Below are 288,358 nucleotides of genomic sequence, written 5' to 3'. Positions count from 1 at the left end.
TATAATGGAATCCATATATAATGGGATACATATAAAAGAACATATAATGGAATACATATAATGGCTGAGTAAAATTCCATATGTATTCCATTCTATATGTATTCTATATGTATTTCATTATATATATAATGGAAAGGTATATATATATAAATATATATATATATAAATATATATATATATATATATATATAAAGAAAGAAGGTAGAGAGAGAGAGAAAGAAAGGTGTGTGTGTGTGTGTGTATGTGTGTTTGTGTGTGTGTGTATGTATGTATATATATATATATATATATATATATATATATATATATATATATATATATATAAAGAAAAGGTAAGATGGCCAGCTACATGCTCTGGTACATAGCAGATGTAAGAAAAGGTTTTTTTTTTTTTTTAAGATTTACTTATTTATTTGAGAGAGAGGGTGCATGAATGAGGAGAGGGGCAGAGGGAGAGAATCTCAAGTAGATTCTCTGCTGAGCATGGAGCCTGATGCAGGGATTGATCTCAGGACCCTGGGATCATGACCCTGAGACCATGACCTGAGCCAAAACCAGGAGTCAGGTGCTCAACCAACTGAGTCACTCAGGCACCTAGGAAGCAATTATTATTATTTTTTTTTACTACTGCTTTGCTAGAGGCAGAATGCCAGTGAGGTGGACACTTGATACAAACCTGTGTGGCAATGTTCATCTCCTTATGCATGAGTGTAACCCCTTGTGGCATTCCTTATATCTTTGTGTATGTGGAACATACCTAGACTTTGAAGTCTTGCATGTCAGTGCATACCTTATGCCTAACTGATGGCAGTCAGTCACCTCATGATGGATCTTTCTTGTCTCTCCTATTCCAACTCCTATCCTTATTTTAACCCACACACTGGTCACATACTAATTTTTATCTTTTATAGCCCCTGCCAGGTAACCACAACGGCTTCATATCATCCTTATAATTGTTTCTAAGATGCACAACTCCATTTCATCAAAACTTTAAAGTCTCACTTTGTGGAGGTTGGTGAGGACGGAAGAGGGCTGGGACAGAATGAGGATGGATGGGGAAAGGTCCATAGGTAAGTCAGAGTGGAGGTGGGGGAGTGGGTGGGTGGTAGAGGGGTGGGGGACACAGGAAGAGCACAAGCAAAACTCAGATCCTGGTTACAGAATGTAGCTGCTTAGACCCACCTTAACCTCTTGGGGTGTCCATGATTCAAAACAACAGCTACAACTATGAAACAATCTAGAGGCAAAATACAGTCACTTTCTGATTCATCTGAGGTTTCAAATACATACTGCTAGGCAGATCTACTTTGAGAAGGATGACCCAGTATTTAAAAATATCCTAGTTTGGTACCATGAGTGACGAAGCAGCAGTGTCATCACTGCAGTTAGTTTACCTACCCAAGCCCCAACACACGATCATGAAGCTTTCTTCACAGTAGTGTTTAATTAGGTGCTAAGAATGCGGACATAGCTCACATAGTAGGAAGTCAGAGATGGGCTGGGGAGAGCTTAGAGAGGCTTTCTCTTCCTTTGTCACTTGTCTATTGCAGGCCCTGTGCTCCTCCTGTTTCCCAAATGGCCAACTGAATCTCCCTAGTCAGTGAAACTTATCCCACCAACAAGGTTGAAAATGATCTTTGTCCTGATTTAAATTTAAGTCTTCTGATGTATTTCTTAGTTGCTCAACACTAAGTCCAAGTGACCTTTTCCCCTCACCCCTTTCATCTAGGTGACATGAGACTGAAGGAAATGTAGAGAATCTTGTTCATGAATCACTCCTTCCACACCTGATTAGGGTGTATGGGGTATATTTAGTAGTTATTGATAATGATAATTAAAATCACCAGGAGTGTTAATAACACGTCACAATGACAAAAGAACAAATAATAATAATTATGTGATATTTATCCAATCCATCCTCCTCAAGACTTGAGCATAATGCCAAAGTTCTTGAAAGCGTAAGGTATGTTAGGCAAGACCAAGGGCAACAAGTAGAGTAGTATGGAATCCTCCATCAAGAGGCGATGTGCGAGATGAAAAAATATTACCATGAGCTACAGACCTCCATGCCTGTCAAACGAATAAAGTAATATTATCTAGCTAAGGTAGTTCCAGAAATGACAGAAAAGATTCATAAGAGACATATATTTGCTCTCTGGGAGCAAATAAACTATAAGAAAAGCTGACTTTAACTTTTCTTCCTGTTAAAGCTAGGCCTTGTTAAATGTCTCCAATCTGGGCTTCCAGAAATAAGTGGATGAAAGTGAGTATATGTGTGTGCCCAAAAAATTGTTTATTATTAAATATGACAGACTATGGACTCTGGGAAACAAACTGAGGGCTTCAGAGTGGAGGGGGGTGCGGGAATGGGATAGGCCGGTGATGGGTAGTAAGGAGGGCACGTATTGCATGGTGCACTGGGTGTTATACGCAACTAATGAATCATGGAACTTTACATCAAAAACTAGGGATGTACTGTATGGTGACTAACATAATATAATAAAAAATATTATTAAAAAATAACAAAAAAATAAATATGTTGAATATCTAATTTTTGCACCTCACTGGTGATTAATAGCTAGACATGTCTAGGTACTTCTGTCATAAAGGAGGATCTCAACCACTCCAACAGATAGTAGGGAACTGAGAAGGGCAGGCAGAGAAAACAGAAAGAATGACTGGAAATATAGAAAATTAAAAAAACAAGTTTCCCATCAGATATCACTCAGACGTGGTATCTTTGAGGAAGCAAAAGAGGACTGTGCTTGGATTCATGATGGGATGATGAGAAACTTTTCCATAAGACAATTTTCCCCATCTAAATTTAAGGAAATGTTACTTTCATCCAATTTTTATAGCTTTAATTGGTGCATACCAACTATCCATGTGCACACATCCTATCTCTCAAATTAGATTTCCCCACATCTACTTTCATTATATTCTCCCATACATCTGGCACGGAGTAGAGTAGAATTGAGTATTTGGTACTCAGTAGATTGTTGTTGATGAACTGACTGGATCATTTTAATTCTATAGAAAAAATTTTACTTTAGATTTAAATTGGATCCAGATAGAGTCAGCTAAAATATAAATAAGGTATTTGCAAACAGAATGTTATGAAAACACTTCAGTGTGAGGACATATTTACAGTATTAATTTAGTAACATCAGTCCTCTGATCTTTCAAAAAATTTCAAAACTATTTTCCGTGTTGTCTGTTGGCTAACTAAATAAGGTGAAAAACATGCAAGTCACAACCTAGGTTTTACCTTGCTTTAAATCTAACTTAAAACTGGAGACCGTGCTTAAGATATAGAGAAAGAAATAACATTCAGGACACTGAGATTTAACAAGCTTGGAGCTGACACATCCATGCGGCTGTACTCAGGAGACAGGGCCTGATTCGCTGTGCCACTGATTGGATGAGGAAGTGCCACTGTTATAATTATGAAAGAATGTGTGAATCTTGATGTACCAGACAGTGAAATCCTTTCCATAAGCCATTTTCCAGAAGGATGACACTGTCACACAGTAAAGATGACTTGGGACTGCAACATCTCATCAATGATGAGAATTAAATCTTAATATGCTATAATATTTATGTTCTTATAGAATTAACACTAAATATTTATATTGTTCACCTGAATAAGCCAATTAACTGTTTTATAATAATTTAATGATGTCACTTGATTATATGAGTGATAACATAATGTGTACAATGTTTAAATGCTGCAACATCTAGAACATTAAGAATTATATCTTTTAATAATGATGTTTTGTGAAAACGACATATCCTTGAAATGCTTGGTTGGATTTTATTTTTTTCAGAATTAGTAAGAGATGCATTAGCAAATTACTAAGAGTTTTTAAGAGTATTATTGTACACTAACCTTAATTGGTCATTAATAATTTATTTCCTTAATATTTTATATTTCTTTAAAAGATTATTCTTAGATTTAATTCTATCCACATTTTATTATTTTAAAAGTACTCAAAGAAAACAGAGACACTACCACTTATTCCTAGGAAAAAATTAATCCTGAACAAAATATGCATCATGCAGAGTTTTTCAAAATAATAATTTTTTGTTAAGTATATGTATTTTATTTGTACTAAATATGTCAAAGCAGAAAGGAAAGGCAAAGTATCCAGGCCAGCTCCTACTGTGATGTGCTATTCATGAAGATTCTCTGTACATCTTTAAATTGCTTTAAAACCTTCATAAAAGCAATTGTTAGAATTATTCCAGTGTACATTTAGACACATTTCCAATGTGCGCTAACGTTTGGTTTAGGTCATTTAGAGATTTTTTTTTTTTTCTGGGCACACTATAATAGTTAAATCTATGTATAAGATTAGCCAGAATATGCTTATCAGTGTGGAGATAGCTAGCTAGCTATAGATACAGATACAGAGATACAGATATAGATATATTACATATTGTTTCCTACTCTATAGCCTTTTCACTTTCATGACGATGTCCTTTGAAACACATTTTTTTTAAAAATTGTTGGAGCCTACTTTACCTAGTTTTCCCTTTACTGCTTGTGCTTTTGGTATTGTATAAAAGAAACCATGAAGAGGGTGCCTGGGTGGCTCAGTCGTTAAACGTCTGCCTTCGGCTCAGGGCGTGATCCCAGAGTCCTGGGATCAAGCCCCACATCAGGCTCCTCCACTGGAAGCCTGCTTCTTCCTCTTCCACTCCCCCTGCTTGTGTTCCCTCTCTCACTGGCTGTCTCTCTCTGTCAAATAAATAAATAAAATCTTTAAAAAAAAAAAAAAAGAAAAGAAAGAAACCATGAAGTTTTAGTCCTATGTTTGCTTCTTAATTCTTAATCCTTAATCCAAGATTCTTAAATCTTGGATTTTCAATTCTTGCATTTAGGTCCATAATCTATTTTGAGTTAATTTTTTATGTAGTTTGAGGTAGGACTCCAACTTTATTCTTTCACATGTATATAGCTATTGTACCAGAACCATTTGCTGAAAAGTCTGTTCTTCCCTTCCATTGAATTTTCTAGACACTTTTATCAAAACCAGTCACCCATAAATAACAGGGTTTATTTTGGTGGAAAAATGCTGGTAGGTAGGGCTTGAGACTGTTGACAGAATAACCCTAACGGGCCTTGAGAGGCTTTTGGTGGGTACCTAACAAAAAGTGAGAAAAAGTGCTATTGAGGGTCCATTGTTATGACCTGGCAGAGAGTTTAGCAACATTGTTGCCTCTGGTAACATAGAAAATGTACTGAACGGGAGACCTAGCTAAAAGGGATATCTAGGCAAAGTGTTGAAAGTGCCACTCGGCTCCTTCTATTTGACAATAATAAATTAATTAAGAAGGAAAGAGATGATTTGGTAAACAAATGGTCAGATATAAAGGAGCTGAAATTCGCTTTTTTTTTTTTTTTTTTTTTAGATTTTACTTATTTATTTGACAGAGAGAGAGGCAGTGAGAGAGGGAACACAAGCAGGGGGAGTGGGAGAGTGAGAAGCAGGCTTCCCACTGAACAGGGAGCCTGATGCGGGGCTCGATCCGAGGACCCTCGGATCATGACCTGAGCTGAAGGCAGACACTTAACAACTGAGCCACCCAGGCGCCCCTGAAATTCACTGGTTTTGAAACAAAACTGTTTCTCTTTTCCAGAGTTTCCAGATGGCAAACAATTTTCAAATTCAGAAATAGCTTTCTGGCAGGGTGCCTGCGTGGCTTAGTCACTTAAACATTAGACTCTTGGTCTTAGCTTGGGTTTTGATCTCAGGGTCTTGGGTTCAGGGCCTGCACTGAAACAAAACAAAACAAAACAAAACAAAACAAAACAAAACAAAACAAAACAAACCCCGTAGCTTCCTGGCAAGGATCAAATCCAGGACACTGTCAGGAAAACATATTCTATAGACAAAGCCAAGAGAGTGTGACTGTTAAATTCTTTGTTAAGATCTGAGAAAGACTTAAATTGGTGCCTCAGACTTTTCTAAAAGACAAAATGCCCTCTAAGGATTTTAAAGGTGTTCCTTGCAGATCCTCTCAAACACTAGGGCTTCTAAGCATCTTAAGACTGTAGTCCTACACAGACTTCCAGGGAGTCCAAGGTAGATTAGGGTTTATCTCAAAGAGATTTGTGAATGGGGTTTTCACCAATGACATAACTACCAATGAAATTTCACAGAACCCTACAAAGTATTTAAGGGAATTGTATCACTGGAAACACTATCACATTGGACTAAAGGAGACAGACATGGTACCAAAAGAAAATAGGCCTTCAGATATTTGAACTTCAATGGACATGAAGCATATTTAGAATAATAGCCACAAGCACAAGATTCTTTTGGTGGGAAATGAAACAATATTCTGAAGGCAGATATTAAGATCTCAGATATTAAGATCTACAGCCTAGACTTGTAGAAAATTATTATCAAGAAGTAGGGCTGAGCCATAATCAAAGAACTGGCAACATGTGCTTGAATGCTTTTCAGACTTTCTGTGGACCTCTGGTCTCCCATTTTCATGCATAATGAATGCCAATGTCTTTAGTAGTTGTGTTATGCATGCTCCACCATTGTATTTTGGATATTTGGGGGACAGGTTACTTCTTAGTTCATGAATCTTCAGATGGAAAGGAAGAAAGTCATTTATGCTTGGACCTGATTTAGATTTCAAAAACCTGGACCTCAAATCTGAACCTAATGGCACCATACATGCAAATTTAGGGGGCTACGGTGGTGCTAAGCTTTGCTTATGGGAGAATGTAAATTATTTGTGACCAGAGGAAGATAATGGTGGATTAAAGTATGTCTACCAAATTTCTACACTTTCTATCATGAAGGTGTCTAATTCCTCCTCCCTTGAATATGAGCTGGCATTGGTGACATACTTCTGATGAAAAGCATGCAATCGGAACTGGTGTTACAGAATTTCTGAGATTTGGTGATAGATTTTTGTACCTGGATTTCTCTCTTAGGATGTGTGCCCTAGGAACCCAGTCACCATGCAGTGACAAAGTCCAGGCCACATGGACAGGCACACGTCATTATAAATTTCAGGCTGACCTGACATGAAGTGCCAAATCAATGAAGGAAACATATAACTTTGGAGAAGGTATTGACAGTGGCATGCTAATTCAGGTTTAACAACTGGTTCTTCAGGAAAAAAAAGTAAACGAAGGCCCCGATTTCTAGTTTTGCCAAGCATATCAATACTCCCACCACGGCCACTTTAATCTACTAATATCCTGTCACTGAACTCAAAGTTGGGAAGAGATGCACGCCATCAGCTCTTATGAGTACAGCTTAGGTGAGTGCTCATCACTGCATGACAAGGACTGTATCAACTGTAGCCTGGTTCCCAAGTGTTGTTTGTTAATATATGAGAGTAGTCATTGCCCAGAAAAAGTTGAAATTCCTGGAAATATTATAATTCATATATGGAAAGAGAAAAGGGTTCTCTCAATTTGACAACAATCCTAAACATGTGCATGGCATTAATAATATTCATGTGAGACTGAGAGAAACTTTATATGTTATTAGTACAAATTTCGACAATCTTACTGGAGGAAAAACTGACTTGAGTATCTATTGTTCATAAAAATATTAAAAATAATAGTGGAGAGGAGATCAAAGAATATGTAGCCAGAAAATATAAGATTTTAAAGTAGATCAGGCAGTTAATGAAAATATATTATTTTTAAAACTTTGTTCTGTAAGTTTTAAAAGTGATTTATAATTTACAATTTACTTTGTTTTCTTATTCTAAGTAAATATTTGCTCTGTCTTTAATTTTATATTGGTAATTTGCATTCTTTTTCTTAAAGAGGACCCTCAAAATTGTATTGATTTCAGACCCACAGACCCTGGATGTGCCACACAATTGATTCATAACTCATCGCAGAGCCAGCTTGACTTTCAGATGCAAACTGATAGCCTGTACAGTTGTGCTGATCTCTGATGGTAAATTCTGAAGGAGAAAAATTTTTGAAAAAAGTGTTCACAAATCAGTTGAGTTTTCTTCAGGTTCCACCACTTACCAAATTGTATTTTTGGGTGAGTCATGTAATGTCTCAGAGTATACTTGTTTTTATATGCCTTTTAAGATAATTATTTTGGGGAAATGAGCTAAGTGATGTACAGGAAAATATTTTTATAGATTAATGAGATACATGTCATCCCTGAGCATAGCTTTACTCCTATTTCATATACACAAGATATGTTGTGGTATTATGGTGAACTCCCACACAGTGATCCTCAATACCTACTAAATTTTACAGAAACGGCTTGGTAATATCATTTAATTATATTAGAATGACCTATTCAAATGAATTTGTTAAGATACACTTTTTAAAAAAAAATTAAAACGCATGCAAAAATAATCTACCTCATTCCATAAGGAAATAGGTGGTTTTCAATTAAAATGATGAGGAAAGTCAAGTTTCAGTATATGCTCTCCTCCTGAATCCTTTAAATTGTCTTTAGAACTATTTTAAAATAGTATTTTATGCAATCCCAAGGAGAAATACAAAACAACTATCTTCCGGATTCCGTCAGAATTTTGCAAACCCTCCTACTGTCCAGTAAAGAATTATTTATTTTGTTCATTTTAATTCATGTTGCTACATGCAGCATAATTTTTTTTTATGTTGGTCACTGGCACTATTTGTGGCTAATCCACAATTTGCTGCTTGAGTGACTGATGAGAAGCCTCATTATAAAATATTACTTTGTCAGAGTAGCCAGCCTTCACTTATGACCAACTAGCTCCTGGATGTTGACCTCCAGTTAAATCAATAAATAAGTTGAAGCTGCTTTTGCTAGAGGTCTATAATAGTAGTTCATGAATATATGAATAGAATAATAAAATAGATAACCAAGAAGTAAATCTATCTGTCCATATATGGATCTATAACTTAGCGTATGATAAAATGTATTTTGCCATTATTAAAATAATATGAAGTACATTTATTCTTCCAGAAAATGTTCAAAAGTAATATAAATATCAGAACATAAAAATGGTACATATAAGATCATTTTAAGAAAACATGCCAAATCTTTAATAGTCTATATCTCTCTATTTTTGTCATGCATGTATGCTAATTCTTCCATAAATATGTAGTATATTTTTAAGCAGAAAAAAAAAATGACTTTTTGAGACAATCTTCAGTTCTTGTTGTTAGCCTTTTATATTTCAACTCTACTAGGCACTATAAACTAGATTTCCATTCTCCTTTACGTTGCAGTGACCCCACCACTTACAAATGGTTTATTTGGTCTGTGGAGATGAAGGACAGAAATCACGGAGAGTTTGAGACAATCTCGAAGTTAGAAGGCACAGTCCCCAAGATTTTCCTCATTTCTGACATCGACTCTAAGTTTGGGGGGGATTCCTCAAACCAACTTCAGTTTGATAATTCACTGTGAGGACAATTATGCTCATGGTTATGGTTTACTACTGGGAAGGAAGACAGATTAAAATAAGCTGAGGAAAGAAGTACAATGGGTAGAGTCTGGGAGAATTACCAGACCATGGAGCTTCCTTAGCCTTTCCCTACTGGGTTAGGATACATTACTCTCCTAGCATTAATTTGTGACAACAGGCATAGAAACCAACCAGGAGAACTTGCCCAAGCCCCAGTGTTCAGAGTTTTTATTAAGAATCCATTATATAGTCATGATCGACTGTGCACATGATAAATGAAAGTCTCCAGGTCAGCTAATACCACTGACCGAAAGACCTATTTCACATTGTTGGTCTTTCTGGCATTGTCAGCCCTCAAATCACATTGTTAGACTATATAGTATGACCAAATTCCCGAGGCAAAGAGAAAACCCAAGAAATTATTTCCCGGAAGCTTTGGGCAAGGCCAAATTCTTTACACAGGGACTAAGCTGATCAATAATGTAGTGATTTACCATGTATCCCAAATAGTATGGCATTTTATTTCTGATCTAGTCCTCAGTATTTGCTGCTGTAGAGGAAGACCAAAATGCAAATGGATTAAAACGTTTGACAGATGAGACAGAGCTTTTAAAAAAGCCTTCCAAAGTCACTGCTTTGTCAATTGGAATACTCATTTCATAATTAAAAAACTCTTACATCTAATTCCTAAGGTTGACTGTTCACTTTCATTAAGAAAAAATCTGTTCAGTGCATAAAGAGATTGTCCATTAAACATACAAGATTCATTTAACCTAAAATTCAATTGGGTGTTTTGGTATAAATGATTAAGTAATATCAACATTTAACTAAATATTTGCTCATGCATGTCTGCAAACCTAGTAAACCACACAAACTTCATATTACTGGCAAACAACTAGGGCAGCAGGGGAAAAAATAACATTGTTCCCAAAATTATGCCTTTTAAATAAATGGACAGGTACTTAAATCTAAAGCATAGGAAGCCCATGCACTCAATATGTGGGAAGACAAGCCTCACACATACCACCCCAGCCCAAGATCAGAATTTTCAGATTGGACGAAGTCCTTTTAAGAGAGAAGGGCTTTTAAAGACATATGTAGATTCTTCGTATTGAGTCATCTTTAGTATAGCATTATTATTATTATGCTTTATTATAGCATCTTCATTATTTTTTTGCATCTTCATTGTTTTTATTATAAATTAGATCTTTGTTATAGCATTAAATATTTATTTAAAAACTACACATCAGTTGCTTACTATATAAAACTGATTAATATAGCTTATAAATTTTGCATAAGTATGAACCTAAACAAGTAAACAAGTAAAAATTTACCAACTAAAATCAATCAAATTCTAATGCCCATATGTGTTACTTCTCCCTGATTTCATCCTCACCTATCTTTTCCAATTTTCTGGAACAATATTTAAAAAATCAGTCATTTGGGGGAACTCATGCTGTAAAGCATGAAGGTAAGTGTACATGCTCAGTTCCTTTACCCTCCCCCCAAAAAAACAGATTCTCCAAAAGAGAAAAATCAAAATGAAATATCAGCCAAAAAAGAAAATGCATTAGACACTTGGGACTAAACATTTAAAATCATCTGACTGTACTTCTACTCAGAAAACGCGCATTTGTCAAATAGATAAAGGGACCATTGTGAAACAGGTGCATGAGGGACAGGCAGCATGACCACCCATTAGCCATGACAATAGACACAATCAGCTGACTTTGAAGAAAAGCCAGCCATGACTATGACTCTTACATTCACTACACAACTCTAGGAAAATATCAAGTTGCTCATTTAGGCTATCAAACATTTTGAGATTATAGTTCCCAGTGTGAAGTTACTAAGAAACAGATGAAAATGACTGTTCATCATCAGTGAAAACTTCACACTTCATTGAGAGCCCAAGCGGGAACATGATCTCTTAATCACAATGTACCGTCAAACACCAAGTGATGAGACACTACATAATGACTCAGTGATCAACAATGCCGACGGTTCCAGCAGCAGGAGAGGACATCCAGGGTGCATGTCAGTATTAGCATATTAGTATTAGTATATTAGACATTCCAATGCATAATCTTCTTTGAGAACAAAGTCCAGGTTTAGCTCTTTGTGAAATGGTTGTATTATGATATTAAGGAAGGAAAGAAATTGCTGCATTGAACTGATACATAGGATTATTTTTTCCAACCTTTGCATGACGGCAGAAGTAATTTGACTATCTAGTGTTAATGCCAAGTACACAGAGTCTGCCTTGATGCATACCTAATCAACAAGTACAGGTGTATATTGTTTTATTGTGCCTCATTGTGTTGTGCTTCACGGATACTACATTTTTTATGTATTGGAGGTCTGTGGCACCCCTGTGTTGAGCAAGTTTACTGGTGCCATTTTTTCCAATAGCATTGCTCACTTTGTGTCTCTGTGTCACATTTTGGTAATTCCTATGATATTGAAAACTTTTTCATTATTATTATATTTCTTATTGCTATCTGTGATCAGTGATTATGATAGACCAAAAGCTCAGATGAGGGTTAGCATTTTCTAGCAATATTATTAAATTAAGGTGTGTACTTTTTTAGACATAATGCCATTACACACTTAACAATGTAGTATACACATAGTACACTATGGTATAGTATAGTGTAAACATAACTTTTATATGTACTAGGAAGCCAAAAAATTAATTTGACTCACTTTATTACAATATTCACCTTATGGCAGTGGTCTGGAACCGATCTCCCAATATCTCTGAGGTATGCCTGTACAGAATATTGCAGACCTCTTACACTGGAGTTGTAGAATAGGAAAAAGAAACCATGGAGGAAAGAATTCTTCACAAAGCTGAATCATCAAGTCTAAACATGTTTACTTGCCTCCTTTCTAAGGATTCCTAGAAAATGATCTCTCCGACCCATCCCCAGATTTATTTTTCCAGATTTTGCATTATTTATTAGCTTTAGCCAAGTTTGTCATCTCCTTTTTTCCTGGGTATGCACAGCTAAATGGTGGCATGCTGGAGCCAGCTAATACTGGTTGACAAAAGCTGACCACATGCATCTGTTCCCATTTTCATCTTCATTGATATGACATTGGTAACTGAAATTGATGATGGAGCATTTACACCACAGAGGTCAGTAAACACTGGAAGTTATGGCTTTCCTCTCCCTCCCCCCGCTCCCCAACGAGCAGGTTGTTAAACACTTACCAACACACCACTGCACCTCAGTAGTGTGTATTCATTCAAACATTTATTTTTCTTGGTCACACAATTTGCCAAAAACAGGTGACAAAACAGTGAGCCATATAGACATGGTCCTTGTTTTCATAACTCTTAACAGTCTTATGTAATTGCCACGCTCCTTTCTTGTCTTATTCTTTACCCTCACCTACATAGGTCCTACTCATTCTTTAAGCCATCTCTATTTTATATGACACCAGTGTCTCCCTTTGCTCAATTTTTATTGCACTTACCAAAGTAATAAATTTAGCAAATAAGAAAAATCTGATTTTCCATGTATCATCTTCTTGACTGTATTTCAGGCTACTTCAAAGCAGACAAGTTTTACACTTTTTTGCAAGGTTTGCTTAGCATGATGCATATTGTGGGTGTCAGGAGCCGAAAGATATGGGACACTCAAATTATTGGAACTGATGGAGAGTAATGCTTTTAACATTTAAATAAAATAGTGTGGCTCATGCATTTTCCACAGGGTCCCCTCTAATACTAAGGAAAGGAGTATAAATGGAGAATCCCAGTCTGGCGCTCACCTTCTCTTCCTGCCCTCTGACTTTGTCTTGCACCTGTGAGGGGCCCCATGCATAAATGTGATAGGGTAACCAACCTTTCCATTTTGCCTGGAACTAGGGGGTTTTGGAGGATACAGGACTTCAAAGCTAGAATTCGTACAATTTCAAGAAGCCATGATTGGTCACCTTTTGGATTAAGGAAAATGGATTATGCGAATAGGCCCTGATAACACAACACCTGTTGGTCAGAGAATTCTAGGGGTTTGAAAACCCAAAGCATGACCTAGACAAGTGTCAGTGAATGAGATGGCACATGAACTCTGTTTAGCTATATTCCTTTTACCTCACAGACTCCTTTCCCCCAGGATGATGACAGATTCTAGGCATGCAGTGGTAGAAACAGATGCAAACATGTTTATAAAGTTAAAGATACTAAAAGCATGTTCACCCCATCCTCATCTTTCTTCAGGCTTGCAAAGCCTTTCTTCCTGACCTCCCTATATCCATTCTTTGCCTCCTCCAGTCTACTGACCATATTATATACAACAACAATAATATTGACCATATTATATACAATAAAAGTGATAAAAAAGATAAAAAAAGATTTAAAAAAGAGTGATAAAAAAGATTGAGAAGAGTGATATTAACCATATTATATACAAAAAGAGTGATAAAACCTGTGTAAAACTCTCCAATGGTCTTAAACAAAAGAGCAGAATCCCTAATTTGGTAAAATGGGCCCTGCATGACACACAAGCCCCCCCCCCCCCACACACTATACTCACATAATGCCATTAACCCCCTCACTTATAGTCATACTGGCCTTACTTTAGTTCCTTAAATGGTTCAGGTTCTTGCCTGCTTCAGGGCCTTTGCATAGCCAAGCTCCACGTGCCGTAGTCACTATATGAAATCTCTTTCCTGATAAAGTTGTCCCTGTCCATTCCTCAGGCTAGCTCAGGGCTTCATCCCAGGCTCTCAGGGCTCACTCTGCTTTTCCCTTTTGGCACATTTTGTACTTAGTAATATGATGATATATTATTTGAGGAGCATTCAAATCCTTTCCTACACTTGTAAGCTGAGTGAGAGCAATACGACTTTCCTTGTTGATTTCTCTCCATATTCAAGCTTACGCAGTATATAATACCTATTTGAGGAAAATGGGAATGTAGAAATAAAGGAAGAAAGGAGACATAAGTAAGCTTTAATATAGTATGGAAAAGTTCTCTAAATTGGGAGTTTTAATACTTCTATCCTGATGTGGCTATTTTGTAAACTCCACTCACTTTAAGAACAGGAGTTATTTTGTCACAACTTACTTGTTTCTCTTTTTATTTTATTTTTTAAGTAGGTTCCATGCTGGGTGTGGAGCCCAGCATGGGGCTTGAACTCACAACCCTGAGATCAAGATCTGAGCTAAAATCAAGAACCAGATGCTTAACCTGGCTGAGCCACCCAGGCACCCCTCTTTGTGTCCCTTTTAACGAGAAAGCATGAGTGGAGTATATTCAAATTGGAAGGACTTTGTTCCACGATGTCATGGATTTGTGAAATAGCACTAAGGAATCAAAACAAAACTACAAAAATTCAAGTAGGGTTTATAGACTATTCACAAATTCTCTTTCTTGCTTTCATTTTCCTCCTTCCCACATTCTGATCCCAATCATAATACTTTTATAAAATCTCATATCAGAAGGAAAAAAATTAAACTCATTCTCAGGTGTAAAAGATTAATAAAGCATAAATAGTTACTCTTCTATAGTTTCTAGCAGCTGTTACACTTGAAAATGCAAATAGCCTTAAGTTGAAAAATTCAGTTGGTATTTCAATTTTGTGGATGCTGTTTTGGTAAGATCATTCCATATGGCCCAATAAAACTGCCAAAGTTTCATGTTTCTAAAGCAAGTATCAAGCAATAAGTACAATAGATATGTTTCCACTCTCATCTCTTTTCGAACCTTATGCCAAGAAACTACTTTATCTAGAGAAGGAAACCACATACTCTTGGAGAAATAGAAATTGATCTATAAATGCTGGTGGGAAATAAGAGTTCCGGAAAATTGATTATTTACACAAACTAGACACAAAGTATATTGCATAGCTGGAGACACCTTCCTTATTTAAACTCTACCGAAAATACGTCTTTTGTACTTAAGCCAAAGCCGAGGGCAAAAGACCTGTGCCCAAGAGGGACAGCAGGAAGAAAAGTGTTTCTCCGGTTATTGCGGCAAAGCCCAATTCGTTACCCGGCAACCCACAGGAAAATATTCCTAGCCACTGCCTGCTCTGCGCATGTGCCAAGTTGCACCCAGAGAGGCATAGAGTGTCGGGGATGTCCTGAAAGAGCGTCTTCATGTCGTCATCGGGACTCTATGGTTCCCACACAGGAAGATGGGCAATGTGTATAAGGCGCCTGCGCAGGCGTGGGAGAGCACGCCTCTTTCTCCTCGACCCCCGGTTCCTGGTTCCTGGTGTTGCTATGGGCCGCAGACCAGCTCGCTGTTACCGGTATTGTAAGAACAAGCCGTATCCAAAGTCTCGTTTTTGCCGAGGTGTCCCTGATGCCAAGATCCGCATCTTTGACCTGGGTCGGAAGAAGGCAAAAGTGGATGAGTTCCCACTCTGTGGCCACATGGTGTCTGATGAATATGAGCAGCTCTCCTCTGAAGCCCTGGAGGCCGCTCGAATTTGTGCCAACAAATACATGGTGAAAAGCTGTGGCAAGGATGGCTTTCACATTCGAGTGCGGCTGCATCCCTTCCATGTCATCCGCATCAACAAGATGCTGTCCTGTGCTGGGGCTGACAGGCTCCAGACGGGTATGCGAGGTGCCTTTGGAAAGCCCCAGGGCACAGTGGCCAGAGTCCACATTGGCCAAGTCATCGTGTCCATCCGCACCAAGCTTCAGAATAAGGAGCATGTGATTGAAGCCTTACGCAGGGCCAAGTTCAAGTTCCCCGGGCGCCAGAAGATCCATATCTCCAAGAAGTGGGGCTTTACGAAGTTTAACGCTAATGAATTTGAAGACGAAGTGGCCAAGAAGCGCCTCATCCCTGACGGCTGTGGAGTCAAATACGTTCCCAATCGCGGCCCTCTGGACAAGTGGCGAGCTCTGCACTCCTGAGGTCTTTGACGGCATTGACTCTTTTGACCGTGCTGGTCTGACATGCTCACCAATAAATTTGATTTACTGACAAAAACTAAGTATTTTTGTTAATATTTTGAGCCTTTTTAAAATGTTTAGAATGTTTTAAAATATAGAGTACTAGAGAAATAGTTTTTATATTAAAGCAGAATTTTAATGGCAAATGATACTTTCCCTCGAGTGCGAATGAAACACTCCGTATGTGACTTATAGAGAAAGTTATTGCAGTTCTAATCCAAACACTTTTAACTTGGGACAGTAGGAAAATATGTCAAAAGTTTTGTTTGTAGTGAAGTCATAAATTATATAGCTATTCTTACCTTGAATAAAAAAAGCTAGAAAAAATCCAAGATTTGTAGAGAAAAAAATCATTGTTTATGGAAAATAAACAATAGGGATAAAAATAAATAGGCATTAGTGATATCTCAGCTACAATCCCTGAAACTAAAAAGATCCATTCTTAAACTTGCTGCTTATGTTTTCCTTAAAAATTTCTGCACATTGATCTTAGAATTTCGTATCACCTCCAATTATCAGCTTTTGGACAGTTGGTTATGACTGCAAAAGGTTTCCTCAGGCAAGCCTTACCTTATCTCACACTCAGGAGACAACAGTCCAATCTTTTCTTTATCACAGAAAGGTCACAGGTTGACAACAGAGTTCACATTGCTCGTATCTGAGTCCCAGTAGAACCAACAGAAAAGAGAAAATGACACCAAATCAACTATCTATACTCTAAAAGGACCCTGGAGAGTGTTTACAATCTGTTGGTGCCTGTCCTACATTAGAGTTACACTGATCATACAGGTGTTTTTGTTTGTCTCACTTTGTTTTGGAAACTACATAAGCTAAAATATCTGGGTGTGTATTACATTTTAAAATTCTGGTTGTTTAAATTATTTAGTCTTCCGAATCTCAGTCTTGCCAACAGTGCCCTCACTTCTTTAAAACTAGTCATTTTCAGGTCAACATATTGAATGAAAGCAACAAAAGGAGTACTAAACAATATAGAAACATACGTTTATTAAATTATTTCCATTTACTTAAAAAAAATTCTCTTGCCAATCCTAAAACTTTTCATCTGACAATATTTTTTTTTTCAGGCTCCTACTGTAAGAGATGTTTTATTTGTATATTTTCAAGCAAGGTTGCTGTATTTAGCTATAATGTTTTTCATTTTATATATAAAGGAGAAAAATAAATACTAAATAATACAAATATATAGAAAGGGTTCTTCTGCCTAAGAAGCACTTTCCTTGATGTGTTTTGTTCGATGTTTTAAAATTCCTGAAGTTTTCCAGGAAATTAAGTTCCGTGCAATTAATAAATGAGGGTAGACATGAGCCAGATCTTCTGACTCCTCTCCAGTCTTGTTTACTTTGCCACATTGTCTTTCAAAAACAAAACTCGAGCTCAAATGAAAATGCGAAACACAACACAACAGAACAAACCAGTTCCTCAGTTACTGTGTTAATATAATGCAGTTTTGAAAATATTTTCTACCTTCATTATCCACCCTTCTCTTTGATCTCAAACTTCTCAAACATCTTGACCTTCACACTTGGAAAACTATACTCACTCACTAAATACAGGGAGGCAGCCAAGGATAAGCCCATGAATGTCCTTGTCTAGTAGAGACTGGTAACTGTGATTGTTTATACATATAGATATGTCGATGAAAAGAAAATGAAAGATTCAAAATTATTACATTAAAAACTGGTAGGTGTCATTAAGGTTTATTTGATTTTTTCTAGTTTTCTATTATAAGCTATTATATAAATTTCATTTCCTTTAATGCTGATAGAAGGACATTTTCACTTTTTTTTAAACAAAAATCCTATTATATTCTCTAAGCCATGATTTTTGTTTTTTCAGCATTTTTCTGTTTTCTGGTCATTTTAGTTATTAACAAATTGCTAAGAAGACAGTTGAGCTGAAGGATAATTTGACTATATTTTTTTGCAGAATTTGTCATTATTTCAAGATTTCTATTCAAAATGGAAAATTTAATTTGGGAACATATTATGTATTCATATATTCATGCACCACTGCAATGAAACAGAACTATCTGCTTTAAAAAAAAAATACAAGAATGGTTAACGGTACTTGTAAAGTCAAGTAAATATTGCCCTATAAAACTCTTTGATTTGGTTGATGGAGTCTCCAGGTTTTATGGAAAATACTGACTGAATCAGAAGATGATGAAAACTTCAATTGGACCATGCATCAATTTAGTTTTGAAAAGCACATTCCCCACAAAAGATCATTATATAATCCACCATTTCTCCCCCCATTCAAAATATGCAATTATACTAAGCATATTTAGCCTGAAGTCCTTAATTTTTATAAAAATATGCACTAGCTCTGTCATGAATTGACTGTCACTAACATTGGCAGGCATTTTATTTCCACTTCAGCAGCTTGGTACCGTCTACCTCAACAAATTCAAGTAGGGCTTTCTGATTCTTAGAGTATCACCACGGACCTAAGGATTAAGATGGGAGATTATTTAGCCTCAGTCATCTCCTGTCTTTATAGTGATGACATCGGTTTGGGCTTTTTCTTAGAGTAGTGACTTCAGTGTTTTCATAAAAATTCCTACCTTTCTGTAAAGTAGGTAATGAAGAAAATAATAAGTAAAGTCAAAGTGAATTAAATTACACCATCAATAATAATTCAAAGTGAAGTCATTGCCATGCTTAACAGTGGATAATAAGAGAAATTCTGGCATTAGGATGACGAGATATGAATCTTAGTTTCTCCACATACTTGAGCAAATTACTTAGTATCACCATTCCTTAGTTTTCTTAACTGTAAAATGAGGTTAAGACACTATAGCTAGGTGTGCCCTGATGGAGAAGTCTGTCCCACGGCAAAAACATTAGGTGATTAGGGAATGGAGTAACTACTACAGACAGCCAGGATCTCATTAAGTGTGGCACATTCATTACAATAAATGAACATTTGGTGCTTGGAAGAATGAGTTCTGCAAAGTATCCAAATAATGGCAGGGAGTAGCCTAGGTTTTGGGGAGATGAGAGTCCTCTGCTTTCAGATTAATGAAGCAGGGCTCTTGTTTTTCTTGTTCGTGTTATTAAATAAGACTTATTAACTTGTCACCTACATAATACTGTGTGTTTGACTAAATAAAGGTAAAATCTCAGATAAAAAAAAAAAGACACTATAGATTATAAATTTGTTTTTTAGGACTAAATGAGAAAATGAATAGGATTGTGCCTTGCACATATTAAGTATGCAAAATTAATGTTAATTTATGTTAATATCCGTGTTAAACACTACTCCATTTGCTCCTGCTTCACTGCTTCTCAGCTTGTGATTTTTGCTGCTTGTAGTGTTACTATTTTTTCATAATTTAGAACTGTAATATTCTGCTTTGCAACCATTATTCCCTCCAGTTGTCTAATCTGAGTTCTGTGTTTAATTGGATTCAATATTCTGATTTGAGTTTTTGTTATTTTTTATCTTTAGTTTTGTAATTTCCACTTTCATTTTATTCTAGTTGGTCATCTGTTCTTGGAGCTCCTTTTGAAAAATGTTAACTGTGCTCTACCCATTATCCTTTACATATTACTCACAGAGAATTGCTTTATTTTCTTTTTCTTCACAGATTGGATTTTTTTTATCTACCTTGCCTTTTTCATTCAATATTTATTTCTTTTCTTTCTTCTTCTCCTTTTTCTCATTTTTTTCAAAAGAAAGATTATATGGCTATCGTGCCATTCTTTTCATAATGTTGATGTGTTATAACAGACTGTTCTACCAGACCTTCTATTTAATCTGAAAGACTGTAGGTAACTTTCTCTAGTCACGCTTTCACAAAGCTTTTGTGATTTTTTGTTCATTTAGTCCTCTTTCTGGGTGCTGTATTTTGAGGGCCAGATTTTGCTACCACCTCTTCTGTTTCAGAATGAAAAGCTAGGGAAAGGAGGGAACTTGAAGGGTTAATTTTAGCCTTTGATGGATGCTGGATTCTGACTCAACTTCTGAGACCCCATTAATTATCCTGCACCCAGGCTCATTCCTCAAGATCAGGTGAGCCGCCCACCCTTCCAGCTGCAGTGTATTTCTTATCCTTGCTCCTGCTGCTGCTCAGTGCACAACACTGGAAAATGGGGAGCCCAAGTGTGGGTGTCTTTGGTGTTGGTGGGGTTCCACCTGTCAATGATTTTCATACGACTTTCACACAATTTGTAATAGTTACACAAGGGAAACGTATACTTGGTACATTTCTTTCCACAATAGTTCATTAGTGAGACATTTTTAAATCTCATGGTTCTTTAGGAATGTTTCTAGGAGTTTGGAGAGTTTTGAAGAGGTGCATTTCATAAATGGTCATTAAATAATCCATTATTTCTCCCTATCCCTCAAAATACAGAATTATACCAAAACTATTTAGCCAGATATCTTTAATTAAAAAAAGAACACAGTTCTGGGCTATTGCATGAGAATGCATCTTTGTTTTATGTTCTTTTTTCTCCTAAATTTATTATATGCATATGACATGACTTTTTCCTTGGTGCCTTTTGGCTGTATTTCTTTTACTATATTTTTCATTTCATTAGGTGTTGGCAAGGAGATTCTTTGATCCTGTTTTACTTCAGTTTATTCACCCAGGGGTCTTCTTTTTTTGTTTTTTAAGATTTTATTTATTTATTTGACAGAGAGAAAGGCAGCGAGAGAGGGAACACAAGCAGGGGGAGAGGGAGAGTGGGAGAAGGAGAAGCAGGCTTCCCTCTGAGCAGGGAGCCCGATGCAGACATGATCCCAGAATGCTGGGATCACAACCTGAGCCAAAGGCAGACACTTAACGACTGAGCCATCCAGGTGCCCCAGCCCAGAAGTCTTCTTAATGTTATAGTAAGGATTATGTGTTTCTGAAACTTTAAGTTTAAAACAATTCATGTAAAAAATATGCTTCCACATGTTTGTAACAATTTCTAGTTATCTTTTCTTGGTGTGGATCTCTAATAATTATAGCTAAAATTACTATGACTATCAAAATGAAGAGTCTTTAATATAAATTCTAAAAACACCGATTTTGTGTTTGTGTCCATACAGAATCTTAATAATTTTTATTATCTTATAAATAATTAACCAATTAATTCTTCATATTATATAAGTTAAATAGGCTTCTAAGAGTAATTGATCAAAAGATATTTTTGTGCTCCAAATATTTAAAAAATAGGACCATGTTTATAGTGGAAACTATCATATTTTGAGAATTATACCATGAAACCCTTCAAGGGTCCTATTCACAAAACTCTCTGTTGTCCCAAGTTGACTGGTTACTGATAAAAAGAAATATAAGAAGTTGTGAAGGGGCATGGCACCTTTTGGGAAATGTACGGTTCTTAAAGGAGCAACTATTCATTCTCCTCTCTGGGTGGGTAGAGGGGGACAGGGGACAGTACATTGATTTGTTAGGAAATGGTGATTTTCTTTTGCCTAAATCTTATGAGTCACTGAACAACAACCACAAGATGATGCTGGTAGCGGGGACAGGAAGGAGAAGGCAGAACTGAGATAAAGAGTGTCAGGGGTCAGCCCTCATCCCCAGTCTCTGGCATAGCAAAGATATGACTTAAATTTCCCTTGGTGGGGAGCCATTCTAGTGCTTTAAGTTTAAGCAACATTGACGAGTCTATGCCCCCTTCCCTAACAGCATTCCCTATTTGGAAGGAGCCGTAGCAGCAAGAAGCTGTCTGGAGGAACTTCTCCAGGAAAGAAAGAGCCATGCCTTAGCCAGATTTCTTTCAAGGGGACTGAATAGGGAGAGGAAATTTGGTACCCTCTAAAAAACTTAAAAAAGACCCCATGAGAGTCAGCATTTGGACACCAGATACATGGAGAACCAGGAGGCAGTCAGCACTATAAAGAGAACCAGCAACAGCTGAAAGGGAACCTGTTTTCTGTGACTCAGAGTCATTTAACATAGAGAATATTGTCTATGCTCACATTCTGTTTTTAATAGAATATATCAAGGGATAAGGGAGGAAAAGAGAGGAATAAAAGCAGATGATTTCGTCTCCCTGCTCTAAGAAGCGGAAGCTACTAGTCTAGGCTACATTGAAGGAACGGACAGGAGGTCTGAATAGGACAGGTGACAATTTTAATAATTAAAAGTGAGAAGTTATGGGGCGCCTGGGTGGCACAGCGGTTAAGCGTCTGCCTTCAGCTCAGGGCGTGATCCCGGCGTTACGGAATCGAGCCCCACATCAGGCTCTTCCGCTATGAGCCTGCTTCCTTCTCTCCCACTCCCCCTGCTTGTGTTCCCTCTCTCGCTGGCTGTCTCTATCTCTGTCGAATAAATAAATAAAATCTTAAAAAAAAAAGTGAGAAGTTATGGATGAGGTTTATATATCGCTAAGGAAACATGCTATTAAAAAAAGTAACAGGGCCTCAATGGAGCACAGGTGGTAGCTTTCCTTGGAAAATAAAAATTTCATATTCACTTCAATGTGTCTCCTGTCAAACCAGTTATATAACCATTTTATGAAAAAATTCCACAAACCATTCTAGTAAATGCCTGAATTACCGAAACTTTGAACGCACAGAAATTTCACCAAAGTAAAACCCCATTCAACATAAAGAAACTTCTATTCCACTTCCAAAAAGCTTCTTTACCACTTAACTGCGGTCCCTCTACTTTTCTCCCCATACGAGCACCTTAAATATAAGCATAATTTAAATTCCCATCACTGAAACTCATGTTCATGTGGCTCTAGTCAAATTTTACATATATATGTAAAGATATCTATCTATATCTATCTATCTATCTATCTATCTATCTATCTATCTATCTATCTATCATCTATCATCTATCTATCCATCTATCCATCTATATGTAAAGATATCTTTCTATCTATATCTGTTTATCTATATCTGTCTATATCTATCTACCTATACATATCTGTCTATCTATCTATCTATCTATCTATCTATCTATCTATCATCTATCTCCAGTTGGTAGGGGTTTGATTTCTACATACAATGGACTGCTTCAATTTATACCAATATTCTATGATTGCATGCTGGTGTTTGAGACAAAACTGGATTGTTGACAAAAATGCAATTTTCACATGTTCTTCAAGATATTATAAAATAATTGAAATATATCAAAATATAACAATCTATAAAGTCCAAACCTACTTTATCTAAAAGCAAAGTTGAGATTTTGGAAATTTGATTTATAACTAGAGCTAAAAACAAAAATATATGGCAAATACCACCAGTACTTATTTGCTGAATTAGTGAATTTGAGGTCTGTAGACACTCCAACTTCAGAAAATCATTTGAAATTACACAATAAATTCGAAGAGGCTTTTGCCCTAAGACACAGTAATACCACTGGGTATCTATGCTAGAAAACTCTGATTATATGGAACAAGAGACATATGCAAGAGCCCTTATGTCATTGTTCATAATAAAAAAGAAGAAGAAAAACCAAAACTAATTTCCATAAAGAGGACAATGATTATATCTATTGGGGTCTATTTATAATGGGAGACACCATAAAGAATGAAAATAAATAACCTACAGGTACAGACAACAACACAGGTAAGTCTCAGAAATAAAATACTGAGGGAAAAAAGAAAGTAAGACTTCTGTTAGTCCATAAAGAGTATCTGTTAAATGCACAGGCAATATCATCTTTACACATTGAGAAATTAGAGGCAATTCCTTTAAATTCAGGATTAATGTAAGAATATTGTTTACTCCTACTATTTCCACTAGCCTTTATTTTTGTGCTTTAGCGTTCCCTTAGAAAACTAGATTTATCACATATTTCTTGTATACACACAATATTTCCTCCAGTTTTATTTGTTTTGAGCTTTTATAACAGGAATTACACTGTTCAGAGTCTTTTTGAGATCTTTTAGAGTTCTTTTGGCAAAAGTTAGTTTTTTAAATTTGTTTTCTTCTTTTTTCTTCCAAATCTGGAAGTTGAATATATTGAATGTCTTTGTGTATCTGATGACATTAAGTTTTTCTATAGTAATATCTAAATGATATGTATTACAGAGGGCCTGGGTGGCTCAGTTGGTTAAGTATCTGCCTATGGCTCAGGTCATGATTCCAGGGTTCTGGGATCGAGTCTTGCATTGGGCGGCTCCCTGCTCAGCAGGAAGTTTGCTTCTCTCTCTCCCTTTGCCCCTCGCCCCTGCTTGTGCGTGTGCATTCTCTTACAAAAAAAAAAAAAAATGAATGATATGTATTATACTATTTTTTTTTGTCATGATAAGCCATCCTTGCACTCCTGGAATAAATCTAATTTGGTTGTGTAATTTTGTTATACTCTGTTGAAATGTTTGTTATTTTACTATTATTATCATATTGGTTTCAGGGATAGCCTTGTCTCATATATAGGGATAATATGTATTCTCTCTTTTCTATTTTAGAAGAGACTTATAATACTGAAATCATTTTCCTGGAAGGTTTATTAGCACTCCTTTCTAACCATTTGAGCCTGATGGTTTTTGTTTTTTGTGTATTGGGAGAAGATTTTAACTATTGATTTCATTTATTTAGTGATTATGGAAATATACTGACTTCTTATATATTTTTACTTTTATTTTTATTTTTAACCATTTGGCTACTCTTCAGAGAACTGAAAATACCAAGGAGCAACATCACATGGGTAACAGAGGCACCAACTCTCTTGTCACAATAGAGCGAAGTAATGCACTATCAGGCAGGAAGGAATGCAGAAACAAATGATCAGAAGGGAAAAATAGCTAAGAAAATACAAGGAGAAAATTTTCTATTTACAATAACCAATAACCAATAACCAAAGGAAAGACCTGCTCCAATAAAAATACTCATATAAAAATCCCAAATAAGACCTCTCCATTAAGTCAGGTTTCAGAGCATGGAATCGTAACACAGGTGGGACTGGACCTCACCACAGTCTGCCCAGCTGATCCTGGGCCACGCTCACTGACTTTAGAATGGGAAATGTTCTCATCATCCTGGAGCAAAGATGCAATCCAGGGCCTGCTGATTGGCTGCTACAACATATGGATGCCACAAATCCACCATGAAAACCACTCATGGGCCATCCTCTACTGCATCTTCATGGACTGCAGTGTGCCAGAAAGAATCATCAAAGGGGAGGTGGCATCCTTCTGCCCAACATTGGGGCTCTCTTCCCACCACCAGCTTACAGACACTTGGGAGTTTTCAGGCCTAAATGGGCATCAGATACAGATGTCACTGGGTCCCTTGTCTTCTGTTATCACAGTCCCGGGGCTGTGTCTATCTATATCATTTTAAAACTTCCTCTTTGTTATATAATCCTGGTTGCTGTGACCTCTTTTTTCTATATCTGTGATTGTAGAGATTCTGCCCTTTTGTCAAATCTGGAAAATTCTCATCTATTATTTCTGTAGATAGTGTTGTTCTAATTTCACTATTCTCTTTTTCTGGAGCTCAGATTGAATATATGTTAGATCTCACTGTATCCCCCATGTCTCTTAACCTTTCTTTCATGTTTCCATATCTGTTTCTTTGCATGGCATTTGAATAATTTCTGCATATCTGTTTTCCTGTTCATTACTGTTTCTTTAGCTGACTTCGGTTTGTTGTTTAACCCACCCATGGAGATTTTAATTTCTGCAACTGCATTTTTTATTTTCAGAAGCTATATCTGGTTTCTTCTTAAAAGAGCTGCTTTTCTCATTGCTCTCTCTCTTTTTTTTTATTTTTTTATTTTTGAGAGAGAGAGAGAGAGAGAGGGGCAAGGGAGGGGCGGAGGGAGAGAGAGAATCCCAAACAGGCTCCATGCCAAGTGCAGAGCCCGACGTGGGGCTCGATCCCCCGACCCTGAAATCATGACCTGAGTTGAAACCAGGAGTTGGATGCTTAACCAACTGAGCCACCCAGGTACACTTCATTGCTCTTTTTATTTCATATTTATTTCATATTTCCTATTTTTATATATTATTACTTTATTTTTTATAATTAATAATTTCACAGAATCTGAGATCATGGGCGGATCTAAATTTATTATTTGTGGTTTTGCTTTCATTCATATTTCAAAGTGGCTTGTTCTCTTTTCCTTTTCCTTTTTTCTTTTAACACTTCTTTTTATTGTTGGATTATATTTTGCTTGAATGATTCTGTGGCATACCAAAGCATATTTGGGGCATTTTTTTTCTACCACAGAGGATTTAGAGTGGGTTTTGCCTGTTCCTTGAGATGCCACTATCCTGGGAGCAATTCTCTCGCCATGAGGGACCAAGAACATGGAGTTCTCAGGCTAAACTTTTTGTGTTTGCTGAGCGTTGGGTTCTGTAAGGATTATATATTGTCATGTGTTTCTGGAAAATACACTCCCTTTGCATGTGCTAATCATTCACAGTTCTCTGCTCCGATTTCAACTTGCTGTGGTCTGTTTGCTTCTGTTTTTGATCCTTGGAGATTTCTTTATTTTCTAAAACTTAGGAATGTAATTAAAGGTAAGAATATAGGCAGAATCTAGTTATATTCTAGTGGGAGGGTCACTTAAAGGACATAGTTATCCTTAGTTAAGTGGAAGTCTTGTGATATTTTTTGATCTGGTCTATGTGCCTTGAACAATACCATGGTAACTTTACCCTCTAATCATATTAATATATACAGGCTTCGTAAGTATTATAGTCTTTCTAATCGCATTGCCTACTTCCAAAATTTATATCTAAAATACTGTGTGCAACATTATGGCTTTTTACTGCTTTATCTCACATAAGCTGAAAATGTTTCCCAGAATTCCCTCCTTCATAGGGTGCTTGATCAGAAGGGAAATTTGCATGGGATTTGAACGGCAGAAGTGAAGCAACAACAATTATAATCACAAAGTTGGTGCAGAGCTTCAGGCGTCACTGCAGTTCACTAATGTTGGCATGGATCTGCTGACTCACTTCATTGAAAGATGGCAGCAACCTAACATCAGTTCCTCCAGCTTCTGCTAGATCTTGCTTTTTACTTTCTCTGACACCCAGACCGGGCATGTGTACAGCTGTGCTGAAGAGCACAGGCTTCTGTTCAGTCACATTGTTAGTGTCTGACGCACTGGCAGACCTGGATTCCAGATTGTCCTTGTAGGATTCAGTTTGTCCTCGTGACTTCCTTTGTCCTGTGGGACCAAGTGTGTCCATACTTCTCTTTTGCTTCCAGGTTGTCCAGTACGTTGGCGTATACTTTTTCATGACAGTCTCTTACAATCCTTTATATTTCTGTGGTGTTGGTTGTAACCTCTCCTCTTTCATTTCTGATTTTATTGATTTAGTCCTCTCTCTTTTTTCTTGAAGAATCTGGCTAAAGTGTTACCAGTTTTGTTTATTTTTTGAAGAACCATCTCTTGGTTTCACTGAACTTTGTTATGGTGTTAGTCTCTATTTCATTGAATTCCAATCCAATATTTATTGTTTCCTTCCTTCTACTAACTATCCATACTTCTCTTCACTTTGCGTTTTGATTTTTCCTCCCAACTGCCTGACTTTCTGGCTCGTCGTGACTTCAGGCCCACCACAAGGAGAGAGACAACAGCGTTCAGTAAATTTCTTCATTGTCCCTCGTTGGTTTGCTGAGTTTTATCTGATCACCCACTGCCTCATTCAGAAATATTTTCCCAGCCATTCCTATTATTCTGTGAAGTCTAATTCCTATAATACATTTCTTATTCTATATTACTCTTAGTGCTTCTGCTTCTCTGAGCAAACTCTAGCTAATACAGAAATGATCATTAAAATCAGGAAAATATTGAAAATTAGTTTGGTGTAGTTGTTGAAAAAAGTAAACACTTTGGAATATATACTTTTGTTTGCATCCTGGTTCTGCCCTCTACTTTCCCTTCCACCTTGAGCAATTTATTAAAACTTTTGAAGGCTTAGTGGCCTAAACTTCGAAACAATCCCAACTGTAAAATGGTATTATGACAATTATGAGAACATGCACTTAGCACAGTTTCTGGGACATAGTACACTCTGAATGAATGCTACTTATTATTATCATCATTTATTATTAATTTATTAGAACTTGAAAGGAGTTCACTGTATTACTAGCTATGTTCATTAATGACTTTTGCAATGAAGTGAAATCTAAATTGTACCTAGATTTAATTGCAGAATCTCAAAATTTCTTGATGTCACCTTTAAAATTCATGTTTAAAATATACCTTGTACCTATTTTTTCTATCTAAGCCCAACAATGATGAAGTGCTTGAATCCAACTGTGAAAATGCTTAATAGCCATCATACTCCGTTTTCTCTGGTAGGTTTTATCTGATTGTCTACTGAAGACACAAATAATTTCTGTGAAATAACTATTGCAACTTATGCCATCTGGCCATATTTTAATTCTTTACTACCTGTTAATATATTGTTTAAAACATTTAGATACAATTTTAATTATATATGTGATTATTTGTATGTATTAGAAAATGAATATTAAAAATTAATTATTTTATAGCAGTATAAAAGATAACAAAATAATTTACTATTTCGAACTTGCAAGTTATAGCAGCATATTGGTATATATTATTTTAGATTTAATGAACCATGAAAAGTTATGATTAAGTTAGAGAAAGCATTTTTATTCATGATCATGTATTTTAAGAGGTATATTAAAATGTAAGAATGGATTGTATAAATTAAAGCCACAGAAAAACAGAGTTCATTCATAAGATCATAAAAAGTGCTAGCTTAGGCACTGTCTTTCATTTTGGACTCAACCCCATCAATGCAACTAACACAAAAAATTACAGTAAGTCTTCATGCTAGATTCTTATTTGTAAACGTCTTCTCCCTCTCTTTCTGTGCATACACACACACACACACACACACACACACACACACACTTGAAATTGTCAGCAAGTCAACAGTTTTGCAAATTTAGTAGTTTCATATTCCAACCAATCTAATCATATGCCAATCAACTAAAAGAGTTAGAAAAAAAGAATCACTTCTCCTGGAACAAAACCTTTTACATATGAACCACTTGTCTAAAAATTTGTAATATTTGACAAATTAAGCATTATGTTTTGAATTTTGAGAACAAGAATTACTACACAGCTAAAATGTTATCATATCATAAGAAGGCATTAGAATCTATTTATAGACCTGGTTAGACTTACTCCTAATTGATTACAATAATGCCCTTGAGGAGTCTTATAACAAAATGCAGTCTGAATAATATAATGAGGCTCATTTTTACCAACCAAAAACTAATGCATGTTAAAACTTCATGCAAATATGAAGTAGATATGTGGTAGGTAAATTGTATTCTGTCTTAAGAAGGATGTGCTACTGGATCAAATATGTTCAATTCATTAGGTAAACCTGCATATTTTGAATACCTGTGGTGGGATGTGGCAGACTGAGACAGAATGAAATCTGGAAATAGAATCACAGGAAAAGAATTCCGATTCCATCTGAAAAGTAGAACACTATAGAGAATATGGAGACGAGCAATACCTGGGAAGCAGGCATTATAACTGACACAATTTTAAGAAAGCTCCAAGCATCCTTATAGGCTGGTGGAGAGAGGCAATGGAAATTTCAAGACCAGTGAGATATAGTAATCTCAGTGTAAGAAACATCTAGCACCAGACATTAGGGCACAAGTCCTGAGAATTGGAGTTAACCACACGATTTCAACTCCTGAAAGTATTATCGAGACTAAGAAGACACCCTCAGGTCTAGAAAAAAGATAATAGACCGGTTATCAATATAGAGAATGATCAACTTATCAGAAATGGTATAAATGATGAAAATGGGGTTGATGATCATGGAATTTATTCCTTTTCTTAAACTTAGATAAATAGAGGTCCTTTCCCTAATTCATGTGCTTTAGGGGATACCATATTTTGCACTGACTTCCCAGTTTACAAATGTAAGACTATCTTTAGAGAAAATATCTTGGGATAGAATTGTAGGAAATCGAATTCTGGGGAAGATGGCAGAGTGGGAGGATCCTAAGCTCACCTTTTCCCACTGATACACCTAGATAACACCCACATCAGTGCAAATAACCCAGAAAATGACCCAAAGACTAGCAGAACAGACTCTCCACAGCTAAATGTAGAGGAGTCTGCACTGAAAATGGTAGAAAGGGCAGAGATGCAGGTAGGAGACAAACTGACCCACGGGACTGTCTGTGGGAGGGAAAGACATTGCAGGCATGGAGAAGGGAGAGGAACAGACCCCACCCCAGGCACCCCAGGCATGGGAGCCTGCACTGGGGAGATGAATCCCCATAATATTTGCCTTTGAAAACCAGAGGGGCTTAACTGCTTAGTTCTTACAGTCAGCAGGGCTTAATACCTGGAACTTTAAAAATCAGCAGGCTCAGCTCTGGGAGAACCAGAGGGCAATGGGAAATGGATTCTTTGTCCTTATGAGATAGCTTTGCTGAGATACAGCATAAAAGCAGCAGTTCCAAAAATGCCTGGGATATTAGGGAGGGAAGTGTGTTTATTAATCTAAGAACCAGTGCTGGAGGGTCAGGGATCTTTAGGAGACTTCTCTAAGAACAAAAGAGCTGGCAAGCACCATTTTCCTCCCCCACCTACCTTCCTGTCCCCCTACCCCCCACCAAACTAGATACAGGGACACATGCGAGAACCAGTACAAATACTCCCTTCCTAGCTTGCTAACAACACACCCGGTACCTGCGGTCTTCTGCTGATATGCCCCCCCCCCAACATGCCTTCAGCAGGAGTCCTTCCAAAGTGGTGTCACAGTGTGGCAGTTTGCATGCAGCCTTGACAGGCCCAGAACAATTCCAAAGTGACTCTTGCCCTGGAGAGGGGAAGATAACCACACATACCAATTTGACTGTGGCTCCAACATTGGGCTGGGGGCAGACAATTGGTCATCAGACGTCATCTACCAATGAAAACTTTTTAGGAAACAACGAAAGGACAGCACATTCAGTTCCACGTGACCAAAGCCCTGTCAAATGCCTAGTTTGACCGAACTCAAGCCTAAGGAGGCCCAATTTGGCTCATTAACAACACAACGACCAAACCCTGCCCACAAGAGGTAAAGAGAACCATTGCAGATAGATGAACTAAAGGCAAATGCAGCTCAGCCATAATAGTAGGGCACATGCAACACACATGAGAGATACCCTGAAGCTCCAGATCTTTGAAAAGATCAAGAAAATTGATAAACCTTTAGCCAGACTCATCAAGAGAGAGAAAGAGAAAGAGAGAGAGAGAGAGAGAGAACTCAAAATCAGAAATGAAACAGGAGAAATAACAACTGGCATCACAGAAATTCAAAGGATTATAAGAAAATATTATGAAAAATTGCATGCCAACACATTGGACAATTTAGAAGAAATGAATAAATTCTTAGAAACATAATTTCCAAAAACTGAATCAAGAAGAAATAGAAAACTTGAGCAGACTAATTACCAGTAATGAAATTGAATCATTAATAAGAAACAAAAACAAAAACCTCTCAATGAACAAAAGTCCAGGACCAGATGATTTCACAGGTAAATTCTAACCAACATTGTAAAGAAGAGTTAATACCTATTCCTGAACTATTCCAAAAAATAGAAGAGGAAGAAAAGCTTCCAAATTCATTCTAGGAGGCCAGCATTACTCTAATACCAAAACCAGAGAAAGACACTACAAAAAGCACTATAGTCCAAAACCTCTGATGAAACTAGTTGCAAAAATTCTCAACAAAATATTAGCAAACCAAATCCAACAATACACGTAAAAAAAATGACTTACCACGATCAAATGGGATTTATTCCTAGGATGCAAGGGTGGTTCCATATTCACAAATCAATCAACGTGATATAGCACATCAACAAGAGAAAGGGTAAAGAACATATCATCATTTCAATAGATGCAGAAATAGCATTTGGCAAGGTACAACATCCATTCATGATTAAAAACCCTCAAAGAGATGTTTAGAGTGAACTTACTTCAACATAATAAAGGCCATATATGAAAACCCGTAGTGAACATCATCCTCAATGGAGAAAAACTGAAAGCTTTTCCCCTAAGGTCAAGAACAAGACAAGGATGTCTACTTTCACCACTTTTATTCAACATAGCCCTGGAAGTACTAGCCACATCAATCAGATAAGAAAAAGAAATAAAAGGCATCCAAATTAGTAAGGAAGAAATAAAACTTGCACTATTTGCAGATGAAATGACACTATATATAGAAAACCCTAGAGACTCCATCAAAAAACTACTAGAACTCATAAATGAATTCAGTAGTCACAGGATATAAAATCAATATACAGAAATCTGTTGCATTGCTATACAGTAATAATGAAGTAGGAGAAAGAGAAATTAAGAAAACAGTCACATTTACAATTTCACAAAAAATAATAAAATACCTAGAAATAAACTTAACCAAGGAGGTGAAAGACCTGTACTCTGAAAACTGTAAAACATTAATGAAAGAAATTGAAGATGACACAAACAAATGGAAAGATATTCCATGCTCATGGAGTGGAAGAACAAATATTTTTAAAATGTCCATATGACCCAAAGCAATCTACAGATTTAATGCAATCCCTATCAAAACAATAGCATTTTTCATAGATGTAGAACAAATAATCTAAAAATTTGTATGGAACCACAAAAGACCCCAAATAGCCAAAGCAATCTTGAAAAAGAATAAAACTTCAGCTCTCAGAGTCCCAGATCTCAAAATAGACTATAAAGCTGTAGTAATCAAAACAGTATGGTATTGGCAAAAAAAATAGACACATAGATCAATGGTATAGAACAGAGAGCCCAGAAATGAACCCACGATTATATGGGCAATTAATCTCTGACAAAGCAGGAAAGAACATCCAGTGGGAAAAAGACAGTCTCTTTGACAAATGGTGTTCTAACAACTGGACAACTACATGCAAAAGAATGAAACTGGACTGTTTTCCTCCACTATATAAAAAAATAAACAAAATATATTTAAGACCTGAATGTGAGACCTGAAGCCATAAAAATCCTAGAAGAGAGCACAGGCAGTAATTTCTCTGACACTGGCCGTAGCACCATTTTCCTAGAAATGTCTCCTAAGGCAAGGGAAACAAGAGCAAACATAAACTGTTCAGATTACATCAAAATAAAAAGCTTCTGCATGACAAAGGAAACAAGCAATAAACCTAAAAGACAACTACTGAATGGGAGAAGATATTTGCAAATGACATATTCAATAAAGAGGTAGTATCTAAAATATATAAATAACTCATGCAGCTCAACACCAAAAAACCAAATAATCCATTAAAATTGGCCAGAAGACATGAACAGACATTTCTCCAAGAAGACATAGACGGCCAACAGACACATGAAAAGGTGTTCACAATCACTCATCGTCAGGAAAATGCAGATCAAAACCACAATGAGATGTCACCTCACATCTATCACAATGGCTAAAACAAAAAATACAAGAAACAACAAGTGTTGGTAAAGATGTGGAAAAAAAGGAAACCCTCGTGCACTATTGGTGGTGGGGGGGAAATTGTTGCAGCCACTGTGGAAAACAGCATTGAGTTTCCTCAAAAAAATTAAACACAGAAATATCATATGATCAGTAATTACACTACAGGGTATTTACCCAAAGAATATGAAAACACTATTTGAAAAGATACATGCACTACTATGTTTATTGCAGCATTATTCATAACAGTCAAAATATGGAAGCAACCTAAGAGTCCATCAATAGAAGAATGGATAAAGAAGAGTTGGTATATATGCACAATGGAATATTATTCTGCCATAAAAAAGAATGAAATCTTGCCATTTGCAACAACATCGATGGAACTAGAGAGTATAATTAATGCTAAGTGACATACGTCAGTCAGAGAAAGACAAACACCATTTAGTTTCACTCATATGTGGAATTTAAGAAACAAAGCAAAAGAATAACAAAAAAAGGGACAAGTTAAAAAAAAAAAACAGACTCTTGACTAAAGAGCTGGTTACCAGAGGGAGGTGGGTGAGTGGATAGGCGAAATAGGTAACAGGGATTAAGAGTACACTTATTGTGATGAGCACTGAGTAATGTACAGAACTACTTTATCATTATATTGTACACCTAAAACTAATATAACTCTGTGTGTTTATTATGCCAGAATTAGAAAAAAAAAGAATTTTTGAGAATAGATTGGTTCAACTTTACCAGATAATTCAAAATCCTTTTTTTCTTTTTTTTTTTTTTGATCAAGTTATTTTATTTCAAGAAGGGCTACCATTGCATCCCTTCATGATTAAGAATTCTTTCAATGAAAGTTACAGAATTTGCACTCTTGATATATGACAATTTAAGAGACGTAAGATGAGAGCAATTTAGGAGATAGAATTTAAATATAAAATTTAAGAATTTGTACTGAATTTCATGTTATTCTAGATTAAAAACAAATAAAAAGCTTAAAACCAAACACTCTCCTCTGCCTTCATAATGTGACAGAACAGCCCACTCCTCCAGCATGAGAATATTTATGGCTGATTGACATATACACTACAGTATATTTATGGCTGAGTTAATTTTGGCTGAACAAATTGGCTGAGTTAATTTTTAGTGTTTCCTTAAAATAATTTCTTGAAATTATCATTTTCTATTCCCTTAACAGGATTTTTTTATAATAATATTTTTTTTATATTATGTTAGTCACCATACAGTACATCCCTGGTTTCTGATGTAAAGTTCCATTATTCATTAGTTGCATATAACACCCAGTGCACCATGCGATATGTGGCCTCCTTACTACCCATCACCAGCCTATCCCATTCCCCCACCCCCCTCCCCTCCCAAGCCCTCAGTTTGTTTCTCAGAGTCCACAGTCTCTCATGCTTCATTCCCCCTTCTGATTAAGCCCCCTTTCTTTATCCCTTTCTTCTCCTACCGATCTTCCTAGTTCTTATGTTCCATAGATGAGAGAAACCATAGATAATTGTTTTTCTCTGCTTGACTTATTTCACTTAGCATTATCTCCTCCAGTGCCATCCATGTTGCAGCAAATGTTGAGAAATCGTTCTTTTTGATAGCTGAATAATATTCCATTGTATATATGGACCACAGCTTCTTAATCCAGTCATCTGTCGGAGGGCAACTCGGCTCCTTCCACGATTTAGCTATTGTGGACAATGCTGCTATGAACATTGGGGTGCATATGGCCCTTCTCTTCACTACGTCTGTATCTTTGGGGTAAATACCCAGTAGTGCAATGGCTGGGTCATAGGGTAGCTCAATTTTTAACTTTTTAAGGGACCTCCACACGGTTTTCCAGAGTGGCTGTACCAACGTGCATTCCCACCAACAATGTAGGAGGGATCCCCTTTCTCCACATCCTCTCCAGCAATTGTTGTTTCTTGCCTTGTCAATTTTTGCCATTCTAACTGGCGTAAGGTAGTATCTTAGTGTGGTTTTGATTTGAATTTCCCTGATGGCTAATGATTTTGAACATTTTTTCATGTGTCTGTTAGCCATTTGTATGTCATCATTGGAAAAGTGTCTGTTCATATCTTCTGCCCATTTTATGATTTGTTTATTTGTTTCCTGTGTATTGAGTTTGAGAAGTTCTTTGTAGATCTTGGATACCAGTCTTTTATCTGTAGTGTCCTTTGCAAATATATTCTCCCATTCCGTGGGCTGCCTCTTAGTTTTTTTGACTGTTTCCTTGGCTGTGCAGAAGCTTTTTATCTTGATGAAGTCCCACAAGTTCATTTTATCTTTTGTTTCTCTTGCCTTTGGAGATGTGTCATGAAAAAGGTTGCTGTGGCCGATGTCATAGAGGTTGCTGCCTATGTTCTCCTCTAGGATTTTGATGGATTCCTGTCTCACATCGAGGTCTTTCATCCATTTGGAGTTTATCTTTGTGTACGGTGTGAGAGAGTGGTCAAGTTTCATTCTCTTGCATGTAGCTGTCCAATTTTCCCAGCACCATTTATTGAAGAGACTGTCTTTTTTCCACTGGATGTTTTGTTCTGCTTTATCAAAGATTAGTTACCCAAAGAGCCGAGGGTCCATTTCTGGGTTCTCTATTCTGTTCCATTGGTCTATGTGTCTGTTTTTGTGCCAGTACCATGCTGTCTTTGTGATCACAGCTTTGTAGTACAGCTCGAAATCCAGCATTGTGATGCCCCTAGCTCTGTTTTTCCTTTTCAACAATTCCTTGGCGATTCGGGGCCTTTTCTGGTTCCACACATATTTAAGGGCTGTTTGTTCCAGTTCTTTGAAAAATGTCATTGGTATTTTGATCGGGATGGCATTGAAAGTGTAGATTGCTCTGGGTAGCATGGACATTTTAACTATGTTAATTCTTCCGATCCATGAGCATGGAATATTTTTCCATCTTTTTGTGTCTTTTTCAATGTCTTTTAAGAGTGATTTGTAGTTTCTAGAATATATATCCTTTACGTCTCTGGTTAAGTTAATTCCGAGATAACGTATGATTTTTGGTGCTATTGTAAATGGAATGGATTCCCTAATTTCTCTTTCTTCAGTCTCATTGTTCGTGTATAGGATGAATCCTATTTCTGAGCAAAATCTTTTTTTTCAAAAACACTTCAATGTGTACTTTCACCAGCAATGTATGAGAGTTTGCTTTCTCAAGTGTTGCCGGGAATGGCCAGCAATCCCTGTACTGATGGATGAAAGATTACTCCATACTTTGCTGGAAAGAGAGGAGAAGGCAATGGGGTCAAGGGTCAGAGGCAAAGACCCTTTACTCTTCTTTGCTCCTACTTCTATTGGTCCTTCAGGGTAATCACAAATCCTTATCACTGTTTCCAAGCATGTGATGTGTGACAAGGGGTCTTACTGAAACTAGGAGGGTCTGTTTATGGGAATGATAAAATATGCTAATCTGCGTGTTCTAGGAGTGCTGCTAAACGTAGCCTAAGGGGCAATGCCTGCATCTCTTAGATCACAGGGCGGCTATTTGGGTTAAGAAAGTTTTGGGAAGGCAACGTCCCGAGGCATTCCAATGGCAGGGGGTCAGAAGTCCTTGGCATTCCAAAGGCCTATGCCCTTCCCCAAAACCCTCCCTGCCCCCAGCAGCCTCTGTGTTACATTTTAGCAAGCCAGGCATTATGGCTGATTTCATGCTCTACATTAACCCCAACAAAGTGTTCACCATCATTTCTTGACTTTTTAAACATTAGACAATTTCATAATTTTGAAATGGTATGGAACTGTAATTTTAATTAGCCTTTCCCTGAGGAGCTTTTTACATCTTTTTAAATGCTTTTGGCCATTCATTCTTCTGTGAAATGACAGTCTCTTTTGCCAGTGTTCTGCGGCACTGTTTGTATTTTGCCTTTGAATTTAGATTTTTCTAAATACAAGAACTTTATCTATTTTCTATGTTGCCTTTGTCTTCTGATTATCTGTGGCTTATTTTTTTCAATCTGTTTATGGAATTTTTGGAGATATAAAAAGTTTAGTATGTTTAGATTTATCCATCATTTCCTCTATTGTTTTTATTTTTTATATTTTCTTAGGAAGTGCTTTTTATTTCTTGGTTATAAACATATTCTATATTTTCTTCTAAGAGTTTCATAAGGTTGCTTTATTTTTTAAAGTGTGAATTCATCAGTCGATGGCCATTTGGTTCTTTCCATAATTTGGCAATTGTTGATAAATGCTGCTGTAAACATCACGGTGCACGTGTCCCTTTGAATCAGTATTTTTGTATCCTTTGGATAAATATCCAGCATTGCACTTGCTGGTCAGAAGATAGTTCTATTTTCAGCTCTTAAGGAACCTAGAGTATATTATGCTAAGCAAAATAAGTCAGAGAAAGACAAATACCTTATTATTTCACTTGTATGAGGAATTTAAGACACAAAACAGATGAACAGAGGCTAAAGGAAAAAAAAAAGAGGGAGGCATACCATTAGAGAGACTTTTAACTGTAGAGAACAAACTGGGTTGCTGGAGGTAAGGTGAGTGGAGATGGGCTAAATGGGTAATGGGCATTAAGGAGGGCACTTGTTGGGATGAGCACTGGGTGTTAAAAGTAAGTGATGAATCACTACATCTACTCCTGAAACTACTACTACACTATATGTTAACTAACTAGAATTTAAATAAAAGCTTGAAAGATTAAAAAAATAAAGCATGCAATCCGGAGTTAACTTTTGTGTGTGATATGAGAGGAGCCTAATTTTTAAAAAATTGATTACCATCATCCTACAACATTTTCTAAACAGTCCATCATTTTCTATTAATTTATGTACCTAATCTTGGGTTCTTTCTTCTGGTCCACCAAACCACCTTACTTATCATGACTTTATAATAAATCTTGGTGCTGTCAGTCTCTTCCATTCACATTTTTACTTTCTTTCAATACCCTTGCACTTCCATATTAAGTTGAGAATCGGCTAGTCATTTTGAAGAGAATGGGTTGGGGTATTGATTAGAATTCCATTTAATCTATACCCAAGATAGACAAACATGTATATTATATATCTTTTTCCATGTTATATATTCCCATTTATTTTGATCTTCTTAAAGTCACTCAATGAAGGTTTATTATTTTCCTATTAAGAAAATTTATCATATTTCAAGAAAACATACTTTTATTGTTATTATAATCTATATCTTTTAGTCTGCATTTTCTAATCTTTTACTACTGATATGGTGAAACACAACTGAATTTTATATATGGATCTTTTGACAGGTAACCTTGTTAAAGTCTTCTGTTTATTCTAATGATTTATCCTTTGGTTCTTTTGTATTTTGCATTTTGTACATAGGCAGTCATATCTTCTGCAAATTATGATAGCTTTATAAATAATCCAGTCTTTACATATTTTTCTATTCTTAGTATGCTTACTAGAGTCTCCAATATGATGTTAAGTAGAAGCCGAGAGAGGAGATACTTTAGCTCAGGTCCTTCAAAAAGTAGAGTTTGAGAGGGTATTCCTTATGTAAGGTGAAAGCCCACAATGGAAGAGTGACAAATAAGGAAATTAAGCAACTAAGATGCTAACCCACAAAATAAATAAATAAACAAACAAATAAACAAACAAAGAAACAAATAAATAAATATAATGTATTACACTGAGCCACAAGGAGACCCAGCAGATTGTTCATTATGTGTGTTAGCTTGGCAAGTGGGGCTGTTCAAGAGAAGGAGGAACTACGTGTCAGTATCTTTTCCAGAAGAGAGAGAGGAGAATTTATCTAGCTCCTTTCTGTACCCCACTTTTCACTGGCCAAGGGCCAGTAATGATTGAACTTCTAATTTATATTATCTGGTGGCTGCTCTGGAAGCCAGATTCCGTGTCCAGGATTGTGTGGTATTTTTCCTAAGTCTGAAAATGGAGGAGTATTAACCAAGAGGGAAGAAGAGGGTCAAGGGAATCTGAGAAGTCCCACTGGCTCGTAAGTCAGTAGAGTCAGCATCTTTATTCTGCCTTTGATTTTGTGGTCTGACTTTAACAGTTACCTTTGGCTTTATATTTGGTATATGATTCAATAGCTACATCATATCAAAGAAATTCCTTTCTATTCCAAGATAGAGTTTTCATCAAGAATGAATGTTACAGAAGATATAAAGATGTCAATTAAGCATGTAAAAAGATACTCCATATCATATGTCACCAGGAAAAGGCAAATTAAAACAACAACAAGATACTATTACACACCTATTAGAATGGCCAAAACCTGAAGGCTGACACCAAATGCTGGTGAAGATGTGGAGCAACAGGAACTCTCGTTCATTGCTGGTGGGAACGCAAAGTCATATACTCACTTTGGAAGTCAGTTTGGTGGTTTCTCACAAAACTGAACACACTCGCATCATAATTTCTAGCAATTGTACTTCTTGATATTTACCTAATGGAGTTAAAAACTTACGTTCACACAAAAACCTGAACGTGGATGTTTATAGCAGCTTTATTCATTATTGCCAAAACGTGGGAGCAACCAAGATATCTTTCAGTAGGCAAATGGATACATAAAACTGTAGTACACCTAGGCACTGAAATATTATTCAACACTAAAAAAGAAATGAGCTCCTGAGCCATGAAAAGACATGCAGTCAACTTAAATGCTTAATACTAAGTGAAAAAAGCCAAAACGTAAAGTCTACATACTGTATGATCCCAACTATATGACATTTTCAGAAGTAAAAAATACGGAAACAGTAAAAAGATCATTGTTTGCCTGGGGCTTGGGTTGGGAGGTGGGGTGAGGGAGAATAGGTGGAGCCCAGAGGATTTTTATGGCTGTGAAAATACTCTGTATGATATTACAATGATGGAAACATGTCATTTTATCTTCACTCAGACTCATGGAATGCACAACACCAAGACTGAACCATTATGTAAACTATGGACTTGGGGCTATTACGATGTGTCAATGCAGATTCATCAATTGTAACCAATATACTACTCTCGTGGTCTGTACTGGGGGAGGGTGTGCATGTGGGGCCAGGAGGTACACGGGAAATGTTTGTACTTTCTGCTCCATTTTTCTGTGAGCCTAACTGCTCTAGAGAAATAGCCTCTTAAGAAATGAATGTTGGATTTTATCAGATTAAAATTACTTTATATACATATTATTTGGGGGCACTTGTTTTTCCTCCTCTGTGAAACAACTGTTTCTGTCTTTTGTCATTTTTCTATACTGTTAATTGTGAAATATTGATTGATTTGGGGTAGGTCTACATGTGTAACAGATATTCATCTACTATCAAGTTTACCAGTTGAATTTAGCATCTACTTTCAATTATATAAATACTAGATATATTACAAAGGTGGCATCACTGAGTAAATGATGGACTATTCAATACATGGTGCTAGAATGATTAATAGTGTATAGTTTCAAAATGAAATTAACTTTTTAAAATTGGGACTTACTCATAGAGGATTAAAAAAACATACAGAATCTGAAGACTAATTACAAAGAGAAGACATCACCCAGATTAAGAAACAAACACCATCAGGGGCGCCTGGGTGGCATAGCAGTTAAGCATCTGCCTTCGGCTCGGTGTGATCCCAGCGTTATGGGATCGAGCCCCACATCAGGCTCCTCCGCTATGAGCCTCCTTCTTCCTCTCCCACTCCCCCTGCCTGTGTTCCCTCTCTCGCTGGCTGTCTCTATCTCTGTCACATAAATAAATAAAATCTTTAAAAAAAAAAAAAAAGGAAACAAACACCATCAGTATCTTAGAAACAACCTGTCTATCATTAACAGATCCCATCTCTTCCTTGATCCTTAAGGGACCCCAGCCTGATTTTTATAATAATTCCTTTCAAGTTTTCTATCAATGTTTGTACCTATAATCATTAAACTACACAGACTTACCTATTCTTACTTTATGTAAATAAAATCTTGATGATTCCATTATTTGCTTGCCGCCATAAAACCACAGGCCCCCTTTCTTTTCCTTGAGTTGTTTCTTATTAAAGAATGTCCCCACTACTGGAATAGCCTGAATAAAATTATCTACTTAATGCATTTTGTCTTCACAATACACACACACACACACACACACACACACACACACGTGCCTTAAAGAATGAGAGGGGAGGAAATGTTTTGAGCAAGAAAAAATAAGTAGATTTAGTTATACCAATAATGGTTTTGTATGGCTAATGTGACATTATTGTTAAGAGATAGTTTTCAATATGATCTTACCAATGTGTGGAATTTAAGAAACAAGGCAGAGGATCATTGGGGAAGAGAGGAAAAAATGAAACAAGACGAAACCAGAGAAGGAGACAAACCATAAGAGACTTCTGATTTTAGGAAACAAACTAAGGGTTGCTGAAGGGGAGGGGGCTGGAGAGATGGGGTAACTGTGTGATGGACATTGCAGAGGGTATGTGCTGTAATGAGCACTGGGTTTATATAAGACTGATTAATCACAGACCTGTACCCCTGAAACGAGTAATACATTATATGTTAATTAATTGAATTCGAATTTAAAAAAAGATAGTTTTCAAAAATGGTAAAGCTATGATCCCATCAGATATAAATATGAATGTATGCTAGATATATTTTTAATTCTTAATGAGGAAACCAAGAAATATTATAATGGGTTCAAAAGAGAATCTAAGGAATTTATAGATCAGGAATATTAAAGTGAATGTATAAATGGAGACAAAATGAACTTCTTCCACAGTGGGAAAGGGAAGCCAACTGAACTGCTGTTTGACAAGGCAGGGTTTGTGTGTCTAAACACAGGGGTGTTTTTCCATGCTCTTGGATATCTACAAATTATAGATTTGTATAATAGCGTCCATAAAAGCAAATCTCATAAAGCTGAATGTTGTGTCATAGACAATGCATAGTTTTTCATTGAAACGATAATTTTTCCTACAGTGACATTAGTCTTTTTGTCCTGTTCACTTGGAAGATCAATATTGTCACATTTAACACAACAGATGACTATGTGCGATGAACACTGCAATGTTATTTTTCTTCCTTTCCTATTAGGTCTCCTTTCAAATCACTAGAATACCCATATTAGCCTTTTTCCATCATATTTTATGTTCCACTCACTGTGCAGCATGTCCAACCTCATTTAATTCTTTTTTCTCATAAACCTGTTCACACTTGAAGTTTCCTCGTGCAAGTGAAGACTTTGTAGTGCTTCAGTAGCTCAGAGCCGGAAGCAGAGGAAGCCCCTCTTTGCTTGACAAATGATGTATTTCCAGAACAGACACGATACTCATTATTGTCTGATTGCTATGTGAATTTGTAACTTGGGCATTTAGAGGTGGTATTTTTTTTTTAACGGCTGACATACCTTCTTGCTGTAATTGTAGGGCTCCTGTTTCAAGACTGTTCTTGTTTATCATTATTTGAAAGCCCTTTTTAGAGATGAAGACATTTTAATTTTACTTCAGGGACAGGTTTTTGTGTCAGCAATTATAGGCCACTTCTGAATTTTACTGGAAGTCACTGTTAACTGAGGATACCAGTTTTACTGACTGTTTTAGCAGCGTGTAGGAGCGCGTTGACTACCTACTCACCACACATCTAAGATCCTTCCCCCTCAGTTAACTTCCTCATATTTAGTTGGTTTTGGTTATTTATTTATTTGTTGTCTTAAACCTTCAAAATCCATTCTTTTTTCCCTCTCTGCAGCAACTGAGGTCATATGCACAGAGCTCATGATTTTCTAGGTGCAGACGGATAATGTCAGGATTGAGAGAGAACACGGATTTTATTTCCCATCTCTACCACTTTGTAATTACACAAGTTCTTGAAGTGTTAGTTTCTTCTTTTTCTTCTTTTTTTAAGATTTTATTTTCAAGTAATCTCTACACCCAACTTGGGGCTGGAATTCATGACCCTGAGATCAAGAGTCCCATGCTCTTCCGACTGAGGCAGCCAGGTGCCGCGTGTTAGTTTCTTCTTTTGTAAAATTGGAAACAAAGCTAAATGTGACAGTCCCTGTAAAGTGCTTCAGACAGTGATCATTAAATAATAAAAACTAAATAATTATTAGCTATTATTATATCACAGTGCCCTGCTCATCCCTTTCCTTTGCCCCTGGGCCTTTCTATATCCTTGAATATAAAATTAGAAGACTAGTACTACTGAAGAAATTAATAATAATATAATAATAGCTGATATTACTGAGAATTAACTATACAACATACAAATTCAACATACAAATTATTATTTTTATGTCTCTAAATGGAAATTTCTTCCCTGAGTAAAAAACCAAACTTAATTCATAATTTAATATTTTTAAAATAATGACTTGAGACATAATTCACATACCATACAATATACACATTCAAAATAAAATTCGGCGGTGTTTTGTATACTGAGTTAGCCACCATTACCATCATCAACTCTACAACATCTTCATTACCCTCAAGAAAAACTCATACTCAGCGTTTGTCCCCCACCCCCAGTCCTAGGCACTAGTATTCTCTCTCTCTCTCTCTACATATATAGATTTACCTATTTTGGATATTTTGTATAAATGAATTCATACAATATGTAGCTTTTGTGTCTAGTTCCTTCTACTTAGCATAATATTTTCAAGGTTCATGCATGCTGTGGCATGTATCAGTACTTCATTTCTTTCTTATTAATGAATATTATTTCATGATAGAGGTATACCACATTTTGTCTATTTACCTATTAGCTGATGGACATTTAAGTTGTTTCGATTTCTGGCTGTTATAAATAAAAATGCTGCAATGAATATTTGTGTACAAGTTTTTTTATGGTCACGTGTTTTCATTTCTCATATTCCTATATACCTAGGGATAGAATTGCTGGGTCATATGATAAATCTATGTATATAACCTTTTATGTTTTATTAAAATTTTTGGCACACAAAGTAACTGTATATAACTAATGTATAAAACTTAATGAATTTGGAGATAAGTGTACACCCATGAAGCTATCATAATAATTTATGCCACAAAACTGTCCATTACCTCCAAAAAGTTTCCTCCCACCCTTTTGTTTATTATTATTATTATTATTATTATTATTATTATTATTTTGGAATAAGAACACTAAACATAAGATCTACCCTGTTAGCAAGTTTTAAGTATACAACACATCGTTTATGTTAAATGGGAAGAAGAAGATAAAAATAAAGTTCAGATAGAATAAGACTGCTAACATTTGAATTTAAGATTGGGAGTTTATCCTCAATTATTCAGGATTCTTACACGGTCATAAATGAGGAAGAAGGAAGCAGGAGAGTCAGAACTAGAGAGATGGTTAATCCATGAGAAAGATTAACTAGCCATTGCTAGCTTTGAAGAAATGAGGGAGTGTCTAGAAACTTGAAAGGTCTAGAAAATGGATTATCTCATAGACTTTGGAAAACAACCGCTGCTCTAGACAACCACTAATCTACTCTCTTGAGAGATTTTACCCTGGTGAGATCCAGTTTAGATTTCTGACCTCCAGAACGAGAGGATGATAAATTTGTGTTGTTTTAGGCCAGTAAATGTGTCCTAGTTTATTAGAGTACAATAGGAAACTAATTAAAATGGCTTGCGTTAGGGGTGCCTGGGTGGCTCAGTCTTTAAGCGTCGGCCTTCGGCTCAGGGCGTGATCCCAGAGTCCTGGGATTGAGCTCCGCATCAGGCTCCCTGCTCCGCTGGGAGGCCTGCTTCTTCCTCTCCCACTCCCCCTGCTTGTGTTCCCTCTCTCACTGGCTGTCTCATCTCAGTCAAATAAATAAAATCTTAAAAAAAAAAAAAAAAGGCTTGCATTAGAACAGGGTCAGGGGTACAAAGAGGAGTAAAGAGTACAGGGAGATTTTTTGGAGCTAGGTTCTATAAAACATGATGATGGATTAGATAGGGGGGAGGTGGGAGGACAAGATATAAATCAAAATTTTTTTCAGGAATGGGCTTTAAAAAATTCAAATGTTTAGCATGCTATAGACCAGGAGTTGGCAAACTTTTCTGTAAAGGGCTAGATAATAAATATTTCAAGCTTTGTGGGACAATGGGCTGCAGGTCCTCAATACAATCACTGCAGTGGGAAAGCAGTCAGAGATAATATGAAAACAGATGGGCATGGCCGCGTCAGAATAAAAGTTGATTCACAAAATCAGACTGCAAGTCAGATGTGGCCCATGGTGTAGAGTGTTCCAATCTCTGACGTAGACCATCAAAGCATTTATTTGACATTTTCCATTTTCTTAAAAAAATGTATACCACTTCACAGAGATATGGCACCAATATCAAAAAAGGAGAAGAAAGTCCTTCATTATGAAAGACATTGCAAGGTAAACCAATGGGATTATAAGTGTCATTTATTACTATTATCATTAGTAGTTAACACTTGTTAGCTAGCTAACATTTGTTGCACATTTAACATATTAAGAATTTTTTATGTACTATGTCACTTAAGCTTCTCAAAACCCAAGGAGCTACTTATCACCATTATCCTTCATTTTACAAATGAGATAACTGAGGGTTAGCGGATTAGTAAATAACCAAGGATTAGAAAGAATATTTCTTGTTAAACAATCTTTAATAAGCAGCAGAGTTGTGATTTCGATCTCAATGTGCCAAACTGAAGTCCAACCAACCAATCACCTCACGACTGCACTGCAGTTTGTGTCAACATTATGAGATCTCTTGGTCAATTATCTCAAAGAATTTTGTGAATGTTTTTAAGTATATAAAATATATAAATTTGGGGATGCTTCAAGGAGGTTCTGACAAAAATTTAATAAGATTTCCTTTTAAAATCACTCATCCTGGACTTGTGAAAACCTCACATCTGACTCAGGCATATTTTAAAACAGACCTAGTTAGGGTATAGCTACTTCCGGTCTGCATAAAGGATAGAAACACATTTATTTTCACTTTGTGTAAAAGACACGCAGATCTGGGAAGTATATTATAATCCTAAATACTGTTTAACTCTCAAGGAAAAAGGGAACATAACTTAGTCTGTATTACCATTTAGTACCCTCAAAATCACTTCTTCATCTATTTCAAGAGCTATTCTGCTTTAAAACATTTCTCTGCTTCTTTTCTTAAAAAGAAGACATTCATGTATCTTTCAACTGTTTCACAAGGCTCTCTGAAGAATCCTGTGACCCAAGTGAAACTTACTATTAAAACGGCTGATTTTGTTTATTTTTTATTGTATTTGCTTGAGAGAGAGAGAAAGAGAGAGAGAGAGAAAGATTGGGGGAGGGGCAGAGGGAGAGGGAGAAGCAGGCTCTTCGCTGAGCAGGGTGTTTGATTTGGGACTCAATCCCAGGACCATGGGATCATGACCTCAGCCAAAGGCAGACGCTTAAGGAACTAAGCCACCCAGGCGCCCCTAAAATGGCTGATTTTAGATTAAAGCATATTAACTACAACTGTCTGAACATATTTGCTTTTAAGCAAAATTTATCAGGGGAGTGGATTCTTCTCTACTCATCTCCTAGCATACAATTGAAAGAATAATGCAATGTAGCCATATAAAATTTTTAGGTGAGCAGGATTATGATTTCTAGTATTAAATGAAGTAGTGACGAGAGAGGCTGCTCACTAGTAAGTGGCTACAGAAGTTTATAGCAATCTGGTTTACAGATTTTACCTAAAATAGCAACACAAAACGAATTTCATTTCATTTTATTTCATTTCATTTCATTTCATTTCATTTCATTATTTCACATGAATTTTGTATGAGGAAAAAAAATTCGTGAAACAGAAAATCTAAAGTTCAGTATATTGTTATTAGTTATGTTAAAACAATTACATAGTTGCCTTTAGTGGAATTGTCCTATTTGCAAACTCTTAAGCCCAAAGGCTTTAGCATCTTATTCATTTCAATGAACATAGAAAATCCTGCATCTGTCTCTTTTGGCAGAACAAATCCCACTGTTGTTATAAGTAAGTACTAGAAATTTCTGTGCACAAAGTTTTGTTCCCTTTGTTAATACCAAAGTTCTTATCTGCAAGATTTTGACATCAAGTACAGGAAAGAACTTCTGATAGAGTAAAATAAAAGTTTTCCTTTAAAACAATATTACTGTTTTTAAGAAGACATTTGCTTTGAAGTCAGGTGTGGCTTTTGTCTATAATGTATTTTAGCTAAAACCTTTAAATCTTTTTTTTTTTTTTTTCAGTTTACAGTGTAAGGTAGGGGAATTGAAATGGAAAAAGTAAAAAGTGAAAAAAGGTGAGAGTAGTTCATTCTGTAGCTAATCTGAGGGTTAAAAACAAAAATATAAAAGCAGCCTGTATTGGCAGTAGCTCTTTCTGCCCATGGGTCCTGTCCCCTGCTTTAATAAAATCACCTTTTTACACACACACACACACACACACACACACACACACACACACCAAAACAGAAAACCCAGCCTGTATTCCTGCAACTCTAAGACTGGAGGGCCTAGAAGGATGAAGTATGGTGACAACGGTCTACAGCAAAGGGGGGTTTGAGGGGTAAGTTGAGTTTTAGTGCTAAAAAAAATCTAGGTCAGGGTTATTGTGAAAGTAACTAAGTGAGAAATATCAATCAGACAAAGAGCATTTGATAGCTAATATGGAAACAGCAAAACCGCTAGATAAGCAGAGGAGGAAAAAACATTGTTCTTGGGCATAGTAATGGCTCAGCAGCTTTCTAGCACGCTAAAACTAGCTGTAATCACACATTTTCATTTGCTACTCTCTATCACCCTGATGGCCAATTTATCCACAGTAGCATATTTACAGGCCTGTTTACGGAATTGAAATTCTTCACCAGAGCTGACGCTACATTGCCCTGGAGCACTATAGGATTTAATTGAACCAGCATGAAAGAACTGATGAATGGCTTTGCTTGCAATGAAGAAAGGGGTGCAGGGCAGAATTTCAATGGAAGATTTTAGCCAATACTTAGTGGCTGGGATACAAAACTGCCGACTATTGAAGTGTTATCTTTTTTCTTTCTCTCTAAGCTTACATGTGCCTAATTATTATTTTCTTTGCCACATCCTCTTGTTTTTCTTTCTGTTATGTTTGCTGTGCCATCCGCCCTCAGCTCAAATCTGTGTGGCAGGGCCAAATCAGATACAATTGCAGACCTCAGTTTTTTACTTTACTATGCCTCATTAAAATATCCCCAAAGAATAGTATTTTCAGATTGCTGCCACTCATGGAGTTACTGAGAAGGAACACTGTAACACAACTGTAACCAAATTATGTATACCTTGTATATATCTTGTCTTTAGACTGCATAAACACAATTCCTTTGTGTCCTATTACATTCTTTTTTAATGCCTATTTCTTTCAGCCCTTTGTTATTTAAATCTTTTCTTTTCCTCTTTAGGTGGTTTTTTGCATTCAATATTTACCACTCCATTGGATTTTTTCCTCTTTACCCATCCCCCCTTCTGATTCTGATATTGTTACTTTTGTCTTGTTTCCCTGTAGTGATAGTTATTAAAAATCTCATAAATGCATAATTGTACAAAGTATTTCCTAAAAGTCAATAATTTCTCAAATACTTGTTTCTAGTCTGGGGCTTTCAAATTTTGATCATCTTCCTTTTCTTCCATTATACTTTTCCCTTTCCCTTATTTAATAGAATTGTATTCATTTTATGTCTTTTGCTACCATGTAACAAAAGCTAACCAGGAGTTATATTTATTTTCTTTCTGTTTTTTAATGTTCTAATACTCACGTGTTGCTTTTAACCTTGTGTCCACAGATTTTACTGAATGACCAAACAAGTGATTAACAGAAATGATACTGCTCACTTACTTTTGGTGAGGTACAGAACTAATTCATATTTATGTTTTCTCACCATCTCACTACAAGTGGAAAAAAATCGTCATTTTCTTTTCTCTTTCAATGGATACTGTTTTTCTACTCTACCTTTATTCTTTGATTTTTCACTTCGATTCTTTCACTTTTTCATTTCATTTCATTTCATTTCATTTCATTTCATTCCACCTTACTTAAACATGGTTTCAAATTTATCCTAATTAAGCACTGATCTCGCTCTCTCTCTCTAACTTACCTCTAGCTAATTTTCTTCTCTTAATATTTCTTGGTCAATTATGATTTGCTTTAAACCCTTTACTCTCTTACTTGTCTCCCACCAGTTCTGTCTTCTGATCTCTCTGCCTTTTCATTTACCTGTCTACATCAGACTTTACAAATTACTGCTCTGAATTTTTTTTAAAGATTTATTTATTTATGAGAGAAAGAGAGAGCGTGAGTGAGAGCGTGCAGAGGGAGGGGCAGAGTGAGAGGGAAGGAGAATCTCAAGCAGACTGTGCTGAGCAGGGAGCCTGATGCGAGGCTCGATCCCACAACCCTGAGATCATGACCGGAGCTGAATCCAAGAGTTGGATACTTAACCAACTGAACCAGCCAGGCGCTCCACTACCCTGAATTTTATCGTGCAGCTTTTATGCATCTGTTGTTCACATTCTACTTCCTGTATTTAGCACACAAATATTCAATCAGGACATAGTTACTACTGACCATTTCTCTAGTCATTTGTACGGCTAGTCATTATATGGCTCAATGGAACCACATGGCCATTTCTTCTTTCACATCTAATAATCTGGTCCACTTTAGGAGTGGAGGTAAGAATGATCAACACGACATGTAATGCAAAATGTCCTTTTTCTTTGGCTTGGAGATTATAAAAATTACTTGAAGACTGTTTTATCTAATATTCAGAAACTCACTTTGTATAAAACCTTGGGAATTTCCTCTTAAATTAGCCATTTTTTTCAAGGCATACTTGATTTATGTCTTACCTATAACTTCCTTTATCTCTTCCTTTTCTTTTTCTTTCTTTCTAGGAATGAACCAGAATATGAAGGCTGCAAAGCATCAGCTTAGGGAGGGCTGACGTCCCTCAAAGCTGGGAGTGCATATTTTTAAAGGAACATCTACATTTGAAAGGAAAGAGAATAAGTGAAAAGGTGAAGTATATTTTTAACCAAGCAAGGAAGTATTAAAGGTCACAGAGGAAAAACAGATAAGGATTCCAACATGGAAGAAACTGGGGAAAAAGCAATGCATGGCGACTGAATGTGGAATAATACTTTCTCTTGATTACTTCTCCCTTATTCAAACTTGCTTGTTTTTCTTGGAATTTATTTTTATTTCTTACTCTACTTCTAAGTAAAACTAAGAATGCGTTTCTCCTGAATCTTATTGCTATATACAATAAGATTTCTAGCCAGGATAGTTCCTGGCTAAAATACCCAGCCAGGAAAATAAGATAGTCAGTACCTGTAGATAGTAGAAAATACAAATATTGGTCTGTGCCCTGATTCTTGGCACAAAGCTCCTAAAACCCTTACAAATTCCTAAGTGATAAGAACTCTAGGAGCATCTCTTATTCTAATATTTGGTCTTTGACCCTGTCCTTGAGACAGGGCTCCTAAACCCTTGTAAACTCCTACGTAATAAGAACACCAGGAGCATTTTATTCAGTGACTCCAGGCTGTGGGATGGCTCCTAGATGGGGATGGTCACCATTAAGACCAAGCCATGATTAGAAGCTTGCCATTTTCAGCCCTAACCCCCTTCTCCAGAGAGGGAAGAGTGGCTGGAGATGGAGTTAATAATTGATCATGCTTACATGAGGAAGCCTCGATAAAAATCCCTAGAGTACAGGATTCAGAGAACTTCTGGGTTGGTGAGCACACCCACATGGTGGGAAGGTGATGCACCTCAATCCCACAGGGACAGAAACTCCTGTGCTTGAGACCCTCCCAGACCGCTCCCTATGAATCTCTTCATCTGGCTGTTCATTTGTATCCTTTATTATATCTTCTTAATAAACTAGTAAACATAAGTGTTTCCCTGGGCTCTGTGAGCCATCTAACAGATTAACTGAACCTGAGAAGGTGGTCGAGGGAACCTCTGATTCATAGCTATCTGGTCAGAAGCAAAGGTGATGAGCTGGGCTCGTGACTGGTGTCTGAAGTGTGTGTGTATGGTGGGGGTGGGGGAGCAGACTTCGTGATGGGAATGAACCCTTTACTTGTGGGATCTGACCTTATTTCCAGGTAGATAGTATCAGAATTGAGTTAAAGTGTAGGACACCCGGCTGGTGTCTGACAGCTGCTTGTTGAGGCAGAAAAAAACCTCCATGCATTTAGTGGCCCAAAGTGTCACAGGTGAAGTGTCTTCTGCGAAGGTAAAGGTGACACATGACACACAGGGTGAAGAAACAGACAGGAAGAAAGAACTAGGTTTTTCCCTACATAGGAAGGAAAAAAGCTGAGAGTTCTTGCTCTGGAGCACCACAATTCAAAAGTAATATAATGGGCCAAACGTGACTTCCAATCCCACAGCCATGTTTGTGTGTGTGTGAAGGGATGAGGAAGGGATGGCACAGATGAAACAATGACGGCTTTTTGAATGAAGGATGAAGCTCCAATGGAAGCCTTGGGAATGAAAGGAAAATGCAAAACAACAAGTGCAAAGAGATTTGAAGGGGTGTAGTGGTACCTTAACTACAGGATACGAAGCAGATTTCAGTTGGATACAGTGCGTGAGTTCAGGGGGCAACTGCATATAAAAACAGAAAGATTTCCTAAGGTATAGTGAGAGAGCTGTCACTTTTAATTAAGTGGAGTTAAAATGGGTGAGGAGAAACCATTACAGGCACCATACTACTTTGGACATTTTATATGCCGTTAAAGAATTCAACTCAACAAACATCCTATGAGTGCCTATTAAGAACTGTGCTGGGCAAGGACGCAAGAATAAATGAAGCATGTTTCCTATACTTGAGGAATTTGTAGCTTACTTTGGAGAGATAGATATATATGCAGATAGCAAATACACGACATAATTTGACAAATTCTGTATTTCAGATAAAGTGCAGAGAATAGCTTGATTTGTTTCTTTCGTTTCTGCTGAGAGAAAGCTTAAAGCATGAAGTAGAATGGGAGTTCAATCTTCAGGGATGGGTTTCATTTTGGTGTTGAAGATGAAAGAAAGAGTACCCTAAGTTAAAGGTGTATACCTAAGACATAAGTGGTCAGGATCTAGCTGGAATCAAGTGCAGTACTCAGCTGTGTTAAGTGTCAGTGAAGAGTTTGTTGCAATTACGCAAACATGATAGAAGTGACTGGGACTAGAGTATTGTTACATATTTTATTCTGTTGGTCATAAAAACTAAGAAAGCCTTTGACTTAGAGTATGACTTTGATCATGGTTATGCTTTAAAAAATTGTTAGCTATAAAGGGAGGATGATAAATTATATGTGGAAGAAGAGTAATGATAAGTTAATACAATAGTTTATGCAAGAGTTAATAAGAAAAATATTGCTTAAAAACAGAAAGCACTGACTTTAAGAGAATGCAGAATTGAGAATTTAATATATATATGTTGACTGAAGTGAATATACATACATATATGTATATATATGTATATGTTATATATATATATATATATTACATGGATTGCTTCAATTTACTTTTTATTTAGATGTATATAAATATGCCTATGAGGTTCCCAGTAATAATAGTTTTTCCAATTCGTGTGGAACAATACTCTGCATAGTATTTTAATATAGTCTGTGTATACTTTACACAGACTTTATGCAAGACTGTAAGTACAAGGAATTTTCTTTCCTTGAAAGGAGATGGGTATATTTTAAACTTTAATAGAGGTTTACTTAGAAAATCACAGATGTGTTGGGACTCCCTTCAAATTATGAAATGATATGAGACATAAAACTACTTTCTCTTAAAGATCAGAAGAAAATCTGAAAATCCTTTGAGCATTTCTCAACCCGACTGTACATACCAAGTGATGACGCAAATTGAAATACTTAATTAAAGACTTCATATATATTTGTTTCAGATGTATGTGATTGAGAAGAACCATTTGCAATAGTTTTGGGTTGAATTTTCTCACATTTTTATTTCATGGCTTTTACGCAGGCCTCCAAATGAATAAAATACTTTCTTGTGGTTAGGCATTACAGTGGTTTCAACAATGTATATCTCATCAAGATTCAGTCATGAAAAAAAAAAAAAGAAAAAAGAACAAAAGGGGGCAATGCCTTGAATAGGATAACTCCTAACAGACAGGTATTGATTACTAGAGAGCCAATGAACAACATACCAAACAGCAAAATTAGTTATCTTGCAGCTGTGTCATACGCAAGGCTGAAATCCCAAATCCAAAAGAGAAGTTGCTTCAAGCTATAGAGCCTGAATGCAGGCAGAAGACATCTTTACTGAAGTGCTATCATTGGCCCTGTTAGAACATGGATTCTAAAGGGCAAGCCAGGCATTGGCATATGAACCAAGATATGAAAGGGACTAAGACAAAATCTCTCTCACTTGCATGGAAATCTATAAAGATAAGCAGGCTGCCTTTGAGAAAAGTGAGAGTTGCTTTCTCTTGGCCTGTGCTCTGAAGTCCTGGAGGTCGTTTGAGGTGCAGTAATGACTCTAGGTGGCACAGGCAAGGGGGTGAAACTCTACTAAGCCCTTTTCTCTTTCAACAAACTCCAGTTAATCTCTTCTTTGCCTTTGGTTTCTCTAAAGAATGTTTGAAGAAAGGCTTCAGAGGCTAGGTGTTGTTGTTTCTCTGAGAGCACTGGTTTAGACAGGACAATGATGGGAAACCTAATTCAAGATATTAAAATGTAAAGAAGTAACGTTTTCTCACCTCTACAGTTTACATAACCAGGGTTATGAATTCTTTGGAGACAAATTAAGAAAACTCAAAGAGAGAGTCATTCCTGATTTCCTTAACTATATTCTACCTTTCCAATGTTTACAATTTTTCCACAAAAGGAAAAAAGTTGTTTTTAACTTGCAGAGCTTTTTATTACCCCCCAAAAGTAGAAAATGATATTCAGAATTACAAAAATAAATTTAAGGCACTCGATATTCATTTCCTTATTCAAAAGAAAGCAAAAGAATCTTGTCAAGTTTTTACCCCATGATAACTTTCAGGATCCTCTTTGTCAATTACAATTTTTATAGGATACACACACACACACACACACACACACACACACACACACACACTGCACACCCACATACCCACACACAGGCACAGACACTTGTGCCTAGGGGAGGAGGCGATGGGGAGGAGAGGGAATAGGTGAAGTTGAAGGCCACAGTCTTGTAAAAAATATATTACAGTTTTTTTCTTTCTTTCTTTAAAGAGCACTTCTGCAAACACGCAGTGAGGTAGTAGGGAACTGGGAAAATAATACCAGAAAAATATTTGGTCCCATGAAAGGTGACTAATAATTTAAGAAAGATTTGTAAATATGAAGCCTGAAGTATTCCCCACTATTCACTTAATTCATTGAGCAAAGCTACTCTCATACTTTGATCTTAAATGTAAAGGAAAGGGGAAGCTTAGAAGGAGTCATGGGGACGGCGTGCGTCTCTTCTATAAGCAGGAGCATGACAACAGCCCTTGGGGGAAACGCCCAGCAGATGGGGTGCTGTATTCACCGAAATCTCCCTACCCTGGTATCTCAGCAGCTACCCTCCAGACCTAATTTTCTGCTAAAGTTTATCAGGTTTGATAAAAGTATTACTATTATTCAGATACAAATGGAGGAAATCATGGGCCTTTTCCCAAAAAAGTATTTGTTGAATGCATATTCAAACATTGGTGAGGAAAGGAAGAGAAAACACATCCCTTCTGTACCCACTCCATGCCAGATACTTCTCAAAAGCCATTTCATCGAATCTTCACATATTTCTAGGAGACATGTGTTCTTATCTCTATTTTACAGATTAAGACTTTGAATCTCAGAGAAGTCTCTTGCCCACTGCCACACAGTTCATAGGAAGCAGAACCTGGATTTGAGCCCAGAACTTGCTGGATAGATGGCTCCTGTTTTATGAAACAGGGCCAATCAAAACCAAAATACAATTAAAAATAAGAATAATTCTAATAATAAGTGATTCAGGCACTGTTGGTGGCTGGTTGTAAGTACATTTGGTGTTGGAGGTATCCCTCTAATCACGTTACATACATTTTCATCTCTCCACCTCCCATACCATATCACTTTGAGGAAGATATGTGTAGGTAAAAGAACGGAAAGAGGGGTACACTCCCTAGAAACCAGCCACCAAAATTTTTCAAAGTCTCAGTACAGAGGAAAATTAAAATGACATATTGTTTATACTGTTTTATTCTTAAATTAAGCTTATACATGATTGGTGGGTTAAAAAATAATAATAATTAAACAAACAAAGGTTTAGGCTTCTACCATGACATGATTCTCCAAAGCTTAGTGGTTCTCTCTCTGGTGCAAAATTGAGCTGACATATTTTCATTAAATATAATAATTTCCTTAAATTAAAAAAAAAAAAAAGTTTTATGCAGTTCCAAATTGCTTTCCTGGGTGTTTTCATCTTGAGAACAGCAGGTGAATATGAACAAGTTCAAGCCTATTTTTATTTTCCAGTAAATCCCAAATGCCTTAGCGTTGCAAGCTAATAGCATCCAAAAAACATGCTGATCTTGGCAGGAAGGAGACTCCTAAGAGAGGCCAGGCTGAGTGAAAGAACACAGCTCTGGGTTTTTACAAGAAAATTTAAAAGCAATCAATGTAAATATGAAAACTTTAAAGTTCATATCTTCCTAACTCCCAAATTTGAAAGAGTGTGTTCTAAATGAATTAACCTGAACTTCTTTGTAACCTAGATCAAAGTGCATTTCAGAGTAAAACCAGTTGAAGTGATACAACAACAAACAACAGGCCCATGCAGAGTCATGAAGAAATAAAATATGGTCATCGAAATCAATATATATATTTTTAAATCAAAGCAGCCATGACTAATTGTGAAACTGTAGAAATAATGCAAAACCATTCTTTCCTGTGACGTTGACAGTCCAATTTCTGGAATCACACCACTTTCTGGAGAATGGTTGAGAATGTGCTGCTTGGGGTCTGTAACTCCAGGAAAACTGTCTTCTATAAAAAATATTTATTTATTTTATGCTCCTTTGGTTTTATGTTCCTAAAAAGTAACTGTCATTGTGAATGAACACTCTTCCCTCATTTCGATATATGCTAGTTCAATTATTTGAGTGCAAGAACATTTCTTGTAATTACAATATAAATAATAGATTTTTAGAATGCACCTAATCTCCCATGGGAGTATTGAATGAAGATTGATATTGCTGACTTGTGCCTCATATGTAGCTTGGAGCCCTGAAATTCTGTGTTCTTGCTATACTAGGAATAATTCCTCTATTAAAAGTAACACATTACTCTTAAGTAGCAGGGGAAGTATATACTTTACATATTTTTAAATGCATAGCAAGGAACCATTCAAAAGAAACTCCTTTACCTTTTGACAAAGATGACAATGATGATAATAAAAATGAAATTTCTTTTTGGAAGAGCCATATGGGCTCTTAGAAATAGATATGTCTTTAATAAAATGTGTGTAGTTAGAGTAAGTAAAATTATAAATGTCCATGAGAGTCATGATAAAGCAAATTCTGCACCAAAGGGCACACACAGCATGGAAATAGTTCAAGGTAGACAATGAATCCTTTCTCTTCAACCTGTATTTGGGGCATGTTTCAGGTTGTAAAGAAAGGTGGAGACCTCAGCTCATAGCTCATGTTTCAGAAGCTGAAGTCTTGGCTCTGTGGATAGACAACTTGGGGCTGATCCTTAACCTTTCAGACGGATGACAGGCGGATAAGCAGTGAACACAGCAGAGAGGCTTCAGAAGCCAGGGAGGTAAGAGCTCACGATGCTACTCCAAATACAAGTTACATTTTTATAATTATCATATGTTTTTCAAAAATAAATGAACGAATGAATCTCTTTTTGTATAATTCCATGGTACATGTTCAGAAATTTGCTAAATATATACTGTCCCTGCCATCTGTAATAAAACATTAATGTTTATAAAGGGATTATTCATAGTCTAGTGAAGGAAAAATATTTCAATGCACCAAGCTACATATGAAGTAAAAATCAGTAGTTAGCAATCATTCATTCAATAGCCCAATGGGAAATTAAGTTTACTCTAAAATTTTTATTTATTATTATTGTTTAGGCTGTACTTTCAAGAAAAATTTTTGGAGAAGTTGCAAAGGAAATTTATTACACCCAAATAATTCACAAGCAATGAGTCCATGAGAGCTTATAGGATCAAAAAGGTATATATTTGTTTCCTGGATTTATGCTTTATTTAGACTTTCGGGACACTCAGATTGATATCTGCATAGAGCTGTAGATATTCAGTTACAGAACTCAAGATTCAGTTTCATGATCAGTTAACAAACATACCTGAATGCCAGAAATGTGCCTGGAATGCTGAAGGGCATTGTGATACACCGGTGAGTTGGATAGACTTGGAACCCTATCTGATTTAGAGGCTAGTGGTGAAGGCGGGATAGTGAACATAGAATTTGAGGAAAGTCCTTCAATTTTTAAAATAATTATACATTGTACAGTTTCTGACCGAATTGTGAGGCTTACTTCACCAGGGAAATATGAAAAGGCATCTCTGAGGCCCTGACATTTATGCTGGGACCAGAAAGAGAGAGAGATGTGGATTAGTCATGTTCATTTGTATGTTAGATGCCGAGGCCCCAAGCATCCATGGGATTCCCCAGCAATTATGTTGAGCATGAAGAGGAAAAAAAAAGGGGGGGGGGCTAATAACAGAGTCCTTGACTAATACCAATATTGTATGTTGGAGAGAAAGTGAGTACCGAAGTAGTGGTATCACCAAATTTAACTAAAATAAAAACTGAAAAGGGTCAATGCGGTTTTACAAATAGAGAGTGAAAAATCATCCTAACAACACTGAACAGGAAAGTACAGAAAGAGAGGGATGCTGAAGCTGGAGACCAGTGGGTTGAGGAGATGAGAAAGATAAGATGGTGAGTACCACCATTCTTTCCACCATCCAATTCTGATGATGATGATGTTGATGGTAGTGGTGGCAGTAGTAGTAGTAGAAGAAGAAGAAATATTGACCAAATTTTATTATACTGCTTAAGAGAACAATCTCTTTGAACTAATTTACATGGACTAATTTACTTAATCCTCAAAGATGTAGTTTGTTCACACATGAGAAAATTAAGGCATAGAAAGTGTAAGCAATTTACCCAAAGGTCATAAAGCTAGTAAACGGAGGGCCAGGAATTTTATCCAGGCAGTCTGAATCCTGAGTCTATGTTCTTAACCTCTACGTTAGTGTAGAAAGAAATGTACGGAATAGCAGTTTTTTGGAATTCATAATATGCTAAGTACTTTCATATAGTATCTCAATTAGTATTCAAAAGAATACTACATGGAAGATAAAACTGATATTCCCACTGTAGAGACAAGGAAACTAAAGTTTAAAAGGAAAGCTAGGTAAGTTAAACAAGTGTGGAAGTCATATTAAGGTCTAATTTCTTATCCACTCCTCTTCCCTGTCTCTTCAAACTCTCTCTTTATTCCACCTTGTTTTTGACGTATGAACAAGCTCAAGTATGGCTCATATTTAAACACACACACACACACACACACACACACACACACACACGCACACACACTCCCATAATGTTTATTTTCTTTAGCATAATGTTTACTATTTATCTTTCTTAAGCTTTGGTTTCCTTGTCTCTAAGTGTGAACTGCCGTACAAGTACAAATTACGAATCTCTGAAGGAACATTAAGTCTCTTAGTACCATCATATGTTGATCACTCCTGGACACTGCAAAACCATTATGGATGTGCAATAGTTCTCATTTTATCAAACACGCAAAAGCAAGCCAACATAAATGATGCAATGGATATAATGAGTGAGTATGTAACACATTTCTGAGCATACGACCATGAAGTATTACCTGGTACAATATTTTCAAATTGGGTAGTAATAAAATCTTAGAGAATTCTACTCCTTCCTTGTAATTTTAAAATGAAACATAATAATTAGAGCAATTAACTATAAATTTCCAAATGGAATTTACTTTGTTCTTTGAAAGCCAACCATAAGTGATAAAAATGCAAGAAAAGAAACTGATTTATATAGAATTTAGTTTCAAAAGATGAAACTTTATCACTGAAAAAATCCCCTGAAAAATTGTTCAAAGCCCTAAATTCAGTGCTAGCATCTAAATAATCTGCTTTGACATGAAATTATTACATGGTTTCTTAAGTAACCTATAAATAAGTCTGTATTTCTACACAGACAATAAGAGAAACCATACAGTATATCTGTCAAACACAAATATGCTAGTGGTAGTTAATTTTTCAAATGAGCAGCTCAACAATGTCATTAACTTCAGGTCAGTTAAGGTGGCATTCTTTACGAGAACACGTGGACAAATACTTAAGCATAGAAATTATAGTACTGAGCATAAGGTATATATTTCTCCTAGAGGTTTTATTTATTTACAGGTATAGGAAAGGAGAGCCTACAAATAAATGCTCCAAGAACTCCCGAGGCCCCACATTTGTTAAGCGATTGTTCATTTTTGGTTAATCCGCAAGTCAAGTATAACATATAAAGTCATTACGAGAGACAGGGTGGATATTGTGGAATATTTAACTTCTCTTTTTCAGATGAACAGGGTGAAATAGTATAGAGCGTGTTTGAAAATGTCACTGAGCGCTGAGCTAGACAACATGACCTCTTCAATCAAGACATACTAAAATTTCGTCAGAGCCGATAGTTTACAGTGGCAATGGCATGGGCTTTCACTTTGATATTTTGCAGTTGTATACTCTCAGCTAGGAAAGCTTTTTGAGCCTCAGTTTTCTTATCACTGAAATGGGGTAGCAATAACTGTCAGAATTGTTAGAAGATTTACAATTTTGGTAAAAACTTAGCATTGACTTTTGAACCTTAAATGTTCAAGGTTAACTACTATTGTATTTTAACCTAGTAGTTTAATAATTTTAATGTTACAATTTTTCATTTTTACATGTGCATTTAAACGTACTCTCATGCTATGACATAGAACTTTAGAACCCATCTTTAACCACTGTTTAGGATTTTGGGTTGACTTTTTAAAAAAATGACCTTTTATATTTTGAAATAGTTTAAGACTTAGAAGAAACTGCAAAAATAATACAAGTTCCCATGTACCCTTTAACCAGCTTCCCCAGTGTAGTATCTTCCACAATCATAGTACATTGTCATAACCGGGAAATTGATGTTGCTACAATATTATTAACTCAGGTACCTTTGAATTTTAACATGTATCAATTTCTGTGTTATTCTGCACTAGCATGAGATAGATGCCAAATGCACGATTAACTGTGTAAGTCAGGTTATCAGCGAGGTTGGTATATTTAAAGCAATTATAACCAAGATGCAGCCTGTGATAAGCCTAGGGTCAGGAGGAATCATCTAACCAGATCATATTATTTTTCTATCACGAGCTAAAAATCGTATGCATTTTAACAGTATCTGGTGTTTCCATCCTAATACATGATGCTTGGTATCAAATCTCGGCACCATACTTGTCAGCTATATAACTCGGGTAGTTGTCTTAGCTTCCCTTTGCCTGATTTTCCTTATCTGTGAAAAGGAGATCATAATAGCATAATAACATATTGGTGTGTTGATAAAATTAGTTAATACATGAGTACTGATAATTTACCTATTGTCTTTCGGCTCCAGGCTTACTAATTCTATTCTCTGCTCTGTGATGCTGAGATAAGAATTCTGCAAGGTACATATCTAGAACTTTCATGCCAAAGGAAGGCCAAACAAACCCATGCCTATTATGTTTCACCAACAGAAGGCCCACAAAGGAGATCAGAAAGTAGAAAGGCGATACTTCTTCCAAGGAAGACGCTTCCTTCTTGTTTTTAAGTCCTGGTCAGTATCACTACATCAGCCAGCTTATAGCAGTCTAACCTTTCATTTCACCCCTTCGTTAATCAGAATGAAACCTTGCTCATGCCTCCTCCCAGAGTGTGACACAGCTTCACAATGAGCATCTGATGGGTCACATCACTTCCTCTGGTGTCTGAGCTCCTTGCCAATGACTAACAGAATTCTGCTAATCTCCAAACCTAAAGTAGTTGCTTTGCATGGAGAACATTATTTTCCCCAAGTTATATCCCCACCATCTCTCACTGCCTTTAGATGTATAACCAGTGTTGGATCCGATCATGTTCTGGGAAGGACAAGTGCCAAGTTTGACTTAGAGGGAAATATCTTATGCCCCAGAAGAATCGGACAACTTTACAACTTTGTATATGCAGAATCCTGAAAAATATGTGTGGGAATGTTAGGTCAAGCAGGAATGAAAATACCTTTGATATGTCCAATTTATAGATTTAAAGACACATGAACAGAGACTTTAGATTTAATGTACTAGTTTGAACAGTTTGCTTAAATGTTTGACAGAAACCATAGGTCAAAGGGGCCTAATATTCATAAGGTTAAGATGCCAACACTTCCCTGGCATGCTAAAGAGGGAATAATCCAAAGGCTTAAAAAAATGAGAATGTAGAAGTGGATTTTATTATATGCAGTCTGCATATTTACTCCATACCATATCCCCTGAGGGAAACCAGAAACTTTCCCTTCAGTAAAGCATTAGGAAATAATGATGCCCCAGCATCCCTGAAAAGCTCTGTGGCTGTTCTCTGTAAGTTAAGGATACACTGAGAGTTGTTACCATTGAGTGATCTCCTTGGTTTCAACCAGGATAATGGGACCCCAACTGATAAAATATGCAATATGCCTAGTAGAATATCTGTCATAAAGCAGGTGATCTATAAATGTTAACTAACATTAATCATATATTTTTGCCCCCAACTGAAGAATATCACCTTCCATTATGCTTGTCTCGTTGCTATTGTGGGCCAGTAGTATTACCAATAATAAAGATATTCCATTGGATGTATAATGTACTTTATATAAATTAAATTATATACCTATATAATAGCACTTTCAGTTGAAATATGAGAAATATTTTGCCAAATTTAGGTAAAGAATTGAATATTCAACTCTACACCTTCTTTTCTACATTTTGTCAAAGTAATAGGTATTCAACTGGCAATCACTTATATTACTAGTTGAATTTCCTCCATTGATGAATGAACAAAAGTCTTCTATCGTGTTCATCTATATGAGTTGTTACAATGGGGGCATCTTGAAAATGTGTGAGGGCACTTTGGAGGACAGAGTGTTGGAGGTGAAGTACTTACTACTGGCATTCAGGGGATAGGAGCTGACCATGTCATACATCCTCCACAGCAGAGAACGGTCTTTGACCAGCATTATTTTCAAATATTCCGTCATAACTATAAATCAATAACTCTTACTTTTTAAATAAGTTTTATGAAAATTCCAGGATTGCAGAGAAAATTTGTTATAAAGAAGAAGATTTAAATGGAATAAAGGATAAAGTGGAATGAAGACATTTCTCAAAGTTGTTGGGTAATTTATTCACTTGGACCGTACTATTTAGTCTATGTATTACAGCATTAGCAACTATAAAAACTGAAAAGACTTCAGTCTAGTAACAGTTACTGCAAAAATTAAATCCTATTGAAACTATTTAACAGGGAAATGTAGGTTTGCTTGGACACACTTAGAACCAAGTGTTTCTAAATTGGTACAACACATAAAACCCAGAGACAGCTTTGAATTTAATTAATTAATTTTATTATAAAATATCTTACATTATTTATAGCCTATTTATTTTTAGTTTATGTAGCACTGTGATAGAACACTCTGATAAGATTATATATCGAGATTATCTTTTAAAGTATATGCACTGGAGCTTTATGTTTTTAATCATAAAGGCAGATTATATTATTTACAAGTTTCACTCAGAGTACTGAAAGGTGGTATTGGTGTGACTGGACATGCACAGGTGCTCATGTAATATTATATTAACATTTATAAGACCCTTATTCTGTCCTATGCATAGGGTTAAGAACTTTTCATTTATAGCCTCTGTTGATTCTCACAGCTAATGTTTTGAAATCGATACTACTATTATTCATTTACTTGTGGGTCCTCAAGTATTGGTAATCAAATAGATATTTTAACATAACAATTTCAAAACTGGACTCCTACACCTTCTCCTCAAACTGGCCAGCTCAGTTAAAGAAACTCAATGCTTCAAGGATGAATACACAAAAATAAAACACCAAAATCAACAAACCAAACATACTAAAACAAAACATAACAACACTTCAATATATCCTTGACATCTGTCTTACTCTTATAACCCAATGGTAAGAAATGCTATTGACTCTGCCTTCAAACTATCTTCAAAATATATCCAGAATCCAACTCTTCTCATCACCTCCAGTCTACTCTGGCTCAAGAGTCTCTCCCTCTCTCTTTCCTAAATTATTGCAATTAGCTTCTAACTGGTACCCTTGCTTCTACTCTTGTCTCTGAATGTCTATTTTCAATATAGCAGTGACATTTTTAAAGCACAAGTCAGATCACTGCCTGTTCTAGATCAAAATCCTCCAGTGGCTCTCCATTTTCCCTATCGTGGGATAAAAGCAGAGTCCTTAATATAGTACACATGGCCCTATATCATTAGCCATGTGGCCTCTGTGACTTCATATTGGATTCCTCTATTCTTGTCACTTTGTCATTTCACTATGACTACATTGACCACACCTCACTATGACCGTGTTCTGCAGTTCCTCATCCATAACTCAGGGTCTTTGAATTGACTACTTCATCTATCTGGAAGTCTCCCACAAGGATTGTTCCTCACCTACAAGTCTTTGTCAAGAGTTTGCTCCAATCTTCTCTTTTCCTTGAAGCTTATATTGACTACTCTACTCACAAATGTAAAGGCATACTTTTCCCCACAGCATTCCTCACAGCACTAGTACCCTAGGCCCTGTTTTGCTTTTCCACCACACAGTAATACTTAGGTTTGTCAGAACAAAATTTGCACTGGGCAAAACTAAATAGGTAAGAAAGACTTAATTCTAGGCTATTGTAGTAGGAGAGAGGGACCAGGATGCTGTCTGATTTCTGTTGAAACAATGGGCTGAGAGTCTTTAAGAGATAGGTTGGAAAGGATCATAGGCTATTTCTGTTTGCTAATTGACTTTACAGCAAGGATAAGTACAATTTCTTGTATCTTCATGATAGGAGGTAGTTTTACAATTTGGGGCAAAGTGTCCACTGAGTATAGGCTCCTACCCTATCAGGGACACTAGGAGACAGTGGCATTATTTTCCTTGATGATTATGATGATGGCTTCCAGGTCTTTAAGAAAGACAGTCCTCTGCAGTTATAAAACTCTTCGGCTTTTAAAAATATTTATGTCTCTGGCACAAAAACAGACACATAGACCAATGGAACAGAATAGAGAACCCAGAAATGGACCCTCAGCTCTTTGGGCAACTAATCTTTGATAAAGCAGGAAAAAACATCCGGTGGGAAAAAGACAGTCTCTTCAATAAATGGTGCTGGGAAAATTGGACAGCTACATGCAAAAGAATGAAATTTGACCACTCTCTCACACCGTACACAAAAATAAACTCCAAATGGATGAAAGACCTCGATGTGAGACAGGAATCCATCAAAATCCTAGAGGAGAACATAGGCAGCAACCTCTACGACATCGGCCAAAGAAACCTTTTTCATGACACATCTCCAAAGGCAAGAGAAACAAAAGATAAAATGAATTTGTGGGACTTCATCAAGATAAAAAGCTTCTGCACAGCCAAGGAAACAGTCAAAAAAACTAAGAGGCAGCCCACGGAATGGGAGAATATATTTGCAAAGGACACTACAGATAAAAGACTGGTATCCAAGATCTACAAAGAACTTCTCAAACTCAATACACAGGAAACAAATAAATCATAAAATGGGCAGAAGATATGAACAGACACTTTTCCAATGATGACATACAAATGGCTAACAGACACATGAAAAAATGTTCAAAATCATTAGCCATCAGGGAAATTCAAATCAAAACCACACTAAGACACCAACTTACGCCAGTTAGCATGGCAAAAATTGACAAGGCAAGAAACAATTGCTGGAGAGGATGTGGAGAAAGGGGATCCCTCCTACATTGTTGGTGGGAATGCAAGTTGGTACAGCCACTCTGGAAAACCGTGTGGAGGTCCCTTAAAAAGTTAAAAATTGAGCTACCCTATGACCCAGCCATTGCACTACTGGGTATTTACCCCAAAGATACAGACGTAGTGAAGAGAAAGGCCATATGCACCCCAATGTTCATAGCAGCATTGTCCACAATAGCTAAATTGTGGAAGGAACCAAGATGCCCTTCAACAGATGACTGGATTAAAAAGTTGTGGTCCATATATACAATGGAATATTACTCAGCTATCAGAAAGAACGAGTTCTGAACATTTGCTGCAACATGGACGGCACTGGAGGAGATAATGCTAAGTGAAATAAGTCAAGCAGAGAAAGAATTATCATATGGTTTCTCTCATCTATGGAACATAAGAACTAGGAAGATCGGTGGGGGAAGAAAGGGATAAAGAAAGGGGGGGTAATCAGAAGGGGGAATGAAGCATGAGAAACTATGGACTATGAGAAACAAACTGAGGGCTTCGGAGGGGAGGGGGGTGGGGGAATGGGATAGGCTGGTGATGGGTAGTAAGGAGGGCACGTATTGCATGGGGCACTGGGTGTTACATGCAACTAATGAATCATCGAACTTTACATCAGAAACCAGGGATATACTGTATGGTGACTAACATAATATAATAAAAAAACATTAAAAAAATTTATGTCTCAAATGGGAAGAGAAAGAATTTACAGTAAGAAGTTTTCTAAAGTGAATGCCCTAAAAAAGAAGGAGCGGGACCTCTGTTGGTTAGTCCATCTGCATTCTGTAACGGCCTGAGTGAGAAGTAAGTCAGGGGCCTAGCGGCAGAAAGAAGCCTCTCTAAAGTTTAGTCAAGCTGAGGGAAACATTAAGGCCATCTTGGTCAGGTTTAACATTGTTTTTTTCTCTACCTAGAATATACATTCTGTAAGGACAGGGTTTTATGTTGTTCACCTCTGTTTAAAAAAAAAAAAAAAAGTCCCGCAGAAAATTTTTCCTGCTGGATGGGACTAAGGTAATGATATAATTTGTTTGCTTAAATATGTCACAGCCCTCAAAGCAAAGAAAAAAATTTGGTCATGAAAAGATATTTAGTTGAAAGATTAATGTTGCAAAGGATAAAGTTAGGTTAAGACTAGACATGCGTAGGGGAGCCTGGGTGGCACAGCGGTTAAGCACCTGCCTTCCGCTCAGGGCGTGATCCCAGCGTTCTGGGATCGAGCCCCACATCAGGCTCCTCCACTATGAGCCTGCTTCTTCCTCTCCCACTCCCCCTGCTTGTGTTCCCTCTCTCGCTGGCTATCTCTGTTAAATAAATAAATAAATCTTTAAAAAAAAAAAAAAAGACTAGACATGCATAAATATCAGGAGGTATGTTTTTCATAAAATTCTTTTCAGCCTGTTTGGCCATCTGGTTCTCTGACCTGCACTTATTTTCCATCATACTGGGACTTAAAATGAGTTTTAAAGATGTGTATTTTTTCTTCCGCTATAGTATGTTTTTGTTTATTCCTTGTACTTTTTTACGACTACTGATGATCTGAGCACAGTGATATGGTGATGGAAATGCTTGTATACATGCTAGAAGATTTTATTAGTGCAACTAATATAAATAAATCTGAACATTGCAATTTTATCCTACAGTTGGGACCTGTTTATGGGCTGTCAGAATGTGATACACGACAAGGAGTGGCCGGTATGAAGTTGATACATAAACTCTGACTTAAATTTGTCTTTCAAAAGACCAGGTATGAATTTTAAGGAAATTATATATTCCCTCAAGATTCGTTTATTCCTGAGTGGGGAAAAAAAAAAAAAAAAGACTTACTTAATCACTGAGCTACACTCGGTTCAAAAGAAACTCAATATCAGAAAAGAAGGCATCATGTGGCCCAACTATTTTAGATTTTCTTTTGAAATCTTCATATTTAGATTTGCTTAGATTTTCTTCTGTCATCTTGGTATTATCATAAATATGTATATATTAACAAATAGGGTGAAAATAATTATTTATTTATTTATTTATTTATTTATTTATTTATTTATTTAAAGATTTTATTTATTTATTTGACAGAGATAGAGACAGCCAGCGAGAGAGGGAACACAAGCAGGGGGAATGGGAGAGGAAGAAGCAGGCTCATAGCAGATGAGACTGATGTGGGGCTCGATCCCAGATCGCCGGGATCACGCCCTGAGCCGAAGGCAGACGCTCAACCGCTATGCCACCCAGGCGCCCCGAAAATAATAATTTATTAAATAAGGTATGTAGGCTCCATTTGCTCTTTTTATGGATTACAAGGTCTATTGCAAATATTTACATTTTGACAAGTACCAACTATCTTATGACTATTTGAGCTTAGAATGTATGGAAAACATTCATGTTAGCAGTTATACATTTAATATGATATTTTACAGATTAAGGACATCATGTGTATTAAAATTTTGAAACAAATGACACTCTTAAACCTGAACAAATCTTCTTAGTAAAAGTTCTTGGTTTTTTACAAAAAAGAAAAATAAGGCCCCAAAGGGTTAAATAGTTTGCTTAAGGTCACATAACTAGTTAAGTGGGAAAAGGGACTAGAATAAAGATTTTTCCAGGATGGTGCTACGGTAGTTATTGCATAAAGTGCTGGGAACATACCCATGTGACTTACAAAAGCTTATGTCAGTACTGACTTTTCATTTATTCTGTGCCCCATATTACTTTTAAAACCTCTGTCTGGTCCTCAAAAGAAGAGCATGCTTTGTTGGGAGAGATTCATATTACCATCGTCATCTAATAATATCTTCATGAAACAAAGCCATCTCTATTATTCAAATCTTTAAATGCTTATATTCAGAGTAGGCATATTCCAATTATTAGCAAATGGTTAACCTAAAAGATTCTTTTTTAATTGGTCTTAATTCTTAATTGATGAGCTATAAATACTCAAAAGAGCTTTCAGATGAGAACTACACTTATTTCTCCTTGAGAAGGGAAGGATTACAACCTAATTTGACATGCTATGAAATATTCATCAGTAAAGTAGCCTCCTTGCTACTAAAAACAAAAAGAAGCTAAGATGTGAATTCTGTAGTTTAGCTACAGAAATGAATTTCAAATCCATTTTGAAATGCTTAATTTTAACTCCTTCTTCATTCTTGGGAGCTCTTTGAGAAAACCCGAGGTGAGTTTTATGAGGAAAAGACTGTTAAGTTCACAAAATTGATTTGAAGTTCAGCAGCCAAGAAGATCTTCCCCGGATGCTTTCTGATTGTGCAAGCCACTCTCTAATCTACTATATTTTAAAAGGACAGAACACAGAATATTTGAGAAATCTATATATTTTTTCTATAAAAATTATTTTAGAAGTGATTTCTATTATTTGTATTTTGAAAAACAAAATAATATCTAACAGGTGATAAGACATATGGAAACAAATTAAATAAAACTGTTGGAACTGAATGAATTTTTTATTAGATATATAAATCTTCTGCTCTTTTATTAAGTCCAGTAAAGATTTATTAAATTTTGCTTGATTTGAGAAATACTTCTGAATTGTAATAAAAAAGATGGATGGATTTTAATCCAGTTTTCATAATGATCCAATGGGTTGGTACAACATTTTTATGTAGGGAATGTAGAGATATTATGAAAGAAGATTTATTTTTAAATTACAATTTTTGAAAGTTATAATAGTTTCTTCAGTACATTCTATTGCCATCAATCACTGGGTTTTCTCCTTAATATCTTTGTAGCAATGATCAATTTTTAATTCAGATGAATTATAAGGGACATATTTGTAAAAGAGTTTATCAAAAAACTTCAAAAATGAAATCACTGGAAAAATTGCATTATTGTTATATATAATACATGAATAAGTAAATAAATGAATAAACAAAATGTTGCTACATTTACTGTAATTATATTTTTGAGGCAGTTCTTCAATATACTATACAATATCCATTATTTGGTCCCATTTTATTCATTTTCAAGCCAAAATTAATTGTGCTTTTCATGTGTCTCATTTCTTTTACCTCATTGACACTGTATTTTGTGAGTGTTTGGGTGGGTCCGAAAAACAGTCACCCTTACAACTCAATTCTAGAAACAATGAAGGGCTGTAGTATACACCAGTGGGGAGCAGGAAACTGCTCTGCTCTTGGTGTTTCCTATTGATTACCCAAATCACTCATGTTCCAGATTCCATTTAGAAGAATTTCCTCTCCTCCCTGGTAGCTCACTAATTTAGTGATGTGGACTGAGCTGGAAATGTCATCTTTTTTCGACCTCCTCCTTTCATTCATTCAACAAATATAACCTGGGAGCTTCCTTCATCTCAAGCATTCTTGTGGATCTTGCAGCTACTGAAAAAAACAAAGCAGACTATCCCTTCCCCTCACAGAGCTTACATTTTAGAGATAAAAGAAAGGCAAAAAACAAACAAGTAAATATATATGTCAAGTGGTAATAGTGCAATGACATTTACTAAAGAAGCTAAAAGAATATGGGATATTGTTACATATGATATTCAAGAAAGGCCTCTCTGATAATGTGACTTTAGGGGACACCTATTAGAAGCAAAAAAATATCTGGGGCAATATGCTTGGCTTATTTAAGGAAAACAAGGAGGTCGAGTATGGCTAGTATGAGGTGAAGTAAGTGACAGTAATAGAAGAAAAAGATTTAGATTATATATGTTTTTATAGGCCACTATGATTATTTGGGTTTTGCCCCTGAGTGATATAGTAAAGTTATTAGAAGGTATTGAGCCATAAGAGTGGTTACATTTGGTTTTTCTGAGGCTCATTCTCAGTGCTGTTTGGAGAACAGATTTTAGAAATGCAAGGGTAGCAAACGGAGACTAGTTAGGATACTACTGGAATTTTTAGGTTGCTAGAAATGAAGGTATGAGATATGGTTGAGTTTGGGGTATATTTTGAAACTTTGTTGATTGACTTATGTGGGACATAACAGATATCTCAAGAAAGAAAGATGATGCCTTGAGGACAATGCTAGCTTTGAAGCCTGAACAACTGGAATTAAGAAGTTGCCAAATACTGAGATGGGAGAGACTGGAGCAGGTTTGGGAAAGGTATTGAGAATTTTTCTTTGACACACTAAATTGGAGCTGCTTACTAGGATGCTAAGTGACTTCAAATAGGCATCTGTGTAATACATCGGGGTACAAAGAAGTCCCAACTGGAAATGTAAATTAATAATCACTAGAGCACAAATGATTTTTAACAGCACGAGACTGCATGAAATCATCCAGATAGTCAGTATAAATAGAGATGAAATGAAAACCGCATCAAAGGTGAGAGTTGGTAAAAAGTGGAACATGCTGGTTTTTGTTTTTGTTTTTAAGTTGTGGTCAGGGACTCAGAGAAGAACCAAGAGAAGACTAATTTCCCAGATAAAATAACTGATCAAAGGATGGCCATTTTAGTTTGGATTCCCCTGAAGGGCAGAGCCTGAGGTAAGGATTAAGTACCGACTGTTTACTTGGAAGGTGATCATGAAGCTAGACTGAGGGAATGGCAAAACTGAATCCGGAAAGATCAACATAAAAGGGCATTATTAATCTAGTCACCACTGTGAGAAACAGGGCCTTCTAAGAATTAACAGATGAGAGCTAAAGCATTTATTCACCAGCTCTCATTCTCTGTTGATGGAGGGTTGCTCCCTGGGACGCTGACTGTCTTATCTTACCAGGATGCACATGTGTATGGGCTCCTATGGCTTCGTGGAAGGTCCCGAGAACAAAAGCAGGAAAAAAGCTGGATTTTGCTCAAGGAGAAATAGTTCTAGAATAAGCCTGAACTTGGGATGCCTGGGCGGCTCAGTCAGTTAAGCATCTGCCTTTGGCTCAAGTCATGATCTCTGGGTCCTGGGATCGAGTCCCACATCTGGCTCCCTGTTCAGTGGGCAGACTGCTTCTCCCTCTCCCTCTGCCTGCCGATCCCCCCTGCTTGTGCTCTCTCTCAGTCTCAAATAAATAAATAAAATACTTTAAAAAAAATAGAATAAGTCTGAACTTGCATAGAACAGTCTACTTTACTGCAGATGAAATCAGAAGTGGCCAAGGGAACTGGACATAGGGATAGGACATGTGGCCAAAAGAAACTGCCAAAGCATCTGACCCAAAGTAGCCAACATTACTACTTTACCCCCACGGCCACAGTGATGTATTTATGACTGGGGACGTGACCCAACTTGAGCCAGGTCTTTTTCTAATTTTGTTTCAATTTAGCCTGGAGGAAAACTTCCTTTGCTCTCTGGTTGTGGATTTGTGAGGATGTAAACCCTTTGGCCACCTAAAGTCATTCTTTCAACTTATGAGAAATACTATTGCTGTAGAAAAATATCAATAAAAAAGAAACAAATATGAGCTCAAGATAGTGCTTAAAGTGTTCCTGTCTCATGATCTACTGGCTGAGGATTTCCGTGCTGCCTTTATCCAGATACTTCATAGTGCTGGTTTCCTTTGGTCTCTGACCTACTCTAGTATTCTTATAATAACTCTCATTTATGATTAACTTAGCTTGAGCTGTGTTTCTGTGATCAACAATTAAGAGTCTTGACTTACACATAGATTTCTGTGATGCATTACATTTAAAATTTTTTTCTACTTTCATTTTGATCTTTATCCCAATTTCCTAGCTACTCATTCTTTAGTACCAAAGTTGTATTTTAAGAATTTGCATGAGCTATTTTAATTTATTTGTGAAATAAACTAGGCTATGAATAAATTTACAAAATCAACTGTTTCCTTCATAATAATACCTTTAAGATAAAGCACCACAAAGTAAAGCTCACATGTTGTACCACCTATAGCTTTATGTTGAGTCAATGAAAAAATAAATAATTGTTCCACTCATGGGTAGTGTTCATTATAGATATTACATGAGTTTATCATCATGTAGATCATAAGGTGGGTCTCTTCCTGAACGCGCACAAACGAGTTTATTAGTGATTGGGTGGTGAAGACAACAACAACAACGCATAAGCAGTCCCACAGATTAGACCTGAAAACTGCATAATGTTAAAGTTTCAAGCACTGGGGAAACAAGTACAGGATTCTGCCTTGAAAAAAAATTTTTTTTTCACATGGGTAACATGTTTGGGTAGTTGGATAAGCAAATTATTCCAAAGTAATGACCTCTATTTTTCTCGTGGTTAGCAAACCAAAGTTATACGATATAGCTTTTCCGATAAGTTAATTTTATTTATTATTCCTTTTTCTTGGAGTACTTATTTACCAACGTGACTTCTGATGAGCCTAAACAATATGCCAGCTGCTGGATGATGTTGACGTAGGCGCCGTGGAACTTAGCTGGTAAGAGTGCAGCTTCTGGCATCAGACCCTTTAGCTTGGCAGCGTGGCTCCCCTACTTATTAGTTGTTTTCTTGGGGCAGGCTCCTTACCCTCAATGGTAATCACTTTGTAGGAATGTGTGCATATTTAATGAGCTAACATATGTAAAACAGTGTCTTGAATATAGTAAGTGGACAATAAATTGTTTGCTATTATGTACTAATGATGATTCATGATAATGGTAATCAGGAACATTTTAATTATTGTATATCACACTGAGCTCTGGGATTTTTATTCACGAGACTTTTGGCAAGGAGTCACTGTTTCCTAAATCCTATCCTTTTCTCTCTCTTGATTTACTCCTTTATGATGCTGCATATCTTCTAGCAGTTTATTAAGAAAAGATGTATGTGTGGTAAACTTTCTGAGAGTTGGTATGTCTAAAATGAGTTAATCTGTCTTCTCACTTGAGTGGTTGTTTGCCGGTTTTAAATTCTTCTATCTATATGTTTTTCTGGTGTATTGGAATTCCTGGACTAGGGTTCTATCCTGTTCCATAAGATTGTTCCCTCAAGTTCTAATTTATCTCCCTTGTTACCAACTTTTCTGGTAAGAATAAAGTTGGCCCATATCCAAACTTCATTTGTCACTTCTGGAACCTAAATTGGAGAAAGAAAAACATGGAGGTATACTCAGTGAACCTGTCCTCCAGCACCTACACCACAACTGACACATGCAGAGAAATAGGGTTTCCATGAGGTGGCTCATGTCTTTGCCATAGTCTGTGCACATCTCAGATCTTGTACCTAGGAGTTTCTGATGGGTGCTCTGAAATTCTCTTCCTCTATTTCTTGCAGTACTGAAATGCACCCAAGAAAGGGAAACAGTGACTCATAGTTTACCATTTTGGGGGGATTGCATTATGTTATTTCTGCAGAATTTTCAGCCTGAATGTTAGACTTGTTCTAAGCATAGCACAGATGACACAACCCTTTCTATTTCAGATAATGATACTTTATAAAACACTTCTTATTTTTAAAGAGAATCTGGGCTCTTCTAGATGTGGATCTAATGAAATGCTGCTGTAGGTTGGGATTTACTTACTTGAAAAATGCTTCAATCTCCTGCTCAGGGAGGGAATATTTCCATTACTACTGTGTATCCCATATATTAGATAATACCTATGAAATTGTTCTCAATAAGAGTAGACTCCAGGGATAGTGGGACTACTTTTTAAAGTAACGTAAAAAGAAGGAGCAATTCCTCAGGCTTTCAAAAATGTCTTTGACATTTGTTGGTCACCTATTACAATCAAGTCTACAAGAAAATTCACAAAAATATTTGAGGACTATCTATACGCTGATCGAAAAAGTACCAGCAGTTCTAGAACCTTCAAGACTATTTTTGTTCAAATTTCTTGGAAGAGAAAAGGGCAATAGTTGGTTAAATTTGACCATGACTCAAAATATGTACAATGGTACCACTGGGAGAAAATGTTGGAATGATGATTTGGGGACACATTTTTTTTAATGAGATATCATTTACATGTAATGTAATCTTAAACTGTGTAAGTTTAAGCTGTGCAATATGTTGATTTGATACATTTATGTATTCCATATAATTATCACTGTAGCTTTAGCTATCACTTTTTATCACATCACAGGCATTATTGTATGCAAGTGACATGCAACAAGAAAATAAAATAACAAAAAGCGGATTTATATATAATGGTGGTAAAAATAATCTGAGACTAACTGAAGCTAAGCTATTTACTCAAAGATAACTATAAAATACCAATGAAAGAAATAAAAATAAAGGCATGAATAAATGTAGTTTTGATTATTGCTGTAACACTAAACATAGTAAAGACACACCACTCCTAAGTTAATATATAGACAAGCCTGTTCTAATTAAGTCCCTGTGGGGTATTTCATAAAATTTTCATCAAGGAAAGTAAACTCCTTCTGGAAGACTCAGCAAAAGTTTTTTTCAAGGTACTAATGGTAGCCTTGCCCTTCAAAAATGTGAAGTGTATTATAAATTTAATTTATCTAACATGTGTGCTATTATAATTAGACAAAAAAGGCAATAATCTATATTTTCCAAAAACTAATGTTTACAAAAATTAATTCAAAGTTTTTTGTTTTTTTAAGATTTTATTTATTTATTTATTTGACAGAGAGACAGCCAGCGAGAGAAGGAACACAAGCAGGGGGAGTGGGAGAGGAAGAAGCAGGCTCCCCACAGAGGAGCCTGATGCGGGGCTCGATCCCAGGGCCTGGATCACGCCCTGAGCCGAAAGCAGCCACTTAATGACTGCGCTACCCAAGCGCCCCTAATTCAAATTTTTATACTAAAATTAAATGAAGAAGTAAAAGTAAATCAACAATGAGAAAGTTTCATTGAAACAATATTATTATAATTAAATGTAAGAATGAAGAGAATGTGAAAGAGATATCATACCATGTGTCATAATATATATTGAATGGATAAATAATTTGTATGTTAAAAATAACTTGTCAAAAGCATTCTATAGCAGCTGAATGGAGATACATATGTTATTTTTAATAAATCAGAAGGTTGGTTATACATTATTACACTCTGGTAAAAAATACATACAGTAAAATATAATGAAAACCAATATTAAAAGGAAAGCAAGAAAATGAGGAAAATATGTTACAGAGAATAGCCATTATCCAAAATGTAAAAATGTATCCAATGTGTTAGCATAAAGGACAAATTATATTTGAAAAGTAGAAAAATAAGTGTTTGGTTGGAATGTACTGATTATTGTTACATATTTGTATTCCTGACTATACAAATATTCTGTAAGCTTCCTGAGACAGAATTTGTATCATATTAGTGTTTTTATCCCCAATTAATAGAATGTTGTGTCACACTAGGTGCCCAAATAGACTAACTGAATTGAGTAAAGTGAAAAATTCAAAATATAAATTATATTCATATCTTCACTAGCAACTCAGAACAAAAACTTACATATGTATTTATATAACTGTATAAGATTAGGTAATTTTCTTTCAAGCAATGGAAAGTTACTCTGACAAATGTAAGTGAATAATGGGTTGTTTTTTGTGTATTCAGGGAAATATTTGTTTATTCAAAGGAAAAGCTGCTGACACAGGCTCAGCCTAGGCAGAGTAATGCAGCTCAGGGGATCTAGGTGTCCAAACTAAAGCACAATCTTACCAGAATGTGCACCCATCAAGATGAGTCAGCTGAAGTCATTTTTAGACTTTAGGTTAATGTTTAATGTTTAGGAAAGAGCCAGTGGTAGGTCTGTCCATTCAGACCACATGGACGCAGAGTAGGAGATGACCGACTCTGCAAAACATCCGCCTATTCCTAGAACAACGAGAAGGATAACGGATAGCTCAAAGCCATAAAGGTCAAGTGCAGATACCATTACACACCTATTAAAATAATAAAAGTAAATTACATATAATTTAGTGTTGTGATGTGGAAGAATAAGTATACTTGTATGTTGATAGTAAATTGCCTTAGTCTTTTAGGAGAGCAAATTTGTGATATGTAATATGAGCTATAAAATCACTCATATATTTCACTAATAAAATGCTACTTTGGAAATGTACTCCAAGGAATTTACCCTCCACAGCCTCTGTCCCTTATTATAGTGAAACATTCCTAGATATTTTTTTTTAAAGATTTTATTTATTTATTCGACAGAGACAGAGACAGCCAGCGAGAGAGGGAACACAAGCAGGGAGAGCGGGAGAGGAAGAAGCAGGCTCATAGCGGAGGAGCCTGATGTGGGGCTCGATCCCATAACGCCAGGATCACGCCCTGAGCCGAAAGCAGATGCTCAACCGCTGTGCCACCCAGGCGCCCCCCTAGATGAATATTTATCATTGTGAATATTTTTTAAAAACACACTCAAATGGTCAATAAGATGTGACTAATAAGTTATGCATATTCTGAATAATATAAAATGTTAATTATTTAAACAGAGAAAGCCCCTCAAAAAAGGGGGCTCCAGCTTTGTTATTTATTTTCTTCTTTTAAACAATTGTTGTTGTTGTTTTTTAATTTTATGGGTAATACAAGGTAGTCTCACTTCCAGTATGGCCTAGTAAGCTTCTCAAAGACCAGTCCTTTCACAGGTTAGAGCCATAAACACTCGACAAATGATTAAAGAAACAACTACTTGAAGGCATTAGAGAATAAACAAAAACAAGTAGATACTGAGAATTTACTCTTGGATAAAAGGAATGACAGGAATTGAAAATCCTATTTTTATGACTTTAATTCAGCGAATAGGTCCAGGCTATGCCATGTGGGCTATCTAAAGCTCCAAGGTGCTATTATTGGCTTACAAAACTACAGGACAGGATTTGGAAAAACAACCACTAGAATGTAAGGGAGAAAACTCAGAATGAGATAGCCAGAGAGGGTGAGCACCAAATTCTGTGTATAAAGTACTCCAATACCTGACCGATACCTAAGCAAATGTATCAGCATCCCAGTGATACTACAGAAATCACCACACAATGAGTGGTTTAAAAGAACACAGACTTACCCAACAGTTATGGAAGTCATAAGTTTTAACTGTCTCACTGGGCTAACACCAAGGTGTAGTCAAGGTTTTAGAGGAGAACCTTCTCGCTTGCCTTTTCTAACTTCCAGAGGCTATCCACACTCCTTAGCTTTTGCCCTTCTTTCTCCATCTCCAAAGCCAGCAAGACTCTGATCTCAGCTGGGAAAAGTTATTTGCTTTTAAGGCCATATATTATTAGACTGGGCATACCTGGATACCCAGGATACTATTCCTATCTCAAAGTCCTTAATTTAATCATATCTGCCAGTCTCTTTTTTAATTAATGTAAGGTATCATGTCCACAGGTGCCCAGAGATTTGGACACGGATATCTTTGGGAGGCCATTATTCTGCCTACCACACCACACATGTAAGGTACAGCTCCAAGCATGCAGCTTCTGTCTGCCACAGGGAAGAGTGAGTTTTATAGGCTGAGTTCAACCAAGTTAACTTCTGCCTCAAAGTGAAAACACACACACTGTACTCTTCAAGGTTCAAAATAATACCCAATATTACCTGAATTACAAAGGAACTAGAAAACATGATCTGCTCTGAAGAGAAACAATCAATGGAACCAACTGTGAGATACTCCAATGTTGGGATTAACAGACAAGAATTTTAGAGCAATTCTTAAATCTATGCTCAAGGACATGAGGGAAGATACGCTCACAAAGAAAGACAAGATAGGAAATAGAGATATAGAAATTATACAATAGAACCACATAAAAATTCTAGAAGTGAAACATACAAATAACACATGTTCCTTTTTTAGTGATCAAAATGACAATTTTTACCAACTTTAGTCCCCTAATCTAATGAAATAACCAAAAAAAAAAAAAAAGATAAAAAAAAATTCAGTTCTGCTGCTGAAATTAGGATCAGGGACTTTTAGAAATTTCTGCAAAACATCTGTAATATATGAGGCAAAAGGGGTCAAGATGAAGAAGTAATGCTGAAATACCTAGATGTCATACCAGAAAAGGAATGACTCCCAGAAAAATATGTAAATAATTTCTCCCCGATATATACCAAGCTAAGGGCAGCAGTTATTGAGAGTAAGGGCTCTGGGTGGGGAGCTGAGTGACAATTAGGAGGGAAAAGCTGAAGAATATTGTGCGACCTTAGCAAATGCACCTCAGGAGCTACTCATCCTCAGATTTTACTGAACCGCTCAAAATGTAATGTGAGGAATTAGCTGTGATAGGCTTCTAATATTGCTAGCATGAAAATTAGAGGAGGTGAGGAGGTAGAATCCCTAATTTCATCTTGTTGAAACACTCAGGGGTGAAAGCCACTAGGTGACCAGCTTTCAATCTCTTTCCCACGATAACTATAGCTCTTACTGAAGGCGATCACTAACAAAGCACAGCAGAGACTACAGATGCTTGCAGGTGGGTTAGGAGGGAGAAAACGGAATGACTTTAGAAAATTCCCCAGAACCTAGCCACCAGGGGTCCTGAATGGAGCATTGTATCCCGTTTTACTTGTTAAGGAAAGGACACAGAACGAATTGAGTTTTCATAGTAAACAAGCCTCATTGCCACTCCCTGGAGATGGATGAAATGGTCTTGAAGCCCACAAAGGAAAATCAATGAAATAGTGATTTCTACAATTGCTGAGGGAGTGCGAGGAAGCCATCAATATGTCAATATGATCCAGCTTTCCTTAATCAGAGGTAGGCACAAGAATCCCCTGAGAAGCTTCCCAAAATATAATGGACCCACAGGCTTCTCTGGGCTTTCTGGTTCTGATTCAGGATATATCAATTGTATCCAGGAACATGTATTTTTAGGGGAAAAAAAAATCTCAGGACATGATTATGAAGCACAAGGTATTGTGAAAACTATTGACATAGATTGATATAGATTATCAGTTGCAATTGATACAGATTTCAATCTAATCTATTGATACAGATTATTGGTATAGACTATCATTTGCAAACATAGCAGAACATGAAAAATCAGAAGACTCACGAAGGGAAATGGAGATTCAAAAAACATTAAACTTAGCCAGTACAAAAGTTGTAGTCTCCAGAGAAAGAGAGTTGAGGCAGAATGCAGAAAATAATTTAATAATTCAATATGTGTTTTTGTGTGGTTCAAAATCCAGAATAAGCTATTGAGAAAAATAAACTCTTGGAGTATATTTTTGAACAGAAACAGCATAGGAAATTCTGGTACCATAGTTAAAAACCAGTATAATAAGGATTGAAAAAGAAAAAAATTATAAGAAAAAAATTGTCAATTCAAAAAAAAGTTAGGAAAAGAGAAAATATAAAGCAAGAATACAGAATAAATACAAAACCTAGGAAACAACACAATAAATAATACCAGACACATGTGTAATTACAACAAATGTACACAGGTTAAATATACTTTTTTTAAAAAAACGTGACTCATATTAATTAGAGCAGAAACCCTACTAATAGCAAGAGAAGGAGAAATTCTACGTCAAGGAAAATTTCACCTACTTTATCGTTTTGCCCTGGCTGGCCCAGATGACCTGGAACTCAAGGAACTTGAGCGATTTGCAATAAGGGTGTGGACACATTCGGCAGTAACTGAATTTCTTAAATGCAGATAAGTAATATTATTTTTGCCCACATATTTATTATTCATTGTCACTTAACCATGAAAAGTATAAAATCCATTTCTGACATGAAAAAGAAGTGACTCATATTGCATAGAGAAACATAAAACAAGGATTTAAAAAATAATCAAAGGTATGAATTCATCCAAAAATAATTGATGAAGTGTTCAAACTTGCTTTTACTTGTTATTTTTGCAAAATTCTATCAATAGTGAATAGATTAAATAATAAAGTAACTAATGATAGAATACTACACAGCTTTTATTAAGATAGGTTTATATCACATGTACAGACATGGAAAGATATCCATGACACACCGTTGAGTTTAAAACTGATTATATAGCATTAGGTCTAGTATGGATGGATTTGAAGGTATAAAACCAAAAAATGTTATTTTTGGTTGATGTAGAAAAACTTTTGACGTTCTTTAACATACACGTCTGATTGTTTTAATTTTCATGATAAGCATGTAATTTTTTAATAATCAGTCAACACAAAAATGGTTTTATCATAAAAAATAGCTAGAATGAGAAGAATTCATAAATTAGGAAGAATAAATGCAGAAAAGTTGAATGAAATAAAAATTATTCATGAATTCTCAAGAAATATAAGTACTAATAACATTCTGATGGACTGTATTGTATTTATCTCTGTGTTACTAGGGCCTAATACAAAGCCTGATACACAGTAGATAGACAACATCTATTTGTTAAATGGAACCACCTAATATGATACTGGAAATGTCTCTATAAAAAATCATGTTAAAAAAGTTCTACATACTGATTACAGTATTTTTATGACTATAATTACGTAGACATATATAAATATGTCTTTTCTATTAAATCAATAAATACTGAAAGAAAAGGAGTAGTTAAAACATTTGGAATACTATACTATTCTTATAAAAAAACCATTCATTATTTGTGCTGGTAATAATAAACAAGGCAACCAGGTTCTTGTCTTCCTGGATCCTGCAATCTAATTAGACATGCAATAAGCAGAGAAATAATGGAGGAAATTCTTACAAATTGATGTAAATTCTATAACAACTGAAGAAAGCCATTCATTATACAGCATATGACGGCATATGTGCTGAGAGAGGAATTTCGATGAATCAAGTACAAAGGCTCAGAGTCTGTGAAACAGTGGCATATTTAAGGTAGAGTCATGGGTAATAAATAGGGTGGATGTCAGTGCTTTGGGAGAGAGTAAAAGGAGCTGAAGTTAGAGAAATGGGCAAAGACCAAGTAATCCAGAGACTTTGCAGCCACAATACAATGTTTGGATTTTATTCAATATGTAATTGGAAATCACTGAAGGATTTAGCAAGGACAGACATGATTAGATTTACATTTTAATAAGATCAGCCCAGCTGTTCTATGGAAGAAAGGCTGAGGTGTAGAGGCGAAAGTGGAAAATAAGATTGGCTAAGACAATTCTGCAGTAGGTCCAAAAAAAGATGCTGGTTTCGATCATGTGGAAGCAGTAGGGAGGGAAATACTTGGATGAACTTGAGATGAATGTGAGAGGAGGTCATGGCTGTCTGTTGGTTATAGAAAGCGAGGGCAGGGAGGAAACAAGCACCTTGGACCATTCACTGAAATATAAAGGTGGGAAGAACAACATGTTCTGGTAGATGAAATTATGGTTTATTTTGGAAACACTGAATTTGTGGTTTCAATTAGATGTTCAAGTGGAAATGTCAGGCAAATTGTCTCAATTTCAGTGGCAATATCTGTCCTGTGGATACAAATTTGAGAGGTATCACCAGCTAAAGTCATGGGAACCAAAACTGACTCCTGTACACACTGCTAGTGTTTAACGTATTCTTTTCTTTCCCCCATGGTTAAGAAAGTCTCCTTAGCTAGTGTGTGTGTATATATGTATACACATACATATACACACACATATATATACACACACACATACATGCATACATACATATGTATATTTTCCGTGAAGTTAAGATGCCAGATTTGAATTTTTATTATTGGGCTCTTGTACATTGCCTTACACACATTGGGCTGACAATAAATGTTTGTTTTATGAGAAAAGGAATGAATTTAATTTTTGTAGAGAAGGCATTTTTTAAGCCTGGGTATGGTACTTTAAAAATATATTATTCTACCATCACACAATTAACAAAAATAACTCCCTACAAATTATTTTCTGATACTTAGCTCAATACTCAAGTACATTTTATTTAACTACACTAACATAAACAAGTACTGGGGAACCTTAATGTTACACTTTACCTCTATTTGAAAGACCCACTCAAGTAATAATATTACAGTATGACAGCTTTCTGATTTATACTCAGTAAAATCTAATTCTGAGAGCAAAGCCCCTGGATGGGTTCATCTGTGGTCTCTTTCATGGTTTTGAAGGACATCTTCCAACATGCTTCCCACCTGAGATCCTTATTTGGCTAGCACCCACACACCAACACAAATCAGTCCCAAACCTCCCTATGACATGCATCACCCAACATCTGACACCGTATTTCAAATGTTGTTGTTGTTGTTATTGTTACTGAAAATTATAGACAATAGTTTCTTGGTATAGTTCCACCACATTGCTGCAGGTCTGTAAATTAATCCCATTCTACAGAAAACAATGACATATTTTGGTACTTCAATTCTAACTATTTTCAGAAAAAAAATTTATTTTCCTTTTGCAACAGAAAAAGTCAATAATCCAAGACAAAGTCAATGCCCATGTAATTTTTAGTTTAAGCAATAATACTAATACCTCCCTGACATGTTTGCCTGATGTTTATAGAAATATGCCATGATTTACGAGGAATTTTAAACTAGCTTATCCTCACTGTTTTGAGTCGTCTTTTTCATTTCAGATCTGCAAACCAAAACACATACTCCAAATAATATGAGCCTTCCAATATGCTTCTATTGCATTCTTAGGCATGCCAGAACTTTAGTTCCAAAGAGGAATTTTTCCTTTGATTTTTATTTAATAAGAGAAGGGAATGTTGTTACTGACAGATTGTTATTATAGCAAATTTGGCAAATACTACCTTAAAAATTCATGAATTTAAACTTTGGTCATAAAGTTTAAAGGCCATTGCTCCTTGTTGATTCAGAAAATAATATTGACATAAATATAAATCAGCTTATCATGAAAAAGCTATCTGAATTATTTACACGAATGTTTTAAATAATAAAATATTGTTATGGCTAAGTCACTACTGACACATACAAATTTTTCCATTATATTAGATTTAACTGTTAATGGGCACAATGCATTACTCAATTACAAACAATGAAGGATAAACTGTTAAACTGTAGTAAGTATAAAAGTTTATATTTTGTGATTTTTCTTGACATTTAGAAAAAATTGAACTGTTACCTGTTCCAACACTGTATAATTTCTTGACCCTCTACGGTGCTCAATGTGTCTACTGTGTATATTAGTTATATGGTTTATCTTGTGGAGTTCCTTACTGAAGCTACCTCAAGTGTCTATGGCTATATTAAAATTTTCATCCTCTGATAGCACAGTCATCAATAACTATAACCCATTGATTTTATCGCCTTTTCACTTCCCTCCTAAGCTAGCTTAAGTTCCATGGCCAATTACCATAATAGCTCCGTTACCCATACTCTCAGCTGTCTTGTCATGTTCTCACTTCGCCACATTTGCTTTGCCAGAGGGAAAAATGCAAGCCCTAGTTTGTGCCTACAACCTCTAAGCTAAAACACACACACACACACGCACGCACACACACATGCACACACACACAGCCATGCCGATTGCTTTTGCTTTACATTCAAGGTCAATAACCTCAAAGAGGCTCTTGAGGCTGCCCAGCAAGCATACTCTAGTGCACTGGTTCGATATTCTCCCATTTTCATAGACAGCTAAACACCTTCTGCTCTTTCTTTTACCTGCTCTTACTTTCCCCACGCCATCACGATCATCTTCCAACTTTTCTGAGAGTATAGAGTAATCAGAAGCGAATATTCTAAATTCCCACCATCATAGCTACCAACCAGCATGTGCCCTTTCCTTTCTGTACCATAGATGAACCACAGCTGTTCTTGTGTAAGACCAACTCCTCCACCTGCGCCCTCTCATCTGCTCAAGAACATTGCTCAGCAATTCCTTTCTCTCATGTGTTATTGATTGCTTCTCCTCTTCACCGGATCATTTCCGTCAGCGTACATAGATCCTGCAATTTCTTCCATCTTAAAAAAAAATCTGCTTTATTTCCCATTTGACTACAGTTCCACATCTGTGCTCCTATTTACACCATTTCCCTTGGAAAGAGTAGTTCTATATTCACACTCTTAAATTTTTCTTCCCCCTCTCTCTTAAACTTACACCAGCCAGGTTTTCCACCTCACAACTCCCCAGAAAATGTTGTTTTGGATGTCACCAATGTCTTCCACATTGATAAATCCAATACTTATTTTCCAAGCTTCATCTGGCTTGATTTAGCAGTGTTTGACACAGACGATCAATCTGTTCCCTGAAATATTTTCTTCACTTCTTGTAGAGAACACAGGCTTTCATAGGGTTTTGTTTTACTTCACAGACTACTTCTTCACAGTCTCCTTTACTGATTCCTCCTCATCTCCCCAGTCATTGCCTTTGTCACGCTGCAGGCGCAGACATTGCATTGCTTCTCTTCGGATCTCTAATGAATACAGACAAAGTGGCTGACTGGCTTTGGTCCCATTAACCATTTTAAATGCTGTCTATACAGCGAAGACTCAAAAAAATTACAGCTGTAACCCAGACCTTTCCTTTAAGTTCCAAACTTACATACCTATCTGCCTGCTTAGCATAACAACTAGGAAGTACAAAAGCCAATTCCAGCTGCATAGACTAAGACCCCAAATCTCTATCCCTTTCCCTATTCTGTTTCTCCTCAAGTTTTCTCCATCAAATTAAGTCTTTTCTTTCAGTTGCTCAGTCTTAAAACTTTACTGCTTCCCTTCTCTCTTTTCCTACATCTAATCTATTAGATGGAAGCTATTGTAAGGACAAATAAAAATGAAAAAGTTGAGGCTTAACCCTCCCTACGAAAGGTCAGAAGAGAGACTTCACTCCCACTGCTTTTCTTAGAGCATTTACATTAGAAAAACCTATTATTTTAATACATTTTTTAAAAAAAAAATGAGTATATACATTTTGGAAACCAGATATAGGACTATTATCAGTTTTTTGACTCAGAAACGTCTTTTTTAAGGACCCAAGAACCATCTCTTTGAAATGTAAACATTTCTGTGGGAAGGTAGGAATCTGACTTCGTGGGCTCATTGTTCAAGTTGCAGAACTACTTCCTATCATAAAGATGAAAGAATCCTGTTTCTCCTGCAGATGGGGCTGATTAACTAACATAGATGGTCACCTCGATAACCAGGGGAATTTAGGGTAAACTATATGTGACAAATAGCGCTGTCAGGTCCTCTTACTTGAGGACTAGTTATTGTGGGTTGTGTCTTCTTTATTACATGAAAAGGTGAGATTTCTTTCTGTCTGCAATCTCTTAGCAGATTGCTTAGCAGATTACCACATTCTACTTTAATGCTGATTCAATAATAAACTGTTTCTTTTCTCCACTACTTTTGTGGAGAGGACTTCTGTATTGGGAGAAAATTTTGTTTTTAATTTTATGTCCCAATAATTTATCTTCCAAATTGACCCAGAATCTACAATTTCTCACGATTTTAACTTCTACCACTCCATTCCAAGGCACTTGCTCATCTCATTGGAATTACTGAAATAGCTATCTAATTAGCCTTTCTCTTTCAGTCTTGGTCCCCTTAAATTTTATTGTAACACTATAGCGAGATCTATCCTTTAAATCGGAAATGAGATCATATCTTTTTCCTCTTCTCCCACACTAACTTCTTATGAAAAATTATTGTAATCTATAGAAAAATTAAAAACATACAATGAGTATAAGATTGGCCTAGATTTACCAACTGCTCATTTTTTGTAACATTATTTTATCTTTCACTATATTCTACTCTAATATATATATGACTAGAATACATATGTGTTTCTGAATCATTTTAAAGTAAGTTGCAGCCATCATTATAATTCATCCCTAAATATTGCAGCATGCATCAATTAAGAACAAGGACATTCTTCAACATAACCATAACACGATCATCACACCCAAGAAATTTAACATTGATACAATTACCTTGTCTGATAATCTGTTTTCAAATGTCTCAAATTGCTCCAAAAGTCTTTACATGTTTTTAAAATTACAATGTAATAGAAGGTAGTAAGATAATGCATTACATCTGAATATAGTGTGCCTTTAATAGAAAGAAAAGTGTGCCTTCTTCTCATTTGAATATGGTACAATTTTTAAAATATGTCTTAATCTAGAATAGCCTGGCTATTTCCTTATGATTAAATTAAGGTTGAATAGTCTGGCAAGAATGCTAAAATAAGTAATGTTGTGGACTTCTCAACAAAAGGAGGAGATGGGGCGCCTGGGTGGCTCAGTTGGTTAAGTGCCAACTCTTGGTTTTGGCTCAGGTCATGATCTCATGGGTCACGGGATCACGCTTGCCTCCTCCCTCCCTCCACGGAGTCAGGCTCCACACTCAGCAGGGAGTCTGCTTGAAGATTTTCTCCCTCTGCCCCTCCTGCCCCTCCAATAAATAAATAAAGCTAAGGGGATAGGAAAGGAGGAGACATATCCAGAAATACGTTGCATCAGTTAGTCCCATTGTGGTGGTATATACCAAATGTGTACATAGAACAGGTAACTCTTTTTATATAACACATAATCTACCAAATGATATTTTGAGAAATGACAAATGCCTTCTAACCCAATAACTTTGTATCTAGTGGTTTAATATTATTAATGATATTTCTCTACACTTATTATTGTGGCAGTGGCAAATGGTAATTTTCATAATGTATCATTATTCTACATTTATTAGCATAATCAGAAAATAACTGCTTTTTTACTACTGCTCCATTTTATTTATAGCACTTTGGCTTTATGGATTGATGTTTTTAAAAATGTAATGTGTTATAGTTCATGACTGTACCTGCCTGTACCTATACAGGAGTTAGGAAATACATCAGATATTTTAACAAAGAGAATTTAATACAAAGAACAATTAGTCATATAAGGATGCTAACCAGGGAACTGAAAAGGCAAATAAAACGAACACAGTAAAATGCTAAGGTATCGTGGAAATAATGACAATGAAGCAAACAACACTTGAGGACCAAGAAAGAATAATGATAGCACTTAGACAAGAAAGGAATTTAAGGGCCCAAGGTGATATGCAGAAAAGGGGTAAGTTTAGGCAAGACTTTTTAAAGGATGGTTGAAAAACGCAGAGCAGTGGTCTCAATAGTTTTGTCATTCCACACAACACTGTATGCTAGTGCACTACACGGAGAACCTTATTCTGATAGTCTCATGAGAAGCAAGTAACAAGTATTTTAGATGCCTTAGTGAGACATCTGCAAATTAGATGGTCAAAGATAAAATCGCAAAAAAATCAGGGTCCTTCACCACACAGGGTCCTTCACAAAATCAGTGAATTTTCTGGTGGTCCAATGGTAAGAGTGCCAACTTCCTTACATTTTAAGCAACAGAGTATGTTTTCAACCTTTTTAAGTTTTAGTTTTTTGATATGTAAAAAGTGATAGAGTGGTTCTAATTTTGATTCCTCTTGTTATAATTGAATTTTGAATATCTTAATGTGTTTAGGGTCATGCCTATACACTTTTCATTCTTTCACCTCAGGATTTTAGCGTTTTTACTTTATTCTCGATTTTAAAGGACAATAGAGTTTTTGCAGTTTTTAAAATTTTAGATGGTGCTAATTATACTAAGGGAAGATAATTTGTTCTCATACATTGGCCAGAAATCTAAAAGAGGAATCTTTCATCAGCTGCTCCCTTCCTCGCGGAAATTCTTCTAATAGTAAAAGTGGGACTTTGGGGATATTTAATTTAAAAGATTTCCCATGTAGATTCCACACAGAGACATGTGGCAAACAGCTGCAAACTGATTTAGTGAGTTGTCTGCTGCAGGTATTTTTTCTGGAGGATTCAGCTATTCTCTGGACAACATTAGCAACTTTAAAAATAATATATTATGCACCTCTCTGGAATGACTCACTGCCTCCGGAAAATACCGTGATAGTCCCATTTTATAGATGAGAAAATTGTGACAGAGTTATCTGAAGTCTCACAAATTAGAAACCGGCGAAACTCGAAATAGAACACAATTCTTTCTTCTGCAGCGCCAAATTTTAATGACTGCTGCTTTAATCACTCTGAAACACCAGTTTTTAAAATCTATGCTATTTTCAATCTCCTCCTTAAACGCCCCACTTACATTATTATACATCTATCATCGCAAGAATACATGGCGTTCCCTGTGGCCTTCCAAAGTGGAAGCCACTAATTTTGCACCAGTTCTGCATAGCTATGAGTACTGTCCTAGTCACCTCCCGCCAGGGTCAAATTATTGGACCTCCACACTCGGTGGCTTTGAAGCTCATGCTCTAGGACTCTCCCTCACACCTGACTTCCCGATCACCTTTCCTCACATTTATTGAGTGCTGTGGCTCTAACTCACAACTGTTTTATCCATATAAAATCCCATAATTGGAAAAAAAATCTAGCTTAGTATGTATTACTTTACATTTATCATTTATCAAGCACTTACTTTGTCTAGCCAGTAGGTTATGAAATTTTCATAGATGCCACCTCATCCTTGACAACCTTATAAAGTAGGAGTAGTTATTATTAAGGTTTTGCAAATTAGGAAACAGAAGCAATAGTAATTAATTTAGCCACATTACAGAAATGATGGAGCCCGGATCTGACCTGGGTTGGGTCTTCCTTCATTGCTTATACTCTACTGCCACTAACAGTGTAACAGAAAGAGTAACAGCTTCTTCAAGACAGCAAATCTATAAGGCAAAGTTTTCTTTTATAGGAGAATGCAGTTGATTCTCTCTAGTCTTGGGAAATGTGCTCAACACCCTGGGCGCATCACCAGGCTCTTCTGACAAAACCAAGTTATACAAGTTTATGAAAGCTAATGGAAACTGAGGAAAACTTGGGAAAAATGGCTATATAACCGAGAAAATGAACAATTTCTCTTAAGAGTGAACACTGCTTCCACCTGTCCTCAGGTTATTTGCCCTGCTCTTGGCAAGCCTCCCCATGGCAGGGGTAAGTGGATTTTTATTAACAAGAATTTCCATGTTTCATCTGAAGTTCTCTTCAGTCCACAAGAATTCTTTTCTTTACCCAATCTAAGTACTATCCCATTTTCTGCCTCAGAATAACCAAAAATGGAAATGTCATTTCTTTTAGAAAAGCAAGAAATACAAACCTCCTTAACACACTTTCAAAAATGAGACAATCTCACTCTCATACCTCAAAAAACCCTCAATCACAATATTCCTCAGTGCAATTCCCAGATCTGAGTTATTTGGTCTTATTTCGTACAATGTTAGGACTCCATCAGTCCAGTTCAGATAACAACAATCCCAGTTGATTAATGAAGTTCTTTGTCACATTCTGTCAGCTTGAAATGGAAAGAACATTAGGCCAGTATGTGCCTTCTTTCCCCCTCAATTTTGTGATTTTCTGAAGACAAATGCCTTAAGAAATAAAGAACTGATACACATTAAACTGGCTTCTTTTTTTCTCCTCAAAATTTATATCCTGGATGTTTACTTAGATAATAATTGACATCAGAATTTTGGAGCCAGAAACAACTTGAGAATTAATCTCCCATTTTTTAAGGTGAGAACAGATGTCTTTCTACGTAGTTATGGAATATATGGTCACACATCTAGTTAATGCCAGTATTCTGACTAGAATCAAGCATCTTCTATACCGAAATTCGGAGAAGTAGTCCTAGCAAAACATACACGATCCTCTGCCTGCTTTTCTTGCAGCAGTTGCCCTTGGAAGAATTATAGGTATGGAAAAAAATCTGTATCAGAATTCTTCTGAATTTATTAGGAACAGCAGTTTTGATATCATTTACGTGGGCTTCCGTCACAGAAAAATATCAACACTATATGTGCATATATCTATCTCCATTAGGACATACCTCACACAGACACATACACATACTGAAAAGTAAAAGAAGTTAAAAGTCTGTATCTATAATACAATTTTTAGGAAATGAGAATTATACGTATGGATCCTGGCGTGCTAGGACTCTAAAACAGGAGTTAGCTCGCTTTTTCTATTAAGGGTCAGATAATAAAATTTTGAGGTTTGTGGGCCGTGTGGTCAATCTGTCATAGTAAGGAAATGGCCATAGACAATATGTAAATGAATGAGCATGGCTGTGTTCCAATCAAACTTTATTTACAAAAACAGGAGGCAGGCTGCAGTCTTCCAATATCTACTTTGGACCGATGCACGTGTCCCTTTGATTGGTCAGTCATTCCTTAAATATTTATTGAGTCACTCTTTTATGCCAGTAACTATTCTAGACATTGAAATGAGAGCAGCAAGGAGAGCAAACTACCTGTTCCTTGAAGTCAGGGTCAATACATTATTAACTTAGTATATACTAATTAACAGCAAATTTATGACTGAATATATAGTATTTTTGGATGAAGAAAAACACAGCAGAATAAGATGCTAGAGTTTGAAAAGGGCAAGGAAGGACTTGCTAAACTAAACAGCAAGGCCAAGAAGATCCCCCTTATGAGGTAACATTTGAGCGTAAAACTGAATCAGGTGGATGCGGGTACCATGTTCATATTTGGAAAGTTTAGTTAGCCGTCCTGTGTAGATGCCTGTTCCGTTTGTCTGTCTGTTTTTCCTTCTCTCGCATTATTTAGTTCTTTTAACATCTGATTTACATGTGTCCTGTGCCCTGATGTCTGTGCACGGTTGTCATTTGATATAATCCTTTATTATCTATTTTAACTGCCCCCAAACACCTTGGTGAGCTGTGAGGTCACGCGCCTGACACAGAAGGCTACTGAAACACCCACACCTCATCTCTAATATTTGTGAACTGGGGTAGCAGCCCTGCATTTTTCCTTCTGAGCCAGAGAAAGCTTTGACACCACAAAACCCCTAACCAGATGGCACCACCACTTTGTACGCACCAAATATTTTCTCTTTAACAAAAAATAATCATTGAATTTCATGTAATAGTCCATAAGTTTGGAGATCACGTCCACCAAATCGCTAACCAATCAGGACAGCAGTATATAGAGCAACTTAAAAAGGGAAGTTTTCTGAAATAATTTCATCATCTCCCTATACCGGCTTCAATTTTATGTCCTCACGAATTTTATGACTGGCAAACTCAGTAATATAACAGGAAGGGATTCCTATACCCTACTAATACATTTACTAAAAAATATTTATTGAGCACTAACTATATGCCAGTCATTAAGCAATGTGATAAGTATGTAATAATTAGGAAGATGGTCATAGACCTTGCTACCTATGTTCTGGGAGGGGGTAACCCTCATGCCCCTTCTAAACCTCTCAGCCCCACCTCTTATGCATACCACTGCTGTGGTACAGCTTTGAACGGGTGTGAACATCACCTTTACTTGGACCCAGCAGCCCAGGCCTCTACTTATCCCTCCCGAAATCCCGAATTCCCACCCGAAAATGAGACCCCATGGGGATCCACTCAGCATTTCTTTATTCGCAAATCAGAAGACAAACAAATGTCATGGGCTACCCTGGATCACTGAAGATGGAGACAATGAATTAATGAGTTTCTCTTCCATCGGTAGGGTAGACAGTTGTAAAAAGGATTTTATAAAGTTTCTCTCAAGCTCCAGGAGGACAGACCACTTCTAATCGTTAATGGCTTTCCTTCCTTCCCTCAGTCTGGTCTCTCACTTCTACTCCCTGGGAAGCATTCTCAATTAACCTACTTGCACACAAGCCTTTCTCTCAGTTCAGCTTTGAGGTAACCCAGGGCAAGACAGGAGGGAAACAGACCACACAGCCCCCTAAATAAACATACAATTGTAAGAATTTACATGTAAAGAACTTATATCTCCCACATACATATAAACACATCAAGAATATTTTGGAAAGTTTTGTGACCATATTGCTGGAGTAGTACACCAAAGTCAGTAGGGTCCTGGAAGCGATTTCTGAGGAAATAACGCCTGAGGTGAATCTGAAGAAGACACGGAGGTTAACAAGGCAAGGAGAGTGAAACCCAGGCAGAGGGAAGAGTATGTACAGATACCTCGAGGATGAGAGCAGCCAGTGTCACTGAAATGCAGGAAGCCAGCGATCAGAAAGGGGACCAGGCCTTACAGGCAGTGTGAGTCAATACAGGATTATGATTATTCTTTTAAGAGCCAGGGATATTCGATCAAGAATTTCAAACAAAAGAGCTTTCAACATATTTGATTGTTTGCTTGTTTGTTTTAAGATCACTCCGCCCACCTAATACGTACAAAGTCAATAACCATAAAGCAGCAGAACCAGTTTCAAGGCAAGATCACCTAATCAAATCCCAAATACTAAAATTGAACCTGGAGCTCTTACTTGCTAACTCTGCTTCTATTTCCCAACCTGTAAAATGAGGATCTTCGAAACTTCCAATTCAGATGTTTTCATTTTTTCTGCTTCAACTCTTACAATATTATGATTTAAAATAATTATTTCCTCATTACATGCATAACCTTATATAAAATTAAATATTAATTTTCAGTTCTCGCCCTTCACAGCCCCTAGCTACTGCAGACACTAATTAAGGTAGAGATTTATTTTTTTAGCCCAGAGCTCTTGAATGATTCATGTAAAGCCTTTAGTCTGATAAATGTTCAACAAATATCAGCTGTTATTAACAGATAAATAGTACAAATTAATTTTTTTTTTACTAGATTTTAACCAAGTTGAAGATAGGGGCTATACTTGGATTCACTTTTATTTTCAGCATCTAAGATAATTCCTTATAGTTAGTAGTCATTCAATAGGTGAATTGAATGTGTGAGTAAATGAATAAATGAAATCCTTCCCATTTGAACGAGGACAACCTATTTAGACCTCAGTCAAGTGGGCAGGAATCCGCTCATTCACTTAGTTACTATCATCCTTGGGGGAGGAGCCACATGGCTCAGTCAGCCCTCATGACAATTCCGTAAGGTAACTTGTTCCTACTTAGAGAAGGAAATTAAAGCAAGAAAAATAAAAGTTTAAATGACTTTTTTGAGGTAAGATAGGCAATAATTGGGGAGTAAACAAGGCCATCGATTCGTAGACCTCTTGATGCTCATCTTCCATTCCTCGTTACACCCAAAGAAGATCCTAAATGGTCAAATATACCCAGTGACCTCATTTTACTCCTCATTCTCCAAACACATCACAGAAGTTCTCCTTTCTATACCACTGGTGAAAAGTCTCCTACTTTGGATTTAAAGTCCTCGACAATTGTAATAATGAAAAGGTATGAAAAACCAGTGAATACCAGGAAAGTTTTTCTACACAGACCTATGTGTGGGGACCAGAGGAATTCAGAGGTGTTCACATTTAGTCTTATGGAGCACGTAAGTGAGCTCAAAATCTCTTAGCTTAAAAGTTGGGAGTAGGTTCCACAATGAAGGCTTGCTGAAGAGAACCATGCTTCAGATATTTTAGGAAACGGTGCAGGCCCCATCTCTATATCTCTTTTTTAAAAATCTGGAGTGATGTCTACAACATACACAAACAAATGCCAGAGCTGTCATGATTTCTGTCAGGTATGACAACATCAGGACCTACATTAGTAGGTTTCTTGATCTCACTGTTCCATTCCTTGTTTCTAATCGACAGAGAATTACATGCCTAAGTTCTAGACTTCCACTTGACTCTGAACCACAGAACTTTTGCCATCGTTTCTGCACATGGTGTGCCAAGCCCCTCGTAAGACAGCTACCTACAGTCCTGAGATCCTACTCCTTAAAATATCCTTAACCAAGAAGGGTATGATCCTGCTCTACACATTCCCTAACCACCACGTGATTCCCATAATAAATAGGTTAATCTTCCATTTCTTAATATCTGAGCCTGGCTAACTCAGAATTTTACCATCTTTTACTGAAGCTGCCATTACCATGTCTGCCTGAAGATTAGAGTTCCCACAGAAAGCCAGCAAAAACCAGAAGCCAGGAAGATGCAAAAAAGGATTCTTACCTAGAGCCTTCAGGTGGAACAAGAATGCCTTGAAAAACCTTGGTTTCAAACTTCTAGTTTCTAGAATTGGGAGAGAATAAATTTCTGTTATTTTAAGCCACTCCGTGTGTGATCACTTGTTATGGCAGCCCTAGGAAACGAATACAGGTGGTTTCTTTAACTTCACCAAAGTACTACATACTCAACAGAGAGCATCACAACCCCACTGAGATGCAAATACTGAAGAGTAAAGTAGGCTTGTTCATCATCAGAAGGACTGGATTCAGTATGCTGGGCGCAAAGGAATTAAATCCAAACTCATGCCTCAACAATTTGATAACTTACCACACGTCTCAGAAGCTTAATTTAATAATCAATATTCCATAGCACAAACGTTAAATACATGGACACATGATTTTCTATATAACTTTAACCTTATTCTAACTCAAGAATCTGTGTGACTTCCCTGATTACAAAGCACTAAATCTTTGATTTTCAGTGTACGTTTAGTTCTGAAAATTGTCTAATTATACTGCATAACTAATTACTATGCCAGCAATGTAATTTTACTAACTCTATAAAAATAAGTCCGTTATTTATCGTAATTATGATCATTACTCAAATGCTTAATGACAGGATATTTGAACTATTTTTTTTACTAACAAATTATCAAAAATTGACAATGAATTTTTCTCTTTCAGAAAAGTGTCTAAATTTTTTTAAGAAGGGTCAGAGCATGATCAATCATTTACTCCATACTTACTTTAGATTCAAAAACTTTAGAGAAAAGAGCATAATGTTTAAACTGTATTTAATTTCAATGTAGATCATGGATTAAAAATGAAAAACAATTTAAACAGTGGTTAAAGATGTCTCAAAACAATCTGAATACTTATCTATATATTTTTTAAATAAGTAAAAACTTCAAAAGTTCTTCAGGCTTACTGATCATTACATTAATTCTATGGTAAAAATTAACTTCTTTTTTTATTAAAAGTCAAAACTTAAAGTCATTATCTCAATAGAATATTATAACTTTCTTTTAAAAGAAAAGAAATGGGCCCACTGAGGACTGACAAGGGCACTCTACAAAGTCAAGGGCATTATAATTGTCAAAGAGCTAAATAACTATTTCAAAGTAATCGTGAGAGACATTAATGCTGCAAAATAATCATATAAGGAATTAATTATTTTACAGATAACTGGAGGTTAGGACCACCTCTATGATAAAGGAGAAATATGAGATATATGTACACATCCAGGACTTGGGAGGATTCAATTTTGGAATAATAAAACAACAGGTAAAGTGCTTTCTCTTATAACATCGTTTTTAGCAAAAAAAACCATTACATTCTGACCAAACAATGCTTACAGAAACTTGTGGGGGAAAGATGAGAGAAAATGGACACTCATGAACTAATAAAAATGAATCAAGAGTACATAAAGGAAACATTAGTATGAAAAAACCCACAAAATATGTTGAGAATATACATGAAGCTTTTAAAGATGTGTAAAGAAAAATGCTGGACTAATAATCAATAACTAGAAAAAGCTGCTCTGAAAATCCTAGTATCTCCTCAATGGATTCCCTTCTTTGTTAGGATTTGAGAGGCAGTGTGGACATTGTACATCTGATTTTGGTAAAGTATTTATCAAATACTTATGAACAAGTGGAAACTCAAGACCTTATACTAATATTATTATATAAACAGTTATTACTCAACTGGGGTGTAGGGGTTCTAATAAAAATAGATAATTTACACACTGCTATTTTAGCTTTATCCATTCCAAAATTCTTCCAGTTTTGGATGACTATATAAAACATATCATTATTTAAAATTAAGTTTATTCAAAGACAGACGGGACTGAAAATATCTAAAGGGAGCAAATGTAGAACCCAAGGAAGTGTTTTACCTTTATCCTAAAAGCCAAGAGGCTGTCGTCATTTTAGGTGAGAGATTTACATGAGCCTTTAAATTGACAGATGTAAATGAGTCACCAAAACAGCTAATGGATGTTTGGACTGCATGATTAGAGGACTACATTTAAAAACACATTGGTGATTGCCTTCACTCTACACTGAATATACCACTTTTATATTTTAGTACCAGACAGACAGCCTTAATGTTCTCTTCAGACCGACTAAACATTAGACAGGTTTCTTCCTGTTTATAGGCCCCTGACCTCTCTTTTTTAAGAACATTTACTTTAGAAAATTTTCAATTGTAAATTCTTTCTCTGCTGCTTTGAGATGTAAATCTTCTCCTACATAGCCTCTTGCCAGTTTTATATCTCAGGAATGTCTTTTTCAAGGGCCTGGGGGACCATCACTTTGAAATTTAATCATCAAGAAAGATAATGTCCCTATCTTCCAGTCTCTGTGGGAGAATAAGAGCCTAACTTCAATAAGCACCAATTAGCAAACACAGATGGCCTAATTACATTGACCAACCTCCCCACTAATGTCCTCCAGTACTTTTCTGCTACTTCACCCCAGTTCCTAAAAACTTTCCCACCTTTTGTTTCAGCAAAGTAGAGTTCATTCTCTCTCTCCTATTGCAACAGTATTGAATAAAGTCTTCCTTGCCAATTTACCTTGTCTGGTGCAATTTTTCTTTGGCAAAAGTTCTAGGAACTAGAACAAAAGTTCAAAGAATCTGTTGATAAATTTGTCACAAATACAGAAAACAAACAAAAGTATAATGGCCCAGCTACAACTGAAGGGAATGAGGGTTTGTGCCTACCTTTTGTCAGACCTTCAGTTTTTGCCTACCCAACCTGAGGCAGTCCAGTCTTATCAGATCAATTTTGACCTGTTGCTAAACAGTTTTTCACCCTCTAGTCATCAAAATCTAGTTTAGAATTGTTATCTTAAGTACAATCTTCAGACTACCCAGAATGATCCTTGGGAAACCATGTCCCCCAAAAGCTACAGCCTTCTTTCTTAACCAACTGATTTCTTTTATACACAAAGACGTTTCCTTTACTTTTTTAGTTTTCTGCTTCATTTGGAAATGATACCCTACCTTTAAGTCTATGTATGCCAGGCCCCTACCAGAGGGAAAGTGAACCCCCGCCTCTCTTTGGGAAACTATCACTACCAACTGATCACTTAGAACCAAAATATTGTAAGCATGCCTCATACTCAATATCACCTGGGACCTAATTTTTTAGTGTTATAGCTCATTCTTCAGATTACATTATGTGCTTTGTTATTTGTTCATCAAAATAAAATCCCTTCTCTTTTTGTGCTAGGCTACATATTCCAACTTCCCTTGCAGTTTGGTCTGGTCTTGTGACTAGTTCCTGACAATGCAATGTGAGTGAAATGAATGATATGTAGGCCACGGCTTTTAAGATGTGAGGGATATTGTACATTAGGAGTTTGTAAGTTGTGGGTAAGGCAGATAAAAGTCTTGTTTAGTTCATAGGTCATTGAGCCATGAAGAATTACGTCTGGACTCAACAAAGAAGACTCCATATAACCTTGAGCTCTTGGAGCTTGAACTGAATGTAGTAAATGGAGAAGCACTTGGGTTGTCTCCTTCGTAAACGGATGTGAATGTGTTTTATGTGCTGGGTGAAGAATGCAAATGGAAAACTGGCAAAGTGTTTCTTTTTTCTCCTGGGCACAGAGGTATAATAATCTTCCAGTCTCCCCTACAGTTAGATGTGGCCATGCAATTTATTCTCAGGAATAGAAAGTAAATTGAAATAATGTGCATTATTTCAAGGCCGAAGCTTTTAAGACACAGAAGTTGCCCTTTGATGCTCTTCTACTCCTTTGACTGGCTTAAATGAAAAATACGAGACTAAATTGGAAGCTCTTATCGAAGATGGCTGAGTCTCCTTTACCCTGGGTCTCTGAAAGACTGTGAAGGAGAGATGATTCACCAATCTGTTTACCTGCCCAGGAATACCAGGGGGGACATAGACTTCTACTATGTCTAAACCTGTATGTGCTTGGGAATCTATTACAGCAGTTAGTGGTACCCGAATGCTTCTCAACAGAAGGTAATTTTGTCCCCAAGGGGGTATTTCACAAAATCTGGAGCTGTTTTTGTTGTCACAACTGGAAAGGGGAAGGAGAATGCTGCTGGTATCTAGCGGGTAGAAGTCAAGGATGCTAAATGTCCTACTATGCACAGAACAGCTTCACCCAGTAAAGAATTATCCCACCCAACATGACAACAGTTAAGGCTATCCCTAATATATATTATTGCTTTGTAAGTTGATGTTAATCTGTATCCAGTCCAAATATGCTGTACTCATTGGGAGAAATTACTCAGATGACATTATTTGCAACAAGAAGTCTTACTGTGTCTATTTTCATACTTCTGAAGATTATTCAAACTGTGGTATATCTATAATGTTTAAATGTCTATAAATCTGATTTTAACTAGATATTGCATGTTAGAAATGGCACACACAGAATGTCATTTAAAAGACAAGGGCATATACTAGAATAATGGAGAAGGCTCTAAATCCTCATTTAAAGTTTGCATTAGAATAACAGTAAGAAGTTAGTATTTTATTGTCCTTAGTTAAATTCCTAAAACATTTAATCTAATTTAACAGATTAAATATACTCTCATGGCTTTTTAATGCCAATTTGAAAGAATTTCTTTGACAGGTAACCCCAGTGTTTTGAGATAGTTCTTTCCAGAGAGTATCAGTACAACAATGTGAAAGATGGGAAAAAGAGAGAGCATGAGGTTAATGGAGCTGAGTATTTTCCCCTCAGCTTTATTGACATGTAATTGGCACATAACATTGTTTAAGTATAAGGTAACCAAGGCATTGCTTTGATATATTTATACATTGCAAAACTATTACCACCATAGCATTAGCTCCTACTTCCATTCTGTCACATAGTTACCAATTTTTGTATGTGTGTGAGAACATTTAAGATTCTCAGCAACATTTATGTATATGATACTATTATTAGGTATAATCTCCACGCTGTGTATTTGATTCCCAAATTTGTTAATCTTACAACTTGAAGTTTATATTCTTTGTCCAAAATTTCCCCAATCCCCCTACCCATCAACCTCTGGTAACCACCAGTCTACTGTTTCTCTGAGTTTGTTCTTTTTAGATTCCGCACATAAGTGACATCATACAGTATTTGTCTTTCTCTGTCTGACTTATTCTACTTAGAGTAATGCCCTCAGGTTTCATCCAGGCTGTTGCAAACAGCAGGATTCCTTTCTTTCTCACAACTAAATAATATTCCCTTGTATGTTTTTATCACATCTTCTTTATCTAATGGATCTGAGTTTAATGCAATGATTGAACATGGAAAGAACTAGTTCAAAATATGAGGAAGAAGGGAAAAATGAATTAGGAATTTCTAGGTTCAGTTTGAGTCGTGTAAGTGGCAATCGTTATCGAATACTAAAGACCCATTTTCATTTGAAACTTTGACTCCACAACAAATGATGTTCAAAGGCTTAGTAAAAGTAGATTTTGACATTGTGGTGGGAAGGTTAGGATCCACTTTTGTCTTACACTACAATGGAATGAGGGGGGATCCAGTGAGAACTTGAGCAATGCCTTGTCTGGGTAGGGAACACACTCAACTACTGTACCTTGTTCTGAAGTCCTTGTAAAAGGTAGGGAATAGAAAAGATGCACGGAGCCTTTGAAACTTTTCAAAACTATTTACCTCTCTTTGGAAGTTGAAATGGGGTCCTTGTGAACAGAAAAATATAGTAAAGTAACAATCCTAAATTTATTTCCATTATAAGATTTGTGGGTTATTTTAATAATTAGTTTATATTCACCATATATAGTACTACAAAGTTTCTTTCCAAAAGGAAAATCCCCAAACAATAGCATAGGGAAATTTGGTGAGCTATGACAAATTCGATGATAATATTTTTATTATTTTAGTCACTTTATAATTAGGCAAAACATTGAGATACAGGAAAAATTTCAAACCACTGGAGAATTTTTAAGAATTTATTCATCACACCATCAAGATTTTACCATATCTACTGACCTCTGGTAAACAGACAGCTTCATTCATTCATTCATTCATTCAGAGAGTGGGGTGGGAGGGACAGAAGGAGAGGGAGACAGAGAATCTTAAGCACGTCCAGCACAGAGCTGGATATGGGGGCTCAATCTCACAATCCTGAGATTATGATCTGAACTGAAGTCAAGAGTCAGTCGCTTAATGACTGAGCCACCCAGGCTCCCCAACCTTACTAATTTAATGGCCCAAACTTGCTTTTAGTGTTTTAAAATTATAGTAGCTTTTGGTTAGTAGATACAGACACGTAGAATAATTATTTTACTTAATCCATTACATGAACTGAAATACTTATCTTTAAAAGGATGTGTGTGAGTGTATATGTATGTAAATCTAAGTATTACGCAGTGGCTTTTGCAGAAAGTGATAGGTCCACTGCCAAATTATTTTGATGTTTTGCTAGATAAGAGCAAAAATAAGTATTTACACAACCCTGGTGTTATGAAAAGCAACCAACTAAATAACACCCCCCCCTCAATTTTTAAAAACATTTTATTTATTTCAGAGAGAGAGAACACTGAGGAGCCTGATGTGGGGCTCAATTCCAGGACCCTGAGATCATGATCTGAACTGAAATCAGATGCTTAACTGACTAAGCCATCCAGGGGTCACTAACATCCCCCCTCCAATTTTTTAGTGATTGAGACATTAAGAGACATTTGATGGAATGCAAGTAAAATATGCATACCATTTCCAGGCCAAGGCATGGGTGTGCTCAGGGGCAGCAGATAATGTGGCTTTTAGTTACTAGCACATGAGGAACCACGTGTAAACTTGGTAGTTAGACTCTCCATCACCCTGAGATCTCCCAGAGATCCCAGAGTTTGACTTTGGATTGCTGACCTTGAGGAGGGGGTTGAGTGCCTCTACTGTAAGAGGAAGGCTATAAAGGTAAGTAACCAGAAGCGTGAATGGTCATCTGTTTCCCAGTCTCCCTTACAGTTGTGTGTGGCCATGTAACAAGTCCGCGCTAACAGAATATGACTTGAAGGCATGTGTACACTCAAGGTCAAGGCTTTCTAGAGGTAAATGTGTCTCCTCCATACTTTTTTGCCCTCCTCAGCTTTGCTTTGACATTTACATATTAGAATGTGTCTATGGATTTATCTGATAGTCCAGTAATGGGACGGAAACAACTTTTTTCACTGTTCTTCCAACTTCTCAGAAGTTCAACTAACTTCCTCTCAGGAAGAAGTTGGTTTAGAAGAAAGTATAATAAAAGTAACAGGCAAGTAAGTATTTTTGGAAAATGAGGGGAAATGAATTTGATTAAATACTCAAAGTGTTCTTATAAATGCAAACCTTTTATAGTAATAATTTTAATAATATATTCATAATTTCAAAGATATTAAGCATATAGTAAAGTATTTACCATCTTTTCCCAGGAAGCTCATAACTTGACTCATTACCAAAATGATTAATATTCAGGAACATGGAAGAAAAGCTGCAATACGTGACTAACATCATTACATATAAAAAATTTTATTGTAAGCTATTTTATTTATAGCATCACTTCATATCTACCTGGGTAACTCCTTAAGACTATGGTGTTCAGAGGAACGACAACAACAAGATATTTGGAAGTAGCATAAACTTAATACATCGTGATAATTTTAGAGGAGAATTTGCCTAAATGTTTATTTAAACATAATCTATGCACCATGCAGACTTGGACTCTAAACTCCAGTGAAAAGAAGACCATAATTTTTAACATCATTATATCATTTAGTTATTCAATATTAAATGGCTTTCTGAAAATTTTCTGAAGAGGTCTTTTTTGATTCTTTTATATTGCATACATTCTATTATCCTCACCCAGTAAGGGTTGGTTGAACAGTCTTGGAATGTACAGTTTAAATGCATGTCTTTAAATAATATTAGAAGTCTGTTATAATCCCTTTCAAAATTCCAATGGCATTTTCCACAGAACTGGAACAATTCTAAAATTTGTATGGAACCACAACAGACCCAAATAGCCAAAGTGATCTTGAGAAAGAACAACAAAGCTGGAGGCATCATGCTTCCTGATTTCAAACTATATTATAAAGCTATAGCAATCAAAATAGTATGGTATTACAATAAAAGAGGCATAGAGATCTATGGAACAGAATATAGAGCACAGAAATAAACCCATGCATATATGGTCAATTAATTCAAAGGAAAGTCCCTTCAATAAATGGTGTTGTGAAAACTGGAAAGTCACATGGAGAATGAAACAGAATCACTTCCTCACACAATACACAAAAATTAGATCAAAATGGATTAAAGACTTACATGTAAAACCTGAAACTATAAAACTCCTAGAAGAAAACATAGATGGTAAGTTCCCTGACTTTGATCTTGGTGACAATTTTTTTTTTTATTTGACAACAACGGCAAAGGCAACAAGAGCAAAAATAAACAAGCAGGACTGTATCAAACTTAAAAGCATATGCACAACAAAGGAAACCAGCAAAATGAAAAGGCAGCCTACTGAATCAGAGAAAATATTTGTAAATCATATATCTGATAAGAGGTTAATATCCAAAATATAGAAAAAACACATATAACTCAATAGCAAAACAAATAAACAAAATCCAAACAAATGAATTAAAATGTGGACAGAAGATCTAAATAGGAATTTTTCCAAAGAAGACAAATACATGAAAAGTTGCTCACATCACCAATCATCAGGGAAATGTAAGTTAAAACCATAATGAGATTATCACCTCATACCAGTTAGAATGGCTATTATCAAAAAGACAAGAAACAGCAAGTATCGACAAGGATATGAAGAAAAGGGAATCCTTGTGCACTACTGGAGGGAATATAAATTAGTGCAGCCACTATGGAAAATAGTATAGAGATTCCACAAAAAATTAGAAGTAGAACTACCATATGATCCAGTAATTCCACTTCGAGGTATGTATCCAAAGAAAACAAAAACACTAACTCAAAAAGAAATGTGTACCTCTATGTGCATTGAAGCGTTATTTACAATAGCCAACATATGGAAACAGTCTACATGTCCATGGATGGATGACTGAGAGGAAACTGTGATGTCTATACACAATGGAATACTATGGCGGCATAAGAAAGAAGAAAGTCTTGCTATTTGCAATGACATGGATGGACCTTGTGGGCATTGTGCTAAATGAAATAAGTTAACCAGAAAAAGACAAATACTATATGATCTTACTTACTTGTGAAATCTTGAACAAACAAAATCAACCAGGGGCGACTGGGTGGCACAGCGGTTGGGCGTCTGCCTTCGGCTCAGGGCATGATCCTGGCGTTCCGGGATCGAGCCCCACATCAGGCTCCTCCGCTATAAGCCTGCTTCTTCCTCTCCCACTCCCCCTGCTTGTGTTCCCTCTCTCGCTGGCTGTCTCTATCTCTCTCGAATAAATAAATAAAATCTTAAAAACAAAAAAAAACCAAAAACAAAAAACAAAAACAAAATCAACCAAACAAAAAACAAGCTCATTCATACAGAGAATAGATGGTGGTTACCAGAGGTGGTGGATGGAAGGTGGGAGAAATGGGCATAGGGGTCAAAAGGCCAGACTTCCATCTATGAAATTAAAAAGTTGTGTGGATGTAATGTACAGCATGGCAATTCTAGTTAATAATACTGTACTGCATATGTGAAAGTTGCTAAGAGAGTAAATCTCAAAAGTTCACACCACAAGAAAACAAATTCTATAACTCTGCATTGTGAAATATGTTAATCAGACGCAGTGGGGTGATCATTTTGCAAAATATGCAAATATAGAATCATCACGTTGTATACCTGAAATGCATGTAATGTATGTCGATTACACCTCAATATTTAAAAAGTCTTCGACAGAAACTGATACTATAATTACAGCTAATATCCATCTCTTTCTACCTACCTATTTACTTATCAACCTATCTATTTAACTGCCTTCATGTCCCTATATTACCCAGACCCTTACGTGTATACAATGTAGATTGTTAGCCCTAGTCTCTACTTAGCTCTTTAATTTTAGTAAGAAACAATCATTCTAAATAGATTCTTTCATAATATTTCTGTTTAAGATTTTTCTTCCTCAGACTTTTTCTATATTAAGGAAATGTTTAATGGTAAATTAAAAATGTTTAACAAAGGCTTATCTAAAATAATACATCATTGAAAAATATTAATCATAAACAAGAATAAAAATGAAAAAGTATTGGTCTTGAAACTGAAAATCAAGCAAATATGACAAACATCAGCAGACTTGGATGACCCTGAAACTGAAATAGAAAGTTGAATAAATAATACCTTGGAATTTCAGAAAAAATTATTAACATAATTGCCTTTTAGATTTGAAGTTAAAATGGGGGGATAATCCCTTTTAGATCTAAGGCTATCAACAGGAATCATGAGTCCGGGCTAATTCTCTTCACATAGTTCCACAAACTTTTTTAAAAATCTTAATTCTGCAAAAGTAAGCCTTGCCTTAGAGGCTTTAGTGTGCAAATTCAGCAGCTCCAGTAATGAGGTTGTTTCTTTGGCTGATTCCTGTTAAAGTGTTCCCTGGGTATCATTTCAGTGAGGGCAAGTTCAATGAACCAGTGTGTCTATCGTAACTTGTTGTGGTAAAATGAAACTGATTAACTCAGTGAGCTTTAAAAATGTCTAGTACAGCTGGCTGACTAGTTTTGTCTATTTTCTGTTAGTGTTTGCTCCACAGCTCTGTTTCTCTAAATATCTTGCTAGGTTTTTGTTGGCATTGAGAGGAAAATCCATACGTTGAACTATGTTTCTGTAAGTGCCCAATTTAATTACAAAGTACACTCTTATATATAAAATTAGCCTTACAGAACCAAACTGAAGAAGTATTTCACTGTATTTCACATCTATAACATATACTTCGAGTGTTAGATTATTTTATTTTTAAAAGTATCAATGAACTAGTCAGACTTAAAGCTGATCTGCAAAGAAACACTTTTCACTTTATCCAGCCTCTGTACTTCTGAACATGTTCAAGTTCGTTCAGTGGAAGGAGAGTCAAAGGAGGTCTCCATGTTAGTCAGGAACCCACAGCACTGAAGCCAAAATAGGAAGCACAAAACTAGATTGCTTGATGAGCTGGTGCTTCTGAACTTTGCGTACAGAACACAAAGCTGCAGCATACCCTGGCCCTCCATGTTTGTTGACTTATGTGAGATCTTTAACAGCCTCAGTTTCTCTGAATTGATCAACCAAAGTTTTGGCATAAGGCAAAGGAGTAGATCAAAAAAGTATTCCAGATAACAATATATGACTAACTACAGAAGAGAAGATTTTTTTTAATTGGAAGAGGAAGATGGAGAAGTGAAATGGGGTTGTACAATGTTATGAAATTGTGACAATTAAAGAATGCAGAGCAGTGTTCATGCGAAGAATAGATGATGTATCAATGCTGGCTCTTTTCATCATTTTATTGTAAAAGTCAATGAGCAATTTTTTTTAAAGATAATCTTCAATATTTAGTGAAGCCATAGCAAATGACATGTTTTAATTTCTAAGTTTTATTTTTAGGAACCTGGATTTGACTATATTTTCTTAAACTGACACACAAATTACAGAATTTAATTCTTCTGATTTGCCAACTACTGTGAGTCATAGTATAAGCAAAATCAAATACATATATATGACTATTACCTATCATAAATATCAATTTTCGTTTGGGCTATAGTAGATGCATATATAATTAACATCATGAGTGAAAATCTGAGTATCTAATAACATACTGAAGACAAGATTAACACTATATATTAAAAAATCACTTTTCTGTTAAAGCTTTTAAGATTTTCCAATACAATGTAAAAATTTAAAAAGCTAGAAATGAAGTAGAAGATAACATTTCAGATATAAATGAGCATGCCCTAGGGCAAATAAGTTAAAATATGTATGTCTAATCATGCACCTAAACAGTCAACTGGAACAATATGTGTAGGGAGAAATATGAAATTTTGTAAGGACAGCTTCAAATGAGGACACAGAGGGAAGCTAATATTCCAAAGCGAAAAATGGAAGCATGAAGCCAGCAATTCCTGTTGGGATGATGTTGGCTAGAGTACATTAAATAAGACAATAAAGTTAAAGAAGCTCTTGTAAAGTTCTCAGACAAGGATAAATGTGTTTATCAGTGGTCAGCAATGAACTCTGATGTGTCTGGAATGAGCTGAGAAATCATGTATAAAACATTAGGATCAACAATGCGGTATACTAGATTTTGGTGTTCTTTCACTGCTATATTGCAACGTTCCTTGAATATGCTGAACAAATCTATTAATCATTGCTGCTACGATGGCTAGTCTACCAGATATGTGGAAGCCTGAATGATTTCTTCCTTTATTCCATGAAAATAGAATTGTTACCAGTAAACAAACCAATTTTTAAATTTCTCCTTTAATATGTGGTAGAGACTTATTGAAACATAAACTTGGCAGAGCTTTTGTATTATTCTCAATAGATAAAAAAATGTCAACTCACATATATTTACTAGGCATCTACTCTGAGTAATTCTCATATGGAATAAATGGGTGTGAAAGTGCTTTGTGAAATGCAAAGTTCTATTCAAATTTTAGTCCTGAATTTAAATAAAGCTTCAATGGCCACCAACCATTGGGCATGGGGCAGCTCATTTGAACAGAAGTAAATACAGCATGGTTTGTACTGGCAAAAGCCTAAATGAAGAATTAGAAACCTACAAGAAGGTCAATAACTGAGATCTTGTACAAAGTGTTGTGAGGGAAGTGTGCAAGGTGTTCTCTGGGGATGCAAAGTGTCTACACTGGGCCAGGGATGAGGGATAGCATCTTTGGAGAGAAGGGGGAGCATTGTGTATCAATACCCAAATTTCTGACCTTAATTTTTCCATGTCATAGTGACAGTTATGTAATGACGACTAGAGGAACCTGTTGCTTCAACGACATTTTCCATTTTATCTTTTTAAAGGCAAGAAGATTCATGGACTCATTAAAATGCTCCATGGCACGAGATGGCACTTGCAGCTGGACTGCGTATGAATTGAGAGAGTCAGCAACTGTGGGAAACATCTGTGCTGCCTAGTGTGGGGCCCCCTCAGACTGCAACTTCATTTATAGCTTAGATTTTGCAATTTTGCCTACTACGACCGGAATTCTACTCCCCAGCCCACCCCTCGCTACCACAATGACCACTTAATGACTGAATATCTCCTCAAAGGAAACCTTGTAACTAACGTGACTCTACTTCACTTTCCTAGATGAATAATAGCCAGGGATAGCCTACCAAAAATATTAATAGCACCTCACTTTATCCTCAGGAATCTCTTGGTTTAGTCAAAAATGTTATATGGTCACTCTATATAATAATCGGATGCCTGCCCATCATGTAATCTCCAGGAATCTGGAAAAAATGCATCATCACAAGCTCCTGTTTTTGCTGGGCCATGCTCGTCAATTCCCAGGACCAATTCTTTGTTTTGAGGTTTGACGCTAGTATTTTGTTTTCTTCTAATTTAATGCCAATGACCCAATCTCCACACTACTCTTAAATAATATATAATATGCTAACAGCATTTGGATTTGCCTTAGGATAACAAGCCAGTCAATTGTTTACAAGTAGTAAAGATGGATTTTACAATAATGATATTGTATAATCCTCCAGTTATATGAATTAAAAATGACACAACATTATCCTTTAGACCGTTACATAGAATTTCGTGTTATGCCTGAAAAGGGTGCGATTGCAGTCTTTTCCTCATCACACTGTCATAAACTACATTTTAGTACCAAATTTTTATGTACATAACTGCAAGAGTGAAATAAGGTACTAAAGATAAGATTGAGAGTTACGAAGATGAACAAAAAGGAGAAACTGCCACACAGATTATATATATTTTTTCATCAAAAATATGAATATACACATATTGCATAATCAGCATATTTTATAAAAACAGTATCTCAATTTATTCATGTACTTTCTGGTTCTTAGTATCTTACATGTACTTTTACATTTTTTTCCTCCCAAAAAGTCTAAATAGTAGGTGATACTATTATCCCCATTCTTAATACGAGGAAACTAAAAAAGAGAAGAATAAATGATTTTTCCAAGATTATACTACTTATATGTAAGGTGTGGAACAGATCATTTGACTTCAGGAATCTACATTCTTAACTATCATGCAAGTATAATACATAATTTTTAGAGAAAATACTTGTAGTATGATAAACAGAAAACTGAACAGCCCAATAACTTTATAAAACAGATTAAAAAAAAAAAAACCTAAACACATTTGTGTATCCAGTACCCAAAATAAAAAACAAAAATTATCTGCATCTGAGAAGTCCTGCTTATACCCAACCTTGGTCATATCTACCCCTCCTCAAATATGATTACTAGATTCATTCTGCCAGTTTTGAACTTTATATAAATGGAATTATATCAAGTGTGTTTCTTTTACTTAACATTGTGAAATTTATCCATTTGTGCATAATAAAATTTCCTTCTTTTTTTAAAGATATATTTATTTTAGAGAGAGAGAGAGAGAATGAGCACAGGTGGGAGAAGCAGAGGGAGAAGGAGACAGAATCTCAAGCAGACTCCACACTGAGTGTGCAGCCCAACATGGGGCTCCATCTCACGACCCTGAGATCATGACCTGAGCCGAAACCAAGAGTTAGATGCTTAACCAACTGCACCACTCAGGCACCCCTTCTTTAATTCTTACTGCTAGGGAGTAGTTCATTGAATGAAATATAGAGTTTTATAATTTTCCTTATATTGTTCTTACACATATTTTGTTAGATTGATACCTAAATTTCATTTTTGGGGAGTGCTAATGTAACTGATATGGTACTTTTAATTTCAAATTCCTCTTGTTCACTTCTGATACGTAGGGAAGCAATTTACTTTTGGGCATTAACCTTATATCCCGCCACCTTGTTTATTAGTTCTAGAAGGTACTTTTGTTGATTCTGATGTTCTACTTAAAGGATTATTACACCACTTGTGAAGAGAGATGGTTTTATTTCTTCCCAATCTTTATGTCTTGTCTTGTCCTCTCTTTCCTTTTTTCTTTTCTTTTCTTATTGCATTAACTAGAACTTCCAATGTTCAAGAGAGGGAATACCTTTGCCTTGCATTTAATCTCGGTGGAAAAGTTTCAAGTTTATCACCATTATACACGATGTTAGCTATAGGTTTTTTGTAGATATAGATAATGTATATCCTCCCTTGATTCTGATTAACTTGAAATAGGCTTTCCCTTTTTCTTAAGCTGATAAAAGAAATAACTTCTATCTGTGTTGATTCTCTTCATTATGTATTCGAGTTTGGTTTTATCTTTATATTTGGTTTTAATTTTTTTCTTTCTTATTTCCTCTTTTCTACTTTCTTTGGTTTAAATTTTATTTTTGCTATCTTAATTTTGAAATTGATCTTTGATTTTCATCCTTTTTTATATGTATATATTTAAGGTAATAAATTTCCCTTTGAGCACTACCTGAGCTGCTTACCTACAAACAGAGTAATATTCTTGTGTCATGAAAGTTAATCCCAGCAAATCTGGAATTGGCCTGACCTGTTTTGTTGAAGTGACAGATGTACTTAAATGGCAATGACCTCTGACCAAGGCATGAAATATACTGATTAATAATAGTGTTTCCTTGTAAATTTGTGTCCAAAGTAAGTTTGGGGATGCTTTGTACCAGCTTGATAGCATTGTTTATTTGTAACGAAGAGACTCATTTTTGCAGCTGGTCTTGGTTAAGAACCTCAGAAGGCTTTGCCACTGAGGATGTTTATGTAGCAAGAAAAAGCCTATATGACTTGAAGGATATGAGAAGCTATAACCGAGACCCATTTTGGGCTCCTTGGTTGAGGGTGTGTCATGTGCATGTCAGTGGTTCCAAATCTGTGAGAGTTGGAGCTCAATCAGGACCCTAATTGAAGGTCCAATGTCTTTAAAATCTTAGCTTGCCTCGGCTGCTAAGAGAAAACAATGGGAATGCTGGCATCTGTCCTGTACCTGCATGGGAGGGAAGGGCGCAGGACCCATGATGTGATAGTATCTGCTGGAATTAGACTGTACGTGGAGGGGGGGATGGAATAAGGAAAGAAAAAATACCAGCCTAATAGGAACATGTTTGCACACTTGGGTGGGTCCCTCCCTCACTATAAGAATTTGTGCTGTGTTCACTGAAGTATGTGAGCAGCAATGACCTAACAGGCTGCTGATGCTCTGGGAGGAAGAGTAGAATGGAAAAATAAAAAATAAAATCTGGAGTTCTTAAATGTTGTATTGGTTTTTGTTTTTCATATGGGAGGGAGATGCTCTGAATTGTGAAGTAGTGCAAGGGAGTTGGTTTGCAGCAAAATAAGTAGCCAATGCCAGGGAACCCAGCTGCTGCTTTGAGTGCTTCTTCAGCTTCTTTCTGGGTTCAGGTGGTAGTGATGAAGCCATCTGTAAGTGGCACTTGCAGCAGGTGGAGGCAGTGTGAAAGAAGCCAGAAAGGCAGGGTGCCTCAGGATAATCTCCAGGAAAATTGGAGATTATGCCACACAAAGATCCACCATTTAATTCTATTAATTTGTCTATTTTAGATCTCTCATATAAGTAGAATCATGCAGTATTTATCTTTTGGTGACTAGGTTATTTCACTCAGCATAATGCCCTTAAGTTCATTCATATTGTTGCATATTGTAAAAATTTCCCTTTTTATGGCTGAATAATATTCCATTCTGTGTGTGTATGTGTGTGTATATATGTCACATATTCTTTATCCATTTATCCATTGAAGGACACTTAGGTTGTTACTGTATCTTGGCTATCGTGGATAATGCTGCAATGAACACAGGAGTGCAGATACCTCCTTGAAATACTGATTTCATTTCTTTTGGGTATATACCCAGAAGAGAGATCGCTGAATCATTTGGCACTTCAATTTTGAATTTTTTAGGAAACTCAATACTGTTTCCTATAATGGCTACACCAAAACTTTATCATTATTTATTAAAAACAACTACATTCTAGGGTACGTGTTGTATCTGTCAATATCTAACTCAAGAAAGTAAGTATCTAATGTAATGAGGTACATGATCTTATTTTTCTTAGTTTGGATACATTGCAGAAAATAGCATCAGGAATTTTTATGTACATTCCAGATATTTACACTTAATTTTTATACTTAAATGCTTAAATGCCATCTAGAAGAAAATAGCTTCTGATAGAGTAAGCTAAAGGAATCTGCACTTTATATAATTTGGTATTTGTTTTCCTCCTGCCAAGAGAAATTCAACCAACCACTGAATGAATTTTATGATATAAGTCAAATATGGTCTAAAAAGAGTTCTTGTACTTTACTTGTCAAATACTTCACTCCTATGGTGACTCCGTGATTCTCAGAAGCAATTCATTTATAGTTCACAGGTGCCTAATATTGCTTGATGTCGTGGAAGCACATATGCCTGTCTTGCTACATACAAAAACCTTACAACTCAATATGACAATTTTGTGTTGGCTTCCCATCCTGGGTGTCATATATAGCTCGATTTGAAAACCAAATCTTTCAACTTCTTTCAACTATGAGAGATAATTTTAAAAAGTCGAGTTGTCATGAAACCACTCCACGTTAGTTTACCCTGTGTAGACACTACCCTATCTTAACATCATTTGTAATAACCACCAATCTAATGTACAACTAAATAATCACCAACTTCTCAAAAGGAAAATAAATCCTTTTTTGAAGAGCTGTGCAATATCTGAAAATAGAATCTGAAAGATAAAGAAAATAAAAGAATAAAAGATCATCTAATAAGAAAACTTAACAAGACAATAAAAATGAGCACGGTTTATTTGAGGAGTATTAGGAGCTCTTCTAGACACTGATCAAAAGCCAGATAAGCAAATGCAAAATCCTCTGCTCCAAGGCAGAAAAGCTGATTTAGCTTTAAAGACTCATGTCAAGGAATTATAATGGTAAAAAGTGATGAGTTGCAACATGGAAAAAAGACAGAAAGAAAGAAAGACAGAAAGACAGACAGAAAGACAGAAAGAAAGACAGAAAGAAAGAAAGAAAGAAAGAAAGAAAGAAAGAAAGAAAGAAAAGAAAAAAGAAAGAAGGAAGGAATATTTTCTTTTTAAAAGTTCCCATATTTCTAGAGGTAAAGTAAGTGGGGAAAAACAGAAATGTGATGTATGATGCAGTAGGTAAAACTTGAGATCTTAGATTCTATAGTATTCCTAAACCACAAGCAATTTAGAATTTGGAGGCTAGACTGACTTTAGATATACCTGAATTCAAATCCTCTTACTGTATAAATAAAGTCAACAAATCCTCAAGAGAAAAAAGCACTCCCTGAGGCCCTAGAACTAAAAATAATAAAATTGAGACTAGAACCCAGATTGACCTGGAATACATTGTCATCCTTGTCATATTTTTCAACTTGGAAAATTTATAATCATCCTTTTTGAGTTATATTAGTCATCTTCTCCTCGTTGACAACTACATATTTTACTCTTTTTGACACCACCATCACCACAATGATACTTTTGTTACTGGCTTGGTCCTAGGTTCTTTGGACGCCTATCATTTTCAAAAGACTGTGAACCTCTTGAGGTCAAGATTTGGTTTTATTTATCTTTGATTTTACTGGAATCCACCATCTTATGTGACACACAGCAAGTGAGCAAGATGTTTCCTAAATTGCTATATCTGTAATTATTTCCATGAATTTCTATTGAAATTCATATATCAAACCCAGCTGAGCCATTCCAGATTTGTTCAATCCATCTGCTCCCTGGGCCTTGACAGCTTCTTGGAGACCTGCTGGTTACTGTCCATCCCTTATCTCCGGTCACAGCTGGCTCTCAGCCACACTCCAAGTAAGGGCTGGGCATCTGCTGTAAGTCTAACCATACTAAACTCAGAGAAGATAATGGCCTCTTTTACTACCTCTGGGTTATGATGAATTGTTCCAACGTGGGGCATGAAATCTGGCCTCTATAGTAGGTGCCTAAAGGAACCAGGTAACACAGGTTGCAAATGCATTAGAGGAATAAGATGAATGCCACTTGGGATGAAATATGGAAGTGAGAAGGAACTGACAGAGTTTTCTTCCTTCCTCTCCTTAATGGACTGTTCTATAGCATGGTGATTCCACATGACTTGTCTGGAGGAAGCAGCTGCATTTTCCAGTGAAGCTCAGCCAGTCTGGGAACACATCACCTTGCATTTGCTTTCCATTCTTCCCTACTTCATTTCCCCTTTTCCCCTCAATCTTGCTGCTCTGGGATTATACCTCCCACTACTGGTTAGTTAAGAGGTTAGTGACATGTTACAATTCAAAGTGACTTCTGTAACTTCCTTCATAAGATGTAAGTTGGTTTTTAGACTTGAGGTTTTCTTAAAATGGGGATAAATCTACCCTTAACAAGTTTTGTATATTTTGTGTGGACCGCATTTTATTTTTTTTAAAGAGTATAAATATGTTATCATAATTCATAATCCAGCTATGAAATATATCTCAGATATCTCCCCATAACTATAAAGAGTGGTTCATTATACTGTGGTTTTAACCTTCTTGAAAACTTTTATACATTGCTTGGAGCATGAATGCCAATGATTATTGAAATAAGTTGTCTCATGAAATCATACAGGTTTTTTTTTTTAAACAAATACCCTCTTGGGGCACCTGGCTGGCTCAGTCAGAAGAACATGGTCTCAGGGTCATGAGTTCAAGCCCCATGTTGGGTATAGAAATTACTTTAAAAAAAAATAGAATCTTTAAAAACAAAACAAAACAAATACCCTCTCAGTTTATAACTTATCTATATTAGGGTCTCACGAAATAACCACTAGCTGTGCAAAGGAAGGTGGGGCTTATTACATCACCTACCAACTCTATCACCTCCCAATATTGACACTTCCTTCATTATCTCCTTCATTTATATACCTTTACTTTTCTAAGGATACCCAGCTTCCATCCTCATCTCCAAGCTAGAGTGCCCTCCGGATTCACTCCTCTGCAGAAATTTTGGAACTGCCACTGGCAAGTAGCTTAAGCCCTGAATCTCATCTGTCTCATCTGAGCAATGAAGTGTGCTCCGCTTACAAGACAGCTATAAGAATTCAATGAGATAAAGTATATAAAGATGCTTTGTGAACTCTACAGTATAGAGATAATATTATACTATTATTTTATGGGGTTCTCGGTTCCTCTATGTTACTCATTTGCCCTTCCAGTATCATTCATTTACTTTCTACAAAATGCCACAGAATTATTATATTTGAGAGTATACCTCTCAAAACAACTCCACTTAACAATCCACAGAAATCCCAAACACTTGCTCAAAATGAAAGTAATTATATTTTCATCCATGCTTCCCTGCCTCCTCCTTACTTTTTGCTCAGGTGAAAAACTGAGTACCATTCTTGTGATAATATACATATATATGTATATCAAGTTCCGTCAACTCCACCTCATAAATCGTTCTCAAATCTGTCCATTTCTCTCCATCCCTGTTGCCTCTATCATATTTTACACCATGACGTCTCAACCCAAATATTACAATCTTCTTCTGAATTTTCTTCACAAAATACTTAAAGAGATCTTCTTAAACAGAGATACGTATCACTTCCCTGCTGCAAACTGTTCACTACCAATATCACACTCTTACATAGAGATTAACTATGCCAGGCACCGGTCTAAGCTTTTTAAATATCATAATTCATTAGTTCTCATGACAACTGTATGGCATACATACTATTTTCTTTTTCTTTTTTCCTTTTTTTAATTTTTTTAAAAATTTTTACTGGTGAGTAAACTAAAGTAGATATGTTAAATAACTTGCCCAAGGGCAGAGAGCAAGTAAAGCAGACAAAGTCAGGATTCCAAATCAGACTGCATATCATACTTTCACTATTCTATAAGGTAGACACATATTTGCATGCATCTGTGTTTGTATGTAAACATATATGTGAGTATATATGGGTGTGCACATATATAAATTGCTGTTGTAAGTATTATTATACATCCATTTACATACACATGGCTATATATTCATATATATGATAGTTTATGGCAATAATATAATTTTTATATCAGGTCACATATTTAACTATCATATGATCTTATTCAGTCCATCTCTCTATCAAGTATGACAAAATGAGTTCTTAGTTTTTCCATGTATATATTACTCTGTTACTAATTCAAAGTTCAATTCTTTCAAAACAAGTTTTAATATGAACTCCTGGGAAGAATGATTGCATTCATCCTTATAACAACCTTGTTAAAATTGGCACTTTTATTTCCATATTACAGATGAGGAATCTGAGAGGAAGAAAAGTCAGCTTTTCAAAGGTAGCAGAGCCAGAAGTGTTGAAATTAAGATTCAAAACACCCGACTTCAAAGCTTACTCTTGCTTTTTTTATTCTTGCTATACATCATTTTAAACTTTGTTTTAGAAAACTTTGATTTCTAGTTCACATTTTAATGTATTAAAATCCCTGTTACATTTTTAACAAATTGATATTTCTAATTATGTTTCTTAATAGGATATACTAACTTTAAAGTTTGGTATCTGTATTACTTTATCAGTTACTTAATTGCTATTATTATTATTTTATAGTTTTTATTTTTATAAATAAAAAGTACTTTGTAGGCACTAGCAATAAAGAATAAGATAAGAAAAGAGAAAATGGGAAACAAGTAAGAAAGTATATCACTCCATTAGTCTAGAAAAAAACCTGTTATTTACATCCACACTGTTCAATGTGGCAGCCACTTTACATGGTAGCTATTGAGCATTTGAAATACAGTTTCTACAAAATGACATTCCCTGTAAGTCTAAAATACATCTCGATTGGGGCGCCTGGGTGGCTCAGTGGGTTAAGCATCTGCCTTCTGCTCAGGTCATGATCTCAGGGTCCTGGGATCGAGCCCCACATTGGGATCCCTGCTCAGTGGTGAGTCTGCTTCTCCCTCTGCCTGCTGCTCCCCCTGCCTGTACTCTTTCTCTCTCTCTGTCAAATAAATAAATAAAATCATTTAAAAAAATAAATAAAATAAAATACATCTGGATTGTGACATCTTAGTATACCATGGTATGTCAATTCCTTCATTAATCATGTTTATATTGATTACATATTGCTATGATAATATTTTAGACAAACTGAAGTAGATAAAATATATTTTTAAAAATTCCTTTAATCTGTTTGTCTTTACTATATTTAATGTGGCAACTAGAAAACTTTAAACCACACATGTTAGTTGCATTTGTGCTTGCATTCCCTTTCTATTGACACTGCTAACTAGACTGGGAAAGGTAAGCCGATGTATCAATATTTATCAGCAGCCATTTTTAGAAGATAAAGGGAAACTGGGAGTCATTCTAGTGCAACTCCTTTATTAAGAAATGATAAAACCTAATTCCAGAGAGGTTAGTTTTGTGCAGGATGACCTTGAGAGTCAAGAAGGAATCATTCTAATGACACTCAAAGCAATCTCTTCAGTGGAAAATATTTTCCTTCCCATTATTTGCTATTGCACAGGCTCTTTCTATATTCTGTTCTTATACTTTGTAAGCTGGAAGCCCTATCAACAACATTTCCGAGACTCCCTTGCCAGGTGCCTTCCTGTTATCGAACACCACTGGGAAGGACTTGTGGGTGAAGAGAGGTTGGGGAGCAGAAAGACACATTCTGCTCCTGGTCTTTATTTTGTGTCGACACACAAGGACAGTAAGGATGGGGGGTGACCTCAGCAGCAGCAGGTCTTTAGCAGTTCCAGCCACTCCAGGGACAGTGGCTGCAGCTGTGACTCAGCGTGTTTGTGTTCCTGCGTCCTAACCTAGATGTGCCAGTAGACTGCTGATATCCGGGTGTCACCAGACCCAAGGCTTTGGGAGACCAAGTGTCCGCTGAACATCAGATAGATAACAATGACAAGCACTGAGGTGGGCTGGCCTTTTTTTACTTGCATTGTAAGCTAACAGAAAGAAGTATCAACTGCAAGGCTTTCCATTCCATCTCAAGGCACACTTAGAAAACGAAGCAGCTTCTAATCTCTTATCTTCTGTAGACATGGGGCTATATAGCTGGAAAATGAAACAGCAAAGTAAATTTTAAAGGTCTCAGAATTAAGACATTTGTGTAATGCACATTCTTGCTAGGTGTTTTGGTGAAAATTAGTGCGTTGCCTGGAAAATAGTGGAACTCTGAGAGTAGAAATATAAATATTCGGGTGGATTCTGATGACCAAGTATCTTGCAAAGTTAATCCCTCCTCTGACTGTCTTGCGGCAAAACTGAGACTTCTTCCCTTTTCTGAGGAGAATGGCTTTTCCTTGACTAAAGACCCCGAGCTTCAGCCACCTTTTGCTACCTAGTAAACAACCCCCCAAAATTAGTAATTTAAAATTATTATGATTTAGTATTTCTGATGATTTAGTATGATGGCAGCCTGTCTCGGTGGTTCTTTGGCTGGTCTTGACAGGAATCACTCAACGTAGCCACAAGCATTTCATGACTCACTTTGCAGCAGAGGGTCCAAATGGCCTCATTCACATATCTGGAAGTTGATACTGGCTGCCAGTTAGGGAAATGAGGTTCTTCTCCTCATCTTAGATAGGGGTAGCATGTTTCAGTATCCCTGGAGAGGGAGAGCAGAAGCCAAAAGGCTTCTTAAGGTACCAGGATGTGGAACTGACATAAGACCAATTTCTCCCTATTATATTTGTATATATCAAAAGGAGATACAATGCCAAGCCAACTTTAGAGGAGTGAAGAAATAAAACCGTCAGCCCGACAGGAGCATTACCAACACCACACTGCAAGGGAAGACAGACACTGCTTGGCATGCTTCATCGGGCCCATCATTGTAACGATGATCCACATGCTAGAATGACTTCATCTGAGGCAGCGGGCTTACAAGGTGGTGCTCATTGCTATCAAGATCTATCTCCAACCCCTATTTTGTCTTCTGCCACTTCGGGATCCCTAATTTCAGTGAGAGCATCTCCCATTTTCTTTCCCTACCTAAGAGGATAGCCATCTCAGAGCTTCTCAAGGATGATACTGCCACTCTTCAACAATCCATCTTTCAATGCCTTCGCGATGGAAGAGCCCTTTACTTCCCTAACCCAGATTGGTCTGGTTACTACAGTTGCTGAGTGTCAACTGGCCTCCATCAAAGGCCAGTGCTGAGATTCTGCTACGACACCATTTCCTGGGTATACAGGTTACCTTGTCCTTTCATTGTAAAGGGAGTAATAGAAACATATTTTGCGGGGCACTTGGGTGGCTCAGTCGGTTAAGCCTCTGACTTCTTCTCAGGTCATGATCTCAGGGTCCTGGGATTGCGCCCTGAGTCTGGCTCCCTGCTCATCGGTGGGTCTGCTTCTCCCTCTGCCAGTTCCCCTGCTCCTTCTTGCTCTTTCTCTCTCTAATAAATAAAAACTTAAAAAAAAAAAAGAAACATTTTGCATATGAATCTGTCCCTTCTACTTAGAAAGCTTCTATTAGTGTCATTCTCTTTGGATAAACAATTCTGTATTTATCATCACCATCCCACACTAAACATTGCATCCACTCAAAGAACTCATAGTCACTGAAATTACTGGTCTTACTATGCATCCCAGCACTCAGAAGCAGCTTGCTTGAAAAAGTCATGGAATGACCTATTGAAGCCTTGAAGTGCCAGTTGGAAGGCAAGGCCCTGTGAAGTTGCGATGCAGTCTTAACAAGATGTAATATTTGTTTTGAATTGTCAAGCAAAATATAATGCTGTTTCTCCAATAGCATACACACACACACACACACACACACACACACACACACACAAATCAAGAGGGAAAGTTAGTCTCTCCGCTCACTATTACAATAATCCATTTGCAGATGTTTTGCTTTTCATCCTCCATAATTTCCATTTTCCAGTCCTGAGGTCTACTGCTTTAATGTTTCATTTCCTAGGGGAGGAATACTTCACCAGGGGATAATTTAATGGTGACCTTGAATTTTTAAGTTGAGATGCCATCTGGCTATTTGAGATGCTTTGACACTGAAACTAACAAAGTGTGGGGATACTACACTGACTGGGGTGACTAATAAACACATACAGGGAAAACTGGATTGCAAAAATAATGTGGAGAATTCAGGAGATTCTTTGGGGTAACTCTTTTTACTTCCACATCCAGAATGATACACTAAGCAAGCCAGTAAGTATTGGATCTCTGACCGGTTACATAAGGACATAAGGATTTTTTTTTTATTTAAGATTTTATTTATTTAACAGAGAGAGACAGCCAGCGAGAGAGGGAACACAAGCAGGGGGAGTAGGAGAGGAAGAAGCAGGCTCATAGCAGAGGAGCCTGATGTGGGGCTCGATCCCGATCCCGTAATGCCGGGATCACACCCTGAGCCGAAGGCAGAAGACACTTAAGGACTGCGCCATCCAGGCGCCCCAGGACATAAGGATTTTAACAATTTGCATATCCAATTTCTTCATTGTTATGTGTAATATACCCATTTTTCTTTTACTTCCTTTTATCTTTTCCTTTACTTCCTTTTCTTTTCCTTTCTTTGTCTTTCCTTTTTTGCTCTTTCCATATTCTTTGCTTTATTTTATGTAAAAAGTTAGGGTGGTTATGAAGCTTCACTACCCAGCCCAGTTATTAATTACGTTAATGAATATCCTGCTAAGATGATGACTGAACTCTAAGAGGGAATAACATTACCAAGAGATGAATAACATTAATGATGGATCTTAGTTTATAACTCTTTTGGAAAGGTGAAAGAATATTTGTTTTTTACCAAGAATAGTCTGTAACCTGTGAGGTATACTTAAACTTCATAGAAGCTTTATGTAAAGTTTAAATACAAGAGCAGATATGTATTACATGGTTTAAACTGCATGCAGGGGTATGTATGGATGAAATCAGACAATGAGGAGGACGAGCTGATTATACACCTGTAGCACCTCTGCTCCACCTCCATCCTTTTACACCCTACTTTAAACTGTAAGGGTTGGGAGTGCACATGCTGCATTTCCCAGATTTCTTTCAGCTCGCTTTCTGTCATGCTCTGTCCGTGTAAGGCTGTGGCAGGTAATTTTGAGGGCTGGAAGAACTGAGAAGCTTTTAGATCAGACAACAGCAGTAGATGCTGGTAGAAGCTGATGATGCACGGATGAGACATGGTGACTGGGAATTCCCACAGTCCCATTAGTAGATGAACCCCTCTGGTGCTGGCTTCTGCTGTTTAACTGATGGTGTCTCTCTGGTTTCAGCCTGTGTGCAGCCATCCTCCAGCAGCCAGCAGTAGGAGGTGCTGGTTTAGGGATTCTAGTCCATTGGCATTACTAGGTTTTTGAAATCAGGGTAACACACTTCTTCCTTTCTGTTCTGCCAGCCCCTCTCCTTTTTGATACACCAGTCCTTCTAACACTTTGTCACGAAGACCCTGTTTCATATCTCCTTTGTTTGAAATAGGTAGCATATTTCTATTTTCCTAGCTGCTCCCTGACTGATATAATTTCTAAGCCATAAAGCCATGTTTACTTCTGTGAAAGAAAAGCACAGTGTATAACAGAAACATTTATAGCTGACAAAATCAATATATTTTATCACTGAGAATGCCAAAATATGTCCAAGAAAATAACAGAATTAATAAACCAATTTCTGATGCATGCATATGAAACCTGAATGTTCCTGACTTCCCATTCTTCATTCATAGGTGAAAATGAGTAAATTTATTGTTTCTTTCTACAGATACTGCTAATATAAGGTTTTTTCCCATTACATGGGTTTAAAGGAAATCTTTTTTTAAAGATTTTATTTATTTATTTATTTGTTTGTTTATTTATTTATTTATTTATTTGAGAGAGAGAGAGAGAGAACACCAGAGAGATAGACAGCACAAGCAGGGGGAGCAGCAGAGAGAGAGAGAGAAGCAGGCTCTCTGCTGAGCAGGGAGCCCGATGTGGGGCTTGATCCCAGGACCCTGAGATCATGACCTGAGCTGAAGGTAGACACTTAACGAACTGAGTCACCCAGGTGCCCCTAAAGGAAATCTTAAAATCCTTTATAGCAATACCAGCCTAGCATCTGCGAGGTAACAGGGATCACGGTCACTCCCTAGGCAGTTAGATGTGCAGCTACGTCACTAGCTTTTTCATGGTCTTCCCATGCATTGAAGTTGAGAAAACGATTTTCCCTTTGCAGGTTGCACACGATTTTGTTTATGCATTTCCTTAACGCTGTAGAATCCAGGACACAAACCATAGTAGGCAATACAAATTTAGAATGTAATATACGGAGGTGTATTTAGCCTCTTTTAGAAGTCAGTGGATTGAATGTCAGTTTTTTTTTAATTTTACATTCATTAAGGTGCCTCGTTTTTCTTGACTTTGTCCATTAACATTTATCCATATGCCTTTGCAATAACAAGATTGTGAAAAGATAACAAGTGTTGTAATAATAATCCATTGTTTGAGGTGCTTGAAGTTGTCTTAAAAATTAAAGTGTTTTTGTTTTTTTTTTCCAGAAAAAAAAATATAGCAATACTACTCAAAATGGAGTTATGAACCAGTTCCAGTCTGTAGGCTATTACTGGTCTGTAAGGTGATAGCTTATTCCAAAATGGAAATAAAAATATTCATCTTTCAAGAAAAATCTCCATCTCTACCCAATATATTAGGGAAATAATTAATTTACATTTGTTTGGTTTTTTTTAAAGATTTTATTTATTTATTTGACAGAGATAGAGACAGCCAGCGAGAGAGGGAACACAAGCAGGGGGAGTGGGAGAGGAAGAAGCAGGCTCCCATTGGAGGAGCCTGATGTGGGGCTCGATCCCATAACGCAGGGATCATGCCCTGAGCAGAAGGCAGACACTTAGCTTAACCGCTGTGCCACCCAGGCACTCCTAATTTACATTTGTTTTAAGCTCTCTATCTCCAAGAACAGTAACAACCAGTTCACAAACTGTGAAGAGTCCTATTATTTAAAAAGGGATTACAAAAGACAAAGACTACAAAAGAGAAAGGGAAAATACCATATGATCTCTCTTATAGCGGAATCTAAACAAACAAACAAACAGAAAGAAGCTCATAAATATAGAGAACAGAGTGGTGGTTGCCAGAGGTGAGGTATGGAGGGTAAGAGAAATGGGTGAAGGTTTTTAAAGGATTACAAAATTTAAATCAAAGCTAATGCCTCTGAAATAACATGCCTATAACATAAGCAGGTGTGGTTTTTTTTTTAAGACAAATTTCTGGGGATCAAAATATATTCTCTTTTCTGGAAAAAAATAAAAAGTACACAATAAGGAATAGCTGACCCTTGAAAAATAACCTAACACCTAAAGCCATAATGCTTCAGTGACTAGATGATGTTCCACTAAGAACAGTCACCCTCACTATTCTGCAAGAAATAGAAATGATTTGGTAAAGAATTAGATTTTAAAGAAAAATACAGTCAATGGTATTGTAATAGTGATATAATGGGACAGATGTTAGCTGTACTTGTGCTGAACATAGCATAATGTACAGACTTGTCTGTCGAACACTAAGTTGTACACCTGAAACTAATGTAACATTGTGCTTCAACTACACTCAAAAAAGAAACAATTTAAATAAATAAAATTTTATGCAAAAAAAAAGATTTTTTAAAAATGGTACCTTCTTAAAAGAGTAATGAAAAGCCGCTTTGATTCCACAGAAAATGATACAAAAGATGTGGAAATTAACCACAGAAGGAAAAAACAAACAAACAAACAGAGAAAGCATTATAGGAATTATTTTACACCCGAACATTTCTGTACTCAATGCAGAAAGGGAAGAAAGAATGGGCCAGGAAAGCAGTAAAGAGTGAAGAACTTTAGATAGTAGGGCCAGAGAGAATCTTTATAGTGTATTGTGAAGTAATAAAAACAAATAGGAATGATTTAAATGAATGATTATTTTTATATTCTATTATAGTGGAAAATTTCTTTTTCCAACACACCATTAAACTACCTGAAGAAAAATTATAAAGATTTCAATTAATGTCACATATACAAACACTAATTTCAATATTATGCTATTCGTGATTTAAATCAATTATCTTGATTTCAAACCAAGTTATTTCTTTAGAAACAAAAACACCAATATTATACTCTTTATAAGTTAAACTGTTGGGAATTCAATATCAGAGTTAGTATATGCAAAATTTATTATCATATTTGATACTTGTGTTAGGCCTTTGTACTCACCAGTTCTTTTTCCGAAAATGTGTTTCAGATGCTGAATACGAAAGAAGGCTGTGATTCTCAAATAATTTCAACCTATTCTATAAGCTCAAACAAATAATGCTTTTGATTTAAAACTGTTGAATCTCAAAGAGATTGGTATAGAAAACAGAAGAGAAACTTGGATGAAGTTGCATTAAAAAAGAAGTTCTATTCAGCAACAAAATTAAGCAACAGCAGATCTTAAAAGATGGCTTCATGATGTGAACTGGAATCAAAGAAATTCATGCATTCTTTTGAATTTAAGTGAGCCTTTAACTCAGACGGTGAGTGTATCAAAAATTGTTCTTTGTGAAGGTCTGAATATGAGTCTATGCTCATTTTATATTTCTACTCTCAGAAAATGTACTTATGTTTAGAGTGAAAAAATAGAGAAGCTCTCCTCCTGCCTGAAAACGAAAATTAATTCTGGCAAAAATTTTTACAGAAAAACCTCTGTTTCAGGGAGCCTGAGCGGCTCAGTCAGTTAACCACCTGCCTTTGGCCCAGGTCATGATCCCAGGGTCTTGGTATGGAGCCCTGAATTGGGCTCCCCGCTCAGCAGCAGAGTCTGCTTCTCCCTCTCCCTCTGACCCTGCTTCTGTCTCTCTCTCTCTTGCTCACTCTCTCTCTCAAAGTTTACAGCATTTCATCTTTCTGTGTTCTGTTTCCCAGAGGTTAAATCCCAGGTGAGTTTGGTCAAAATGTCTTCGACTCCATTCTTCTACCTGGCACCCATTCATAGGGCAGAGATTCTACCCCAGGGACCACACAGACAAAAAAAACCTGGAGCCCCAGTAGCCTTTACTCCAACTTCTCATAATGTGGAGGTTCCACAGACGAGAAGAAGACCAGAAGTTACTGCTCCCACTCAGCAGCCTGTCCATGAAACAGGGATGCCATGCCTAGAGAAGCTGGTCAATGTCCTGCCCCTAGCTTCAGGGCAGTAAATCAGAGATTTCACTGAAGAGGAAAGATGCCATAGGAACAGAATGCACTGAAGCTCACTCAGAGGAACTGACTTTATTTAGAAAATAATATGGGGTAGTTCAAGCCTCAGGGCACTCTCAAACACAACAGACACATGCAATGTCATAATATGGAAAAATATTGAAACAGAACATAGATTAGCAGTGGCCTAGTGCTGGAGGTGTAGGGGGAAATGAGGGGTGACTGCTAATGGACATTTCTTTTTTCAGTGATGCAAATGTTCTAAAATTTATTGTGATGATGATTGCATGACTATGTGTATACTAAAACCCACTGCATTGTACACTTTAAATGTTTGAATTATATCTTTCTAGAATAATAATACAAGGGCAATACTTAGTTAAATCTCTAAATTTTATAAATATATTAGTACAGATATTATGGATTCCACCAAATAGCTCAAAACAACCATTAACCTCAGGGAGTATGTGTCTTTCACAGTACACAGTAGTGGGTGAGTTGGAGCCACGTCTTACACCAAGATTCACACAAATAGGAAGGACTGGATTGCTTAGCATGCAAATTCAATGACGAATATTCATGGCAGCATGAATGGAAACATATCTTGCACTGTTCTTATCATGGTTGAAAGATAACTCAGAACAAATGTCACTTCATCCAGTATTCAAATAATGGGAAAATTTAACTGTGAGTTTGGACCCAGTCAAGAACTGTCCCAGCCTAGAGTCATTTAAAGTCACCAAAGAATACAAAATATTTGTATTTGAAGAAGATCTATTAAAACATGGAAGCAGAGTTCTCAAATTAGAGAGATCGAGAGAGGAACTGAAATATTATGTAAGCATTCTTGTGCTAACAATTAAAGCAGACAGCATTTTGAACATAATGTTAGATGGAACAACCTCATTAGCAAGACAGTACTAAGACTCTCTGATTAAAAGTATGGGCTGGGAATAAACATATGATGGCAAATTTGCATATCGCACCCTGAATGGTGAGACACTAGAAGTAACAGAAGGTAGAAGAGGAATTCAGTGTGAGCCATAATAGATGCTAGTTTCTAAATATCTTTACAGGACTAAATATTTTCACCAGCTTCCGAAGTGAAGAACTGCACACTCATTATTCCAGCATTCAGTGCAATCTTAATGTTTTATTATTATATAACATTGATGGTTAAAGTTATAGAAAGAATATGGACATAAGGAGGAACTCTTGGGTGGCTCAGTTGGTTAAGCAACAGACTCTTGATTTTGGCTCAGGTCATGATCTCAGGATCCTGAGATCTGAGCCCTGTGTGGGGCTCTGTGTTCAGTGGGGAGTCTGCTTAAGGATTTTCTCTCCCTCTCTCTCTCCCCCAACTCATGCACACGATCTCTCTCTCTAAAAGTAAATAATAAGTAAATCTTTTTTTAAAAAAGAATATGGACATAGGAAATAATATTTTGAATCTTATTAATCAATTTATTTGAGGACCTCGACCATCCCCCTACTTCTTGTACCTAGAGATTTGCCTGGTGCCAATGAGAACTAGAAAACATCAAAGTAGGCGTGAAGGACCCTAGACCCTGACAACAGCAGGCTAGTGGCCTCCTTCATCTCACTTTGCCTCAGGGAGGCTGCAAGACTGTAGGAGGAGGCTGCATTCACAGGGGTGTCTCATCACTGAGAAAGGCTACCAGAGGCAATGTCCTAGTTGGGTTAACTCAAAACAGAAGGATTCCTCATTAGTAATGTTATCTGTGATGTGTCCAAAAATTCATCCGTGCCTCAATGAGTGCCAAGAAGAGAGGAAGAACAAACAGAAACCTGGCTTCCGTAGCATGTAGAGATTTTTCAACACAAAAAGAAATCAAAGACTTAGTGGTGGATGCCAGCACAACAGTCCAAAAGATCAGTTAAGTCCACTCACACCTCAGCTGTTACCAGTTTGGCAAAGCAACTGTACGTGTAACTGTCATAGGAGTCACCTACACACCCAGACAACTTCTTGGAAAGGAGTGAGCAGGTAGAGAAGACATGAGGGGTGAGGATGTGAAAGAGCATTAAGTAAGAATTATCTGAGTAAAGAGCCAACACAATAGATTGTTTACATTCAAAAGATTCTGCTACAATAACTGGCAAGTTTACGTGTGTTTCTTTTAATCTCCTCAGTAACTAACATGGTGTATTAAAGGGGAAGTTTAGTTTGATCATAGAAAAGCAAAAAAGTATATTTTCTGAGCTCTTCTGAGTAGTAGATGTACTAAATTTGCCATTGCATTACATTTCAATGTTTTATATTTCTTAAGATTGACTCAAACATATTAAATAAATGATACAGTATCTTTAAAGAGGCTTAAGTAAAGAAATCCTGTGATTATTTCTTTACATAGATAGCTGATCTGGAAGTATCCTGTCTGACTACTGAAGCCTCTAACAGTGTCCAGGTGAACTTCCAAATTTGCCAGGTCATATAGCTTTTTTCTCCCATTCTCAAGAATGACTATTTATTTATTTATTTATTTATTTATTTATTTATTTTAAAGATTTTATTTATTTATTTGACAGAGAGACAGCCAGCAAGAGGGAACACAGCAGGGGAGTGGGAGACGAAGAAGCAGGCTCCCAGCGGAGGAGCCCGATGTGGGACTCGATCCCGGAACACCGGGATCACGCCCTGAGCTGAAGACAGACGCTTAACGACTGTGCTCCCCAGGCGCCCCAAGAATGACCTTTAAAAACTCTCCATTCCCTTTAACTCAAACCCTACACACTCTCAGTACCTGTCATGGACTCAAAATTCTCAGAAAATGGTCCATTAGAAAGGAGCGTCAAATTTCTAAACTTAACACATCTACATCCATACTTTTTCATCTTCTCTCATATTACAATGGCAAACATATCCATCATAACATTAGACGTACAATAATATTGAATCTCATTCACTTGGAATCTCACCATATTGAATTACCCTTATTTCCTCTAACAGTAATGACCTTACTATGACATTCTTATTAATGTTATAACCTGCTTATCTTTCATTTGCTAAGTAAAATAACTGCAAAAACTTAAACAAAAAATAACATTTATACTATGTCTTCTCCCTTCACAGCAAAGTTTTTAAAAAATAAAATCCCACGAATTATTAATACTCTCTCTACATTCTTCCTTCATCTACCCCTCGACCAACGAAGATCAATTTTCTGCTCCCATCATGATAAACTGAACTTCTCACGCCATTAAAAACTTACTTTATTGTTAAATAAAATAGACACTTTGACCTTTTGTAGCATTTCACAATGTTTCCACTGACTCTTTAGAAAGTTCTTTTTTTTTCTTTCCTGACCTTTCAGATTTTGGATTCCTCCATTCTTTCGGTTCCTGCTTCTTAACTAACTTTAATGTTTTTATTGGTCACCTCTCTACGTAAAAAGATTATAACTAGTTAACGTCAATGATGACATAGAAAGGCAGATGAACACTCTCGTACATTTTTTATTGGACTATGAAACTAGTACAATTGGTTTGGGTGGACTATTTGGCAGTATTTGTCAAGATCTAAAGTGAGCAAAGGTCTTCAGTGCAGTATAGGGTCATTTAGAGCACACAGCAATCTGAACTTTGTGAGCCATAAACTTCAAACAGTATTATTTTTCTCTGCCGACTGCTTCCAACCACACTGCACTGAATTTCGTTTCCCAACTCAGTAGCAGCTCCCTTCATTACGACCAGGACATGTCCAGAGCTTCCTAGTCCACTTCAGTTTAAACTTGGTCTCAAGTTTGAATTTTTGTATTACTTTGTTGAGCTATGTTTTATGTACAGTAAAGTGTATATTTAAAATGTACACTTCAATAAATCGTGACATATGTAATACACTTGTGAAATTACCAGAGTCAAGATACTTAACATATCCTCATTCCCTAAACTTTCCTTGTTCTCATTTGAAATCCAGTCTTAGATCAATTTGCATTTTCTAGAATTTTATGTAAATGGAATCATGTAATATGTGACCTTTTTTCAGCCGGTTTATTTCACTGAAGATAATTATCTTGTGATTTATCCATATTGCTCCTTGTGTTGGTAATTCATTTCTTTTTATAGGTATCTTATTCTATGGAAACATTCTGTTAATACATTTATTCATGGTTATGTGTTCAGGTTATTTCCATTTTTGAGCTGTTACAAATGATTTGGCTATGAACATTTATTTACAAATACTTGTGGAGATACATGTTTTGATTTGTCTTGGATAAATTCCTAGGAGTGGAATGGCTGGGTTGTATAAGCATAAGCTTAAGTTTTTATGAAATCGCCAAAATATTTTCCAAAGTTGATGTACCATTTTCCCTTCCCATCAGTAGTATATGAGATTTCCGGTTACTCTACATCCTTACCAACACCTGGCATAGTCAGTCTTTTTAAGAATTCCATTTTATGGAAAATATTCATTTTTGATCGATGTTTGGGTTATTTCCAATTTTCTGTTACTACAAATAAAATGGCTATGAATATTTGTTTCCAAATCTTGGTCATGACATATGTTTTCATTTCTTTTCCACTTAAAATGGGTTACAGTTTAATTTTTATAAATATTGATAATTCCGGTTTATGGCATTTTGAACATTATGTTCACTCTGGGATCCTTTATGTCGATGCTTCTGTTTTAGCTAGTAATTCATCCTTTACAGACAGACTGTTAATTTGGTCTCATCCTCTGTGGTTGGTGATTCAAATCTCCACTCTAGTATTTAAGCTTTTGCTACAGTGTTTTGAGCTCATTCTACATGTGTGTGGTTCACTGACAAATCTGAGATTGTCGTCAGATGCAAACTCATGGGCTCTCATTCTCCATTTTTCTCTCCATGTGTGGTTCACTGACAAATCTGAGATTGTCGTCAGATGCACACTCATGTGCTCTCATTCTCCATTTTTCTCTCCTGTGAGAAGCTCCCTCACTTTCTGGCATTTGGCTATTGTTGTCCAGGATCCTTTTCTTTTGCTATAGCCAGTAAGTGGTATTTCTAGCAGAGGTTTTACCTGTGTTGTTCCGTGGTCTCTTTGCAGGGAAGAACTGTGAGAAAATGGGAAACTCACTCCATTCTTGACTCCTGGACAATCTCATTTAAATATTGGCAGTTGTCCTTGTTTTAGCTTTGTATTATAGTTGTTACCACTGGGAGGGTTGCTCTAAATGAAGAGTTATACCATCATACTAAATGCCAGTATTTCAAACCCAATTTTAAGTGTATCTCCTCTCTCATTCACAGCAGGTAAGTATGGCCCGAGTTACTCAGATGTGGAGGGGGTATGATCTGTTCTTTACATCTCCTTACATTATTCTCTTCTGGTAAGGAAGCAGGGTGGAGTTTTGAATGACCAAAAAATGGATAAAATGGACCAAAAATATTTTTATTTTATTGGGCATTAAATCACCAGTCTTTGTCAAGTGCTTTCTTTTTTATCTTGGTATGGCCACTGGCATCCTCTAAACCCAGGCACCACTGACATTAGGACAAACTGTTCTCACTACCATGGTTAATAATGGGGACAGACTGGCAAAGAGATGGTTTGAGGGTCTGAACATAAATGGGAAGAAATGGGTTGCTGATTTCCCCTTCATTAGGTATCTTTAAATGCAAAGAGTAATATCTTGTTGGACTTTTTCTCATTCAGTATGGGAGTATGCTCAAGGAAAAGTTACACTTTTCCTTTGCAGGCTGACAGCACACGATTCCCTCCTTTTTAGTATTCATTCTCAAGAACAGTTGGGCTAACTCAATTACATTTAGAGGAAGGCTGGCCCCAGGATTGTGCAGTTTTTTATAGAGTGTGACTTACTTAGCTCTTCCATGTCTTCAGATTTGTATTTAGGCAATAAGAAAAGTCCCACTCAATATCCTTTTACATTTCCAAGAATGAAAAATTCAAAATAATAGCTATGCCATCAGTAGAGGAATGGTTAAATAAATCCAAGTACCTCCAGGATATGGAATACTATTCAACAGTTAACAAGATTGAGGAAAAAACATGTGTACTTACATGGAAGGAAGGAAGAAAACCTATATAATGTTACTGATAAAAATAATAATTTGATCATAAAAGCCATCTATGAAAAACCTACAGCAAATATCATTCTCAATGGGGAAAAGCTGGAAGCCTTTCCCTTAAGATCAGGAACACGACAAGGATGCCCACTCTCGCCACTATTATTCAACATAGTACTAGAAGTCCTTGCAACACCAATCAGACAACAAAAAGGGATAAAAGGTATCCAAATTGGCAAAGAAGAAGTCAAACTGTCTCTCTTCGCAGATGACATGATACTCTATATGGAAAACCCAAAAGAATCCACTCCCAAACTATTAGAAGTTATAGAGCAATTCAGTAATGTGGCGGGATACAAAATCAATGCTGAGATATCAGTTGCATTTCTATACACGAATGAGACTGAAGAAGAGAAATTAGGGAATCCATCCCATTTACAATAGCACCAAAAACCATACGTTATCTTGGAATTAACTTAACCAGAGACGTAAAGGATCTATATTCTAGGAACTATAAATCACTCTTGAAAGACATTGAGGAAGACACAAAAAGATGGAAAAATATTCCATGCTCATGGATCGGAAGAATTAACATAGTTAAAATGCCCATGCTACCCAGAGCAATCTACACTTTCAATGCTATCCCGATCAAAATACCGAGGACATTTTTTAAAGAACTGGAACAAATAGTCCTTAAATTTGTATGGAAACAGAAAAGGCCCCGAATCTCCAAGGAACTGTTGAAAAGGAAAAACAAAGCTGGGGGCATCACGTTGCTGGATTTCAGAGCTGTACTACAAATCTGTGATCACAAAGACAGCATAGTACTGGCACAAAAACAGACACATAGACCAATGGAACAAAATAGAGAACCCAGAAATGGACCCTCGGCTCTTGGGGCAACTAATCTTTGACAAAGCAGAACAAAACATCCAGTGGAAAAAAGACAGTCTCTTCAATAAATGGTGCTGGGAAAATTGGACAGCTACATGCAAAAGAATGAAACTTGACCACTATCTCACACCGTACACAAAAATAAACTCCAAATGGATGAAAGACCTCGATGTGAGACAGGAATCCATCAAAATCCTAGAGGAGAACATAGGCAGCAACCTCTACGACATCGGCCAAAGCAACCTTTTTCATGACACATTTCCAAAGGCAAGAGAAACAAAAGATAAAATGAACCTGTGGGACTTCATCAAGATAAAAAGCTTCTGCACAGCCACGGAAACAGTCAAAAAAACTAAGAGGCAGCCCACAGAATGGGAGAATATATTTGCAAATGTTACTACAGATAAAAGACTGGTATCCAAGATCTACAAAGAACTTCTCAAACTCAATACATGAGAAACAAATAAACAAATCATAAAATGGGCAGAAGATATGAACAGACACTTTTCCAATGATGACATACAAATGGCTAACAGACACATGAAAAAATGTTCAAAATCATTAGCCATCAGGGAAATTCAAATCAAAACCACACTAAGACACCACCTTACGCCAGTTAGAATGGCAAAAATTGACAAGGCAAGAAACAACAATTGCTGGAGAGGATGTGGAGAAAGGGGATCCCTCCTACATTGTTGGTGGGAATGCAAGTCGGTACAGCCACTCTGGAAAACAGTGTGGAGGTCCCTTAAAAAGTTAAAAATTGAGCTACCCTATGACCCAGCCATTGCACTACTGGGTATTTACCCCAAGGATACAGACGTAGTGAAGAGAAGGGCCATATGCACCCCAATGTTCATAGCAGCATTGTCCACAATAGCCAAATCGTGGAAGGAAACGAGATGCCCTTCAACAGATGACTGGATTAAGAAGTTGTGGTCCATATATACAATGGAATATTACTCAGCTATCAGAAAGAATGAATTCTCAACATTTGCTGCAACATGGATGGCACTGGAGGAGATAATGCTAAGTGAAATAAGTCAAGCAGAGAAAGACAATTATCATATGATTTCTCTCATCTATGGAACATAAGAACTAGGAAGATCGATAGGGGAAGAAAGGGATAAAGAAGGGGGGGTAATCAGAAGGTGGAATGAAGCATGAGAGACTATGGACTATGAGAAACAAACTGAGGGCCTCAGAGTGGAGGGGGGTGGGGGAATGGGATAGACTGGTGATGGGTAGTAAGGAGGGCACGTATTGCATGGTGCACTGGGTGTTATACACAACTAATGAATCATCGAACTTTACATCGGAAACCAGGGATGTACTGTATGGTGACTAATAATATAAAAAAATTAAAAATAATAATAATTTGTAGAAGAATTTGTAGAGTATACTCTTATTTTCTGTAAATAATCATGCACACTTATCTTCATGCATGCATCCCCCTTCTCCACTTAATTGTCATAGAGATTTGGGCAAGGTACTCTACCCCTCTGTTTCTCTATCATCTCATCTATAAAAGAAAAAGATTATTTCCATGAAACAGTTATAATAAAAATTAATTAAAACAATACAAATATTCTGACTTCTTATAATCAAGAATAAAGTATTTAAAAATATTCTCTAGAAATAACAAATAACCATTCAAAATGTTTTAGCCATTTGTATTAGAATCGCCCGGTGAGTTTTGAGTAAGATATGTTGATGTTATTTCAGTTAATGGGGGACTGGTTTAAAGCCATCCAGTGAAGAAAGAAATAACAATAGAGTCTCAATGGCTGCATATAATTCTGTACAGGTTGCAGTTCAGTTCTAGCCACCTAGTAATCCTACATCAATGCACCAACAGGTGAATTGAGAGCTCCAGAGTCTCCATGACAGTGATTCAGCTACTTCTGTGTCTGCTTTTGTCTACTGCTACTTTCACTGACCACTTACTCTCTATATTGCTCCACTTTTGGCTTTTGCTTACTCATGGTTTCTGAGATTTTACACCTTCTCTTTTCAGCTCCCTCTCTCTGTTTTTTGAGTCTGCATTAATTTACTTCCTCTTACATCTCTCAGTCAAAATTTAACCCCTGCCCCTAAGAGAGATTATTTAATTAGTTCAATTGTCACTAGGCAATTTAGAAACTTTTCATTCACCTGTCTGATTGTATCTGACTACCCGATGAGCACTGACAAAGCCACACTGTGAGGTACAAACCAATTTATATATAACAAAATCCCTCAAAAAGAGATGTGGGTGTGGCAGATATCAAAATACTTCTAAGGAGAATTCCCTTACCTGACTTTTTTTTTTTTTTTTTTTGGCTTGCATGCCCTATTATGAAGATCATTCTTGTAACTCCTATAGAAAATTTGTCCTGGTATTTATTTATTTTTTTTCAGTAAGGCAAGAGAATTTTTTAAAAAATCTACATTGTTGATATTTAACTTAGCTTTAAATTACTGATAAAAATAAATTCACTTCCTGTCAAATCTCTGTATGAAAAAAATAAATTCTCTACCAAGGGAAACGATTTAATTTGGTCAGTCAGTCCCTAGGTAGTATAGACTCTGTTAACCCAAGAGTTCTCCCATCACTCATAGAAGTATTCATTCAATAAACGAATGACAATCTACTAAGCTAGTTTGATTCAAATAAAAATTCTAACGGTTTTGACATAAAAACAAAATAAATTCTTTCTTCTTTTGCAAATTTTATGCATTTAAAAAACTAACTTACTTTCAAAATAATCATTAAAGATTGGTCTGAAATCTTCAAACATACACATAATTGTCTCATACAAATCTAAAAAATCAGGATTCCAAAATTATATTTTACACAATAATTTGTTTCTAACACCTATAAGACTCCCATACTGTTAATTATGTTACTTTGGTAAAAACTACATTTTTATTTTTTTTGCCTGGTCAGTTACTTTAACATCATACCGTTATAATACGCTCTTAACTGCAATTATTAGTAACCCACAATATATTTGTTTGTTTTTAAGAACTGAAGGAAACAATGGTTAGTAAGAAGCAGGGAAGAAAAGTATTGATGGTCAAGTATTGTTTCCTTTGTTTTGGGTTCTCTGTTGATTCAGGGTTGGATTATTTCCAACTATAAAAAATCAATGTTATCAATGAAGTGATAACATCAACATCGACATACATTAATAGAAACAGGATGGAAATGCGGAAATGCCCCCTTCCCCCAAATCCCAGCTAGCACAATGGAAGTTTACTTCTCACACACATGCAGTACCATCAGTGGTAGGCAGGCCAGGACAGTATAGGAAAGGGCGCCCAGGCTACAGTCTGCTCTCTGTCTTCAACAGGAGGCTTCTACCACAGCTCTGGGCATGGACTTTCAGACTGAATGGAGGAAGTGAGAAAACAGATCGTTCAAGAGGTTTTTATAGGACAGGCTGTTCATATTTTCCCCTCTCCTTAGTCACGGCTATACCCACCTACAAAAGGCTAGAAAATATAACTTTGCTTTTCATCAGGAAAAAAGGGAAAGAGTGCACACTCCATTGAGTTCTCTCCCCTACATTTAAAAAACACTCATTCTCTCCTCAAGTGACCCAATCCAGAGACCTGTTCAATCACTGGATAAGGCCAGTATCCAGGATTTTCAGGTCATAGACACTCCTCTTTAACTGGTCAAGACATTGTTCCATGTGGCCAGCAATCTATGAACTACAAAGAAAAATTATGTGTCCCCCCAGGCACTCAATCCAATAATACTATTCAATTATTTAAGCATTTCCATTTTGGCTATTTAGTAACATGGGGAGATGCTCATAATTGCTGAAGTAACAATGAGTGATATATAACTCTATCTACAGCATGATCTCAATTTTATTCCTATTAATGGGGAGGAAGAGTGAAAAATGGGGAACATTTGCAATGATTTTTGCATTTTTCTTTATTGTAACTGGATAATAAAAGTGAGTTTTCCTCTTTGTTCAGCATTTTGAAAGAGGCTCCAGATTCTAAAAAGAAACATGCAATTGTTTCTAGATACCTTGCATCTTTAAAAGTTGCTGTTCCTCCTTTGCAGAATTTGCAAAGGGCATAGTCCAAAGCCAGTAGGGCTAGATCTGGTCTGTCATCCAGCTACGTCTTACGAAAGAGGCTGGTGTTTAGAAGTCTGGGAGAAAGAGGTTACATTTTGAAAGACTTGATGGTATGCTGTGCACACAGAGATGGCTTCTCCTCACCTCAGGTGAGAAAAGCTTCAGTGGACCACTCAGATGAATGACCCTAGAATTTGAAGGACATAGGGAATTGCCATTTGACACATACTTTACACGTCAAGAGGTAAGGCTATGATGGCTGGAGCCTCTCTTGTCTGGAAAGGAACAAAAGTGCAGTGCTGCCCTTGGTGAGTGCTGCACTTCCACTGATGACGGGGCAAGGGCCAGTGATTCCCAGAGCCCCAACGTGGACCCTGTGAGTGGAATCTGTCTGCAGCGCCCTAAGGGAGACGCCACCACCAAAACTCCCGGGTACTAACGGATCGATGATTGAAGGAGCCTTGCCAGAGGGCTGAGGAGCCTGCTACGCAGACACACGGAGAGGAGGCAGGCCCACCTCGGCAATGTCACAGAAATCCGCAAGTGCACCCACAAAACAAAGACCTAGGGCTTTTCTACCTGCTACACAGAGAACCAGATCTCAGACTGCAACTGATCCAGCTAAGTAAGACTTTGATCGTTTCCCCTATTATCCTGGCCCCGTTCTGGAGCAGCCAGAAACAGTGGCAAGCGAAGTCGGAGCAAGAGAGACGTCGGCCACGCCCCTTTGTGAGGATGGGCTCCACAGAGACGCAGGCAGCACTGGGGGAAGGGAACAGTTCCCAAAAGATGTGAATTTGGAGTTTTCACTCATGAACTGAATGGGATTTAATTACCAAAAGAAGCTGTTTCTGTAACTAGGAACAACCCGAGGAGTTTGTACTTTCTAAAAATAATGAAAAAAAAAAAAAAAAAAACAGGGATTCTGCGTAGTGTATCACTCTATGTACAGAAACCAAAATTAATAGAAAGTTTAAAAATTACCTCCTGTTTGCAACCTCAGGGACACCACCTCATGCCATCAACCAGTTATATTCACAATTACATGGATTTTATAATTTCCTACAGTGACCAACAATTATTTTATAAAATACCTGTCACTATTTAAATATGTATTGGGGAATGTGTGTGTGTGTGTGTGTGTGTGTGCACACGCACGTGCATCAGAGGTCCTACTGGTGCATCTACCTGATGTCAAGACAAATGATCAATTCAGACAATTCAGTCCAAAATGTCAAACTAGATGTTTGGTATGAGACAGGTATAAACAACTTCAGCATTGACTGAATTTTTAACATTTCAACCAGTTATCTGAATGTCATGGAGATCAAAATATGGAATGTGGTGACCTAAAATCTTTAGCAGAAAGGTTGTGCTTTTCAGCAGTTTGCATTTTATGCATTATAGATTAATTTGCTAATGAAACAATTTTCCCCTGCTTAACTTTTTAATAATTCATAGGAAGTTCATTGGGTACAGATAAAAAGTTCACAACAATTAGTTTCAAGCAAATACTTTAGCAAACTATAGCATAATGATTATTTTGCAGTAATCAGTTACTAAGAGCAAAATACATCGTTCATCCGGTCAAAGCTACAAATTCATTATCTAACATTTTTTTCTCCCCACAAACCACACAGCTATTCTTGTATACTTTGTTGTACTATTTACAAAGCCAGCATGATACAGACAGGGGAGGAGGAAGCAGCAGCAACACTAGTAAGTCAGACATCTACTAAGTAATATGAGCTATTTTTATTCTCTCACCTTTGTCTCATACTTCACAGCAAATATGTGAAAATATTACTGTTTATGAGCTTCTCAAACCTTTCCTTCCTTGCATCCTTATTCTTTCCTCCTCTTCCTCCTCCTCCTCCTCCCTCTCTCTCTCACTCTCAATTTCAATAAGCATTTTTAAAAATCTCTTAAAAGTGTGCTACTATTGAGGCACCTGGGTGCCACAGCTGACTGGGCGTCTGATGCTTGGTTTTGGCTAAGGTCGTGGTCTCAGGGTCATGATCTTAGGTTTGTGAGACAGAGCCCCAGAGGGGCTCTGTGTTCAGCCCCGAGTCTGCTTGAATTTCTCCCTCCCTCTTTCTAGGCCTCTCCCTCCTGCACTCTCGCTCTCTCTCCAAAATAAATAAATAAATCTTAAAAGAAAAAGTGTGCTACTATTTTAGGTATAAGGATATATGGAGGAGTACAGAATTGGCTCTGCTTACAAAATATTCAGTCTTATGAAGAAAAAGACATGCAAACAATTATAATTCAAGCTAATCTATGCTAAAATGGGGGTGCATGTAAGTTCCTATATTTGAATAAGGAAGAGCAAACTCAAGGTTTTGTAGGAAAATTGGGACAGCTTCACTGGAGGGGTTATATACTGACTCTACATCTCATATCTTTTCAATGACACTGTTCCTTTTTCCAAAAAAGGTTAGACTTTCATTTATTATTTTTATTCCTCATTAACTTATTTACATAGTAAACATTTATCTTATATTTGTTCTGTTGTTTACTCCACAAACACATACTGAGGCCCAACTATATGTTAGACAAAGAGAAATTAATTTTCTGTGTTTTGATAGTACATTTCAGTAATAATGAATTCTTGAACATTTTCCTGAAAGACATGTTAGCATTAAATGACAGATCTGGAAGCTGTAAAGATATCAGATTAAAAATATTACCAACTCCCTAATAAAACCTAATTTTAGACACAATTATTGATAACAGTTCTTTCATATTTTGCATGTGTTCTCTAATTCATTGCTTTTCCTTTGTAAACAAACACATATATTTAATCCCAAGCACCATCTGATTGGTGCTAAAGATTTAGAAAAGCATAGTGTTTTTATTTTCATTTAATTTGCATTCAAATTATAAGATTCTACTTGTCACTAGTGTTACTCCTTTTTATTAAAGGAAAAAATGCAATAAAATGCTCAATCACAAAGACACTGTCTTTAGACAAACATGTTGATAGGTTGAAATTGAACTTTCTGCTGGTACACAGTGCAGCTACATGTGGGAAATCAGTTTGTCCCCTCTTCCTGGGTACTATTTTTACACTGGCATAAAATCTTTTCCACTGTTTAAGAGAAAAATATAGTTATCTTTCATACACTAATCATAGAAAGGCATCACAAGTTGAGTGTAGGGTGGGATACGTCCCCCAAAACTAAATAATTATACAGATTCACATGATTTCTATAGCATAAAATAATAATGGGGTTAACGAAAAGTTCACTTAAGAAATGATCTATTTTTAACATCCCCATAAATAATGCCGTATGATCTTAAAATGTTTCTTCTTAATGTAACAAAATAAAATAAATTTGAGTAGCAAAATTATATAATTTTATAATCTATTAAACATTTAGTCAGTGAATGCTATATAGGCATTTGGGCTGAGCAAGAAAATTTCCTTGTCCTCACATTCAAAGAAATTTCAGAGTAGTGGGGTAAACAGTTAAGTGCTAGGATTAAGTATTCCTTGTCAATAGGAACACATGGAGAGTCTCTTCAGAGAGGTAGGGATGAAGAGAGGCAGAGGTTTCAAAGGCTACATATCTATTAGACTTATTCAACTAAATTAAAACATGAATATTCTTTTTTAAAAAAATATTTATTTATTTGATAGAGACAGAAAGAGAGACAGAGCAAGGGAGGGGCAGTGAGAGAATCTCCAGGAGACTTCCTGCTGAGCACAGAGCCCAACCTGGGTAGGGCTGGATGCCAGGACCCTGAGATCAAGATTTGAGCCGAAATCAAGAGTCTGACACTGAACCGACTGAGCCACCCAGGTGCCCCATGAATATTCTTTAAATTCAACTCTCACAAGCAGTATATGAGAGTGATAATTTTACCATACCATTGGATATTAGTGATAAATAAATTTCTCTTTGGGCAATCTCTCCAGACACTAAATATTTATTGGGCACCTACTAGAAGAATGAAAATAGATGTGCAAAGAAACCTACATCCCAGGATTTGCTCTCAAAGCACTTCAAATTCTATTGAGAAATCAGGGATGATTACAATACAGATTAAATAATTATACAAAAGGAAACTAAAGCAATGCAAACAATGACAAAGAGCATCTCAGCCTATAGGTGCCACACGTTTACTGAGAAAGAAGACACTTGCCCAAAGCGGTTTACCATGACTTCAGAAACAGAGGCCACATCTGCAAAAACTGAGGGTGGGATTTTTTTTTAAGAATTTATTTATTTATTTATTTGACAAAGAGAAAGAGCACAAGCAAGGGGAGAGGGGGAAGCAGGCTTCCCGCTGAGCAGGGAGCCCGACTCTGGACTCGATCCCAGGACCTTGGGATCATGACCTGAGCGGAAGGCAGAATCTTAACAGACTGAGCCACCCAGGCGTAACTGATGAGGTCAAGGACAGAGGCAAAAAGCAATGAGATACCCTAGAATTAAGTATATATGGAGGGTATTGAGCTAGACGAAGCAGGCCTAATCAAATACTGCCTCCATGGAATAAATTCAACCATAAATACTGATACAGCATGTTCTCTATGTGGCACCAGGGTCAGAGAGAGGACAGAGATGAATAGGTTCAGTCTTTCACATTTAGAACCTAAACATTTTTCTATGCAGAAAATCTACAAAGAAAACATATATACAACATAAATATTCAAAGCCCTTCACAGGTTTAAAGTAAAAAAAATATATACATATGTCTGTGTATACATGCGTATGTTACATAAGCTTATCCACATTAGTAAATTCTGACTGCACACAGATGAACAGACATAGATATATTTACACTAGTATTAGTCAATATATTCATCAACCAATCATTAAGCAATTATGCTGTGCTAAGTACCATCCCAGGTACTTTAAATGTGATCCTTTAGTCGTAGTCTCTACAACTTCAAGAAATAAGATTAGAGTCATTTTATAGATAATACTTTCATCTGTATTCCTGCTATATTTTGAGAATGAAAAAAATCATCTTACTTGAAAATCTCATCTACTTTTTTATATATTTAAGCCAATGTTTTTCAAGAACTAAAAAGTTTTTTTCTCACAGAAAACGTTTCCAGAATAGATACTTAGCACTATCGAAATTTCATGAAGATGTAACTAAGTTCTTAAAATGCTGAAGTTTGAGTATATTGCCATATCTCATTGCATCTCAGAATTTAGAAATTATAAAATTAAATTTAAGCTCTACAATTAATTATGGATGTAAAATTAGAGAGTAAAATATTTTAAAATGAACAAATTCAAATAATATTATAAACATAATTTGATATTTTTATTGAAATTTGGTGCTGTTTGCAAATTATTTGTAATGATCATTCTTAAATGATGACATGTAATTTAATTAAACATTTACTGAAGTTTTAAAGTTTACAGTCTGGTGTTAGGCTTGGCCAGCACCCTAACTACCACTATTAGGCAGGAATCTGATGAAATTTAATTATTTAACAGCTGCATCAAGAGAATATAGTTATAGAAAGATGTCTGAAGTCATGTCCCTTTTTTTCACTCCTGAAAATGTAAATGTATTTTTAAAACCCTGATCTTGAAACCATTAGAATTGCCTTTCTGCCTCTTCTTTTAATCTTCTATCTTCCATCCTTTTCTGGGACAGTAATTGTTCTTCTATGTTTGATGAGGCTATCACTCTTACTGACCTTTTTCCTTCAAACTATCAAATTATTTTCAAGTTATATTACAATCACTTTCAAGCATGTCTACTTTCCCATATTTTCCAACAAAAAAATAGAAACAAAAAACAGAATAGCATCAATAACTAACATTTTTCTTTATCAAACAACTATCCTATGTGTCACCATAATGCCATTTTCAGGTCTCTCATACACCACCTTTTGTACCCTACCCTTGGTTCTTTCCTTAAAAGATCCTTTTCTGGAAAGATAATTCTGGTAAGCCATGTCAGTTTTATTCTAAGTCTTTATTCAATACACAATTGTAAAGGAAGATAAATCATCTGAAAAATTGTTTTCAATTATTTAAAATCAAGTGTTTTCTCTTCAGAAACACTTTTAATCATTCTATTCCTGAAGACAGGAGGTATTTCACATGATTGATTTTTCTATCAAGAGTGTTTAATGTCATGAAATTCAGTATAAAAATAAAATTATCTAGCTCTTTGCTATTCATTAATCAGAACCTAATTCATTCTTTGAGGAAAATATATGGTTTCTTTATTTGGGCTGTCTAAATATTTGATTACTTCAAAAACATTTTGAGTAAATGAAAATCCAAACCTGGATGGGAAATGAAATCCCTATCAACCTTGCTCTGTCATAGTTACCATTTAGCTGTGTTCTTAATGCCATAAATCTATCTTTCTTTTATTCCCGTTACTTTTTTTTTTTTCTGGTAGTAAAAGACAAAGGATCTTGAGTCAGAAGGAAGGTATTTTCTATTAAGTCAAGAGATAATTTTGAAAATAAGTCAATAGGATGCTGACAACATTTTCAGAATTCATAGTAAGCATTTTATTGAATTCAATAATCTTCCAGTGCAAAGGGATTGTGTTTTAAGTCTCTGACTGGGAAAGTTAGAAATTCCTTCAGAGACTAGTCATGGCAACTTAGGTGCATAAATTTTTCTGACTGGAAAGAATTTAAAGAACTGCTGTAATTACATCATTGTAGAGATGAGGTACTGGAGGTGAGAAGTGACTATTCCTTTGTTACTCAGCTTACTGGTTTCAACATCTGCTGGCAAAGAAGGCCCAGCTTTGTGTCAGTCCATAGAGGAGAAAGGTTCACCCAAGCCTGGTTAGCACGTTTACTCAGGTCAGTTCCTCTGTGCATGGGAGCAGCTCAGCCAGGAAGAATTTCCAGAAGTGCACTCTGAGAATCTTGACCTCCAAACTTGTTCTGTATTCTGGACTAAGTACACATGGAAGAGGGCTCTGCGCTGGTAACTCTTTGCCTCATCCAGAATAAAACAACTAAAGGATATTAAATTATTTTTGTGAATCTATGTAAGTTTTAAAATGGTGGTTAACTAGGTACTCCTGCAATCAGCTAGATAACAGTTTAACTTTTACTAAATGTGTTGGTTAAAAACCAATGCTAGGGGCGCCTGGGTGGCTCAGTCGCTAAGCGTCTGCCTTCGGCTCAGGGCGTGATCCCGGCATTATGGGATCGAGCCCCACATCAGGCTCCTCCGCTGTGAGCCTGCTTCTTCCTCTCCCACTCCCCCTGCTTGTGTTCCCTCTCTCGCTGGCTGTCTCTATCTCTGTCACATAAATAAATAAAATCTTAAAAAAAAAAAAAACAATGCTAGATTAACTGCAGCTGGATAAATATCCATAACTTCACTGCAGCGAAGTTAATCAGTAATCAATACCCGAAACAAAATAGCTAGGATTTGAATCCCAGCTCTGCTGCTTACGAGCTGTGTAAACTTGGGCAAGTAAAACTCTCTGCAACTCTTCTTACTTAGCTTTAAAATGGAGATAAGAAATTTCACTTTTTTGTTTTGAGGATGAAACAAGTCAAAATGTCAGACTCACAGAAGAGACTGACCTATATTAAGGGCTCGAGGATGTAACTATCAATTACAGAGCAAATACAATTAAATATTATATAAGTTTTAAAATATTTTTCATTGATATCTATGCCTTGTTACAGCTGGCTCCCCAGGGATTCCAGTTCCTAGGCTCTGCTTACCGCATTTTCCTAGCAGTCCTAGGGTAGTAGTGGCCTAAGCCAATGACCAACCTCTGCGTTGGATCACTGTCCTCTATTTGTCCTTTTATAGTTCTTTCTGCAGCTAGTCTCCACCTTTGGAGTTTTCTGCTGCACATTCTCTTTTCTCAATTAGATACTGACTGATACATCTGCCACAATTCAATATATATTTATTTTCTACCGCTCATTTCTATCCCTCAGAACTGTGTGTTATATACTTACATCTTAGTTACTGCCAAGGTATATAATAAGTATACTATTACATGAGTCTTATCTTTCTATCACTCCTTATCCAGCATGTATCTCTGTGCATTTCAATAAATTTTAACAATAAGGTAGACACTAATATTTATATTTATAAATGTAATTGTATATTTAAAATTTTATATGTGCCTAGTAAAAAATATTGGAAAAAAGCATGTCAAATATTGACAATGATTATATCTGGAAGATGGAATTTGGATTACATTTTACTGCCTTTATTATCCTTTTTAACAGAAATTATCGGTATTTTCAAAAATATTTACAAAAATAGATACTGTTTTTTTAAACAGAAAAAAACCTATATTAATTCAAATTAGCTAATATAATTTTATAGTTATTCATGGTTTTGGACTTTTTTAAAAACATTAAGCATATTGAAAGATGTTATGCATTGGCTGTTTAGAAATATTCACTCTTAAACCTAATCCAAACGCAAATAGTCCTTTGAATACAAAATCGTGCCTCCTTCTAGAAAAATCTTACAGTTGAAAATAATTTTGTTTAAAATGTTAAAATTTGGAAACTAGTTCATTACTTACCCTGTGCTTAGTTACATGTTACCACAACCTGACGCTCCTTGTCAAGTTAGGTCCCCCAGTCATTGACTATAAGCTACTTTATGGAAGGGATCAGATATTACTTTCAAATCTCCCAATGTTCTTTCAGAAACATATACTAATACTGATGATGATGATGGTAATAACATCTATTATTCATTATGTGGTTATCATCTACATTAGACATCATAATACACCATCTCAGTTAATTGACATTACAACCCAATGGAATTTTATCATCGTTTACAGATGAGAAACATGTGCAAGACAAATTAATTTATACAAGCTCACAAGCAACCCAGTAGGTGTTAGAGCAAAAGGATCCAATACAAAATACAATAAAGATACCTAAATTCTTAAATAAACACAATGTTTCATCTTTTAAGAAACACTGAAATCCTTAAGGAATGAAGAATGCACATGTTGTTCTATGGCGGGAACGTGTCTTCTGTGACCTTTCTGCACCACGGAGCCCACAGAGAGGCACATTCGATATGGGAGAGCTGTTTTAACCATGAAAGATTGTCAATGGTTACTGATTACCTCATCACTTACTAAAGTCAAATCTGTTTCTTTCTTTTACGTTCCCCACAGGCATGCCCTTGGCGAACACCGGGACTCCAGCACTTCCAAAAGAATGACTCTCCAAGGAAGAATTATAATACTGTGTGTTTAGATCCCAAATATTTAAAAATCATTTCTTTTCTTAAAATTGTGTCTGACATTTATCTAGGAGAATGAGCTGCCTGCTGTAGTAAGTTGATCAGGAAAGAAGGAAGGAAAAGCAAACGAACAGAGCAAGAATAAGAGGTCATTATGAAAATGAATTACTTTGTAGAGCACACACAGGAACCTAGACATGGAATTTGCCCCATTCGCTCCCAAAGAATCCAAACTGCAATACTGCAGTGTCTCTGTGTGTGTGTGTGTGTGTGTGTGTGTGTGTGTGTGTGTTCCACCTTAGAAAAGTTTCTCTCTCTCCTTCCCTACCACCACCAGAGAGAGAGAGAGAGAGAGAGAGAGAGAGAGAGATTAGATTTGTCTTCAGATCTACTTCAAAGTCATTTGGAAATAATTTCAGAGGGCTGCAATACCACTAAAATATAAAACACTGCAGATTTTCACATTTATAACTGCTCTTTAATTTTGTGATCTATTTGAATGACTGCCCTAGACAGCCTGAGATAGAAACTTCTTCTGCCCTGCAGGACAAAGAATTCACTTTTTTTCCCTTTTAAAGAATAGATAAGTAGACTTGTATAAAAATCAATAAATCATCTTCCAAGAACTTAAAATTATTTTACTTTTCAACAGTTAGTGTAAGAGTTTACCTGTCTTATTCAAGCTCTAAACATTAATATTACTATTAATTATTGCTAATTTGATAGTTAAAAATTATACCTAATTTCTGTGCTAATTTGTATTTTACTGTCAAATTGGGTGCATTTTCATCATTTTATCAATCACATGTATTTCCCCTTTTGTGAATTGCTTCCAGGTGTGCCATTTCCATTAATTGTGGGTCTTGACATTTTCTTCAGAATATCCTATAGACTATAGATATTATCTGATCACCTATTTATTACCAATAGTTAATTTTATTTTCTACTCGTAGTTATAATTTTTTACATTCACACAAAATTTTAATGTTTTTAGGTCAAATCTATTATTTTTTAATATATTTTACCATTTTTATACCCAGAAAGTTATTCTTGGGACACCTGGGTGGCTCAGTTGGTTGAGCGTCTACCTTTGGCTCAGGTCATGATCCCAGGGTCCTGGGATCGAGCCCCACATCAGGCTCCCTAATTAGCAGAGAGCCTGCTTGTCTCTCTCCCTCTGCTGCTCCCCTTGCCTGTTCTCTCTCTCTGCTTGTCTCTCTCTCTGTCAAATAAATAAACTAAAAAAAAAAAAATTAAATCTATAAAAAGTTATTCTCATCTGGAGATGAGACAGATATTCACCTACATTTTTGTTTAGCTTTTTAATCTGTCCTTTTTTACACTGAGCACTTTAGTACACTTGGAATTAACTTTAATGAGCATGGGAGAAATGCGTCCATATTGATTTCTTGCTAAATACTCTAATTTCTCAATATATTTTATTGAATAAAATGCAATTTTACTAATTATGTATTTCTTAAGGACTAAATATCAGATGAGAAATCACAAAAGAAAATCACATGCACTCAGTCATCAAGTCAGATATCAAGAGAAAGCCATCAGACTGCCTCCTAAGACTTTCTTAGCAAGGCAATTCCATGATGAATTTACTATATGTCAGAGTCTGGCTTTCTGCCTGACACAGTCCAAATCCCGATTTGTCAACACATCAAAAATAGATTTTTCTCTTAGGAATAGTATATCTAAACCAAACTCACACAAGACTAATATACAAAACCAAACTCACACAAGACTAATATATATTCACTGTCAGTGAATTCATTTACAGTGAGAAGTGTGTCACAATGACCACACACTCACATCTCCGGGACCAGTGCATTCTGTTTCTGTGAGGCACACTAGCACATAGCTTGGAATAACAATGGAAAATGGAAGGCGGACAGGACTTGCTAACTGTTAATTCAAAGAACTGTCTGATTTTTTTGTCATTAGGCTACTGATGCATTAAAATGTAAACAATCATATGCTTCTTTATGGGGATTTTATGTACACAATTACGTACTGATTTCACCACTCAGCTCTCTGAGAACAAGCTCGTTTCCAAATTCCTAGGAATACCATTCCCTCTAACACCAATATGCTGATAATAATGCTGTTTCAGCTTATCAGTTTTCTTTGTTTTAAACTGCCTGCTTATTCTTATACCAGTTCAACTTTCCTTTAACTATGATGGTGATTAAATATGTTTTGATATCTAGAAGGGAAAATTCATTTTTACTCTACTATTTCAAGCTATTTGTTGCAATTTTTGCCTCTCTCTTATTTAAGAACAGTTTCAGAAGCACCTGAGGTTTTGAATAAGAAAAAAGAAGACATTTGAGAGTATTACTGAAATTAAATAAATATTGGAAAAACTGTCATCTTTAGACTCTCGGGCCTTCTCATTCACAAACACAATTTATCTCTTTATTGATTCAATGCTTGTATGTTAATAAAATCTGATTTTTTTATTCAGACTTTACATAATGTTCTATCTTATTTTTTATGTAGGGATTATGAACAGGATTCTTTTTCATTGTAACTTATTATTGTGGTATCTAGAAAAGTTATCAAAAGTATCCATTTAAAATAGTCTTATATCTGGGCCATTTGTTGAAGTGGCTCATTATAGTTTACCCATTTATACCTGTGAGATCCAGTTTCATCCAGATGCTTTTATTCATTGAGCAAAGATGTATGACCACGTACCAGACACAATGTGAAACTCTAAAGAAACACAGATAAAGAGTTTATAGCTAGTGCATAAAGGGAACTTGTTCTGGTAAATGGGAAAGAATGAAAAAAAGAAAAGTAGATGAGAGAGATGACATTGCAAAGAGAAAGAACAAATATCCAGTCTAGACATTTAACACATTACTATGTGTTGCTTTACAAATTTGCCTCAAATCGCTCTGCTCATCTTCGGTTAGAGATTTGTGCTTGGCTGTATTTTTCGTTGCTAATATGTGCAACTGCTCATCTCATTTGATTCATAAAGTGTTGCATTTTTAAATTTTCAGCAGACACTGTATTATTTTAAAGAATTATCATTCCAAAACGACTTGACTTTAGGCATCACTGCTCAGATATTTTTTAATCTTGAGGCAAGTGATCTATCTTTAAAATACGTACATCCTATAAGAATCACAGATATCACAGATATCCAAGAGGAAGATACTAGAATAACTGCCCTTTCTACCCTCAGCAAGTTTCCAGCAACGATTGTTCGCTTTGGAGTGAGGATGTTGAAAAGGTTCAGTAAAAGGAAGTAATACAAGTCCTGAAAAAAATAAACTGTGAGCCCAATAGACTTGATAGGTCATAAATATTAAAATTTCAATGCCCGGGACCTGAAGAATACTGGCATTTAACTATACAGTTGACATAGTGGATACTCTTTCCATAGAGGAAGTTGCTACTTTAAAGAGACTGTCTTAGTCTGTTCACGCTGCTATAACAAAAGACCACAGACTTAGTGGCTTATAAACAACAAATTTATTTCTCACAGTTCTAGAGGCTGGAACTCCAAAATTAGGATGGCAGCATAGTCAGGTAAGGGCCCTCTTCCAGGCTGCTTCTCATTATATCCTCAGGAGTTGGAAGGGGCTAGAGATCTCTTCAGAGCCTCTTCTGTAAGGGCACTAATCTCATTATGAGGACCCTGCACTCATGACCTAATCACTTCCTAAAGGATCACCTTCCAAAGGACATCATGTTGGGCATTTCTGTTAACACAGAAATTTGGAAGGAACATAAGCATTTGGACCATAGAAGAGATAAGAATCTTTTCCAAATAGAATAATAAGAAAAATTATCAATTTAATAGATACCAGCTTTTTTATCCCTGCACCCAGGAAATTTGCAGATTTCATTGTACTTTTTGTCTGCAATTTGTTCCTTTGTATATTCATAAAGAAATATACTTATAAGTTGGACACTCTTCTAAATAATTTACATTCAGCTTTCTGTTTTCACATTGCTTCCATACTAGAGAGTAGTATGGCAATACATATTTGATGGGTAATAGAGTAGTACTGTCCATCCTGAGGCTCCCTTATTTTTGCTATAAATAGCAATTGTATGAAAATACAGAAAATACAGAAAAAATTCCAGCAAGATGTGGGGACGTATTTCTGGGATATCTCCGAACTGGTGGAAAAATTATAGTGCTAGCTTGCTGGGGCTATATTTCTTTGCCATGTTATTGGTGCTGCTGTGCTTCTAATTTGAAAAGTAAACTGAATTATGCTATTACTGGGTCAGCTTTTGAATATATGGTCAATATGTATTTTAAAATTTTCCAGCAAAGGGGAATCCTATATGTTTATTTGACTTTGAAGTTTCTAGGAATGTGACTGTTTGTATAAGAATGATGTAACAACATATAAAACCCCAAAATACAGAATGTATATTTTTGTAATTCATGAATTATTTTCAAACAACATTTTTAACTCTGAACTGAAATCACAGCACATAACCATATGGTCCTTCAGTGAAGTGTTACATCATAAGCAATATCACCCTGACAAGCCTTTTCTGTTATCAGCTATCTGGCATAAACTTAAGTAGCCCAAAGATCAAGAATTCAGTCTTCTTTTCTTTTATTTTTTCTCTTCTTTTCTTTACTTTTCTTTTTTTTCCTTTTCTTTCCCTCCTTTCCTTTCTTTTCCTTTCCTTCCCTCTCATTCTTTTACTCTTTCTTCTTTTTCTACTTTTTTAAAAAGAAATACCTCTTTGCTTCGCTCCAGAAAAATCCACAAATTAAGAACTTAAAAGAGTAGCAAGAAACAATGTGGTGTAGAGGAATGAATATTAATCTGGAAATCAAGAGATGTCGGTTCTAATTATATTTTCACTGGATTTCAGCTGGATTACTTATGTGATACCAAAGAAAATCAAACCTAGTGGCTTTCAGACTTCCTTTAATAAAACAAAGTGATTGGCCTAAATAATCAATGCAAAAATATTTTGACATTGTCACATATCCATGTTTAATAGCTGTTGGATGTTGCAGAGTAAGAATTAGACAGGTTAACTGATGGTCATTAAATTTACCATAATGAATAAGCATATGCTTGAGCTTATATCAATTAGTTTAATGTAAGTTTAAATAAATACAACTGAGACTGTTGAACAAAATTATTTCAGCTCTTTTGCTTGCATTTTATTTTCTAACTATGATTATGTGTCATGTGAATTATGATTAATTTACAAGTAAGGGTCAATATAGTAAATATGCTATGCCGCTACATATAGAAATATAACCTCTAAATAGATTTCTCAATAGCAAGGTGAATATAATCAAATTCAAAAACTGAAGTTTGAATTCATATCACTTTTCTGCATGTAGAAATTACCTGCTAAGAAAATAGACTGGTCCCTTTTAAGGTAAACTTCATAATGTGTAATAAGATACAAGGGGAGATTTTACCATTACAGAGTAACAAATTTTGCTGACTGGAACTTTGCCACAGTGCCTCCCGATGCAGAAGAGAATAAACAGTTTATAAACTGAGCTTTGCTGGAGTAATTGTCTTCATTAGCACAGTTTTCTTCTGACCCTGAATTGACCCTGGAGCTCTAATTACCTTAAGTTTAAGTATAATTGTGAACATACGGTAAATGAAGAATACACGAACCTGAGTGAACTTACAAAGTCAGCTATGTAAAAACAGATTCTTAGAGGTCAAAACTAAACTAATATGTAAATACATAATGATTTTCACCTCCAGAAATAGAGGTTATTCTCTCTCTCAAAATAATTACTATCATTCTAGCCTCATAAGTATGCGTTATTGCTTTGTAAGTCAAGCTGATTTCAAATCTTACTTTTCTTTTAATTTTGTAATCCTTATTATAGTATTTTATGTTGATCTCTTCTCATTTAAAAATGTTCCTATTTTCTTAATGCAGACACAATTGACCTTGTCCAGAACAATCCTGTTTTTATATGAAATTTCAAGCTGGTGAAGGCGTATATAAAAGGAAAAATGCTGCAAGCAGTAAATGTGGCTCAGTTTACATTCTCCAAACTCAGCATGTCTAAACGGCCCTCTTTACCCCAATAAGCATCTATCTTATGCTTACTCTTTCCAAAATGGTTCTAGTTGCTTTGAAATCCCAATTGCTGACCACTCTTCCATCGGGTAAAATTCAAGTAAATAATGTAAAGAAATAAAGGCTTTGCAGTGAACTTTTATATATGTGATTGTACAATGCAGTCCCAATTATTTGGAAAGCTAAGGGTTGGGCACTCACCTGGAAGTTGAATGAGGAGACCCATAATAATGATTTTCATTTCCACTTTATGTTTTAATGTAGAAAGTATTTGCAGAACTATTGTGTATGTTTTAATTCCCTACTATTTAATACTAATGTTTAGCCATGAATAATGTATATTTGCTGACTGGCTCCTTTATTGTGAATAAGTCAATGAAATTATTTGTACTTCAAAGAAACAATCTATTTCTTAATATTCTTTGTATTATCTGAGGTATATTTAGGGAAATTATCACATTAGCTTACCACCAATTATAATATTACTGATATAAAAAATAAAGACCAGGACGCCTGGGTGGCTCAGTCAGTTGAGGGTCTGCCTTTGGCTCAGGTCATGCGGGATCGAGTCCTACATGGGGCTCCCTGCTCAGTGGGGAGTCTGCTTCTCCCTCTGCCTGCCCCTTCCCCTGCTTATGTTCTCTCTCTCTCTCTCTCGGACAAGTAAATAAAAAAAAGTAAATAAAGACCACATAAAGAATGATTATAGAAAAGTAATTAGGAGACATCTGAAGTTAATTTTGATGGAATTATTAATTGAAAGCCAAAGAAAGTACATGATTTAGATCAAGCAAATAAATCTTCCTAACTCAAAGCTCCATCACCATTTCATTTTGGTATTAAAACGTTAAAGTATCTGACTGAAAGTTCCAAACACATTGCCAACAATCGGGTCATGTTTACATTTTAACAAAACTATGGTTTCCATTCTCTCCCACATCTGAAGCCTGAACACATTATCCAAAGCTTCCTCAATACACTAGCAAAGCTACTGATAACAACACAAGGTATAGAACATAGTGAAATTAGAGAACAGATGCATCTTTGAGATAGAGAAATGGAAGAAGAGTAATCCCTCACCTACCATTGTGCTTGGAACACAGTCAACAGGACTGAGGTAATGACAACGTATGAATGACTGATCCACTGAACTATGACAATGACCCTGAATGCAAAAACACTGAACAACACCGTTACTACAGTGCTTACCACTATGGCAAAAACCTAATAGAAATACATTTGAATTATAGCATTACAGAGTTCACTCTTAAATTCTCCTTTCCTTAACTAAAGGATAATGCAACTGCGCTGGTCCTCTCTGGTCCTCACAGTAAACACTTCTACTTCTAGGAAAAAAAAAAAAAAGAAGTCCTGTGAAATAGATGCACATATAATATGAATACGAAGATAGAAAAGCTACTTTGTTACCTGAAAACTATTGTATAGGGAGAGTCTTGATTTTTAATTGCATAAAGAGAAGGGGTTCCTTGTGCCGTAAGTCATACGCTATATGTTATTCATGGTTACAACACGGATGATATTGAGTATTTAGAATTCCTTCGTAAAAAATTTTCAAAAAAGAATGTTTCTGTAAACACTGCACTTTGAATTCTATCCTGAATAGATATTTGCAAGCAGTGATGTTGTTCCATATTAAATTATGATTTTTATTTTCCTCAAATTTTCTATTACGAATTCTTACTGTAATCCATCCTAATATCTTAAAAAGTTCAAAGTGAGGACATCTTATACAACATAATAAATGTTTTCTGCTGTAGATGAAACTCATTTCTCTTTCTTTCTTTCTGAATGTAGGATATCTGGCCACTAATCTTTATCATATAAACTTAAGTTTTTTTGTGTGGGGAATGTTATTAAGCACCACATCAATCCTATATTTATAATACCTATATATAAACATTTGGGCAATGAATTAGACAGTCAAACCATTTTTTTCCTTTCTTTCGAATTTTGCATTTGTACCTATATTGTTCTTTTGAAATAAGACACTTTTCTCATTGAATTTGTTTTCTCACTGGATTTGTTTCACAATGGTCTGCTTTCTGATTTAACACTTTGGATAAAAATTTTAAGAATGGTATGAGGATCCTGGTAATTTATTATGATTCTATAACCTTTTCAGTTCTGAAATTTCTGAAATATAAAGAATCATAGAAAATTGTGACTGTAAAAGACAACCCAGGAGCATCTAGATTTTCCATTCTTTGTTGTTGAAGTTGTTTCATTTTTTAAGACTGATTCTACATATAGCTTTATAGGCACTAACTTTTTAAAGCGTCTAAAAAATATCTCAAATTGCCCCACAATCCCCAATTCTATGGACTGTACTTTAAACTGACAAAGTTGTTAATATTTATTTGTCAGAAACATTCTTATGAGTGAAAAGAAGCCAGAAAGACTGAAAAGATACTATGTCAGCAAAATATAAGTGAAAATTTATCAAGGATAGCAACATTAATACCACTTAAATTAATATTTAGGAAAAAGCCGCTCAAACTCATGAAAATTATAGATAAATATATTACAGCAAATACATTTATCTCAAAAGAATTTTGGAAATTAACAGCAAACAATTAACTCCAAAAATTTCAAAAGAGCAGAAGAACAAATTTTTAAAAATTCAAATAAGCAAATAATGTTGATAAAAGCACTTATTAATAAAATAGATGCAAAAACAAAGAAATTAATTTTTGATGCTCATTCTTTGAATAAGTGATAAATTACACAAATATCTAGCATTAATAGTCACAAGGAATGAGAAGAGAAAAGCAGAGAGAAATAAAATTTGGAATGAAAAAGAAAGCAAAACTGTGATGCAACAGAAATATATATAACAATAACCAGAACAAATTTTATGCCAATAAATTTAAAGACCTAAAAGACCTAAATGTAATGGATAGCTTTCTAGGAAAATATAAATTATCAAATTTGACTCATGAAGATATAACAAACCTAAAGAAAATATAACCATTAAAGAACTTGAACAATAGTCAAGTTTCACAAAGGACAGTAAGAAGACATTTTTTTATATGTTTTACCATATCTTCAAGAGACAGTTAATTCATAATTTACACAATATATTTCACAGACAGATATGAAGTGGAAAAGATATTCAACTGATTTTTAAGGAATAGTATAACTTTTATCCCCAAATTGGAAAAATCTGCAGAGAATTCATAAATATTTTTCACTTATAAGTTTAAATGTGAAAAGAGTATTTTCAGATAAAATCAAGGTAAGTACCAAAAATAATATATCAGAACAAAGTAGTACTAATTCTTTGACTACAAGAATATTTCGTCATCATACAAAGCTATCAGTGTAATTTGCCCAATAAACAGAAAAATCATTCCATAAAATCAAACAACTCTTCTTAATAAGAAAAAAAACAACTTAGCAAAGTAGGCATAGATGAGGTTTCTTTTCTACTGAAAAATTACAGCAAACAGTATACATTTTGTATATTTATGCTTTATCTTCTTTATTAACAAAAAAAAAAATACTAATTTGGTCTACTCTTTTTCTTTTATATACTTATGTACTTCATTAACTTCTAATTTTATCCTTATTTATTTCACATTTTCTCATTTATTTTGTGTTTTTCTAGTTTTCTGATCTGGAGATTTAATTTATTTTAGCTATATATAGTGATTAACTTTTTAAGGCTATATTTTTTCCTATATTCATTGACTTTATATCTAAATATTAGGTTCTAATGTGTGGTATTTTAATTATTATGCTATCATAGGGATTAGTAATTCTAAGAAAAAATGATGAACTGATTCTCAGTTTTATCCAAAGAACTAGTTTGTAAAATTGAAATTAAAAAAAAATTTTAAACAACATTATTAAAAAGAGTTAGTATTGATTGGTTCAAGATTAGAAGCATAAATAAATAGGACAGAATTTTGGTCAGAAGGACATGCAGAAGGATATAAATGAATTTGATATTAGGTAAATTTGGCTTTTAAGTTTAAGAGGAGAAAGATGAAATATTTAATGAGTAAAGTTTAAACATTTGATCATTTGGGAGAAAACAAATGCTAAATCTCTATTAAAACTTTACATAACAGTAGGCTTCAGATGGATTAAAGATGTACACATAATGGAGCATAAATATGTAGAAGAAAACAAATGGTTTTATATTTTTAATCTTAGGTGTGGAAAGTGTTCCCAAAAAGACACTAAACCTTTATATAGTTTCTGAGTTGTGGGATTTATAACCTAAAATGTAGAACATCTTAAGAAAGGATCTATGACACAATAAAAAGAACAGTGACAAAACTGGAATTAAAAATTTGCAACATGCAATTATAAAAATAATTCATATTCAGTATATAACAAGCAATACATATAAAAATATCTACAATATATATCAACAATATATAAAGAGCTCTTACCAATGAATAAAATAAGAACAATTCTCTAAAAAGAAAACTGAGCAAAATGCACTAGCAAAATCCACCTCTAAAAAGGTGCCCTTTTGAGGTGCCTGGCTGGCTCAGTCGGTACAGCATGTGACTCTTGATCTCGGGGTTTTAAGTTCGAGCCCCCCATTGAGTGTAGAGGAAACTTAAAAAGTAAATAATTAGGTGCCCTTTCATAAATATTTGAACATATGTGCAAATATATACGTACCCATTTATATATATACACATGTAAATATGTGCTATAGTTAAAAATTATAAACAATGCCTATGTCTGTTATAAGGAAGTAGAAAAAACAAACTATGGCACATAAGTACCATGTGTAGTATGTATGAAGTTATGAAGAAGTTATGAAGTTATTAAGAAGAATGAGGTATATCTACATCGAAATATTTTCCAAGATATGTGTGTTTATCTATGCACCTGTGTGTATTTTTATGTGTGGAAAGAGAGATTAAAAAGTACAAAAGACAGGGAAAAAAGAGAGAGACCCTAAGTGTGGCTAAATCCAGGGTATACAATGATATGGTCAAGGAAGAGTGTGGGATGTCAGAATTCTCTTGTTGTGTACTATTTAGTGTTTGATATTTCTATAATATACATATAATTTTAATTAAAAATAAAGTCTTAATTTTAAAATATCAGATTAGGATACTTAGAATTCTATTTTTATTTATTTCATCCTTCATATCTAATTGACACTATAAATTTTTAATATCTTCACAGATGCCCATCTGCAGTCATACATTTTGAATTCTCAAAGTCGGATTATTAAAACGCAAGGGAGACATTTAAAATATTATTCAGATATTTAAGAAGAGGTTCATCCATTTCCATATCCTCTGCAGAGTCTGGTAAAAAAATCTTATTCCGTGTTTGTTTTGTTTTTGGTTTACTATACATGAAACATTAAAGTCTATAGGAGAATAGGATCACTGCTATCTTGAGAGTGTGGGATGGGTGTTTTGAGTAACTATGGAGAAAAGCTTTATGTAGAGTTTTGACAATCAGAAAATGGCACAAAAATGTTAAAGTAAAAAAATATATATGTATTTTGAAGTCTTACAGAATACTTAATTTGCATTAGTAGGGTTTTTACTTATAATTTAAATACCAATTGTTAAAAATGACCTTGTCAAAATATATAAAATTAAATGTGTTGCTATATAATTGATTAACCACATAAATAATTGAAGTTCAGTAAAAATACGAAAATGGAAAAAAACCATTATAATAGCAGGTCATTAAAACAGTTTGTAGATTACCTGATAGAAATCATATGCAGTAAATGTTTAACAAATATTAATTTAAAAATACAAATAATGTTTGGTATTCACTGAGTGCTCATTCTGTGCCTGGATTTGTGGCAATTTTGATACATGTATTATCATACTGTCTCATCACAACAACCCAAGGCATCAACTCTATGGATCACAGATCCCTGACAAGGCTACCATCTAGTGGTGATTAATTTAAACTTTAATCTGATTCAAACTACCTCAGAATTGTTATTCTGGCACCCCAGGGAACACAGCTAGGGAATTCAGAGGGACAAAAATTAAAATTGTTGAATAACTGATTTGAAGATAGCACAGAATCCTAAATTAATGATGTTGTAGCCTACTTCTGCGCATTCAAATATGCCCATTTTGACAGGTTGTGTTAAGGGATCTGAGCGCTATAAAAATACACAATACATAATATTGTGGGCACTGAGAAACATAATTTACAAATGTTACTATTTTGGGAAAAATGCATGATTTTAATTAAATTTTTATATCACCTAAACTAATACTATGTTCAACTCACGGGCTACATATATTACAGAATATTAAAGGATAGCTGGGTATAAAGAGAAGGGAAAAATCTGAAATATATACTGGGATAAAAAAGAAGAGAAAAAAGTTGAAACTACCTATCCACACAGCAAACTATTAGTGCTGTCGAACCACGTCCCTCAAGTGCAAATCTGGTGGTATTCGGATTGTGGACATGGCCTTTAATAAGCTCATAAATGGTTTCTATGGCACAACCCACATCCCACCCAAAACCTCCATGCACTTGAAATTGAGCAAGAGATCTCATGAGACTTCACACTCAATTACAAAGTACTCTGAAGGGTGGCTTTATTCTGGTTTTCTCAATTAATTACAGCAAGTGTCACCATGGACAGCTTGCGGCAGTTAATTGAATTTGACAGGTTAACTTGAGAGCCCTATTCACTGAATGCACTAGAGACTTGGGGTGGGCAAAGGGCTGCCCAAGACAGAAAACAGAAGACTTCAAGTAAAGAAAAAAATAGTGGAGTCAGCACTGGGCAGCTTGGAAATATTTATCTCCAAAAGAGAAGAATGATGAGAGAATACATCAGTGACATACCATTTCATTATTCTTATTTTCTATTAGACTGTTCAATTTGCTTCTATTTTGGAGATTTCTGTGCTTAGATTTTATAATTTTGGAGGTTTTTGAAATATTTTAATAGGTACACAAAATTAAAATATAGTGCTTTCAAAAAAAATATATTGCTCTTTCATGTTTCTGACTGGCCACACCCAAAGGCCATAGCAACATAATTTTAAGCTCAAAATTGATCTTTTTTCTTCTCCCCACTTTAAAATTATCTTCTGCTCCAATTTTCCCCATGTTTGTCAAAACACTGGCATCAGAACAGTCAACCTAATTCGAAATACCTTCTTTGACTTCTCCTGTACTTTTACTTTCTTGGCTTCCACTAACACCTTTCAGTAATTCTCACTGCTTCTCTTCTTCAAATACCTCTAAAATCCCTGTTCTAGTCTCATGACGATTTCTGTAGTTCAGAATATCATTATACTAGCCTATATAGTGATAACTTTAAAAAAATTATTACACCATGGATGACATCCCTGCCTTCATTTTCTGGTTCTCTCTGTGCTCCTGTTCTTGTGCCCAACTTCTGCACAGTGTTGGTGTGAGACTTTTTCTGAAATGCAAAACTGTTTATGTTATTTCCATCTCTAGTAAGACTGTGAGACTAATGGTTGCGTTAAATGTATTAATTAAGACTGAAATTTAAATAGGCACATTTGGGCTAGTGGCTACTTGTATTGAACAGTGCTCTACAGGAAACTTTAAAAATACAATTTAAAATATAAAGCCTAAAATGAAATTCTGAAGAGACATTCCACTTACCTAAAATAAAGCATGAAAAGAGAAACAGAGGAACACAATTCAGGGAGAAATAAATAGGAAACAAATAATAAAATGGTAGAGCCAAACTCAATCATATCATATCAAAGATTAAATTGAATATTAATGGTCTATACATTCCAGATAAATGGTAGAGATTTTTCCCTACTGGATTTTTTTTTTTTTTTCAAAAGAAGCTGGAAATCTCTATGGTGACTATAACATATACATTTTAAAGATAAAGTCTTGGGGTGTCTGGGTGGCCCAGTTTGTTAAGCGTCTGACTCGGTTTCAGCTCAGGTCATGACCTCAGGGTCCTGAGATAGGGCCCCACATCAGACTCCATGTTCAGAATGGAGTCAGCTTGAGATTCTCTCTCTCCCTCTCCCACTGCCCCTCACACTCATGCTGTCTCTCTCTCAAATAAATAAATAAATAAATAAATAAAATCTTTAAGAAATTTAAAAAAATAAAGTCTTAGGTTGCAAGTAACATAATGATTAAAGATATATAACACAAACAGTAAGCTGGAATACCTATTTGAATAAAAACAAAGTGGATTTCTGAAAAGGAGGGATCATTGGAGATAAATGGAAGGCATTTCATCAAGATGAAGGTTAAAAGAATAGAGAAAAGACATAACAATCATAAATACGCACACCTCCAAAGCAAAGTTTCCGAATACATCAAAGAAGCACTGATAAAACGAAAGAGAGGAACAGGCAAATCCACAGTTTTAACTAGATATTTGCACACTCCTAGTGACTGACAGCATACACAGTAAACAGAACCAGTAAGGATACATTTGGGACAATACTACTACCACCTCGGCCTCGTAGACACTTGCAGAACACCTCATCAAACAACTGCAAAATACTCATTGTTTTCAAGTGCATATGGCATGCGAATCGAGGCACACCCTGTAGTAAGCCATAAAACAATTCTGCATAACTTCAAAAGTTGAAATCTTACAGTGTGTGGCTTCTGGCCTCCGTAAAAATTAATACAGAAATTAATCACCACATTGTTGGACTCAGCATTCACTATTAAATATAAAATAAAGTTAATAAGTTAGAATTTATCAAAATTAAACTTAAGCTCACTGAAACAGAAAAATAAGAAAAAGAAATATCATGCATTGGGAGAACATAGTTATGAAACACATCTGATAAAAGACTTGACTCATAAATAGAGTTCTTATAAATCAATAATGAAAAGCATTTCAATTAAAACATGAGATAGATAAATGGACCAATGGAATAGAATAAAGAGCCCAGAAATAGACGTGCATAAATACAGTCAATTGATCCTTGACAAAGGAGCAAAGGCAGTAGGATGTAGCAAAGACAGTCTTTTCAACAAACGGTTTTGAAATAAGTGGACATCCACATGCAAAATATTAATCTAGACAGAGACCTTACAGCTTTCACAAAATTTAACTCAAAATGGATCACAGACCTAAATGTGAAATGTAAAACTAGGAAACTCCTAGAAAATAACATGATTAAAAAAAAACCAGATGACCCTGGGTATGATGACCTTTTTAGATACAATACCAAAGGCACAATTATGAAATAAATCATTGATATGCTGGACTTCATTAAAATTAAAAACTTCTGCTCTGTGAAACACAATGTCAAGAGAATGACAAGACAAGCCATAGACTGAAAGAAAATTATTTACAAAAGACCCATCTGATAAAGGACTATTATCCAAAATATACAAAGAAACCTTAAAACTCACACTAAGAAAACAAACAACCCAATTAAAAGTGGGCCAAAAACATTAACAGACACCTCATCAAGGAAGATAAACAGATGACAAATAAGAATATAAAAAGATACTCCACACCATAGTCATCAGGAAAATGTAAATTAAAACAACAATGAAATACTACTATACACCTACTAGAATGGACAAAATCCAGAACACTGGTGACACCAAAATGTTGTGGAAAATGTGGAGCAACAAGAATCGCTGGTTAAGAATGTAAATGGTGCAGCCACTTTGGAAGACAGTTTAGCAGTTTCTTACAAAACTAAATATACTCTTAACATACGATCCAGCAATTGTGCTTTTTATTATTTACCCAAAGGAGCTGAAAACTGTTCACACAAAAATCTACACACAGCTCTTTATAGCAGCTTCATTAACGGTTGTCAAAACCTGAATTTGCCCAACATGCCCTAAAGTAGGATAAATGGATAAACTGTGGCACATCCAGACAATGGAATATTATCAAATGCTAAAAAAAATTTTAAATGAAAAGATATGGAGGAAACTTAAGTGTATACTACCAAGTGAAAAAAGCACATACTACTACGTGAAAGAAGTCCTATCTTCCTTATTTATTTCTGCTTAACTTTTTTCACCACTGTCCCCACATAACAATAAAATCATCCTAGAATTATGCTAATCTTAAGGTTCTAGTGAATCCATGTATAGGAGGACCTATCCATGTATAGAAAGATGTTATTTGCATAAATGTTGTTTCATGTTAATCTCAATCGGTGCTGTGCAGAATTACCTTGCAGATCAGTTTGTCTAAGATGGTTTTTGGAGTGATTTCTGCAATAATTTTGCAGCTAATTTAAAATATACCAAATAAACTATTTTCTATGAACTCTGTCATTCTTTGCCATACAAGTAAGTTTCAGATCATCAATGAGCTTGTTCTTTCAGTACTCAAAGGGAATGTTTGTACTTTTTCCAATAATAGACTTTTTTCAGACTATTAAATTCAGTACAAAAGTCTTCACAATTTTAATTTATTAGCATCGCCCACATTTTAATTATGTACAAATCTGCATTTTATATAAATGCAAAAGCAGAAATCATGTGGCCACTAGTAGATTAATTTCACTGCACTTATCTCCATTCTTTTTCTTCTTCTTCTTTTTTTTTTTTTTGAGAGAGAGAGAGCACACAAGCATGAGGTGGGGGGAGGGACAGAGGGATAGAGAAAACCTTAAGCAGGCATGGAGCCTAAGGCAGGCTTGATCCCACTACTCCAAGATCATGACCTGCGCTGAAATCAAGAATTGGACGCTTAACCGACTGAGCCACCAGGTGCCTCATTATTTTTCTTAACTGCTACTTGAAACTGTACCATACTATACATATACTTTATGTATCAGTTTGTACTCAATTTTAAGTTAAGCTGAAGCTATGTTTCCCAGAATTTTATGCACTATATGTTCTATTGGAGTTGACCAAAATAGGAATTTGTTTGAGAATTGGAAGGTAGAAGTAAAGCAGCTATCATTACTCTTTGGAGGTCATTGGATTAGATGCCCTGACAGACAGAAAAAGTGGTTTCATCTTGTTTTGCTCTATATACAGCTCTTTTCACTGTCTTTCATCAGATACTTGGCTAGAGACCTTTAAAAGCAAGAGCTTTGCAATTTGGATAATTTGCCCTAGACTTTTTCCTTAACTTCTCTTGTGTTTCCGTTTCATTTGGTAGCTGAACATTACTGGCTTCTCAGAATCTCCTATAATTCCTCCCGTCAGTTCTTTAATAGGGCTGGCTAGTGATCTCACAAATCCCCCTTCCAGACCCTTTCTTCTTTAGTCTCTCCCATAATTAAATAAGGTCTTATTCTCATAACTAACCCCTAATCCATAATTCTCATGGCAGATTTCTTTCCTTGCTTAGATCCTATTGATAGTTATTTTATAAGCAATAAGGAACACTTCAGTGTCTTACATAGTGTTGGTTTGTCAGATGTTGCACAATATAAAATAAGGCAATTGTTCTACTGTTTTTAGTTTTACCAGTTTCTCCAGAATATGGTTATTCCTACTTCATACTACTTAGGTGTTGGAAAAAAATTATAAATATTTCCTTTTCATAAATCTAAGAAATAAATTCAGAAGGAAAATTATGTAATTTAATGAATTTTATTTCAAGTGCAATACGGATTTGGAAACTTATCTTTGTTAAGCAAATAATTAGTTATGGAAATTTTTACTTGATAATTAGAAAAGAAGCAAAGGCTCATTTTTACAGAGTCTTAATGATTCCTTTACTTTGGATAGTTAAACAAAAGAAAATCCTTTGTTGTTAAGTTTAATTCACTTTTTCTCCTTTGCACTGTACATTCTTTTGCAGTTTTCAAGGTCATAGTTAATACACAATGAAGGATACCTTTATTTCACCAGGGGACATAGTAAATGGTAGATTTACACTTAAAAGCAAAAGCTCTGTCTTTAGTATGGCGAGATTCAGCTCCCTTCTTTGTACTTCAATTCCCAGTTCTTTGCAGTTTCCTCTCCTATACAAGTATTCATTATCACAGGGAGGAAGTCTTGTCACATGCAGTGACAAATTGTTTCATTTATTTAAAATAGAGCCTTTGTATTTCACTCCATATGCTAATGCAAACACATCTTTAATGATTAGGAAAAGATAAAATCCCTACCTAGAAGGAGCAGAAATTTCTCAGCGTTCACAGGCTTATAAACAAACCACATACTGAGTTGCCAGTTCAGCCGCCTGAACAACAGTCCCCTCTTAATCAGTAAATCATTATGCCTATAACAACATCAACAACAAAAAGTTGTCCAGTCTGGTTTCATATCTTGCTTTTCACTTTCACAAATTTTATTCCAGAAGAAATCCCACTACTTTACTGACTCAAAAAGTCAGACTTTAGAAGTCAAATAAGAGTCCTATCCTGTCTCTAAATTAAGGCCCAAGCCATGTTGCTTATGAATTTGCTAAATCATGATTGTCAAACTCTTCACCATTAAAGCTTGTCAAATGATTGCTCCCCAAATATCACTAATACAACCTGTTAATATGCCAAAACGAAGTTTCTTACTTACTGTGGTAGAAGAGAATACCACCTTACAAAGCTCTGGCAGTGTCTTGAAGGGGGATACATACAGCAAGAAGTTCCTATAGTTTTGGTGTCTCCTGGTTTATAAGCTACCTTCTTCAGTCTAAAATATATTGTGTCATAGGTATCACTTAAGACTTTTTTCAATAAGATTATAGGAATAACGGCCTCCATGTGCCAATACATATTATTAAAAGATAAAGCCTTGCTTAGGTGTCCTTCCACTGACCCTTAAATAATTTTTTCCTACATTTGAGCAGATACTTAGCTTCTGAAGGTAACCAAGCTGCCCCAAGTCTGTTCTGAAGGCCATACCAGATCTGGGTGAAAAAGGCTAACGTGTCAAAGTTACCTCTTTTATCTAACAAGACTACCATTCCGTTACAGTGGCAAATAGTGGCTAAGGAGAATTCAGCAGTTCATGGATTTCTAGCTGCCCTTTTATACCTACTTGAAGAACCACTTCCTCTGGGAAATCTCCTAAGTTCTCTCATGGGATTTGTAATTATCCAGCATCAAATTCTATTATTACAATTATGTGTGCATTTCTTCACATTCCCTATCAGTCTGTTCTTAGTCCTTAAGAGTAAAATACTCCTGGGGCACCTGGGTGGCTCCCTCAGTTAATCTCCTGACTCTCAGTTTCAGCTCAGGTCATGACCTCAGGGTAATGAGATTGAGCCCCATGTTCAGCCCCAAGTTGGGCTCCATGCTCAGCAAGGAGTCTGCCTGAGATTCTCTCTCTCCCTCTCCCTCTTCCTCTGACCCTACCCTGCTCATGCATACACTCTCTCTCTAAAGTAAATAAATAAGTCTAATCAAAAAAAGGGTAAAATATGCATAATGAGGTTCAGTATCCAAAATGTCAAGAAATGCCGCTTGAATAAATGAACAAAGTAATTTATACTGATCTGCGAAATACTAATTCTCTCCTAGAAATATGATAATAAAAATGCCCTTAGTAATTGGAAGGGGGGAGATTATATCCAAATGTTTTAAAAAAAACTCTTAGATTATTGGATTCATCTTAATGGGAGTGTAAAAAGCACAATTCTCAAAATGTCAAAGGTGATTCTTTTACAGAAATCATGATTAGATGTCAAAATTTTAGTTACTTATTATTTGAGAATCAGCAGAAAGACAAGAAAGAATTTGAGGGCAAGGAATGCTGAATTTAAAATTTCAAGTTATATAAAACTGATCAAATGTTTACAATAAAACCAAAACCTTCAGAGTGGTTGCTTTCTCAACAATTAAAAAAAAAAATCAGAGCTAAGGGGTTTTCTAAAATTAATCTCAAAAGTTAAATGACTCTGCAAGATTTAGACCTTTACCACTGCTACTCAAACAAGGTTACATTCTCTCAGAGATCTAGAAAACTACAAGGCAGCCTTATTAGAAAACCATAGAGGGGCATCTGCGTGGTTCAGTTGGTTAGGTGTCTGACTCTTGATTTCAGCCCAGGTCATGGTCTCAGGATTGTGGGACTGAGCCCCAGCATCGGACCCTACGCTGGGCATGGAGACTGCTTAAGATTCTCTCTCTTCCTCTGCCCCTTCCTGCCATTTTCTAGAATGAATGAATGAATGAATGAATGAATAAATAAATAAAATTTTAAAAAATTTTTAAAAAGTTGGAAGAAGAAAAAACAAAAAGAAAACTCTCTAGAACAATGGTACATAACAATTCATACAGTTCTGTTGTACGAACCATTACCAGTCTGCTAAGAGGTAAGGAGCCATACTAGAATGTAAATCACTTCTATCTCTAAGTATACTAATTTTATTCAGCTAACATTTTCTTCCTAGCAAGACTTTCTTGAGGAAGATTTACATTCGGGTGCAAGCTTCTTATCCCATTGTGAACCATATTCTTCATGGACCACAAGTCAAATGGTAGAAGTGACAGTGCTTTTCAAGTGCCTTTTGCCTAAACCAGGTCTGAATATGCTTCTCAAAGTTTTCTTATTTTGTTTTGGAGAATGAATATGAATAAAGAACTTTATTAGAACCCAGATTATTTGGTGGTGATTTAATGCAAGATGAAGTAAACTAAAACAAAACTGGATCAGAATCTTTCTTTTCCTTACGAATCATCTCAGTTCCTTTGAAAGAAATCCAGTACTACTGTAGTGGGTTGAATGGTGGTTCTACAAAAGATACGTTCACATCCTACTCCCCTAAAGTAACCTGTTAATGTTACCTTATTTAGAAAAAGGGTCTTTGCACATGTAATTAAGGTAAGGACATTGAGATGAGGATTACCTGGTGGGACACGTGTCAAGTGATGAATGGCCTTATAAGAGACACACAGAAGAGAAAACAGGCAGAGGGAAAGCAACGTAAAACAGAGGCAGCCATTGGAGTTTGGCCCCAAGTCAACGGAGCTGGCAACCAGCAGAAGCTGGAAGAGGTAAGGAACAGATTCGGCCCTTCTGGATTTCAGACTCCTAGACACCAGATTTGTGAGAGAAAAAATTTTTGCTGTTTTAAGCCACAAAGTGTGTGGTATTTTGTTATGGCACCCAGAAGGAACTACTATAACTACTTTCATGTTTTATGTTATCTAAAATTCCGTGTAAATCCGTAAGTGAACTATTAACAACAGCCATGTTAGACACCTACCCCCAGTTGTATAAAAGACATGTTGTCTTTGTGATGGATTTCCTGTTAAGAACCCTTAAATAAACCTCAAGTGCACTTTTATAACGGGCTCATTTATCTTATGGTGACATTAATTTGTGACTGCTACTCAGAGAACATTTCTATTATTACTGATCTCTCATATTGAAATGAAACTCTAGGAACCATCAGAATTGGCTAGATGCAAATCAGATAAATTAGCCTGAACCCTATAAAGCTGCCATTGTAGTTAAAAAAATGGTTGCATATTGGCATTTTCATTTGGTTCAGCTTTAATAATCAGTAGGAACTACTCAAGGGAAAAAATAAAACATGGTCTATAAATACTTGGTATTTTGATTATTAGTCCCTTCTTTAATGGGACTTGTCAAGACTTCTCTGTGGTTCAGAGTCCAATTCCTTGGTAGTGACAGTGCCTTCTATGAATAAATCACACACTTCACAACACACTACAGAGAGAAGAAATAGAACAACAGATAAAATGAGCTACAGAACCATTAGAGATGCCTGTTCTTATTCATAAGTTCTCATCACTGGCTGATTTAATTTTCTCTTGGCCAAAATAATCCTTATTCTGGTGATGTTCTGAAATAAAACCATAAACACTGATGCATGCTCAAACAAAAGTGAGGTCTGGTTCATTAAAAAGTGCTTACCAGCTGACAACACACACTCAGCTGGTTGTTTTTATATATGATTCAGAGGCAAGATATAAACATGAATCATAAAAAGAAAAGTAGCTTGAGTTGGTTGTCTTCTGGAATATCAAAACACTGCCACCCACAGGCTACTTTCAAGGATTTTTCTGCATATTATGCATAACTCCAAGAGATTCTTTTTACCTCAAATTCTAGCAGTTCTACTCACTAATGGAAATCCCCATTTAAAAACTTACACCATAATAGGAAAAGTTTGAGAATTTAAAAAATACAGAATTTTTGTAGCTGAACTGTTTTACACATTAAATAATCTAATTTTTTTCTCAAATAAAGTACATCTAAATATTTTTTTTTTATTTTACGAATGGAGATAAATTATAAAGTGCTTCCCAAATTAACTATGGGATTCATGTCTCAAAACACAGCTGAGGGAATTTGATAGAACACTTTGGATAGTAACTATAATATCATATTAAAAGAGGTATATCAAGTAAATTAAGTAGATGAAAATTATAGTATCACAAACTATTATTTGATACTGTATAGTGATCTTAATGAATTCCTATACATTCACCAACTAAAATTATTTATTATAACTTCTAATTATATTTTTGAAATATATACTTTTATATTTATTTGGATTTCTAATTATATTTTTGAAACTCAACTTCTTTTTAATGTGGTTACACAAAGACAATTGTAGGTGTCATTAGATATTGTCAAGTCTAAAAATTACTGCTGACATACCTAATTGAAAAATAAAAAGCGATGTGTTCTGTCTGGTACAAAAGAAAATATTTTCCCTGCAAAATCCAAAAGCCAAGAAAAACACCTGATATCTTATCTTCCCACGTTAATCACCTATGGTACTTTATCTGTAATACTTTTGACATCCTTATTTTTCTACATGTGTTACAGATATTTATGTACATGTTATCCTCCTTTACTAGATTATAAGGTCCTTCGGATTAAAAAAAAAAAGTATGTGTGTATGTACATCCACCCATCCACATATACCTCAGTTTTTAAAATAATACATGCTTATATACAGAAATGGGTAATAAATAATACTTACAGTTCTACTATCTGGAAGTAACTGCTGCTAATATTTTGCTATATGTCCTCCTTGTCCTTTTAGAAAAATAAATTATTATATACCCATTTTTACATTAGTCAGATCCCATCTTCCATAGAAAATAAAGATTAATATGTTATATATCTTTACTGCTTTGTGCCTCTATAATAGTTAAGATAATTCACTGATTTTTTAAAAACATATTTAACCCAGGAGCACCCATTGATCATACAAGGAAGATGATATGAAGAGGAACATTTTTCTGTCCCTAGGCAGTATTTTAGACTTCTCCAATTAAAACAACAAAGCATGCAGAAAAGCATTGTTCTGCCTTTAAATTATAATGTTTTTGTAAAAATAGATGAAAAATGCTTTCTAGTCCTAATGGTAAAGTGTCTCCTCAAAAACTTTTCTTGTTTGTTCATTAAAAGATCTGGAATGTCCTCAAACATCATAAAAGAGTCCATGTGATTAGTAAAATAATGGTGAGAATGAGGAGCACCTTTTGCTATTATTAGAAAAGTTACTGCAGAGAAGAAAGTATGATTCAATTAGTAGAATTTCCCAAAAATGGAAACCAGAAACTCACACTTAGCTGCCTGACCAATAAGAACATTGTGACTGAAGACTCCTCTTCGCTCAATGAGAGGGACTATATATAAGGTCAGCTTCTCATGGGACTGGGGCTTCTTCCACCTGGCAGCGTTTCTGCAGAATCCCATGCCCCCGACCCCCAGGTTCTAGGTAGCTGCCTAGAGGACTTCCCGATGACTCCTCCAACTTCTAATCTCCCATTTCTAGACTGCCTAGTGCCAAGCATCATGTATATTCCCCAACACAAGACTGCTTTGTTCATGTCTGTGTTATAAAAAGTTCGACTAGCAGGAAAGCAATGACCCTTGCTGGAAGACATAGTCACACTGCAGGCCCAGTGGATCCTGGGTTCTGCTTCTCACAAACTCACTCAAAGCTTTAATTTTAGTAAAAATGCATGGTACCTCTGTCATTTATCCCATGGTCGGTACTGATGAAATACAACTAAACCTAATCACCTCTCTGATGAACACCATTTAGACCACAGGGAAATGTTTGCTCTAAGAGTTTGGTGGAGCAACTTTCTACAGGGTGGCTGTAACCCACACTGGAGAGGATTCAGGGTGAAAGGAGATTTAGCCAAAAAAGAGTGCTTAAATAAAAGAAAGGCAGATAGATTAATTTAAAAACCCTCCATTTCAGAAATCTAAACACAACCGATTTTTGCATAAATAACTATCTTCTCCCAACAGCACCACACATTTATTGTCTTGGCTGGGTTTTTTGTTTTAGTTTATTGTACAGAATTACTCATGAATGAGTGGGCAATCACAACAGCAGCGCCTGGAAAGTGAATAATGCTTTGAAATATTAAATACATTACTCTGAAATTTGTATACAGGTAGCTCGAGACATATTATTTCATTGGTAATTTTGCAGACTTCAAATGTTACCATTACAAATAGTTTATCTTTCTAAATGTTCAAAAATATAAAAGTTTTCTAGTTTATCTAAATGTTTGATTTGAAATTTAAAATTGGTTAATTGTAATGATATTTAGCTCTTTGTTTTAATGGGTCATTTCAAATGCTTTAGAAGGAAAATAACTTTTGATAACATACAATATAATTTTAATTTTATGAATATTTGCATAACTATATTTTAATGAAAATATTCATATTTCATATACTTTTAACAAATTACATGTAAATCTTAATCCTTTAGTTCATTAGTATCAATAGACCACAACTATTGAAAGTCTTAACTATTAAAAAAACATTGGTTTTACTAAAATGAAAGTTAAGAAATGGAATAAATAATAACATTTACATATAAAATGTTATAAAAATAACAGTTAATGGAATATATAATAACATGAATTATTCATTTACTTATTACTTATCTAAACATTGTTAGCTTGTCAGCAGAACATCCAGAAATGCCTGATAATAATTAAATTCAGTTATCTCTGATTTCTTGCTGACCTTCAGTTATAGAAAAGCCATTGTTATACACATACATTTTACTTTGTCTTTATGAAAGCATATTTGATAAAATAGAAAAATAAAAATGTCTTATTTATCTGTTACCTTATATAACTTTCAAATGTTTAGACATTTAGCATACAGATATTGATTTATTTTCTCTCATAGAAGATTTCTCAAATGTAAGGAGTGGACCTGACTTTAGTACACTTTTAAGTACTTTAGCTATTTTTCAAAGTAGGTAGGAGCGGGTATATGAGTGCTCGCCTGTGACTATTTAAAAATGTCTTTCATAAGCCTTACACAGAAGTGTAAGATAGTTGGGGATATAAATCTTGAGTTGCATTTGGGGGGGGCATTCATAATATCCAAATATTGGACATTCGCAAGTAGAGTATTTTCTATCTTTTGGGTATTGGTAGACTTTTTTCTTTAATCTTCTGGAATATTTTACCTATTTTTTTCTAATTATAGATATCTTATAGTCTTTTCCTCAGTATGATTAAATTTTTTTTAAAAGATTTTATTTATTTATTTGAGAGAGAGAGAGACACACACACACAAAGATAGCAACAGAGAGCACAAGCCAGCAAGCATCATCAGGAAGGAGAGGGAGAAACAGGCTCTGCAGGGCTCTATCCCAGGTCCCTGGGATCATGCCCCAAACTGAAGGCAAATGCTTAACCAACTGAGCCACCCAGGTGACCCTGATAAACCTTTTTAACCTGACATTACCCCAGAATGGGAACAACTTTTTTTAAAGTAATTATTTTATCTGACTTGCTTTTTGTGGTTTCCTCCTTGGGAATATCTTTAACTTCATTTCTTCAATTGTGCCTTCACTTTCTGTTCTCTGTATTTGTCACCTCTCTCTCATTCTTTCCATGTATTCCTCACATTCTAGAGACCAGTTGTTAGAACCCTGATTTGATTAACCACACTGTCAGATCGCTAATTAACGATTCAAAAGTTTTCTTGTCAATACAAATATTATACTACTTTATTATTGCATCCACTTCCATTTTTCTTTTTATTCTGTTGGCTTTATATTAGCCTTTATGACTTTCCATTCCTGTTTCATTGAGGCCAATAGCACTATAATTCATGCCTGAAGGAAGCTTATCTAACAAACATACTTTTTCCATAATGTACACAATAGCCTTCTTGAGCTTAGAACACTAGACGACAACACTTCATCACTAGGCTCCAGGGCCACTGCAAATGGCAAAGTCGCCAATAAAAAGCACAAAAATATAAAAAACATGACACTAAATAGACTGCAAAAAGGATACTTTTTCAAAGCAGGAGAGCTGAAAGAAGCAGGCAGAGCGACTTTGATTGACCTCTGTTAGGAATGTCTGTGTGGGGGATTGAAATTGTCAATGCTCTGTGTATATCTACAAATAACCACGAAAGCTATGTAAGTATTGACTTTAGGTTATCAATAAAACTGAGAAAGAAGCAAATTTGCAAATAAGGAATCTATGAATAATAATGATCATACATCTATTGTTTTCCCCTCATTTACTTTCAGCCTGTCAGCTTCTTTGTATTTGAAATGCGTATTTTGGAGCCATCATAAAGTTGAGTCTTTTCTTAAAAAATCTATTCTGATAATTTTTGCCTTTTAACTGGAATTTTAGTCTGTTAGTATTGTAGTTACTGATATGGTGGAATTTTTGTCTACCATTTTATTTGTTCTCTGTCCTCTCTCTTTTGCGTCCCTCTGTTTTACCTCTTCCGTATTCTTTTGGTTGAATTAAAGGTTATTTTTTAGAATTCCAATTGAAATGTATGTATTAGCGTTTCAGCAATGCCTCATATTATTTAAAAATAATTTCTCCTGCGATTACAATGTGCATCTTTATTTTTCAGTCTACTTAGAGTTATTATACCAATTCTTGTAAAATGTAGAAACACTGCAATTGCATAGGTCCATTTCCCTCCTCCCATCTTTTATACTAGGGAGGGAAGCATATTAGGTTTTTTTGTGCCAGTCTCTGTTCGCTATTGCTGCAGGAAAGCAGCCATTATAGACAGTATGTAAATGAATGGGCATTAACTGCATTCCAATTTAAAAATATTTACAAAAACAAGCTATAATATGCTGACCCCTGCTTTCTACTTTATGCTATAATTTTCATATATATTATTTCTACCTATTGCATAAACACTATAAAACAATGTTTTAATATTTTTTAAACTATCATACATGTTTTCAAGAAACTAAGAAAAAATGGTCTTTTATATTTACTTATGTCTATACGTTTATCATTTCTGGAACAATTCTTTCCTTCCAGAATATGTTTTCACTGGTGTCATTTCCCTTTAGCCTGAATAATGTCCTTTCTCATTTTTGTAATAATGTCATTTCTCATTTGATAAGAATGCCAGTAATAATCCTTTTTATTTTTGTTTTTTAACCCAAAAATATTTTTATTTCACTTTCATTCCTGAAAATTTTTTTGCAAGATAGAGAATTTGTTTGGACAGATTATTTTTGTGTTTTTTCTTTTTCCCAAAATCACCCTTAAAGATATTTGTTCCACAAACGTCCTGCCTCCATAGTTTCTGATGAGAAGCAGTTGTTTGTTCAAATCATTGTTTTCTTGTATGTAATGTGTTGTATTTGTTTGGCTGCATTCAAAGTTTTCTTCTTAAATTTTGGTTTTCAGCAACATGATTTTAATGCATCTAGGAATGGTTTTATTTGTAGTTATTTTTCTTGGGGTTTGCTTTACTTCTTCAATCTGAAGAATTTATGACTGTCACAATTTTGGAACATTTTTTAAAAATTACTTTTTCAAGTATTCTTTTCTGCCCCATGGTATTCCTTATCTTCTTCTGGGACTTATTAAACATATGGTAAATCTCTATTGAATTTTTTAGTGTATCCTTTTCTCTCTTCATTCTTCACATTATGTAATTTCTATCGATTTATCTTTAAGTTCACTATTTCCTCTGTTGTCTCCATTCTTCTGTTAAGCTTATTCAATGAAATTTTCATTGTTTGCATTTATCTGTGGATATATTCTGTCTGTCCATTCATTATTCATTATGATGATATTTTCTTTATTATCATTGTTGCAGAGTTATAAGAGAGAGGCTTCAAAATCCTTACCTGAATAATTCAACAATTTGGCCATACTAGGTTTTTTTCTGTGGATATTCTTTAAATTACATCTTACCGGTTATTTCAATGCACATAATTTTGGATTGTATCTGTGACATTGTGAATGCTACGGTCTGCAGACTCTGGACTATGTTATATTTCCCTGAGAAGTATTGTTATTTATTTTTGTTTTAGCAAGAAAATAACCTGACTGTTCACAAGCTATAAATTTTGCCTCTTGGGTAGCAGCGAAAGTTTCAGTTCAATTCTTCTACTGTTAGTTAGATTGCTTTAGAGTTTTTTCTTGCACATGAATAGCTCAGGAGTCAGACCAAAACTTTAAGACACAGTAAGTGACTTCCCCCTCTGGCTTTCTCTTTTCCAGAAACTTGTGGTCACTCCCAAATTCCCATTCCCGACTTTCTTACTTTGTAGCAGCTGCTGTTGCCCCAAACTCTGTTCTTTGCTTCTTATGTTGGAGTCTTAGAAAAACTCTACAGTGTCAATGGCAGTTTTCTTCCAGTATAAAAGCCATAGAAGTTAACAAGCGCTTCGTTCCCTATATAATCTGTGTGCTTTTGTTCACTCTCCAGTGCCAATAGGTAATTTGTTTGTTTGTTGTTTGTTTGTTTTATTTTTATTTATTTTTTGTCCAGAATTCAATGCTATTATTTCTAGGATGCTCAGTCCAATAAGAGCTTGCTCAGTCATTTTAGAAGCAGATTTCAGAAATTTGGATTTTGTTTTTAAAATTTTTAAACAACTCCATTGTATAGCTCCTTTTATTGCAAAATTATTCTTAATGCAGTCTAAGTTCATTTAAAAAATTTTTTTATAAATCTCTTGTTGCATTCAAAAGCAAACATGATTAGCGGGTATCTTACTCAATATTCTCCCCACCTGCTGAAACACTACTGCCCTTAAACTTTATTGTAATCACAGAGTGATTTAAGGCATTTCAACCTGACAGCAATGATAAAATTAATAGCTAAGTCAAAGATTTATAGGATGAAGAAGTTTGATAAAGTGGGAATAAGATAGTTTGGGAATCAAAATGCTTATATTGTGTCTCCTGCAATAACTGCATGATACTTGGCAAGCTATTAAATGTTTCTGAGCTTCAGCTTTCTCATATATGAGATAGGATTATTATATCTTCATAATTTTATCATTTACATATGCATGCAAATAACATATAAATATGATTTGTAAATTTTTTTAAAGTCCTACAAATGCTGTTACTGTATTATTTCTGTAATTATTAGCATCCGATTTCATAAGAACATTTTCAGGTCTCTTCACTGATTAACAAGACTGAAAATGCTTTGGCAATAGGCAAAAGCCCTTTGTTATACATGCACTGGAATGTGAGGTGAAGACAAGGACAGTTTTGGTGGGGTGCTTTTGTTTTTATTGTTTTGGTGCTCGCTTCGGCAGCACATATACTAAAATTGTTTTGTTTTTACTTTATTTTGTCCATGAAGATTACTTTTTAAAACAGTATGATTTAATACACTGAAGCAAGAAGAGTTACTTGGTTTTGCTGACATGGAAATAATTAAAAATAAAAATAAGGTATATTTTTTACAATTTATATTTACTGGAAATGTTAATTTTTAACATAAAAAATATTCAAATGAAATTTAAATGAATGATGGCAGACAAATAGTGCTTTAAAAAAGACACAAAGCCAACTATTTGTAATATTATAGAATTAATTGTCTAACTTGCTTTTTAAAAATATATACATTAGTACTTCAAGAACATATATTAATGTTTAATTCTATCATTTCCCAAATATTCCCAACCCGATGACCATTCAAACCTTCCCCTGTGAAATGATTCTGATAAAATTAACCATTAATTAATGTCATTAAACTCTCTCTCTCAATAGAGGATGAAGTTAAGGAACTGGCTTACATGATTGTGGAGGGGCTGGAAAATCTGAAATTCATAGGGCAGGTAAACAAACTGAAAATTCAGGCAGGTGTTGATGTTGCAGTCTTAAGCAAAATTTTTTCTTCCTCAAGAAACCCCAGTTTTTGCTCGTAAAGTCTTTCAGCTGATTGGATAAGCCCCTCACATTATTGAGGTTAATCTACTTTACTTAAAGTTGACTGACTGTACATGTTAACCACATCTATAAAATAATGTTACAGTAAAACCTAGATTAGATTTTAATCAAACAACTGGGTACTATAGCCAGCCAAGTTGACAAATAAAGTTAACCATACTCCTGCCATATTAGACTATTAAAAAATATGTTGGTTTTCAGTGTCATAGTTCTAATGAAGCACTGAAGCCATCACAGGAAAGACTGGAGAGAATTAACCAGAGGACACTTTGCTCAGTATTTGTCTGCTGCCCCAAATGCCTGTGTTTAGAACAGAAGTGGAGCTCCAAATAACTGCCCAGAGCGTGAACAACTCCAAAGGCTGTTTCTGGACCCTTGATTATCCAGCTCCTCCTCGATTCTGAAGGGCTGTTTTTACTTGGAAAAGAGGACAAATGAGCAATGGGTACTCATTTTGACCTGCTTATAGTAAAACAATGATCAGAAATGAAATGACTTTCAGTTCCCCAGATTAATGGAAACTAAGTTAGCTCACTGACCAGACTTGGGCCAGTTTGCATGCCTGAGGAGACTGCAAGAGGGATCTGATTAATTTTCGGTAGATTTTTAAGGAAGGCTACTAAATTAGAGTACACATGACAATCTTGAAATGGTCACATGAAATATGTTTTCTTTCAGAAAAATAATAAGAGCTTATGTCCAAATTAAGTAATCCAACCATTTAGAGTAATGTTAGATTAATACAAATGTCAAATTAATTTTGACTTAAAAAAATAAAATAGACAAAACAGAGAACACAACATTAACAAAATAAACTTGAAAACCCCTGATTATTTTAAAAGAAGTGTTACTGTTAAATTTTTCCATACATAGTAATTTGTTTATTCTGTTCAGTTCATTCATGAATTAACTAACGGTTTCAATTCTTAAAACAGTAGATGTAAAAGAGAAATGAAATGTTGAAGAAATTTAATTCATGCTGTGTATCATTTAATCATTTTCACCCCAAATATTCAAATTAAAAGTTTTATATTTGTTAGGTGATCTTAAATGTAAAATCTCAATGCTATTATGCAAGTTTCTATTGGCCAAGACTCTAATAAGGCCAATATGTTTTTATTCCCTCACAGAAAACCATACTGTTTAAGTTAAGCAATCATGTTTAATTTTTATAAAAATCTTAATATAATCATTAAAACTGTATCTCTCAAAAATGTCTCTAATACTATCTTTAAGTATTAAGCATAATACCTTTAAAAAGTCCGTACATTAGCACTTCTGCTGCCTCTCAACCTCTGCATTCCCCAGGTAGCCCTATTCCTTAGTGTATTTGTAGCTGGGATTATGGAGTGCTCCTCTGACCATGTCAGCTGAATCAATCAATTGGATATTTTAATGGCTTGAATGGCAATTTACATAATACCTATTTTCAAATCTGTTCTTAGACCATGTGATAAAATCAATACAATGGTTACCTAAATATATGGCTATCTGTGTATATAAAAAGACGACTGATTTTTATACATTGATTTTGTGCCCTGCAACTGTTCAAAATTATTAGTTCTTACAGTCTTTTGTTAAATCTTTAGGGTTTTCTACATATAAGACCATCATCTATGAACAGAGATAGTTTTATTTCTTTCTTTACATTTTGCATGCATTTTCTTTTTCTTGCCTAATTGCTTTGGGAGGAGTCTATGTTAAACAGAAGTGGTAAGAGTGGGCGTCCTTGCTCTGTTCCTGATCTTAGAGCGTTGAGTTTTTCACTATTGAGAATGATGTTATCTGTGGACTTTTCATATTCAATCTTTATTATGTTGAGGTAATTTCCTTCTATTTCTAGTTTATTGAGTTTCTTATCATAAAAAGTTATTAAATTTTATCAGATGTTTTTGCATCAATTAAGATTATTATGTGGGTTTTTGACCTTCATTCTGTTAGTAATGCCATATTATATTAGTTTTTTTCATATGTTGAACCATTCTTATATTCCAGGAATAAATCCCATTTGATCCTGATATACAGTCGACCCTTGAACAATGCAGGGGTTAAACACTGCCCCCTGCACAGCTGAAAATCTGTGTATAACTTTTAACTCTCCAGAAACTTAGCTGCAGATAGCCTATTGTTGACTGGAAGCCTTACTGATAATGTAAACAGTTCATTAACACACATTTTGTATATTATATGTATTATATACTGTACTCTCACAATAAAGTAAGCTGGAGAAAATAAAATGTTATTAAGAAAATAGTAAGGAAGACTAAATGCATTTACAGTACTATATTGTATCAAAAAAATCCATGTATAAGTGGACATGCACAGTTCAAACCCATGTTCAAAGGTCAATTGTATATCCTTTTAATGTGCTGTTGAATTCAGTTTACTAGTATTTTGTTGAAAAATTTTGCATCTGTATTCATAAGGGATATGGAAATTTTTCTTCTAATATCTTGATCTGGTTTTGGTATCAGTATAATGCTCATAAAATAAATTTGAAAGTGCTTTCTTCTTTTTGAATTTTTGGAAAAGTTTGAGAAGGACTGATGTTTCTTTTAAATGTTTAGAATTCTCCAATGATGGCATTAGGTCCTAAGTGTTTATTTGTAGATTCACATAAAGCAATTCTAATAATTTCCTGAAGGCTGTTCAGTTCTTCAAATTGATTTTTATAAATGACATATTAGTCCAATATTCTTTAATAATTCTCCTGCTCCATATCAAGCAAAGATTTAAAATCAGAAAAAATATGAACTGATAAAGTAACCAGCTGCTCATTTTTAAAAATAATAGTGTGTAATGTTCCTATTGCCTACACCTAGATACTAAAATTCCTCAAATTTTTAAAAATTCTTGAGAGTATTACTTTAAAAGAACGGGTTTCGGTTAAACTGAATTCAGAGTTGTGTGTTAAAATTTGCCCCTTTCAACATCCAATTTATCTCCTTAGGACACTATTTTCATCTAACCAGATAAGTTTTGTTTGTTTGTTTGTTTTTCATTAATGATAACCATATTTTCTTGGGAATCCTTTATCATTGGTGACAAGTTTTAAATCTAAAAATCAGTCACTGGGTCTGAATACAGATTTCCAATAGGTGGAAATTGGAAGAGTCCTCAAATCCTGAATTTTAGAATGAATTACTTTTATGTTCCAATATTACAAAAATGTAATATACAAATAATCATTGAAAAGGGGATACGTTAAATTGTGAAAATATTTTCAGAGCCCAGATAACATTAATAACTACACTTTTTTTTTTTTGCCTGTCTCTAACTTATAAATAACCAAGGACCCAACCAAATCACTCAATTATAATTTAATGCAGATTCAGCCCCAGGACTCACAAAAGCAGTTATGATTTAGTGTGCTCTCCTGCTCAACATTCACTGAACCAACTATGTGAAAAACACTCAATAAATTCAACAGTATAGTGGGTTAACAAGATATACAGTCCCTGTCTCCAAGATTCAACAATCTGGATGGGTATCCTAGGAAGACAAGATGTGAATAAATAGTGGTACTATAAATCCTCTGGTGGCTGTAACTATAGGGTGCTACATGAGCACAGAGTGGGACACCAAATTCAGTCTGATATTGGTAGATAAGCCTTTTCACTGGCAATGATGTATTAGTTGTGACCCACAGATAATAAATAAGTTAGGTAAGGGAAGAGAGACATTAAGGTAGAATACTTTGACAGGAGGAACATTATGCACAAAGACATAGACCTAACAGGGTGCATGGTGATTTGTGGGAAAATAAGTTAATATTATTGAAAAATACCTTGAAGTGGAAAATAAATGAGAAGAGACTGGAGAGCTAAAGAGAGGTTTGTATTTTGTTTTAAGGGTAATGAAAAGATTCAAAGAGATGCCATAATGCATTTGGAGCTTTAAAAAGATTACTCCGGCTGCCATATGGAAAATGCATTTGAGAACATAAAAATCAAATGTAGAGACTTTTCTTTAATTAAATCCAGGAGAATGGAAAAAGAGAGTTATAAAAAAATTGGGACAACTTGGGAAATTTGAATATGGACTATATACTAGATTATCATATTCTATCAATGTTAAATTGTCAGAGCATGATAATTACATTGTAGTTATGTAAGAGAATGCCCTAGTTCTTAAAAATAAGAGATGCACTACTTAAGGGAAGACTGTCATTAAGTCTGCAACTAACTCTCAAATAATTCAGTAGGGGTAGAGGGAGAAGCAGGAAGGGGGAGAGAGAGAGACAGAGAGAGAGAGAATTGGTCGGGGAAGAAGGTGAATGCACTAAATAATAAATGGCAAATTGAGGTGAAGAGAATGTAGATGAATATTGTACTATTCTTTCAAATTTCTGTAGGTTTTTTTTTTTTTTCCAGAAAATGAAAACACCCTGAAGAAAAAAGAAAAAAAAGTCAAATGATGTGTTAAAGGTGGTCAAGAATAGAGAAGACTCTTCTGGTGATCCAGGCATGAGATGATGGTATTTTTCTTTGGCCTGAATGCTAAGGAATTAGCTCCAGAATTTTGTATGACTTCTCCCAACCCTGCCCTGCCACACACACACACCTACACCTTACAAGGAACTTGGATTTTTTTTTTCTCATATGATTTGCTGAAAGCAAAAGTTACATAAGAGACGATTTATTATCTCTAAACTAGAAGATACTTCTTACAATTAAAGATCTATGTATCCAGCAGATGGGCGCTGGTTCAAGGTGTCTACATCAGCCCGTTGTTTCACCTTCCACTGATGTTATTCTTACAATTACTACATAGTTATGAAAAGTCAAGCTTTTGCTCTCCAGAATGCAATATAAATAAATAAAAAAATAAATAAATGAATAAGGGTCTCGTATTGTTATTGTACCAGTAGTGATTACTGTGCACCTTTTTGGAGGAGGTCATCTTTGTTTACTTGTTTGTATAAATCATGTTAAAGTTTTACTTAAATTGAGTTTAGAAGTTTTGTTAATATACTGCCCACCACTATTTCTTTGAACAAGAGTTTAATCCATTAATAGGTTCAAAAGTCCATTATTACTAGTAAAAAGACAGGATAAAAATCTTAGACATTCAAAATTGCAACTTCTAATCTTTTGTATATGTGTATGCTACCTGTGTACCAAAGTACTAATAATCAGAAACAGGTCTTACAGATTCTACCAGTTCAAACCAAGGCACTGCCGGTCGGCAAAATAGCAATGAACATTTATATTGCATTTTCTACCTGCCAGGCATTCCTTGTAGAGCTTTACTTATATAAACTCATTTATTACCCACCACAAATCTATATTGATACCATTATGATAGTTTTTGTTTTACAGAGAAGGAAATTGAGTGCAGAGTTAAATGTCACAGAGTAAGCATTTCAGTGTGATGTCAAACCCAGGCAATCTGGCTGTTGATCCATATTACGTGATTTTGTGAGAGACTCAGGAATTATAAGGGAAAGATCTTATCAATTACATTTCTAAAAATGTCTCCCCATCTATTAATATTACATTTTAAATGTTAAATGTACCTAAAATTACATAGCTAGTAACAACCAATGTGATAAGAGTATTTTACACTGGTAGTCCCAATTGTTAAATATATGATATGACCTGATAACTTGCTTTATGTCTCTGGTCCATGCAATATGCTTCCGTCTTATAAGCAAACATCATGGTGAATAGTTATTTTTAATGCCTAGAATCATACTGTAAGCAGACATGTCCTTCATTCCACCTTTGACTGTCTTGAGCTAGTTAACTTGTTCATTTACTGCAGCAAACCTCTAATGTCAGATCTTAGATCCCTAACATCTCTTCACTGAGTTGTATTTTATTAAAGATTCAGACTTATTTAACATAGGCTTACATAACTAATCTTTCTGAATAGTTTTCCACGTGGGATTTAGTCTTTGGCTTGCACACTATAAATAGTCATTTGTCACTGTTGACATTTTAGGACTCATTGTAACAGAGCACAGTATCTATCAATGTTCATGTTTTTGAATACAAATAATCCATAAAAAATGAAAACTGAACAATGCCACATTTCTGGAATAATTCTTTAGTTTCATCACCCTTGTCTTTTTTTTATAGATATTTATGTAATATTTGAAGCATGCAAAGCTCAATATTATGTAAAGTTCATTAGACATAATTAAGTACAACTTAAATAAATAATAGAATTTTAAAATATAAATTCATAGGGGCGCCTGGGTGGCTCAGTCGTTAAGCGTGTGCCTTCAGCTCAGGGCGTGATCCCGGCGTTATAGGATCGGGCCCCACATCAGGCTCCTCCGCTATGAGCCTGCTTCTTCCTCTCCCACTCGCCCTGCTTGTGTTCCCTCTCTTGCTGGCTGTCTCTATCTCTGTTAAATAAATAAATAAAATCTTTTAAAAATAAATAAATAAATAAATAAATAAAATATAAATTCATTTTCAAATTAAGCTATTTTTACCCAAACGATAACAGAAGAGTCTCATAATTCAATATAACAGTTGTTATAGCTTGTATATGAAAAGAAATAAAACATAATATTGCCACATTGATTATCAATTTTTTATTCAATAAATGCAAGAGAGCCAACTATGACTAAGACATGTGTATTGCTATCCTTGCAATAAAGCCTAATAAGAACCCAAAAAAAAGGAAAAAGCACAGGATGTTAGAGGAGAACCTGTAAGGTATATCCAAATCTACAGTGGGGAATCAGGGAGGGGATCTCAGGAGTCATATGTACCTAGGCTTTGAATGTAGGCTCCAAAATGTATAGCAGTATTGCACTTGAATTAACACAGAATGGTCAAAAAATAGTTCAATGACTTGCACAGTGTCTGTAGAACTGGAATCAGAATCTTCTCACTTAATTATTAAACTGTTCAACTTAATTTAGTTTGAAAATATTTAAACTTTAGTTCTAAGGATTCTAATTCCTAAAAGGCTAAGATTATAAAAACTGAACTTATGCAAATACTAGCATATAGAATTCTAGCAAAAAAATAAACATTCTTTCATACTAAGGAAGCAACCTATAATAGATTATTTTTGTCCAACTGAAACTAGATGAAATTTTTTGTTCATTAATACTCTGTGCACACTGAATGTCAGCAATTCCAGGAAAATTACAGAAAGGAAAAATTCACTGTTGAGGACCTAAATTGTTATAGAAGATTCCTCTCACCAAAATTTTAAAATTCTCCTTTCATAGTTATAGTAAACTAATACGTACTTGGAAGTATGTAAATCTGTGTGATTATATGCAATCGTTTAAATAGAAAACAAAGTTTTAATTTATGGACTGTCAACTCTTGTCACCTCCTCTTTAAGGGAATAATGTCCCCAGGGAATCAGGAATATTCAAAGTTGTTTTCATTAAAAGAGAATTTATCTACTTTAATTGCATCATTAATGGTAAAAATCTTGGGGGCCAGATGAATTATTACTCCTCTTTAGAATCCTTGCAGGAGCACACCTTCTGAGTCTTCCTGCTTTCTTGCCTCTGGAAGATAGAGATATCTGTGCTCCCTTGGATGACCTAAGAAGCAGTGGCACTCCCTGGCTCCGTTTCATCCTCCTCACACATTCACACATGGTACCATGGTAGAAGCAAAAGTACCACTATTTCTTTTCTGTTGTATTTGAGGAAGAATGGTTGTGCCTCACGCACAACTTCTAGTAAAACCTAGAAGGATGCTCAGAGGAATCAACATTTAGATCTGGAAGGGGCAGGTTGTGCCTGGGGCCTAGAATACCCTGATGAGAAAAGAGAAGAGGAAGGGAGGCCACGTCTACAATACAGCCTCTCATCACTACTGCTCCTTGTTTTTACTTGTCTTGCATTGTCCTGTATTTATCACAGTTTCTGTTGAACAGCTTCCTAAGTATTTGGGGAGTTTATCTCGCCATCCTCCCTCTTGGTTCTCTGCACCCACCTGTCCCACTGCAGTTCCTTCTGTGTTCTATGACTTTAAGAGAAGGGGGGGAGGGGTCTCAGATTTTATCTGTCTGTCTGTTTTCTCCTTAGCAGTAGGACTTTATATTTTCAATTTTGGGAAGAACTAAAAGATAAATAAACTGTGGGGTTTTTTGTTTAAAAAAATTATAGAAATATTCTTTTGTAAAGGTGAACTTAAGAAATGAATGAGAACAAGGTATGAAAAAGGGAACAGTTAAAAATCAGGAGACTAACTGAGGGAGTGCTAAAGAATTAAAATCATTGTAAACATATACTTTTTTAAATGACTCATACTTCCTGAAACACAGTAGAGAAAGTCTTCCTTGAATAAGTGCACTTTTGATTTATAAAATCATATCTAGGCAGAAAATTGAACAATATAATTGAGATGACTTAAAATCATTCACTTTCAATTTTATGATTTGGTAAAAGGCACATTCTTTCTGAATATTCGAAAAATCAATAGCACTATTAGACTATTAACATTTGTAAATGTCTACACCAATGAAGTAAATAAAAAGAAATGTTTAGAGTCAGCTTAAAAAAATAAAACTGAACTTGCACATATATAAGACAGCAGCACCTCTAATTACCCTAGCCCTTTAAACTCTACTTTTAGAGAAGCGTGTTACAACCGCCATCTAAATAGGGTGGAAAGAGGAATAAAGTGATCTTATTATATTATGTGGCAAAAATCATGAAACAGTCCAAACCATATTTCCCAAAACGAGACCCTAGAAAAAGGCACAGAGCTCAAAGAAAAAGGAGAAAGTAATTGGAAAATATTAGACATATAAAGGACACAAAAATGCTTTACAAAGCCAGTGAATACTATTTGATCATTATTATTTAAACAGCCAAGCCAATAGGCTCCTACATAAAATTTGTGTCAGCCTGAGCTTGTCAGACAGTTTCTATGAGTACGAAAGAGTCTTTTCTTTTTACTTTTCATAACAAAGACTCTGAGTTAAAATAATAGCAGTCATTTTAAAAATGGGTTATATTATTACTCAGCCCTAATGAAAACACTGAAGCTATACATTTGGAAATATCTGCATAAGCAAACATTTTTCACTATGAAGTGCCTCAATAAGAATGTATCTATGGTGAATCTAAAACAACTGTTGTATATTATATACTAACATGTCAATTCCTTCAACTATATTTTTGAAACCAAATATATATTTTTGAAATGTTCCTACTTAACAAAAGTAGAAAAATACTACTTCGGGAAGGAAAAAGGCAGTTTTCTTTTCTTTTTTTTTTCTTTTTTTAAAGATTGTATTTATTTATTTGACAGAGAGATAGAGACAGCCAGCGAGAGAGGGAACACAAGCAGGGGGAGTGGGAGAGGAAGCAGCAGGCTTCCAGCGGAGGAGCCCTATGTGGGGCTCGATCCCAGAACGCCAGGATCATGCCCTGAGCTGAAGGCAGACAGACACTCAACCGCTGTGCCACCCAGGCGCCCCAAAAAGGCAGTTTTCTAAAAGTATATTTAGTATGATTCAAATACTGTGAAGAAAACATACATGATTTCCTGTAGTTTTACAAGACAAAGAATGGACAGAGAAAACATATTTATGAAAAATAAAGATGATTTTATCAATAAAATATTAATAAATGTCTTAAGTCTAATTAAAATATACTAAACTCACTTTAGAATGAGATTTTTTATTTTCAAGTATGTTATTCTATAATATATGGACTGTTCTATTCTCTTTTCTGACTTTATCAATATCTATGAATTTTCCTCTAGATGACAGAGCTTCTCAACACTTTCGGAAGAACCGACATTATTCTAATTCCTCAATAAATAAATTTTCCCAAAAAGTGGATACGTGTATCCGTAAACAAATGACAAACTACAAAGGCCATCTGAATCTCCTGGTTTGTCTGATACTCCAGTAACTTCAAACAAACAGCATCACACTGGCTGTATCTTCAGTAAAATTTATGATGACTAGGAATTCACACTTGAGAAGAAAGGAGAGAACCGAGTTCCAGTGATTTATGGCAAAAAGAAAAAAAAAAGGAGGGGGTATGTTCAAGAGAAATCATGCCTAATTGATCTTATTTTTTGTGTATAATTAAGAGAAAATAATATATGTTACAGAAGGAAAATAAGAAACATAGAAGAAATTTAATATACGACCTCAGACACATATAATATCACAAATACTCCTTCTATATGGGTTTCTAAAAAAGAAATACTTGCATAGTTTGGATAAGAAACAAAATATCAGCTGGTTGATCATCTGAGATTTTATCATTTCTTTGTGTGTGTGCATGCACGTGTGTGCGTGCTTCATAACTAACCTTGATTATTCAGATGACGAAAATACCCTATAATAATTATTTGTCCAACAGATGCACCCTAAAGCAGCCAAGAAACAAAAAATACAGTATGACTCTTGCAAGAGTATTCTAGCTTTTAATATAAGAAGAATTCAGGCAAAATGTCAAATGATACAGTATAATAATGTTATCAGCATCTAGACTAATTCTTCATGTCTTATTTTCCTTATGTAATGTATATTATTTTCTCTTAGTTATGTCAAAAAATAAAATTAATGGGGAATAATTTCCATTGAACACAGGAAGTTATAACCACAACTTCTAAAATGTTTGTTGAATGAATAAATAATTTAAATGACACCATACAAAATAGGCTGAGAAAGCCTTGTGGTATAGTTAAAAAGCTATTGTAGTAAAATTTAGCTCCATAACATCTTTTTATTTATCTTTAAGCATAAATTCTATTATTTTCCGCCTGGTGTTGAAAAAGGAATTTTCATGCTGTGAACTACAAAGGAGGACATTTTTAGAATTGTTAAAATATTGCTGTGCAGAGAGAACATCAAATCAAACAGAAATAACGTCACTAAAATATGTACCACATGTGCATCAATATATTGCCCTGGTTTGCATGACTGACTCCTACAAAGCACACTTCAGTAACCATGGGTTTTTGAATATAAGTCTGTGAGGACTAATTGCAATTTATTGAATATGTCAGTGAAGCAGAACTTCAGTAAATCAAGTCCAAGTAGTAGGTAGCTTATAGCATTTTTTCCCTGTTCTTTTAACCAAATGACGGTTTCTTCTTTCAATCGGCGAAAGTTACAAATAGTCTAGGAACTCGCTGTGGCAGAAGAGTAATGGTTGAAAGACCAGATGATCCTGTTTTATGACCCTTGGCACAAAGATTAAACCCTCTATTTCCAGCAATGCACAATTTCATGCTATTTCAGGGAGCTTGACCCTGAACTGAACTTCCTTCAGACTGTTCAGTTCAATCGGAATTTACAAGAGTTACTGACAGTCTGTAGCATGTAATGAAAAAAATAACGGAGGGACAGCTGTTTGCTTTCACAACCCTGCCATTGATGTTGCAAGAGGAAAAACTGCGGGGTTGGTGGATTCAGAAGAAAATGAGCTGGGATTTAACATTTGTAAAGAGGAATCCTTTTGTTATGTACTGAATTGGAGTGAATCTCTGGCAGTGAAATCAAATTTGGGACAGTTTTCTTTGCAAAGCAGAAAGGAACATAACCAATTTTCTAGTAGCTGATTGTGTTGTGTTTATTTGGGCATCTGATTAAATGTTATATATTATTTTTCTTTCTTAAATCTAATACCATTTGAAATACATAGAAAAATTTCTTGAAAATGGGCAAACTTATAGTCTTACCAATTTGGGATAGAACTATTTTAAACTCCTTATAGATACATATTTTGTATTTAAATCATTATATTAGAGAATATATTGAGTTCTTTGTATTTGGAATTTAAATATCATAGGTTATGAAATTTATAGGTATGTTTTTAGGTGTGTACAGAACCTCTTATTCTAATAAAAATATAACGATACAGAAAATTTGCCTTTTTTTGAGAAAAAGTTTCAATTTTCCCTACAATAGCGTAACAAGCAACAAAATGTGACACAGATTCCATTAAAACTATCAAAAAAAATCAAATTTCACAATGGCAATTATCATTGAGCTTTATAACTTAAATCTATGAAATATGGCATTTAAAACTTTGGAGAAGAGCAATTTAGAATGCTAAAACTACTTGCACAGTTCTGAATTGAAACATGAAATTCTTGAAAGGTTTCTGGAAGATATAGCACTGTCTCTGGAACAAATACAGAGGCTCCCTTCTACGACTTAAAGACAGCACAGCAGTTGTCAATAACATTCACAGAATGAAATAATAGATCGGGTAACTGATATACTTTATCGGCCATGTACTTTTTATAAATTATAAAATATCATTTCAATTAGTATAAATGGTAACATTAAACAGAATTAACCTTTACTCACAGGGTTAGTAATTTTGTTAAATGAGAGCTTACAACTTGAGGAAAAAGCAATTGAACTTTGACAATTCATGTTAAATGGAATAAATGACTTCTCCATTTATTAATACAAAGCCAACTAGTTCTAATTTTCCCTCATTCTGTCAGGGTAATATGAAGTTAAGTATTACACATTACATCCCAGGGTGATATAAATCACAGACATCTTGTACCATCCTTAAAGTTAATATGGTTAGAGAGGACATGTGCAATTTGACTTCAGGTTAGACACATGGTCTAGACTTAGTCAATCAGAATTCTGCAGGTTACAGTGATTGGTCTAAGAGGAGATCACATGACCCCAACAGCCAATCACAGTCCCTCAATGAAAATTGATATATGAAAGTTACAGGTAAAAGTCTCTCTTACTATGGAATTGTAAGGGGGTATTGACCATGTAATGCTAAAGGGGTTAGAAGACATTGTCTCCTTCTCTCCTGTGTGCACATGCACACATTACACATGCAAACCTGATTTGGGTGAGAAGGGTCGGGGGCAAGGGGGGATTGAGAGATTTAATAACAACAGCAACAAATTCTGGGGCAAATGGGAGTTTTAAACCTTACAAATACTAATTCTAGGCACAACTAATTCCTATGTATGTTCTGAGTTCGCTAATAAAATTCTTTTTTTTTTTTTTAAGATTTATTTATTTATTTATTTGAGAGAGAGAGAAAGAGTGGAAGAGTGGGAAGGGAGGTGAGAGAGAATCTCCAGCAGATTCCCTGCCAAGCCTGACTGGATATGGGGCTGGATCCCAGAACCCCGAGATCATGACTTGAGCGGAAAACAAGACTCCTGCTGCCTAACGAACTGAGCCACCCAGGTACCCTTAGCTAATAAAATTCTTATCTTTCATCTTGAAAGTTGCTTTAAAAACTGGTTTTTAATTTTCAAGACTTCACGACTTCTTCTGTGATACTATTTCTGTTCTTTAGGCATGTTTACAATCCGGGAAACAAGATTCATAATTGAGAGTAAGTGATTTGTATCATTTAGAAACCAAACCCCAAAATTAAATCACCACCCCCCCATCGAAAAAGAACTGGAATTAAGATACATCTATTACTAATAGCCTACCCCGTCACTGTTTTTTAATATGGTCATGACTGAACTTTTAAAAGATTGTTTTTCAGGACCTGAGGTAAATTGACATTTTCCCTTCATTTTTGAATGCCAGTTTTACTTCCATGGTATTCTGTTATCCACTTGTTTCATTCTTTCCTTCTTACATACACACACACACACACACACACACACACACACACGCACAATTCTTTTCCAGCAAAGTCAATATTCAGTATTTACATTATATGTGTGTATACATATATATATGAAAATCAGAATATTATGCATTTATTTCCACCTCTGCTTCAAAAACACCCTAGAGACGACATGTCATACCTAGACATTCTAATATGTTACTTAATACAAAGTTCAGATGCAACTATCTGTAAAATGACACCTTGATAAAGTGTTAAAATATGGTCTGTTCATGTGAAAAAAATATCTGTTAGAAATGACAAGTACAGATATAGCAATTGGTTCAAACAAGGTGATATTCATCTGTTATAAAATGTAAAAGTGCAGTTAAAATCATCTGGGCCTTTGAATGATGTTTTTAGTAGACAAGTGCTTTAAAATGTTGATGATTTTTTTTAAGATTTATTTAATTAATTAATTTATTTATTGGGGGATAGGGGCAGAGGGAGAGGATCTCAAGCAGACTCCACACTGAACACAGAGTCCCCCCATGGGGCTCGATCTCATGATCCTAGGCCTAAGCCAAAATCAGGAGTCTAAAGCTTAACTGACTGAGCCACTCAGGCACCAAAAAATGTTAATGATTTTAATCTAACTCCTACTTAAATGATTTAAAATAATTTATTTCTTTAATCAAGGAATAAGCTCAAAGAAAACATTCCAACTGAATTCAATTATTGTGGAGTAAATTTAACATTTATATATCTATATCCATATAACACTTTATGGACCAAAAGTCAGCCAAGAGATTAAAAAAGTGAATCATGTGCTAAACCAAAATTTGACAAATACATGGATTACTACAGTGAATCAGTATCAAAGGGAAAGCAGTATTAAAATCTTAAACCATATTTTGTGGTCACATATAACAAGGCAAATTGTTCTGCTTCATTCCAATACTATAACTTTTTGTTAACTACCTAAATAAAGGTCACACAATTTTTCTGTATTTCTGTATAAAATCCATATAATCAGTTTTAGCTTGTGATTTAGTATTTCATAAAATAGTAAGTGAAGTTCCCTATAAAATACCTTAGCAAAAGTAATCTGTGTCTGCTTTAAATCACTTGGGCTCTAGTTAGGAATTCAAAAAGCACTCTAAGTATTTTCAAGAGAGGTAATTTTAACACAAAGAATTGTTTTGAAGGTGTTGGAATACTGAAAAAATAAAACACTGAGTTAACACAAGAAGTAATTATTATCCTTTGGATTTGGGGAAGGAGTAAAGCAGTTTGAGGGAGAACAGAAGGAAGTGCAGAGGACTCCCCAGAATTCTAAGCATGGAATTTTTTAAGTTCCTGAGCCGCTAAGAGTAAGGGTGTCTAGAAGGGCTGAGAATTTTGTGGAGGGGCAGGGCTGGCTGGCTGGCTCTGAGGACTGTGTTTAGCAAATTGGTTCTAGGACTACCAAAGAAGCTGGCTACTATAGCCTGCTGTTGCCAGAGTAGCAAGCTATTGCTAGGGTACACTAACAGAACAACAAACAGGAAAAAGCTCATTCCTCTCTTTCTCCTGCCACCCAGTGTCCTTTTAGTGCTTGCTATTTATAGAACCCAATAGGATTCCAGCCAACAAAGGGGAGAAGGAATTTGCAGAACCCTAGGTCCCCAATCACAAAGAAGGGTATTTTGGGAGCTAAAAAACAATAGTGTAATTACCGGCCTTTTTAAGCTGTCCAGATTATTTAAATAAGAATGTCAAGGAATAAAGATTTTTATAAATTTTTGAGTTAGAAATACTTTTACGGCCATTGTTTTCATTTTTTTTTTATGTTGTTAAATTAAGTTTTATTTAGTGTTGTTTTCCTGCTTTATAAATTATTTCTGCTAATGACTATTATAAGATCAATTAGGGCTCAACCAGAAAAGCAGAACTGCTGTCATTATGAATATTGGTTAAACACTGTAAGACTGGGTTTTTGGCTTCTGTTGCTGGACCCTGAGGTGCAAGATGGCAGTTGAGAAGGAAAAATGAATGTAAAGGGGGGAGAGCAAGTACAAACCTAAACTCACAACCCTGATCATATCTGGCTGGAAACAAAAGCACAGATAGGAACCCTTGGGATGCCCTGTAGAAGTTGTCACCCTTCACAGCACCAAGCAACCTCAAACCCAGGAGTCGGCAAAGCTGAAGATCCAGGGCAAGGAACAGTGACTGCACGGCCCACGTTGTGTGAGTGCTGTGTGGGCGTGATGCTGCCCCACACTGAGGGAGCCGGCAGGTAAGTGATAATGCGTGAAAGCTGCAAAAGCACCTAATACAATCTTCTGATTATAAAATCAATACTGTTTTTTACTCTCATCCGCCATACGGTGCAAAAATATTTCTTGTATTTAATAGATCGTTAAAGAGTTCAAGAGCAGCACAGATATACAGAGAAGGATTCCTTCAGAGGAAGTGGAAAACACTTTTGGATGTCAACAGTGTTCTAAATTGAGAGTTGTAAGAGATTTTATAGATTGTGACTTGAAAAAAATTACTTCTGGTTGCTTTAATGACAGTAGACATAGGAACTGTTTGAGATGTATCATTTTAATTGCTTTAATTAAAACTGTTTTGATACTTAGTAGTCTGGTTCAGTCAGAGAGCCATACAAAAAAGCATTCAATGCAATTGCAAAAAATAAATAGGATCTTATTTTATAACTTCTTTGTTTCATATCTGTCTGGTTTAATATTAAAATTATATACATATATACATATATGCATTTTTAATTAATACATTTCTGTATTATATACCAATGGAAACATAAATACTCCTATAAAAGTTTTTCCCCCATGTGAGAATATGCAGGTGATTCTCAAGATATGATAAGTTTTTTTTTAATGTTTGATTTTATTACTTGTTATTTTTAGAGATCTATTTTAAGTAGCTCTTCAAACTGAAGCTTTTTTAAAAAAAACCCCAAATGGCTATTAAAGAACGATAAAATAACAGTTTTCTCTTCATGCAAGACTCTACAATTATCTGTATTTTAAAACATTAAGCTCTAGTGACTACACAGTCTCAGTATTATAAATACCTTGCTTTCTATTTAAAAAAAAAAAAAATCACTCAAATCCACTCTTGTGAAACACATTTACTATGCAGTTTTCTTTAATATGTATCTTGCTTTCCATTCCTACAGTACTTCAGGGCAAGCCTCTGAGAATATAGAATATTCTAAATTGATCCTAGCCCTATTTTATTTTTGCACTTCTGTTCTAAGGAATCTGATACAGTTTCCAGGCTTCTCACCATCTCATTAAAAATTAGTAGAGGGAATGTCAGCAGGAATACAACCTTACAAATGCAGGTCTAACTTTGTAAATTAAACATGCTTTGTGTGTATGTATTATTTATTCCTGTTTGCTTTTAGTGTTTGAATGTTCATGCTCCCTGGCATTACCTTTGCATTTGGAAGTTCTCAGGAATTCAGGGGAAAAAAGCAAATGACTTATGTTTAAACCAGGATTATGAATTATGCAAATCAAGCTACCAAGTCAGGGCAAAAAGAAATTAAATTTACTATAAGGAGCTATCTAAGAATCTCTTAGGGGGAAAAAAAAGAAAATTAAAGAAAAATTCAGTCTTTAATAGGTAATCCTACTTAGCTACAAAGATTTCATGCAAAAAATATGACAAGCTCTCTTTGTACGGAGGTTTCTCCCTCCTACTCTTAGAGCAATTAGCTTTGAAAATATCATTTGCAATAATATCATAGAGTAAATGATGCTAGAATTCTTTTTACTTTTTTTTTTTTTCGAAAGAATTAACCTCCAGGAAAAATAAGCAATAGTAAAGGAAGGGTCAATAAACTTTCATAAGCGACGTGCTAGGATTCTGTCAGTTTTGGTGACTTCACTTGGGGTTAGGGTTTATACAAACCAAATTCGTGTCCCCCTAAGGGCAAAAAAAGGAGGGCAGTGGCAGAAACAGGGAACAAATTAGAAAGCAGCAGAAGGGACTAGCTATAGATGTTTGCTCAATTCCAAACTCCGGCCCAAAATTTTATTAGTTTAATTTGATATATGGTTTAAATATATAGAGAGATTATATATTATACATATTATTATATTATATACATATATAATTATATATATAATTAAATGACAGATTGATATATATATAGTATATTTATATATCTCAAAATGATTGCCACAATAAGTTTAGTTAACCTCTATCACCTCACAAACGTTTTCCTGTCACGAGAACTTTTAAGAACTATTTCTCCTTATAACTTTCATATATACAATAGTATTTTTAACTATAGTCACCCGATGTACATTACAGCCCCAGAACTTAACTTATAACTGGAAGTTTATACCTTTTGATCACCTTCACCTATTTTGCCCACTCCCTACTTCTTGCCTCTGACAACCACCAATCTGTGCTCTGTTTCTGAGAGTTTAGGTTTTTTTGTGGGTTTTTTGTTTTGTTTTTTTAAGATTCCGCAAATAAGGGAGATCATACAGTATGTGTCTTTCTCTGAGTCACTTCACTTAGCATAATGACCTCAAGATCCATCTATGCTATTATAACTGGCAGGATTTTCTTCTTCATTATGGATGAATAATATTCCACTTTATATACATATAAATCCCATTTTCTTTATCCATTTGTCTGTCCATGGACACTTAGATTGTGTCCATAGTTTGCTATTGTAAATAATGCTACAACGAACATGAGCTGTAGATATTTCGTTGAAATAGTGATTTTGTTTTCTATAGATATATGCCCAGATCGTTATGGTTGTTCTAGGTTTAATATTTTGAGGAGCCTCTATACTGTTTTCCATAGCACCTATACCAATTTACATTCCCACCACAGCACACAAATGTTCCCTTTTTTCCTACATGCTTGCTAGCACCTGTTATCTCTTATCTTTTGGATGACAGTCATTCTAACAAGTATGATGTGATAACTCATTGTGGTTTGGTTGCATTTCCTTGACAATTAGTGATGTTAACATATTTTCATATATGTATTGACCATCCATATGTCTTCTTTGGAAACATGTCTATTTAATTCCTCTACTTTTAAATTAGACTGCTTTCTTTTCTCTTTTTCTTTCTTTCTTTCTTAACTACTAAATTGTATATATTATCTGTATATTTTGGGTATTAATCCCTTATGAGAGACAGGATTTGCAAATGTTTTCACCCATTTGGTAGTTTGACTTTTTATTTTGTTGATGGTTTCCTTTGCTGTACAGAAGGTTTTTAGTTTGATAAAATTCTACTTGTTTATTTTTGCTTTTGTTGCCTTTGCTTTTGATGTTAAATGAGTCTCTTACAGGCTGCATGAAGTTGGCACTTTTTTTTTTTTAGCTATCCAGCCACTCTATGTCTTTTGACTGGATAATTTCATCCATTTACATTTAAAGTAATTGATAGGTATGGGCTTACTACTGTCATTTTGTTAATTGTTTTCTGGCTATTTTACAATTCCTTTGTCCCTTTATTCTTCCTTTTTTTCTTTTTGGTGATCTGATGATTTTCTGTAATGGTACACTTAGATTCCTTCCTCTTTACCAGTGTTTCATTATGTGTTATGTGTGGATAGGCTAATGGTGGAGAGTTTGGCAGATGTTACTAACATGAGTCACGTGGCACATTTGTAGAGTTAGGTATAAAGTCAACCTCAGATGATGAAAAATCTGAGGAGGCTAAGAGAACAATGTACTCATGGGTACTTGAAGTTAGCAAGTGAGGTAGGATAGCCATTTGACAAAGCATGACAGGTGGATAGGGGGGCCATGGCAATGAGCATCTCATAGCAGAACAAGATAGTAAGGGAAGAGCATTGGATCTGCTTTGTGCTGCATCCACTTAGGATCAAGATCTAAACTCTATACTTTAGTTGTCTAGGACCTTGGCCCAATTACTTAAACTCTGTATCTCAGCTCTATCATCAGTAAGCTCAGTTAATAATGATGGTGGTGGTGATAATGATAACTGGAAGAGCTAGACACTCAGTATAAGAGGATTGAGGTCCAAGTAAAATGCTATTTAGTGAGGAGGAAGTTTTAAATTCAGAAAAGAAGTGCAATTATGAAGAAACTAAGGTACTGGGCAAGTTATCCAGGAAAGAACCCCAGCAGAAGAAAACAGTGCAGTTATTGCATTGCTTGAACTAAAGATTTGCCCTCTGGAATAAGGGGGAAAGGCTTTGGTCTTGGGAATAAGACCTAATAAGACTTTCTAGAAACAGGCGACACATGAAGACTGGACTAACAACATACTGATTAATTTCTGCTCTTAGCCTTACTCATTTTTAGTTTACTAAAATCCAACATTAATAGTTTTGAAACATGTTAATAACTAAAGTTAACCCGAGCAGCATAAGTGGGTACATTTTTCCAGAAATGGGCATCAAAATTACTGGCATATACCCTGTGTGAGAGAAATAAGAGATATATATGGTAGATGATACATACATTTTTAAGTGATTGGTCCTAGAGCAGATCTAAGTTGTCATTTGGAATTACTGATGTTTAAGTTTTTATTTTTAATTAATATTTGAGCCTTAAATTTTGTCTGTATTTGCTCACTTGAATTATGAGTCTGTCAGTTCAAAATCCACTTAACCGCATTTCAAGACTAAATGAGTTTTATTTAGGGGGGTGGGAGGAAACATCTCTATTACTAAAAAATCAGAGTAAACTCCTAGTATGACAACGGCATTTCTTGAAGCCTTAAAATTCCCCCCAAATGAATATAAAATTATGTGTTATTATTGTTTTTTTAAAATACTGCTAAGGAAAATTTTAATAAGGAATGTATATTAGATAATAATTCAGCAGCAATGCCAACTGTGTCTAATTTTGGTACTATTGCTATCTATAAGAATATCCTTATTTTTAGGAAATATACATCAAAGTATTAAGGGGTAAAGGGCATGATGTCTGCAACTTAAACAGTTCAGAGAAAGTGTATGTGTGAGGGGGAGGAGAATGAATAATAAATATATTAACATGCTAATGCTTCTGTAATCTGGATGAAGCATATGCTGGTATTATTTGTACCATATTTGTGGCTTTTCTGTTCTGATAATATTTCAAAATAAAAAGTTAAAAAATACTGTCAATACTAGTCTCACAATGTTATGCCGACTGTATGGAAAATTATATGAAAATAGATGCAAGACCTGTGGAATATGAGATCAATTGCCATATAATTATTTATAACATGTTTACTGTAGAAACCTATCCACCATTTTCTAATATCTTCATGGCACCATGCTATATGTGAGTTAAAGTTATTTTTGAATCCTCATCAACTTTGTGTTTGACTTTAATTGATTTTTCCTATTAATGATACCTACATTAGATGTCAGCAAAAGGGCTTTTTAATTTAACAGAAAGAAAATTAATAATATTCTTATATATTTTCCTCATTAAATACACATTATTGGAGTAATGGTTGTTTCAAATGGGCATAATTATTAATAAAAAAAATGCATCCATTAATTGTGAACTCTAATGGCTCTGGTACTTTTTAGTTTTATAGAAATAACTTAGTTACATTTGCATAAATTTCAGTTCTCTTTTAACCATACTTGTTAATGATTGTATAGCAAACACAACAATGTAAAGCAAAAGTCATTAGAAGGAGCAATATCTATAGTTTTAAAATTTCTGTGCTACTATACTTTACCATCTGTGACATGCTGCTCTTTGATATTACCGCAACTAAAATACATAACAATATAGTGTCCTTCATGAGAATGGCTATACACAGAATGACTTTCTTATTAGCATAGTGATTTTATCTGGAAAGACTGTCTTTTTATTTTTCTTCCCCAACTTTCTTTTTCTTTTTCTTTTAAAACTGTTGGGAAGTTACATGACCCACTTGAGTATTTTTTCTGTAAAGGAAATTAAATGATATACAATGAATTAAAATACTAAGTAGATTCTTTACTTCATTTTTGGTACTTATTAGTATCTTAGCATTTTTTTCATTCTGTTTTCAGTCCCCCATATTCCATGGAAGCATTGTTTTAAGTCATGTAATTAAAAGCCCTTTTCTTTGTTCCCTCTACTTTTGATGTCTCAAACATCTCAGTATGAGGTTATGAACATAAAATAGCTTCACAATCAGACACACCACTGTTTGAATCCTGGACTTGCCATATAAAGAACTTTGTTAGGATTTTGAAAGATTTCTATGCCTAGTTTTACACCTGGAAGATATGGATGTAATACCCAGCCTTTAGGGTTTTTGGAAGGATCAAATGAAATAATGGATGCCAAACATATAATAAGGGCCTAAACCATTAAGCTGTCAAAAAAAAATTGGGTTATTAAAAAAATGCATCAGGCAAACAGTGCTCTCAGTGTTTTGGAGGGTAGTGTTGCTTAGAAAGTTTCATTGGAAATGTAAAACTTAAGTTAGTTATTGAAAGGATGGGCTTTGGTTAAGATTAGATGAAAAAAAGAATATATTCTACATATAAATGAGCAAGTCGTAGACCAGAAATAGTGAACAGAGCAGTTCAGCTGAAGCGGAGTTTCAGGAAAAAAATTTAGGGCTGATTTACAGAGGTTTGAATATTTGAATACTGTTATCAGGGGGTTAAACTTTGTCTTGAGAGAAGGAAGAGCTATTGCAGTGTCCTTTTTGACAGGAGGGTAACTTTGTTGAAAGCAGTGATTCGTACAGATTGGCTTAGGGAGCGCTGAGCATTAGGATCTGAAGACTGAAAACAGTACCCAAAGGAGACCAACTAAGGGCTTATCAAAATTATAAAGACATGAGCTTATAAAAGTTTGCCTTCAGTATTTTCTGTGAGAAGCAAAACTAAAGGTTAAGTTGATTTGTTCCAAAATACAAATTAATAGAATTATCATTTGGCAATTTTTTCCCCCAAAACAGAAAAGCAAGTTTCACAGACCACTGGAGCATTTTTTTTCCCCTTGAGTAATTAGGAGGGAAAAATACCTTCAAAGTCAGAAATTATGAAAATTTTGGTGGAAAAAGGCACTTTTAGTGAAATGAAAACTTGGTTTTAAAGACTGAGACCGGGCTGAAACAACTTCATGAAGATTCTCTAGAGACAGTTTGCCATGTGAGCCTGAAACTTAGACAGAAATGGCAGGCAAAAAGCATGGTATATATTTTCATTCCCATGGCAGTGACTGACAGCTGAAACGTCCGTGCTTACCCACCAAATGGTGACAGCTAGAGGTATCGTAAATGCCAAAATTGAGATAAGTAGGATAATCTTGATAGTACAGTATGGCAAAGTCTAGAGTAAGAAAGGATTTCGGAATGGAAGGGAGAAGTATGATCACGGTACCTTTCATTGAGTGTCCAGAGTATTCCAAACACAAGGTCTAATACACAGTACCTTATAATATATTCAACAGTCCTGTGAGGAAATATTTTACATCTACATATCCTGTGAGATTTTTCTCTAGTTCAAGAATTTAGCCTAATCCCCAATCTGAAGGCAAAAGGCATTACCTTCTCCTCACTATAAGTATAGAAAATCACCATCAGGGGCGCCTGGGTGGCACAGCGGTTAAGCATCTGCCTTCGGCTCAGGGCGTGATCCCGGCGTTCTGGGATCGAGCCCCACATCAGGCTCCTCCGCTATGAGCCTGCTTCTTCCTCTCCCACTCCCCCTGCTTGTGTTCCCTCTCTCGCTGGCTGTCTCTATCTCTGTCAAATAAATAAATAAATAAAATCTTTAAAAAAAAAAAGAAAAAAGAAAATCACCATCAAATGAAATAAGCCACATTTCAGCAACATTATTGAAAATCACCATTTAGAAATCTAGTCTATTCTACCTAGTCAAACCAAAGTCAATACAAGAAGAGAACTGAGGATTAACAATATTATTGGCCTTTCGGGAAGTTCGGTGGTTATAAGCTATTACTTTGCATCCAAAAGCCAAGCGAAATTGGCTCTAAGAGAATCACTCATAAAAACAATGGATGACTAAAGGAAGTGGAGAGTAGTAGCATTATGTTCCCTATTAGGATATGTTCTGACAGACTCAACTTGATGATCTGTCCCTATGGAACAGATGGAAAAAAAATGGAATTGGACCGTGGATATTTTTCCTGGGGGACTGCTGTGTAAGGAGAAAGCTAGGATCTCCTCTATTCACACTCTGGTTCCCAAAAGGTGCAGAAAATAAAAACTGGAAATCAATGCGACTGTTGGCCCAGGAGGCAAGATAAATTTAAGGCTCCATCTCTGGTGCAGCACCCACAGCACTGGGACAAAAGGACACACAGTAGAGAGAGATGTGAATGTCACCAAAGAGGGTCAGCAGGAAGTTCTGGAGGGATGGACAGTGCATACCTGGGGAAGATGCAGGAAAGTGACCCTCCAAGAGACTTAGTGAAGCCTGTTGGAAGGGTCACCTGTCCCATCTTAAGGTGACAGCCACAAAGATAATCAGAATGTGATTATACCCAACAGGAAGAGAGCTACAAGTTTGCCCAGTTGAGTATTTTATACATTCCACTCTTTCTACACCCAACCCCTATCCTGAAAACACTCTTTTGAATGGAGAGAGATGTGAAAAGATCCTGCCTTCCTTTTATGCTTCAAGCCCTACAGCCAAGAGAGACCTAGCCAGGATAGGCAGAGAGGTGGGTGCCTGGGTAGCTCACTTGGTTAAGCGTCTGCCTTTAGCTCAGGTCATGATCCTGGAGTCCTGGAATTGAGTCCTGCATCAGGGTCCCTGCTCAGCAGGGACTCTGCTGCTCTCTCTGCCCTTCCCCTCACTCATGCTCTCTCAAATAAACGGATTAAAAAAAAAAAAAAAGTACAGGCAGAGAGAAAAAGAGTTGGGAATTCAAGTTTTTAAATTAATAAGACTTAGTTTCTATAACAAAGTGAAACTGTTCTATTAACAGAAAGGAATTGCAAAGTTATGGAATCTAGTCAAAATATCAAAAGGGACTCACTATCAATTAGATGAAGGTATTGTCCAACATGGTATATTTGGAAGGTAGTTATTATAAGCATGTCTCTGTTCTTTAACTATATTTATTGATAAGGGCATTCCTTATATTTAATTAAATCCTCAAGTTGCTATAAATATTACCCATATCCATTTTCTCTACTGCTGGAGCATTTTTCTCCATACGGCAATCATACAATATTCTAATACTCTCAAGTCACTATTAATACTGTCATTCTACCAAGTTAATGCTCTACAATTCTAAATATTTACTTTTTATGTTACTTTGAATTACATGCTTAAAAAAGCTTTAATAATTTTAAAGTATGTTTGTCTGGATATTTTAAGGTGTCTCAGATATGGAGATAGTGATTATTATTTAAATAACAAAGGCCTAGCATTTTGGCCTAATAAAGGCCCCCTTTAACACTTACTAGTATCAAACATCTCTCTCTACTGACCAAGATGGCCTTAATTTTTCCTTCAGCTTGACTCTACCTTAGATAGGCCTCTTCTTGCCTCTAGGCTCCTGACTTTCACCAAGTCCTTACAGAATACAGATGGCCTAACACAGAGGTCTCTCCACTCCTTCCTTAGAATTATAATTGTAAAATCTTTTTCTGCCTCTTTGAGTTGTAATCTTCTTGAAAGGCCTCTTGCCTGTTTCATAATGGGGACTGTCTTTCTCAAGGACCCACGAGCCATCCCTTTGAAATATAATTCTCAAGGAAGATAGTATCCCTATCTTCCAGTCTCTGTGAGAGGGTAGGAGCCTAACTTCAGTGCATGCGTCACTCCAAGTCGTAAAAATGCTTCCTGCTATGAAAGTATAAGAAAGTTTACTTTTTTTTTTTTTTAGGGTAAAGTCAATTAACAAACCTAGGTGGCCCTATCTGCCACCCTCCCTGCCACCCCCAGCTCTTAAAATCTCTCCAGCCCTTTGTTTCAGTAGAATTGAGTTCAGACTGCATCCTGGTTTCTCTCCCCTATTGTAATAGCCTTGAATAAAGTCTTTGCTTTGACACTACTATCCCTTTCTCTCTCCTGTTCTCTAAATTATGAGGTTAAAAAAAAATTAGTACTTATCTGTATGTAAAGAATATGTTCAGTCCCTCCCAGACTGATTCCAATGAGATCTTTAAAACAAATGCAAACGGTAAGAGATGCCTATTCTATTACATATACGGTGCTAATATTAGTAGTATAAATTTAGAGGAAAGGTTATTTTCAAAGGGAAGGGAATCACTAGCCACTGTAATCTACCAAATGGTTAATACTGGATGCTTTATTCCAATAGTACCATAGATATTTTCTTTCCGACAGCACATGCAGAAGTGCTGATTTGACAATGTATGTAGAAGCCTAAATACACACTCTCTAAATCTAGATTCTTTCCCCTTTGAGCATGCTCTAGGAATTATATTATGGCATTACTAGAAAGCCATTTTTCTTTTCCCTTCCCTTCCCTTTGCTCCTTCCTTCTTCCGTGCCATGTAGATTTCAGGTGACTCACTCATGTCTTTTGCTGGCGCTGAAAATCTCCTGCTTTTCATTCTTCCCTGACAAACACCCAAGATAGCTCCTTTACTCCCCCTTATTTTCCAAATATTACTCACTGTTCTAATGGTAGACAGCACCTCTGAGAGGAGTCTCTTGTCCACTGACTAGGAACTGAGAAAAACAAGTAAGTATTGAGCCAATCTTGGAATTTCATATAAGAATCTTGAGTCTGAAGACAGAAATGTGGAAATTATAGTAACGACAGCAGTATTTAGTAACTCTTAATTAAGTGCTAGGCAGTGTTCTAAGCGTTTTGTGTGAATCATCTGCCGTCATTCCTATAGTTATCCTTTATTAGGATTATATCCATTATGATCCATTATTAGGCCCATTTTACAGATGGAGATGCTGAGGCACAAAGAGGTCACAAAGGTAGCGATGACTCTGGTTTCAAAAACTGTCCATTTGATTTTGTTGCTCTCCAAGTGTCATATCCTTAGTTTTTTTGTTTGTTTGTGTGTTTGTTTTTTCTGGCATGTTTCATACAGAATACTTTTCTGCTCTACATTTGAAGTAAGTCATTTATGAAGATACAAAGACCCAGGTTATCCTTTAGAAAGTGTTCTTCCTGTCACTTGCAACATATACAACTACGTGTTTTCATTCCTCTGTGCGAACAAAAATTCCTTTAAGTATTTTCATCTCTTCTCTTCCAATTCATTACACATAATGCCACTACTAACAGGCAGATAAAAGAGTTCAGAACATGGATCTTTTTTATGTCTGAAAGCCTACATCTTGTTCAATTCCTCTCTGTTTTATCAGAGAAAAGAGTCTAAACATCACACTGAGTTAAGCATGTTGTTCCTTCATTCAGAAACTTATATAGAACCTTAATTTCATCAGAGCTTTAAAGACATTTATAACTCTCTACCCAAGTGAAATATCCACTAAATTCCTATAATTTTGAGTTTGTTTTCATTCTTCTGGAAGAGGCCTTAAACTTGTTGGATAACCTTAAGCATTATATGCTGAGACAGATTATTGTTTCTTAAAGTAAGCCATGCAGTCATTCACCCCTACCAAAAGGAAGAAGAAAAACAGTAATCTGTACATAATGAGAATAATTGCAAACACGGCCTAAATGCCAACAATAAAAAAGATACAGTTGTCCAATGCCATTCTCTCATTTCTTCTTAAAAAGGAAACATTTTTAAAATTACCCCCCAAAATTTTTTTGACAACTGGACACACATTCTTTATGTGAGAAGGAAAAACTAACAAAGTGAATAAGGAGCAAGTGAGAAAGGAGCAGAAGAGAAATTTCACACACAAATGGGCTCAGAGGTCACCTTCAGATAAAACTGACAAATTAAATTCTATTTTACAAAGCAGAGAAATCCATATTCCGTGTTTCTTTATGTTACATTTTCTTTCTCTAAATAATCTGAGTTTTCAAAGTAGACTACGTTAATTAATTTATGTAACTCCTTTACCCTCTTTTTTCCATAAGCACTGGTACTTGGTTACGTCTTTTTCAATATTTCTACAAGTTAGCTTGCTTGTGCATGCTGCTCTTTTCCTCATACACATTAATTTGTAGTATTAAAAATAATTGTCAAACCAGAGGCACCACCTCTCAAGCTTCCTCTAGGAGCTGACAAAAACATGGTTTCACTAGCTATTTAACAAGGCCAACACCTGGCACATAGATTTTGCACTTGAGATAACACCATAAGCTATTTTTATTGACAAGATTTTTCAGAGAATTACACAGAAAATAATCCTGAAAGGAAATCATAAGTGTACATGACTAGATTACAAAATTTTCTTTTAGACATGTCTATAATGTGGTATCTGACTTATTAATGTGGGCTAATAGTGAATGATAGCATGTCATCTTAGATAAATCCTAGTGGTAAGAATACATTGGAAAATACATTGTATTTGTTGAGTAAGCACTACAGTGAGATACTGACTCAAACATCTGATATATAGCATATTAAAAATAGTTGAAGCTCAAAACTAGGTTCCAATTTATACTTTCTACTGTTTAAGATCTTGGGTAAATTAACTAATTTCTCTATACTGAGATTGTCTCTTTTAAAAATTGGGATAATCATAACTTCTCCCTCATAACATTGTTCTGAGAGCTATCAAAAAAAAGCATACAGGATTTAGCACAATGTTTGACACACAAAAAAACAATAAACATTAGCTATCCTTATTTTGGCTATCTTTTCTACATTATTACTATCCTCCTACACACATCTAAACCTGGGACTTAATTATCCAAAGCCTTGAAGTCTTCTTTGTCCCTATTTTCATAAATTCTTCTCTCTAGGAATCTGACTCTATTCCTTTCCTTCTGTTTCTCCAAGTGTCCCAACCAAACATACATACACATACACATTCCATGCATATCGTGACACACAGCTGTACCTTCAAAATCCAAGTCTACCTTCATAGCCATTCAACAACTCATGCTGGAAGCATCTTGGGAGATCATAGAATTTATATTAGATATGATATTGAAGAAATATTTGATATTGAGCCCCTTAAATTCTTAACACTAAGAAGCAGTGAATATCTTCCAAGCTCATAATTTTCATTTTAGTATCTTATCTACTAAACATTATTAGTTTGAAGGCTAAAATAAAAGCAACGATAGCACTTCTGATTCCAGTATGGCAGAATATGACCCAATGAAAACCCTGCTGCAGATAACTATGACTCAGAATGAAGTTTTCAATAATTAAATAAAAATTTAAAAACAACAACAACCATCTGAGGCTTTGGAGAGTGGACAAATCAAAGCAGATTTTGGAGAGTGGTCCAAACTTGGAAGAAAAATCAGCAATAGCTGTGTTTCCAATTTTCTTAAATTGGCATGAGGGCTGGCCACACAACACTCAGCGTTATAAAAATAACTATTAGAGCTAAGAACTGACTGCAGCTGTAAAGGTGGATTTTATATGTCGTCTTGACTGTATCATGGAGTACCCAGATATTTGGCTAAACTTATTTCTGGGTGTATCTGTGAGAATGCTTCTAGATGAGATTTACATTTGAATCTGTAGACTGAGGAAGGTATATTGCCCTCCCCAATGCTGATGGGCATCTTCTGATCTATCGAGGGTCTGAATAAAATAAAAAGATGTGAGAAGGGAGAATTAATTCATTCTCTCTGCCTGACTGTTGAGCTGGGACATCAGTCTTCTATTTTCAGACTAGGACTTACACCATCAGTGTTTTTGTTTCTCTCAGACCTTTATACTTGGACTAGAACTACACCATGAGCTTTCCTGGTCTCCAACTTACAGATGACAGATTGTGGGATTTCTCAGCCTCCATTTTGTGTGAGCCAAATCTTATAATAAATCATATATATATATCCTACTGGATCTGTTTCTCTGGAGAACCCTAATACAGTAGCATTGTATTTTACCTTAAGGTAAAACAAAACAAAATAAAGCTAATACACTTGTATTATATATGCTAACAGCAAAAACTGGTGAGGAAAATATAAAAACTCCATGTGTAATAATGTAAAAAATCCCTAAAATTTAGAAAAATATTTGTAAGACGTTTACACTAAAATCTAGAAAATATTCCTGAGAGAAATTAAAGACCTAAATAAGTTGAGATACCATGTTTACTGAGCAGAAAACTCAACATTATTTAACTATTAATTGTCTCCAAACAGATCTATAGATGGACAGCAATGACCCCCCCCCAAATTCCAACAAGCTTTCTGGAAGAAACTGATAAACTTATTATAAAATTTATATTGAGAAAAAAAGACCCAGAAAGACAAAACAATTTTATAAAAGAGAATGAAGTTCGAAATTTATATGAATTAATTTAAAATCATTCTATAAAGCTACAATAATTGAGCTATGTGGTATTAGCATAACAAAGGACATAGCTCAATTGAACAATATAGAATACAGAAATAGATATAAAAATATATAGTCAAAAGATTTTCAATCAGATTTCAAGGCAAGCTTTTCTCAAGATAATATTTTAAAGATTGTGACGGAACAACTAGGTATCTGGATGAAAAAAAAAAAATCAACCCTGACTTCACAACATGCACAAAATTTACTCAAAAAATGAGAATATACCTAAACATAAAAGTTAAAACTACAAAACTTTGACAAGAAAACTTAAGAGAAAAATCTTCACAGCCTTGGAGTAAGAAAAGATTTATTTGATAGGAACCATAAAATAAAATATTGAAAAATTGGCCTTTATTAAAATGTGAAGTATTTCTCTCGAAAAGACATCATTAAGAAGATGAAAGAAAGCCACAGAATGGCAAAAAATATTCATAATACTATATCTTACAAAGGACTTTCATCCATAATTTATAGAACTCTTACAATGGGCAAAGGATTTCAATAGCAAACCCTGTTCAAAAAGAAGATATATGAATAGCAATTAAGCAAATGAAAAGATGTTCAGCATGATTAGTCACCAGGGAAATGCAAATTTAAACCATAACATGATACCATTATATAGACATTAGAATAGCTAAAATTAGAAGCATACAAATGTCACATGTTGGCAACGATGTATAATAATTGCCACTCTCATATATTTCTGTAAAATGGTACATTTTGGAAAATTGGGCAATTTTTAACAATGTTAACTATATACCTGCCATAGGACCCAGTCATTCTACTCCTGGTTATTTGTCCAAAAAAAAAAAAAAAAAAAGTGTGTATAATCACATGTCTACACAAAAATGTGTAGAAGCTTTATTCATATTATACAAAACCTACAAAAATCTGTCAATGAATAAGTAAAGTACTGAATATTTGTGCTTAAGAAAACATGACTGATATACTCATTAACATAGATAAATCTCAAGATTATGCCAAGTGACAGAAGCCAAACACAAAAGAATACATACTCGTGTATAGAAAATGTCTAAAAATGCAAACAAGCTTATATAGGAAAAAATCAAGTCAGTGGTTCCTTAGGGTCAGGGACAGAGGGACACATTAATTGCAAAGGAGTATGTGGTTGCCTCCAAGATGGCCTACAAAAAGTCCTGTTTCAGGTATTCACTCTTGTGGAATCTCCTTCCCCAATTACCAGGGTTGGTCTGTATGACCAAAACAGCATGGCAGAAGTGATGGTATGTCATTTCCTGGATTAGAATACGAAAGACTGTGGCTTCCATCTTGGACTCCCTGTTGGTCTCTCTTTGATCAGTCACTCCAGGGGTAATCAGCACCACTCCATGAGAAAATTCAGGCAACCCACTGAGAGGCCCATATAGGAATGATCTAAGCACATTTCCCAACAGCCATGGGTAGCCACCTTGGGCATGGATGACCCAGCACCAGTCAACTTTCAGATGACTGCAGCTAGGATGACACTTTGATAGCAACGTCATAAGACTCTAGAACATTAACATCCAAAACAGTACTCCTAAGTTCCTTACTCACAGAAAGTATAAGATAATAAATATTTATTGTTTAAAGCCAGTAAGTTTTGGCATAATTCATTACACAGCAATAAAGAAATAATACAGATCTTGGTAACAGAACTGGGGTGTCACCATAATAAGTTTTATACTTAAAATGTAGTCATTGCTTTGGAACATGGCAGTGGACTTTGAGGATAATATTAGCAAATACTTAAAGAGCCTTGAATACGTTATTCATAAAATTTGGACTTTGAAGAGGCTATTAGTGAGGACTTAAAGGAAAGTGAGAAAAACCTTATTAGAAACTAAAGGAAAAGAGATTATTATATAGTGGCAGAGAATTTAGCAAGACTGTTACCTACAGTAATGTAGAAGATAGAAAAATGTATCTACTCAATCAAGTGATCTAGCTTAATGTGGTTATAAATCTATTAAAATCTATGGGCTATCTTGACGTTTTATGGATCTCTTACCTACATAAACATTTGAATTTATGAACCCCTGAAATATTCTGAGGATCCCTTGGGTTCCTCAGTCTCCAGATAAAACTTCACTGACAACACATTTTATCGTTTCTAAGTGGTGGTAGAGATTTCATAGAAGATCCACTGGAAAGCTTCAAAATGCTAGTGTTTACATGTTAGTAAGCAAATGTCCTACAGAAAATATATCCAACTCTGATTTATCAGAACAAACAACTCAATATTTGTCTAGACATAATTTATTGAAAAGGAGAAAGAATAATCAGGGGGCAAATTAAAGGAATTAAATTTATATTACTATTTTTATCATGGTGTATAAATAAAGAAGAACAATATAAAAACCCAAAATAATACAACTGAGTTGAAATTTTGTGTAAAAGAAAAAGAGAAAGAAGAAAATAAATTATCATCCTGAACTCATTTATTTCAAATAAATTAAAAAGATCAATCATAAATAACATTTCATTTTTAGTTTTTTTTTACATTTATGCAGTTGTATATGCTAATTGAAAACAAACTTGTAAACTCCAATATTGTCATGTTTATTTTGATTCTCAGTGACAAGAGTATTAGATTATTAGCCCTCCTTAGAGAAAGAGATGTTATGCAATCATTTTCTTGAACTAATATGTCACAGTGATTTGAAGAAAAATAAATCTTTTTCATGGCATTTTAATTACCACTTGTAATCATTCTATTTCTAACTATACAGGAATGAAAGGTGACTGAGATTGAACTTGCAAATAACTGTATAATTATATCACAGAGGGAATAATTTGGGGAAAGGCAAGGGTCAAGTCTTTATAAATTAAAATATACTTGGGTTTTCTATCATCTAAACTTATATTGAAATTAAGAGTTAAGACCATTCATGGATATTGTGGAAGGAAAATAGTCTATCATTGTACTTGCTTCATGCTTTACATTTGTTAAAGGAATCATATTCATAATTAAAGAGGCTGATATTCAGTATATTGAGACTTAATATCAAAGTACTTTGATTTGGAGATGACTTCAGACAGACAGCTTTGTTCAACACTCTTCTCCCTGTATTTTTAAATCAAGAATGGTTGTATGTGACCAGTCACCTGCATAAAGGACTTCCTTTTGCCCCCCCCCCCCCCACTTTTTTTCCTTTATTCCTTGCTAATGGCCTTGGAATTTTTCTGAGGCAAACTTTATTGTCAAGGATTTCTCAACCTTGACATCACTGGCATTTGGTGCCAAGTAATTTTTTTGTTTTGAGGGGCTGTCTTGTGCATCATAGAAAGTTTAGCAGCATCCCTGTCTTTTTCCCACTCGATGCCAGTAGACACTCCTTCCCACCCTCATCCCACAATCCAAAACATCTCCAGACTTTGTCAAAGGCCCCTGTGGTGCAAAATCATCTTCTTCCTGCACTTGAGGACCACTGCTCCAGAGTAGAAAAGGGAGATATTAGAAAGAATGAGATGCGTCTCTTTACCGAATGATACAAGAAATATAGGTCACTGAGGGTTTCACAGATGGGCACTAAACAGTTGGTCAGGACCTAAACTGAATATAAATATCAGGGAAATTCCCTGTACAAGAAAATATCAGTATTTTCCTTTTGTATCATTTCTGGTTAAAGGATTGGTACAAGATGGCGAGATCCTACTGAGATGGATAGTTGTGATAAATTAATTTATAAACTTTAGCAAACCCTGAATTTGGATTGGGCCATGATGGCCTGAATCACATGGCAATGAGTTAATGATTTAGAGACAATGAAATGCTTCAATGATTTTCTTTGCTAATAGGTTTACTCTTATATCCTTGTAAGCTACCCAGCTATTTCTCAAAGTAATCCACGACACACCTCATGTATTTCCAATTGTCTATACTAGACTATAAGCTCTTTGATGGCAGGAAGTCTGTTTTGTTTGTGCTTAGCATGCACTGCTCTAATCTTGTTCTTAGGACCCCTAGTACCTTTCTTCCTTGCTTCTCCTATGTCAGCGTCAGATAATACTAATTAGTATTGGCAATCTTTCCCATTGATCCCTTCTCAGCCTCATAAACCTCATCAGAGCACTATTAAAAAAAAAAAATCTCTGTGGGGTGCCTGGGTGGTTCAGTTAAATGTCTAACTCTTGATTTCAGCTCAAGTCAGAATCTCAGGGTCCTGGGATTGAGCCCTGCATCAGGCTCCACACTCAGCGCTGAGTCTGCTCGGGATTCTCTCTCTCCCTCTCCCTTTACCCCTCCCCATGCTCACACTCTCTGTCTCTAAAATAAATAATAAAATAATTTAAAAAATCTCTGAATTTATTGTTGTTCACCTATAAAATGAAAACTATGATTTCTGATCAAAATGATAATTCTGGACAACTAATATTTGCACTGTTCTTCACAAATAGCAATTTTTAAAAACTCATTTCAGTCTCAAAACAGTCTGCATTAATAAAAACAATTTTTTGATTTATAAAAAGAAAATCTTATTATGTTAGTATGAGAGAAGGTAAGAGAGGTTGCTCAAGTTCTTGTGACTAGCAGGTTGCAAAGATGGTCCAATGCATCGTTAGTCAAAAGAACTTAACTACTCCTAACCTTAAAAAAGATTCAACTAAAAGCAGAATAAAACTATGATGGACCCTGGAGTAGTTCCTTCATGGTATTAATAATCTTAGGTATTTTACTAATTTGTTCTGATTGAATGTTTGTCTCCAAACAGCTCTGAGGACAGAAGACTTATCTAAATGAATGATATTTATAGATTTTGACATACAGCAAAGGTGTCTGAATAGATTTCAGTGAATCAAAAGTACAGACTTACTATTTTAACCAAATCAGCTATTTGTAAAAAGCAGGAATCTCAACTTAAAGCAGTCCTTATCTCCAGATTCAGAATTGTCTTGTGCTTGAAGAAGTGCTGACATCAGTGTCCGGCGGGGCGGGGGGGGGGGGTGGGGATGCCTGGGGCCTAACTGGATGAGGGTCAAAGGAAGGAAAACAAACAACAAACTTGGCTTAGAACAATTTCTCAGGCACAGCGAGAGGACAGGATTCTGAGCTTAACATCTATGTCCCTCAAGTTTTCATGTCATCTGGCACAGCCCTCAGGGATACAGGTCTGAATCCTTCGGAGACACTATCAGCAAAAACTAAAAAAGGCTAACAAATTTTAAAATGCACACCATTACAACATCAAAACCAAATCCAATAAAGAAAGAAAGCTCTGAGATGTTGACAGCCCCAGCAGCCCTGCCTGGGAACCTGGGTAACAGAGCAACACCTCAAGTAGAATGAGGGAGTGTTCCCTCCTTCTCCGTGGAGAAGTTTGCATGCTCTGGGCCACACAGGGCTCCAGAGGACATGGCAGTGACACATTAGACACATAAAACTGTGACTTGGCAGAGACCAGTCTGTGCCTGCAGTGCTGGCAGCCAGTGACTTGGCAGCAGCAGTGACAGAGACAGCATCTTGAGGCAGGAAGAGTTGCAGAGCTGTCTGGAGGACAATACAATCCAGGGAGCCATAGCAAGATAGAAAAAAATAACACATGCCACAGGCAGCCGAAGGAGTGTGTTCATATGTATGTGCAACACGGCTGACAGATTTCATTTTCCTTTTCTCAAGTTGATGTGGCTTTGATGGGAATAACTGAGTTGATTTAATTTTTTTTTTAACATAGCACCCTAAGAAAACACATGCAGCTAACTGACTACTTTGATTGAATTGACTAAAGAAGCCTAATGAAAATCACATTAAAAGTGAATAAAGCTAATGGTTTCATTTAACTGATCAATCCCCCAGTCAGAACGGTCACTGGTGATATGTCCTTACTTCAGCTCTAGGCTAAAGAAAAATAATAGATCTTGATTGATTTCCATTTACTAATTCACATTAGAATTGAGAACCTATATGCCCTTGCTTAGGTGTTGGGAACAGAGTGATGACAAGACAGAAATGGTGCCTGTTCTCATAAAATTCACATCCTACTGGTGAACCAAGTAAACAAATGAATCAGAAAATTGCAGGTAAGGGTAAGTGCAAAGAAAAAATGAAATTGGATGACATGTTACAGACTGGGAGGTGAGCGGTCTGGTTTACACTAAGTTTGGGGGGGGTGTGGTATTCGAATTGGACTTAAATAATGAAACTGAGAGCCAACCAACCAAAAATTGGGGTGAGTAGAACAGTATTCTGGGAAGGACTGCCAAATGCAAAGGGTGAAAGATAGGAAACGTTGGCATGTTCAAGGAAGAAAAGGAAGGTCAGCGTGGCTGGAGCTTAGTGAGACAGACATCAGGCTATAAAGAGTAGGGCAGGTCATATAAGACATTAGAAGTCTCGATAAGAAGTATAGATTTCATTTGAGTGTGATGGGAAGCCATCAAAAGACTGAAGTAGTAGAGTGATGTGATTTTATTAGCTACTCTGTGTGGAGACTGGATTTAGAGAGAATATACAGTATTTCCACTAAAAAAACCCAACTATCCCTCCAAAGTTCAACACTAAAAGACTGTATAATTCACACTAATTTTTTTCTCCTTGTGAAGATACATACATTTATTCATTAATGTCAAGAGTTTAATGACAATATTATTGACAGTAACATTTAGCAAAAGAAAATTACTATTATAATTCTAATTTCTGATTTCAGTATCGGTCTCATTTTTAATATTATGACACTATAAAATTCAATCTTAAGAGAATATTTATAACAATTATAAAAGTAATTATTGTGCCATTCATTTTAAAGTCATTAAGACAATTGCCTTTTTGAATTGAAGATGTGTGTAAAATCAGCCATTTATCATTTTATTAGCAATTATTGACAAGAGAAAACCCAAACTGCCTTTAATAAAGCTATGTATTCGAGAAACCCAAGTTTAGGCAATTGATGTTCAATAATGTGTCTTTACAAATTATGAGGTTCCCTATATTTTAGACACTTGACTAGTTTGACCTACCAATAGTTGATTACTTATACCTACTTTTGCAACGTGAAATACCTAGACCAATAGGTCTTGGGTTAGAAAATTCTAGGTTTAGTACCTTTTTTCGACAAAATTCTAGGTTTAGTATTTTTTTTTCAACAAAAGCTTGAATAATCATTTGTAATAGAAAATATTTCAGTTTCATTTCTTATCCCAACAAAACCAAACATAGTTCTTTGCTCACGGCTGTAATTCAATAAATGTTTGTAGCTATTATTGTAAGATAAAATTATTAGATTTTAATTTTCTTTTCTGTAGACAGACCAAAGACACATAAATATTACTTCTTCAGGTGACAGCACAATTTCAGGAGCGTCATCTTCATAAGAGTAAAATTCTAGAATCCTAAAATATAATTTATTAAAAGGCAAGTATTGCTGCTTCTTATCTTTCAAAAATGGAAAAACAACTTTGTAATTGTTGCCAATGTTTCCTAGACTTGCTCTCATATTTGAATAATAGTCCACTGTAATACCTTGGGGCAAAAAAAGGTATGATCGAAGTGAAATGGGAGTCACACATTTTAATGTAACCATTTTATAATATATTTTAAAGTGAAATCAAATGATCTAGAAGCCATTTTAATCGACTTTCTGCCTTCAAGCATGAGTATTTTTAAAATACGAGTATTTATCATATCAAAGTATTATCTAATGACATATAAGTCACAAGGAGAGAAATATGAGCTAAGAAAAAACATGAATTTTGATGTCTAGTATTTCAAACAATTCAAAGAATCAGACATCATTATCCCCATTTTATAGACAAGAAAAATAAGACTCAAATGGCTAAAATACGAGTTAAAAAGCGCAAGCTGATTTAGTCTTAAAACTTTTATGGTATTTCCAGAAGCACAATTCTGCCCTTGTGCCAATTATATACTTGTCTATCAAAATAAATCCTCAGCTATATTTAAAATGTTTTTATTATTCATGTTGTACACTAAAGTGTATATTATATAGGCTAGATACATGAGAAATGTACTATTTAATTTGTTGATACAGTTTTTCAGTAGACCTCTACCTATAGAATTAGACTGCATAAAACTGATATTCAGACATTATTTATGTTCATTTAGAAAAGGTAGAAAAATAATTTTAGTGTAGCTTGTTAATGTAGTTGTATAGGACATTGAAAAATGAATCAGTTTATTAAAATATGCACCATGTTAATGCTACACTCCATTTAAATGAACTTTTCAGTAAGACGTCCAGAAAGAGGTGGAAAGCTACTACATCCAAACTAGGGGAAACACTGAAGATGCAGACTCTCATTCAATTCATGCAGGTTCTTCAACCTGTTTTTTCCCTCTAATTCCCTTTATGAAACCTCTGCTCCAGTGAAATTACATGCTTCGAATTATTTTTATATCTGCCCCTATGTATCTACCTCGCTGATCAGACTCTACTCTTCCGCTCTTTGCCTACCCTTTGGATACATACAAGCATCACTGCCCTAACCATAATGTACTTCATCATAAGCTCTTTCTCCTTCAATAGCATTCAAAATCATGTTAGTACTTACATATGTTTGAATACCTAGTATATTTTAATATTATAAAATGAAAGCATGCATCATTATGTTATAAACACAGAACTTACTTTTCTATATATTCTTTATATATTAATTAAAACCACAATCACTAAGTATTTCCTTAAATATAAATAGATACAAATTTCTTAGTCCCTCTCTATAGTCTTTATGTATTTTTTATAGTTCTATAGATAATCTTAATTTCACTGAATATAAGAATTCTTGTTTTTCTCACGGACATATATTCCCAATAAATAAATAGTGCCAGGCACATATGTGCGGCTCAAGTAATATTTGTGGGATCTCTACATAGCAGCAATGTTATGCCAGAGGCAGAAAATGAAATCTTAGTCAATTCTAAACAAATTCAGGTATTTGAGGTTTATTTATTTTTATTTTTTTATTTTTTATTAATAATGATTTTTTATTATATTATGTTAGTCACCATACAGTACATCCCCGGTTTTCGATGTAAAGCTCGATGATTCATTAGTTGCGTATAACACCCAGTGCACCATGCAATATGTGCCCTCCTTACTACCCATCACCGGTCTATCCCATTCCCCCACCCCCCTCCCCTCTGTAGCCCTCAGTTTGTTTCTCATAGTCCATAGTCGTATTTGAGGTTTAAACCTTGCTAATTTAGGATTCCCAGCATTTTTCTTATTCTTTTTATTTAAATTATAGGGGCCTATGCAATAGAGGGAAAGTGGTATGAGAGGAGGCCCTTTGTTTATTTGTAATTCACCTCTTTATGAATCATTGTACTCTCATGATTATTCTTAACTGGATCTGCCAAGATGTTCACTCGGTCTCAAAAATCCTGTGAGATGGTCTGCAGAATTGGTCTGTGCACTCTGTGCCCACTCATCGGTACTTGAGACCTCCTTGAATTTCCCATCCTTGTCTTAGTCATCCAATTGCCTACCTTGGAGTTATGAAAACCTTTGTGACCTCTACTGTGAGGCTTATGAAGATTCAACCACAAGAGCCCCTGCCTAATGCGTGTCAGTAGCTAAGAACTGCATATGCTCTCTCTACTGAAACTTCTCACGTCCAATCTTGGCTGTCTCTCTCTTCAGACTGTGGATCATTTCCCTCCCTCTACTGTCTCCAACCTGTAGTTTCAGAGTTAGTTCCTAAAGTTGTGAGTCATACCATTAGGTACTCTCTCCTGGATCCTGAGCCCATTTGTATCCATAACTTGAACCGGAAGGAAGAGGAAATGAAGTCCTGGCATGGAGGTCTGCTGAGTCAAATGGCATTTTTTTCTTCCACCGATTTTTTTTTCTTCATTGATGATTTGCTATAGTCCCAATGTTATTACTTCAGTATAGAGGCCTGCCATTGTTTCTTATTAAAAATTATAGGTAGAACACAATAAGCATCTCTTTGTCCGATGGCTGGACAGAAGATAGGCAAACCAAAAACAAACAAAAAGCAGAAGTGAGAACGCAGCCTGGTTAGCCTGCAAACTCACCATGAAAGATTCGGAGGAGATCATATGCCCTCAACCGTGGATCCAGCCACTGAAACACCACTCTAGTCTCCTTCATGCCCTTCAGGCCTGTGGTCTTGTGCCCTTATGCTGAACCCAGAGAAGTTTAATAATACCTAATTGCAAAATTTCTCATGCTCTGCGTGTACTTATTTCATAATCCCCTTTTAGCAAACTAGTTCCTTCTGTAATACAAGATCATAGGGCTAGTAGTTGGAAAAGAAAGGATTCAAACCTCTTGACCCTTAAGTCTATGTTTCCAACTTCTAAGCCAAATAGCCTCCATCTAAAGGTCAGTATCTACTGATTTTCAGAGGTTCCTATGCTCCATAAATCTCTCCTGGTCCAGCCCCATGTAGTGCCAGCACAGGTACTGGCCCTGATTTTACACCTTATGAAATCCCAGAAAGAGCTTATCAGGACCCTGATTATTCGAATGCAACCTGAACTTTTTTACAGCTACTATTCCTCCCAACTGTACATTCCATTGCTCACAGTATTTAAGTACCAATCAGAATTAAAATGGATACCATTGTACCTCCTCAGACATGACGTCCCTCTCCAGAGACACTCCTCTAGAAAATTTCACTAGCTTCTATTTCACAGTGGTTTCTTCCTTGCGGTGATTCTGCACTTGCCAACTTAACTAAGTTAGAACTGTATTTCGATAATCCCTTTCCTCCTATAGCTCCTGGCTAGGATTGGTGGCATGATATTTTTGTGTGAGGTTTGGAAGGAACAACGAAAGTATCAGCCATGTGCATTCTCTGAAGACCAATGTAGGGTCAGGCTGTGCTGCAGCTCTCTGTATCATCTCGGACCTCACAGCCCATCTTGTTGGCAAGCAGCAGCACCTAACTGCAACTCTTTCAGCTCCAACCTAATCTTCAGTCTTCTCTGATTCCTAGGCCAGGTATGTATTTGTAACGTAACAAGGGATGCCAGCTTTTCCTGCAGGTCAACATTATCACTGAAGTGGGAAACTTGAGGGCACTGAAAGGTCAACATGGATTCAAGTTTGCATACGGATTCTAGTTTGTCCTGGCTCCCTCCTGTTCACATCCATCTTTTCTTCCCAAATGCCTATCCTGTGAACTTCAGGCCAAGCTCCAGAAGCAGAAAGGACAACCACATGTAAAGTGTTTAACTAACAACCATGATTGTGGAAGGTCAAATCCCTATTATACATTTCTCATTCTGTATCATGTCTATGGGTTCTGCTTCCCTGATCAAACCCTGAACGACATACTCCTCTCCCCTCTTTGGACAAATGTTTAGCATGTGTGCTCTCTCTCTTTTTGTATGTACAAAAATACCTGTAAAAGGTTTGGTATATAGTTTATACCAATAGGCACTCATTGTTTTATTAAACTGACCTAAAAGACCTGAAAGGTGTATACATATTAATGCTTTACACAGTTTTAAAATTATTAATAAATGCCGTCAAGAAGAAAGAAGGATAAAGAGACATTTGAGTGGACTTTAGGTATATGAGTAAAACATGATTGTTAAAGAAAGCCTCCATGCTCGGAGAGGAGGAATCCTAGAGTCCCATCATAATGGTGTCATTAGAGAGACTTCAGAAGAGTACTTCTCTAATTTTAAACAACCACTAGACATTTGATGGGCATACAAAACAGCAAATTCAGGAGCATAAAACCTCTATTTTTTTAAGATTTTATTTATTTATTTGAGAGAGAGAGAGCACAAGCAGGGGATAGGGGCAGAGGGAGAAGCAGACTCTCCACTGAGCAGGGAGCCCAACATGACGCGGGGCTCAATCCCAGGACCCTGAGATCATGATCTGAACTGAAGGCAGATGCTTAACTAACTGAGCCACCCTGGCATCCCTAAAATCTATTTTTTTAAAGAATAAAAATAAAGTGCATTTAAAATTAATAACAATTACCAGTAATGGTAATAACAAAAGTGGTCTCACATAAAGGAGTAGGATAAAATCGTGTAACATCATTCCTCATGAGTCCGTATTCTACCAAATGGCAAATAGCCGTAGGTGAATGTCCACACCTGATGGGTTTTGTTTCTTAACACTTCCTTCTATTAAATTAGAAAACCCTAATGCCCAACAATTCAGCATAAATTTTTGATGGTTCTATTATAGTTCTGGGTATTATGATGGAAAATAAACTTAAAAAGGCCTGAAAATAACAGTGATTTCTCACTGAAGAAAACTTGTGCTACATACAGCAGCTGATTTGATGAGCATTATTACAATTAAGAAGAAGTTAGCCTGGAAAGGATTTTTCATCTTCTGTTGTACAGAATTCAGATGTTATTTTCAGATATGTGCAGTAAAGTTTCTGAAGAGCAAAGAGAATATTTATGTGACAGGAGTCAAACCCCAATAATATAATTTTCTTTACTCTTTAGAAACTTTATTATGTATACTTTTTTAAGATTTATTCATTTGAGAGAGATGGGGAGAGAGAGAGAGAGAGAGCACGAGCAGGCAGGGACAAAGGGAGAGGGAGAAGCAGACTCCCTGCTGAGCAGGGAACCCATGTGGGGGCTCAATCCCAGGACCTTGAGATCATGACCTCAGAGAAGGTAAAGGCAGATGCTTAACTGACTGAGCCATCCAGGTACTCCTATGACATATATTTTTAAAGATAGCATAATATACTAATGGATTATAATATAGTCTTAAAAGCTATCTTTAAAGTCATGGTATATTTAACAAGGCAAATTCTAGTAGTTTTGCTCTGAAGAAGTAAATTCAGGCTGTCCATATTCTAAATATATCACCAAGACACACTAGTATGTCAGTTAAAATCATAGATGTCATCGTGCTTTTAAAAAGAAAGACAATTATCATATGATTTCTCTCATCTATGGAACATAAGAACTAGGAAGATCGGTAGGGGAAGAAAGAGATAAAGAAAGGGGGGGTAATCAGAAGGGGGAATGAAACATGAGAGACTATGGACTATGAGAAACAAACTGAGGGCTTCAGAGGGGAGGGGGGTGGGGGAATGGGATAGGCTAGTGATGGGTAGTAAGGAGGGCACGTATTGCATGGTGCACTGGGTGTTATACGCAACTAATGAATCATCGAACTTCACATCAGAAACCAGGAATGTACTGTATGGTGACTAACATAATATAATAAAAAAACATTAAAATAAAAAAAATTTTAATTCCAGTATAGTTAACATACAGTGTTATATTAGTTGCAGGCGTACAGTATAGTGATATGACAATTCTATACATTACTCAGTACTTATCACAAGTGTGCTCTTAATCCCCTTCACCTATTTCACCCATCCCCCCAGCCACCTCCCCTCTGGTAACCATCAGTTTGTGCTCTATAGTTAAGAGCCTGTTTTCTTTGTTTCTTAAATTCCACATGAAGTGAAATCATATGGTATTTGTCTTCATCATGATTTTTTAAAATCTATTTCCAGCTCAGAAATTATATGAGAATCTTTTCTCTTTGAAGCCAGGAAACTTTAGTCACTGCAAATTTCTCTACACAGTGTTCTGAAAAGACATATAATCAGTGTCCGCGAGTTAATAATATTCACTATTTTCAGAGCTATCATTCACGCTGAACACATCACAGGTACGGTGTTTGCCATCAGTTATCAGGAAGTAGGTCATGTGTAGAGTCTCATTCAGATGCAAACACTTACATTTTAGAAGGAACATTTTGCTTTAGAACTCACAGCTAAAGATGTTCCACAAAGTGTTGACCCTACCCCATGATCTTGATGAGCCTTATCCAGTCTACACTGCAGCTCATAAATCAATAACTTAGCAAAATAACAAAAACTATCTTGCCTCTTGATTTACAGTGATATAGTGATGAAATGTTTAATACTTCTCTATCACATACATGTATATATGAAAAATATGAACTTAACAGCAACTTAATTCAACTGTATAAAATTGAATATTTCTCATCCTATCCTCAGTTGATATTATTCTTCTCCAGTGAATATTATTAATATTGTGAAACATCCAACAGTGACATTTAGTATAGGACTTTTCTCAATAGCCAGATTCCTGCTTTTCTTGTAAGATTATCAGTCCTGAACTGCTGGTTCAAGTAGCTTCTCAGCAATCTAGGATATGTATTAATGAATGAATTTTTAAACTAAATAATTACCCTTCACATCTTGTTTAAATGTTGTTATTCTGCCACTCCAAAGTGCAATGTTGTTATTTAGAGATAAAATTAAGTCATTTTCTGTGATATACCTCACTTTTTACACATACAAGACAAAATTCATGATTTACCAGAAGTCACATGTAGAAAATAACAGTTTAATTTTTGTTAATTGAATATAGTTGACACACAATGTTACATTAGTGTCAGGTGTATGACATAGTGACTCAACATCTCTATGTTATGCTATGCTCACTACAAATGTAGCTACCATCTGTCACCATCTAACGCTATTACAAGATCATTGATTATATTCCCTATGCTGTGGCTTTTATTTCTGTGAGTTATTCATTCCATAACTGGCAGTCTGTGTCTCCCACTTCCCTTCATCTGTTTTGCCCACACCCCCATAACCTTCCATTCTGGCAACCATCAGTTTGTTCTCTGTATCTATAAGTCTGATTTTGCTTTGCTTAGAAAACGACCATATCAACGACTTTTCAGTTTCACAAAGAAATTATATTTCACATTATGGGTGAATAACTACTGCCTTCCAAGCCAATAAAATCTAGTAATTTATTCATTTATTCATTTTCACTGTTTCCTTTTCAATTACATGTGTGAAATTATCACCCATATAGTTACTTGTACTAGTGTTGGGAGACAATTCCCCTTAGGTTTCTCAAATTTCTGCATGTTCCTCTGAACAAAGACATGAATAGTTTTTGTGGTGGGCTGCCTTTTCATGGATGCTTGCATTGGAGCCTCAATCAATTCTGATCAACAACTGGGTCCTGTTACCTCTCAACTTCACATCTTCTAGGGATGAAATGTTCAATATGGTATCCAAACTCACATGTCTGATGCCTAAACTGGTTCTCTGAAACACCTGGAACTAGCCACACACTCTGTCTCCTTGAGGCCTCTTCACATATCTACCTTGAGCCTCTTTGCAGCATGGACTTCTTCATGGCATAGTGATCTCAGGTTAATCAGCTTTCTTACTTAGTGGTTATTTCCTGCTTATGTCCACCTCAAGCAAATATCCCAAGAGGTCAGGTTGGAGACTGTAAGACTCTCATGACCTAATCTTGAAAGTCCCAGAACCCTGGAAATCCATGACTTCCTACTCATCAAATAAGTGACTAAGGCCATTCTAGATACACATGAAAGGGACTTAGTCCCCACGTCTTAATGGGGGAAAAGCAAAAAATCTGTAGCCATGGTTATTTTACCACACCATACATACATCCCTGAAACTTAAAAATTACTTTAGTATTATTAAAATGATTATGATTTAGGTTTGGCATTCCAAAGCCTTCTTTAAATATTGGTAATGTTTACTCATTTATTTTCATAAAAACTAACCTTGGCTCCCTCAATAAATTCTTAAACTTAGTAAGTCAACCGAAACCTCTGATGTAATTTCCATATAAGTAAATTGATATTATAGAAATAGCTGTGCTATCTTTAACATTTTTCTAGAGGGAATCCTAGAAAATAGCATTTCTGATATTTCCCATGCAAATTTTCAATGTAATAATCCACACTGGTGCCAATAAAAACCAGCCATAGTGGAAACACGCTTGGGAAGAAAACTGATAAAAGTGATAAAAATGCAAAGTTAAAGTTGTCTTGCTGACTTCAGAACTTTAGCAAAGCAGAATGAAGCCAAAGGAAAAATGGCTTAAAACTTAACTCCTATGGATGGTAAAGGACATGAAAAGTTGATGAGAAATGGGAATTAAAAACCTAATTAGAAATTCTACAATGCCAATCAATTGAAAGTATTTAAGAAAAATAGCAAATGGAAAAATTTTGTTAAAACAATAAACTTTATAAAAAGGAATGTAAGAATGAAAGTATAAAGTCCCTTTATATAAGTAAAAATATGATTTATAGATAAAAATATGCAAATAACCCTAGACATATATAATATACAGATTCTAGTCTCAGTTCTAGTTTTAATATACTATCATAATGAGCACAGGCAAATCAAAACTTCTTCTCTTTGTATATATATTATATAATATATATTAAAATCCCTATATAATGCCATATATAGATACATATGCATTATCTATATATACATATATGTGTAGATATGTTGTACATATAATGTATATGTACCATATATAATACATTGTATATGTATGTGTACATATGTGTACACTCTGTTATAGATATACACACAGTATATATACAGTGTATGTATATCCATTTTAATCTCTGTAATATGAAACATGCATATACACATATATGTATGCATACACACATTTACACATACATACATAACATCCAATATATATAAGATACAAATAGATATAAGATACACAATTAGTGTATAACATATAATTTATATATAGATAGCTTATAGATAACATAATTAGGTCAATTACTCTATACTTGTTTGTGTGATAAAAATTACAAAGATTACAAGTAGATATATGCTGAAAAGTTTATCTCCCTCCTTCCCTAGTTATCTGTTCTAATTCCCAGAGTAGCCCAGGAATAATAGTTTCTTATATGTCTTCTCAGAAAGTTCTGTTTGCCTATGGACTATGAGAAACAAACTGAGGGCCTCAGAGGGGAGGGGGGTGGGGGAATGGGATAGACTGGTGATGAGTAGTAAGGAGGGCACGTATTGCATGGTGCACTGGGTGTTATACGCAACTAACGAATCATCGAGCTTTACATCGGAAACCGGGGATGTACTGTATGGTGACTAACATGATATAATAAAAAATCATTAAAAAAAAAAAAAAAGAAAGTTCTGTTTGCATGCAAGCCCATACACACACACACACACACACACACACACACACACACACACACACACACGCACACTCATACATATCTATATATATGAGGAAAATGTGGAGCATGTTTTCCATATCACCATGAATAGATTATATTCTTTTCATGATTTGTTTTCATAATTTAATTATTTGCCTATAATAATATATATATTTTATGAAATGCCACTCTAATTCTTTTTCCCAATTTTCCATGGAGTTATTTAACCTTTTAAAATTAATCATAAGAGTACTTCATGTATTTTATATGTATAATAAATGTGATTTTTTCGATTTTTTGTCTTTCATTTTCATATTTTAAAAAATTTTGCTGCAATAGCTTTTTTAAACTATGTATATGATTTTATCTTTTTTTGAGTATTCCAAATGCCATATTATACTTGCACCGTTTGATTCCTAGGAGCCCTTAGCTCTATTTTTAAAAACAGTGACTTACCACTTCTGACCTTAGAAGAGAGAACTACAGAGTGACTCTTCCTGAAGTCACAGAGAGAAATGTAACACATGAAAATCCAGGAAACAAACAAAATTCATCCTAAAGCTCTTCTAAAAGCATGAGCATTTAGCATCTTGTCTTAGCTCTAACTCTTGCACTTCAGTTCATTTTAGTGGTACTAACAGAAAATTTGTTTATTGTGAACTTCATGTTCTTATCTGTGGTTTAGACACAGCTTCCTATTTCAGTCAATAAATCAGTAAAAATACTATCGACTTGGAGATGTGTCTAGCAGTGTTCTAGGTATGCAAATGGTGACAAGAAAAACCGAAGACATAGCTTTTATGTATTTAAAGTATAAATGCTAGTTTGGGGGAACAGATTATACACAGTAAACACCTGGAGAATAAAAATCAAGTGAATCTGAGTCCAATTATAAATTTTAAATAAAGGGATTTATCTATGAGGATAAATACAGATGGAGAGAATAACTTAGTATAATATATATATATTAGTATATATATATATTAGTGTATATATATATCCCATATTAATGTGGTAAGTACATTAACATACTTATATGCTGTAGATAGGAATAAAAAGTTTGAAAGTAAAGGAAATTTTTTTAAAAAAATTAAAAAGAATGCGAAAACTAACCTTTCTGGATTAAAGATCTTGTGTTGAAGAAAAATGAGAATTAAGATGGAGGTTAGGAAGAGTCTTAATTTCTACAGAAGGAAAGAAACAGCCACAATATGTTTTCCAGACATTGCATGATAAATTTCAGAGAGATTTCTTATCATTTAATGTGACATAAACTGGAGGGGGAGATAGAAGAAGTGAAATCTGTTGTGGCAGTGACTTTTGTGCCTTAGATGACAAATATCACATATGAATCAGTGATGGTAGAAATGGGGTAATATAGTAAATCCTAAGTCATTTAAAATGATTTGGGAATGAGTCAAAGGCTAAAGCCTAGCAGCAGCATGGCTTAATCTGTATACTGTGTATTGAGAAGAATGTTAATTGAGAATAGGATGCAATTTTAGGAAATAAACATTGTACTTATTATGTCTTAGAATGGAGGAATATTGCTTTCCTTTTTGTCTTAATGCACTTCTACTTCTGACAATTTTAAATTGGAATGTGGTTTAAATCACTGAGTAAAATTTGCATTTGATTAGAATGCTGGGCTTTCTCCTCCACATCCTTTCTAGGTTGAAAAAAATTCTACTGTAGACTGTCTCAGATGATCAGAAATCAGCAGAATTTATCTCTTAAATATTAGTATAAAAGCATTTTTAGACCATTTCTTTATCTAAATTAAGTCAGAAGTATCTTTTGGGAGATCTTCTTAAGTCCCTCCCAAGATTTTAAGTCTTTTCTTAGGGTGTCTTTTGAACAAAAACACTTACTTTTCTCTTTTATTGATCGTATTATTAAAAAAAATGTGAGAAATAACAATTTACTAAACATTTGCCTTCCTACATCCGAAGTACTGTTCATGAAAACATGGGAAAAATTATTTAGCAACATAGTCTTTCCCTGAAAACCTTGTTCCCAATGTTACTCTTTATGGAAAAGTATGCTTGTTTGCCAGGGGCCTCAATGTCCATCTTAAAGTTAGGTGTAGTCTCACAATACCTTTACTTTCTATCATTCAAAAATGTTCCATAATCATTTATTTCTAGGCATGACATGGCTATAAAGAAACAAAAATTATAATTCTAACTTCGAGACCCTATTAAATATTCAACCACTATATCCTTGTACTCTAATGGAACTTCAAAGTCACCTTAACTGCCCATTTTGGTAAGTATTCTAATTGGTAGAAATTTCACCCTTACAACTGAATAATATTGATAGAGTTATTTCTAAGAGTTTTAAAAGAAAAATTAAGTTGATATTATGTTTTCACATATAAACTTGGATGTGTAATTTTTGTGTATGTCAACAATTCTAGGATGACTGTCTTGCTTTGCCTGGGAAGGAAGGAATTTCTGAGACATAGCACTTTATTTTATTTACTTTTAAGATTTTATTTATTTATTTGAGAGAGAGAGAGGGCGGGGGAAAGAGAGAGAGAGCACGACCAGGGTGGGGGCCTGGGGAGAAGCAGACTCTCCGCTGAGCAGGGAGACCCACACGGGGCTTGATCCCAGGACTCCGGGATCATGACCTGAGCTGAAGGGAGATACTTAACCCACTGAGCCACCCAGGTGCCCCTGGGACTTTATTTTAAAACCGAGTTGGTTGCCCTATCAGACTGGTCTACTTTATGGGTGTTATTTCTGTATATTCTGCTTACGTGCTGGAGATAGTGAATGCTGGTAACATTACTCTCCTGCTTTCATGCTTTACTTTTTATCTAAGAATCATACTTCCTTTCAATGAACACTACAAATCTCTATATTAACAGGTATTTTTCTTTTTAGGAATGTTATAGGGAAAGATGAAAGCTCATTAACTCTTGTAGACCTTGGAAGTTAATACCTAGCACTTGCTAGTCACATCCATGAAGAGTACAGACAAATCGACAGCTCTTCCCTTCTGTAGCCTTACCTTATGGAATAAGCAAGAAAAATACATTTCTTAAATGATGTTAAAATCTCGTGTTGGGAAGCATATGTCAGGGTTTATTTCTTTAAAGTGTTAAAAGCCATCAGTATGGAAGGGAAATAGTTTTTATGAATAATTTGTGTTCATTACAACTAAATGTACTTGATCAAAACTGTAACATTAGAAAGCTCATGGAATCCTCAGCATGAATTTTAATTGAGATCTTCCTGACAGGTTAAAAAGTGTAAATATCAGCAAAAAAAACTTCACCTGTACCAAATGTATCAATTCATATATTTAGACTCTTTAATAACCCTCCAGTGTTGTTCAATATTATGATTCCAATACTAGCTAAAAACCATGTTTGGATGCTGTGCTGGTATTTAAAAAACAGAAAATTATAGAAATTCACATTTCAAGTGACTCATTAAGATAATCTAAACTACAAAATCAGTATTTCCAAGCTCTGAGGATATTAGTGATGCATACATAATACAGTCAGTACACATGCCTTTATCATACAGTTAACTACAACTGAATTCAAACCTAATAGAGCACAAAAAGTACAAAATATTGTAGAGAAATAGATGATCAAACATCATCATAATCTATCAAATACACTCACACAACACTAGTTATATCATACCATTTTCTTCTTCAAATAGTATTTTCTCCCATTTTCTGTCACTAAAAATTAAAGCCCAAGACCTTTAGCTTTGTATAAAAGTCTAACCTGTATATCTTCCTCTGTTCTACTTCCAAAAATTTTTCTGGATTATTCTTTTTTTTTTTTTTTTTTTAAAGATATTTTATTTATTTATTCGACAGAGATAGAGACAGCCAGCGAGAGAGGGAACACAAGCAGGGGGAGTGGGAGAGGAAGAAGCAGGCTCACAGCAGAAGAGCCTGATGTGGGGCTCGATCCCAGATCACCGGGATCACGCCCTGAGCCGAAGGCAGACGCTTAACCACTGTGCCACCCAGGCGCCCCTCTGGATTATTCTATGCACAGTCTACCTTACTACCTATAGATTTGGGTTTTCAATATCCCTACATATATTGAGCAACTCCATTCTTCTCTGCTTCTTTTAGCCAAATATCAAGGTGTGGCTCAAATCACTTTCTCAATAAACATTTCTGTAACTATTTCATGTGAAGTTCTCTCTTCTTCTTTTGTCTTCTGATATCATGTAACATATAGTCTACACTTGAATAATCTATACTTTGAAAGGATATCTGTGCTATATTCTTTTTTGTTATCAGTAAAAGCCCACAGTAGATATTCACTAAATATTGATGAATTAAATAACTCACCTGGAAACACAACTAAAAAGTGGCAATAAGAAATTATTATTGATAAATGATCTGGTAGAGTTGTTTTCAATTGTTCAAAGTAAATGTATGATGCATGGAAACTTTTGATATATTTCTGCAGATCTGGCAGAAGAGTGAAGGTGACATTTTTCTACCCTTCAATGTAGAGCAATTTAATTTGCTGTATTCAATATAGAGATGATTTCTGAAAATAATACAGATTTCCATCTCATTAGAAATCATTTTCCTTTATTTCTATTCATAGTACTGCTAAATATAAGTTGGAAATTGAACAAATGACTGTTTACTGAAAAATTCTGTGAAATTATAAAAAAAGTAAAAACAGTATTTATTTCCACCAACTGATGAAGTATCCTATATATTATGAGATATTCACAGAATATCATTTGTGGTGTGCCTGGGTGGCTCAGTCAGTTAAGCATCTGCCCTAAGCTAAGGTCATGATCCCAGGATCCCGGGGATTGAGACCGGCATCATGCACCATGCTCCCTGCTCAGCAGGGAGTCTGCTTCTCCCTCTGACTCTCCCTCCAGCTTGTGCTTGCACTCTCTCTCTTTCTCTCTCAAATACATAACTAAATAAATAATCTTAAAAAAAAAGGAATATCACTAGTTAGTGAAAACCAATTACTATATGTACTAACATATTTCAAAATTTTAATGTTTAGTGAAAAGTACATTATAAAGTGATAGGTATGATATATAAATTTAAAAAAAACATAAGAAGTGTTTTCTTCCCCTCAAGTTTTTATTTAAATTCCAGCTAGTTAACATATAGTGAAATATTAGTAGCAGGTGTAGAATTTAGGGATTTGCCACTTACATACAACATCCGGTGCTCAGGACAAGTGCCCTCCTTAACACTCACTACCCATTTAGTTCATCCATCACTCCCCACCCCACCCACCCCTCGTCCAGTAACCATCAGTTTGTTCTCTACAGTCAAGAGTCTGTTATTACAATTCTTTTAGATATCTCTATAGAAATACCTAAATTAGAAAGCATGAAATTAATTCATCTTTTAAGAGACAAAATAATGTGAATAATTGAGAAGGGAAAAGAGCTATTTAATTTTTGTGTAATATTTTAAATTTATTTTTTATTTTTATTTGACACAACTAATATTTATTAATTTTAGAGAAAGCTTATGTATGTTTCCTGTTATTCTCTGAACATTTCAATATTTTTACATTATTCAAAATAAAAAATATAATATTTAACTCCTCAAAAAATACATTGAGAAAATCCTCATTTATCTCAAACACCAACACTTTATATTTGTTTTTTAATATTTATTTAACTATTTTAGACAGAAAAAGAGAGAGAGAGCGAGTGGGGGGAGGGGCGAAAGAAGGGGGAGAGAGAAAATCTCAAGCAGACTCTGTGCCGAGGTGGAGCCCAAACTGGGGCTCAATCCCGTGACCCCGAGATCATGACCCAAGCCGAAACCAAGAGTCAGATGCTCAACCAACTGAGCCACCCAGGTGCCCCCTAACCCTTTATATTTGTATGACAGGTGTTAAGTTAGGTGATTTTCCAAAGTTAACATGAGTCAAAGATACACCCTGCCTAACAAGCCAGAAGGTTTGGCTCCTATTCTAATGCTTTAATTAAATCAGGCTTAAACATTTGATATGTGTTTTATATTATCTGTTTATAAATTTGTCTTTATCATAGTCACTGGAAACCTGGCAAAAACAGTGTTGGTTGAAAACTCCATCCTAATACAGTCTTTGGAGAAGTAAGAAGCAGGTTGGTGTTAACTATGTAAATAGACAACAGAGTAAATGGGAAAACCCTTCAGGTATTTTGTATCAGTTTTTCTATCAAAGAAAATGCTGGTCAACTAGAAAAGTAAGCAAACATTGCTGAAAAAAAATCGAAGCTGAAGATTGATGATGAGGTAATAAGAAAGCTCCTAGTTATTATAAATTAGCTCAAAGATCTCATGTGCGGTAAGAGTATTTATACGTGAGATCACAGAACTTATCCTGCTAATGTTAATGATATATATGTATAGGTATATAAATATAGATATAAATATAATGGTATATAATATATGAATCTATTATGTTATATAAGTACATATGTATGTATATAAATATAAAATATATATGCATACATATATATGTATATGAAAAGAGAGAATGACATTGGAGCGGGGTGAAATAATAACGGATATTAATTGATATTTTGCATACATTTTTTCAGTTAATCCTCTCAACAAAGGAGGAAAACAAGCACAAAATGGTTTAAATGACTCAACTTCACACAACCTTTGAGCAATAGAGATGGAACTCAAGCTCAGGCAGCTTGATTTCAGAGCTGAAGTTCTCTAGCAACCTCTCTTCCTGTCTTCAAAAGGTCTATTCTGAAAAGCATTTAGAGTAACGTCTGGCAAATGCTGAATTGATTGTCACACAGATGATCTGTGGGTTCTCAGAGTATTAATTCATATGATAGACCTAGCAACTATGGAAAGTTCTGCCTTGCCCGAATAAACACTTACAAAAGCTGGACACACTGTAAAAATCCTTAGCCTGTACAGTCTAGGGAATAAAGCAGATACCCTTCATCACAATACTTATAATGAACATTTGCTTCCATACTGGTCAAGTGTAGCATCCGTTGATTTCCTAATCAACCACAGTGAAACCTAATAATTGTGATGTTGCCATAAACATCACCAGCAAGCATCCCTCTTGTGAGATGAATTTCCTGGAAGGTCATCATTACAGTTAAGTAGAAAACCATCGTCAACTGAATTTGGGGAGCTATATAAACTGGGTTTGGTACAATTTCCAACAAGCCAGCATGGAAAGTTTAAGTTCATGCTGGACAATATAAGCATATGAGATCATTCTACGAGAACCTAAAACTGGAGTTTGAGTATCAAGAAAAATGTTGTAATCTAGGAACTATGGGAAGAAGATGTCTGAACCCTTAAAGCTAGTATTCTCCAAAGATTTTTGTCAGTGAAAATTGGCCCGGAAAAATTGCTAAGTGGCTGAGGAAAACTAAGGAAGTCTGTGGAAGCAGCAAGGGTTGTGAATAAAAAAAAGAAGCAAAACTCACTTATGAGTAATAAAAATCTTAGGCTAGTGTCTAAATTTATACTCTCTTCAGAATTCCCTTGGAGGCAAACAGAAAATTGTTCTGTATGTCATTTCCACAGTTCAGTGTATATGTGGGAATAAAGAAAAGGAACTGAAAAGACCTGAAGATAAGTTCATATTCCAACTTTTGATCACAGAGGATGACAAACTATCACAAAGAAGAAAGGCAACAGGTATAAGAAACAGATTATTGGAATCACTGTAATACTAGAACAGTATTTAAAATGTAATATGATGGTTAAACACCTAAGTAGATAAGAAAATGAATAAAAATATTCTAAAAAAACTAAGCAATAGAGTTACTAAACTCTTAAAACTTACAGATTTCCCATTTCCATTCAGTGAAGCAAATGCTGAACTGAAAAATAATGCTTTCTCCCACCCTCACAACAAAAATGCACAAAAACTCAAAATGCACATTTTTTTCTTAAAATCATCAGAAAAAGGAAGTCACAGGGCAACCAGCTAATGTAATATCTGGGGGAAATAGGTATCTTCAGAGAAACGCAGCGTATGAGCTCTTGCTTACCTGGGGCAGATATCAGACAACAATGAAAGAACTCAGCAAGACTAGTTAACAAATTGGTAGCACGCAGATGGATTGGCTGGTCTGGTAAGCATGGTGACTACAGATACAGAAGTTCACACTATCTTTCATCTTTTAGGCTTTTTCTAAATAAACTCCACCCAGGTGCTCACAGGAAACTGAGTCCTGAGAAAATATCCACCTTGGGACAGAAATGAGAAGGGAAAAAGTAGTTGTTGCAGTAGGGGCATAAATGTCCATATTAGATGGAACACTGGGGAGGCTATATTAACGTCAGTTAGAATAGATGTCAGAACAAGGAATATCATTAGGGATAAAAAGGGACATAATGATAAAATGGTCAATCCTCCAAGAAGACATAAAATCCAAACAGAATGAGTGGGAGGAGGGGCAAAGGGAGAAGCAGGCTCCCTATTGAGCAGAGAGCCTGATGTGGGACTCGATCCCAAGACTGGGATCCTGACCTGAGCCCAGGGCAGATGCTTAACCAACTGAGCCACCCAGGTGCTGGGAACTTTTTCTTTTAAATATATATAAACAAGTTGATTCTAAAATTTACAGAGAGAGACAAAGGAATTAGAATCAAAATAACTGTAAAAAAGAAGTAAATTTAGAAATCTCAAAATAGTGGATGTCAAGACTTAGTATAAAGTTACAGTAATCAAGACAGGATATTGGCTAAAGGACAGACACATAGATCAATGGAACAGAATAGAGAGCCCAGAAATAGACCCATATTAATACAATCAACTGTCATTTTAGACTACTTTATTGATGTATGATTTCCATCAACTGACTTTTTGAGAAAACTACTTCAATACAGAAAAGACAGTCTTCTCAACTACTGGAGCTTGAGCAATTGGATGTTCATATGTACAAAAATAAACCCAAACCCATGCTTCAAACCTTATAAAGTCGAACTGAAATGGATCATAGACCAAATGTAAAAAATAAAACTATACAACTTACAGATAAAAATACAAGGAAAACTTGTATAAGCTTGGTTTTGGTCAAGAATATTAAATAAGACAACAAAACATGATCCATAAAAATTAAACTTATAAAAATTAAAATATTTTGCTTTACTAAAGAAACTGTTAGAGTAGTGCAAAGACAAAGTAGTGCAAAGACAAGTAGTGCAAAGACAAAAAAAAATATTTTGCTTTACTAAAGAAACTGTTAGAGTAGTGCAAAGCCAAAGTAGTGCAAAGACAAGTAGTGCAAAGACAAAAATTATCATTACCAAAAATGATAATAAGGATGCTCTTTCCCTGTGAACAGATAAACAAAGTATGTGAGATATTGTTCACAACATAATGCTAATCAGAAAAATAAAGGGAAAAACTATTGATTCGCACAATATGATGAATCTGAAACAATTTTGCTAAGTGAAAGAGGCCAGATCCAAAAATCTACATCAGGGTTTCTCAATTTTGGCACTACTGACATATTGGGCCAGCTAATTCTTTGTGCACTGTGCGATATTTAGCAATATCTCTGACCTCTACCCACTACAGGCCAGCAGTACCACCCCCTACCAGTCTTAACAGCAAAAACATCTCCAGACATTGCCAAATGTCCGTGTGGACACAAAACTGTCTCTCACTGAGAATCACTCATCTACACTTTATATAAATTCATATGACAGCTTTGGAAAAGGCAAAACTATAAAGACATAAAACAGATCAATAGCTTCCAGAGACTGGAGGAGAAAGTAGTTAACTATAAGGGAATTTTGAGGGAGACTATTCTGGGACTGTTTTGTATCATAACTATATTGGTGGATACAAGAGTCCATGAATTTGTTGAAATCCATAAAGCTGTACACCACAAAGAGTGAATTTTACTCTATGTTAATAAAAAAAATAAGAGGAGCCCAAATCAAATATAAACTGTGATATATGAACCTAAATGTATTGCAAATGAGTAACATAACCACAATGAAGAGTGGGAAAGAAAAAACTAACTTGAGTTACTTTGGAAAACAGTATTTTGACCAGCATTATTTTAATACCAAAACAAAGGGAACGGCAGGCAAATATTATACTCTAGTTAGTAAATTTGTTTCTCAAATGCATAAGGGTTAGAAATTATGAAATTAATTTATGTATGTAATAGGGTTGAACAAATAAGTAAATGTATTACAGGCAATGCCAGCCTGGTGTCTCAATGTTAGAGAAAAAAAATGTAAATATTGAAAGGGAAAGACTAGATAGAAACATGGTGTTGAATTGTAGGTGGAGGTATCATTATGAACTCACATGTATATATATATATACACACACACACACACACAGATATATATAGATATAGATATATACACACACACAGATATTTAGATGCAAAAATGATACAGACATTTTTCTTTGCATGTGTACTTAATTTAAGCTTAGTCTGCTGAAAGTTCCTAGAAATAAGAACACCCCAGTAGTGACAAGTTCATGATACATTCAGACGTTAGTGTTTAAACAGCATTTTCCAATAAAAAGAATTCAAGATTCCTAGAGAAGTATTTGATCCCAGGTCTAGGGAAGGAAAAACACAAAATTAATCTGGAGCATCTTATAATTTCAAAAAGTAAGAAAGTACTCATAAAAAGGTGGTCAGCACTGAGTAATGTATGAAATTGTTGAATCAGTATGTTCTACACCCAAAACTAATATAACATTGTATGTTAATTATACTTCAATTTATTTTTTTTAAAGAGTAAGTGATTAAAAAAAATGGGGACACATTGAAAGGGCACAGAAGACCACATGAAAGAGCTCCAATGGTCAAACTGGAACAACCTGAGCAACAACATAAACAATGATGGTATTAGATTATAACCCATAGAATAATATAAATATCTATCTGTCCAGCTGATAAAAAAAGAATAACTGAATAACTAAATACATGTAAGGAGAAGAGACAGCTCTTCCTTATAGAATAAATCAAATTAATAAATGTATAAAAAAGGAAGAAAATAAAAAATTTCCATTAAAATCCACTGTAATAAGTTTTGGGGGCAAGATTTCATGCTAAAATTATGCAAACTTTTCAGTAGAAATAGGATATATGATATTTTTAAAGTGTCTCTGGAGGCAACGGAAACAAAAGCAAAAATGAACTATTGGGACTTCATCAAAATAAAAATCTTCTGCACAGTGAGGGAAACAATCAATAAAACTAAAAGGCAACCTACAGAATGGGAGAAGATATCTGTAAATGACATATCTGATAAAGGGTTAGTATCCAAAATCTATAAAGACCTTATGTTCAACACCCGAAAAACAAATAGCTCAGTTAAAAAATGGGCAGAAGACATAAACAGAAATTTTTCCAAAAAAGACAGGCAGATGACCAACAGACACATGAAAATATGCTCAACATCACTCATCATCAGGGAGATACAAATCAAAACCACAATGGGATATTACCTCACTCCTGTCAGAATGACTAAAATTAACAACACAGGAAACAACAATGTTGGCGAGGATGCAGAGAAAGGGGAGCCCTCCTACACTGTTGGTGGGAATGCAGACTGATGCAGCCGCTCTGGAAAACAGTGTGGAGGTTCCTCAAAAGGTTAAATAGAATACCCTACACGCCAGCAAATCGCACTGCTAGGTATTTACCTAACAGATAAAAATACTGACTCAAGGGGATACATACACCCCAATGTTTATGGCAACGTTATCAAGAATAGTCAAATTAATGGAAAGAGCCCAAATGTGCACCGACTGATGAACGGATAAAGAAGATGTGGTATACATACAGTGGAATATTACTCAGCCATCAAAAGAATGAAATCTTGCCATTTGCAATGACATGGACAGAACTAGAGGGCATTATGTTAAGCCAAATAAAAGTCAGAGAAAGACAAATACCATATGATTTCACTCATATGTGGAATTTAAGAAACAAAACAGATGAACATAGGGAGAAAAAAAGAGAGTCAAACCATAAAAGAGACTCTTAACTATAGAGAAAAATCTGAGGGTTCCTGGAGGGGAAGAGGGTGGGGTGATGGGTTAAATAGGTGATGGGTTTAAAGGAGGGTACTTGTGATAAGCACTGGGTGTTGTATATATACCATAAATCACTAAATTCTACACCTGAAACTAATAATACACTGTATGTTAACTAACTGGAATTTAAATAAAAACCTGAAACTAAAAATGAATAAATAAATAAAATGTCGGATTAACTTCCCCAAGATACTTATCAATATAGAGTGAAAAAACAGTAACTTTACAGTGCATAAACCTGGCATATACCACATCGAACAAGTGATCAAAGTTGATATCACCAGATGATAATATCTAACATTCTGTACCCCCGATACAATACACAGAGAAGGACACTTGTGTGATATTCTTAACAAAAATGCATAACCTCAATCTAATCACGTAAAAACATCACACGTGATAAGGCTAAAAAGTACGTTTGCTCGAGAAAAAAATGGTGCACAGTAGTAATAACTTAGTCCAAGTGTATCATTTTTATTTGTACCCAGAAAACTGACAGTATGAACAACTGGCCTGATGACTCTGTGCATATGAATGGACCACTGGACTTAGCTGGTTAGCACTCCACTCTGGAGAGGAGGAAGATCGGCACTTTCTCTTTTCATAACACACTAGGAAAAAAATTACATAAAAAAACATTTTTTTCAGGCGTAGATGGGTACTTTTCTTTCTCCACATCCTTCTTTAAACTATCCTGCTTTTTCCCCCCAAGATTACTCAGATGCATTTAAAAAACAAAACTGTGGGACTGCTGATTGTCCACAACCTTTAAATGTCTCAGAGGAAGACAGAGAAGTCATTAACCATTAGAGAAAACCTCATTTCTTTTTGTACTGACTTCAGAAGGTGAACTGAAAGTTACCTTCAATTGAACATTCACTTTCAACATCAAGGCCCAGTGAAAGAATCTGAAACTGGATTTGGATATATTTAATTAGAGCTAAGTTCTTTCAAGGACTTTAGATCCTTCTGGTAAAGATCTAATAAAACTGTGTTACATTGAAGTGTTTGGATATTTTAAGCTTAATAAATAGCCTGCTCAATTATTAAGCCTTTCCCAGTCCCTTGAACCAGAATCAATAATCCCTTTATCCCCTGGGCTCATAACAACTATAGAATTTATATAGCATTTATTATATTATAGCTTGTCCCCACCCTTTACTTAGTATATAAGCCTGATTTCATCTACTAGACTTTACATTTCTTAAGGTCATAATAGTCTTATGTAACTAAACCTTCACAATGCTTTGACTAATGCCTTGTGTATACTGGGGGACAGATAAAGTCCTATTGAATAAAATAGACTATGTTAGTAGTTTTATACCCTTTTGGCAAAGTAACTGATATCTCGGTCTCTGTACCTACACTTTAACCCTGACCTATATCTATATCTGTTTATCTACCTAGACATAAACACAGATAGAGACGTAGAAGTAGACACAGGGGCAACTCTGCACCTGAGTTATTTCTTGGTGTATAACTAAGATTGTGTCTACGGATACACAATCTCTAAATTTGTAACAAAGTTCCGGTGGTGCTGCCACAATCACAGGGAATAATTCAAGTTTAGAAAGGAATACAACAGTTACATCAAATGTTTATACAAAACCATTGTTTCAGGGTAATTTTAAAATTAAAGATTAGTGGAAACTCATTTATTTAATTATTCACAAACCAATTCACTGGTTCTTTTTATAAGTCAAAGAATGAAATATTTAGTAGATGTGAGGGCTTGAGGGAAAGGATTTCTATTTGGTTCTCTGATGTGTTCATAGATACAACAGGGGTGCCTGGAACATAGTGGGGCCTCAGTCAATACCCGAGAAATGAAGAAATATATGAACTCTAAGAAAAAGATATAAATCAGAAAACATTTTTCAACAAACCTTTTTTTTTTTTTTTTTAATTCTTTAATTAGTAGTTGCTATATGTTGCCTGTATGGATTCTTAGTCATAAGGGTTTCTTCCTGGATGTTTCCACAACTTCCAGAAGATATTCAATTTGACCCTACTCTAATCTTAGCAAAGAAACACAAAAGACGCTGATCTACGGGGAGGATCTGATCATTGCTTTTCTTTTCAGAGGGGACAATTTTCCCTTTTTTAGAGACAAAAATGATTGACAGTGGTGACACCCAGTGATAACTTTTATTTTTCATTCGGGGGTTGTATGAGGTTTTTCTCTGAGCTCAACCACCATGCTCTGGTTTTTTATGACAAATATGAAGAGTATTACTTATAAAACTAAAGAACACCCCTACTATTTGCTCATCTTTTGTATAAATTATCTCGAGAACAGATAATATCCTGCCACATATTAGTTTGTATTTCTCTAAGTTCACAGATAAAGTAAATATGTCACAGTCCAAATGGCCAAAAAGTCCACTGGTCCTGCTCAAACAGTACTGACCAAGAAACATTGCAATTTATACCAACTTTCTTTGCCTACCTTAAAACATCAGGGGAAAAAAATCAATGTAGATATGCCAAATACAATGAAACACTTTTTAAATGCTACCAGTTACAAATCATGTTATATGAAGCACACAGTGCATAAAAAGAAAAGCTTGTCATTCAAGAAACCTGATATTCAACCATAGCTTTGTCAAGTATTTGCTATTTAGTGCTGACCAGGAGAGAGCCTTTTTTTTTTTTAATGTCACTTTGCTTATATGTAAAGAGAAAGAGTTTCATCCTCTCTAGAACCAATGACTAATACTAAAGATTATGTGGATCAATATTTTTCAGTAGAAAGTCACTCTAATGGCTTGTCACGAATCAGTATATACCATAGTATGAGTTAGGTTTATCCTGTGTGGTAAAATATCTGAAGTAACATATATAATCCATGATATTGTGGTCAATTTTGTTAATCTACACCAACAAATAATTTTAAATGTTTACTATTTCTGATATTCTTTAATGGTTTGTCAACTACTTATGAGTACAATTTTACTTAATTCTAAGAGGAAAGCTGGACAACTCCGGTATGACCCCCACTCTACAGAGGCAGGAACTGGAAGTTCCAAGATGGTAAGCAACTTAGGTGTGCACAGAATATAGGGAATGGAGCCACTGGATCCCAGGTCCTATGAATCCTAGAGTTCTTTTCACTATAAACCATTGCCTCTGTTCAATATTTCAAATAGTACTTTTTTTTACAAAATGAGAAACTGTCTCATAGTCATACCAGCTCAATCCTTTTTCCCCCTAATTTTGGATTTGAAGAGCAGAAATACGGGGTTGTGATAATATCCGCATCCCGTCCTACCACCTTATCTGGCATTCTCCTTTAATCTTGACATCTTCAACCCCAGAAGTTCACACCAACTTATACAGCAATCAGTGGCAACAGTAATTGGGATTGAAACCTAGCATTTAGTTTTTCTCCAGAAATACCTTGACATTTAGGATTTAAAAAGAAAAAAAGTATAAAGCAAACTTCATATGTCTTTGAGTCAGTTCTGGAGGACAAATTAGGGTGACAGAAAGAAAACTGGATGGTAAGTCAGTTGATCTATATTTAATTGCAATGTTACAACTTACAAGCTATCTCTAGATGAAGCTGTTATTATTTTAACTCAACTTCCTTATCTGTGAAATGAAGATAATTCCTACCACACAGGTTTTAGGCTTCTCTGCACAAATTTTTGAGAGGATGGTGGGTGTATACTGAAAAAGAAAGGAGGGAGGTCTTAACTAAACTAAGAAAACACTACATTATACTAAGTTAAATGAGTTTCTTTAATGAAGTCCTTCCTAGACTTAAATATGCAAATATGAATTATGAACTCTAACAAGGGGATATCACTGTATACAGCATTTCCTAAATATTTTGACCACAAAACACTTCTAGCCCTTCGATTTGGAAAAGTTGTGCTGCAGTTTATTGTCCCTGTAACTGATTGTAAGAAGACCAATACAAATAGGATTTAGAAGTATTTAAATGATAATACTTAAGCAAATTCTTGATTATCTATAGGGTAGAGGTACAGAAATATCCCAGAGGCCAGGTATGTTTCTCCATTCTCTCTTCTCAGGGGAAGAAAGTCACTTTTAGGTAATTGTGCTCTGCGGTTATTATTGAGCATAATTCCTAGATAATGCTTTTTGATGAAATAACAAAGGTGACAATCAAAGCATAGGAAAAGGAAAATAAAACATTTTAAGAGAAGATGATCATTAAATGCTGGGATCAAAGTAACCTTCCATATCACCCATAAATAGTTTAAATATTAGTAGTTAAAATTACTTTCAAGTTTACTTTTGAGTGAGGGTTCACCATAGTATTACTCAGAGACCTTACAAATTGGGTTTGGAAGTGAATTCTGCTAGCATGGCTTTATAACAGAGATATTTACACCAGGATTTACATGTTAGAATGCATCCTACCTCATTGTCACTATGTGTAATTTATAGTACCATTCTTATTGAAAAAAAAATGAGATGAGGGTAGAATCTATCAGTGCAGATTGCTGATTTTATCATACTCTGACACATTATTCCTAAAATGTGTTAGGTCTCTTGAGTGAAGATATTTATCTAAACAAATTAATCTAGTACCATATAAGTTGATCATTCTAGCTTAGAAATGATTAACTTCCTTAAAAGTATGAGCAGAATGATTGTGATGTTGTATAATATTTTTTATCACAATATTGTCCTGATATTTTACCTTATATTGGCAACAATCTATCAGCACTACTGGGTTTCCCAATCTTCTGGATTTATAGCCTTGGGTCTACTATTCTTGAAGAATTATAAAATCAACCTTTCATTCTCAGTTAAATTAGGAAGGAAACATTTTTCATTTTCTAAAGGTCAAGATGTTCTTTATGAAGAAGATAACAGTTTATCTCAACTCCACATCATTACATATGGATATAAATAGTCATCATCATTTTTAGAAGTATACTTCCTTTAAGTGCACAGCTTTGAATTAGGGTTGTCAGAAACTGGTTGTACTGAGTACATGTGTGTGTGTGGGGGGGTGTGGGTGTGCATCTGTGTGTGTGTGTGTGTGTGTGTGTGTGTGTTAAAAGGTACTTTAATGAGGGGCGCCTGGGTGGCACAGCGGTTAAGCGTCTGCCTTCGGCTCAGGGCGTGATCCCGGCGTTCTGGGATCGAGCCCCACATCAGGCTCCTCCGCTATGAGTCTGCTTCTTCCTCTCCCACTCCCCCTGCTTGTGTTCCCTCTCTCGCTGGCTGTCTCTGTCAAATAAATAAATAAAATCTTTAAAAAAAAAAAAGGTACTTTAATGAAATCAATCTTTGGAGACATAAATTCACTTTTACTAGGAAGGTATACTTTATTCTCAATGCTGGGCAACGTTTCCCTGTACAATGTCCTATATATAAACTTTAGTAAATTACTGCTTTTGTAAAAATGTAACGTTTTCAATCTTATGATAAAGACAGAATTACGGTTTAATGAGCATAGTGTTGATAAGTAGAATATATGGAGGCAGAAGAGGAAGAAACATCAATAGATCTGGAATTATTTATTATTCTGAGGAAACAGTAACAGAGAAAAGGATAAAACTCATCCACATCATGGAGTTATCCAAATTCTAACAAGTGGCTGGCATAAACCAATTCAGAGCTCATCAGCATATGAGGAAAAAGGGGAATTCAGGAATCATGGTGGTGTCAGGAATATGGGAGAAAGCATGACCAGTCTAGGGGGTCAAACTTGGATGTAGAGCCCTCAGGCCTGGCATCTTGGCATGCTGTTCAAACCAGGAAGTCATAGCCCAGCAAAAAAGCAGACAAAAAATAAGGACAATTCTGCAGTTTGAAAAGTTACTACAACTCAAATCTCAAACTTAATCTTGTCCAGGGATTAGCAGTTTAGCATTGATCCTAAACCTACTGATTGGAGACTGTGAATCTGCTAATGTGTGGAGGGCCTGCTTTGATCAGGATTGGCTCAGTAGTTGGATAGGATTGAGTCTGAGGCCAAGGACAGTAGCCAATGGCTAAGGAAAGGCAGAGACGATTGACATTGATAGGCCTGATGAATATTAAAAGCGAATTATATGTTGGATTATAGTTTAGTAACCTTTTGAGAAGATGACACATATTCAGTATAAGAGGAGAAGAATAAACTATATGATTCCCAGACATCTTACCAAAAATTATATGGATAATAAAACTAATAGCTCTTGGGGAGGGAGGGCTACTCCACATGGGTAGTTACATACACTGAGTTATTAGTATGATTTATCCCATTAAACCCCAAAAACAACCATGCAAAATACACACCATGTTATCCCATTTTAACAATATAAAATCTGAGACTTAGACAAATTAAGTCTCAGACTAAACAGGGATTTGAATTATGGTGTATTAGTTACTTATTGCTCCATAACAAGTCATCCCAAAACTTAGTAGCTAAAAAATAAAATAAATAATAAATAAAAATTATCTTATACTTTCAATGGGTTAGGAATCAGGGAGTGACTTACCTTGGTGGGGTTTTTTGTTTTTGTTTTTTTTTTAAGATTTTATTTTTTTTAATTTAAGAGACTGAGAGACCACAAGCAGAGGGGCAGGGTAGAGGGAGAGAGACAAGCAGGCTCCCTGCTGAGCAGGCAGGTGCCTCAGCTGAGTGTTTCTGATTAGGGTTTTTCAAGAGCCTGCAATGATGGTGTTAGCTGGTACGGGAACGTGTCAGGGATTGACTAGAGAAAGAACTCATAAGTTTACGTGTGGCTACTGGCAGGTCTCAGAAGATCTGCCTCCAAACTTGCTCACATGCAACTCTCCCCAGAGCTGCCTTCGGACTGAGCAATCCAACAGAGAGTGCGAGAGAACACCAAGACGGGAGCCACAGGCTTCTTACAACCTCATCTTGAAGCAACATCATAGCACTTTTGCCATATTCTATGGTTTAGAAGCAAGTCAGGAAGTCCAGTGCACACTCGGAGAGGGGATTTCACAAAAGCCTAAATACCAAGAGGTCAGGATTGGGGGGGGGGGGCATTTTAGAGGATGTCTACCATCGTATAATTTACCTCTGAAACTGTACTCTCCACCAAAACACTCTATTCCCCTTTCTCTTAATTTTTTAAACTTTAAATTCTCGTGCTTGGATTTTTTTTTTTTCGCTACACAGCCACAGATTTATAATATCACAGGCCGAGCAGAATAGCTATTTCCTCCTTTTTTGCTTAGTTGATAACCGTTCTTTAGAAAAGATGAACAACCCTGCAAAAGTAGCAAGTTCAGTCTTCCTGAAGCATATATTTTTCCGTCTGTAGCAGCAGCCTGCTATTAAGATAAGAAATAAAATGAAACCGAGCTTTCAACCTTGCCTGTGAGGCAAGCTTTTTTCCTCTGATACTTTCTTTGTGAAATGTAGTTGCAAGAGTAGAAGCAATGCTTCTTCATAACAAAACCTGAATGAATGCATGTTGACTACATTCAGGAACCCCAACGCATACAGTTTTTAATCTTTATTTTATTTTATTATATGTATTATATGTAATAAATTCAAATTTAGGAAGCTAAATTTAGGAAGCTAAGCAACAATACTCTGTTGTGTTTTTTTGATGCAACTGTATTTTGTGAGCAATTAGTTTTTCATGTATTCTGATTTATTAATGTAAAATTAATCTGTTTCCTACCTAGTACAGAAGGAAAGGAAAAAATTGATTCTACAAAGGCAGTAAAATTTCAATAATTTCTTTTTCAAAACAGTAAAGAAAACTCAATTTCATAAATATTTAAATTCTACTTTCCTTTAAAAAAGTACTGGGTCTAAGCAACGATATTCAAACAGGCGGCTCTATAGTAATTCTCATTTGGTTTATCAAGGATTTAAGTTTTCTTCAGAGAAATAATTAGTTTCATTTAATCATTCCTTCACCTTGAAAGAGCAATCCTACTAGCATTATATAATGTGAAAATAAAATGCGAATCAATTTTAGTAATAATCTAAAAAAGTGTAATACAAAACTGATAGGGCTCATTTTATGAAAATGAGTCAAAACAGATTCCATTTCTCAATTACATTTTATTTTTATCAAAAGTTTATAAACATGTTTCTAAAACGCAAATAGTACTACAGACTCTATGACAAGATGCAGCCATTTCCTCCGCCTCTTCCTAACCCATCAATCCTATTCCATGACAGCAACCCCTAAGATACCATTAGCTGTTTCCTCAGTTATTTAACATTCTTCTACTGCTATTTTTTAATATTCAATTTTAGACATTTTAAATGGAAGATGAGAACCTGCCCCTTTTACAGAGCGCTCATGCTCAGCGGACAGACACGCAAGCAACCAGACTCATACAGACCAGTCCCTACAGCTTCCCAATGTAGTTACATCATAATTTTTAACTAAATCGATGGGCAGTGCTTACGTTGTTCTGACTAGGTAAATGATATTCACAGTGAGACTAAGTGGGATACTCCGATTACACCTCTTTTACAACTTTTTGTTTCTCCTGAAAATAATAATTGCCTTATGACTTTCCCATTTCTCTTCCCATAAATTCAAATGCACTACAAATTGTGGCTAGCTTGCATTGAGCTACATAAGCGTATATCATACATATACACTGAGATATATATATATATATATATATATCTAAGATAATGTGCAGGTTTTGTCATTTGAGACTTATTTCTTCTGATTGAAGAAATAAGGTGGCTTCATTCAGAGGTCAGTTTTCATTTGGAACTGCCAAAATTTGTCAGGGCAAGATCCTAAGTGGTAAGCCACACAACTTGACTCTCAACGGTACTATGCCCGTGGCATGGCTACAAATGTATGCCCTCAAAACACAGGAGCTCAGATAAATTCTGGTTTTGCACAATTTTCATCAAAAACTTGGTGGTGCATTTATCATAGTAATTCTATATTAACCAGTATTTTCTTGTCTAGAGAGAGTATCCATTGTTTCCCGGGCTTTGATGAAAACTAAGTGCTTTGCTTAAAAGTTACAGGCATAATGGTCAATTTTTCTTCTACTTGTGGCCTCTGTGAATTTCACATCCTCCATCTCTTTCCCTGCCTATATCCTTTATGTGTCAGCTGCAGAAGGACACTTTCTTACTGGGATAAAGCTCCGGCTCTGAACCTCGATACCATCCAGCCAAGTGAGTTGGCATAATGGTGGGAGACTACCAGCAGCTATTCTTATACTTTGCAGCTGGCAAAAATTTAATTCTATGTGGAAATACCATGAGCCTCATAAATATGTCCTACTAAACACAAAATAATGTGTCTTCAACACAGCTTCTCTTTTAGCGGATCTCCAAAATGCCTGCGGCCAACTGCTATAGCGCACCGATAGAAAGAAAGGTTACTTTCTTAACCAATAGTGGTTAAACTATATTTCTTTCGAATTTTTTACAAAATCATTTGATCATGTCAATACATTGCTAGGACTCCTTCCATCCACGGCCAAGGAACTGTGCAAGTGAGGGATTCTGAAGTTGAAGATTCATTAACTTCATAGTAAAGCTACCTATGCCCCTCCACCTTTTTATGGTTTTTGTTTTTGTTTTTGTTTTTAGAGAGAGACAGAGCACAAGTAGAGGGAACTGTAGGCAAAGGGAGAAGGAGACTCCCCGTTGAGCAAGGAGCCGATGCAGGACTCAATCCCAGGACCCTGGGATCATAAACTGAGCCAAAGGCAGACTCTTAACTGATTGAGCCACCCAGGTGCCCCCTCCACCCCATCTTTTTTATTAAGCACATGCACCAGTGGCTTCTTGAGAAGGGGGCAGGGTAGGTCAACACTTCAGTCCTTGCATGTCTAAAGATGTCTTTAGTCCATCTTTACATTTAATTATTAATTGGCTGTATAAAGAATTCTAGATTAAAAGTCATTTTCCCTTAGAGCTTAGAAGGTCTGTTGTGTCCAATGTCATTCTAAATACAGTTCCTTCTGTGTAATCTGTTTTATAAGTATTTTCTCTCTGCATTTTCTTAGGGTTTGTTACAGACTGAAAAATTCATATATGAGGTCCTCACCCCCACCACCTCAGAATATGACCTTATTTAGAAATAGGGTTTTTACAGGCATAATTACTTAGGTTAAGATGAAGTTACCAGGGTTGGCTTTAATCCAGTATGACTGGTGTCCTTATAGAAAAGGTGAATTAGGACCCAGAGACAAGCACACATAGTGGGAAGATGACATGAAGAGACATAGAAAGAAGACAGTCACTTATAAGCCAGGGAGAAGGCCTGGACTAGATCCTTCCTGCACAGCCCGTTGAAGGAACCAGCTCTGTTAACTCCCTCAATCTCCTACTTCTAGCCTCCCAACTGAGACACAATACATTGTTCTTTTTTTTTCTTTGTCTGTGTGTTTTGTTTTTATTTAAATTCCAGTTAATTAACAAAATTTAGTGATTCAATACTTAAATACAAAACCAGGTGCTCATCACGAGCGCACTCAATACACCATTTAAGTCACTCAGTTTGTGGTACTTGGTTACAGCAGCTCTAGAAATGAATATAGGACTTTGTCTTTTATCTCCCGTGTTCTAAAATTAGATCAGGATGTGCTTTTAATTTTTTTTCTGGAATATTTTTTAATATGTAAACACATGCTCTTCATAATCACTTGCGCCCTAGATCTCCAACATTTGTCTACTAGTTACAGGTTTGTATCCTTAAACAGCATCTCCTCAGTTCCTCCACCCCTAGGTCCTGGTCTTTTTTTACAAGTTCCGCTTTTTAAAATTCCACATATAAATGATACCTTACAGTCTATGTCTGTGTCTGTCTGACTCACTTAGCTTAATGCCCTCAATGTCCAACCATATCCATCCACACTAGCATAACAAAAGGTAAGAGTCCAAGGAATAAATCTTACGAATGATGTAAAATATTATAAGATCTGTAGAAAATTATAAATGAAGACCTAAATACATTTTGGAAGACCTAGGTCTAGTCCATGTTTATAAACTGGAAAAGTCTATATAATAGGAAATAAAAATTCTCCAAAAATTGGTCTGCTATTCTAGTCAAAGTCTTTAAGAGATGGAAGAGCAAATTGCCAAAAATAATCAAGACTCTTGAAAAATAAACAAGGATGACATTGTATGTGAAGATCTATTATAAAGCCATGGGGCTAAAATACTGTGTTATTAATAAACAGTATAATATTGGCCAATGGAAGAAAAGAGAGACTGTAAATAAAGTACGTACAAAAAATTGATATGTGAGAAAAGTGTATATTGTTTTCCATTAAAAAAAAAAAGAGTATGTCAATCCACACATTCATATCAATTTCTAGATGGACTATGGACTTACGTCCAAGAGACAAAAGCATGAAAAACAAAACTTAAAAATTCTTGGAAGAAAATTTAAGAAGCTATAAAGCTATAGAGGAATTTTTTTTTAAAGATTTTATTTATTTATTTGAGACAGAAACAGAGAGAGAAAGAGCACAAGCAGGAGGAGTAGCAGGCACAGGGAGAAGGAGAAGCAGACTCTCCGCTGAGCAGGGAGCCTGACACCCGTGCCCTGGGCTCAATCCCAGGACCCTGTGATCGTGACCTGAACGGAAAGCAGACACTTAACTAACAGAGCCGCCCAGGCGCCCCATACATATATAGGAATGTTTTAAATAAAACATTTAAAAGTAGAAAAACCACAGGTGTATTGGACTCTATTAAAATTTAGAACTCTGTTCATTTAAAATGACCACAAAGACAACTGGGAATGATATTCCAACATATAAAACTGAGGATTGGCCAATATAATGCATAAAATTCTCCTTCAAATAAATGTAGGATGAAAGAAACAGAAATACAAAATGTCAAAAATCATAAAGATGCATTTACAGAAGGGAAACATAACTGGCCAAGAAACATATAAAAAGATGCTAATCTTTAGCAGATAAATGATCAAATACCATCTCATGCTGATAAAAATAAGAAGTCTAACAATGCTAAATGTAGGTATATTCATCAACAAGAACTTTTACAGATTTCTGACAGGAGTATAAATGGTACAACCACTTTGGAAAAATATTTGGCATTATCGATAAAACTAGACTCTTCGCCTGGATGGTGTAACTCGAGAAAAGGGTTGCAGAGTATAAATCGGTCTACCTCGTGATCAGAAGAACAGAGTCACTGGCATTGGTAAATGATACTTACACAAACCCAGATAAATAATTTATACACAGTTTTAAACATTTTTGGAAGACCCCGGATCTGCTCCTAAACTCTGATTTGCTCCTAAGTCAGAATAATAATGATGTTTCTTATGAAGAAACACATAAAAAGGGATTTGAGTTTTGGTCAAATCCCCTACATGTTGTATTTAGAAGCTTCTGAAAGAAAATGTTAGTGACTGGAGTATGTCAACTAATCTAAACCTGATTCCAGGTTGCATCTGATGACAAGCAGCCTGCCTCAAGTTCTTCAGGGAAAAGGGACCACTTCGAGGTCTGTTGATGGTTCAAGAGAAGTTGGTTTTGCTGTTCATTTTTTTTATCTACTTTTTTGTAAGATTTTATTTATTTGTCAGAGAGAGAGCACAAGCAGGGGGAGCGGCAGGCAGAGGGAGATGCAGGCTCCCTGCTGAGTAAGAAGCCCCATGCAGGACTTGATTCCAGGACCCTGGGATCATGACCGGAGCCGAAGGCAGACACTTAATGGACTGAGCCACCCAGGCATCCTGTTAAAATTTTTTTTTTTAAATCTTCCCTGCTTAAAAGTACATTCCAATTACCTTTAACAAGATTTGTCCTAAGGAAAGGCCCAAAGGCACCTAAATAAAGAAGGCAGCAATTTTAGAAAAAGTAAAATCATGAGTTTCAGTATCATCTAGTAAGTTATACATGTATTTTGCTTGCTTTGTTTTTGCTAGGGAATTATGCAGCTTTTTTTCCGTGAGTCATTAAATAAAGGAAACTACTTTTGATACTTTTCCCACTAAAACATATTGCCTCTAAAATATTTGCACAACTATGATGAATTACAGAATTTACTAAATTATACTTTTTAAAATAAAATCAGTCAAAAAGTTTGAAATTAAATATCCAACTTCTCCATAACCATTTTAAATGGCTCATTTTATTTATTTATTTATTTATTTATTTATTTATTTATTTATTTATTTATTTTAAAGATTTTATTTATTTATTTGACAGACAGAGAGACAGCCAGCGAGAGAGGGAACACAGGCAGGGGGAGTGGGAGAGGAAGAAGCAGGCTCCCAGGAGAGGAGCCTGACGTGGGGCTCGATCCCGGGATTCCGGGATCATGCCCTGAGCCGAAGGCACACGCCCAACGACTGCGCCACCCAGGCGCCCCTAAATGGCTCATTTTAAATTGGTTATTTAAAAATTAACATCAGCAAAAAGGATTTGTACCTACAATGCATATCTACACATTTTTAAAGCTGCTGAAATTCTGAATGTTCCTATATTTATAAAAACCACAATTTCTTTATGCCATTTACAACTTAAAACACACTGGTAAAATGCAAAGTCCTATATGTATTTATATTATTAAAAACTTGTAAAACATAACATTAAAAGAAAATATAGCCAAGTGTAACCCCCTACCCATTTTTATTGCTTTCAATAAAATATGTTTTCCATTCACATAGAGGTTTCTGAATCCTCAATGACACATGTTTTCATTTCTACCCTTTTTTAGACTTTTTCGGGGGAATTTTTTACTATGTGCCAAGGAATATGAAATGGGACACACAAGGAAACACAAGCAACACTATACTTTTATCAGGTCACTCAAAAATGTTTCCATGTAGGTGTAGGATTGTGCTGACAGAAGGCTCATTTACAGAGACAATCTACTTTTAATTACAATGTCTGAAGTGATACAATCTGCAAATATGTTCTTCAAGAAGTAGTACATGATAAAAAATATATGTTTTATAGAGGCAGAGAAGGATTTAGAGATTTCGGAGCATACCAATATTTGTTTTATTTCTTCCAGGAACCCCTAATTCCAGAAACAATCATAAAAATAATCCTAATTTTAATTTTGCTCTAGGAACTATGGCCTTTTCAACATATTTGGAAGGGCTAAATTCTAATGTTTGTAATTCAAAATGTGTTAACAAAGGGCAAAGAATTATCCCTAAAGCTTATTGCACCACAGTGTTTTCCTGGGCTGTCAACAATATGTTCTGGTGAAAAGGTTCACTTGTTTATGCCTTGAAGACTTATCATCTGAGGTAATTAAGCATGAAGCAGAAAACATCTTGAAGCACTTGTCACTTGGACCTTTTTCATTTCTTGGTGGTGATTCACAGCACAGACCGTTTGTGACAGTCACTGGATTGCTGATAACTGGATAGGTTTTCAAATTTGAGAAGTCTGATGAGCTATTGTCTCATGAGGCCAAAGTACGTAGCTAATAAAGCTACCAGGCTGCTGCTGCTATCTCGGAAAGAAAAAGGAACAGATGAGCAGAGCAAGAGTAGAAGGGGAAAGGGGTAACAGGATTTTGTATTTTAATTGGGGAAGGCCATATAAAGAAGTATTTTCCCTGAGCTCTGCTGTCACAGAACCTGTCGTCACACCCCAGTACAGCTGGATTCCACCAATGATTCTTTGATTTTATGATTTCTAACAGTAGCCCTGAGAATTACACAAATGATACCATTTCACATCTGTGAGCAAAAACCCAGGCAGTCAAATGTGTAATTAATCAACACACTGTTTAAGGGCAGAACCCACAGACAGAAATAACTGAAGCTTTGACACGATCTTTAAAAGGCTACAATAATTAAATCACGATCCTATCAAAATACTTGAAATTTCACCCCCGTCAATGATATAAAGCCTCCTTTTGTATAAATCTCTTTTATACTTCAGCTACTTAGTGATCTTGATTTTCGGAAGGAAACATTTTTAAAAGTTACATAATGACAGTTTATTCTACAAACTAATACTTAATTACTCAGTTATAAGCATAATTATTTATGAGATTTTTTTCTTCTCTATTATAATTAAAAGATAAAAACCACTTCTTACTCTGAAAAGGGTTGGGCCTGATGTAACTTACCCTTTATTAGAAACAACTCCATCCGTGAGTTTTTAAACAACTATAATTTTTTTCTACACGTTGAATTTCACAAGTATTCATAAAGTGGATTCAATCGTCCATTAGCTATAAAATCAAATTAGCATGCTTTCATCTTAACAGTTCATTTATAGTGATATAATTTCAAGCCTTTATAGTTAATATATGTATGTTACTAGAAGACCAGTATAACTTTCATAATGAGCTCTGACTTTTTCCTTCTAGGCATATGTAGTCAGAAAAATAATAGCATCATTATTGCCAGAATTTGAAAACAGGATATAAAGGATTCCAGTTCAAAATTATTTCTAAAGTATTTCAAAAATATCTTCAAAATGATTTCTTATAGCCAAGGCAATTGTAAACTAGGGGGAAAAGAATCAAATACATTAAGGAAATGACTGCCTATAGGATGTCTGTGTGTGGATGCCTAACTATGAGTAACCTTAGATCACTAAAGCCAGTGGAAGCAATTACCCCTCAGGAGGTGGGGGAAAGGAAAGAAAGACAATATATAATAAAGGTGGTAAGCAAGTTGGTATTTTTCAGCCCACTTAAGGTCTAAAGAGGTATGTGATCAACTACTACTTCTTAAAAGTGGAAATAATCCTGAGTATACCTAGAGATATCATGATCTTTAAAAGATTATATGAAAGACAAGGGATGCAGCAGTCCATGTGAACATACAACTCTACTCTTAAGGTCTTGCTTTCATCATCTCAAGCACAGGATTTGGTCACCCATGCATCAAGGCAACAGACAGTAACGTCAGCTTCAGCGTGGGAAACATCAGGATGTAAATGCATAGTCACTTGTAGTCACTACATGTTTAAAATAGGTTCCCACATGACCTTGACCTTTGGTTGATTCTTCTCCGTGTAACATTCTTCCTGAATTCTTTCTTCAGCAAAAAATAATATTATTTTTTAAGTAAAATGATAATAATGACAAGACTTCCAAATTCCAAATTTTAATAACAATTTGATAAACTTTCCACTTATATGAGCAAATTTTCTTTTTTGTCCTTTCACCTTGACAGCAATAAAATATTCCCAGCTGTAGTGTATGTTTTTAATATATATTGTTTTACATGGGCTTTAGCATACAAGGAATATTCATGCAGATAAATTCCTCTTAGACATGTTGATAAACTTTCTTAATTTTTCATAAAGTGACTTTTATATACTAAACTATCATGTCCTCAGGGAACCTGGGTGGCTCAGTCGTTAAGCGTCTGCCTTCGGCTCAGAGCGTGATCCTGGCGTTATGGGATCGAGCCCCACATCAGGCTCCTGCGCTATGAGCCTGCTTCTTCCTCCCCCACTCCCCCTGCTTGTGTTCCCTCTCTCGCTGGCTGTCTCTCTCTCTGTCAAATAAATAAATAAAATCTTAAAAAAAAAAAACACTAAAAATAAATTAAAATAAATTTTTTAAAAAGTGTTAAAAAAAAAATCATGTCCAACTGCTATATTTCACTGATTTGTTTTAGTCAATGAAAGGGCTCTAGAACATGTGGAAAAAGACTCACACTCCAGACATATTTTAAATTGCTATGTAATACATGTGCATTTTGTGATTAAAACAATATTTCATTTTATTCAGGTGTATATTATTTAATCTATATGAATTATTTCCTATTTTATGTAGGAAGAACTGATATAAAAATGTCTTCTGACATTTTTGAACTGATTTAACTGATTTGAACTGATATAAAAAAAATGTCTTCTGTACTTGTTTGCTTGGGTAACAATCAATGGCCTGGGAATTGGATACCACTGTCCCTATTTGTATACTTTCATCCCTTACTTTGGTCCTATGTCTCAAAGCACTGGGAAGGAACAAAGGATTGAATGATTTGTCCTGGAGCCAAACTTCATTGACTGACCCCAAAGAAATACATTGAAATTGAAAATCCTTCTAACCACACTGAAACAGCATTTTGAAAGGAGTGAATATAAGCATTGATTTTGTACCTGAGGCTAAGCTCTATGGCCATTTATTAGTTTCACATTGTCCATAGTCCCTTGAGATGAGAGGATAGAAAGCTGCAATTTCTAGAAGCTAGAATCAGACAATAAACAAATTGATCAGTGTACGGTTTCAGATTTTGATTTTCTGGGGTTGGAAGAAGGGAAATGAGATAAACAATTTAAAAATTCTAAGAGAAAAATGGAGACTTAGTGATGGGAATCCAGAGGGATTTCATAGGCATTTGTGACTAAGACATTCAAGGGGAAAAGGAATCTTGGGGACCCTCTCTATCAATGACTCCTAACTCTGGCTACTTGTTTAAAAAGGCCATGGGAACTTCTATGGACACCATCTGCCAGAGATTCTAGTGGAATTTATATGGAATAGGGCATAGGCATAAGTATTTTTTTCAAGGCTCATAGGTGATTCTGCCCTGCAGTCAGGATTGAGAATTGTTCATCTAAATCGCTGGGTAGCAATTACCTTGGAATCTCATAAAATTGCAAAATCTGACTCAGTAGCTAAACAAGCTCCCAGGTGCAGCCACTGTTGCTGTTAAAGCCACGTACTTGAGTAACAAAGGTCCTATACTATGGAGGGGAGACGCCATATTCCATGTTAACTCTAAGATATTTCAACTTCTGTAAATTGAAACTTTGAACATTTATCCCTCACAGTAGCTCTGTATCATTCAGGCACATATTTTAAAAATAATTTATGAATTGATCCGTATTATTGCTTAGGTTCCCAAGAAAGCAGGCAATAAGACTGGTATGTGGGAAGTGATGAGGGACTACTCTTGGGATCAAGAGCTGTGGAACGGGAAGGAAGGAGGAGTGGGCAGAGGGAGAAGGTGGTCAGTAAGGGTGGGCCCTTATACTCCTTTATTGTACAGTCATTGAATGTGGACTGCCCTGGGATGGGAATAAGGCTTTGGGTGAGGTGACAACTGAGGGCTGTCTGACAGGAGTACTCCCTGAAGCTGAGAGAATAAGTCATTCGATATTATATAGGAGGATCTGGACGGTGCAGCACGCAGTCCACTAAAGCCTACTCCTTATGCTTCTTGGGAATCCTTATATTCTGAGAGCAGCTCATAGACAACTGTGGCAGGCTTCTTTACCTGAAGGAAAAATTATAAAAGGATGATCCTGGGACAAACAATAGCCTTCACCATTGTGGCTGCTATCAGGACTATAAATGATGTTCATCATCTCTGACTTCCACCAGCCATGGTAGATTGTCCTCTCCCTAAGCCAGCACCTGCGCTGCTCTCGGTGGCTTACTGAGTAGTGTGACATAGTCCCTCTACCCTGAGGGCTCTGAGCCTTGGAAATCATGTTCTCAGGTTGTGGCTGTTCCACTTGTCCATTTACCATTATAATGGTGTGAGGGATTAACAAGAAGCCCCAAGGCGATGAACAAGGGGCCACACAGATTCTTCCCAGCCCCTACTGTGTAAGGGAAGCTCGACCTTCTCCTGATGAGTCAGCTACTCCGCCAGAATGACTCCTCCTCCTCTCATCTGCTGCTCCCCGAAGGTGGGAGGCCCAAAGTTCCAGGCAAATGACGTATCTTACAGTTCAGTAAAGTGCTTGCTAAATCCATGGTGAACATGTTGTATACCTTTGGGAAACTGAAGTTCTAAACCCTTGGAACCCAGGGCACACCTGACAATATGTATTCTGTTGTTGATGATGGTAGTTTTTTTTAATATCTATATTTATATATTTTGTCCTGAAAGTGCACACAGGTTTCTGGATTACAGAAGACTATTAACGTAACAGTAAGCACATTTGTTCCCCAGGCTGTATCTTCACCCTTCCAGGTGATGCACTGAGAACAAGCTGACTAGGCCTGTAAGTACACAGAGGAGGTTTTTTGCCTGAAAGAAGAGGAAGCCCAAATTTATAATTCTGTGAGCTTATATGGGCTATACTGCCCAGCCGACACCTTCCCCTCCAGAGAGAGGGGAAAAAACTTTAAGTCCCTAGTGTAAGTAAATCTCCTCTCTCGAAGAGAAGTTCCCTGATTTTTAATCCTTTGGAATGTAAATAGATGACTGGCATTTGATTTTATCTGCCTTTGAAATGTAAGGAAGAGAAAATTTTCAATCTCTCTAGAGGTCTCTATCTATTCTATCATCTAAATTCTAGACTTGTCCTTTAACTGAGATCCAGGTACAGAAAAACTGGAAAATGACAAACACGAAATTCAGCGTAGAGCCTGTTTTTGGCGGGAGATGGATAAGAATATGAGGGATGGCACAGGGGGCTTCAAAATTTTGATGACATCCTATTTCTTAACCTGGGCACATGAGTTTCATCGAATTTTTTATAGTTTCTATACAGTTGATAATATATTTTATGTATGTATGAAATACCATGAAATATGTGATTAATTTAAAATTTTAAAAGAGAATATGAGAACTAGTTCTCCATGCCTCCTTTTGATTTTTACTTATGTTACCAGCAGGAATCCAGGCTCACCCACAGTTGGTGCCACATTGCTTTTTATATCTCCTAAATTGACACCAATCTTCCATACCTTAGAATCCTAATGCTTTCCACTGATTCCTCTGGAACTCAGGGTCAGTTATCCCCATTCTATCATCATCACAACTCAGGAGTCGACAAACCATAGACCACAAGCCGAATGTAGCCTTCTGCCTGTTTCTGTAAGTAAAGTTTTATTGAATCCCTTATTCATTTACATAATGTCTATGGCTGCTTTCCCACTATAAGAAGAGACCTGAGTATTTGCAACAGAGACCATATGGTCTAGAAAGCCTTGAATATTTGCTATGCGGCCCTGTACAGAAAAAGTTTGCCAACTTCTGCCTTATGTGAATCCTGGTTCTTTCCTAGCCAGGAGAGACAAGACAAGCCTCCCAAAGCCAGACTAGTTTCTCTTTTCTTCACATGTACCTCACAACTAGAGACATCAAAGGGGTATTATTACTACTTCAAAACTATGCCTCCTCTTCCTGCTTTTAAAAACACAAAATATTTGAAGCTTATGCCATTGTACGATACACTCATTTAGACAGCCATCATGCTGAAAGATCTCTCAGCACTAACCTCTCCCCTGAATCTCAATCTCCCTCTCTTTCCTGCTCTCTCTCCCCCACCTCTATCCCCCTTACTAACAGAAGAATCTAGCACTTGCCAGCCAACCCCATCAATGACTATATTTGACCATGTCATCATCAACAACCCCACTAACTCAACTTGTATGCACCCTATATTCAACATTCCTGTCTTTGACCATACTATCCCATCCTCCCATCTAATTTATTCTACAGCCCACACTCTACCAAAATTCCAACTCTAAGTACACAACCAATCCAATTTTTCATTCTTCATTACCCACCCAATTGCCTTTGGGGCCCAATTTCCTTTCCTAGTTAGCCTAACTCAGTGCCCTTCTGAAACTTCAATGTATATATAAATCCCCTTGGGAATCTTATTAAAAATGCAGATTATGATTTGGTAAACCTAGGGTGGGATTTGAGCTTTTTCTTTTCCAGCAAGTTTCCAGGAAGGCCAGTGTTGCTGGACCTCAGATAACAGTAGCAAGGTCCTGGACCTATTATTTTAAAAGAAGTTGGGGAGGAGGTTAATCTATTGCTCCAATGGATATACGGGAGGTGTTGAGCATATTGAGTTATTTCTGAGTTTGCAAATGTGTAATTCTGTTAGTAGGCAATTCGTGTTTGCTACTTGATGCCCACTGAATGTAGGTTCTTACTCTCCTCTAGAAACTGAAGGGGAGTTATCCTCCTTGATAATTACATATCAAAGAGATAGCTCCCATGTCTATTAGAAAGTCATTCATGGGTTGGAATTGTAAAACTGGCAAAAGTCCTTTAAAGATTTACATCTTTAAGGGAACTTACAATTATAAGTTTTCTAAAGTAAATGCTCCAAGAAAAGGGAGTCAGGATTCTAGAGGCAGGAAGATGCCTGTCTAAAGTTTAGTCAACCTTTGGGGAACTTTAAGGATATCTTGGTGAACTGCCTCCCCTTTATCCCCTCCATAAGCTCTCCCCTGAATATTTCCCCCCACATCCATATTTTTCTCCCTCTCCCCCTCTCTGTCTCCTGCCCCCCAACACACACTTTAACATTTCAGTATCTAGTCATTTCCCCATCAATCCTACCCCCACAAAAGCCTAATTCTATTCCAACATTCTCCGTGTCAGTAAATGCTACCACCATACACATCAGATGCTCAACCAAAAACCTAGGAGTAATTATTTCTTCTCTTTCACTAGACCTTCACATCAAATGTATCAGGTAGTCCTACTTAGATCTGTCTCAAAAATATATTCTTTAGCCATCCACTTATCTCCACTTCTCCATTAGATCTATAAGTAATACAAAGACCTGTTAACTCTCAGTTGGACTACTACAATATCCCCTTAAGTAGCTTTTCCAACACTGATCAAAATCTTTCCAATTTGAGTGGTAATTTTAATTAGGTATCTAAACTGGAATATTTACATAGATGATTATTTATACTCTTGCCTTTATGAGACATTTACAAACTACTAACATTACCAGAAGTCTAGTTCAATAATTCTCAGCTTTGCAAACATTGTTTAAAGTTCCCCCAATATTTAATTCTATATTATAGATTGTGATATTCATTATAAGGATGAACTTAAGTGCACTGTACTTATTATCAGTGGATGATAGTATCAGTGGATGAGCAAAATATATTCATTAAAAAATTCATATATTTGGTTCAGTATTAAAAGTTTTCAGTGTTTAACCAAAATTTATTTCAACTTTGTCCATGATTATTGCTATAATAATTAGAAATTAAAATCTAGATTTCATTTGTTAAAGATATTATTAGCCCCAAGTATCTGTACATGATTACCAGTCAAAAATTATTAGATTCAGACTTTCTTCTTAAAAGAAAAATCAGTCAATAAAAAAAATTATTATCAGTTTTGATGTAGCTTTTTTCTGACGTCTTTTCCAAAGACAAACACTTTCCAAAAATCGAGGTTATTTCAAATTAACAATTTCAAACCATTCCCATCATTTTTACCAGACTTTCTAAGTCATATTGTGTGGCTTTCTTACTGATCATCCATTCATAAACACACTCAAGAATTTTCTATAAAGTACAAAAAATTGTACTTAAATATATAATTTCTACATTGACTGTGAAGTTATGAACCCTAAGGAAAGGTAACACTTAAGAAATAAACATCATTGGGGTGCCTCGGTGGCACAGCAGTTAAGCGTCTGCCTTTGGCTCAGGGCGTGATCCCGGCGTTATGGGATCGAGCCCCACATCAGGCTCCTCCACTATGAGCCTGCTTCTTCCTCTCCCACTCCCCCTACTTGTGTTCCATCTCTCGCTGGCTGTCTCTATCTCTGTCAAATAAATAAATAAGATCTTTAAAAAAAAAAAAAAGAAATAAACATCATTGACATATAGTCTATAAGAAAGAATTGTGATAATTATGAGTCTTTCAAAAGCAAAGAAAAGAAACTGAACTTCTCTCCAGAGAAGAGGAAATTTATTATAAGCATATACATTTATTATCGAGAATACAAGGACAAAAATGTAGCTATATCTTATGAACAAATTAGAATGAGGGGGTTGATCGCCCTCAATAGCTCTCCTTTTCATAGCTTTCTCTCTGTAATTTCCTTCTTTTTTTTCCTCATGCTGCAGACAAATTCCTCTAACTTCTTAAGCAAACCCCTCCACTCTTCAGAAAACAACTGAGTTTAAGATACTGTCTTTCTATTTTGGTTCCAAAATTCTCAGAGGATTAATATTTTTTTCTCACCTTTTACCAAAAACCTATCTCTGGACTACTAATGAATACTAAAGATGCTGGAGTCCTTTTATAGTAATTATTAAGGACAGAAGAAAGGTAGTTCTAGAAAAGTTAACGGGATTGGTCAGATAGAAAAATATTGTGGTTTTTGGATTTAAAGACTCAATAATATAAAGATGTCAATACTACCCAAAGTGATTGATTAATTCAGTGCAAATATTAAAAATCCATATTTGGTGAAATACAAGAGGAATCTCAAATGTATTTTATTTCTCAAAAGACTAAGAATGAATAAGCCACTCCTCAGGAGGAATTAAGAGAAAGGATTGGTTTACCAGATATCAATATTTACTATAAAGTAATTAAGACAGTGAGATAATATTGCAGCATAGAATTCAGACCAACTAAATAGAATAGAGGTTTCAGAAAGACATAATGTCCCAAATGAAAACATGGACGTTCAATACATGACAGAGGTGACACTAAAGGACAGTGGGAAGCATGGTCTTTTGAATCAATTGTGTTAGGAAAATAGTGTATCAACTTGGGGGAAAAATTCAGTATGTAAGGAAAAATAATAGTCATTGCCATGTAGTATCTTGTTCCTAAGGGGATCTTTTCAATTTTTAAAGACTTTTAAGTCATATTATAGATAATTTATAGAAGAATAAGAAGAAAGAGACTATTTCATCAGAAATTTCAATAAGAATTTAAACATGGCTAGCCCAAACTTTATTCTATATTTTCCTAGTTTTGAAGATAGTCATCCAAAATGGACAGTATCTTCTGTATGAAACCAACTTCTAATTATTGTCATGTATAAATGATGAACACATCTATCTTGTAAATATTGGCTCCAGATTTCAAATACATCTCTGGTAGTTCCAAGTTCATTATTACTTCTGGTTCTTCTAGCACTTACATAGTCAAAACACAATAAAATTTCTTTGAAACATCAACAGCTCAGAGTGTTTTTCTTTTGCTCCAAAATTTGAAAGCATTCTCAGTTTTAGATCTATAAACACAAACTTAGTGATAAAACCAATGGATTTTGTTTCATATCTGTACCACTTCCTTCTGATGTCTTTTTCCATACCTGCTATCAGCATTTGTCTACTTATGGCCAAATCAAGAACATTTTAATGAATAGAAATAATTAAAGATGAAAGAATTGTGTCACATATCCTTTTAGGGGGAAAAAATGTCCAGATTCTTGTTGCAAAACTTTGTGCAATGATGTCATTCCAGTTGAATAAGTGAATGAAAACGTCCTGTTTTCTTTCCATCCTTAAAAATATATCATTCACTTGTTGATTTTTTGAATTTGAGAAAACTGACCTAGGATGTCATTATCTAAAGACTCATTGCTGAAACTGTGCTTATACAATCCACCTTATCATCATTAAGAGTCTGTGAAGTGCTATCTGTCTTATCTTCTGATTTCTCTCCTGAATCATCTGATATTTGTGAAAACTCTTCTGTAAATTTTCTTCTCTTCACCATTATATACAGAAAATTCTCAACTGTGTTCAAGAAAGCTAAGAGAATACTGCAGAGATGGTGTCTCCAATCATCTTTTACACTTTTTGAGAGATGGTGCAATATTTTGGACAAGGCAATAAGAAAACTAAGAAGGACCCAATGGCAGAAGTTTTGTTTTGTTTAGTTTTTCATTTCAGCATGAGCCTTGTAGGAAAATTCATTATTCTTTTACTTTCTTATTGTTTCAATCTTTTCTTTCTTTAGCATAGTTAGGAATAATTGATGAGCAATGACAAAACAAATCCCACTATGATAAAAATAGCCAGGTATTTCAAGATATAGGAAAATAAGGCCACTGAGATCCTATTGTATAACTTTGATGATACCTGCAGATAAAATGAGTTTTGTTTATTAAAAATATTTTTTTCCTTTGAAAACTTCTAATAAAGAATAAAGTTCCTAAAATAGCAATTCTTATATATAGTTAAAAGAGCTCAAAAAAAAAAAACAACAAAAAAGACACTCAAAAACTAGAAGTGGGTTCAATGAATGCTGCTGTTATCTCAAAAGTTAACTTGCACTCCAACCTTGCATTAGGTGAACTAAAGACCTAGACGTGAAAGGCAAAGCTCTAATGCTTTTTAGAAGATACTCTATCGAAGTGTCTTCATGATCTAATTTGGCTGTAATGTGTACTGGGCTTTGAAGTTTAAAAGAGCCTTAGTTGATTTTAATGTGCAGACAAGCTTAAGAAACACTGAGCCCAGGAAATTTTTTTATTGATATTTTTCATGAAGACCAAAGTTTAGATTTGTCCATTTTTTTGTCTTTAAGTGGATCCCTTTCTCTTTCTTTTAAGTTTTTATTTAAATTTCAGTTAGTTAACATACACTGTAATATTAGTTTCAGGTGTACAATTTAGTGATTCAATATTTATAATAGCCAGTGCTCATCACAACAAGTACACTCCTTAACCCCCATCACCTATTTAATTCATCCGCCCATCCCCTTCCACTCTGGTAAACATGTTTGTTCTCTATAGTTAAGAGTCTGTTTCTTAATTAGCCTTTCTCTCTTTTTCCCTATGCATGGATTGCCTACTTTTTTTCTGTTTTCATTCAGCAATGATTTAAGTAAAAAAAATACTCAATATGCCATCTTAAGGAAGATTATATTATTACATATCTTTAATTTCCTCTAATAGTACTGTATATCTTTCTAAGAAAATATCTGTGTGTGTGTGTGTGTGTGTGTGTGTGTGTGTGTATATATATATATATATATATATATATATATATAATGCAGATACCCATATTGTACATATTAGGATGATACACACAAACATATTTAAATCCAATGATCGCCTTTGGGAAAAAAAATATCAATATAGAACTGAAAATTCATCACCTTTAAAATCATTTTGAAGAGCCAGTAAGAGTACAGCTGTGCATTTTGGCACGATTATACACATTCTATTTTTGTAGTAATGATATTTTAACTCATAAGCAGCCACTTAAAAAAAATCTTGGTGCCTGGAAAAGAAGAGAAATTTTTCTCTTCTGAGGCTCAACAAAAGATATTTAATTATGCCATGTTAAAATTTCCATCACTGCATTTCCATTCGACAATAGCACTGCTGCGATTGAAAGATGAGTCAGAGAGATAAAATGAAAATTGAAACAGGAAATATCAAGTTAGAGGCTTGGTTGTCTTGTCTCCCTTAGACTGATTAGACACAACCATTTGAAATGTTCCCTTCCGCTGCAATGAAAAGGCAACTATAATTGACACCAGAATCAATCAGTCAGAGGTGAAAAATGGGCCAAATCTGTAATAGCAGAGCATGCGATGACAGTAACTCTTTAGAGAGAGCCATGATCAATTGAAATCCAAAACTTATTGCCAACCAAAAGAATAGACTTCCATAAATATTTTATATAAAACAACATGCCCATATTACCCTATGTAATAACCTGTTTCATGAACTATTTTGCATGAGAAATTAAGCTGACATGGCACCTGCAATATTACTGTGTGTATACCATTTTTTTTTTTTTTTGGAATTTCAAGTTTTCATTATATGTATATCAACAGAAAAACTATGACAATTTTCGTTTTATCTATCCAAAAGATGCTTGGATTTTAGAAACAACAACAGCCAACCAATCAATCAAACAAGCAAAAAAAACCCACTATCAATGATCAGCCTTATGGCACATTAAGAAATGTGTATAGAGTGAGGTGGTGAAGGGAAATTGCATGGGGGATAATGAGCAGGTAAGAAAAAAATCACAACAAAGAAACAGTCTGGCATAAAACTACCACAAGGCCACAAGTAAAGGAGAGAATGGTGGCTTGGGGTGCAATTTTGAGGCTGTACTGAAAATTATCTCTCTATAACTATCTGATGGTGTGGTGTACACTGGGGAAAAAAGAGACATGTGTATAAGTTGAAAAAGCTGAATTATTTAAATCCTACAACACCTTAGAGCCCTAAACAACATCTCTGATAAAACAACACAGAAGATGGAAGCAGTCATTTCCTCTCTCACCTGCCAGAGCCACCAGAGAACTATACAAGTAGAGTGTTTCCATCAGTACCTGGAGAGATCGGGAGGATATAAATTTCACTGATAGATCTCCAGCTCACAAACCATGGGATATCAAGCTCCAAGCACTATCAGCTTATCAGACGTGAGAGTAGCTGATTATTTAAATATATTTGTACATATACCTGTATTACCTATTTTTATAAAAAATTCAAATTTCCTTTAAAATTTTGGTATTTTTTTTCCTCATTTCCAATACTGGTGTTTTTTTTTTTTAATTTTTGGTAGATTTTATCTACCATAATCAAATTTTCCAGAGATTTGCTGGATTTATTCTAGTTATTCATTCACTAGAACAGCTATCAGTTTCTTTCTAATCAATATGTAATTTTATATGTATTTTATCCCGTTCCTTAGTTTTTATAAGGTTTGATCCCCTTTAAACCTTTGAATGGTTAGTTTAATAATCTCATTTTTTACTAAAATAAATAACTAAAGTCAGGAAACTTTCTGTGAGTAATATTTGGGCTGCATTTTATTAGTTTCAAAATGCAGTGCCATTATCTTTATTATTTTTTAGACACTTTTATTTAACAAATGCTCTTTTATTCAAGTGTATATATAAATAGATATACATATAATTTAAAATATATTATTTTTAAATTTTAAGAAAAGGTAGATCATATCAATAAGCAGAAAAGGACTGCCATACAGTGCTGCCTACCTCAGGGCCATATGAGATGATTCTTTCGTTCTTTTCATTTTCATGTCATTAGCAGATAAGTGTGGTTTTATTACCTAGGCAATCAAGTTCAATACCTGTCAATATGTAGATATTAAAGACTACCTAATAACCTTAATCCCAACTGGTTCCTTCCAAATATCTGAAAACCATATGAAGCATCAGTGGAAAATTTATGTGAGAACTGTAAGTTATTTAAACATGAACTGTAATAGATACTGGATAACATTAAATCTAAGTATGTTAAAATATATCATTTGTTATACTTCCCACCATGATTTCTCCTGAGAGATGTTTGCAATGAACTACTAGAATTGATCAATAAAAACCCATCCATTCAGTTTTGCTCCGATGGATGGAGCATTTGTTTTTGAGGAGACACATTAATAGACATCTGCTCCACCATAAGTCTGAATGTTTTTTGTTTGTTTGCTTTTGTTGATCTATTGATTGATTGACTGCCTTCTTATTCTCTGAGTGTGGAACCAGTGCAATGTTACCATGTACTGCTACGCTGCCATTGGTTCATTATTCACTATTGCAGGTACAGAGAAGGCACTGTAACAAGAGCATGGTCATATGAATGGTATACAAGGATGGTATAGCTTCAAATGAATCCTGAGAATTAATATCATTAATTTTTTCAGTACTAATAAAAATGAATTATCAAATGTAAAGTGATAAAAATACTGAAGTCAAAATAAGAATAAACTCTCTTTTTGAAAGTAAATACCTGATTGTTTAGAAACATCTAGTGTTGTACCTCCAGTATTAACATCATAGAGAAATAATTAATAGCATGGTTATAAATATAGTTAGTGTCATGGTTAGCTTATAAATTTTTTGAAGATACAATCTCTGAATGCAAAGGGTTTAATTACACTCATTCTGAGATACTGTATCATATTGTCTTCAGTCCATTTAAAAATAGGGATAAATTTCCTCCGAAAAATCTTATAAAATATTCCTGATATGGAAGAAAATCTAAATAGATGGTTTTTGAAATTTAAAAGAAGCAATTACTGGTCCCTTGGAAGTCTTTTTGAAAATAGCTTTTAAAGCCTGCTAGATAAGTAGCAGTAGGCCCAAAAGGGGAATACAGAAATTATGCATGAAGTGGCATTTTATATGTAGGAATCTTTCCTGGAAGTTAAAAGCTGTTTGGAGAAATTAAAAGGCTTTGGGGAAGTGGGCAATAAGTTGTAAACATCTTCCTGGATTATGTGGCAAGATATAACGTCATTTTCAATTTTATTTTGTTTTATTTTTTATTTTAGTTTATTAATTTTTTGAAGAATAATTGACATGATATTGTATTAGTTTTAGGTGTACAACATTTTCCATTTTAAATGAGGAAATTGTTTTGGAAAAGGATTGAAAGACACTAAATCAAGGTATATTGAATAAAGTTATACTTCAGTTCCTATGGGGAATTGGTACTTATATTTAATGTGATATTACATTTAAACTGACTGCAATATATTCATTTATAATTACACATTTGTGTTTGTATCTGTTTCTGTGTTTATATTTGTATTTAGAGCAAGGTCATTCCCACACCGAAAAATAAGAAATAATGAAGATGTGGTTCTAGAAATTGTAAATAATTCCTGAAAGACATAGGATCAAGGGCAATATAGGAATGGGATGGTCATGGGGGCTTCCCCTCCCCAACCCACTGCAGAAAATAGCTACAAATCTGACATAATGCTAGAAGAAGCTCCTTGAAGTCCCCTGAGAGGGAACAGATGCTGCAGACTCTGCTAGGGAGCTCATTCTAGGAGGAGGGGAGAGGATAATATGAGTCTCTGTTTTCTGTGGCTTTTAATCTGGGGTATCATAACAAGACATAATTAGTTTTAGAATTAAAAAAAAAAAAACAACTTTGTTCCCTTATAGAACAAAATGCTTAATTTGTAGGAAAAAGGGTAACAAAAACTTTCAACTTTAGGACACTGGTGAAAAAAAAAAAAAAACTACAACAGGGTGAAAGAAACAGGAAATATTTGACATTAGAAGAGAGGCAGTTTTGTGTCCAAAACTATAGCTGAAGGAGGGGCAAGAGGTCAAATTCCATTATTCAGGGACCAGGGACTGCCAAAAATTAGGGCATTACCAAACCATCAGAAAACACCCCCACACTACCATTTACCACTAGGCTAAGAAGTCATAGTTAGGATCTTCCCGGAACAGCAGCGAGAGGCAGATTTCACAGAGGTACAGTGCAAAGGGAAGACAGAAGGCATTGCTGGAAGAATTTGAAGTCTGTGGTGCGCCTGAGTAACTATAGCAACAACAAACCTCAGACCCTACCCAGTCCCTGACTACAGTAATTCAAACACCAACACTAAAAGCCTACCCTCTCACTATAACTAGTGAAAATGTTTCTCAAAAACAAAAGACAAATAAAGACTTTTTAGATGAACAAAAATGGAGAATTCATTCCAGCACACCTACTATATAAGAAATGTTAAAGAAAGATTTTCAGGCGGAAGGACTATGATACCAGACGGCAATATGGATTTGCACAGTACAATGAACAGTACTAGAATAAATGTAAGTAAAATAATTTTTTTTCTTATTCTGAACGCAATTAAGCTTGAAATTATAACTGGCCGTTATATTTATATTTATTTTATATAATTATATTTATATATTTATATATATATAAATATATATTTATATATTATATTTATATAATTATATTTATAATTATACCATAATTAAATATGGTATAAAAGAGTTGTATGTCTATAGCCTATGTAAAAGTAAAATGTATGCCAACCATAATACAAAGGACGGGAGTGAGGAATTAGAAATACGCTGTTGTAAATTCCTCACACTATATGTGAAGTAGTATATTATTCAAAGGTAGAATGATTAGTTAAAAAGCTACATTGTAGACTATAGGCAACCACTAAAAATGTAAATATTTTTGTCTAGTAACTTGACCTAATTGATACTGAATGAACACTTCACCCAATCACAGCAGATACACATGTTTTCAGTTGCATAGGACATCATCAAGAGAGATTATATTCTTGGCCATGAAACAAATCTTAACAAACTTCAAAGAACAGAAAGGATACAAAGTATGTTTCAATAATTAGGCTAGGTACCAATTACTAAAAGCTATCTGAAAATCCCATGACTACTTAGAAATTAAACAGCACACTTCTAAATAACCCATGCATCAAAGAGGAAGTACTAAAATAAATTAAACTCTATTTTTAACTAGGTGAAAATGAAAATACAACATATCAAATTTTCTGGGATGCAGCTAAAATAATGTTTACAGGAAAATGCTTAGCACTGAGTGCTTATATTAGAAAAGAAAAAAAGTCAAATAGTTAATTTATGCTTTCACAAAAGGAAATTAGATAAGAGCAAACTAAACCGAATTCAAGCAAAAAGATCAATAATAATATAGATAAAAGCATAAACCAAGACAGTATGGTATTGCTGAAACAATAAACACCTGAATCAATACAGTTGAATAGAGAGCCCAGAATAGATCCAAACTATTGAATGATTTTTTTTTAAGATTTTATTTGATGTACTGGTCAGAAAGAGACAGCACAAGCAGGGGGAGTGGCAGGCAGAGGGAGAAGCAGGCTCCCTGGTGAGCAAAGAGCCTGATGCAGGACTCGATCCCAGGACCCTGGGATCATGACTTGAGTGGAAGGCAGACGCATAACCGACTGAGCCACCCAGGTGTCCCTCAAGTGATTTTTTTTTTTTTAAGTGCAAAGGAAAGGCAATGAATAAAAAGGATGGTCCTTTCAAGAAATGCTTAACAATTTGGGCCTCCATATACATAATCGCCTCAATTCATATCTTACACCTTATGTAAAAATTAACTTAAAATGTATTACAGCTTTAAATATAAACCATAAAATTATAGATCATCAAGAAAAAAAGATCATCATAGTAAAATTTTGTGACCTTGGGTTAGGAGGCAAAGAGTTCTTTAAATACAACAGTGAGAGCTCAACTTATAAAAGGATATAGAAATTGTACTCTCTGTCTGTGAAAGACATTGTTAAAAGAATGAACGGACAAGCAGACTGGACAAAAATATTCATAAAACATACACTTCTGACACACAACTTGCAACTGGAAATTATAAGAAACTATTAAAACTCAATAAGAAAATAAATCAATTAGAACTGCCAAAAATTTTTAACAGAAACTTTATCAAAGAAGATAATATGTATAGTTCAGTTCACAAAATAAGTCTTTGGTCCTTTAGAAAGATTTTGAAAAGTTCTTGAGACAAAGATGTCCATGATGTGGAAAGACTGAGTATCAGGCTTAGTAGTAGTCCCACTGGTTTCATAAATGAATGGAAGCTAGTAGGTCCTAAGATGACGGGAAGCATGGTATGGTCCAACAGCAATCACTCTGAAGGTCTGTTAGATAATATATCAGGTGTCAGAGGTGTGTGACATACACAGCTATGGAGTCCTCATTAGAAACAGCTGATCAGATTCTGAGAGGACAACAAGCAGCAGAGAGATGAGAGGTAGCAGTTACCTAGTCAGCTCTGTCACTTCTAGCAAAATAGCTCGGGCTGAGGGGAGTGGCTCCAAACCAAGAAATTTACTACCCATTGCAAGATCAAATGATTCAGAAGCCACCGACTACTAAAATGGTTGTCAGAAGTGCAGCTGATTCTGAAAACTTCATTCTGAAATTGTTTTGTATCCTTTCCTTATTTATGTCTATCTCAAAACATAAAACATCCCCATACTTACATACTAGTAGTCTCATTCAAAGCATTTCCGTTCATTTGACAACATTAACTGTTGCTTACTATATAACTAGAAGAGCCTTCTAAAATCACTATTACCAAGGAAGAGGAATAGGGAATTAATAACACCTAGATCTGATTTGAGTTAATCTTAAAGTTCATTACTGTGCAAAACTGAAAGTCCTGTTTTTAGTAAATGGCTTTGGAAGTCCTAGTAGTTAACATTTAATGGTGTTGGTTATGAGTTAGGACCTAGGTGCGTGCCTCTTAAGCTCCAGTGTGCATGTGAATTCCTTGGCAACTTGTTCATGGCAGATTCTATTGCAGTAGTTCGGAGGTGGGGCCCAAGATCTTGCATTTCTCACAAGTTCCAAGATGATGCCGTTAGTCTGTGGAACACATTTGGAGTTGCAAGAACCTCGAATGTTGACTGTTTCTCAACACTGAGTAAATCTCCAAAAACCCTACGTATTCATACACCTGGGCAAAGAAGATGAAGCTGGTATTACAGCAGGTCTAAAGGCAAAACCGGGCTGCACTAAACACAAGAAACATTTATGGCTTTAAACACATAGCCTTCAATCTCTAGGTTCTCTTCATATCACCACATTAAAAAATCCTTAATTCCAATCTAGAAAATTTACTTTCGCATGTACTAATACAAATTTTAGCAAAAGTCTCTTTTAAAAACCGGGAAAATAAACATCACTCACAAGAAAACTGTAATCGAAGTTTAGATAAGTGATGTATTTGAAAAATTATTTAGAAACAATATTAAATTGGAAGATCATGTTATTAAATGGGGGAGATCAAATTCCTCATCATTTTACCTTAGCAAGTAACACATAACATTTTAAAGACTGTTATCTACTTGTCAAAAATTTATTAAATTTTAGGTGAATGAAGTATTTTAAATGAATCTCTCCTCAATTTATGGCCACCTCTGAGTTGAGAAATGAAGTTATTTTTTCAGGGATAATTTATTCATTGATTTTATTTCGTATTCTTTCTCCTTTAGGATACAAAATAGTAAGCCTATCATAACTGAGATTAGAAATGCCATTTCTTTAGCATAATGCTCATTCAGGCAATGAAAGAAAAACAAGAATAAAATAATCACCTCGTCTATGCAATTCGTTTCATGTTCATTATGATACCTTGTAGTTTTCTATACTATTATTGGGACAGAATTCTATTTTCACTTTAAATAATAATAATAATTAAATAAAATAATTTTTTCTTCATTTTCCTAAACCTGTTTCCTATTAAACTATTTATATTTTATCTTTAAAATTGACTTTTCTCATCACCATATAATTTCATTTATATATTTCACAGGTTTCTTTGTTGAGGTCCCTTGTTCACTAATGTGCATATACTCTTAGTATGTGTAAGTAGACACAGCCAGTGCACACACTTTGTGAGTTTTCTAAAAGTATAACTTTAAAATAATTATCTTTCATTTTAGCTTCTTTAACAATATTGTCTTCTTGGGCCTCTAATTTAGTCTCTAAATTTGTAAGCAATATATTTAAATGCATTTTCTATTAGCAATAATGTTAGTTACTTTTATATTAAAGTAAAAATAACTTTTTTACAAGTTATTACAAGATTATTAGTTATTACAAGATTAGTAATATATAATTAAAAGTAAATTAAATTTTATATAATTGAAATACATTTGCATATTTAATTTGTGGCACTGACAAATAATATCACTATTCAAAGAATCAATTCAAGAAGCAGATCATTTATAAATATATGAGACTGTAAAAACCATAAAACTATGTAGAGTAAAATGGATAATGAGAAGTTCCTACTTTTTTTTTTTTTTTTTGGCCTTATGCTCAGCATGCTCCAACATTTGGAGATGTTTGTTTAGATTATACTGAATGCTATGCAGTCATTATTTCATCAGTGGGCTCTCTCCACTGCATATTTCATAGCATCACAGACATAGCATGTGTACATTTACATAATTATTGCATCGACAACATTAGGTAAATATATACAAACCACTTTTATCCTTCAAGGTTAGTGGTATTTTCGGAAACTTTCTTTTTAAAAAATACTTCCCCATTTCTGAGGCTCTCTGAATTCTCTATACTCTCAATCAGGTAAATAAAAAATTACCTTTACTTCTAAACTCAACTATTTACAAATAATGGAATAAAATTTCACTTGATGCATATGAATAATTTTCATTTGCATATAGTTATTTAGGGCATCCTGACATTCAGTTGATATTCTTAAATCCATATTCATTTCACCTGCTGTGTTCACTGCACATGACATTATACATTGTTAGCATTAAGCAAATTATATAATGGTAATACATTTTTTCCAGTTAATGAATAGTTCCTAGTCTAAAATGCTGGGTTAAGTAATATTAGCAATTGTCTTACTACTGGATCTCTCAGAACTAGTAATATGTTAATGTATATTATGACTTCTAAGGAAAAAAAAATTCAGTATTTCCCAAGCATTTCTGATTATGGAACCTGTTGTTTTGTAGAATATGCCTCAAAACTGTTATACTGTGGAATATAATTTGTTGGGGGTGGGGGGAGTTACACAGAGTATTGTGCAAGAAATAATGGGAAGACATGCAGATTTTTAAATGGTCACTCATCTTAATAAATACTTATTTGAATACACACCCATTAAAAGAATATAGCATATTTATGAAACATATAAAATGTGATTAATAAAATAATTTATTTCCATAAAATCTGAGATTATTGAGTTCCTGTCAAACTATAACTTATCTATCACAATTTAGGAAATGTTTTATGGTAAGGACAAGTTAGTATAGATTTGATAGATCTTGGGTTTAAATTACTCCTATTAGATTATATGTAATTCCAGGTACCACATTTTAAAAGAGAGGCAAACTGTTATCTGCTGGAAATAGAGGAACTGAAATGGTAAATGGGCCACACATTTGGTGACCAGAAGTTTTGATACTGAGTAGTGAATAAAGGAGAAAACAGAGTCTTTCCTTTACAATATGGGGTTAATTGTTAAAAGTGTAACTTGGGGAAATGTGGATTTCTCTGGGAACGGAAATACTAAAAAATAAACAAATTTATTGTTTCCTAAAGAGAACACAATGGCCAGAAGATGAAATGTTTCAAAATACACTTCCAAACTTAACATTCTATGATTCTGCTCTCCAGGAATAAAAATGTAAGCTTTCTATTGTGTTATGCGTGGAATTATTCACAAGTTCTGAGTAGACTGAAATAAAATCAGTTCACAAATCAGCCAAATCTGTCCTATATTTATTTTATTTGATCAATATGTAAATACTGAAGAGATAATAAACACCCAAATCCTAGGAAACCCAATGGCTTTGGGCTCTTGAACAAGTGAATTCCTTCCTTCCTTTGATTCTACCTGACCTTTTACAAAAGAACAACTAATCTCCAGATCATTAGGTTTGAAATTGCTACAAAAATTAGTATAATTTTGAAACAATAGATGGATGGGGAGATATAATTGTCTCAAATAACTAGGCCAAGATAGGCATTTTAATAAATGATGTTGGGACAACTGGGTAGCCATTTAGAAAAACATGAACACAAATCCTATAAGGTAACATACAGCTAGATAAACTCTAAGAAAAAAATGACTGAATTCCTCTATCACCTGAATGTATGAGAAAGCTTTCAGACTATAAAACAAAATGCAGAAGTAACAAATGAATAAATTGATAAATGTGACTAGCAACTTACAAGTATACACTTCTACATTGCTAAAAATACCTTAAAATCAAATATAAATTAAAAAACTGGGAGAAAATGTTTGCAAAATATATCACAAACAAAAGAAAAAACGCATGACATATAAAAATCAAGGCCATTTTTTTTTTAATTGAGGAAATAAGGACTACAGCTTCTAGCCAAAATGGAGTAAGAACGATCAGATTTATCCTGTCATCTGAAACAACTGCGGCAAAACATACGACACAATGACATTGAAGACACTGGACAAAAAGATATGCGACACTGAAGGACAACAGTCACTGAGAGACTGGAATCAATGAAGTGAACCCATGATTGTTCTAGGTAACTGGGTAACATCCTAGAGAAACAGTCTGGAGACGAGTGGTGGAGGAAGAACCTAGGCAAAGCACAGTGGTTCCTCTGGGTTGAAGAAATGGAGCTAGGGTCTAAGGAAACCAAGACAGCTTCACCGGGCAATTTCACAAGGCAGAGCACTAGAGAGAAGAGAGCTGAACACAGAGAAAATGCCACAGCTCTCAAGAGCATCCCCGTCAACATTCAGTTGAATACTGATCAGCTCATTTGTGCGAGGAGAGTGAGGTCTTGGAAAGAATCACTAGAAAGATTATAAGAAATAGAGTTCCCATAAGGCTTAGAAAAATTTTTGTGCTCACCAGCCTGAGTGGGGAAAAAAATGTGTAATTAATGGGATAACAACTAAGATACTAAGAAGACTCTTGCCTCAGTGGTAGAGAAAGATTAATCCATGTCTAAACACAGCTTTGGTCCCACGTAACAAAAAGTAGGATCAAACTCATTACTCTTTCCAGGTAATTTTATCATGTTCCACAAAAACCATTCAAGGATATTTATAGGAAAACAAAATTGCCATACACATAAGAAGACAACATTTACAATTGTCCAGAATCTAATTTAAAAAATCACCAGGAACGCAAAAAAGTACAACCCAAAATACTAAATGAAAATATAACCCAAAATGAGGGAAAAAAAAAATCAATTCATTAAAACTGACCCAAAAAATGAAACAGATGATAGAATGGGTAGACATGGAAACAGTTATATTCAAAAGACTGGAGGAAAAAACTGGACATTTTAAGTAGAGACATGGATGATATAAAAAAGTCCCCAAATACCTTGAGGTGAAAATAAAAAAACACACTGGATGGAATTAACAATAGGTTAGACTTGCAAATGAGATTAGAGAATGTGAAGACAGCAATAGAAACTCTCCAAAATAAAACACAGAGAGAAAGAAAAGAAAGAGATCTGAAAAACAAAGCCCATTGGCCAAATTCAGCCCTCTTGTTTTCATATTGGTTGTGGCATTTTCCCCACTATAACAGCAGCACTGAGTAGCTTGTGCCAAGGACTATAAACCCCAGAAAGCCAAAAATAATTGTTATCTTTACAGAAAAGTTTGGCAACCCTCGTTCAAGCCAATGCAAGAAGACAAATAGGATAATGGGATGGTGATGATGACAGTAGTAACAGTAGTAGTTGTAATAGTAGCAGTAAAGTACAATATTTGCTTAGGAGGAAATAAAACTTGTATTCACAGACAACATAATCATTTACATAGAAAATTCCACTGAATCTATTTAAAAGCTACCAGAACTTGTGAGTTTAGCAAAATTATTGGCTAAAATGTATATAAAATTTAAGTGCATATCTTTATACTGGCAAAGGACAATCAGAAATTAAAATTATAGAAACAATACCATACACCATATATGCTGCATTAATAATACGAAATACTTATAAATTGAGTTGACAAAAATATGTTCAATAATTATAGACTGAAAACTATAAAACTTTGCTCAGAGGAACTAAAGAAGACTCAAATGGGGAATTGACTGCAAAGGGTCACAGGTGATTTTTTAGTAATGGAATAGTCTAGGTCTTGATTGTGGGGGTAGATGCATGACTGTATATATATCGTCAGAACTCATCACAATTGTACACCTAAAAGGGTGAATTTTATTGCATTTAAATTATATCTCAATAAGCTTGTCTCAGACAAATCCTATTTTTTTTAAAAAAGAAAGTGCCAAAGACATAAACAGACAATTAAAAATAAAATATAAAATTAAATATACGAATGATGTAAACTTATGGTAAAGGAAACAAAAATAAAAAGTATACTACAGTAAAATTCCTCATATATCAGCTTGGCCCAAAGTCAAAAGTTTAGCTACAGAGAAACAAGTACTCTCATACACTGCTGTCAGAAGGCAAAAAAAGTACAAGGATTATGGACAAATCCGGCAATAACTAACAAAACTACATGCTATTTTTCCTTCTTCACTGAAATTCCATTTCTAGGAATTTACCTTGAAGTTATCACCACAATAATAAAAAAATACATATGCATGGATTATATATTATAGGATTAATTGTTATCAAACAACGTTGGATAGCACTAAATGTTTCAATATAGAACGTCACTTGAATTAACTATGGTACATGAGCATAAAGAAATTCTTTGCAGTTAAAAAAAAAAAAAAAACAAGGAACAGCTATAGACATGAATGTGGAAGGAGTTCAAGGATATATGAGGTGAAAAAAGCAAAGTCCAGACAAATACGCACACCCACACTTACACTTGTAAGAAAGAAGAAATAAGAAAGCATGCATAATTTTCTTACCTAACAAGTTGAAACACATGTACTCTACTTCCAGTATGAGATGTCACAAGGAAATACTGCTGTCCTCTCTGCAGAAAACAAGTGTAAAATTGCAAAATATTACTTAAAAATCACCATTTCAGGCACTAAAAAAAAGAAAAACTAAGTTCAGATAACAACTTCAGAAGTGTTCATTCAAGATAAATTGTTTGTGTTGTGTGAGCACACTAATTTTGTGGTATTCTTGCCTGAGGGCATTATAATCCCACCCTCACTTAAAGCTGTATCAGCCAAAGACAGTATTTTCTGAGGTAACCATCAGAGCTCCCGGTATTTTAAGAGGAAGATTGTGGAAATGAGAGACATGGAAAATGACTGAGAAAATGAACTTATCACACAACCCACCCTTGCTGGAAGGCTGAGTAAACTACATATACCTGAGGAGACCCTAGACTCCCCAGACCTGGAATTTTCTGTCTCCTTGAATGTGTTCCTCAAGTCATATACACAAGTCAGTCAGCATAAGGTGGAAGCCTTCATTGTTTGAGGTATCTGAGCCTAATCATACTTAAACTTTTGTCTGACTTTAGCAGGAAAAACCTCTTTTAAAAAAGAAAAGTAAAGCATAGATATGGCATACCACAGAGAGACAGATTTCAGTGTTAGCCCAGAAAATTTTCCACTAAACAAATAAATAACGCTGCCTGGGTGGCTCATATGGTTGAGAATCTGCCTTCGGCTCAGATCATGATCTCAGGGTCCTGGGATTGAGCCCCGTGTCAGGCTCCCTGCTAAGCTGGGGGCTTCTCCCTCTCCCTCTGCTTGTGCTCTCTCTCTCTCTCTCAAATGAATAAATAAAATCTTTAAATAATTAAATAAAACAAGTAAATAAATGAAAATGCAGAAATACGCAGAAAAACAAAACAGGATCAGAAGTTGTCTACATTGTCCCTTTTCCAATGATTAAATGTGCAAAGAAATACAGAATTGCCAAGAATTGGGGAAGAAAAAGAAGCCGACAAGAAGAACTCTGAATGTCTGAGTGTTTTTGGAGTTAACAGACTTCAAAACATCTTTCAAGCATAGGTTCAAAACTTAAAGGAAAACGAAGAATTACAGGATTATGTGCTAAGAATTAGTGAACAAATCTCATCAGAGAAGTAGAAACTGTTGAAAGAAGTCAAAGGGAAATTCTAGAATTGAAAAACAATAAAAATTCTCTAATGGAGTTAACAGCAAATTTGAGCTGTCAGAGAAAGAATCATTGAACTTCAAAGTAGACTAATAGTAACCATCTAACATCAAAAACTCAAGAAAAAGATGGAAGTAAAATAAAAAAATCTGAGAGATGCATAGCACAATACCCAGCATTGCACACTATGTGAAAGTACAAACCCAGAGGATGAGAAAAAGAGAAAGGAGAAGAAAAATACTCGAGGAGCAGCACCTGGGTGGCTCGGCCCCTTAAACATCTGTCTCTGGGCTCAGTTGATGAGCTCAGGATCCTGGAATGGAGCCTCAGGCGGAGCTCTCTGCTCAGCAGGAAGCCTGCTTCTCCTCTCCTGCTGCCCCTCCCTCTGGCTGACGCACGTGCGCGGGCGCACAGCCACACGCACGTGCGCACAGCCACACGCACGTGCGCACAGCCACACGCACGTGCGCACAGCCACACGCACGTGCGCACAGCCACACGCACGTGCGCACAGCCACACGCACGTGCGCACAGCCACACGCACGTGCGGGCATGGACTCGCTCCCGAAGAAATAAAATCTTTAAAAAAAATGTTTAAAAAAAAGAAAAATACTTGAGGAAACAATGGCCAAATCATCCCAAATTTGTTATAAAACAGTAACTTACAGATCCAAGAAATTTAACAAAACTCACATAGGCAATTACAGGATTGTTACAAAGGAAATCACATACGGACTCATCGCAATTAAACTACTAAAAGCCAAGATGTAACATTAACAAGAGCAAGAGAAAATTAATACAAAGCATATAGGGCAATGAATATTATTAATGGCTGAAATTCCACCAGAAATAATGGAAGCCAGAAGAATGGCATATTCAAAGCTGTTAAAAGGAAAAAAAGATTAACTTGGGAGTAGGAATTTTAAGTCCAGCAAAACTATTTTTCAAAAATTAAGTTATAAAAAAAGACATTTCTATATTTCTAAAGAAAACCTAAATTTGTTACTACCATATCTGCTACAAAGAAATGCTACTGCAATTAACTACAATAGCCGAACTATGGAAACAGCCCAAGTGTCCATCGACTGATGAATGGATAAAGAAAAGGTGGTACACACACACACACACACACACACACACACACACTCAGAGGAATATTACTCAGCCATAAAAAAAGATGAAATCTTGCCATTTGCAATGACATGGATGGAGCTAGAGATCATTATGCTAAGTTAAATAAGTCAGTCAGAGAAAGACAAATACCATGATTTCACTCATATGTGGAATTTAAGAAACGAAACAAATGAGCATAGAGGAAAAAAGAGATTGAGAAAGAGAGAGGCAAACCAAGAAACAGACTTGTAACTATAGAGAGCAAACTGATGGCTACCTGGTGGAGGGGGTAAGTTAAACAGGTGATAGGGATTAAGAAGTGCACTTGTCACGATAAGCACCAGTTGTTGTATGGAAGTGCTGAGTCATTAAATTGTACACCTGAAACTAATATTACACTATATGTTAACTAACTGGAATTTGATTAAACACTGGGGAAAAAATGCTGGCGCAAGTCCTTGAGACTGCAAAAAAAAAAAAAAAAGGCAGCAAAAGGAAGCTTGGATCCACGGGAAGGAATAAAGTCATTGCAAATACTAAATATGGATGTTAATATAAAAGCATATGTATATTCTTTTCTCCTTTTACTTTCTTTAAAATTAATGACTTTAAAGCAAATTTTGTATAATTATATTCTAGGGTTTATATTATACATACATGTAATACATATCAAAATAAAACAGGAAGAGGAAATGAAACTATATCAATGCCAAGTTTTTATATTTTAATGAAAGTAAATATGTATTTCCTTGGAATATACTGTGATAAATTGAAAACACCTATTGTAATCCTTAGAGCAACCACTAAAAAAACCACTAAAATGACTTCCCCCCATGGTGTGTGTTCCAATCCAGGTAGAGTGCATTTCAACAGGTCTGGCTTTCAGCAGGACAACAGCACCCCAGTGGAGACTGAGTAGTTTCCCTTTAGCCAGGAGTACAAAATAATTCACCCATCCCGCTGGAACATCTAACTGCAAATTCCAGTTAGATAATGTCTTTTCCAGGCATGATGGGGCTTGGTGTTCTCAGAAGCATAGCACATTGATCCATTGTGAGAGCTGGTACAGTGGCTGTTTCTTGCAACTTCCATACCTTTACAGTGCTGACTGTCTTAAAGGGGTCCTCAGTGTGGCCTATGGAGAAATAGGCCCTCTTGGTTGACTATTCAAATGTATTAAAGCCTGGGACATTACTGTATTCCACCAGGCCCAAGTGGTTTTACTTGTTAGTAATTTAATCTGCTGCTTTAATATTGCATTCTTCCTTTCTACTGACTCTACTACTTACGGGTTATAGTGGTGATAGAACCTCCATTCAATGTCATGTTCTTTTAACGGGTTTTGCACATCATGACCTTTGCAGTGTGACCCTTGATCACTGTTCATGTGAGGAGGGTATTGGTATAAGGCCCTCTGCTTTTCTAAGCCCCTAATGGTGGCAGCCTTGATTGCATAGTGACAGGGGAAAGCAAGGGTTAGGCCAGGTGAGGTGTCCACACAATCCAAGGCATATTTAGAACTCTCATTTTGAGGGATAAGGCCAATATAACCCATTTGCCAAGCTCTGACTAGTTAAGAATTGTTACCTAGTTGGATGGCCCCAGACTCTGTAGCAGTTGCGTTGGGCATTGTTTAGAACACCCAGGACATGCTATTATTGTGCTAATTCAGTCACTCCATTTCAAGAGCAAGCCAGCATTCTTGGCAATATGTCATCCCACCAGGGTGTTTCTACGCACCCAGTCTGCTGTATCTACTGAAGGGTCGGTTGCTAGGGCTCATAACCAGGCTAGGGCACCAGCTATTACCAGAAGTCTAGTGGAATTACTATTTTTTTTAAAGGTTTTATTTATTTTCTTGAGAGAGTGTGTGAGAGAGAGAAGAAGCCGGGGAGGGACATAGGGAAAGGGAGAAGCAGGCTCCTGGATGAGCAGGGAGCCTGTCGTGGGGCTTGATCCTAGTTCCCTGAGATCATGATCTGAGCCCCAGATGCTTAACCAACGAAGCACCCATGCACCCCATTAAAAGATTTATTTGTTTGTTTGTTTGTTTGTTTGTTTAAGAGGGTGGGGGCAGAGGGAGAGGAAAAGAGAGAATCTAAAGCAGACTCCCCTCTGAGTGGGCGGCCCAGCGTAGGGCTTGATCTCAGAACCCTGAGATCATCACCTGAACCAAAATCAGGAGTCAGCTGCTTAACTGACTCAGCCACCCAGGCGCCCCCAGGGTCATTACTATTTAAGTTTCTTTTGTATTAGGGGTCAGAAAGCATGAGATGCTTCTTCCATTTCATTGTCAATTGCTATAATAGCCTCCCCTTTGCTCTCCTCGCTTTCCCAGCGATTCCACCATGTAGTCTCCCAGTCAGGCTTTGTCATGGTGCTTGACATGTAATTCACAGCAATTTGTTTGCTACAGCTCTGCAAAATGGCACACTAAGATCTCCACCTTATCATCCTGCTGCCCCATCAGATCTCCACCTTATCATCCTGCTCCCCATCAGATCTCCACCTTATCATCCTGCTGCCCCATCAGATCTCCACCTTATCATCCTGCTGCCCCATCAGATCTCCACCTTATCATCCTGCTCCCCGTCAGATCTCCACCTTATCATCCTGATCCCCGTCAGATCTCCACCTTATCATCCTGCTCCCCGTCAGATCTCCACCTTATCATCCTGCTCCCCGTCAGATCTCCACCTTATCATCCTGCTCCCCGTCAGATCTCCACCTTATCATCCTGCTCCCCGTCAGATCTCCACCTTATCATCCTGCTCCCCGTCAGATCTCCACCTTATCATCCTGCTCCCCGTCAGATCTCCACCTTATCATCCTGCTCCCCGTCAGATCTCCACCTTATCATCCTGCTCCCCGTCAGATCTCCACCTTATCATCCTGCTCCCCGTCAGATCTCCACCTTATCATCCTGCTCCCCGTCAGCTCTCCACCTTATCATCCTGCTCCCCGTCAGATCTCCACCTTATCATCCTGCTCCCCGTCAGATCTCCACCTTATCATCCTGCTGCCCCATCAGCTCTCCACCTTATCATCCTGCTCCCCGTCAGATCTCCACCTTATCATCCTGCTCCCCGTCAGATCTCCACCTTATCATCCTGCTGCCCCATCAGCTCTCCACCTTATCATCCTGCTCCCCATCAGATCTCCACCTTATCATCCTGCTCCCCATCAGATCTCCACCTTATCATCCTGCTCCCCGTCAGATCTCCACCTTATCATCCTGCTGCCCCATCAGCTCTCCACCTTATCATCCTGCTGCCCCATCAGATCTCCACCTTATCATCCTGCTCCCCATCAGATCTCCACCTTATCATCCTGCTCCCCGTCAGATCTCCACCTTATCATCCTGCTCCCCATCAGATCTCCACCTTATCATCCTGCTCCCCATCAGATCTCCACCTTATCATCCTGCTCCCCGTCAGATCTCCACCTTATCATCCTGCTCCCCGTCAGATCTCCACCTTATCATCCTGCTCCCCGTCAGATCTCCACCTTATCATCCTGCTCCCCGTCAGATCTCCACCTTATCATCCTGCTGCCCCATCAGCTCTCCACCTTATCATCCTGCTGCCCCATCAGCTCTCCACCTTATCATCCTGCTCCCCATCAGATTTCCACCTTATCATCCTGCTCCCCGTCAGATCTCCACCTTATCATCCTGCTCCCCGTCAGATCTCCACCTTATCATCCTGCTCCCCGTCAGATCTCCACCTTATCATCCTGCTGCCCCATCAGCTCTCCACCTTATCATCCTGCTCCCCATCAGATCTCCACCTTATCATCCTGCTCCCCATCAGATCTCCACCTTATCATCCTGCTCCCCATCAGATCTCCACCTTATCATCCTGCTCCCCATCAGATCTCCACCTTATCATCCTGCTCCCCATCAGCTCTCCACCTTATCATCCTGCTCCCCATCAGCTCTCCACCTTATCATCCTGCTCCCCATCAGATTTCCACCTTATCATCCTGCTGCCCCATCTGTCTGCCAGCTCTGAAGCTGGCACAATAGTGGACAACTGCACGTCCTTCTCTAACCAAATCTATTCAACCAGCTTTCTGACTGGGACTTCAGCCTCTAGTTGGGCATCGGTGGCAGCCGAAATGCCCACAGTAGTAGCCAGCCCGCTGTGGCAGACATGTATTCCCGTCTGTGCCTCAGCACACAATACACAGTTTCTCAAACAAATACCTTAATGCAAGGGGCATTTGGGGGGTATCCCCATACTCACGTGGCAGTCCACAAGCATCTCACAGACAGGCCACCTCTCCCCACACTGAGATCAAGAGCCAACTCGGGTTTTCCCCAGCAAATGCCTTCTTCCCAAGACCCATTCCTTCCGTCTCCTGGCTAGCTAGCCAATTGCTGGTTTGCACCTTCGGGAGTTTCGCCAGGTGAAATTTGAAACCCCAATTGCTGGTTTGCACCTTCGGGAGTTTCCCCAGCTGAAATGTGAAACTGGCCCCCATACACAGAGGGCAAGGAGAAATCTATCAGGAAAGGCAGACCGCTCCAGAGTGGCAGGTGGCAGGTTTAATGAATAAGCAGGGGAATTTACTTACGAGGCTTGTCTTCAGCAGCCGCAAGACAAACAGATCTCCGGACCTGCCCGCCAGAATCTTAAAAGTTTATATAGAGGTCTTAATGGGGTTCAATCACGTATACTTCCAGAGAGCCTCAAGAACATACTACTCTCTCAAGATTCCTCCGGTCACCGAAATTGCTCAGACTATGGGAATGTTGGGCGGAACCTACATTCCAAGGACAGGAGCCTCCAATTGCTGCATCTGGCTGCCGGGTCAACTGGCGGTCATGTCCTCTTGATGACCTCCTCTAATTGGGTAAAGAATAGTGGGTTGTTTTTTTTTTGTTTTTTTTTTTCCTCTTTCAATACATGGTATGGGAATAACTGGGTATCCTTATGTAGATAAAGGACTATTGGCTAATAATTTCTTTATTCAATGGGTTATATTCCAGTATGCACTAATATATTTTATGCAGGTATTATCCCTTATTTGGCCCTTTGGAGCATTTTGTGGCTCTTTTAGTATAAGCGATAGAGCTAGAAGACTCATTTTGCCACCATCATAATAAAAATTGTTTGGTCAAGAATCACTAACGGATTCCATACCTAAGGGAGGATTTTGATGAGAAAACAAAAAGACCCAAAATAAGAAATATTTTATTTTTAAAACTGAGCTGTATTCTTCACAAATGTCAATATCATAAAAAGACTAAAGCATAACACTAGATTCAAAAACAGTAAAGGAACATGACAGCTAAATGTAGTACATGATGATGGAGAGAATCCTGTAATACAAAAAAATATATAAAAGGACAATATTGGGCAGCTGATAGAACTGAGATATGGATTTTCAACTAAAGTATTGTATCAACATTGAATTTCCTCAACTTCATAACTGTATTATGACTTTAAAAGAAATACACACAAAAATGTTATTAGAAATAAAAAGGGGTAAAGACACAGTGATAAAGCAAATATGCCAAAATATTTAAAAATTAATGAATCTGAGTAAAGGATATACTGGGGTTTTCTGTACTGTTTTTGCATGTTTGTAAGTTTGAAATTATTTCAAAATAAAAAATTAATAAAAAGTTTAAATAACCACATATAAGGTATTACAAAGCTCAAAATATTTCAACAAACTAGGGAGCGAAGTTAATTCAAGGAATGGCAATTACAAAGAAAACAATCAAAACCAAAATTAGTTTTTTAATTTAATGTAGGGAAATAATTGGCTTATTTCATCTTAAGTAAAAATGAGTTAAAATATAAATATAAGCCTCACGAGAAAGTAAACATTACATGAAAATAATTTTGTTCTTTTTACTTTCCATAAGGTTGAGCAATGGGTAGGTAGATAAGGATAGTAAGTATAACCAAAAGACATAGATATTTTTCTATTAAATTTTTAACCACTGAAAAAAATATTAATACGTAGAACATTCTCAAGTTACAGTTTATGCCAATGCACTGCAACAGAACAATACGTCACCATATATCATTCAATTAAAAGATCCCCTCTCTAGTTAATCTCAATACCCAACTGTCGTCCAGAATCGCTTCAGTTCATACACAAGAACAATTAGTTTTTTGATGCATTTATATGTAGTTATGATAATCTTACTGGTTGAAGCCAAATATTTTAATCTTGTGAATCATCATATTCATTAACCAAAACATTTGAGTTTGGGGGTACAGGGTTGAGAATTTTTAAAAAAAGGTTCTAAATTATGGGACAGAAATAGGATAAAAGAAAATATCCCTTTGGTCTTCTGGTGTTCAGAAATTATTCAAATTAATAAATTAATGGGGTTTAGGTATGTGAAATACAGCCTAAGGTCTAAGGGCATTCAACAAGGAAGTAGAGAAAACAAAAATATACCCATATTTTCAACTTTCTGTCCAGGGTTCCCTTCTCCACACTATACTTAACTGTTGACTAAAGTTAAATATCCTACAGACAAAATTCCAAAAAATATAGAAATACTTAATAAATTATTTATGAGCGCATGCATATGTGTTACTGTAAATCACAAAAGTATTTTTTTTAATTTGCTGAAATATTTATAATAGAATCTCTTGTGTTAAAAACCATGGAAATATGTTTTAACATTTTTATCACAATAATATATGGAAAATGGAAATGAATTAAATTCTAATAATAAAATAGTCACATTTTAGATTATCAAATTTAGATATCATTATGTAAATCCCTAGGGTTATTGGAGCAAGATCATGTCCTTGCTTCATGGTAGAGAATAGTTCTCCATTTGAATAATCAACTCTTGATGTGCTTTTATCGCGCCCTAGTAGAGAATGACCATAGGGCACTAAATGATCTTGAGACCAGTGAAACTAATTATCAGCTTGACATTAAAGATTCAGCCAGTAACAAAACTGAGTGGACACAGTAGAAAAACCCAGGATATGCTGAAAACTATTTACTTATAAATGGGCTCAAAGGTACACCAGTTCACCTACCTCTTCTTCAATTCACACTTACAGCCTTTTCAGTGTTTCTCATAACCAATTAACCCTTGGGCCTGAATCATAGATGTGTCCATGTAATATGTTGGCTGAAGCTGGGGATGGATGTTTGCTGCCCTTAAGGGTAGTCCAGAAGGAGAATGGTGAAGAGAAATCCTTCCAGAAGTCATAGCTATGAGTGGTACATTTGATTATAGACCTGTATGGAAGACAAGTTGGCCTGCAGTGTGGACATATATTGACTACTGGGCAGTGGGACTTATCTAGTGGGTCAAAAACCTGAGAGGACCAGCACTGAAAGATTGGGGACAAGAAAGTCTGGGGAAGAGGTATACGGATCTCTATACAGAGGAGGGCATAATATGTGTATCCTATAACTCATATAAAACCAACCAGAGAAGATATATTTCAGAAAAGTTGAAATTACCTGTCCTGGGGATGTCAGACAGATACTCTCATCAGCCACTCCAGTGACTGTATTGTGGGCCCATAAAAGGAAGGACTGTATTTGTAAAAACGGCAGCTACTGATGAACTAATACCATAGATTTCCTCTATGTTGATCTAGCTATTGATCCTACTGAATAAAGACTATGCCAACATCTGAGACAGATTTTGAGTCCCTTATATGACACCATTCTTCAGAAAGGTCATCTAGCCACTGTGACAAGTCAATTGTATTCTATACTTTCAACCTTGAAAGGGTCAGTGAAACTCCAGATGATATTCCAGATAATTCAACAATACAAATGACATGGACCAGCCAAAGTGCTGGCTAAAGGTAAAAACAAAACAAAACAACAACAACAAGAAGAAGCTCTAGAATGAGTGCTGGGAAAGGGAGGTGGCAAGAAATAATTATGGCCCAAACAACAGTTACAGCTCAGTCTTTTAATTTTCTTTAGTCTTTTAAGAAAGATTGGAAACACTTACCACCTTGAATAATTGGACTTGCAAATCCCCCTTCCTGAGAGAAGATTTGGATATCATAGGACCGTGACAGAGAATCTGAGTGGTCCACTGGGTGGATTTTATCAAATCCAATTCACATGCCACCCCTGAGTCACACAGCTTTACCTGCCTCCCGATCCTTCAGGCATTTGCTCAATGGAGGGCTCCAACTGTAACTGTTCTGACCTCATCTCTTAAGATCATTGGATATTTCAAGGTTTCTCAGAGTGAGGGCCAGGCTCTGACAGAGCACCAGTTGCTCCAGTGGAGCAGAAGCTCCAACAACCACGGCACCTAGTGGCAACTAGGGACTGATCCCACCCTTAGAGCCTTTGGCTCTTCCTACAAATTCTAGACCCAAATAAAAAGCCATGCTAAAGGTTATGACTGGATTCCTCAGCAGCTGTTCAGGAGGCATAGGCAACACAGCCTGGAAGGACAGGGACTAAATGCCTTTGGGCAGATTTTGACTAATGAGAGAAAACAAATTTGAAGGAGCCACAGAATGAATTCTTCTCCCTTGCTCTCCACGGAAGATTATTCTGAGGTACAACAGCTCCATATGGCCTATTGAGAGACATTTGCATGATTCAGTGAGTAGTTTTGTTTATAACACTGTAGCCACTTTAGAAACATGCCAGCATTTATTTGCCTTTCCCCCCCTCCTTTCTCACTTCCTTTTTCCTTTACAAATTGTTTCTCTGGCTTTACACTCCCTAATAAAACATCACATAAGCTCTATTTCTGTGAACCCAAGCTAAGACATGTTGGTATGAAATAATGCTTCTATACACTACAAAAAAATTATATAAACTTAAGCAAAAATGAAGTGAGCATCTTACCTCATCTTTAGAATTATAGGTAATTCAAGCTCTCTATTGCTGCAGAACAAACACTCCAAAACATAATGGCTTAAAAAAATTATTATTATTATGGGCCTATGAGTTGATTGAATTCAGGTAGGAGATTTTCACTTGGGGTCTTTCATGTGGTCACATTCAGATATTGGCTGGGGCTGTAGTCATCTGAAGATTTGACTGGAATGGACATACCAGATGGTTCATACACATGAATGGTAGTTGCTGGCTGTCAGATAGGGGCTTCCCTGGGTTTGTCCACCAGCATGTCTTCATGGCCTCCAGTGGCTTCGGTTTCTTACAGTATGATGATTTGGTATCTAGAGGGAACATCGTAAGAGTGAGAGTTCCAAGAAGCCAATTAATAATATTCTCTTATAATTCTTTGTATTTCTGTGGTGTCAGTTGTTATTTCTCCTCTCTCATTTCTGACTTTATTTTTTCAGGTCCTTTCTCTGTTTTTCTTATTTAGTCAGGCTAAATTCCTAGAAACATACAATCTTCTAAAACTGAACCAGGAAGAAATAGAAAATCTAAACAGACTGATTACAACAAACAAAACTGAATCATAATCAAAAAACTACCAAAAAATAAAAGTCCAGGACCAGATGGATTCATGGGTGAATTCTACATGGATTCACAGGTGAATTCTACTAAACATTTAAAGAAGAATTAATACCTATTCCTTTCAAACTATTCCAAAAAACAGAAGAGGAAGGAACGTTCCCAAATACATTCTATGAGGCCAACATTGCCCTGATACCAAAACCAAAGGCACCAAAAATAAGGAAAACTATAGGCCAAAATCCCTGATGAACATAGATGCAAAAATCCTCAACAAAACCTTACCAAGAGGCAAGTTACATGGTTCACTAGAAACTGATATTGTCTCTCTGTCATATTCTATCAGTGAAAGATATAACAAAGATGTAACAAGTCAAAGATATAACAAGATATAACAAAGATATAACAAGGTCCAATCAGATTCAAGGAAGTAGAGATACAGACTCTACTTCTTGATGGGGGAGTAGTTTGTTCATACAGCTTTATGGAAGAACATATGGGATAAGAGATGCAGTTAACTCTAGAAAATGCATTCTGCTACAGTGCCATTATCAATTTGTAGCATAGATAGGAACAAAAGAGAAGAGGGTGTATAAAGCAAAAATTGAGTAGTTTCCCCTGCTGTAGACATTTACAACAGGCGTGGGTATTTCTTTGCCTTAAAGATCCTGTTATATACAGAAAAAATGTTTATTTCCTACTCTATAGTTTTTCCTATTCTGGCAATTCTCAACTTGAAATTTATTTCTTGGCTTTAAGCACACTATGTAAAGTAATGCAATGCTATTTATAGCTTTACCACGTGATTCTGCAGATTTTTCTTGAATATATCCATCCATGAGTTTTCACCCCTGAGAGTTAGAGATGTGCTTGAAATCAAGTGTACTGAAATATCCAGACATAGGCTGCAATCATGAAGCCTTTTAAATTTTTCTCTTGACAAAATTGACAAATTTTGCAAACCCTTCACTTCATTTGGGCGAGCTTATTGTCCCCAGTTCTTACACCTTAGAAAACAAAGTGATCTAATCACTTTAGTCCCCCATATAGTCAGTGTCATGTAACAATTTACGATGTCTAGCCCAGTGTGATAACCACAATTCCAAACTTCATTCAGAATTAATGCTTCTCTCCTTTAATTTGGACTGGTGGAAACCCATATGCAGAAAAGGACCATAGTGATCTTTATTTCCTCTCCTAGAATCTCTTTCCATTTTTCCTCAGTTTGCTAATCTGAATTTCTGACCCCTCCTGCAGGAGTCAAAACTAGAGGAACAGGAAAAATCTTACTTGACTGGTACTGCGATGGCCTCAAGTTTTTGAAAGCTGATTCTTTCACAGAGAAATTTTGTGGGTTGTGGGTAAGGTCCTCTTTGCCAGGGATTTTTTTTTCCCTGCAGCATCCTTGATGCATGTAGATGTGACTTTTCTGCCTGGTCCTTTATAATACTCCCCTCAGCCCATGGCCAATCAGAGAAATTTCCTACACTCTTTGTGCTGAGGTCTCCTCACGCTCCCATGTAGCCCTCTTGTTCAGGACTTTAGACGATCCAAGTCCAGCCTCATTATGGCCTACACATAGGATCATGGTAAAAAGGGCCAATGGCCCACTCTCATTGTTACTGTAGATACTTCCCAACGGCAGTCCTCTACACTGTAATCATGGGTTATAGGAGTCAGCCTCTTGTCATTTAGACTCTTTTTTTTTTTTTAAGATTTATTTATTTGAGAGAGAGAGAACATGAGCAGGGGCAGAGGGAGAGAGAAAATCTCCAGCAGACTCCCCACTGAGCACAGAGCCTGACATGGAGCTCGATCCCATTACCCAGAGATCACGACCTGAGCTGAAACCAAGAATCAGATACTCAAACAACTGAGCCACCCAGGCACCCCTTTTCATTTAGATTCTTATGACCACAGTCCAATGTGTGGCCCAAACTCCAAGTTTCTTTTATTTTATATGAAATTGAGAAAAGGAGTTGAGACTAAAATCCCAATCTGTGTTTACTGCACATCTTCTCAACCTAAATTATAAGTATGGTTTCAACTATGGTTCACAAAACTCTCTCTTAGTTACCTCCTTTATGAGTGCTGCTCCAACTCCAGCATTTTGCTTTGCTTTGGAAAGTGAAAATGCTTGCCATCTATTGTTTTATGGCAAAGGAACTCTCAAACTTAGTTCGCAGTCTTTATTTCTAAATCTAAACTTAAGGAGAAAAGTCCTAAGTTAATATCCTGTACGTGGAAAAAAAAGTGAGGAAACAGAAAGAAGGAGATAGTTCACGTGTAAGTGAAATGTCTCAAAGACTCTCTTCTGAGTCTACAGCCATGAAAAGCAGCCACCTAATGTCTACTGTGGTATATCTGACTATAATTTGAGGAAGTAGATAATTTAAACAGCAGATACAAATATTGCAGTTGTAGGAAACATAAAGTACATATAGTCATTATGGTTTGGATATCCGTTCCTTATGAGTTTGGTTAGCAAGTATCTATCCCATATAGAATGTTCGTTTCTAGTACATTTATAACATTTAATTTTGTATTTTTAATCTAGGAGCACACCCTGGTCTGAAGCCACCCCATCACCCTATTGCTCCATTTATTGCTTAGCCTTCCTACTTGCTATGCACTGAAGGTGATTCCATGTAAAATACATAGATGATAGATGATAGATAGATAGATAGATACGTTGATAGATACATTTATAAATATATATTTACAAAACAGATATACTTCAATATATATACATATATATTGATATACAGTATACCTTTCTTGTTGATATATAGTATATCTTTCTTATCTTTCTTAGCGATATACTATATAGCAATATACATGTGTGTATATATATTCCAGTATATCTGTTTTATAGATGTTAATGTTCATATACTTGGGAGCAGAAGCGTATTCTATGCCATAATGGAATTCTGTAACTTTCAGATAATATTAAATAGACTTAAAAAATATAATTCATATGGTAGCATCAAATATTTACTAAAGCTCAAAATCATTTTACTTATTTCCCAAAAGAAACTTGTTAATTTGACTAAATTTCACTTAGTTATTTATGCATCTTTTGCAAGGGTAATTTGAGGTTTTATCCCTTACTATGACATTATCCCAGCAGATAGCTCCCAGCTACAACTCTAAGTAGAATGTTGAATAAACTGGAAAATATTCAATTTGTTCTCCCTGGCATTTTACCCTTTCCTGTAATACATTTTGATAACAGTAGGTGAGTACAATAACGTAGAGCAATTTCTCATTGACTAAATATTCAGTGATTTAGTGGTTCTAGGAGGTTTTTTTTTTGTTGTAGAATAAACAAACTGGCAGATGCCTATAAGACGTCTATCAGTCTTACAGTCTTGATTGACAGAAATAGACTTTCTCTACTTCAGATGATAAAATACTGCACTTTTACATGTTTTGATTTATAGTAAACTCTGACGAAAATAGTTCTTGTCCTCTGGTCCATCCCTTCTTCTGGGGCTCATAGACCCTGACAATTTGTGCTACTGCCCCCATGTGGTTGTGTCTTCAGAGTGTCTGGAAACTTGCTGCGGCTCCTCAGACCCTTCGCCTCCAGAATTACATCCCAACATTATTTTTATCCTCAGCCTAAAGTTACTTAAGAGATCCCCTTCACTCTCTACAAACAAACACAAAATAAATTTTTTCTAAAATATACTGTAAATGAAGGAAGTGCAAGAATAACAAAGAGAACCTATTTCATTGCTATCACGAGTAATTTGGGCCTCTGTTTCTTTCCAGATTATAAGCAAAACTTTAAAATGTATTCATGAGAATAGTCTTACAGGACTTGAGTACGATACTGGAGGGGATGGAAGGAAGACCTGACTACAAAACGAGAAAAAGCCTAGATTGAAATGCCATGCCTGACTATAGACCTCTAGGCAAGTAGCACAATCTTCGTTTCAATATCTCCAAGGGAGATATAATGAAGGGGCTGTTAGGACGACAAAAATTCCTAACATGGAATACTACCTAGCTTTTAATAGCTGCTCATAAATCACATATTTTATTCTCTTATATAACCCTTCAAATATTCACCCACACACACTTTTTTGTTTTGTCTTGTGAATGGGAAGTATACTATTGAACTCTTATTATTAATTTCAGAGCTGCCTGACCTCAGACTGGTTTTAAGGGCTGTTGAGACAAGTAAGTAGTATATATTCAAAGGAATCTGAACCTCTTCTGAAAGTGAGGCTTAAATAACACTCTCACAGCACAGCAGTGAAGTGGTCCGCAAACCCAGTAAAGCTCTAGTGAAATTTCAT

General features: G+C 35.6%; 1 protein-coding gene and 1 long non-coding RNA gene across 2 annotated transcripts; one reads left to right on the top strand and one right to left on the bottom strand.

The window, feature by feature from the left end:
- Nucleotides 1–15,608: 15,608 nt before the first annotated feature.
- Nucleotides 15,609–16,325, top strand: RPL10L (ribosomal protein L10 like). Its single transcript, XM_045799285.2, has one exon. The coding sequence runs from the start codon at nt 15,644–15,646 to the stop codon at nt 16,286–16,288; it is 645 nt and encodes a 214-aa protein (XP_045655241.1). The 5' UTR covers nt 15,609–15,643; the 3' UTR covers nt 16,289–16,325.
- Nucleotides 16,326–93,635: 77,310 nt separating this feature from the next.
- Nucleotides 93,636–279,576, bottom strand: LOC123793475 (uncharacterized). The gene is made up of 3 exons (XR_006780005.2): nt 279,231–279,576; nt 272,369–272,436; nt 93,636–94,392 (listed from the first exon to the last, which is right to left on the bottom strand). It is a non-coding gene; the product is annotated as an uncharacterized LOC123793475 (long non-coding RNA).
- Between the last annotated feature and the right edge of the window lie 8,782 nt (nt 279,577–288,358).

This window comes from Ursus americanus, chromosome 35 (assembly GCF_024610735.1).
Source record: "Ursus americanus isolate L20-20 chromosome 35, mUrsAme1.1.p, whole genome shotgun sequence".
In the NCBI taxonomy this organism is placed as follows: Eukaryota; Metazoa; Chordata; class Mammalia; order Carnivora; family Ursidae; genus Ursus; species Ursus americanus.
The sequence above is the reverse complement of the archived record's forward strand: the minus strand, read 5'-3'. Positions and strand labels throughout refer to the sequence as shown.

What these genes read in the sequence shown, in the direction of transcription:
- RPL10L (XM_045799285.2), top strand. Translation starts at nt 15,644, where the DNA reads ATGGGCCGCAGACCAGCTCGCTGTTACCGGTATTGTAAGAACAAGCCG.